Here is a 232,894-nt window from a genome sequence, read left to right on the forward strand (position 1 = left end):
TACTGCCAATAGCTGGGCATGATATCCTGAACGCTGTCTACTGCCAATAGCTGGGCATGATATCATGAATGTTGTCTGCTGCCAATAGCTGGGCATGAAATCATGAACGTTGTCTGCTAACATTAACTGGGCATGATATCCTGAACGTATTCTGCTAACATTAGCTGAGCATATCATGAATGTTGTCTGCTGCCAATAGCTGGGCATGATATCATGAATGTTGTCTGCTACCATAAGCTGGGCATGATATCATGAATGATGTCTACTTACAATAGCTGGGCATGATATCATGAATGTTGTCTGTTACCATTATCTGAGCATGATATCATGAATGTTGTCTGCTACCATTAGCTGGGCATTGATATCATGAATGCTGTCTGCTGACAATAGCTGGGATCGAATGATATCATAAAACATGTCTGCTGCCAATAGCTGGTCATGATATCATTATCAATGTGATTTTGAATGCTTTACTTGATATAGCATATTCATTTCCAGTCGTTCATGAAGCCAAAAGCCAAATATATATAATATATTGGTTGTTCCAAGGATGTTATGAATTGTTATATTCATACAACCAAGTTTTATCTTTTTCATAAAAATAAACTTTTATCACAGATATAATTATGTCTCGCTTTTTTTAATTTTGATAATGCAAATGTTGAAATTAAAAGAGTAACACTATAACATGTAAGTTTTGCAAATATTCAGTCACTGAACCATGATTGAAGGTACATGACTATGGTAATGAGATATGCCAATGCTAATACAACTGCATACCAAATATCTTTGACTTCCCACTAGTGGTTCACCATTAACTAGACCTAATCACAAACTAATACATTGTTGACGCCGCAGACGCTGGAAACAACATACCTATGTCTCGCTTTTTGACTCCGTCAAGCAAGACAAAAACTCTGTCTTGCCAATAAAATAAAAATTCTCTCATCTGATTGGCTACATTTTTATTTGTAAAAGCAGTGTACAAAATAACAAGAAATTACACTTTCATTCATAAAAATTAATAAAATGTGGAAAAGAAAAAAGAGAGAGAGGGAAGAATAAAATTCTAAATCTATACAACCATTTCTCATTCAATAATTTTGGTGACCAAAAAAAATAACATGTAAACATAAAAGAAATTTGAATTCTCAAAAGTGTTTTTTTCAAATTCTATAATTAAAATATAACACAACCTCTCAACTAATCATAACAAGATTAAAGATATATATATAGATTGTTAACAATAATTTCTCTCATACACACACCACAGTCATACTCATGATAAAAGTATACAAATCCTCCTCCCTATGTAAGGTTCTAAATATGGCACATATACATCTCCTTAATTTTGTCTTTTTCAAAATATTCCCCTATAATGTGAGATTTTTCTATAGCAAGATATATTTCTGGACTTACTAGTCAAAATCTGTATCTGTCAACTTTTGAATGTAATATAACGATTATATTAGGTCATGTATACATGTGGATATCTTTGGCACTTTCAACAAACTGAAATAGCATCCTCTCTCTCTGATAAAAAAAATAGGTTACCAAAGCAATTTCATTCTGGACCTTATTCTTTGGAAATGCACATTACAACTTGAGTAGAATGATTGGTTTATGTGACAGATTCAGTTCAATAAGCATCAGTAAAGTTGACAGAAAAGGTATTAGGTGTAAAGGAGATCTGTTCGAAGTTTATGTTCTCCACATTTGTAGTTCTTATCTCTCAAAGGAAATACATCTACTAATTTAAAAATCTTTTACTCAAATCCTAAAGTAAGAGTATTGTTATTACACTGCCTGAGTAAATATTATACAATAACCGAGTAATAAATTTCTTTTTATGCCTAAAAACTATTTTTTTCGTAAAACCTGTTGAAACAATTCTATTGTTTTTGTTATTATTGTCTTTTGTGACCATTTACTGTTTTTTCTTTCTTTCCAAGATTATATATGTAGGTACATTCAGAAATGAAATATGTAAATGAATTTAACGTTTCATTCATACATTAATCTTGCTAATTGAATTTTCTAGAAAAATAAATTTCCACAATTTGATATTTCACAACCATATATTTAACATTTTGCAACTATCTTCTTAATTCATTTTAGCTTTATGATTTTGATCCATTTAACATTTGCAAAGGAAAAAGGGCTCTTATACTTTTTGACTACTTTTAAAACAAGTAACAACAAATCTATGAAACATATTTTCTTGAAGGACTATTATGATCCCATTATGATATACTGGCAATTATAAAAAGAAATATCAGATGGTAGCAGAAACACAAAGCTATAATATACCGAAGTTAAATTTCTGCAAACTAATTTAAGCTAGATGCCTTATAAAGAGTTTGAAGAGAGAAAATATTTTTACAACATTGTTTAAATTTCTACTAACATTATTGCTAATGCTTAGAATAGTGTTTTTCAGGAATTTTTTTGGACCAAAATATTTGTAGGACTTATTCACAGGGCTGGGTTAATCATGTGAGATGAAATACTACATATACAGCATATTTACAGGCATATGAAATGTGAAAAGGTTCCCTGTAAATAAGACTACTTCCTATCAAATCTTTCCCCAAGAACTTTATAGGGAGATATTGATCGTAGAAATATATAGATTTATAGTCAATATGACTTAGATGATCAGATAGTTGCATAATGTTAAGATAAATCACAGAATAAATGGACATAATTATACAAATATATAAAAATTTGATTGATATAATGTATCTATATACAATGACATGGATTTGCTAATTACAAAATCACAACCCATTACGTCTAGCTACTAAAATATAATTGTGTCTTGATTGTGGTGAGATACAAAGAATCAGATGAATTAATTACCGACTGTTATATAATAATTATAACACATTTAATTGTAGTTTACATCATTACAGTGAAGGCCTAATCTATATAATTCAAATTAATTCTATTAATAGACAAATGGTCTTGCTTATTTTTTTATCCATCCATTTAATATTTCTATCATGATTTTTTTAACATTATAACTAAATATTTTTTCATGTGACTTTCAAATCCATATTAACTGTAACAGAAAACTATGATGTTGGGTCAAACAGGTCCTAAAATCAAATATATTTCAATTTATAAAATAAAATGCTCGATTGTATGAACTTTAATAGATTTATGGCAGTTTTGGTTTATAAAACGTTCCTTCAATGTGTGATACACTAATGAGGTAAAAGTAAATTCAGTAAAATCTAGACCAACTTGTTCATATAAAGAAATAAGATAGTGCACAATCCTGGGAAAGATATAAATATTGGAAGAATATTTTGTAATGTATTGACTGATGCTGACATGTCCTTTAAGAAGTTTCTTTAACATTACATCAACATAATCAAGGCTATAATAATAACATTTTCTGAAGGCCTTCACACTGGACTTTAAAATAAAACTCTCATTAATAATTGTATAATACATAATTTTTTTTCCCCGTTTTTAACAAATTTAAAGGTTTGAAGAAGCTCTGAAATGCATCTTTGCTTTTTTCTAAATGGGAAATTTAAAATTATATAAAGAATCAATTTTTTGTCAGATCTATAGTATCTCAAATTAAATACCAATTCACCCGTAAAATTACTAACACAGCTTTCAAAATGGGATGTACCAAAATTTTAACAAAGAAAATCTATAAACTAAGACCGTAGCTAGGAATTCAAACTTCATCAATTATTAATTGTCTGTAAAACATCTCTCAATATAATAACAATTGGAATACACAGCAAATATTTTAATAATCCCTTAATCAGTCTTGATATATTTGTCCTCAGATTTTAAAATAATGAGGTAAGATGGCCTTGCACTAACCTATAATTGAAAAATAGACACTATATTATATAAACTGTTTTTCTCTCCATCAAGTTAAAATATATAAAAATTCTTTAAGCACTTAATTGGAATGATAAAAATCTACATAAAAGTTCATGCTAATTGCACTTCCAGTAATGTACAGTAAATAAATGTATATAATAAAGTCAACCCGCAGAATTATGGTAATGATATGTCTATAAATAGGACACTCAAATTTATGCTATCTACAAATGTCAGGTTTGAGTTTTTACAAATGAAGGTCATTTCAAAATTTTGTTAACATTGCTCATTTTTGGCCAAGGTTATTCGTCTAGCTAGTTAAATGGTTTGTTTTTACTTTATAAACAAAATTTTTTTTTCTACACGTGTATGTTCCCTTTTAGGATTTTTTTTTATGTGAAAACTATTTAAAAAAAGAATAGATATGAGCCTTTCCATTCACACCTGTCATTTTGCTGCCTTCTAATTATGGTTTTGTACAAATATTGGAATTTTTTAACAATCAAACATGTTACCATGGTAACATAATCACTAACAATCAACAAAGATTCAAACAAATATCTGGAATGTACATGCTATACAGTAGTTTTGTACAAATAATTAAAATATAATCTAAAGCAACAATACCGGTAAATCATATGGTTTGACCTAAACTACTTCTGATAGTATACTGGCTTTGCCTGGCCTACTTTTAATATTGAATAATGAAAAAAAGTTATTATCACAATTTTATATCTTACAATTATGAGCAAAAATTTGCTTTCCAATTTTGAAGGTATTCAAGTTCTAATTTTCCTTTAATCCATTTTTGCTACCAGGAAATGAAGATATGAACAAAAAAAATAAAAATTATTGAAGAACAGTTTTGAAGACTCACCAACAAATGGCCATCTTCATGATCTTGTGTTCGAAATATTTTTTACAAATTCACATCAGAAATTGAAAGTAGTCCCAGAAACATAGCAGTGACTAACTGGCCAACTTGAAAATTAAAAGATTATTTCAAAATAAACAATATCAAGCTGTGCAATGCCTTGGTCTGACTCAGTAGTCCCATCTTTGTTAGTATATTCTACTATCCCCTTTATAATCATTCTGTGTTAGTTTGAATTGTTAAATCCTAGGACATCATTGTTCTACACAGCAGATCCAAATGAGGCATTAGATCCCATCATTGGCCCTCGGCTGGACTTCATGTTACCATCTCTGACATCATCAAATGACCTATCCATTCCAGGATTACTACGACCTCTAGGGTCAGCGTTGTAGCCTCTCGTGTGTGGTTCATCAAGTCCACGGTTCTCGTATTGTCTTGGAGACTTATCCCTTGGTGACTAAAAAAGAAAGTATTTTTTTTCATTAAAAACTTTAAAATTTCTTCAATATGTTTTCCCCCCTTTCAGACACAGATATTAATATTGGTGTTTAACCTGTTTATTCTGCCAGTTCATTAATTGAGTTTTGTTAATTTCATAAGCACTTTATGGAAGTTAAACCATGGTGAATATTTTTACCATGCGGAAATCTCTATCTTCTCAACTTTATACATTTTTAGAATCTTCAAATGTTAACACAACATAAACTTGATAAATATATTAATTGAATATTTGTATATGTGTATGAGTATGTGCACATTATCACCAATTCATCGGTCATCTAAAAAGAAGTTGTATTGTGAGTGTATTGAAAATATTCAGCTGTAAAAGAAAGGCAAGTATAACAACTATTAAAACTCTAAGCACCCTGACTTCCTTCAGTAATAATATCTGGCTGCCACATAACAACTCATAGTGCAGAAAGTGGCATTAAACAGCAAAAATCAATCAAGCTGTCAAGTTTTAAAAAATGCTTTTATTCCTATTTTTGTGAATGAAATTAAATTTCGTAAGAAATATGAACCAAATCTCTTAAGATCCATAATATATCCCTTGAAGTTCTGATGTCTGTTCAAAACTAATGTTGAGACAACTTGTAGATTCTAGTTTCTGGCTAGTAATTGTTTACATAGACGTTAAAAAATGTTTGTATTTGGATCAGAATTTGCTTGTTTTTTTATTGATTAAGGTAATTTGTATTTTACTCTATTGGTCTTTCAGTACTCTATTTCATTACATACTTTTCTCTTAGGTCATGCAAACAATCAAATACATGACATGTACAAAACATGATATAATCTATGTTAAGATTATGTAAAAGAATGCATGTAATAATTTTAAGATCTTCAACCTCCTTACACATATACTTCTTTTTAAGTGTTTGCTGAATTTCATATAATTGCTTTGAATTGTTGAAAGAAAAAAAAATGTAGAAAAAAAAGAGAGAATATAGGATAATAATCTGAAATTCCATTTTTAAAGAAAAAAGAAGAACTAAAAGAATGCAATCAACATAACAATTTATTTTCTTGGTTGATGAAGAATACAAACATGAGTATCTGTCAATACAATGACTCATATTAAAACTGGGATGTATAAAAATATAATTTACACAATCTTAATTTGATCTCTTTTTAAAAATTAACATTCTTATATAAAATGGTGAGATGTGGTATGATTACCCATGAAACAACTAACCACAATATACCAAATGATGTAGATGTTAGCAACTATAGTTTACATACAGCCTTCAATAATGAGTAAAACACATAATGCATAGCAAGCTTTAAAAAATCTTCAAACATAACAAATCATGTCATGTTTTATTTGAAATCCCTATACAAAATTATAATTCTTGTGTCTAGATTTAATTAATTTCCTTATGCATATATACACATTGTACATCTAGACTTATTTTCCTATCATCAAATTTTAAAAGCTTGGATTTCAACAATGGTAATACTGTACAACTCTACACAAGAGGTAGTTAAACATAGCTTAATATTTAATCTAAATTATTGACGTATTTAAAAGACGGTAGATAGAACTATAACCTTTACTTTTAAAGGAGTTATTTGTATAATTGTCTCCTGATCTGTTCAAAAATAAACTTTGATCCTAAAGAATTCAGCTTCATAGTACAAAATTTACTAAAAAATATATCATGTATTCAAACTCCACAATTATTGAAATTGACAGATAGATTTTCATTTATGTAACCTAATGTTGGGGTGCAACATGTGTAAGTTCTTTCTTAATCTCAATAAAACCTTCAAATACTAGTTATAAAATTTGTCCGTAATAAAAAAAGTTTAGTGATTATTCATCAATTTTAAACATGACTATAAAAATCTCCATAGGAAAATATCTATAAAAATTTCTGCGTATAGATTATAGATTATAATACATATTAACAACCACCTCTACCTTTAAACAAACAGACTCTAAAAGTCTTCACAAAATATCACATGACATTAAGATCATATCAAAAGATGTATATGATTACAATGCAATATAATTCACTTCTACACAAATAGCAACATCACAGAACATTATATATAACATTTTGATCAAAATATGAATGTTAGTGTAAATAGGCATAATTCGATGTACATATAGTGAAACCTGCTCACAACGTTTATTGTTGTAATATAACAATAACAAATGGCACAATTTGGACAATTTTGCTCTTATTAAAATGGAAAGTAAACAGCAATGGAAGTTTATAATGACCTTAACTGGCTATACAGCCCTTGCATGACTGGATGGAAAGTAAATTTCAAAATTCAAGAAATGTTTGAAAAATTAACTGAAGTCTAAAATTAAATTAAACAGTTCCAATGGACACTGCCAACACCTATGCTGACAACAAAATCTATAATCACTATCTTACTTCCGAGACATAAATGTTGCAGTTTCTTCAAAAAAGATGTAAAATAAGTGCCATTGAAACAACTTTCAAAAGAGATGTAAACAACATTCAATAGGTCACTATACATCCAAATAACACCCCAACATGAATAATTCAAACAAATGGCCTGATTTATGAGAAAACAATGAAAAACAAATATGACAGAAAGCAACCAAGTACAACCACTGAATAACAAGCCCTTGTTTACTTGTTTACATGTTAAATGTTCTTGTTATTTTTCTTCTTCGTTTATGTTTAAACACCGAGATAAAAATTGTATTAAGAATTGGAATCTTCAAAGGAGTAGGTCCGGTTAGGGCCCATTTTGGCCCCAAATTTCAGTTTCATCTAACGAGATATTTAGGACACTTTTTAAACACTTAAGTGTCTATTTCAATTGATTCGATTAGTTTATGTAAAAGATTTTAACTGATTCAGTAATTAAAAACGCTCCGATTGAAGCTTAAATATGAAAAATCTATCAAATATGCCAAAAAACGTCACTTTTCAGATGGTTTTAGTCAGAAATGAAAGTGGCCGCATCCGTGTTCATCCTCAACCTTTATATATGTTATGTATTATCATCAAATACAACTTACATTTCAATATTATGAATGAACACGAATGCGTCCACTTTCATTTAAGACGGAAACTGTCTAAAATTTAACTAAAATGCTATAATTGTGAAGATTTCGGTAATTAAGCATGACTTTATGATGCTAGTACACGATATATGTACATTGTATCGTCAAAAACAGCACATATTTATGTAGCAGAAGCATTCTACTTTCCAAAAAATAGCTAAAAGATTACATTTTCACAATTTTGCAAAACTGCTTAATTTTGGGGCCAAAAAGGGGTCTTACTGAACCTACTCCTTTGTTTTTTTAACTTGACATGTAAACTATACATGCTACTAAAATAGACATTAGGAAGAAAGCAAGACAGAATATCCAATTAACTCTGTATTATTGTTGTCAACTTAGTAAAAACATACTGATGGAGGAGAACAAAGATAATGCATGGAATTAAAACTAGAGGCTCTAAAGAGCCTGTGTCGCTCACCTTGGTCTATGTGCATATTAAACAAAGGACACAAATGGATTCATGACAAAATTGTATTTTGGTGATGGTGATGTGTTTGAAGTTCTTTCTTTACTGAACGATTTTGATTCTTACAATTATATCTATAATGAACTTTGCCCATTAGTAACAGAGAACTATATTTGGTAAAAATTTACATAAATTTACCAAATTAATGAAAATTGTTAAAAATTGACTATAAAGGGCAATAACTCCTTAAGGGGTCAACTGACCATTTTGGTCATGTTGACTTATTTGTAGATCTTACTTTGCTGAACATTATTGCTGTTTACAATTTATCTCTATCTATAATAATATTCAAGATAATAACCAAAAACAGCAAAATTTCCTCAAAATTACCAACTCAGGGGCAGCAACCCAACAACTGATTGACCGATTCATCTGAAAATTTCAGGGCAGATAGATCTTGACCTGATAAACATTTTTATTCCATGTCAGATTTCCTCAAAATGCTTTGGTTTTTGAGTTATAAGCCAAAAACTGCATTTTACCCCTATGTTCTATTTTTAGCGGTGGCGGCCATCTTGGTTGGTTGACCAGGTCATGTCACACATTTTTTAAACTAGATACCCCAAAGATGATTGTGGCCAAGTTTGGATTAATTTGGCCCAGTAGTTTCAGAGGAGAAGATTTTTGTAAAAGATTACTTTAATTTACGAAAAATGGTTAAAAATTGACTATAAAGGGCAATAACTCCTAAACGGGTCAACTGACCATTTTGGTCATGTTGACTTATTTGTAGATCTTACTTTGCTGAACATTATTGCTGTTTACAGTTTATCTCTATCTATAATAATATTCAAGATAATAACCAAAAACAGCAAAATTTCCTCAAAATTACCAATTCAGGGGCAGCAACCCAACAACTGATTGACCGATTCATCTGAAAATTTCAGGGCAGATAGATCTTGACCTGATAAACATTTTTATCCCATGTCAGATTTCCTCAAAATGCTTTGGTTTTTGAGTTATAAGCCAAAAACTGCATTTTACCCCTTTGTTCTATTTTTAGCCGTGGCGGCCATCTTGGTTGGTTGACCAGGTCATGCCACACATTTTTTAAACTAGATACCCCAAAGATGATTGTGGCCAAGTTTGGATTAATTTGGCCCAGTAGTTTCAGAGGAGAAGATTTTTGTAAAAGATTACTTTAATTAACGAAAAATGGTTAAAAATTGACTATAAAGGGCAATAACTCCTAAACGGGTCAACTGACCATTTTGGTCATGTTGACTTATTTGTAGATCTTACTTTGCTGAACATTATTGCTGTTTACAGTTTACCTCTATCTATAATAATATTCAAGATAATAACCAAAAACAGCAAAATTTCCTCAAAATTACCAATTCAGGGGCAGCAACCCAACAACCGATTGACCGATTCATCTGAAAATTTCAGGGCAGATAGATCTTCACCTGATAAACATTTTTACCCCCATGTCAGATTTGCTCTAAATGCTTTGGTTTTTGAGTTATAAGCCAAAAACTGCATTTTACCCCTATGTTCTATTTTTAGCCGTGGCGGCCATCTTGGTTGGTTGACCGGGTCACGCCACACATTTTTTAAACTAGATACCCCAATGATGATTGTGGCCAAGTTTGGTTTGATTTGGCCCAGTAGTTTCAGAGGAGAAGATTTTTGTAAAAGATTACTTTAATTAACGAAAAATGGTTAAAAATTGACTATAAAGGGCAATAACTCCTAAACGGGTCAACTGACCATTTTGGTCATGTTGACTTATTTGTAGATCTTACTTTGCTGAACATTATTGCTGTTTACAGTTTACCTCTATCTATAATAATATTCAAGATAATAACCAAAAACAGCAAAATTTCCTCAAAATTACCAATTCAGGGGCAGCAACCCAACAACCGATTGACCGATTCATCTGAAAATTTCAGGGCAGATAGATCTTGACCTGATAAACATTTTTACCCCATGTCAGATTTGCTCTAAATGCTTTGGTTTTTGAGTTATAAGCCAAAAACTGCATTTTACCCCTATGTTCTACTTTTAGCCGTGGCGGCCATCTTGGTTGGTTGACCGGGTCAAGCCACACATTTTTTAAACTAGATACCCCAATGATGATTGTGGCCAAGTTTGGTTTGATTTGGCCCAGTAGTTTCAGAGGAGAAGATTTTTGTAAAAGTTAACGACGACGGACGACGACGGACGACGGACGACGACGACGACGCCGGACGCCGGACGCAAAGTGATGGGAATAGCTCACTTGGCCCTTCGGGCCAGGTGAGCTAAAAAATGAGCAAACATGATATCACAGCCTAATCATGATAATGATAAATATAACCATAATGATATAAATGATTCTGATAATGATAAACATGATTGTGATAATGATAAACATGATTGCGAAAATTAAAAACTATGATTATGATCATGAAAAAATGGCGATAATTAACAACAATAAAACAAACCCAGTCACATCTCTTACAGAGACCAGGCATAAAAAGGATACAAATATTATAGCATTTATAATTTTAAAAATAAAACAAAAGGATCAAACATATGTGAAAAAATACATTTTAAACGCATCTTGTCATCTTATTAAAGAAAATAATATTTCAAACTGGAAATGTAACTCCTATATATTAGCTTCTGCAATCTTTGATGCAAGGGAGACAATCATTGAAAAAAAAAATGGTAAGCCTAAAATTAAACATTTAAAATTTCAGCAAATAACAACCTCATTTCAGAAAATATTGCTGTGCACATAGTAAGTGTACTTTGATCTCTTCAAATGGCAGTAAATTGTTAAAAAAGACATAATTCTTCATAAAACTGTCACATAAAATTTCAATGTATGGACATCATTTTTGTATATAATATGATCACAGAATGGACATGAAAATATCCAACTTTCAAAACATTTAAACAGATAAAAAAAATATTGGTTCGAAGGGCACACTTATTGTTCAATTCATGTATGTAACCACACCATCCAAAAAAGATAAAGTGGGCAGGATTAAGCAATCAAAAATAAAAAGAAAAAAATACACTGCTATTTCAATATAAACTAATTTGTACAATGAGTAAAAACTTTACTTGAGAAATCGAAATTAAATTTTCTACATATATATAGAGAATATCATATGGTTTTTTCTATATTGCATCCATATCAACCCGAGACACCAATATAATCCCAAGAGCTCTGCTCGAGGGATTATATTGGTTGAAGGTTGATATGGTGTGTGATATTGAAAAAGCCATATCATATACACTTTATTATATACCTCAAGTAGATGTTTTTTATGTGACATGACATCATACAGATAAGGAGGTTTGAAATGACGTCATACAGATTATAGGTTTGACATGACGTCATACAGATTAGGTATTTGATAAAGCCTTTGCAACAGTGACTGCAATCGATGATGTGACGTCATACAGATTAAAGGTGTGATAAAGCTTTTGCAACTGTGCTGATATCGATATCATCACGGGTGGCTGATACAGCACGCTTGCCATTGATTGTATTACACATACAATTTATCTGTATTTACTACTAAGTATATAATAAACAAATATATAGGTCAGTTTCAAATCCATTAAAATTAATTCTGGACAAATTAAAAATATATCAATATTTTGCAATAGAAAAAAAATATAATCACTTATGAGATCTAAAATCCATGTAAACAAGAATGTGTCCCCAGTACACGAATGCCCCACTCGCACTATCATTTTCTATGTTCAGTGGACCGTGAAATTGGGGTAAACCCTCTAATTTGGCATTAAAATTAAAAAGATCATATCATAGGGAACATGTATACTAAGTTTGAAGTCGATTGGACTTCAACTTCATCAAAAACTACCTTGACCAAAAACTTTAACCTGAAGCGGGACAGACGTACGGATGGACGGACGGACGAACGAACGGACGCACAGACCAGAAAACATAATGCCCCTCTACTATCGTAGGTGGGGCATAAAAATAAAATAAAATTTATGTAACTCAAATATATTTTTTTTAAATAAAGCTTGATTTTTTATATCTGAAAAGATTTGGGGCAAGACAGATCACAAAATTTCCTCTTTTACATGTTTTTATAATAACAACACTTTAAGTAACTTGCACTGTCTCTACAATTTATGATTGGTCAATAAGATTAAATTAATGTTTATATTGGTGAAGATATATCTGGTATCAGGCCAATTTCATACTACCAACTGACTACTGTATAAGAATGCTGTATAATAGTTTTTAAAAATTCAAATTGTTTCTGATTCATTGTATCCAATTTCTTATACTCTATTAAAATCAAATGATAAAGTTATGATTTCCTTTTGGTAGAAAAAAAGACAAAATGACAACATTAATGAAGTGATAAGTGACTAATCATGATATTATAGACAAATAAATTCATATAATTTCAAAATATCTTATTCAACTTTTCCTATATTTTCCCACAAAATTCAAAAAGAAAAGCTTATTACAATGAAATAATAATTGTTTTAGTAACAATATTAGCACCAACACATCATTTAGGCATTTATCTGCACCAATGCATTATCATTGTTAAGAATATAATCTGCACAAATCAAATTCTTCAGACAGTAATTAAATATCAAACTCAGTTCACACAAATTTTACAACAGCATATTCTGTCGGTGGCTCTCCTTTTTTGGTTCTAGGTTTTGGTTTAGGTTTCAGTGGTTTAGGTGGAGGTATTCCAGGTGGATTAGAAGCAATATCCAGTTCTGCATAATGTAGTTCCTGTTTGTGTGGATGTGGAGGCGGAGGTGGGTGTTGACTAATTAGGTTCTCGTCACACTGAAATAGTCAAAAGGAAAACTTATCTAAATCAGCATGTTTCAAGCATGGCAGATATCTTGACATTTAATTACCTCTGCAACCTATTTAAGTATAACGCCAGGCTTTTTCTTATTTTATATATATATTTTTTCTTAAGATTTTTCTCTTGTGAACTATAAACTGTCTTCTGATTTCCTAGAAAGTTTACATAAATCTGAACAATATTCTATTATCTTTAAAAAAAAAATGTCTAAAAAAAATCTTTATTACATAATTTTGCTTCACTTTAATTTTCTAAAATTTAGTCAAAATTCACATTTCAGCAGAATTATTATCAAGTGAACAATTTAACCATCCTCAAAAATAAGCTCTTCTTTTTTTTTTTAATATTTTTAAATAAAAGCTTGCACTGTTTGTTAAATGTCTTGAGTATAAATGCAGTATATTGAGAAATTGTTATCTCAGAATAATAATAGAAGCTTTGATATGATTTTTGTTAAAAGATCAGTTGCAAAAATACTACATTACAAGAAAGAAGAGACTGCATTAATTATGAAATGATTTTGATTTATGAGCAAGAGAGATTTTTCTTTCAGATAAAATTGAAATTATTTATCAAAAAATGACCCTAGTCACATTGATTTTTTTGTCTTTAAATGAAATGTGTTTTCTAAATCTAAAATATTTATAAACTTCATTTACTGAAATTGAAAGGTTTATGATATTCCTCAATATTTATGAAATATTTGTCACTGGATATTATTTTAACAGCAATAAATCAAGATAAATGCCTTAACATCATTTACTTGATATTTACTTAAAGTAATGGCTATTTCTTCTTATTTTATATGTAAACATTTCAATTTTAACATACTTTTTTACGGATTTTTAAATTATTTAGGGACTTCATTAGCTACGAGCAATCAATTTAGTGATAAAATGTATCAGACTTGCATATTGTATGTTTTGAGGAAAATGTCTCAACAACATAATCAACAGTGCTCTTCCCAGCTCAGTGAAGAATCATATTGCTGTGCCTAATCTAACTGAAATTGCAGATCTACCCTTACTTAAAGTTCAATTTACAGATTGGGGAAAGATTGCCCAATTCTAAGGTCTTTTAAGGCCCTGAAGATTTATGAAATATACATATGTCCTGAAGTTTAAACATTTTAATTCCTTTAAAGAAAAAACAAAGACTTAAAATAAATTAAAAATATCTTACTCCTTTTACGACTGTAATCTGTAAGAAAACAGTGCTTGATAAATTTCTGATATAACAATGCAATATATCGTGAGACAAACTTAAAAGTTAAAGCAGAGGTAATCTGTTTATTTCATATCTGCCATGCAATATGCTTGATAAGTTTTCCTTTTGATTCATCTTAAACACCAATCTTATGAGCAGTAACATGCACACATACCAACATTTATAACAAGTCAGAAAAACAACAATGCAAAATGGCAACAAAAATAAGCAATCATGCAATTCTGAAATTTCGAGCTATTGATATTAATCTCAAAGAGAAATGTATAGTCAAATAAATAAAATGATAATTTGAGACCATATTTGCAGTAAATGTCAGGTTTGACAAAAAAATTAAAAATAATGGAAAAAGAGCTTGAGAAAACAGCCAAAAATAGTACATTTTGAAAAAAAAAGTGTATTATCCATTTACAGTAAATAATTTTTAATAGATTTACCAATCAGGTATTGTGCATGCTTTTTGTTATTATAGAAATTGGCCCAAAAAAGCCTGATCAAGATTATAAGTAATATCACATACATGTATATAAACCATTCACTTACAATATAAATTATACAGCTATATCTAGCATTGTGTGCTGTAATATAGTGTACTAGTCAATATACATAGACATACAATAATATCAATCATTCAATATGAAACTAAAGCAAACCAATTCAATTTGAATATATAAATATAAAAAAAAATTTTAAATAAAAACAAGGCTCGGATTTATGTTGAAATTAAAAATGCAATATAATATTCATTAAGTTTCGGGCTGTAAAACTAAAACCCATAAAAAAAAAGAAAAATATTATTTAAATTTGGTTCTTTTCATACCATTTTTATAAATAAATGATGGTATTTCAAATGAGAGGGTGTTTCTATGTAACAATCTTGTAAAAGGGCAACAAGATTTACTAAGTTATGATGTCTTAAAAATACTTGAACCCCACAAGTTCTAATATTTGACAACATCAATGATGAAATGTAGGATTACAAGTATTGCTTCCTTGAATTTTTTCCCAAACTCAACAAAAAATACGTTGTAACTAGTCTTAGAAATAAATAACATATAAAGAAATAAATAACATATAATTATAAAGAAATAATATACAAAATGAGTAAAATTGCCTACATGCCCGTTTTTTTTTTACAGTAACCCAAAGCACTACAGTGTGTGTATTGAAACATGCAGAAAGTTAATGCAAAACTTGTCAGCTCTATTATAGTGTTTAGAATAAATTCACAATATCTTATCAGAGTTATAAAACTGTTGCAAAAAAATAAGTCAACAATTTTATAAACTATATCAATTACAGTTGTGACTTAACTGAAATTAACCAAATTTAATCAAATTTGAACGCCCTATACTAATTCCAAATGGTAAACCTATAGCTGACATCAAGTAGTGCAACAAACTTTCTTGTATAAAATGTGTTATACTTACTCGGTCTCTATCTCCATGCCTTTCTTTGTGGGGAACACTGTACACCGTGTTATCTATTGGGTCACTACCAGTTCTGCTTAAAAATAGCAACAAAAAAACATAATTATTTTTTAATTAACAAGTCTGACATGATACATAAGTGTGAATATTTTTCAAATCAACTCATTCTTCTGTCACCGGTGTGTGCTCTAAGAGTTAATAGGAAAATGTGTTCATAAGACACCTAACGCTGCTAACACTATCACATTTTCATGTACAGTGAACTGCAATAAAAATACCTCAAAAAGAAGTACATATTCCAGAAGTGATCTCAAGTATAACATGCCATAATTATAAAAATAAAAGTGCAAATTCTTTTTAGTTGCAGATTTTAAGATAACCTCTACAATAGATTTCACTCATGTCAAAACACTTGCAATCTAAACGTGGTTTCATATATTCACTAATGAAGTACTATATGTTTACTAACAACATTTAATCTTACCCATTTTCTTCTTTTGTTCGATCTGTAATACAGAAAAAAATCTTAATGTTATACTGGTAAAAAATTCAGTTTGGCAAAATTTTCTAATAACATATGCAGAACCCATATTATTAATGATGCTTATAAGTAAAAAATTTGGAGGCTGAAACTGCCATCAAGTATTCAGTATGTGGCAAATATTTGCCGTTTACCTTGGCCTTGGATATAGAAGGCTGAGCATCTAAAACTGATTTCAGTACATGTATCAACTGAAAGACAAGCAATATACTTGATTCAGATGACAAAAGAAATATCAAAGGAAAAACTCAAATGAGAATGATGAAAAAAAGGGGAAGATACAATACCCTTGAAACTACGTCTGGAGTATCAATACTCTCATTTGAATAAATTTATGGAGTCATTTAAAGGAGAAAAAGCAAGAATGGTAACTAGATAAACTAAAATACTTTCATACATTCATGATTATACAACTTTGAATAAACATTTGCCTGGAGACATCTGTTGAACTCATGAAAAATTGATTTGCAAACATTCATGTGCAAAACACCAAATTTCAATGATAGGTAGCAAAACTTGCAAGCCAGCAAAAAGTTTGATATGAGACTGTATACATGGTAATGGGGATAAATGATGTTGCTAGCATCTTTAATAGTCTTGGAAAACTTTGGAAAATGGACAATACGGTAGTAATAAATATTTCTTATTTACATATAAATATCATGTCCTGACAAACCTCAATAAACAAATGTGGGAACTTCCAAAGACATAATTGTGTCTGCTGAAGTGACAAGCCATGCAATACAAAATCATGCCAGCAACATGCATAGTTCATGTAGTAAAGCAACTTTTCTTGAGGTAGAATTTCTGTATTGGATTCTCTTATAGTTTTTCTTATAATTTACATCCCAAAAGAGTATGTCTGCCCAAAAATATTTGAACAAGGCTGAGATATTTATACAATGTACTTTTGATAATGTTTGGCATGAATATAAAATAATCCCTAACTAGATATGAAGATGTGTGAACACTTATAATTTCCCTTAAGCATTTCTTGACAAACTAAGATACGTTTTGACATTTCACAAAGATCTGATTGTATTTTATATTCAAAAATATATGACTATATATACATATATGCTATTCAAAAGCTTTATAGCCCTAATAAGGCATATCAGAGTTCACCTGTTACTTTAGTATGTTGTGTCTGAACAATGCCAGACTCTGGCCTTATTTTAGAACTCAGACAATTTTTTTTTGTGCCTTGTGCTGAAACGAATATGGTTACACTTTTAAACTTATTTAACATGCATTAAAGATTTTAGGTTTCCTTAAACCAGTTAAAATGCTTAAAAGTAAAGAGAAAGATTAACATGCATTAAAGATTTTAGGTTTCCTTAAACCAGTTAAAATGCTTAAAAGTAAAGAGAAAGATTAATTGTTTATGCCATGTATGCCTTAAGTTAAAGAGGCATAAAATGCACATAAAACTAATTTCTGGGGAAAGTCAATAATAATATATACTAAAGCAATTTTACCAACACAATATCTAAAAATAATGCTTGGATTTTTTTGATTTTTTGTATTTGTCTTAAACTCTTATTCATTTGTTTAAATATGATATGATAGTTTCAGATTTCAATAGCTTATAAACCTCCCAATCATAAATTACATATAAATGTATGAAAATAACATTCTATTTTATATGATTTTATTTCTTCAGCACTTTTTAATAAAATAACAAAGTACATACATGTTTCTCCTTCATTCTTCTTTCTGAAGGCTACAAAGTACACAATAACTACGATGAGTATGATTCCAACAAATGATCCAATTACTGCTCCTGCAATTACTCCACCGCTGGCTGTCTCTGTAAGATATTAATATTTTTTTATTTTCTTGTATAAAATACAGTTAATCTACATTTCTAACCATATTTGCTTCCAATCATTTGTTAGTGCAGTAATTATTTTTACTTACATTTCAATTCTAAAATTAGAGCTTCATTATTTGTTTTTTAGTTCACTTCTTAAACATGTTTTAACTGTCATTTTTTATCCAAAGAAGCCATTTTACTCATTGCTTTTTTTTTTTTTTTATAAAATTCAAATGAACCAAACCTTTGTATTATTGTATATGACATCTTATAACATTTTTTTATAGTAATACCTTGAACTCCATCTAAAAATTGACCTAAATTAAGGCTATTTTGGCATTATCCATTAAATGTGAAACTGTCTTAAAGTAGAGAGCAAATTTCTAAGACTCAACTCAAACATATTATGCATATAAGTACTGCTTTTTGACTGGCTAATTAATGTCTTGTGAACATCTGAAGAATATTATAGATGTCACACGGTAAATGGCCATGTTGTTTGTGTTAAATAGCTATATATATATATAGGGCATAGATAAAGCGAAGATGATATATGTTGCAAACCAACTTTTATTCATACCGAAAAATACTTGAAAATTCCTTTGAATATAAACTGAGAATCTGATAAGGAAAAAACATGCATTTTAAGGTCTACAAAACTCAAATGTACTTACCTGAAAAGAGGGAAAAACTTATATATCATGTATATTATCCCAGAGCTCTTTAACATGCATGCTGAAGTGTGCTACTCGCAATAATACAGGTACACTCAGGGGTTTCATTATTTTTTTAGACTGGTGGTACCTTTCAGATTTTAGGGGGAACCAAACCCAAAGGGCGAGGGGTCTGGGGGCCGCCTAAGGCCCCCATTGGGTCCAGGGCAAGCCCTGGTAGGGGGGCCAGGGGGGCAAAGCCCCCCGGAAGCTCCTGGATTTTAGGGATTTCAGCCTTAATTTTTTACTTTAAAAAATAGGGAAAAGTCTGTAATATTTGCTTCAATTTTGGGTAAGTTAACATTGAATTGTTTTTTTTTTTCTAGAGTAATTATCTGAAAATACATTGCTTATAATTATTTTGTAATCAGTTATAAAATATGTATAACCTATAATGCAGGGGTTTCATGTGAAATGTTGTTTAAATGTTTTGTTTGTTTTTATACTTTTATTAAATGTTTTGCATTTGTTCAATATTCATTATTGTGAATGAAACTTCATAAGTTGCATACAATGTAGTATAGTATTAAAAAAACTGATAATAAAACTTGTAGCTTTTTTTTATTGCTTTCAACCTTTTGTTATAATCATAACTGTGTCAAGTGTAAGTTTTTAGTGTCATATATGATTTATTTTAATCAAAGTCATATTCACTGTCATTATCACTTTCATCATCATCATTATCATCAATCTGCCCAAATTCAATCATCATCTGCTTACATGCAGCTCTCACTTCTTCCCTTATAAGTTCTTGCTGATTGTCTCCTGTTACATCAGTTTGACACTCTGCTTCAACTGTTTGAATTTCAATTACATTTTCTTGTGCTCCTTCACTTTCATTTGTCCTATTGTTGGGTTTCTGTTTTGGAAGTTTTCTTCTGTCTTTCTCACTTCTCCAACGTTTTACTGCTTTCTCTGTTACTTGCTGACTATCTACTGTGCTGGGACCATTGATTGATACATTCATTAATGTCATTATCATGTCTTGTTTAAGAGAACTTCTGAGTCTAGTTTTTATTCTTTTAATTGTGCTTGCACCCCTTTCAGGCCAGGCATTTGAAACTGGCATTGATTGACAAATATCAGCAAGCTCAATAATATGAGGGAAAAAATTGCATAAGTCAGTCTTTCTCGCTAACATCATCTTTAACATCATTTGTGTTTTGCTCAAATCTGAAGAATCATTATTATCTATTATCATCTTTTTCCATTCTAGCATATTGTACTTGATCTTATTCCATTCAGTAACTATTTCATTTTTCTCGTCTTGTTCAATGTTAGGATAGAACGATTCCATCAAGCTGTCTAATGATGTTACACCATAATTTCTGAATTTTGTATCAGTTCTTTCTGGCAGAGAAACAGGGTTGAAAATATCAAATGCTTTCAGGACAGAGAGAGCATCTTCAAATCTTGAATTTATGTTTTCCTTAAGGGCTGTGACATACTTGGTCAATAGTGTTTCCAGTTGCTTAAAATCAGTATCACTGACTTTAAATTCCTTTGTTACCATAGTTAACTTTCCATCTTGTAAATCTTTTTTCATTTCTTCTAGAGGTTGTTTTGATTTTGAAATTTCTTCCATTGTGTCAATTGTATACTGAATGCTGGGCCCAATACTACTAAAATCAATATTGCCTGTTTGAAAAATCTTTGACAATTTTGATAAGGGTGGAAGTATGCATTTTAAGATGTAAAGTGTTCCAAGAAATCTTGTTTTCTTCATCCTCTTTAACAATCCATAGGCTGCAGTGTCTTTCTCACTTAACTGACTTAGGGTTTGCAGAACTGCAGCATAATCGTCAAAAACAGCTTGAACTGATAAGTCAAATGAAAGCCAGCGAGTTGTACATGCCTTTTTCAGTCTCTTTGCAACCATTTTTCTGGAACTTTCATTCAGCTTAAGATTTTTTGTACCTTCTTGTACTTTCAAGTAAACTGCAGTTCTTTTCGGAGAGTTTTGAAAATACTTCCATAATTGTATCAGAGTCAGCTGTGCCAGATCAATATCTTTAAGTTCTGTCTTTGTGTCTGCACATGCAAGTGCTAGTTTATGACAGATACAATGAATATTTATAATTCCTGGGTGTTCTTTTCTCAACAGTGCAGCCACACCATTCTTTTTTCCAGTCATCACAGAAGCCCCATCTGTTGCTAGGCTTCTGAGCTTACTTATGTCAATCCCTAGATTCAGTAACTTTTCTTTTATTACTTTTACAATTGTTGCAGCATCTGCTGAATCTGATTCCTTCAAAAGGTCAGCTGTAAAAAGGAAATGAATTGTTGGGCACCCAGCTCTATCAACATACTGTATAAAGCAAACTAACTGTTCAATCAAAGAAATATCAGTTACTTCATCTATCATCAGCCCAAAACTATCAGCCATATTTACTTTTTGTACTAAGTCTTCTGTTATAACATCTCCTATACTCAAGAACATTTCACGGATTGACCCAGCACTGCTATGGTTAAAGTGTTTCATATGTGACACTCCAACTACTTCTAGCAAGTTAATCAGTGATTTAAATTTGCTATTTGCCACCTCTTCTTTGGCCAACTAATACAATGAGGTAAATGCAATTAAAAGTACTTCTGATGCATATTCTTTCCTGTTATTTACCTCTTTTTGAAATGGGGAAACTCTCTGTATGTTTTCTTCAAGTTCTGCAGCTTTGTGAACCTTGGATTTGGAATGGTCCTGTATAGCTTCTTTTCTGAATCGCAGACCTGGTTTCATACAAAAAATATCTTTGTTCTTTGGATTTAAATTGTGATGGTTTTTGCACAGGAGACAGTACATTCCTTTTTGTTCTATATAGACAAGCCACCATAACCCTGTATCTTGACTGAAGGAGGTATTTTTGTCCATCAAAGTGCTATGTTTAAATCTGTGTTTATTTTTTGATGTTGACTGAGGGTCTTCAAAACTTAGAGACTCACATCTATCTTTACAGATGGAAAAATGGTGGATTTTCTTAGTATTATCTTTAAATGTTTCTTCAAGTAGTTTTCTCTGTTTTTCTATGTCAATTTCTATTCTTTGAGTTTCAAAGTTTGTTGTTGAAGTTGTTGAAACTGTACAGGGAGATGTAGAATTAGTTTTAATTAAAGGCGAGTTCTCAATCTCTACTTCATTATTTTTATGATTATCATGTTTATCTGTATCTTCTGGAGTGGAATTTTGAGTGGGGGCTGCCTCTGACTGTGACTCATCATCATCTAAAAAAATAGATAAATCATTTGTCAAAACGGAAACAGTGGGAATAATAGTGAATGTAAGTTTTACTAAAATTTGTGGAGTAGTTTTCAATTTTGAATTTAAGATTCTGTGGGAGTTTCTTTTAAAATCATTCAGTTATTAAATTGTGGATAAAAAATACTTTTGAACAGAGGAATACACAGGTGGACAGCAGACATTCCGTGTTTTTATAAAGCAAGGATATAAATAAAAATAAATTATATTTTCTTTTAATTCATAAAATACATATATATATATATATATGAATAAAATTTCAAAACTGTACAATGCTAAAAATTTTAGATTTGCAGCAGCTACCACCACTTTAGACAAATGTAAATTTGGGCAAAATGTAAATAATAAATTAATTAAAAATCTTAGTTATAATATCATATTACTATGCAGAAGCCATGTGCCTACTTCAACAGTAAAATTGAGAAAGGAAATGGGGAATATGTCAAAGAGACAACAAACAAATTAATTTAAAAATAATTAAAAAAATGAAAATAATACATGCAAACCTCTTACCTAAGATAAACTGTAGTAGATGTTGCTCTTTTCAATGATCTGGCCACAGTCCTGTCTGGTAGTTGTAGATTGTTTAAATGTTGGTGCTGCCATAGCAGAAAGCTGGTACATGTATACACATGAAAAATTTAACAGTGTCATGCAAACAATTTAAAAACAATTAACATGCTCTCATGCAAAACAGCAAACAAACGTTTTTGATATATGCTAAGTGTTGTGATGATTGTTCTTGTCAGATAAAAAAATGTATTTAACTTTCGCTTAACTTTAATATTGATATAAAGGGGTGATTGTGAAAAGGGGGGCAAATTAATTATAGGCTTCTTAACTATAGTAAGTAATTGTAAAACTGTGATTTTTCACTTCTTCAGAGCTGTCTTTTTTTTTAATTTAAGAAGTCTAAAATCTGGTCAAATTTTATATTTTGTAAACGTAACAGTTATATATGTTACTTCATATTGTTTCACGAAGTCTTACACTAAAAATTTCCTGCAGACAGCAGTCATTAAATCACAACATAGAACACATATAGAGAAAACGGTGATCAGGGACAACGTATGGTCCAACGGGAAACGAACTGATTTGATACAATTAACGATTTTTTGAATTTCATAGAATGTTCACCTTTATTAAACCTTTTATTCATAAAATAATCTGTGATACAAGCTGCTTTCCTTTTCTTAGACATAGTTATGCTGTTGTTGTTTATATTCATCAACAATTTGCCGCTTGAAAATATACTGCTAAATCGTCGCATTTTAAAGCGCTCTTACGATACAGATACGGACACATGGTTTATCAGAATCACTACTCCTTACTTTGGAGGTGTACCTAAATTGGCAGAAGATAGATCTATACTTTAACGCGGACCTCGACGAAGACACCTATAAACATACACATTCACGGCGTACACGGAGATTATCACTTTAGGAAAGAAAGAAATTAGATTTGAACGATTTCAAAAAAATTTTACACATTATTTTTTTTTGTATTTTTATTTTTTCTGCCGGTACCAGACGCTTCCGTAGGCGGGTAAAAGTACCGGGTACCGGGTCTTAATGAATGCACTGTACACTGTATATTTAGTACCAGAAAATTTAACATGATTGCACATGTTGCATGCATTATTGTTTCATGCATAATAGTATATAGACTAAATTCTATGTCTAAATGGTTGTCAATGCAATGAATCAATGAATCTAGAAACAATGAATGAATGAATGAACCAATGAATGTATGAACGAACCAATGAATGTATAAACGAACCAATGAATGAACCAATGAATGTATGAACGAACCAATGAATGAATGAATCTAGAAACAATGAATGTATGAATGAATTTGTGCAGGTAAATGAAATACATGTAGTAAATATTGTAAACACAACAAATAGTATAGTACTAGCATAATAGCTGGCTCAAGACCACAATTAACGACCCCGCTTTTCGTTGTCCATGAAAATAGTCTCTTTTAATTAAAGTGTTTTTTTTATTTTTTCTCTTTTCTTTTCTCATTCATTTCTTTCTTTTTTTGGGGTGGAAATGAATAAAAGGGAGGTGAAATACATTTTAAGATGATGTATTTTAATTAATTTTGATATTGAAAGAGTGATGAGGCCAGGTGTAAAATGGCAATATGTACAGTTTTCAGAACATCTCTTGACTTGTCCATAGGGATATGGATGTGTATTGGCTTAATTTGTAATAAAATGCTGGAGTGAAATCTTTCTAAATGTTGGATACATATTTTTTTACTAGATCTGTACTTTTAAAACACACACAAAAGATTTGACAAAAGAATGGGTGCTTTTTTTTTTAATAAGACAAAAAGTTATAATGAACTAATAGAGGAATTTAGTTGTGGTCTGTGGGCAGCTGTTCTCTTTTAATAAATTGCTAAAGTGACCTAGATTTATAATACTTTTCACTACTTCTCATTTTTTATTTCAACGTCAAGGACATGAAGGAGCCAAAATTTAGTCTTGTCATATACCTTTCAATTTGCTCCTTTATCAAAAAGTCAAAAACCTACACCCATTATGATAAATTAAAGCATGGAAGTTATATTACTTCCATGATTAAAGCAAAGAACCATATCTATATTACATCTATAATAAAGAATAATTTAGCATCTTCATACATACAGTTATCTCAAATCTGATTTTAATTATATAATAACATTACCATCTGTTTGTTGGTTGTTAACAGCAGGTTCAGTATCTACAAATACAAAAACAATAAAATATTCATATCACAATTGAACGGTAAAGTAAACTTTAAAAAGATAAATATAGTTAAAGTTGTGACTATGTTCACATCAATTATTTCTTAAATTATTATCTGAAAGTGTAGGCTAGAATTCTTGAGCAGAAGCAGAATTATTCATCTTACTTCCTTCTATGCTGTGACTATAACTACACAAACAGTGGCAACTGGCATATTAATTAAGCATGAGACCACACAACAAACATGATGTTAAAACGGTAGTAAATCATCATATTATTTCATTTTTATAAATATAAGTGTTTTGATAGGACCGAAAATTGATTTACACCTGTAATTTGCCTTGAAATTATTCCTTTTTATTTTAAAGCCTTTAAATATGCTAAATGTACATGTATCTTGTATAACTTGTATTTGTTAAAAATTGAGAACTTGTAATTGAATTTAAAGTTTTTATTTCTTATCTAAATTATATATAAAGATTTGTTGAAAAAATAATCAAATAATTGTATACCATATACATAATTAGGTCAGTTGTTTAAACAACAATCAATGCATAGGGTGTCAGGTGTGAACACAAGAAGTTGTGATTTTAATATTTTCTAAATATGGAACAAAGTATGAATTTAAAGATAAGCAACTCACATCTGTATATTGTAATGTTAGATGAAATTATACTTGAATGTCCACATGGAAAATTGTCATATGCAGTCTCACATTTGATTTCTTTATATGGATATTCTGCCGATACATTATATCTCAATGTAGAGGTTTGTGTTTTCTGACATCCAAATGAAATAAAGCTTCCTTTCACAATGTCATTATCATTTTGCCATCCTTGAAAATTACCGGGAGGATTTTTACCACCATCTCTGTAACACCATCTTAAATCTTTAGCAGGATTTCCAACTTCGCCATTACAACTCAATGTTACCACTTGATGAGCATTATATTCCGACATTGGTGGATTTGGTGATGATACTGTTATCTGATTGATTCTGTTTGGTTCAACTGAATATAAATAACACAAAGAACTGATATTAATATTGAGATGAAAAAAATTGAATAAGTTTTGATGAGTCACTCTCCTTTACATGAAACTATCATTATGTACTTCAACACTATTTGAACAATTCATCAAGAAAAATAAAACAATTGCTACTATAAACATGATAGATATTATATGAATTTGATACGTTATTCATTGGTTGGGTAATGGCATGGTTAAGAAAAAGGAGGTTAATTAGAAATATTTCACTGATCAAAATGCATTCACTAATGCATTATTTAGTAGGATGCAAAACACATGTAAAGTTCTTTTTTTTTATTATCCCTTTCAACCCTAGACAATTCATTTCAATCTCAATACTAGTAATTTAAAGTCCTAAATGTGGCTGAAATGTTTGATATTGGACTTAAAAAGTAACTGCTGGAGCCAGTCATCTGATCTTGGATTTATCTTAGTATAGTATACATATTCAATATACAGCATGTCAGTACTTAAATTTTTGTACATACAATGCATATGTATATATATAAATCACTTAGTTTTGAAATGTCATGTTGATTATTTAATGCATCATAATAATGAGGTAAACTAAATGGTCTTGTGATTCCTTACAGATATTTCCATAAAGAAAGATCAAATAATATCTCACCGAACTCAGTTAAACATGTTAAAACTACAGCATTTTCTTTCTTAATACAAAGAAATGTATTGCAGTATTCATATAAATTGTACAATGTACACTGACATATGAATGTTCATCAACTTTCCTGCTGCACTTAACATAGATTAACTTTATATTAACTGGCTCTTACCTGTTAATGTTACAGTGTCAGTTTTCTCTTTGTCAAGGACCTTGGAAGTAGTTGAAATTCCAGTAATTTTACAACGATATGTTCCTTCATCTGTACATTTAACCTGATTGGCTGGAATGTTAAAGTCTAAACCAGTCGAAGAAGTGACTGGTTGCACATATTCTCTCATAACATCGGCACGACTTCCCCATTCACTCTGCTGATGCCAGATTGTTTGATTACGCCAATTTGCGGTATTAGGTGATGAAGTATCCATTAAAACAGATACTATGTCCGTAAATGTTCCAGAAGAAGTATTTTTGGAAAGAACAACAGAAGTTATAGATTTCCATAAGCTAGAGCTTTGGAGCTCACATGCAAATTTCAGTTTTTCTTGTTGATATTTGGCATTTTTAGTAGTAATGATGGAAACATCTTGTGACAATGTCAAATCACCTGAAATAAAGAATACAAAAGTTACATTCATTGATCGTTTATTTTTTCAAAATGTAACTTTAATGTATACTAGAACATTCCTGTGATATTGCAGGTTGTGAAGTATATAACTATGCGTAAGCATTATTAAAATTTTGGTATTGGGATTGTCATCTGATAAAGATGCACAGTTTTCTCTGCTTTCAACTAATTTCTGTTTGAACCCATCGACCTGGAACTTATCAATTATTGGTAATATTTATTATTTGGAAAACAGAAGGTCCTGGAATGGAGTATTTTTTAATCAACAGCACTATCCTATATTAGTTATAAATATTTAGTTGAATTCTTTGATTCGCTGTTTTATGTCATGCCCGCTAACAAATTGAAAACTACCTTATTTAAAGTCAAGATTTATAGTGGTATTGTCATCTTAGAAAATCTTACTGATAAAAATACTACAGTAGGGAACAATTTAACAATGATTGAATTTAGTTGTGTCGACCCTGTGATTATCACCCGTGTATATAGCAATATCTGTAAATACACCGTTTGGCAGTGCGTCTGTCAGATGCGGAACGTACAGATAAGGTATATATAGGTAACAGGTGAATATACTACTGGTATCGGTATCGGATACTTGGAACTTGTTAATTATTGGCAATATTTATTATCAATGATTATGTGGAAAACAAAAGGGTCTGGAGTGTTGTAATTTTTAATATTTGGCAATATATAAAATTGAATTCTTTGATTTGTCGTTTTTACCACATGACGGCTGACAAATTGGACCTTGTTACTTTAGTATTTTAGATGTAACGTGGAAAACTTTTAAATTTGAAATAAAATCAGAGCATTTTAGTGTTGAAATCCAGTCTCTTTTTTTACTACAGGTACTACAGAAAACATTATCATCAACTGAAGCCATGCAAAGGCTTAGTTTGACATTTTTAATTTGTGTTGTAAAATTTCAGATAAACATATACGTACAGTAGACAATATTTTTGCACAAACAACACATAATCTTTTTTACATAAACATTAAATGGTTATAGAAATTTTTTGACAAACGGCTGGTTCTACTAGTACAATGTATTATCAAGCTGCAAACTAAACATAAAATCATTCCCTACATAGTTAATAAACTGGAAACACAGAGATATTTCTTGACTTTTTGTTATTGTGATAATGCAAATGTTGAAATTAGAAAAGCAATACTCAAACAGGTAAGTTACACAAATATTCAAAGTCAATGAACCATAAATGATGGTAAATGTACATGGCAACAATCTCCATGTGCCAATGCTTTACAACTGCATACCAAATATCATTGACTTATCATAAGTCATTCCTTTTAAACAAACCTACATTGTAAACACAAACGTTTAACTACATGTACGTAAAAGTTTCAGTCAATGAACCATGATGAGGGGAAGGGGCTATATAATCTCTATGGAAACAAGACTTGCAAATGCCAATAAATTTGTATACCAAATATCATTGACTTAACATTAGGGGTTCACCTTTAACTGAACTAATCACAAACTAATACATGTAAATGAAGTCTAAGTATTAAATAGACCATACATGTAGCTGAGGGGGCGGACCAAATATTCTATATGGAAATAGGATGTCCCCACGCCCCATAATTTCTTTTTCGACTGCCTCCCCCATTTTTATCACAGTGTTCTCCCCAGGCCCTTAAAGGACCACGGGCCCGCGATGTATAATTTTCTGCCGCGGTGGTATCGTTCTTGCCGCGATGTATAATTTTTCTCCGTGGTGCTAAAGTTTTCGGTAAAAAAATCGTATCAAAATTGGTAAAGTTTCAGATGACTTCAACTTTACATCAAAATTGACCAGTTCTAACCAGTTTAATCCAGTATTGACAAGTAGATTGTTTACACCACGTGATCGATTTACCTGTTGAGGTTAACCTTGATGATTGGATTTAATCGATGTACATGATTCTTTTGTGTTTTAATTAATTAGGAGATCATAATTTTAATAATAGACTTGTGAGGGACAAGTAGACATTTGTTAATGAACGCCAGTGTGAATCTCAAGTCAAAATAATTTGCCTTTTAGGAATTAATTGTGGAGTTACTTCCCCTGATTTTGCTAATTACAAATAAATGCTCCTCACATATAATTTCTCATTGCAAATAAAAATAAAGTACAAATTGAATGCAAAATTATATTAGAATGTTACATTAAGGATAAAAACATTCTTAGAACATACCAACAAAAATGTTTTGCAAATTATTTTTGAGAATCATACCATTATTGATGTTCAGACATATTATTATAAATTGGTATTTTTAATGTGAACAGTATTATTTGACTGTAACAGGTTTGTTAAGCCTAATGCCACAACTGTGATACAATCCCTGCAGGACTAAAGTTAGGGATGAACCTTGTAAAACAATTATAAAATACTTCCATGTCTGTAACAAAATGTTAATCATAAAAACAAATTTGTTGTTGTCTAAAAGAATCAGGTCTAAAACTATGGAAAATAGTTTTTAATTTACTGAAGGTTCTGTATCAAAATCTTGTTTAAAGTTCATTGTTATGGGGAATGTGTAGTGTAACTACAAGTATCGGGACAAAATGGCTTGATCAAAATATAAGAAGTGACTTTAGCTTAAAGACTAATTGTGCTTTCTTTTATTTATTCTTCAAAGATATTAAAGTATAGAAACTGTTTATTGATTTACTTTTTCTACCAATAATTTTCTGACCCAAAGTCCTACAACACAGTACCACAGTAAACAAAACAAAGGCAAACAGGTAATGACAAAAAAAAACAAGAAAAAAAATAAGCGACGCAACACGACACAAAATACTGTAAAATTCATTTCGTCACGCGTTACCCTGGTGCTATCCAAAAATCCTGGGGAGAACACTGTATCATGTTGTTTAATAACATTTGGGACATTAAATGCAGGGAACTGGATATACTTCTGTCAATATTAAGAATAAAAAAATAAGATGAAGAGACAAGTAAGATTAATTGGTTCTGTCAATAGATGTTGATTTATGTTAAAAGTGATGGCACTTTAAAAAGAGGAATTTTTGTGGAAATGAAGCCCCCTGACATAAAGGAAATTAAATATTTAATGAATAACAATTGGGATTGAAATTGTTCTGTCCCAAGTACCTAAGGATGCACACAGATGCAAAAAGCAGAGTTATTGGACCAGTGGAATACACCTAAACACTATTAGTCTGCCATAACTTGACATCACACAGGTTCCAGTAAAATTTGACGTCGTAATACAAAATATCAGACGCCACAATGGAAAATTGATTGTTATATGATGTCAATAGTTCAAGTGGGACAGATTCTCTGTCAGCCGGGGAACAGTCATAAGGTTTATTACAGACACGATTGTAACGTTAGTGGGTACTGGACTATACACCTTATCGCTATTTGTCCGCCATTACTGAATATCACACAGGTTCCTGTAAAATTTTGACTTCATAAAACAAAATATCTGACGCCACAATGGAAAAGTGATTGTTGTATCGTCAAAAGTTCAAGTGGCCGGGTCAGCCGTGATTAGCGATAAGGTGTATTGGCAACTTATGAGTCATATGACTTCCCTAAAGTAATAGTATACATCAAATCAGGTGGGAGAACAGAAAGATATTTCCAAATGACCAAATTTAGTCTTATGTTAAATTCTTTAATATATACTCTCAGGTGAATTCAATATTTGTACACATCTCTTTACCAATAGATTATCTCCCCTTTCTTATTTAAATAAGTGAAGTGTTTGTCTAAATTTTCAAACTGCATTAGCCATTATTTAGCCTAAGTATATATATCAAAATAGGCCAAAATGATTGTTATTGAAAGTGAGGTGTCTAAAACGTCACTCTCTTCGCGTGTAAAACTGTCTGCTATGCTTCAATTTTACAATAATAAAAAAAAATATGTGTCACTTCTGTTTACAAAACTACCAAACAAATAACTCGATTTGCACGTTAACGTGTCGAGTGAAAATAAACTCACTAAACTCACCAAGCGTGATTATTAAAATCAATGCCAATAAATTGTGCGGCATACTGAAACAATTTGCTATTGCATAAAAACTCTATATGTTGTTCGCTTCCTGTTTCTCTTCAATAATGGCGGTCATTACGAATTTCTATCATTGACCTCGGATTTAAAATAAACAGATCAACTGCATCGCTTATAATTGTTTCAATTTCTGAAAAATTGGCATATTCAAGGTAAATATATAAAATTTCATAAACTATTAAATCCAATTACATTCTGTTGTTGTCTAATTTGGCTCTATGTAGAGAACTATATTTCATCTACCTGAATAGCTTGCGCATTAATATATATTACCTGTCAAAATACCACAGGTATGCATCAGTTATTGACATGATTCGTACAATTAGGATGATTAGGCTTTACGCATTTAAAGTGACGCGTAGTTTGTTCTGTTTAAACTCGAATCGGCATTAGCGTATTACCATCTGACTGGGGACTATTACTAATAAAAGAGGGAACAGAACCTTTCAGTCGGGAGCGGGTATTTTTAAGCTCGGGATTTCGGTATCCTGGAATTCTCATTTCGGGATGTCGGGATTTTAAATTTCGTAAAATCGGGACCTCGGGATTGCCAATTTTTAAGCCCGGGATTTCGGGATCAGGACCCTTCCCCCCCCCTTAATAACTGTCTCAGTACTGTATATATATATATGGAAACAATGATTGCCGATTATGCAACAACAACACGGTGTTTATGTCGTACCAGACATCGGAATAAACTGTCAAATGAGGCCAAAAGGAGAAATATAGCATGATTTGACCAGTAAAAAAATATATTTTACTTTCAACTGGTGTGCATGGCATGTGTGGTAGATACATTGTGTCTGCAAATACCAAAGTCTGCTGTCTCGTGACTGTTCGAAGCACCAATGGGAGGGGATAGGAGGGATCCTGATCCCGAAATCCCGGGCTTAAAAGCGCGAAATCCCGAGGTCCCGAATTTAAATAAATCTAAAACCCGACATCCCGAAATTCGAAAAAAAATAATTTCCAGATCCCGAAAGGGTCAATCACGAAAACCCGAGCTTAAAAACACACGATCCCGGAGTCCCGATAAAGGTCCTACCCCCCTTGCCCATGCCAAAATCACCCCCAGTTTTTAGTTTTCTATGTTGTGTTTTGTGTACTCTTAGTTGTCTGGTTTTTTTTTTATACCCATTCTCAAATAACCATGGTTTGAGTCAGTTTATTTTCGACTAAAGAGATTGAATGTCCCTCTGGTAACTTTCGTCCATCTTTTAAAATTGACAGTAAGCATCCACTGACTATATCAAGTACTTGATATTGGACACGTATTATATGTATTCTTTGCAAGATGTCGACCATGCATTTCTACATCTGCACATTGACTGAGAACATCTATAGATGAGGTACACTATCTCTGGCAAACTTATATCCAAAAACAGAATTTGAATTAACAACCACGGGCCATATCAAGGGTGTCTTCCCGATTGTCCCACTTTTTTAAATTACAGGTAAAAAGGTAGTTAAATTTTGTGGGACAATCGGGAATAGTTGTATGGGACAATTGGGAAGTTTATTTGTGGGACAATTGGGAAGTTTATTTGTGGGACAATCGGGAATTGTTTTGATTGTGATTAATCTGTTTTATAGTGTTCAGTAGGTAATTACAGGTAACTAATAATTTTTCTTGTAAAATATGAAAAAAACAAGATAGCAGGAAAGCATGCTTGATTATGGCAAATAAATCGGAGATTACATGTCAATTTTAATAAACAAAAGGCCGATGGGTAGAATATTAGCACGCATAACTTATTTTCAAGGATTAATACGTCATAAATTAACTGTAAAAATGAAGAAGAAAACTGGATATACATGCATACACCTTGAAATGGTTTTAATGCTCTATTAGGGTCTGGTCATCTGTAACATGACCGAAAGGGAGAATGCATGGGAGGCTTTGAAACTTTTTTGGAATTGAAAGGGAGCCGGGAGTTTCAAAACTTCAGATTGGTGGGGCATTGAAAAAATTTGGTGACACACACCCACTGCTACCTTATACAATAACAAGTATATATACAATGTATGTTTAAGGCAAAAAGACGTGAATTTCTTTTCGCTTCGCTCTGCTCGGTTCAAATTTTGAAATAAAATCCTTAAGTTTCAACATCTCCTTCCAAGGATGTATTTCTATTTTTGATAAAGCCGGATATATATGAACAATATTGAAACTGAATGAAGGTTGGTTAAATGTCAACGAGACACCATAACATGCAACTTCTTTTAAACCCTTTTAATCATTGTGTTTTTTTTTGTGTGACACTATATTTCACAACTTGTAAATTAATTGAAACCTTTACCAATTTCTTTCATATATTTAAAGATTTGGTCCAATGTTCGACTGCCAATCTAATTTAAAACCGATCTCTCATCGCTCCTGTTTCTGATATGTCGCGTAGGAGATCTAACGAAACCGGCTTTGAGGTCACATGTGAGTAAGTAAGTAAGTAAGTAAGTAAGTAAGTAAGTAAGTAAGTAAGTAAGTAAGTAATTTTTATTGGTTTAAAATCCAAAATTACAGGATTGATACCAAGACAATACAAATTTGTTATACACAAAAATACAAACATATATATATCATAGCAATTTCATAAACATTATATGAGGAGGTGGTACCACAAAGTTATTTAGTGCTTAATAAAGCATTTCTGTGAGTGAACTAAAAATACTGAATTTATAATGATATGCAAATGATTTGACGACCTATTAATAAGCCAATCAAAAAAGTTTATGAATTATTTTGACTGACGATTTCGTCGTAAATAAAATGAGTTGCATCCCTTTACCTTACGTTAAACTTTCAAGATCGTGGAAGGCTTAATTTCATTGGTCGAAAAAGACACACCTACGAGATCACTCACATATGACCTCAAAGTGGGTTTTGTTAGATCTCCCACGCGACATATCAGAAACAGGAGCGATGAGAGATCGGTTTTTAATTAAATTGTTCGACTGCATCTGTAAAATTCTTATTACAATCGGGATATCCCATCCTAATTTTACGGTAAGTTGTTAATAAAGCCCGTAAACTTATTGATCCTTTGATATCAAAGCCATGTTATCAATTTAACACACTAGCTGAATGTTGTTTTATAGGACTATCAACATTCGTTTCCAACGGTTTTGAAAAATTACACTGTGGATATTAATATGGTTTCTGTACAGGATCTCACGGAAAAATGAGAATTTAATGTCCGATAATTTTGATAACTATACCACTAGAGTATGCCTTGGGCATTATTTAAATCCTAGCCATAATAACGTCCGATTAAAAAAGTTATAAAGGTCAAATAAAATACCAATTACGTATAGACAGAAATAATTCCGTATACACAGAAATCGAATTACGTATATACAGAAATATCTACGTGTATACAGAAATATTTACAAAAATAATTTCTCTCTGTGTATACAGTAATATTTATGTATACACAGATAGATATTATTTTTGTATATACGGAATTCGATTTACATATATACATGAATCGAATTCTGTATATACAGAAATAATTCCGTATATACGTATTTCGAATTCCGTTTATACGTTGATCGAATTCTGTATATATGTAAATTGAAACTGAGATAGTTGTATTTGTCAGTGGTTTATTTTAAGGTTTAAGTACATATAAAGTCAACAGGTATCATAAACAGATTTAGATTTATTATTCAAGTATTTAGTAAAACCGTGGGAATTTGATCAAAAGACTAATCATAAAATGGATAAGGATCACATGTAGACATGTGGAGATGATTTGTTAAGAAATGTCCAAAATAATACAATTAAGAAAAAAATCCGTTTAAAGTTCATTTTTTTTCCAGGTATGATTACTATTGTTAATGTTTACGAACAAATGTCAGTGAATAAAACCATACGCAAATACATATAAAGATTTTAGAAACGATGTAGCAACTAATTTGACAACCTAAGGTCAACGGTTAAAATGCCTAGAGCTCTGACTATTTCTATTTTTTAAAAATACATCTCAAGGTTAGTTGTCGGTACAGTCTGCTGAAGTTCATCTCGTTACATACATTACATTGTTTCTTCCCCCTCTAAAATAACAAATTCAAAACAACGGACACACTGAAATGTCTCACCTGTTTCATTGCTTGTGAATGAATGAATGGCATGCGAAACGTCATTGAGACCAAGGTTTCACTAGTATAAAAAACTTAATATCACAATGTTTCCTAAGTACAGGTCAAGTTGGACACTATAAGATGGCTGTACACATCTTATAATTACTCCACATACCAGATATAGTGGATATATAATTTAAAGAAATAGAAATATCATATTCACGCAACGTAAACCATGAAAATAAGCAGAGGCGGATTTAGGGGGGGGGGCAGGGAGCCCTGGCCCCCCTTTTTGGGAAAAAAATTGGTTGCTTATATAGGGAATCATTGAAGCGTGACTGGAGCGGGCCCCCTCTTAGGTCAGTCAGTGGACCTTCACTTATGAAAAGTTCTGGATCCGCCACTGATAAGGTCATTTCCCTGTTTAATCCTGTAAAAGAACTTTGGACCCATAGTTACAGTACTGCGAAACTGGTCAATTAGTGACCGTTGGCCAATGAAGAATGACAATTATTCCGTCAGATCATGGAAATAAAATGATGTAATACTTCAATGGTCAGATAAACTATGTACAGGTATGATAAACGGAAATGCACCCTGACAACTACTTTAAACTCGGAACACTATAAACATTAAAATTAATTATGAGCCATGAAAATGAGATCAAAATTTGATGAACCCTTACAGCCACAACACATCTTTCATTTTTCTGTATACCAAATTTAGATGACCTTTAAGTTACAGTATTTGAAAACTGAACTAAAAACCAATCATTAAAGTCAAGATAACTTCCAGGCTTACATGTTAAACAAACAGTGAATGCAGACTGAGATTACTCATGATAACACAGCTCAGATTCAGTTAAGTTATTTCTTCAGTATTCGGGAAACTGTAATATCACGGTGGGTATGGTTGTCCTGCGAGAGAACGTACTGTGCTGGTGATTTGGTCCTGACGGGTGCTGGTGGGTCCTGATTCTGTGCTGGTGGGTTTGTTTACATTGTATCAGAACGGCAATAAAACGACTGTTTTGTTGCTTAATTTTTCTCTGATGTGTCATAAGTACCATGCAAAGTATATTACAACAATATTATATTGCAAAAGTCGTGCAAGTTCGTTAGACGGAATTGTCCTGACGCTGTGCTGGTGATAAGAAAAACGGTCCTGGTTCTGTGCTCCTATGTCCTGGTTCTGTGCTTTTATATTTTAGTTAAAAGTGGCATATATTCAAGAGCATTGATGCTGTACTGTTGTTGACTAATTAGCTGTTGTCTGCTTTCTTGAAATTGACATTGTTGTGAATCTGTTTACTGTTATTATGAGAGAAAAAATACCCCTATTTAAAAAAAAAAAAAAAATGAAATTAACTGTAATCTTATTTATTGGCCTGTTAATGGAACCCTTCTTGCCCCCTTTTAAGATAAGAAAATATGTTTACGATTTTCGGGATTACGATCATTTTGCAAGATCACCAAAATACGTTGTAATTTATACAATACTTAATATAATGTAGATGATGTGGTATGTTTGTTGTCAATGGACAAATTTCCATAAGAAACCAAAGGAAGTATGTGTTAACAACCATACGTCATCGTACGACCTTCAACAATAACCCATAAAATAAAAATGTGAAAGGTTTTGCATAAATATAGAACAAAGGACTTTCTGAGCGTTTGAATCATGTCTTTAGCAGCTTAAAACACATTTGTTTGTGAACAATTGAGTGTTGACTATAAGAATGACAATAGTATTGCGGGTTTGTTTGTTTGGTGTTTTTTTTTGGGGGGAGGGTGGGGGGAGGGAGGGGGATAAGTTAGAGCGAGGTTACAGTGAAAGCTTGGAATAGTTTCCCGTAAAATTTTAAAGGTGGATTGTAAAAGAAAAATGTATCTTATATTAGCCTTGGTCACACCTTACCGGATAGCTCGAACGGACGCCTAACGGATAACTTTTTCTCAATCCGTTCATGTCCGTTGGACGTCCGTTCTTATCCGTTAGGCGTCCGTCCATATCCGTTGCATGTCCGTTAAGCGTCCGTTTTATCCGTTGACGTCCGTTCTGTCCGGTGGAAAATTTTGAGCATGTTCAAACTTTGAACGGACGTCCAACGGATAAAATGTCCGTTGAACGTCCGTTAGGCATCCGTTTTGTACGGTACTCGTCCGTTTTGTATCCGTTACGTATCCGTTATGCATCCGTTGGAGATCCGGTAGACCAATTCACCAACGGATGTCTACCGGACGCCTAACGGATAAAACGGATGTAAAACGGATATCAACGGAAGGATAACGGATAAAACGGATGACTACCGGATGTAAAATGGACAAATGCCAATTGAAATTTCTCATGGTTTATTGCCTTTATTTTTTAGATGGTTTATTGCCTTTAATTTTCAGATTATTTTGTTCATCCGTTTTATCCGTTACGCTTCCATTAGGTGTCTGTTTTATCCGGTACTCGTCCGTTGGATGTACGTTCGACGTCCATTCTGTCCGGTACGTATCCGTTTCACGTACGTTCAGTGTCCGTTGTGTGTCCGTTTGGCATTCGTTACATGTTCGTTAGTACACCAACGGACTCCCAACAGATACAAATTTTGTCAACGGATAACTTTTTTTTATCCGTTAGGCGTCCGTTCGAGCTATCCGGTAAGGTGTGACCGAGGCTATAGCTATTAAGAATCACTTGCTGTAAGATTTTTCCAACATATTTTTTTTGTCTAAGCGGTTATCAGGTATTTGTTTTTCGAAAATTCGATAAAACACTAAAAAAAATCACTATTTTATGAAAGGGCAAGCTAGAATATGTCAGAGAATGAAGACGAGATAACCTAGAAAACACTAAAAAACCTAAGATTTCTTAGCTTTTTCATTTCAAAATAAATATTTTTGATAAAGAATTACGGGGGAGGAAGTGAACAATGTGTCCTACTTTTCTATATTTAAATATTTTTCATGAATAAAAATCAAATGTGCCTTGATTATAATTGAAAATGAGTAAATGGAAAAAATACCCAACTAAAATACACTTTTATTTTAATATTGGTAATATCACTAAGCTTTTAAGTTTTGTGTGTCAAACACACCATCTCTGTAGTTATGACTCCTTACTAAGATATTTCACTTCATTCATTTTTTTTTCTGCATTTTTTTATATTGTGAATTCATAGAATTATTATATTAAAATGTAGCCTTAATTTATATTTAAAAAACATAAACACGCCTGGAAAGTAAAATGCGTACTCGGCTGTCTGTAATCGACCATTTTTAGACACCCCAGGCTCCTAAAAAACAAGCCGGGGTGGGGGTTCAAAGATGCAAATTAAGTACTTATATCAATATTTTATCTTTTCGTGTACGGTTTATGACAATGTCAATTACGAAATGTGCATATATCAAGGGGAAACTTCTTGCAAAGCATTATTTTTTATTATAGTTCATTATTGTATTTAGTAGAAAAAAGAGAATTTAGTGAAAATAAAATCACTATTTTTGTAGAAAATTCACAGACCTTTGTACAGAGATTTTTGTTATGTTTAGCATGGGATCAACACAAGGGTTCATTACCGAGTAAACAAATCAAAATGTATATCTACCTTGCACATTTCAGAAAATTCGGATCAGATAACGAAACTAGGTCCAGCAACATTTATAAGCAATTTAAGATTTTGACCCTCACAGTTTCCATTCACCACAAATATTCTCGTTACAACGAATCATTTTAAATACAAAAATACCAGTTGCAGCCTTTCGTTTATCTATTAATATATGTATACGGATGAAGTTATGAAAGGCAGCAGGGTCATCAGGGTGAGGAGTCCATGTCATCTGAAATAAATGCTAAGCATAGATCTAGAAAGCGACAGATAATCATGACATTAACTTAAACTCTCTTCTTTTCGACTTTTTTCGTACAAATTGACACATAAAATGAATTATATAGTATTGTGGAATTTTTAACTTATTTTAGATACTATATATTGTTATCTGATATTGGACGAAAGATGTTGCCCTTTTATGTTATTATGTAATACAAGTTAAGATCATTTGAAAACACATATTAAACAGCCAAATGGATGCACAAGAGCTAAAATAGGAGTCATAGATCCTGTTGGCAACAATTATCTGCCCAATTTTATTGATTTTGTAACATTTGTTTCAAATATGACCAACTTCTTATCCAAAATCACCAGCACCGTATCAGGACCCACCAGCACAATGACAGGACCCACCAGCACAGTATCAGGACATGAATAAATTGAGAAAATGCTAAATTTTAAGAAATTGCAATGTTTTTTCACAAAATTGTTTTGTCGTGTGGATTGCGGTATAGAAAGCGGACTCTATGAGCATTTTTGTTTTATTTTTTCAGTTCGAGATTTTCTGAAAATGAGCATTTTTGTGTTACGCTTACTGAAACAGTTTAGAGGGTCAATTTTTTAATGGTCTATATATGAACCCATAAGAAACGAAATTGAAAAATCTCAACTGTTTTCTTCCATTTTTTATGAGTGAAAACGTCAAAAATCATCATTTTCGTCTTTGTTTACATTTTTTCATTGATCACCAGCACCCGTCAGGACCGAATCACCAGCACAGTACGTTCTCTCGCAGGACAACCATACCCACCGTGAATATGTTGAAGGCCGTACCTTGACCTATAATGGTTTACTTTTTAAATTGTTATTTGTATGGAGAGTTGTCTCATTGGCACTCACACCACATCTTCCTATATCTACTAACAACACAATAAATGTTTCATTATTGTCTGTTGATATCAAAATAAAAGCGTTTTGTCAAAACTAAAGGATAACACAAATACCGAACTCCAAGGTAAACTCAAAAAGGGGGAGAGTTCATTAAATCTGAAAAAAAAATCAAACGCTATCAATGAACGGAACAAGTGGAAAACAGCTGTCATATTCCTGGCTTGGTATAGATGCTGGTACATGCTTTTTGTTATGCCCCACTTCACCCTGTCCCGTCGTTTCCGCTATACAAATGTAAAAAATTCAAATAAAGTTATATAGTGTTACGCACTTCATCCGTCATCTAAACAAAGACATGTTCTTATTCTATAGAACACGAGGTGTATGTCCTTGCATTCTAAGCCGAGACAAAATATACGGATGGTATAAAATGTCGTTTCCGTTTTGTTATAACGCAATTTATATAATGCAAATGAATTACAAACGCACTGTATGTATGTTTACTGTCATGGGACTTTATTAAAAAGTAAAATCACAAAAAGACTAAACTCCGAGAAAAATTCAAAACGGAAAGTTCCTAATCAAATGGCAAAATCAAATGATAAAACACATCATGACAAGTTATTGACACAAATTAAATCACAATAGAACAACCCAATCTTAGTGATCTTGAGTTGTTATACATTTTATACTCTCTTGTCAAAATTAAAATTCACAGATCTAATTGTATACTTAACAAATATATTTCTGTAATAATATAAATTATACATATTTGACCCCCCCCCCCCCCAAAAAAAAAAACCAAAAAAAAAAAGCCAACCCACCCATATACACACATAACAAATATATTTCTGTAATAATATAAATTATACATATTTGACCCCCCCCCAAAAAAAAAACAACAAAAAAAACCCCAACCCACCCATATACACACAATTCAAACAGTAATCAGCTGTATGACCTGTATAGCAGTATTGGATGTAAGAAATGTCATTATGTGACGAAGCAGCAAAGACTGAAATACATATAACGTGTTTATGGCTCGCCGATAACGAACCTTATAAGCGAGACATAGACATATATCATCCGTCTAGTATTTTAACCAGATTGTGTTATTTTTTACGGTCCAGAGAAGTCCGGCAATATTTGATGTACAGTTTCGCACATGAATAACTCGAGTCTACCTATAAATATGATATATTGTCGAATTTGCATTTTCTTTTACACTTGATTAATCTGTATATGCATGTTTAGTCTCGATAACAGATTAAATAATAAATGTGTATTCATTTGTAAAAATTAAAGTTTAAAGATACATGTATATTAAACAAAATGTGCAGCATTTTCCGACTTTATCTTTGCAGTAAATAGGATAGGACATTATATGGGCTAGGTGTATATTGAACATAAATGGTCACAATAAAAGAAGTTGAAATGATTCAATTAACCACCAGATTAGCATCTTTTTATTGCAGTTCTTCGTTTCGAAAATTGGACGTAATTTCAGATATTCGGTGTAATTTAAACACACTGAAGACATGGTGACCTTGACACAAATAGCATGTTGCTGTTTGTATATATATTTTTCTGATGCATATTGAAATAAATCTATGTTAAATAACTCTCTTATCACAGTATTCCCTGTAAATTGTATGGTTGCTAACTTCATCTTCCGACAGATTGGCGTAGCAAATGTAAATATTATTGTCCTGTATGGCAAGCCGTTTTACTTTTTATTCGAATTTCAAGATATCTCCTATAATATATAAGATATCTTATATAATATATAAGATATCTCCTTTAATATATAAGATATCTTATATAATTTCATTTTTATAAGATATCTCATATATTATATAAGATATCTTTAATGTTATATGAGATATCTTTAATGTTATATAAGATATCTTTAATGTTATATAAGATATCTCATAAAGTTTATCAGTCATTCCCAAAAAAATGGGTACAATTACAAAATTTCAGTGTCGCCTGCAAATAACCACAAAATGCAAGCTTAACATGTGTCACAGATAATATTTTTCGTGTTCTAAGTGATTAATATGTATACTAAAATAAAATTATATTCTTTTGTGATGTATTTCGTAAATATATTTGTGTGATTTTCTATTCAATATACGGAAATCACACGAATTTCGAATGTCGCTAAGAAAAACTCCAAATATCGGTGTGAATTACAATACTTTATTTCATCTAAATCATGATTAGATTTGCTTTTTTTATTTGACACTATATCGATTTTTATCCACAAAAATATTTTAGAAACAAAAGTTATAATATACACTTTGATTTACCCATTAACCCAATGTCGCCGATAAACGTATAACCTACCGTAACGTATCTTTAGGTACAGTCAAAACATATTTATATGATTGGAAATCATGCCCAAAGTGACTTTAAGCAAAGTTGATACATCAAATTTTAAAATCCTGCCTTTAACTTTTATAGCAATGAAACGAAAAATAAAAAAAAATCTTCTCTTTCTCTTTTTTTTCGATTGTCGCATATAAGAATCCAACCTACGTAACGCGTATTTTGGAACGCACTAACCAAGAACAAATCAAAATGATGATTATTTAATTGAAAGCACCCATAAAGCTTCTCAATAATCAGTTTTGAGAAAGCAACTCAACAATATTGTTACATATTTCCATGTATATATAATGAAAATAAAACTAACCTCCGTTTAAATAACCTCCGTGACGCAGTTATTTACAGTTAAGTTGTCAGACTTTTTCATCAGTATCAGCGGTTGCCGACACTGCCGAAAGTCATTTTTGTAGCAGACATCATTTATTATAAAGAAAACAAACAAACAAAATACAGATTTGGAGAGAAAAAAATGTTGTTTTGAGAAAGGTAGGTTAACTTGTGTTTTTCCCTATTATGTGGGCAACATTATAACGTTTAATAAACGTTATATCAGCCATTTTCTTAGATTTAAAATAGTCTACAACACAACTTGTGTAATTACGACGACAATTATAACTTTAACAGCGGTTTATGGCAAACATTTTCAAGATTATTTAGGACTCATCAATGTAACGGAGGTTATGCAAATAAAAAAAAAATATCTAAAGATGCATGTAAACACGATCATACCAATTGAAATTCTTTTACATTGTTATAGATACCAAATCAGTCCATCAATTATCTCTAATAAAAATCGAAAGGTGATGTCAATCATAGACGACATCATTGATTTACGTTACGGAGGATAGAAATTTAAGGAAAAAAAGTTTTTTTCTCTAACAGGACTTTACTCTTTTTAGATAACGATTTACTAAGAAAAATGTTTAATTCTGTTGTCTTGTTTGTCATTTAATTCCAATATTTACATTCATTTATATGTTTGCTGTTGGTAAGAACTGGAATTGTCCGTTATGGAGGTTTTAAATGTCGTTACGGAGGATAGAAATTTTCGAAATGAAACTATTTTGACTCCAAAACTTCATAGTTGAGTATAATACATACATTATGGTGTGAAGGAAGATGACATTATCTGCATAGAGCTAATAAAATTAAGTTGAACAGTATTCGGTTTAGGTAAAACATATTTTTGAGTGAAAGTTCATGAATCGTTACGGAGATTTTGACAAGAACAAGTCCATTTGACTAAAAGAAACATATTATAACTTGATAGAAAACAGTTTTTTAGTTTGTAATGTCAATAAATTGTTTAGAAAAGCTAGCATTAAAGAGTTAAGTGTTACTATGTATCAGCATTCAGATACTGGTTTGATATCAACCTCCGTAACAAAGATGGGGGTGTGGATTAATACAAGCATAAAAAATACATACAAGTGATTCAAAACATAAATAATAGGGTTTTTCCTGGAAAGCTGTATTATGAAACTAAAATATTGTACAGCATAACATTTCATTAGTTTAAATTTATTACTAAATAAGTTGTGAAAACTACTTATTTGAATTATTTTTTAAACACTATATTAATTCAGAACTTAAAATTGGTATTTGCTTTCAATATATACAGAATAATACGTATAAATCAGTTTGCTATGGTGGTAAATGTAACCCATTTCAAATGAGCCTGGATTTAAATCTTGTGTTTTTCTCTAATGCAATTTTTAAGATGACTTTATACACCACTAACCTCCGATACGTTCATACTTACCTTGTCTTACAAAAAATGCTAAAACTAGAAAACAACTAAAATGGTGTAAGTAAAAATCTAAAAAATGACAGACTAGATATAGACACAGAAGAAAACAACACTCTCTCTCTGCTCAGTTGAAATTTATTTTTTAACAGTGTCTACATTCGAATTGTACCCATTTTTTGGGAATGACTGTTATATGATATCTTAAATACTTTATAAGATATCTTATAAAGTATATGAGATATCTTATAAACAATGTTTATATAAGATATCTTTAATGTTATATAAGATATCTCATAAAGTTTATATGATATCTTATATACTTTATACGATTTCTTCTAAAGTTTATAAGATATCTTATAAAGTATATGACTTTTGCATAGACTTTTACTATAAACGTCCTTGATAACATTGTTGGGTTGATGTTTAGACGAGTTGTATATACATTATGTACACAGCCATGTATCACCATCATTGATGGCGATCCGATGGATACATCTGTTGTAGAGTTGTCACTGACTCAGACGTACTTATAAATATAATTATTTTCTGTGACTGTATATTACATTAATTTGTAGGATCCTTTACTATAGATAATTTAGCTGATATGTAACAATAACATCTTCATGCCTTATATATCATGTACTGCAGTACGCCGCTAGATTAAAACTGACGAGGAAAGGTAACACACGGCCAACGAAAGCTGTTTTTTTGAGAGCCCAGGTGGTCGTGTGGTCTAGCGGGACGGCTGCAGTGCAGGCGATTTGGTGTCACGATATCACAGTAGCATGGGTTCGAATCCCGGCGAGGGAAGAACCAAAAAATTTGCGAAAGCAAATTTACAGATCTAACATTGTTGGGTTGATGTTTAGACGAGTTGTACAACTGTTGTAGAGTTGTCACTGACTCAGACGTACTTAAAAATTTAATTATTTTCTGTGACTGTATATTACATTAATTTGTAGGATCCTTTACTATAGATAATTTAGCTGATCTGTAACAATAACATCTTCATGCCTTATATATCATGTGCTGTAGTACAACGCTAGATTAAAACTGACGAGGAAAGGTAACACACGGCCAGCGAAAGCTGTTTTTTTTTAGAGCCCAGGTGGTCGTGTGGTCTAGCTGGACGGCTGCAGTGCAGGCGATTTGGTGTCACGATATTACAGTAGCATGGGTTCGAATCCCGGCGAGGGTAGAACCAAAAATTTGCGAAAGCAAATTTACAGATCTAACATTGTTGGGTTGATGTTAGATGTTATATATATATATATATATATATATATATATATATATATATATATATATATATATATATATATATATATATATATATTTTGATAAATAAAAAGTCCTTAGTACAGAAAATATAATTTAAAAGTAAAAAACACAAAAAATCACATCATAAATCGAACATTGTTTCTGTTAGCGCTTTCACCGCATCTCCAGCGGTTCATCAGACAGAATTGTTATCGTTAATAGTAACGACTTGTGGCGTGAAGCCAAGGAACAATATTTTATTGAACTTTATAAGCCCACACTAAATAGGAAGTGAAATTCGATCCGTTAATAAAATTCCGTAAGATATATACAATTACCGCATGACGTTACTATAACGTAACGTCACAAGTCGTTACTATAACGTAACGTCACAAGTCGTTACTATTAACGATAACAATTCTGTCTGATGAACCGCTGGAGATGCGGTGAAAGCGCTAACAGAAACAATGTTCGATTTATGATGTGATTTTTTGTGTTTTTTACTTTTAAATTATATATATATATATATATATATCAAGGACTTGACTTATAGTAAAAGTCTATGCAAAAGTCCACGAGATTCCAATCCTTCTTACTATACAAATCCTTGTATATATACAGTTAAAACTATAAAATGTCTCTGTTGAACATTAAACCAAAAACTTAAACTTAAAAAAGAAACACATTCATTTCTGCTCACTTCTTCTCTCAGTAGTTTTTTTTAATGTTTTTCCGATATCTCTGTCAGATTTCTTCGTTTTAGAATTTCGGATCTCTCTTAACCATGGTAGGTTTCCTTTTATTGGACTCTATTTACGTAAACGATATACATGTACCAAACATCTTTCCCTGTGATAAACCTTTTTTTACTGAACAATTTAATTTGTATTAGTCAGTTTTCTTTATTTTCAACGTTGATGAGTTCAGTTTTATCTAAAGTAGGTAGGTTATAACGGTTATATTACCCGGCCACGTGCACTTGTATTTTTGTCCATCTGATGAGTTAAGCCTTTTTCAACTGATTTTTATATTTCGTTCTTATATGCTGTACTGTTATACCACTGTCCCAGGACTATGGTAAGCCGTTTTGCTATTTATTCTTACTTCAAGATATTTCATAAACTTTACAAGATACCTTATATAGTTTATAAGATATCTTATATAGTTTAAAAGATATCTCATATAGTTTATAAGATATCTAAGATAGTTTATAAGATATCTTATATAGTTTATAAGATATTTCATATAATTTATCAGATATCTTATATAATTGTCTTATAAGATATCTCATAAACTATATAAGATATCTTATAAACTATATGAGATATCTTATAAACTATATAAGATATCTTATAAACTATATAAGATATCTTATATAAAAATTGTTTAAAAGATATTGCATATACTTTATAAGATATCTTATAAACTATATAAGATATTTTATATAGAAATTGTTTATGAGATATCTCATATACTTTATAAGATATCGTATAAAGTATATAAGATATCTTATAAATATTAGGAGATATCTTATAAATATTAGGAGATATCTTATATAACATTAAAGATATCTTATATAATATATAAGATATCTCATAAAAATGAAATTATATAAGATATCTTATATATTATGGGAGATATCTTATATATTATAGGAGATATCTTATATATTATAGGAGATATCTTATTTAGTTGATAAGATATCTCCTAAAGTATATAAGATATCTCCTAAAGTTTATAAGATATCTCCTAAAGGTTATAAGATATCTTATATAGTTTATAAGATATCTTATATAGTTTATAAGATATCTTATATTGTTTATATGATATCTTTTATAGTTTATAAGATATCTTATATAGAATAACAATATTTATTCAGATCACTATTCAAATCCTTGGATAAATCAACATTAAACGATATTATACAAAGAAATAATGAGCACTGTAAACTGCCGGATTCAAGCCTGGGAAATGGGGAGGGAAGTCAATTATTTAGTTGATATATATAAGTAAATATAATTAAGTTGATAACATTGGCCCAATAAGAGGATTTTTTTAATTGGCGCAAATTATACCTATAGTTTTTAAAAAGAAATCAAGGGCGCAGAAGTAGTAATGGCGCAAATAAGGTGTGGCGCAAATGAGTTCATTTTTTGCGCAAAAAGATATCGCCCAAAAGTTCAGATCATGAAGCATATTTTATGAGAACAACCAGTCCACTGAACCTCGTGCCTTGTCTGCAACTGCTGCTGTCAGCGTAAAACATGTTGGTCTCAAACAAATATAGAACTATATCGTCGCTGGGCTTCCAAAATGTCGTATATTACCTTTTCACACAAATCGTATTGGCGGAAGGCAATCTTTGATACTCCAAAATAGCATACAGTTAAACGGTAAAACGGTAAAACCAATTAAACATTTGAAATAAGACTTGTGACGAAATTACCAATCTCAATTGCTTACAAAATGCTGTATGTAAACTTGAAAAGAGTTGTACAATGGCTTAATATGCAGGTTGCAGTCTTGTAATTAACTGCCCCATAGGCTTACATGCAAAACAGCTGATCTTTGAAAATAAAAAAAAAATAAAAATGCTACATAGACTTTTTTTTCATGTTCATATCATGTATGTACTAATGTGAAATTGTGATTTAATTGAAAAAAAGTGGGTCATGCCACGAAGAATAAAAAGTTACGTAACCCTGAAGTCAAAACATTTTTTTTCTACTTTCTGTTTGCTGTTTTTACTAGGCCGCACCACTTCTAGTAAACATGATATTCTTCCACTTTCCTGGATTGATATCCCCAAAAACATACAAGATTTTTTTTAAATCTATATATATGTTTCAATTCAGAATAAACCTATAATCAAACAGAAAAAAAATTGAGCCCAGAAAAAAAAAATCAGAAAAAAATGGACTATTTTGTTTCCTTGAAACTGGAGTTGTAATACAACACTGGTACATTAAGGAATCAAATATTGTACATTTCTTTATTTCTGTTAAAATAAGTTTAGTTTTAATGTTATCCACAATTAAATGTCATAGTTTTTATTTCACTGCCATTTACCAAAATATTCAGGTTACTAGTATCTTAAGACGTTTCGGAAGCATGCATTATGACCACATTTCCAAAGCCTGTTTGTGGGATTTTTTTAAAATTTGTAATTTACAACATTTAGGAAGCCTAGCGAAGATATATCTATCAGTGAAATGAAAAAAAAAACAGTTATTTCTCTGAGTCAGCCGGCTGATATATCTTGAGTATGGAGAAGCGGCTGTCCAAGTTGTGTAAACTCCCGTTATTCAAAGTTATAACACCTTCATGATAAACTCTTTTATCACGGTTAGTATAACAAGAGTGCACACACTGAAATGTCTCGCCTTCTTTAATAATCATTGATATTATGTAGATAGTCCTAAATATAAAGCTTTATTACAACTGTCACATAAACTTAACATAAACCAAGAAAACTTACCATTGAACAATGAATCATGGAAATGAGGTCAAGGTCAAATGAACCATGCCAGGCAAGCATGTACAGCTAACAATTCTTCCATACAAGAAATACCTATTGCTTATGGTTTAAGAAAAACAGACCAAAACACAAAAACTTAACACTGAGCAATGAACCGTGAAAATGAGGTCAAGGTAAAATTAAACCAGCGCGACTGACATATAGATCATAAAATATTTCCATACACCAAATATAGTTGACCTATTGCATATAGTAATAGAAAAAAAGACCAAAACTCAAAAACCTGACTTTGAACATTGAACCATGAAAATGAGGTCAAGGTCAGATGAAACCTGCCAGCTAGACATGTACACCTTACAATCATTCCATACACCAAATATAATAGACCTATTGCATACAGTATAAGAAAAACAGACCAAAACACAAAAAATTAACTATAACCACTAAACCATGAAAATGAGGTCAAGGTCAGATGACACCTGTCAGTTGGACATGTACACCTTACAGTGCTTCCATACACCAAATATACTAGACCTATTGCTTATAGTATCTGAGATATGGACTTGACTACCAAAACTTAACCTTGTTCACTGATCCATGAAATGAGGTCGAGGTCAAGTGAAAACTGTCTGACGGGCATGAGGACCTTGCAAGGTACGCACATACCAAATATAGTTATCCTTTTACTTATAATAAGAGAGAATTTAACATTACAAAAAATCTTCACTTTTTTTTTCAAGTAGTCACTGAACCATGAAAATGAGGTCAAGGACATTGGACATGTGACTGACGGAAACTTTGTAACATGAGGCATCCATATACAAAGTATGAAGCATCCAGGTCTTCCACCTTCTAAAATATAAAGCTTTTAAGAAGTTAGCTAACGCCGCCGCAGCCGTAGCCGCTGCCGGATCACTATCCCTATGTCGAGCTTTCTGTGACAAAAATCTTGGCTGCCAAAAAGTGAAAAGAGATAAAAAAAAAAAAAAAAAAAAGAAAAGAAAAGAAAAGAAGCCTAAATATAAATTAAACAAATGTGATAATGATATGATTGACAATCAGAAATGATTATCCATAACAACATAATGACACAGATTTGAAGAATCATGAACAGATCATATTAAGGCCATAAAAGCAAGTATAGAACGGTATAAAAAGCCCATGCAGGTTTGACAAATTGTGAACAGTTCAAAATAGAAATCTAATGGCTTGATTTACGCTATACCAATGCATAAAAATATTACAAGCAGCAACCAACCAAACACCGGTTTTCAGTTTAATTCCTGGTATGAGACTGACAAAAAAAAGTTGTCAAGGTTTTAACATGTTGTGAGCGCAGCCATCCCCCCATTGGGAAGTTGTTGTTATAAAACAATATGAGAAAAAATATGCAAACATAAATTGGAAATGGATTGTCGGAGCAGATCGGCACTATGCCGACAAATAAACCATTAACAAAGGGGAATACAGGTATAATAAAAATCTTCCTCTCTTGGTATCTCTTAGATTACACGGAGAATCTTTAATATGAGCTTCGTAAAATTCCATGAAGTTTCGAAATCAGTCATCATAAATGTTTCTTCAAATAAGGGCTAACTCTAGTTATCAGTTAATTACGAAAAGTAAACAAACAATTGGCGGGGAAATGGAAAATCTGAGGTCTATAGAGGGGAGGGTTTAATCTCTTCCACGGTAAGGGTTTTGTTCCTAAACGATTAATACAACTTTTAAATTCAGTTGTTTAATTGATGCATTCGTGGTATTGTTATTCTATAGAAGAAAAGTATCTAACCGACGCAAGGCGGCTCCATCTTGGGCTGTGGGTAACTTAAGTTACCCACAGCCGTTTAAGCACAGTGAAAATACTATGGCTGAGTAAAAAAGTTTAATCAAAGAGCTGAAGAGCTCTGAGGGAAAAGACGGCCATTGTTTCAATTTTTAGGGGGGGGTATCTTTTGATAGTCTACATACAAAGAATGAGCAAAAGAACAGCTAGAACATATAGAAAGGCTGACAATAATGAAACTAATTGTTGTTTATTGTTATTTCATTTTCTTAGTCAAGAATTCATCATAGAGACAATTTGGACCAATGAGATCTGCACCTTCTAAATCAAAACATTTGATTAAAGTTGGGAGTTAATTATCTAAAATTCAATTGAATTTAACAACTACTACAATATATTTTAGAATTTTAATTATGTACAACTGAACGGCAGGCTAAGACCATTCTCATTTTTTTGTGACAGTATTCTCAAGAATGTGAGGACTGAAAAATCTATTCAGTTTTAATTTTCCATTGATAAAGTTCCCAGTTACAACTCTCATCACAGGGATACATGTACTTATAAAATCAAATATGATTGATATAAGCTGTGTGAAGTTTGTTTCCAGATCCCACATTTTGATATATCTGTAAAATTCATGAATAATTAGCTTTAAACAACAAAAAGCAATATTTAAAAAATATAGCAGTGCCATTAGTTTCCCTTTCTTCTTCTTCAAAGAACTTGATAATCTGAACTTTTTTTTAAAATTGGAGCCCTGTTCAAGAACAGTTAAAAGAGCATACATATGCTTAATTTTCGTTATTTTTTAGAATCATCCTTTTTTTTAGGTTGTACATTCTACATAAAATATGCCAGTCAACCGTAAATGTTAACATCCCAAAAAGGTCTTTAGTATATTCATTTTTCAAAACTTACAGAATATGTCAAAGGTTTAAGCATCCCAAACATTACCATTTGACTTGAGTTTTTGATTTGTCAATATCAAGTAAACTCGATATTTTCCATAATATCATAATCGTTCTGTGTTATTATTAAAAAAAAACAAAGGACTAACTCTTGCACAAAACTGTAACAGATTATCAAAGACTGTCTAGTAAGTACAATTTTAACCCAAGCCCCTGCTCTTTTAAGCACCGTCTTATCAACGGCTTGGCCGATTGTAAGTGTTCGGTGCAGAGACTGTAGACTTGAGACAATGACATGGAGGTAAGTATGTATAAAAATAACGTTTTCAAGCATATAGGCAGATTCGAACTGGGGCTTTAGTCGGAAAATGTTGTTAGCTTAAACAAACGGGATTCACTGAAGCAGGACTGGAGCGAGCTCTCCTAAGCTCAGTCAGCGCCCACCCCCTCCTAATGTAAAATTCTGGATCGGTCACTGAATATTGGTTTTAACAGTGCGATGGAAGTCTTCAAATGAATAAAAAAAATAAAAAAAATAATGAAAGTCTTTGTGCTAGTTATTTACATACGGGAACGAAAATTTAACTTCAAATTGTGAAAAAGAGTGAGGAGTAAGATACATTAAAAGAATATCGTCTAAATATTATGAATTCTGATCTTCTAAAACCTTATAGTGTTAAGTTTTGAAAGAAAAAAAATGATTGATGGAGAATTGGACAATAAATGTTCGCGCTCAAACAAGAAAATCCTTTGAAGTTCAAGGATTAACTTACTTCCTTGTTGATGGATTGTTTCCTGGCTTGCTTTGGTAGAGTATTGTTGCATGTTTCACACTCAAGTAATATATATATATACGCATGTGTTGTACATGAAATATGAAGACACCGGTGTATACTATAGTACTTGACTCAGTGGCGGATCAAATAAAATTTTCATAAGAGGGGGCCCACTGACTGCCTTAAAAAGGGGAGAGGGGCGATTCCGTCAGGCTTCAGTGATTCCCTATATAACCAACCAATTTTTTTTTCTGAAAATGGGCCCCCTAAATCCGACTCTGTGACTTGTAATAGTGAGCATGTATGAGACAAATAGAATGAGCTACCATATACGGTAAAAAATCATGTAAGGGAACTTTGATATCCTTGAATCTGTTTCTGGGTTGTGAAAAACTAACATACAACTAACAGTGGGACGGTTATTCAAGAAAATTACTACAATAAAATTTAGTCTAATGAATTAAACTGTTAAATAAGTTAAGACTCTTAATGTCTAGCAAATTTTCGACTGTAGATAAACTATTATTAAGGAAAAAATAAGATATAAATAGTAAATTCAAAACGTATGAAACGTATGAATAATATTGGCGAACAAAAAAAGTATCACATTATGTCGTCGGACAATTGTAAGATGCTATAAGATAGACTAAAAATGTATCGAAAATTTAGCACAAAAGAAATCATGAAATAACTCAGTGCAATCCCAATTTAAGATGCAAACACATCAAAAGAAAAACAAAATAACACCATATCTCCACATGACACAAAACAAAACTAGAGGCTCTAAAGAGCCTGTGTCGCTCACCTTGGTCTATGTGAATATTAAACAATGGACACAGATGGATTCATGACAAAATTGTGTTTTGGTGATGGTGATGTGTTTGTAGATCTTACTTTACTAAACATTCTTGCTGCTTACAATTATCTCTATCTATAACAGTACTTTCTGTGGTAATTGTTATTGAAAATCTTCAAATTTTATACTGACTTATTTTTAGTTCTTACTTTGCTGTACATTATTGCTGTTTACAGTTTATCTCTATCTATAATAATATTCAAGATAATAACAAAAAAACCGCAAAATTTCCTCAAAATTACCAATTCAGGGGCAGCAACCTAACAACCGATTATCCAATTCATCTGAAAATTCCAGGGCAGATAGATCGTGACCTGATCAACAATTTTACATCCTGTCAGATTTGCTCTTAATGCTTTGGTTTTTGAGTTATAAGCCAAAAACTGCATTTTACCCCCATGTTCTATTTTTAGCCATGGCGGCCATCTTGGTTTGTTGGCCGAGTTACCGGACAAATTTTTTTAACTAGATACCCCAATGATGATTATGACCAAGTTTGGTTAAATTTGGCCCAGTAGTTTCAGAGGAGAAGATTTTTCTAAAAGATTACTAAGACTTACGAAAAATGGTTAAAACTTGACTATAAAGGGCAATAACTCCTAAAGTGGTCAACTGACCATTTTGGTCATGTTGACTTATTTGTAGATCTTACTTTGCTGAACATTATTGCTGTTTACAGTTTATCTCTATCTATAATAATATTCAAGATAATAACCAAAAACAGCAAAATTTCCTTAAAATTACCATTTCAGGGGCAGCAACCCAACAACAGAATGTCCGTAGATCTGAAAATTTCAGGGCAAATAGATCTTGACCTAATGAACAATTTTACGTGTCAGATTTGCTCTAAATGCTTTGGTTTTTGAGTTATAAGCCAAAAACTGCATTTTATCCCTATGTTCTATTTTTAGCCATGGCGGCCATCTTGGTTGGTTTGGCGGGGCACCGGACACATTTTTTAAACTAGATACCCCAATGATGATTATGGCCAAGTTTGGTTAAATTTGGCCCAGTAGTTTCAGAGGAGAAGATTTTTCTAAAAGATTACTAAGATTTACGAAAAATGGTTAAAACTTGACTATAAAGGGCAATAACTCCTAAAGTGGTCAACTGACCATTTTGGTCATGTTGACTTATTTGTAGATCTTACTTTGCTGAACATTATTGCTGTTTACAGTTTATCTCTATCTATAATAATATTCAAGATAATAACCAAAAACAGCAAAATTTCCTTAAAATTACCATTTCAGGGGCAGTAACCCAACAACGGAATGTACGATTCATCTGAAAATTTCAGGGCAGATAGATCTTAACCTGATGAACAATATTATCCCTGTCAGATTTGCTCTAAATGCTTTGGTTTTTGAGTTATAAGCCAAAAACTGCATTTTACCCCTATGTTCTATTTTTAGCCATGGCGGCCATCTTGGTTGGTTGGCCGGGTCACCGGACACATTTTTTAAACTAGATACCCCAATGATGATTGTGGCCAAGTTTGGTTAAATTTGGCCCAGTAGTTTCAGAGGAGAAGATTTTTGTAAAAGTTAACGACGACGGACGCAGGACGACGACGGACGACGGACGACGGACGCAAAGTGATGGGAAAAGCTCACTTGGCCCTTCGGGCCAGGTGAGCTAAAAAACCAACTACGATCAGCAAATAAGACGCAAAGAGTCACAAGAAATTAAAAAAAATCCATTCGCGGGCAACTACCGACTTATTATACTGTATGATCGAACACAAACATAGCCAAAATATGACACTCAAGAAATAAGACGCAAACTACATTACAAAAAATAATTCCGAACGACAATTGGTTAACACAAACAAAAGGAATACAACGATATAAATCTATGCTACCCGAAAAACTCAACTTCACAATGGTCAACCAATCCGGGTTACTGTATAACTAAGGTGTAACAAAATGTGTAACAAAACTTTTTAAAATAATACAAAAATTATGACTGTCGGTGTAATTGTAATTGTTTAAGAAAAAAACATGTCAAGCATGCAAATATTATTTAAAAAAAAATAGTTTTAATCACTTAAAAGTCATGTGATGTTACATATATAGGACGGGTGTGTTCGATGCGTAAATTAATTAACAAAACCCCGTCATATAACATCCAACTTTGAAGTTGCGTCCAAATGTCAAATTTAGGTGTGCCACTTTGGGAATGGTCTTAAACGATTGACAATTCATTTTTCAATTTTTGCAATTTTTCCCAGATTTTTTCTATGTCGAGCAAAAAAAAGTAGCAGTTTATAAGGAGACCCCCTAAATGACGTAACAGCTTGACTTATGGTCGTTTTAAAAACGATTGCTTGCAAGTTGCATTGTGAACAATTGTACAATATGAAAATTAAACAACGTGAATGAAAATATTTATAATGACTTTACGGAAAGTAACTTTTGTGACATCTTGACAACCGTATACAAAGTTCGTTACACTTTTCTACCTTCTAAACACAAGAGGTCGAATTCTTTTGTTCTATTTAAACCGCATATCGGACTGAATCATCTACACTACAGCAAACATCATTAGGTTTACATTTTACAAATACGGATTTTGAATTAGTATACAAATACTGTGAATGATTTTTTTTTATAATGAATAAAGGATATCCCTGTGTAGTGTGGCATTCCAACAATGACGTCACTATATATAGCTAGGTTAGATATATTTAGACTGATTTTTCCGGACTGTAAAAGAAACGTATATAGTGTAAGGGAAAGCTCAATATACGATAATTTCACGAGAAACAGAAGGGAAATGTGTAAAAAATGTATTTAAAGTCAATCTGTTCTCCTTGTCATCAATTTCAGTATGACATTTTGAGGGGGTTTCCAAACTATCAAAACAAAATGATTGACGTGAGGAATGATACTCTGGCCAACCCCATTAGGGAATTGACGGCTTAAAGCCGTCTTTCCCCCAAAATAACTTCTTACATGTTTTATTTTTACCAATTCCAAGTACTTATTAATGCATTGTTACTATGTGTAGTAGCTAGAATAGGAATGACAAAATGGAAATATGAGGTCTATAGAAAAGGGATGTGTGTAATTCATTTTCAATGGTAGGGAGTTCAAAATACCATGTCAAAGTAAAAATGATTAAAAACCTTTAGTAAACTGTTTTAATCATACCCAGTACTCATTTATACATCATTTCTATATAACCTATATGAATTGCTCTGAACTTATGAAAATCTAAGGTCTTTAGAGGGGGGGTCCATTTGCTATGGTAGAGGGTTCAAAAGCCTAGGTGTTATATTCCAATCAGTTTCTAATATGAATAAACAGAAGTGTTCAAATTTTCATAGGGTTTCAAATACTATCTGAAAAGTCAAACCATTTCCAATATTTTCTTATGTTGTGTTGTAATTATCATGAAAATAAATGTGGAACGCAGATGATGCCCCTGCATGCATAACATTAATAAAGGGACATAACTTAAGAACTGTAAAAGTGAGGTTACCCAAATTCGTAATTGTTCAGGGTTTTGTGGTAATAAGCATTTTGTATAACTTTTATAACAATAAGGTTAGGCAAACTTAAGTTAGAGAATGGAAACAAGAAATTCAGCTATACTTTTCATTTATGAAGGGGACATAACTCTAGAACGGTAAAAGTGATGCAACCGAAATTCAAACGGGATCTGTGTTTTGTGGTAATAAGTATTGAGTATAGGTCTATAACATTTGGTAGAGGCAAACTAAAGTTAGAGAAAAGATATTAAAAATTAAGTAATTTTTCAATTTGTAAAGGGGCATAATTCTAAAACAGTAAAAGTGATGCCACCAAAATTCAAATTTAATCTATGTTTTGAGGTCATAAGCATTGTGTATAAGTTCCATAACATTTGGTAGAGGTAAACTTAAGTTAGAGAATGGAAACCAAAAATTCAGCAATTTTTCCATCTGTAAAGGGACATAACTCTAGAATGTTTAAAGTGACTCCACCAAAATTCAAACTTGATCTGTGTCATGTGGCAATAAGCATTGTGTATAAGTTTCATAACAATTGGTTGAGGCAAACTTAACTTAGAGAAGGGAAACCAATTTTGAGATGTACAGACAAGGGTAAAACTATGCTACAGCATAGTAAGGTGGTGTGGTAATATACACCATTGTCCCAGGCTGTGGGGAGGATTGAACGCTCACAAACATGTTTATCCCCTCACATTCAATGTGTGCTGGTCCCAAGTCAGGAGCATGTAATTCAGTGGTTGTTGCTCAGTTTTATTCGTTTTATTTCTCCAGAAATCGTTTTTTTTGTTATTTCGTATGGATTGTTCTTTATTACCTCGGTCAAATCAGGGACTTTTACAGCTGACTGTAGAGCATGGGCTTTGTTCATTGATGAAAGCTAATATAATGACTGATTGCTGCTTAAATCAATTTATTTTGAATCTGATGGATGACTACTTTAATGGCAATCATACAACTCATTACATATGGGATTATTCCAAATCACAAATTCTCAATTATACAGGCACATATGTTTTTTTCATCTGAACTATGATAGAGCAAATTTGTTGATCAACTTCTTACAGGTGTTACCTTCCCTACATGATAAATTTTGACCATTTTTAGTGTTTTTTCCTAAATATAGAAAGTATGGAACTTTTAAAAGAACAAGAATTGAAAGAGGTTTAAAATGTCAGAAACAATCTAAAGCCACCCATGGGTTTATAACACAGTGAGGGGTGGGCTTCAGCTGGCCCCTAAATAAAAATATGTACTAGTTCAGTGAAAATGGACGTCACACTTAACTGAAACATATAAATGAACCAATATAAAGAAAATATACAAGACTAAAAAAAAAGCTGGATGACTTGGGACAGGAACTAAAATGCAGCAGAGTTAAACATTTTTTTGTGGGATCTTAACATTCCCTCTATACTTTTAGCAGAATAAACAAACACACAGCATAACACAGAGTACACACTGCCATCCATCTTTCCATCGGGTAATAGTACAGATATATTGGACATAAAAATCTAAAAGGATTATAAGTATGCTTTCTTTTTGCATGTGCTGAACTATTACTGATGACTTGAATAGGACTCAATCTAAATCAGTTCATATTCATATTTAATACACTTTAGTGGCAATCAGTTTGGTGGGGGAGGTGGAGATGAGTGGGATTTTTTTGACGATCAATGAATTTGAAGTGGGACATATAAAATGGCTGGATCCGTCCTGATAGTGTAAAAGTGTTAATTTTTGTCAAGGAAAGCAGTGATTTTATTTCAACATAGCCAGTAATAAAAATCAACAAACAATTACAGTTCTGCCATTTTATTTCACAATCTGTCACAGAACCAGCATGCAGATTTCATAATAAAAACGAACAATAAATAGACAATAATATAAACACGATGAAGTCCTGAGTAAGATTGTTTATGGTATGGAACAATTAGATTTGTAGTCACACACTTTAAGATCACTGTTCCATTTCAGTCCTGATGGACATTTACGTTTGTATGTGATTCCCCAGTTACATGTTATATATCCAAAGCAGTCATCACAGGCTCCATAATATCCACTGCTTTTACCCTTACATGAAGTAATACAATCTGAAATATAAATAACAAGAGGCTGTCACAACGACAGCAAACCGGATTTATTAATATTTATTTGTGTCCTGGCAATATCACAAGAACCATTACTGATGAATGGTGAAAGTGAAAATCGTCAATATCAAATTTGACCTCCATTTTGTCATCAGTATCAACATCTTAAAATTTGAAAAGCTTAGATTGAATGGTTCATGAGTAAATGCAACAACGTGAATGGAAACGCCATTTCACAATCTTTCAAGAACCATAACTCCTGAACAGTAAAAGTCAAAATCGTCATAATTGAACTTGACTTTTAATTTGCCATCAGTAACAACATATAAAAATTTCAAAAGCTTTGGTTGAATGGTTCATGAGAAAATGCACGGACACGACTGGAAACACCATTTTTCAATCTTTCAAGAACCATAACTCCTGAACGGTAAAAGTCAAAATCGTCATTATTGAACTTGACCTCCATTTTGTCATCAGTAACAACATATTAAAATTTGAGAAGCTTAGGTAGAACAGTTCATGCGTAAATGCACGGACACGACTGTAAACTCCATTTTTCAATCTTTCAAGAACCATAACTCCTGAACGGTAAAAGTCAAAATCGCCATTATTGAACTTGACCTTCATTTAGTTGTCAGTAACAACATATTAAAATTTTAAAAGCTTTGGTTGAACGGTTCATGAGTTAATGCACGGACAACATTTGATTCCCGCCCGCCCGCCCGACCGACCGACCGCCCGCCCGACCGACCGCCCGCCCGACCGACCGCCCGCCCGCCGTACATCCCCAAATCAATAACCGACATTTTTGTCACAAAAATCCGGTTAAAAACAAATTAAACCCACTAATATGGCAAATTATTAGTACACAGGATGTAGGTCTCTAACCAATATGAAAATTACTCTTGTATTAAAACTGAGTCCCGCTAAACTGATCAACAAATATTCTGTTTAGGTTTTCTGTAGAAATGCGATGAAATTAGAAAATCAATTTTTAAACATAAAGTAAAATTCAAAGTATAGACAAATTCAAAATTGATGCCTGGCCTTAAATACTAACACATTACAACTAATTTCTGACAAGGTGTACGTTTTTTTTTATAGGGCACACAAATTGTGCGCAACAATCAGAAATAAGCTTATGTAAACCATTTTCTCCTTAAATGATTTTATTTATTTAATCTGAAATATTTTGTGCCATGAGGAAACCATGCTTGTTTTAACCTTTTCATTGTAATTATTCTTTTGAATTCAAATTCTTTAAATATTCTTTCTAAACTTGTTAGATTCTGAAATATATGTTGCTCAAGCAAAACAGCATGATTCTGGCACCTCAAGAGAGCAATGATTTGATTTTACAATTGGAAAGTTTTGAATTAATAGTTTTGTTAAAAAAAATAAAAATAATTGGTCAATTTATGTTCTACTGATGTTTTGTGAACACATTTCTGAATCAGTCTTTCAGATATCTGTACCTCAACACAACACATAGATTAAATACATACTGAGCAAAATATACAGACTGCAAATATACTGAAAAAAATACTTTCCAGAATGTCATATCCTAATTTAAAGCTCTTGTATGCAGCTTGTTTCACTAGTTTTATTAGTTTATAAACTGTGTGATAATTAATATTTTGTTGCTTTCCTCTCAGTTTCAAATAATAACAACATTGACATCCATACCAGTTATAAGCTTTAAATCAATACATAATATTTTATACAGTTTTTTTTTACAGCAAATCAAATGGATATTTCATCCAAAATCAATAGAATATAATAGCTATAGTGTTCATACACATTTTATTAATTTTTAATGACAAGAGAATCTTACTGTTACAATTTTACTAATAGTGTTAGCTGCATTTATATCTAGAGATCGTAAAGTGTAAAAAAGTGTATTAAAGTAAATTTGAATCAAAATTTAAGGTTTGTTTTCCAGTAATTGATATTGTCAGCTGCATAAAGGTAGAAACTTACCAAATTTTCCTTTACCACTGAGAGAATTCTGTCCTGTTGTCACCACTGTAAAATAAAATAAATTTATACTTCATGAGTAAATCCAAAGGTGAGCATTATCAGTAGCGGATCCAGGGGGATGAGGGTAGGGGTTCCAGGGGTTGGAACCCCTTTTTTATTGACGATAAATGCATTTGAATGGGGACATATATTTGGAACCTTCCCTTTATTCTGGGTTAAGAACCCTCCCTCCTTTTTAAAGATGGCTAGATCCGACCTTGATTATGGATAATAAATTCTACAAATAGCCAATGCAATATGGCTGTGGAACCTTTTTGAGTTTCGACCTTTTCAATAATGAAGTACCGGTACAACACATTTAATGGACCTTTCAGATGAAAGACATAGGGAGCAGTGTCCTATCTGTTACTGTCACATCATAATTAAAAATCATTGGCAATAATGGTAAGGAATACACTTGACAATAAATCTTAAACTTTTGTCAGTCGCAATTGAGATTTTTTTATAGAGCAAGGATGTTCTTTACAGTGAGAAATCACATCAGTTATACTAACACAGGAAGTATTTGTATCAATAACCAATTTCTTTTTATTGTTTTTAAAGGCAGTGCTTTAAGGCCTGACTTTCAAGTCATGAGGTTCATCTTTCCTTACGCAAATCTTTGCTGGGGGTCATTTTGCAAGAAATAGATCCGGAAATGTTTAAATTTCTCCTCTACTTTTTGTGGCATGAAATGGTTTTTGTTTCCTTCATTTACATTGGGAAATAAAGAAACGATCAGTGTGTATTGTTTGTTTTAAAAATCTGTTTATTAATGTGTCTTTTGCATTATAAGCAGTCAATCTGATTACAAACTATCATTATTTGAATTCCGTGTGGAAAGAGGTCCGTTCAATTTCGTGTACTATTTGCGATCTAAAGATATTTTGAAATCATTTCACTCGTTAATATAACATGATATTACAATTAAAAGTCGACTGACCGTGAATTATGTTGCATAATATACAATTTAAAGTATTTTTGTACGTGAAGCCGTATGACGTTATAGTTATTTCGGTCTCAGTTATGTAAAGTATGAAATTATCGTTCCTGAATAGGGTTCCACTAATTAAAGACAAGAAGCGGTGATAAGAAGCGACAATAAAATTAATATAGCGATCAGAAGCGACAATACAATTAGTTTAGTGAGAAGAAGCGTCAAGAAGACTATATAGCGATAAATAAAAAAATGTCATTGCAACAACTTATTCCCAATAGATATTAAAAAAAAATCAAAGCGCTGTAAGCGCTGAAGGCAGTTAACCAAAAACCAAGACAACCGTAATTATGAAAACTGTGGCAATGTTGCCTCAACATTAAACATTCATGTATAGTACATTCATGTTTATCTAATGATGTATTTATTAAGGCAAATAGTTTATATGTTATCAAGGTTTCAAAAGCAATGCATATATCAATGTATATTTTTTATGGTGAGTCTGCAGTGGTACAAGTTCCCAATGATTGCAGTTGTTCTACTTGGTAGTTAACCTTGGTTTTATTTGACTGCTAGAAGTTCAATTTGACGTAGTATGAACATGTAATAGTATGAATGGACTGGTTTCCCTGGAAAGAAAACTGAGTTTGTGTTCTATAGTACAAAAGTTATGAGACACGAATCAGACAAATGTTCACTACAACAGGGATCAAAGATGAGGTCTGACTGACTTGCCCATAGTAAATGTAAATGATTTGTTATTTTGTCCCATACATATGAATATATATAATTTAGGGATGGGGATCTCAACGGTTTTCAAGTTCTCAAACAGGTAGGGGTAGGCAGAGGATTTAGGGGGCAGGGGGCTTATATAGGGAATCACTGAAGCGTGACTGGAGCGGGCCCCTCTTAGGTCAGTCAGTGGGCCCCACTTATGAAAATTTCTTGATCCGCCACTGGGGGTAGGGTGACCCTAGGGACTTCCCCTACATTTCATTTTATTTGTTATATTGTCCCATACATGAATATATATGGTTTAGGGGTGGGGATCTCATTGGTTTCCAAGTTCTCAAACAGGAAGGGTAGGGTGACCCAAGGGACTTCCCTTATATTTCATTTGATTTGTTATATTGTCCCATACATGAGTAATATATATGGTTTAGGGGTAATGATCTTGACCATTTCCAAGTTCTCAAACAGGAGGGTGAACAGTGACCTCAGGGACTCCCCCTATCTTTCATCTGATTTGTTATATTGTCCCATACATGAATATATATGGTTTAGGGATGGGGATCTCGACCATTTTTAAATTCTAAAACAGGAGGGGTGGGGTGACCCCTAGCGACTCTTCCTATATTTCATTTGATTTTTCATATTGTCACAAACATGAATATATATGGTTAAGGGGTGTGGATCTCGACCGTTTCCAAGTTCTCAAACAGGAGGGGGTGGGGTATCTCCAGGGACTCCCCCTATATTTCATTTTTTATTTATTATATTGTCCTATACTTGAATATATGCAGGGGCGGATTCGGACAGGGGGGGTTGCGGGCTTGCACCCCCCTTAAATTTGCAAGCATGGGTTGTTCTCAGCTTAATAAAGAAAATTCCGATAATTTTACCTCAATTTTTTTTTAATAAGCTGAGAACAGCTCGGCGAAAATTTAAGTTTGCGCCCCTCCTAACCTAAAATCCTGGATCTGCCCCTCATATGGTTTAGGGGTGGGGAGCTCGACCGTTTCCAAGTTATCAAACAGGAGGGGGTAGAGTGGCCCAAAGAATGCCACCTATATATCATATGATTTACTTACATTAAGGTATATATAATATAGTTGCATTATTTGTGAAAATAAAGAATGAAACTTTCAGCTACTTTAATTGACCCTTCAAAATTGAGAAAAAACAAATAACCCCTCGAAATTGCAGTAATATGTTTACACTTTAAAAGCATCTCACATGCATTATCATCATTTATCATTTATAAAGAAAATTTAGACTGTGACCATGAACATGTATATTGTTAGATATACTGTTCCCAGCTGTCACGTTGTATTGGATCATTTTAAATTAAAATTTATCAAAAAGTAATTTTTAGTTTCTGAATAAAATATTTTTTAGCTTTTTCTTTCTTTTACATATATCTTTTGGTTTACAATACTAGTGTTTATATTCATTTACCATGCATAGATGTATTTTTTCACCTGCTTGGATTTATTTTGTAAATGATCGTCAAACCCGGAATTATCCTTATCCGCTTCCGGAATCGGATCCGATTTTGTAAAATTTTGTCTTCACGGCCGCCATTGTTATGTGTTTACAATGTTGTTTTTGTCAATCAGATACGATTTTTCTCGAATTTATACAATATTTGTCGGCGATTTTCTGTATAAAGCTAGCGGTTGAACAAAATGAACATCGCCGTCACGAATAATAATGATAAAAATAAGTTTTTAGCTCGTTTAATTGGAGACTTTGGTGAACATGGTGCCGAAAAGGTTTGCAAAGTAATTTCTTATTTTCTTTCAAATGTAAGGCGACTACGTCGGGCGTAGCTAGAAACCAACTATCCTAGTCGAAATTCCGCTTGCAAAAGTGGAAGGTCTCGGACCACCGCTAATTTGCACACCTGCCTCCAAATTGAAAAGCTACGAAAATTTCTTTTTCTAATTTGAAATTGCCGCCAACAGCATGAACAGTTGAATTATATAATAGACTACTGACGTAGTTGTACTACGTATTGATGACAAACAATATTCCTACGACTTTTGTCATTTGGGAAATCTAAACTGCTTGTCTTGAGAGATTTTCGGCGATTAAATATTTCATACAATTGTTCTTTGACATCTTAGCTAAAAGCACGAGTCATAATGAACTACACAAGGATTTTTAATAAGCACTACTTCCTATGTGTAACTTTAAAACTTTTGGATAAATCGACGATCATTTAAGGTTTTTCTGGTCATTTTTTTTGTAATCCAGAATAAAAAGTATTAAAAAAGTGTTCAATTAGTTATATATAACATAGTAACAAGCTAGATAATAACAATGGCAAGTATTTCAGGATTTATTGGGTAGAACACAAATCTAGGGTGCTCGCATAATGCAGCTTAACTGCATAAAAACATGCATTATTTTTTATTATAGGGGCGGTTATAAAACATTTTTTTATATTACTGTACATTGATAAATAAAAATATGTTTTTATTACAAAGAAAGGGATTATCTAGTTTTATTAGATATAAAAAAAAATATGTTTTATGCACACGCGTAAAATTGGCCATCAAAACAAAAAATTACCAATTTCTTTTTAAAGAATATATTGAATCAAAACCATGCAATATCATTTCCTTTCTAACAGTGAAATTCTTCTTTTTCATAGGTACATATTTGATAGGTGTAGCGTCACCCTATCACATCAAATGAGAATAGCCTCGTGAGAGAATTACGATTCGCTTGTCCCTTGTTAGAACCTTCTTGTCGCTGTTTGTCTCTAAAAATTTTATTGTCTCTTATTAGTGAGACAGTCAGTTCCGTCCTTAACTTCCGTTTTTGCACTGCAAAACAACCACACAATTAACGATGCCTAGTCCTTGTTGGTGTTTACCTGCGTGTCATTTAAGAGGAGGACATGCATTTCTAAATGACTTAATAAGAAGGAAAAGTTGGATCAACGCCATGGCTCAAACGTAGATTGTCACGTGCGATGCAATCGTAGAGCCCATACCAATCAGCTGTTGTTTGCAAGGCACATTTTACTGAAAACGACTACGTTCAGGAAACTATTCATGGTAAAACTTTATTTTCTTTAAGAAATATATACTGTTATTTATATAATCGCCATGCAAGTAAACCAAAGTATGTTTGCAACCGCAATTATCGTTTTAGAATAAAAAGGGGGGGGGGGTGAATTCAAGACGTCATAATTTTTGGGATTACGATTCAATATCATCTGTTTGACATTTTTTGGTTAATACTACAATTGTATGGGTTTTCTACAAGAGATATATTATACTGATAATTATTTTAGCAGTAATTTTGTTAATTTAGGTTGTAATGACAAGAATTCATGAGCTATGCCTCGGGCTTTCTTGAAAAATGACAATGTAAACAGGAACAAAACATTGACATGAATGATGCTCTCCACCTATGTTATAGTTATTTAGGTATGTGTGTTGCACACGTCTTTCACAAGTTTCAAAAAAGCTAATGTTTTAAAACTTTTTTCAGGGCACAAACCCACTTTAAAGAGACTTGTCTACTGCCATTCCCATCCTATTTTCTTGCACCATTTGTAAGCAAGAGACTGAATGGTTTGCAAAATTAAAAATCAGGACGGTGTCCCGTTAAACCAAAAGAACTAAACTGGATGAATATTGTAGGAGAAATCTAGAGGAAAGTTTTAATTTGTGAAATTGGGTTTCCTGAACAGACATTCATCCTGCAGGAAAAATTTATAACTGTCCACCACTAACTGACGAGCTAATGTTGAGCTTCACAGATGGAATTACTCAAACACCATCAATGCCTATGTTTTCAGCACAGATTTCACAAATCATGACACAGCTGTGCATTTTTTATACCTGTTAAGAGTCGAAAACTAAATTTTATTTTTATATAAATAAACATATATTGTGTCATTTTAGAACTTGTATTTTGCCAAAGGATGCATGAATGAAAGTAGTGAAATTCATTTTGCTTTGATATATGGATTTGAATTACAATTGTTCATGTTATTGTAATGCATATAAAAATAAGAAGATGTGGCACAATGTAAATATATGATATATATTCTGTGAGTTTATCAAACTAAAGGGAATAAGAAATGGGTATAAGCAATAACAGGTACTACTGTACAATCTCCAACAATGAGAAAAACTCATACTGTAAAGAGAATTTCATATTTACAAGTTAGTTTTGTTTTTGCATTGAATAATTTTCTTCTATTGTCTTAAAAGCAAATATGGGAAGTGGTTAAAATGCTAATGAGACAGCTACATGTATTATGGCCACCAGATGTCATTGTTACCTTGATTAAAAACTCCTTTTTAGCTCAGCTGACCTGACTCGTCACTTGGTTTCATTGTCCATAAACTTTTACAAAAATCTTCTTTGAAACTACTGTGCCAAATTTAACCAAACTTAGCCAAAATCATCATTGCGGTATCTAATTTAAAAAATGTGTGGTTTGACCCGGTCAACCAACCGAGATGGCCACCATGGCTAAAAATAGAACATACGGGTAAAATGTAGATTTTGGCTTATAACTCTGAAACCAAAGCATTCAGAGCAAATCTGACAAAGGGTGAAATTGTCTCTTCAGTGAAGATCTATCTGCCCAGGAATTTTCAGACAAATCTGACAACCCGTTGATGGATTGCTGCCTCCGAATTAGTAATTTGAAGGAAATTTTGCAGAGTTTGGTTATTATCTTAAATATTATTATAGATAGAGATAAACTGTAAACAGCAATAATGTTCTGTAAAGTAAGATCTATAAATACATTGTAAGTCAACATGACCAAAATTGTAAGTTGACCCCTTAAAGAGTTATTGCCCTTTAAAGTAAATTTTTAACAATTTTCATAAATTTTTGTATTTTTTGTTAATTTTTAAAAAATGTTTTCAATTGTAAATACTGGGCCATGTTTATTATAGATAGAGATAATTGTAGCACCAAAAATGTTCAGTAAAGAAAGATCTACATACACATTCCCATCACCAAAAACACAATTTTGTCATTTTATATGTGTCCATTGTTTAATATGCACATAGACCGTCCAAGGTGAGTGACACAGGCTCTTGAGAGTCTATAGGTCATTAATACCTGTAGATTACTTTATCATGTTTATACTGAAAAATAATTTTGCTTGGAGGGAGAAGTTAAAAAAAGTTCTGTCTTCAAAAGAGTTGATATGTTACTATGTACATTTACCATTATGTTACTTGATGTTCTAGCAATACACACAGTACGGAGACTAGTCAATCTTTGTGAATTATTTTTCATAGGATAGGAGTAATTGAATATGTGTATATAATCAATAATTAAAAATAGTTTTGATTTACATTAAAAAAGAAAAGTTCTTATGTCTTAAAAATGCATTTCATGGCGAGGTACAAAAAATATACTGTAAACAGTAGACTATAGATATAGGTGAACTAGGTACAAGAGAACTCTAAATCTTAAACACTACAAACCACCTCTGTTCTATGGAAGATAATGATATGACTGGACTAGAAATACACACAACCTGTAATTAACTGCCTTTACAGCGCTTTCGCGCTTTGATTTTTTCTTCATATAATCCTATTAAAATCAAAATATTTCTTGCCTGCTCATCTTAAACTAGTTACATAAGATGAATAACAAATTACATAGAATACTACACTAGCATCTTTTTCTTCTTCCCCTATTTTTTCTGGTGTTCATTTACCTGCCAATTAAATAATAAAAATCAACTATCAACCAATCAATTACCTGCAATAGGAGCCTGTGTAGTTACAGCAGGTGTAACTCTCTGTGTTGGTGATGAAGTTGTCATGGGAACAGCTGTAGTTGGTGCTGATGTTGTCATGGGAACAGCTGTAGTAGGTGATGATGTTGTCATGGGAACAGCTGTTGGTGCTGAGGTACTAACAACATTGTTATTTTTGGATCCTGTTTTATTACCTGTTTATACAAGAGAAATTCTTATGTCAAGTCATTTTTTTGTATATTCATTTCTTATAATTTTTCATTGGATAATTATTAACTCAAATCAATCATACCAAATTTGATGAGTTTAAGGTGGTACCTAACACTACAGGGAGATAACTCTGTAAAATCAGCTAAACATTTTAGTTGCGTTGTGTTGTCAGGGAATATTAAGCTTCTCAATGATCAAAATTAGTGTTTGTCAAACTGCTATATAACCAGTGTAATTTTTCTGATAAATTGGTTGGTTCAATTTTTTTGAAATTTTTATATTTTTGTCAAAGGGTCAAAGTAAATATTTTGTCAAAATTTTATGAAAATTAAACGAGTCAAATAAATTTGAGTCAAGGTGTTAGGTACCACCTTAAAATGGATTTTTTTCAAGAATATTAACCTTCATCTCATTGACTTATTTATATACAACAATTTTAAGACCAAAAAAATGTAAAAAAACATAAAACCATTTCCATATATGTTCCCATACATTTGTTTTACAATTTTCTATATATGATCCTAAATGATTGGTAAATGGTCTATATTTTAGAAGTTGTCACATGTATATAATTGGTTGTGTAAGACTTTTAATATTACATACACAAATCATAACTTTAACCATCTCTTTATCAATTTAAAGCAGAGGTTCACATTAACTGAGAAAATATTTAAGATATTTTTAAACTATTGAACTGTATATACTTTTGCTATAAAGTTAACTATATGAATAAGTATTCGTAAAACGTACAATGACTGCCAGGTCAAGGTGTGATAAATATCCTTGTTAAGTTTGATGTTATTTTTCACATTGACAGACGTACATATAGATCAATCAATTGAAAAAGAGGCTTATTGTCAAACACCATCTCTCACACGCTCTAATTCTATCTAATTAGCTGCAAAGTTGATAAACAATATTTACAGGTAAATGCTGAATTTAAACCAAATAAAATTCAAAATATTGACATTATTAAGTTATCAGACAGCAAATAATAGGTAAAAAGAGAGAATATGAATATCATGAAAAGAATGGTCTAAAATTTTTAGAAAGTATGAAACTTTTCCAAAGTTCTAAAGAAGAATCAACAAGGTTTTTAATGACAGAATCAATCTAGAATGACGGATGAAATCAACCTTCAATTAAAAGTGGAAGAAAAGAAACCCTATTCTCACAAATATAAACTTTATTATCAAAACCAAAAATCAGGAAAGTCAATAGAATTGTATAATGCAGAGAGAAGTCATGAATAGCTGTTATAGATGTTGAAAGACATTTCCTATGATTCGTAAGTCTATATTTGGAGATAAGTCTGTGATGAATTACCAAAAGTTGATTGATTCATCTGAACAAAGAAGCTTAAAGTGAGTGCTTATACATCGAAATACTTTTCCTTACAATGAACAGAGATATGATTAATAACAAAAAGACACACCAATTGTTTAAAACAAACCTCCAGAGAGATATCCTTGAAACATTTATTTGAAGATTTATCTTTTTCACAACAATAAATGCATTTCATGTTTTCAGAATGACCAGGCACTGTCCTTAGTGTAGGATATAATACAAATCAACCTTATTTGTAATTCCTGAAATGACCTGCATAGAGACATGATCATGAATTCTAAATTTAGCTCAAAAAAAGGAAAGGCTTGAAAATATACAATAAAATTAAAAGAGTAAGACCTGTAATTTATTTCATATCTATAGACATGATGCTTCAAGTATAAAACTGCATGTCAGGTTCATTGATTCATTATTGAAAATGCCCAAAATTTGTTAGGTGTATTTAGAGCCGGGTTCATTACTGTAATCCAATTAAAAAATGAAACAAAAAATTCAAAAGAAAGTCAATTTATTGTTCTTTTCAATGGAGTCTTTCATACTATATATGTGTCCCCATACGTGGAAGCCATATTGTTTACGAATACTTATGGCAGCTGACTAATTACCAGAATCCAGAGCACATCCAGTCAGATCAAATCTCAATGCAATACGATTGCTCCATTCCAGTGGATTAACACGGATACACTTAGCGATTACGGGACAATCAAACATGTTACTCTGTGGGGTATTCTCATCGTCATTGCCTTTGAAGAACTGTAGAAAGTAAAACATATCTATTACTATCATTAACAATATTCTTACAGTTTAGTTTTTTACAAACTTAGATGAAAAAGATAGTCAGACAATAAAACATGTAACAGTAACAATGTCTACAACAAATTTTGTCAGATTTAATTCTGGTAACACACTAGATAAGAAATTGCCATGGTCAGGTTCACTAGTTTGTAAATGTGTGTTTGTCTTGTAAAAATATAGCCTATGGGTTTGCAAGTTTTGAGCAATCTGTTCATATCTAATTGCTGTAAAGTATAAGATTTTTGCTTCGTTGCTTTAAACATAGTAACAACAACATTGTTTTTTATGTCAAGAACTTTTTATTAAGGGGTTAAATTGGCTAATCAAACAATGAGTGTGCCTTTCACATCTATATTGGTGTCTTGTATCAACTATTTGTGCACTGGATATTTTCCTGCAGTTACCTTGATCACAAAATTAGCAAAAACAACTACCACACATGAAAATTTTTATGTTTAAAAAAGAAAGTAAATGTGTACTTACAGTATCAGAGGTACCAAGTTGTCCGACTGGTTTCCAGTCTGTTTTACAATCCAGACTATACATGACCCTATATTTAGTGGTCCATTGTTTACAACATCCATCACGGCCCTGTGTTGTGATTCCTCTAACTAAACTGGGACTTGGCAATTCAACCTTAACAAATAAACTTATGTTTAAAGCATTGCTCTGAAAATTCACATGCTTTTGTCTGTACTATAGGGCTGTGAAAATCAATGACTTGAAAAACTTAAGTCAATGAGGGATTATGATTTTATTGTTAGAAATATGTTTCTAAGAAAAAAGATAACTTTAAATCATAAGGGAAAAAAGACAATTAATAAAAAGAAAAGAAAACACATCTATAAAGGGACGGAGGATGTTTAAACAAATAGAAAAAAAGAAGAAAATGGAAAATAAAAATCAAGAATGTTTCTGAAGTATCTGATGAAGGACAGCAATAATAGTAGTCCTGTAACATATCATAAATTTCATACTTTTACTTATTCATATTTAACTCATACCTCTTATTTTGATTGGAATTTCTCAAAAGTTAACAATTTGTTTTCTATTCACAAGACAAGAAAAGAGGAGATTTTCCCTGGCTTTTACAAGTTGTCTTTCTCTACATTTAAATATCCTTGATAGAATTTTGAAAACATTTGAACCTTTAAACAACCCACAGAGTGAAGCATTACAAACAACCTATAGAAAGGACTAGACTTACCTGGATATATTGGTCCACATCATTCTTACCGGCGACCCAAGCTCCTATCAATGTCTTGCCTGTATTGTCCATGACTTCCTTGTTATTAAGTTTGCCTCTGGCAGCTCCATAGTCACTGAATGGATCACCACTACCAAACTGTGAAGAAGATGTCAGTTTGTCTTCTGCTACACCCGAAACCAACGAATTCTTACATACATCTGGTGAAAGGGATTAAAAAATACATGTCAACGTAAACGACAAATATAATGTCTGATATAGAATTATCTGATTGTATGTTCAAATGAAGAACATACATGATAAGTATTTTAGAAAACATGTAAAACACTTTAAAATAAATAAATTCCAAAATAGAACTTACTTTACATTACACGTTTCTGCCACTTGTCTTTTTTAACTTTGTTAACTTTGTGGTAGATAATTTAATTTTCACACTGCAGTTCAGTATTTCAAGATGGCAGAAGACTTTTCCTTTTTCATAAATATGTCTTGTGATCCTAATAGAACAGTAATTTTGTACTATAGTTATTGCCAATTGTCAAATTTTGCAAATTGATAAATTTTTAACTAAAATAGTTCTTATCGGATCTAAAAATTACATAGTAAAACAACTATATACATCAAATTATTTTATGCTAAAATGTAAATACTAAGCATTTGTGGTTTAATTACATATAAAAAGAAAGCATCATTATTTTAGCTTATTTTTTTAGAAGCATTTTACTTCGATTTTGTTTTATATTAAAAGTTTAAGAGACAACCCTAAAATACCATTCGTTGCTATAATATGTGCTTTGGAGAACATAATATTATAACTTAATAAAGTATAATAATTACCTTGTCCTTTGTTGAAAGCCAATAACAAACCTGCAAAATTAATACAAATATTTACATATTTCTATATTATCCCAAAAAGGGCAAAATCATAAGTTTTGAAAAAAAGTCCACAATGCGGCAATGGTAATGCAATAAAAAGAAAAAAAACAACAGTATGTAAAATTTTATTAACTTTGTGAATTTCGTTTTTTTTTTTATTCTGGTGTTTGTTTTTAAAAGATTTCAGGTTAATTTGATATCAAGTTTGATATTTTTTTTAAATATTTATCAAACTGTTAATTCTATATAATTTAAAAAAACAACAAATTGCAGTAAAAACTTTTGTAAAAATCAAAAGATAAATGAAAATAATTTAAAATTTAATAACTCCTCATGATTTTTAAAAAATAACGAACATACCCAACAAGAACAAAATCCTCAGCATTGTTTATATTTCGAAAGACAGAACTGCTTTACTACTTAACTAACATAAGACACTGACGAAAACCTGAACTTCAATCTAAAATTTCTAGTCTTATAGTCTTGTGGCGATATTTACAAAGATGAAAGCTTCCTCCCATAATAATTAATTACCCATTTATTAAATTATGATGATATTCAAACAGATAAATTTCAAATGAGAGGAAGTGTTAAATGGTCATTTGATAAAATCTATCTTCTTATCAATGGATATAAGTTTGTTTACTTTGTTTACACAAACAATTAAATACGTATGAAACTATTTATCCTAAAATAAGGAGTAACTCAACACCCAAATGAAAACCAGAAAATGGAAAAATGACGTAAAATTGTATAGAAATTCATTTTCTTCGTGAATGGAATAAGTGACAATGTGTCAAGATTGCTACACCCGTCTTAAAAGCAAACGGATGATTAAATGAGACTGCATTCATTAATATAACATATCTGGCTTGACAAATATTTTCTAAATTCCCACTCAATAAGAAAGTTGTCAGATTTTTAGATCTTTTATACACCCAATCGAAATAGTCGTCATGTTTATTATTTACTTTTGTGCCAAAATTTATCAAAACTTGTGATGATCATTCTTTTGTTATAATAAATATTTCTAAATTTAAATCAAATGATAATATTTCATTTATATATCAGGTAAGGAATTTTAAATATTTTGTTTATGGATAAATAAAATCATTTTTTCTGATTTTTCATTAAAAAAAAAATATAATTAAAATTTCCTGCTTTTTTTTTTTAATCTTGCACACCAAACAGTCCTAGGACAAAAGTGAGTTCCCATTCAAAAATGTCCAATCACTTCAACTAAAATCAATATTTAAAAAGAAATATTACCAAGATGCGATTTTATAAAATTGATACCATATTAAAGATGTAGAAATGTCTGAAGTTTTTCATTGTTAATTTAGCCATAATTCTCGTCATGTTCTTTTTCTTTATTTGATGGGTTAAACACAAAAGCAAATTTTTAAGATTTTAATTAGGTTAGAATACATTGTAAGTAAGAAATATTTTTCTTTGTGTTCACCTCGTCAGAAAATTAAAATGAGCAGGAATAATATCATGGCCAAATTAACAATAAAACTTTAAACATTCCTGCATCTTACAATATTTAGTTTATATAGATCAGTCATGTATTTACTTGGTAATATCTTTTTTTTAAATAATGATTTTAGTTGTAATGATAGGACATTTTTTGGGTCCTATGACATTTGCACCAATTAAAAAAAATTGTGACCTTTCATTTGTGCCGATTTTATTCTTTCATTTGCGCTGATGATGTGCAGGTAAATTACAGGTAATCTTTCATTTATCATAAAGTCAAGTACAACAAGTATAGAAGAAAAGAAATTACAAGGGAGGATTAAATATAATACACCAGATGTGTAGCATGTAAATACTCGGCAAGAACCAATTTTTAATTCATTGTATACCATTTTTGTGGATATTAATGTTTTGAATGCTGTAACTTTGTAATGTTAGTGGATGTACAAAGAGTGCTTTTATCTGTTAAACTGTATTATTCTACTCAAATCATATGATAATTTACATAACATATATACAACTTACAAACAGATGTTTAAAATAATAAAACACCTGTAAGTTACCTGTACTCGATCAGTGCAAATGAAAAACAAAAATCTGCTAAAGTGAAAGAAAACATCAGCGCATGTAAAATGCAGATCGGGTAAATGCAAATAACCAATTTTTTTTTAGAGGGAACTCACTTTTGTCCAATGACTTCACCATTACCCTTGAAATATAAATTGAAAAAAAAATCTGCATAGCAGCTTTTATCCTCAAATCATATGGTCTTTAACACAGAAATGATTTATCTTAATATTTTTGTCCTTATAATAACTTGTTCTTTATGAGAGCATGCTATTGGTTGCTTCTAAATAATCTGGATTTAGTCCATTTTTTGTTTTATAACAGGTTTGCTTATTACAGTAGACTCTGGAAAATCAAACCAAAACGTCAGCATAAACTATCCCATTTCTAGATATATTCAGTTAGACAATACATGCATATTCATTGAATCTTTTGCAATATTTAGCTGACGTTATCTTGAGATGTTACTAGCCCTGACCACTGCTATATAAAAGGGTTAGGTTGATTTGATTTTCTAGATTTTTCCAGGTAGATCATTGCACTGTTTGTTTAAAAACTTATCAGATGATTAGTGGTCAAAGTTGTTTCCTGTTTTAGAATCCTTTGTATATTAAAATAAATCATATGTACTGAAATATTTATTTGACTAAATATATACCATCCATAGAAAAATTTCTTTTATGTAGGTTTAAATAAGGCATCTCTGTAAATTTTTTAGATAAAACTACAACCATCCAAAAATATCTAAGGAAGAAAGCACCAATATTCTTTTGAAATTTATGAAATAAAATTAAAAAAATTCTTATCAACAGAAAGTTACACTGCACACGATACATGTTGGACAAACAGCACATAGAAATCATAGAAGTGACTGCAAAAATCTCATTTGAGATTAAAAATTTCCAATTATGGATAAAAAATTCTGTATCACTTCAAATCTGTGTACTTCAACTATAAAAAAAAAACCCAAGAATGTGTCTCAAGTTCATGGATGCCCCATCCACACTATCATTTTCTATGTTCAGTGGACCGTGAAAATGGGATAAAATCTCTAATTTGGCATTAAAATTAGAAAGATCATATCATACGGAACATGTTTACTAAGTTTCAAGTTGATTGGACTTCAACTTCATCAAAAACTACCTCGGCCAAAAACTTTACAACAGCAACACTGAGACACTGAGACTTTTGTTATCAAGTTTATTTGTAGATATATTTAAAAGTATTATTCCACCTCTTCCAATGAGAAGGACTTTCTTTTTTTATATTACCATGTAAAAATTAAAAACACAGTTTTATTCTGAGTATTTATATTTTGTCTTAATATTTGTGATGTCTTACTGTAGTATTTAAAGGGGAGACAATTCGTCTTAATATTTTTGATAACTTACTGTGCATTTTAAGGGGAGACAATTGGTCTTAATATTTCTGATATCTTACTGTGCATTTTAAGGGGAGACAATTAGTCTTAATATTTCTGATATCTTACTGTGCATTTTAAGGGGAGACAATTGGTCTTAATATTTCTGATATCTTACTGTACTATTTCAAGGGGAAACAATTGGTCTTAATATTTCTGATATCTTACTGTGCATTTTAAGGTGAGATAATTTGTCTTAATATTTCTAAAATCTTACTGTACTATTTTAAGGGGAGACAATTGGTCTCACTATTTCTGATATCTTACTGTGCATTTTAAGGGGAGACAATTCGTCTCAATATTTCTGATATCTTACTGTAGTATTTTAAGGGGAGACAATCCTTTACAATCTGTTCAAAGTACATTCCTTCTGGACAATCATCTATAGCTACAGTTCTCTCCCCTTCACATGTGATGTACTGGGTTATCCTTCCTGGATCTGGATGCCAATGACGTCCATTGGACAGACCAATACAGGAAGGAAGTCTCAACTGACAAGGGAGGCAATTCACGCCATCGTCTTGGTGACATTGATTCTGCAGATATTCACCTAGGCAAAAATGTGATAATATTAAAGTTATGAATTTTATTTCATTGTTTTCTACTACCTATAGTATTAAAAACACCCATTTTTTCTCGCTTGAATAATATTCAAAAACTTCCAACTTCATAAACTGTTGTTATCTGTTATTTATTTTTTCTTGTTCTGGCTTAAAAAAATTGAAATGTAAAAAAAATCTCAATTCCATATCTTTTCCCAATTTTTACTACCTTACTCAGCATTGGATAACTATATTTCATACAAGTTTAAATTTATAGATAGACATATCTGGAATGAATTACTGACATGTACAGATTGTTCCTAAATTTTGAATACAGCAAAACCCTTTACCTAAACCACATCAAACTCAAATTAAACCAGAAAACCTGAAATTTAACCTGTATATATTAAACACCATTATAATTCAAACAAAATCTTCGATCCATTGCGAGATCCATTGGCACAGGTTTCCTATTTTCTATTAAAAGTTGTCTATTTAGTATTACTTACATGGTGCCTTTGGTTCATGCCTTGGTCCACAGTTGACCTGTGTAAAGTGTTTACATGTTTGTGTAGAGGCATCATATAGTTTAGGGTAGGCACATTCTCTGAGATAACTTCCTGTCATCTGGTTTATTACTCCACATTGGTAGAATTGGGCACAGTTATCTGGGCTTGGTAACACCAAGTTAGCATTGCTACTACAATAACTGTTGATCATGTCAGCTAAAAAATAAAAGTGACATTATACTAACAGCAAATTCAACCAACTCAAATGAAGGAAAGCATCTTTCGAAAGCTATTATAGGAATTGTTTTGAGATTTGCTATTAATTTTAAATATGAATTACCTCCCTTTCTTTACCATATTTAATTTCTTGATATGTCAAATTAAGAACATGCAATTAATATCTAAATATAGCATTTTAAAAGTGACAATAAAGAGATCATATCGTTGTGCATTTTTTTACAGATAAAAATTGAGATCATTGAAAAACAAGTTGGATATTTAATTATTTTCTAAAATTCTAAAGTTCAAGACAATAACATTGTCTACAATACAACCCATAAAATTCTGGAATAAATTTCTTCTCTACTGCTATCTAGGTTATCTTTTTCATTACTATACCTTAAGAGCCGACAAGATTTTTAAAATAGGGACTGTCAGACACAATTAATGTAACTTACGTGAATAAGCCCTGCATGTCTTTGTACTAGGATCAAATAATCCTGTGTTACAGTGTTCAGTTGATATAGTCCTGCCATGATCACAGATGATATAGTCTGATGTCATTGGTCTGTCAGGGTAAGAGTTAGCACCATCAAGGAGACCTACACAACTAGGGTGAGACTTCTCACAGCTACCACACCCCACTCCTATACACTGGGTTTGTAGGTATTCACCTGAAACATTTTTTTTTCTTCACAATTATTGAATTACTATTTCCAGGTATCTCAGTATGTTGTCAATGAAAATGATTCATAACCTTGTCTAATAAAACTCAATTTTGAATTACACAAGTACACACATCTTTAGTCTTTTTTTTGCAAAAACGTTTTTGTTTGAAATCATTAGTATCATTAATATTTTAAAATGTTAAACTTGAACTTCAAAAAAACTTGAAGCCTGATTTATAAATGCAAGAGTGTCCCAGTGTAATACTTTACCACATATCAGCAAGCCAAGAACATTTTGCTTCAAGAAGTGGGAACTACTTATTTAATGAACATGAAGGTATATTCAAATAAACCAATGCCCATATGCAGTGTATTCATTATTATTTGTGTGGATTTTCTGGTAAAATTGAACAACAAATTACAAATCTAAATGTTCAAAGAACTTACAAGGTGCTTTTGGTTGATATCTAGATTTACATTCCACTTGAGAGAAATGTTGACATTGCTGTGTATCATCATTAAACAGTTGTGGGTATGGACATTCCTGTAGGTACTGTCCAAACTCTGTTACTGGACTACTACAGTCATAGTACTGGGCACAATTATCTCCCTTGGCTATCAATCCTGAGGACATACTACATACAGATGGCTTCTTGTCTGAAATATAAAACACATTGGTGAGTCTCCCTATCATAGTGAAAAATTAAATAATTCCTGCATGCTGTGTAAGTGATCAAAATCATTTTGAGTTAAAACTTGTTCCGTCAATATTCTTTTTTTTCTATTCTAACATGAAACAACAATAATTTATTTTATTACAAGAGTGCTCTGTGAGAAGGGTCAAGCTTTAAGGGTGCAAATAATTAAACTTTAGAAGCAAAGCTCCTGCTAGATGAAGAAGATAAAGACTAGGTAACAGGTAACATTTGTTTGTTTTTTATAAATAATCTCATGTCTCCCTTGTTTCCACTTATAAGTTACAAAATTTGGTCATATTGTGTTGCATTCTAATGACAGATATTTGAAATTAGTAATTGCAAACTTCCACATATTTGAAAACATCAAAGTTTTTTTTTCTGAAATCCCAAAATTAATCTAAAAATATGAAAAATATGTGCAAAACTGTACATCCTTTTCAGTCCCAATGCAAACAGCAGAAAATGCAAAACTGCAAACATTAAAAAGCAAGTCTCAAGTAGATATCAAACTTTGAAATTGATCATACCATCAACACACTGTTTCTTGTAAGGATCAAACACTCCTGTTGTACACTTGTCTACAGACATGGTCCTGTTTTTATGACACACCAGATATGACTGTGACCACAGTTTAGTAGCTATAGGATTGTTACCATCAGGTAACTCTCTACAGCTCGGCAGTCTCTCTACACATTCTATACAATTAGGATCAGTACCACTACATAAATTCTGCAGATATTCACCTGAAATTTTGTTTTTATAATTAGAAAAATCATGGTTTTTGTTTGAAAGTGTTTGTATGAAAAGGGTGATATGGTAGATAGTTAATGAAAGTTCTCAATACATGTACTGTGTTTTTTGATTTTGTTGAAAAAAATTAATGTGTTAAAAAATTTCTTCAAATAAATTTTATTGAGTTCTTTATAAAATATTGTTATTTATTGAAGTCCATACTGCTCAGATGAAACAGTGAGTCAGGTGAAGTTCCCTTAAGCAAAGCTGGTTTTTTAAAAATTTAAATACATAGCTCTTGATAAAATCAAAAACATAACTTCACTTGAAGGAAAACTGGTTTTCAAAGGTATAATTTCTCATGATTAAATTTCACAAATTGAAATCATAACAGTATATTTACATATACATACAAGGAGCATATGGTTGATGTCTTTTGTCACATGTGACATGTTCAAAGTCGTGACACTCTAGAGTATCTGTAGAAAACATCTGTGGATATGGACATTCTTTGATGTATTTAGTGACAGCAAAGCCTGGCCGTTTTGTTGTACAGTCTATAAACTGGGCACAGTTGTATGGGTGAGGTCTGGCTATACCCGGGTACTTGTCACATACATCATCTAAAGATTCTACAAAATAGAAAGCAGTCTTCAATTAAACATTTTTTCTCCACATACATATTAACCTTATCTATGCAAAATGTTTTATTTTTTTATTTCTTATATCATAATGATTTACAACCAAGAAATATATTTTATGGCCTAAAATTTAAAAAGAATACTGTGAATAGCAACACAATTTTAATTTTTACTCTTTATTTTTACTACATTATAGTATTCAGACAGTTATGTTCTTGAGATAAAAATAACACGAAGTCTCATTATTAATATTATACCAAGTTTTGCCACACATTGAAATCAAAGGGAAAGAAAGATTGCTTTCAATTTAAGAAAATCAAATCAGAATTAAGATCATAAAATTTTAATTTTAATATTGCGCTTAATATAGTATATAATTTTGAACTCTCTTAATCCTCTACTTTGTGAAGCATTTTAATGCCAAGTAAAGGAATGACGGAATTTCGAAGGTTTGTTGGTCCAAATGTCCTGTTTAAGGAGTGAAGCAGATTTGTAAGTAGAATGATCCTACTTAGTGATAACCTTAAAGGTATAAGATGTTGGAGGACCTATAGAAATGGTTAACTCTTTCTTATTTATTTAACATTTTTTTGGGGGGAGGGGGGTAACTAATCTTTAATGCCAACTATACACACAAAAAAGTCTTTTTTAGAATTCTTTTCTTACCTTTATCAACCTGTATGCAAGATCTTGACACAGGACTAAATATATAATTAGATTGACAGACTTCTTGTGTGATTGTTCTGCCATCTTTACACATGACATAATTGGCAGATAACTCTACACCTGGTATAGAATTGGCCCCATCAGGTTTACCAACACAGCTGACAAATCTCTCCTCACATGGAGTACAATCTGATGTATGACACTTGTTCAGTTCATATTCACCTGTGAAAAAATATTAGAGATTTATCAGTCTAAAAACAAGAATTTTCATTGAAGTGAAAAAAGATTTCAGCACTGCAAAAAAAACTGAATTTACAGTTAATGGAACCAATATTACATTGATATTAACCATTGTCAAAATTGAATCCGGGTCCGTCCGCCCTGATTCCGGTTCGCCCTAGTTCGGGTTCGCCCTAATACCTGTTCGCCCTGTTGCACTGTGTGTATATAATTGAATATCTTGAAGTCAGTCTACAATTTCGCCGAATATTTACGATGTATTATGTTGTCTATAGCTAGCTGCTACTAGGTTATAAGTTTCTGTATATTTCAGGACTACAAGATATTGTGATTTTAAGGTATTGAGGACTAAGTTTGTATCTGTATGTAATTACCTTACTAGGAAATAAGTTTGTATACATTGTATTTTTAAATGTAAATTATTTGTATGTAATTGAATATGTTGAAGTTTGTCAACACTTGAGATCGACTTGGCGAACGAAACCTGGGTGAACGGACTGTCAGGGCGTACAGACTCAGCACGAACGAACCTAGGGTGAACATGTAATCAGGGCGAACGATCCAGATACCCTTTAAAATTGAACCATTTAATTTATTTTGAGACCTTATTCCCACAGTTCTTCCATTGTGTTTATATTTTGTATGTATATTCCCTAATTTAGATTCTATGTCTACTTACATGGTCCCTTGGGTTCACTCTTTTGTCCACAGTTGACCTCTGTATAGTATTTACACTGTCTGGTGCTGAGATCAAATAGTTTTGGATAAGAACATTCCTCAATATAACTCCCCAGTAAGGTGTAAATATTACTACAGTTATAGTACTGCCCACAATTATCTGGATGAGGGAGAACTGCTGTGGGGTTGTGTTTACAGTAGTCAAAAACATTACCTAAAATTGATAATGTAAAAGTTAAGATATATTCAAATCAAACAAATGGATATGGTTAACAATTTTATAATTTTATAATTTAATTTATATATTCTTTAAAACGATAAATAGTAAAATTTGTATGATATGACTTCAAAGTAAGGCATTCCAGCATCGATTTTGTACCACTTCACTCAGGATTAATAGATTTTTTGTATGAGTCCCAGACTACAATCACAGATTCCATTCCATATTTTGTATGTATAAGTTCATCAATGAAATTTCTATCAAAAAGATTCATCAAATTGCCTCTCTCCTTCATAATAAATCTTGTATTCAAGTTACAGTATATTATTAAACACTGTGATATTGTTTTAAACCAACCTCGAACAAACCTGACTTGAAGTTACTGTTAAAATCTACTGGGAAGAACCATGACTTTAGAAAAATGTCAAAATCCACTTGGAACAACCATATCCACAGAAACTGTCAAAATCTACTGGAAATAACCATGACTTTAGAAACCTGTCAAAATCCACTAGGAACAACCATATCCAAAGAAACTGTCATAATCTACTGGAAATAACCATGACTTTAGAAACCTGTCAAAATCCACTTGGAACAACCATATCCAAAGAAACTGTTAAAATCTACTGGAAATAACCATGACTAAAAGAAACTATCAAAATCCATTTAGCACAACCACGACTTAAAGAAACTGTCAAAATCTACTTGGAACAACCATATCCAAAGAAACTGTCAAAATCCATTTAGCACAACCACAACTTAAAGAAACTGTCAAAATCTACTGGAAATAACCATGACTAAAAGAAACTATTAAAATCCATTTAGCACAACGACGATTTAAAGAAACTGTCAAAATCTACTGGAAATAACCATGACTAAAAGAAACTTTCAAAATCTATTTAGCACAACCACGACTTAAAGAAACTGTCAAAATCTACTGGAAATAACCATGATTAAAAGAAACTATCAAAATCCATTTAGCACAACCACGACTTAAAGAAACTGTCAATATCTACTGGAAATAACCATGACTAAAAGAAACTATCAAAATCCATTTAGAACAACCACGACTTAAAGAAACTATCAAAATCACCTAGAAACAACCATGACTATAAGAAACTGTCAAAATCCACTTGAAAAAATAATGACTCAAAGATACTGTAAAAATCCACTTGGAACAGCCATGATTTATAGAATCTGTCAAAATCAATTTAGAAGGCACTTAGAACAACCATGAATTATATATTAAATGCCAAAATCCAGGTATGTACAAAGACCCTTATGTCTGAAAATTGTCTTACCAACAATTGTAGGATTAACACAGAACCTCTGGTCAGGATCAAACTTTTTGTTATCTGGACAATCAGTTACTTCTATGGTTCTGTTACGATGGCACAAGATAAACTTTGGTGTCCATAGTTGTCCAGCGAATGCATGACGTCCATCAGACAGACCCACACAGCTTGGAAGTCTTTCTATACATGGTTCACATTTATTATCTAAAGCCTTGCATTTGTTTTGATCAAATTCACCTGAAAAAGTACATTGGAAGATGGTCAAGCAGAAACATTTGTTTTTGTATGATAATTGATTCATTTTTCTATATGCATTGGCATATTTAGTCAAACAAGTTTAATGTTTCTGGGGATGAAAATAATAAGAATAGATATCTAAATAGAAACATCCTCAACGAGATAAATGACATCTTTTTCATGAACGTCTATTTTATTACCCTATGTAAATACTAGTTACTTAACTTTTCAAATGCCCTTATTTTACTCATTCTAAGATCCTTATCTCACTCAACCTAGATGATACCAGTTTTAAAGGGACATAACTTTCAAATGTCAGTCAAATATAAATAGCATTCAACGTAGAGTCATTCAATATCTGACTAGTTACTGTTCAATATTACTCCATGAACATGTGTGTTGTGTTCATGTAAATTGATAATAGCTGTTTTCTGCTTTTTGTTCAGGTTGTTGTGTCTTTGACACATTCCCCATTTCCATTCTCAATTTTATGGACATTTTATCATATGTTTATCTTATAAAACTTACAAGGTGCTTGTGGTTCATATCTCTGTCCACACTGTACATATTCAAAGTTCTGACAGGACCTATGCAGTGTCGAGTATAGGAATGGGTATGGACACTCTTGTAGAACTGGATGATACTTGTCAGAACAGTCGTAATACTTAGCACAGTTTGTGGGATGTGGAGCTCTTCCATTCTGTTGGTTATGACAAATGTTCATATATGTACCTGGACCTGAAAATTGAAAATGGCTGTTTTGAAAATAAAATGTTAATACACGTTAGATAAATAGATCTCATTATTATATGCAACTGTCACTTTCCTTCTGAAAAATGAAACTTATCAACTTTTCATCTATGAACTCATTATTATAATTTTGGGTACCAATTTTCGCTGATTTCTAAAATGTAGGGAAACCATGATTTGAATCTTCAAAGAAGTATAAATTGACAATAGGCTTGTATAAAGTTCAGCAAAATAGCAAAATTAAAAGAATTTCTAGTAGTTAAAATTTCTCTACAACTAAACTGCTTTAGCTGATGTATAAAGTCATTGGTCTTGATTCCCTACAAACCGCGAATCGTTTACAGTAATTCATTTAGACATGAAATAAGACTTACGTGGTGTTGTATTATAATGACACCCTGCCTCGTCAGATTTATCACTGCACTGAATACGACCATCACAACGTGACAAAGGACTTAAACATTGTCCGTTATCACATCTCCATTCTCCTTCAGGACAAACTGTCTTAACTACACCTGAAATATACAAGTAACACATTATATTCAATATAACATTGTGACTAGAGAGGGAGTCAGAGGGGTCCTGATCCCGAAATCCCAGGCTTAAAAACATGGAATCCCCAGGTCACGAATTTAAAAAAATTTAAATCCCGACATCTAGTAATTTGAAAAAATAATTCACAGTTCCTGAGAGGATCAATCTCAAAATCCCAAGCTTCAAAACACCTGATAAAAGTCCTTCTCATTCCAAGCTTAAAAACACCTGATAAAAGTCCTTCCCCCCCTCTTACTACCCTGTCGTACAAAATTTAATATTCAGATTCTGCTTTTTTTGGGGGGTCAGATTCCTGTATCTCACTTATCACTTTAATATTAAAGCTTGTAATTTCACAAGTCCCGCCCGATTTTGTTTCCCATTTACACACTTAATAATTTAACTTTTACATGTAACGCTTACAAAAAAATCAGCCAATCATGAGTCACGCATAGATCTAAATGAGAATAACCTAACAAGTGGAATACGCATGATGCTGAGAGGTGACACAAGCAATTCTACAGAATACCATTACAACTAAATACTTTTATACTGTCTTCTGACCTCTATTTATTTGAACATAAGAACTAAACACAAGTAAACTATGATTTTTTTCTGTAATAACAACTTACAATTAATTTCGTCTGAGCGATCAGAACAATCAAACTGATTATTACATCTGTCTGTGACCTGTATACATTGTCCATTGTCACATTCAAACTGATCTACACCACATGTTGGCACTAAAAAATATCATATTCAATCCAAATTATATTTAATTCAACTTAGAAGTTTAGACATCTATTGATAATAAACAAGAATGTTACCATCATATCATTTTTTATGTTCAATGGACCGTAAAATTGGGTTAAAAAGTCTAATTTGGCACTAAAATTAGAAAGATCATATCATAGGGAACATGTGTACTAAGTTTTTAGTTGATTGGACTTCAACTCCATCAAAAACTACCTTGACCAAAAACTTTATTCTGAAGTAGAACAGAAGAATGAACGAACAGACGGATGAACAGACCCACAGACGAGAAAACATAATGCCCCTCTACTATCGTAGGTGGGGCATAAAAACATTTTATAAAAATTCTAGAAGCTCAAATATCAAAAGCATAAATTACATGAAACAAACATACCTAAAAGATATAAAGTCCAGATATGGATTTAGGGGGGGGGGGGCAAGAGGGGGAATAATTTGGTTGATTTATTTGAATTACTGAAGCATGACTGGAGCGAACCCCCTCATAGGCAGTCAGTGGGACACTTATGAAAATATCTGGATCTGCCAATGAAGTCTTTAATTCTACATATTAACTAAACAGGATTCAGATTTTAAAAACATACAGTTAAATCCTTAACCAATTGTAAATATCTGGTTGCTTACCTGGAGTGGTGTGCTGTTCTACCAGACATCTCTTTGTATGTTCATCAAAATATCCCATAGAACATTCTTTGATTTCCTGGGTCCTTTCTTTGTAACAGTTGATATATTTGGTCCAATGTCTGTGTCCAGGATAGGCATTGTCACCATCAGGTAGTCCCAAACAACTAGGTAGTCTCATTGGACATGGCAGACAAGACTGGTCAGTTGATGGACACTGGTTCTGTAGATACTGACCTGTAAACACACATGAAAAGCTGTATACAGAGACTTACTACTAAAAATTTACCAAAGATTTTTTACAAAGAGGACCTGTTATGAATTTATCTATTTAAATAGGAATTGCCATTTTGGTAAAAATTTGTTTTTTTACACAAATCAAGTTTTATCAAACATTCTTGTTTAAGTGCTTAAATTTGTCCCATTTATTCTTCCCTTTAAAGTTATGGTAATAAAATACATATACTTGGAAGGAAATTACTGGATAACTTTATAGAGACCTTTACAAAAATATTCTATAAAGTGGTTTTTTTTTTAAAGAATTCCGAGTTTACTGAAGACATATTTTTTAGTGATCACATGATTAACTTTGCAATTTTTAAAAACTTACAAGGTGCTTTAGGCTCGGTCCTGGCTCCACAGGTCACCTGCTCAAAGTCTTCACATCTGAGAGTAGCTACAGAGAACAGCTTGGGATAGGTACATTCATGTAAATAGGGTTGGTAAATAGAGTTACGATTAGAACAATCATAATACTGGGCACAATTCACCTTGTTTGGTATTCTAGCAGCAGGATGATGTGAACAGAATGTTGCAATGTTGTCTAAAAATAAACAAAAAAGTCAGATATGTATGCATTCAAATGAAAAATGCTTGAAAAATATATAATGAAAGCTTATATCATTTCATTAACACCAATCTAAATATTTAACAACAACAAAATTTTAACAAAAACAGTCAAATTAAGGTAGTTTGAGTTTCGGAAAACTAATTCAATAATATCTTCAAAAATACAAAATTAAAGACACTTTAAACTAAAATATTTTGATTTTTTTTTATAAGGTACCAAGAGTTTTAGCATTTTTAATGAGTAAATAAGAAAGAGTTTTTTATTGCAAAGAAAGAACGAACAAACAAACGAACAATTATAACGACCATCATAATTTCGACTTCACTTATTCTCGGGTTAGGGATGGTGGATTAAAGTTTATTTTTTTCACCTGTTCCCACTTGTGAACTGCACTTCCTGTTTTGTGGATCAAAGAAACCAGAACTACATTGTTTAATGGTTTTAGTTCTGTTTTTGTAGCAGACGACATAATGTTGTGACCAAATTTTTCCTGCAAATACATTGTTCCCATCAGGTAAACCAACACAGCTGGGTAAACGTTCTGGACATGGTGTACACTTTTCATAGGGATCCAAACATAAGTTCTTTTCATAGGAACCTGGAGAAGAAAATGAAAATAGAGCATATTCATGCTTTTAAGTTAAATTAAGTATCTTTGTTCTGAGGATGCTTTCTGGATATGCTGTAATAAATACTTTTTGGTTTAAGAATATTTTACCAAGTATTATTCAATATACATTAGAATCATCTAAAACTTGAACTTTAAAGATTAAACTATCAAAAAATCAAGTGTTGGTATATATGTACAGCATCTGCCTGTTCAAGTAAGAAATTACAATAAAAGCATACCAAAAATTATTAATACTATCTTTATTCACCTTTCAACAAGCTGAGACAACACTCATTACATTAACCTCAACAAAAATGTTATATTAGCAAGAAAAGTTGAAAAGTCAATTAAATATCAATTTCTATTCTGACAGTGAGAGGGGGTAGGAGGGGTCCTGATCCCGAAATCCCGGGCTTAAAAACACGAAATCCCGAGGTCCCGAAATTCGAAAAAAGAATTCCCGGATCCCGAAAGGGTCAATCCCGAAATCCCGAGCTTAAAAACACCCGATCCCGGAGTACTGATAAAGGTCCTATCCCCCTCGACAGTGTCATGAAAAATATTGACATTAAATATTAGATATAAATATTGAAATTCATTTATCTTCAACCTTTGGAAATAACTGTAAACAAGAATATATCCCAAGTACATGGATGTCCCATCCACACTATCCTTTTCTATGTTCAGTGGAAAACATAATGCCCATAAATGGGGCATAAAAGATAAACCTAATACACATAATAATCCTCATTTCAACAGTTTTCACCCTATTTGATTAACAGTTCTTATATTGATATTGTTTGGTTAATTTAGTTTTCATATATAACTTTCAATTTTACCAGGGTATATAAAGTCACCCCACTTGATTAACAGAAAATAGTTCTTACATTGATATTGTTAGGTTAATTGCAGTTTTTATTTATAACTTTCAATTTCACTCTGATATATAATTAAACATGTAAGGACAAAACATGACTTACATGGTGCCTTGGGTTCTGGAACTTTTCCACATGTGACTTTTGTAAATTCACCACATTCCAATGTGTCCGGGTTGAAGAGGTCAGGGTAAGGACATTCTTTAACATATCCACCAATACGTCTGGTGTATCTACAGTCAATATACTGACCACAGTGGTCAGAACTTCTGATCAGTATTCTGGGATTGGTATTACAGAACTGATTACCATCTCCTGGTAAATTATAAGGAGATTTAGATGAATGGTTCTGTTATGTTCTTTGTATGTGTTTATTTGTTTAGGAATAGTGTGGTATGTTTTACTGTCCAATGTTTCCATTTTTTATGTACTTCTATATCATATTGAAACTCAAAACAAATTAAGTTATGGAAGAACTATTAATCATTTATATGGGGACGGAGTCCCCAATAACAGTAGAAAATTCAATAAAAAAAAAATACGGGAAAATTTCCCGAATTTTTCATTGTACTAATGAACTCAAAATCGTTCAAATTTTTTTTGTCGTGTTTTGAAAAACCGGACCTGCGCAGAAATGTACAATGTACTTCCTTTTTCGGGTCTCGTTTGTATGAAACTTTGAGTAAAAATATATTTATCAGTCTAGTATAAAATAGGAAGGAACGCGCAATACCAATTTCATTTTTAATAATTCCTTGATATGAAAAAACGTTACCTGATGATAGCGTTTGTTTGTTTACATTGCATATGACGTCATAATTTAAATAACGTCACAACTAAATCCCTAACAACAGAACCAAAATCGGAAACGTTACGGTATTTCCGTTTCTTTTTTTTTAAACAAATATTTAAGTTACAAAAAATAATTCATACAGACTTCGTCCCCATTTACAGGTAATGCCTGCCTCATATTATATATAAGAGTAAATATTTTACTGATTTTTGTCTTTCACATGCTTAAAATATACATACACACACAAAAAAAAATTAAAGTCTTTTTATCCAAGTTAAATTTGTCTGGCAAAACAATTTCTTCTCATGTTTAATTTATCTGGTAACAAACTTTCTTCATTAAGAAAAATATCTAGTTAAACATACAGTACGGTAATTAATACATCATGCAAAATCTGATTTTTGACTTTTGTCACATATGCGTATGACATTTATCTTTTAATTAATGACTTTACTGATCTTAGCCTCAAGAAAAGATGTTCAAGGATTACACTCCTTAATAACATTTTAGAATTTCATCCAGCAAGTATAAAAATATTGGAACAAGTAGTATTCTCATTTGAAAAAGAAGAAATTTCATGGCCACATGACTGAAGGGTTAGGTTGATTAAAAAGTAAATTTCAAACCCTGAAATATATAGTCTAGTTTTCTTAATTTTTAAACACATTTCAATGGTAGTTTTAAATGCAGTGTATCTGAATTGTATACCTGACTTGATAGCTGTTACACAAGCTTTTTCCCCAGGACTAAAATATCCTTGTTTACAGTGTAGAACATGTATTGTCCTATTACGGTCACACTGGACGTAATCTTTAGACCAGAGTCTGCCTGGAATAGGGTTGAACCCATCTGGTAGTCCTACACAGCTGGGAATTCTTTGAGAACATGGTGTACAGCTAGCGTCTGTAGATTTGCATAAATTCTGTTGATACTCGCCTGTAGAGAATAGAAATAAAAGTGGATATTGGTTATACCTTTACAGGAATGAGACAGCAACCCATTGACACAGCTAGTCTAGAGGTTAACATATCTATTTCCAACTATAAATCTGTTCAAGGTAAAAACGTTCCAATACAGTTCATCTAAGAACTATTTGAGGTCATATTATTAAGTTATACATCTTATTCTATCAAAATGATTCATGCTTTGGGCTACTTTTGATCAGCGTTTAAGAACATGCTTCCTGATGATATATATATATATATATTTAATATTTTCTGGGCATTAAAGAGAACAGGTTGTCATGGAATATATACTAACGTTTGTATCGTCTTTACCACTTTTCCTACTGAACAATGCATCATTAGAGAATATTGTTCATACCACTATTTTAATTCTTTTAACATTCTGCTGTGGTGTTATTACATATGTCACTGTAAGAACATTGGCAATTGGATATAAGTCTACTAAACCATGTCAAAATATCCAATCAAGTGAAAAGGATTTTGAAATAAGTGAAACAGTCATCAGTAGATTTCAACAAGCATTACAGTTTAAAACAACATTAGGTGAATCGAAAGAGTTTTCAAACATGATACAATTCTTAAAAGAAGGTTTCAAAACTATTCATAAATCAAAATATGTCACCATGGAGATAGTAGCAGACTACAGTCTGTTGTATACAGTGTCTGGGTCAAATAAAAGCTTGACTCCTTATATGGTATTAGGACATCTAGATGTTGCTACAGCAGAACCTAATTTTTGGACTCTGCCGCCATTTTCAGGGAAGATAAAAGATGGCTACATTTATAGCAGAGGAACAATGGATTTTAAGAATGGTGTAATGGGAATACTTGAAGCTTTGGATGATTTACTAGCAAATGGTTTCAAGCCATCAAGGACAATCTATATTTCTTTTGCTCATGATAAAGGAAATGATGGCCAAAATGGAGCAACAGGAGCTAGCCAATTGTTACAAGACCGTGGACTTAAAAAACTTGAGTTTATTCTTGATCAAGGCTGTACAGTAGCAGGTGAAGTTAGTGGCATAGCACTTATTGGAGTTACAGAAAATTCTATACTTGACCTAACTCTGACCGTCAGAGGTTTAGGTGGTCACTCTGCCTTACGTTTTGGACCTACTCCATTTGGTGTATTAGCCAAAGCAGTCTCCAAGATTGAAAATCACAAACATCCCAGTATGTTGGGACAAGGACCAGAGAAAGAAATGTTGGAAAAGATGGCCCCAGTCATGAATATATGGTTTAAAATATTATGGAGCAATATATGGCTGTTTAAACCAATAATAACAACTATGTTATCTATTAATCCAAAAATGAATGCCATGATTAGATCTGTACATAATGTCACCAACATTAATACAGAGCAAATGGATATAAAGAAATACCAAATAGCCGAGAATGTCACTGCTCATGTGACGATACATGTCCATCCATCGCAGACTGTCAGTAACGTAATAAATCATTTCCGTAGAGTCATCAATGACAAACAAGTAGAGATTTCGACTATGTACAGAAGTAGGATAGCATCAATGTCACCTTATGGTGAAGGTCATTTTGGATATCAGACGGTTTATAGAAGTATCCAACAAGTTTTTCAGCCATATTTGATTTCCCCTGCTATATTTCCTATAGAAAGTAGTTCTTCAAGATACCATATGTTCACAAACAATATCTACAGATTTAGTCCTCTTATCAATGATCCTGGGGATGATCAACGATTTCATGGTAAGAATGAGAGGATTTCAGTGAAAAACTACAGCAAAACTATCAATTTTTATAAACATCTCATGGTTAATGCTGATAAAGCTTCAATATGATTTATAATGTAGCATAATTATACAGACAGACTTAAATAATGCTAAAGTATTTTTTTCAGTAAAAGTATTTGATTGAGAGAAAAGGTTAAACGTGAAGGCGCTAGAATGTCTATGATTCTAATAAAGCTTTTATTGAGAGCAATAAAAGTGAAATTTTTACAAATATTTGGTTTATCTTTTCATTATCAAGTTTAAATATTGCATTGAATATTATACAATTACTGTCTTTTGATGAGGTAAACGTATGGTTTTATTGACTTCTGATATTCACTGAGGCCAACGGCTGAAGTGAATATCAGTTTTTCAAAAGTCAATTAAACCACATATTTACCGAAACAAAAGACAGTAATTGTTTTATTCAATATTCTGAGAGACTGAAATGTACGTAATGGCAATTATTTACCAAAACCAATTGTACATCAAACGTTTTTTACCAAAATTATGCACATAAAAGCATACAACGTTTTGCGCAGTGAATATACATTTTCTGCAGGTGAATATGCTTATTTATTCAAAATCCCATTCATATATAACAAGAATGTGTCCCAAGTACACGGATGCCCCATCCACACTATCATTTTCTGTGTTCAGTGGACTGTGAAAATGGGGTCAAATCTCTTATTTGGCATTAAAATTGGAAAGATCATATCATAAAGAACATGTTTCCTAAGTTTCAAGTTGATTGGACTTCAACTTCATCAAAAACTACCTCAACCAAAAACTTTAACCTGAAGCAGGACAGACAGATGGACAAAAGAGCAGACGGAAGAACGAACGAACGGACGCACAGACCAGAAAACATAATGCCCATAAATGGGGCATAAAAACCTACTAAAATTTTATCAATATGGAATAACATATGTTATTCATTAGTACTATGATTTGGGAAACATGTCTCCGTTTCTAAATCTGTAAATGGCCTAAGAAGGTTTATTTTAGACCAATTTTATGTGTATGAAAATTAAGAAATATTAAGTGTGAAAAGCATACCATATTAACATGTATCCTCATTTTTTTCAGTTTGACTTTGTGAAAGGACTATTTTTTTTAAATTATTAATAATCATTATTTCTATTGGTAATTTTTTATTTATTTACCAAAAAATTGTTTAAATTTATAAATGAAAAAAAATTTGAATGCAAATACTCATAATGAAATTAGTGAGATAATTATCATATATATAATTATTTCATTAACTTAGGACACCAGTACTTACAAAATAAACCTATGAATAATAGTGGTGCTAGATTAGTCACTTTGTTACCTCTGAGCCAATTATCTACTTACATGGTGCCTGAGGTACATGTCGTGGTTTACAAACAACATTATCAAAGCCTTCACATCTTAATGTTAAGGAAGAAAATAGTTCTGGATAATGACATTCTTCAATATATCTGCCATACTTTGAGTTAGGATTAGAACAGTTATAGTACATCGCACAGTCTCCTGGGTGCTTTACTATTGCATGTGGGTGCTGCTGACAGTAAACATCTATCTGATCTAATAAATAAATAAAAATGATATAGTTATTACGTTAGTCATATTGGTATTGCATATTTGCTTCAAATGACTCTAGTTAATATAAAATTGAGAATGGAAATGGGGAATGTGCCAAAGAGACAACAACCCGACCATAGAAAAAAACAACAGCAGAAGGTCACCAACAGGTCTTCAATGTAGCGAGAAATTCCCACACCCGGAGGCGTCCTTCAACTGGCCCCTAAACAAATATATACTAGTTCAGTGATAATGAATGCCATACTAATTTCCAAATTGTACACAAGAAACTAAAATTAAAATAATACAAGACTAACAAAGGCCAGAGGCTTCTGACTTGGGACAGGCGCAAAAATGCGGCAGGGTTAAACATGTTTGTAAGATCTCAACCCTCCCCCTATACCTCTAGCCAATGTAGAAAAGTAAACGCATAACAATACGCACATTAAAATTCAGTTCAAGAGAAGTCCGAGTCTGATGTCAGAAGATGTAACCAAAGAAAATAAACAAAATGACAATAATACATAAATAACAACAGACTACTAGCAGTTAACTGACATGCCAGCTCCAGACTTCAATTAAACTGACTGAAAGATTATGATTTCATCATATGAACATCAGACACAATCCTTCCCGTTAGGGGTTTAGTATCATACCATCATAACATATATGAGAAGAACATAACCCGTGTCATGCCAACAACTGGTTTTTGAATAAATGTGTTTAGTTCCGATGCAAAGACCCTATAAGTGAATCAATATTAACGCCAAAATATGCAATCTTTAATGACCTGACAACAGTATCGTAACTATATCCCTTCTTAATAAGTCTATTCAAAGGTTTTGTTAGTTTTTGAGGTGAATACTGACACCTTTGTGCTTTATAAAGAATATTTCCATAAAAAATTGGATATGAAATACCTGAACGTATAAGAAGTCTGCATGTTGAGCTATATTTACGAATGATGTCCTTATACCGATGATAAAATTTAGTAAATGTTTTGACTAGTTTGTGATATCAAAAACCCTGGTGTAATAATTTTTCAGTAATACATAAATTCCTCTCGTTAAAATCTAAAACATTGTTACATACACGAGCGAATCGTACAAGTTGAGATATATAAACACCGTAAGATGGTGACAAGGGAACGTCACCATCTAAAAATGGATAATTAACGATAGGAAATGAAAAATCATCTCTTTTATCATAAATTTTAGTATTTAGCTTTCCGTTAGTGATATAGATATCAAGATCGAGGAAAGGGCAGTGGTCATTGTTAGTATTAGCTTTATTTAAAGTAAGTTCAACAAGATAAATTTCTTTAATATACATACTGAAGTCGTCATTATTGAGAGCCAAAATATCATCCAAATATCTAAAAGTATTATTAAATTTGTTTATCAGATGTTGTTTCGATGGGTCTTTGCTTATTTTTGTCATAAATTGTAACTCATAGCAATACAAAAACAGGTCCACAATAAGTGGTGCACAGTTAGTCCCCATTGGAATTCCGATAATCTGACGATATACGGAATCCCCAAAGCGAACAAAAATGTTATCTAGTAAAAATTCAAGGGCATATATAGTATCAAAGCATGTCCAATTGACATAGTTTTTTTGTTTATTGCTACTAAAAAATGACCTAAAAGAGTTTGAACATATATATTCACATTCTGACTTTTTAAATGCCCATTTAATTAGGTGTGTGAATTTTTTCTTAATGAGAATGTGAGGCAATGTGGTATACAGGGTAGAAAAATCAAAACTTTGAACAGATTTAAAATCACCAATATAAGCATGCAATTTATCAAGTACTTCCAACGAGTTCTTGACACTCCAAAAGTAATTAATTCCACTATTTTCGAAGGCCTTATTTGAACAATTTATTATCAGGTTTTTAATTGTACCAAGTGTGCTGGTAAGAAGAATAGACAATTTAGTAGTGGAACAATGGCTTGAAGACGAAATAAATCTATATTTGTACGGTGTTTTGTGTAGCTACGGAAGCCAGTACATAGTTGGGACTTTCATTGTATTTGGCTCTGCTTGTAAAGCGGTAGCTAAAAGTTTATGTTTGTTACAGATGTCGTTTTCTCAAAATAGAGTCAGTTGGAATGTTGGTGAATTGGTGGTTACTTTTTTCAGAACCTCAATGTAAAATTTACGTCATACAATAATAATATTATTAGCAGCTTTATCGGCCGGGACAAAAACAAATTTCTTGGCTAGTTCTTTTAGTTTATGTTTGATATGAGAAATAGGTTTTTTGTGGTTATTGTTAATAGTAAAATGTTCTTTAAAATGTTGAATATGTATATCAACTATCTTCATTACTGAATTAAAAAAAGAGTCCAAAGATTTTATGTCAGCTTTTTCCCGTTTTATCCATTTCATACAGTAAGTATGGAGTGAGTCGTGGATGATATTACGACACTCATTCCAATTAATAATTGACGGGGGACGATATTTAGGTCCTTTACTGAGGAATGATTTAAACTCTCTGTCTTGAACGATGTTAAGATCTCCTGTTATAACATGGGAAATGGGTCCATAAATATATTCGGAGGTACTACAATTACATGAAGTAGGTGTATTTTCACTGATATTAACATCTTTACACAGTTGACTATAATTAAACACAAATTTCCGTGTAGATTTCTTGTAAATATAACAAATAAGAGGTAGGTCAGTATTGTCAAAATATCCAGGAATTTGTTCTTTAACAGAATGGTCGTTAAATATACCGGCAATATTTACAAAATCAAAACCTTTATTGACATACTTTATTTTAATAAAATGTTTTTTATGATCTTCAGGGCGATCAATTTTGGGAAATAGTTTAGAATAATAATATGCCATAATAATTTGAACAATTTCATACTTAGGACTGCTATATGAAATTGTGTTGCAATCCTCCAAAATTTTATTTAACTTATTAACCGGTAATGAACAGAGTTTTGTTAACAGATATTGTCTGCCGTTGTTTTTTGAAATAGAAATTAGGTCCGAAATATTGGTATGATTGGTCTGAAATTTTCTTTGATTGCGATTTGTCCTACGACCGTGAGAACGGTTTTTACGAACCGTTTTAGAAACTATATCCAAAATGTTAACGGAATTGGTTCTAGATATATTACCAATTCCCATGATATTATCATTAAGACCGAGAGGGTAGACTGTCTGTAATTTTTTAATCCAATTTAATTCAATTATTTTCCGTGATCGTACAAACTTTGAATGAGATTCACCAGGCTGCTTATTTACTACTTCTAAAGGTTGTACTGCTAAATATTTAAAAGGATGGTTGTGCTTCTTAAGGTGTTGGTAAATGATACTTTTGAATTTATTGGGTCTTTTAAAACGATACAGATGTTCTTGAGTGCGTTTAGATAAATATCGTCCAGTTTCTCCTCAAACTGAATACCACATCCCGGTTTGTTTCATGTGAGTAAATAAATAATACTGTTTGTTTTTCAAGTTATATCAGTTTCAAAATTCAAAGAAAATGTGCGACCATTAAACGTGGACCTAACCGTATTGTTGGTGGAAAGACGGGGACATGTAAGTCATTTTTTGGCACGACACTTATCGATAGAAGGGTAACCACGATTTTTATTGTTAAAAATGTTAGCGATGGTAGTATTTTTAGATAAACGATTTTGAAGATTGAGACGTGTAGATACCCTTTGAACAAGTTTAGTATTTAATATTTTCCATTTCTAAGCTTCATAATTGTTTTTTACTGTTTGAGATATCACAAATTAATCCTGAAAACACAGTAGTTTGAAGCCATTCAATTTTTTTTATAAAGATCTTATTTCAGGCTTGGTTTGTCAGTTGTGATTCAGCTAAATATTAAAATTAGTTTAAATTAGTTTTTGTCTGTGAAGCTTATAGCTTTAACTGTTTTCATAATAAGTTCTGTCTAATTGTAACAAAGATAGTTATAAAATTATTATTCAAACAGAAACAAAAAATAAATAGGAGTATTACACAAGTAATTTGTTTTATAGCTTGCTGTTTGGTGTGAGCCAAGGCTCTGTGTTGAAGGCCTTACCTTGACCTATAATGGTTTACTTTTATAAATTGTTACATGAATGGAGAGTTGTCTCATTGGCACTAATACATGTACCACATCTTCCTATATATATTAATTAATGTACATTAATGTTTCATACATAGCATTAAGGACTTTGTAGAATTAATGTTAAACAGAAACAAACAAACATGTAAAAAAAACAAATGCAATAAAGGGTTTAACACTGTGTAAAAACCAAACAATATACCTGTGTTAACAGTATCTGAGCATGTCTTCTTCACAGGATCAAACAATCCTTGTTGGCAGACCTTCTCCTCTAATGTTCTGTTCTGATAACATCTAACATATTGTGCCTGCCATTTCCTATATGTTATGGCCTGGTCCCCATTGGGTACACCAATACATGAATGGTGGACATTCTCACATGGAGTGCATGTCAGGTCTCCTGATTTACAGTGATATTGGAGATATTCACCTTTGAAAAAAGAAATAGATATAACACTAAATAAGCAAAGAAATAATTGTTTTTTGATGTATTGTTTTAATCTACATCTCTTTAATATTCTTCTTTAACAGCAAAACTCACTCTTGGTTACTGTAAATTCAGAAATTATTGTGATGTTTTTATTACTGCAAAAATTGCTTCAGGGTTATAATCGTAATTATTTAAACTCGCATTTTAAAATTTCTAATATGAATTAAGCAGGATTTTTCTAAATATCGCAAAAATTCAAACTGCATTTCAGTCTCAAATGACATTAAATGCACACAATAATTTCAGAATTTACAGTAACCTCAGTATCCTAATCATAAAATGTTGTATACTGGTTCTTACCTGTAAATGGAACATTTAATCCTGTTTCTTAAAAGTTGAAGACAATGCACCTTATGGCTATTTGTCTGCCATTACCGGACATCACACAGGTTGCCGTAAAATTTTGACGTCATAATACAAAATATCTGACGCCACAATGGAAAAGTGAATGTTGTTTGACGTCAATAGTTCAAGTGGAACAGATTTTCTGGTCAACTGGGAATAGCGATAAGGTGTATAGAACAAAATCAATAGTATAACACTATTGCTTAAGTTAATGTCTGTGTCATTTTGGTCTCTTGTGGACAGTTGTCTCATTGGCAATCATACCACATCTTCTTTTTTATAAGTCTCTTTTCAGTTTTACCAGAGTTTCTTTCTTTGCTAAAGGTGATCTGAGTTCTACACATATATAAACACATAATACAACTTTAATTGAATTTGTTATATTTATTGAATTCATAACATTTACTTAATTAAATTCTAAAAAAAAAGAATAAGATGTGTTTGTTCGTTCAGGACAACTATAAATATGGTACAAGGAAGGTTTTACTTAACATTATAAGATAGACAGGTTAGATCTAATACTAAACATTTCACTTAAAATAAATACATTCGGACCCTATAACTAATTAAAGTTTTTTGAATTCATACCACATCTCCTTATTATATATAGTAAAATAGTATCTTACATGGAGCTTGTGGTATAGGTCTTTTGTCTGGTGTGACCGTGACAAATTCTTCACATCTATAGCTGACCGTGGAGAATAATTGTGGGTAAGGACATTCCATCAGATAATGGCCATTTGGTGAGTTGTATTGAGAACAATCAAAGTACTGAGCAGCGTTCAAGGAACTGGCTATTATACCATGAGGATTGGATTGACAGTACTTCAGTAGGTCTCCTGCAAATATTGAGAAGTTATTACACATTTAACATTTTAAAAACTTTACATCAAGATATACTTTAAATTCATTATTATTTGTTGGATACCATTTTTTAGCAGATTTAGTGTATACAAATGAACCACTAATTGTAAATGCTTAGCGAAGAACAAATTTTGTAAAGGGTTGTTTGCACACATTGTTTAACTGCAAAATTAAATATCCATAAAATATACATTTTTTTCTTTATCCATGAACATTGGTACATTTACCCACAAAAAAATATAGTATATCCACAGTATCCATCAATATACAAAATCTTCATTTATAGTCCACATTTATTCAATTTTACACACACAAAAAAGTAATTACTTTTTTTACAAACAATTTTGCAAAGAAACAAACTAAATTTTTACTTAAATAATATTTTTCATCACAGTTTCTCCAACATTTTACAAAGCATTCACTATACCTGGATGTAGATTAACTATACAAAGTCTTTCCACTGGATTAAATACTCCTGAAGTACATATCCCTGTGGACACAGTACGGTTCTTCAGACATACTACATAATGATCTGTCCAGGGTAAGATGGCATTACGTCCATCAGGTAGTCCTACACAGCTTGGATGTCTCTCAGGACATGGCTTACATGTTGTGTCACCTTGTCTACACAGATTCTGGCTGTATTCACCTACAAAAAATTCAATTAATTTATTACTAGCTTATAAAAACAGCTGTATTAAATTCAGGGAAACCAATTTATCTGACATTTTTATATGATAATTTGAAAATGTTACTGTGTATCCTAAAATCTCTGAAAGGTTGTTTTATCAATGAAAATATTCAACCTGAGTAAGTTTCGAAACGTTGCTGTTGCAGTGATCAGAATAAAAGAACTAAATGATATGTCCTGTAAGGCAGGCAAACAGGTTTAATTTATTTACCATTCATTTATTTTCTACCAAAATCATGAAAAACAAAATGCCCCCAATGTTTCAATTTCACTTACAAGGTGCTTGTGGTTCTGGTCTCTTTCCACAGGTAACATCTCTGTAAGTTTTACATCCCTGGTATACAGTAGAGTAGAGGTCTGGGTATTTACATTCTACCAGATATCCTGTGCTTGGTTTGGAACAGTCATAGTACTGGGCACAATTCTGTTGATTCTCAAACTTAAGAGTTGGATTGGCTTTACATATACTTACAATATTACCTACAGAGCACAAACATTATAAACATTTGAAGGGAAATAAAACAAATACATGTACATCAATAAACATCATTGCTTACATTATGGTACTTTTAAGGCCAAAATATGAATGTAAAAGAATTAGCTATACTTTTAATTCATAAAATATTTTCCCACTTACAATAAAAAGTTAAACAATCTACTTGTAATCTTTATACATGTTTCATGATTCATTCTAATTATCTAGGTGTACCTTATGAATGATGTATTCCTCAAAAGACATTATACTTCAGAGTAAATTTGTTGAGCAGTTCTATAAATTTGTATTTCAAAAGCATGTGTCTTTTTTCACAATATTAATTTTATCAACAAACTCACTGAAATCAATAAGCAGAGTACATCTTCTATTAATAGGATCAAATAATCCTGTCTGGCATTTTGTCACTGATATTGTCCTGTTTCTGAGACATATCAAGTAGTCAGGTGACCAATATTGACCAATTACAGGCACATTTCCATCAGGTCGGCTTACACAACTTGGTAGTCTCTGAGAACATGGTTTACAATTGGTGTCTCCAGATCTACACTGGTTCCCCATGTATTCACCTGTCAAGTAATCCAGAAAATTTGTAGAGGTTATCATGGTTTTCCTGTTTAAATGGTTTTACACCTAGTCATTTTTGGGGCCCTTTATAGCTTGCTGTTCAGTCTGAGCCAAGGCTCCATGTTGAAGACTGTACTTTGACCTATAATGGTTTGCTTTTGTAAATTGTGACTTGGATGGAGGGTTGTCTCATTGGCACTCATGCCCCATCTTCTTATATCTATTTACCTAGAAGTACCTATTAAGGTTGATGAACACCACTGTTAAACTAACCATTAAGTAACCAATATTTGAGAGAGGACATCTTGGATTCCTTGTTTGATTTATGATTTGGTATCATATGTTTATTCTTCTAAATCAAAAAAACTTTAACATAAAAGGAAAATCATTTTCAAGGAAATGCTCTTGCCACAGTTTGTTCTTTAAGTTGTAAATGGCTTGATTCATCAAATTTGCATGAAGCAGAACAAAAAACTAACAAACACAATTAGACACAAAGTACTAATCAAAGAGAACTTGTATTTACTAAAGCAAGTTTAAAGCCTGTTACAACTAATAAATAAATCATGTTTACCCAGAATAAAGTATCAATCAGTACACCTCCAAAAGATTTAGTTTTAAGACATCATAAACAGTAACAGCATTACCTTGTGCAATGTCAATATAAAAGTACTAAATATTGACAGAATGTAGGATCATATGTTTTTAATAACCTTATAGCAATACATATTTAGCTATTGAGAACATCTGACAAGACATGATATATATAATATTACTAACATGGTGCCTGTGGTTGTTGTCTCTGTTGACAATTTACCAATGAGAATCTCTGACAAGACATGGTATATGTACTATTACTTACATGGCGCCTGTGGTTGTGGTCTCTGTTGACAATTAACCAATGAGAATCTCTGACAAGACATGGTACTGAGTGAGAATAGATCAGGATAACTACATTCTCTCAGCATGGAACCTTTCATATAATCTTGACATGTATAGTACTGGGCACAGTTAGTCATGGATGGCATAACACTGCTTGGGTTGGCTTGACAGAACTCCTTCATGTGTACTGTAATATATCAAAATCACTCATAAAGATAACTTAAGGACACTTTTTGAACTGGATATCTGAGTGTAGTTTATATGCATAGGTAGCAATACAATCATTTTTTTAGATTTACCATTTAAGAGAGGAGCAAAAGATACCAGAGTTACATTCAAACTCAATAGTTTGAAAATAAACTGACAACGACATGGCTAAAGAAGACAGACAAACAATAGTACACAGCATAGAACATCTATTTTCATAGCCTAACTATAATATTTAAAAGTAAAATAAGATTAACTGGTGAGGAATACCTACCACTATCAATATATTTGAGACAGATCCTTGTGTAAGGATCAAAGAAGTAATCAGTATCACAGTGGTATACAGTCAGTGTCCTGTTCCTGTAACACATGATGTAGTCAGACTTCCATTTCCTGGCAGGGAACAAGTTCCTTCCATCTGGTAACCCAATGCATGACGGTAATCTCTCAGGACAGGAAACTGTTTGCTTTATTGATCCAATATTCTGGTTCTGCATGTACTCACCTACAAAAGGAAACTTTTGTAATAATTTTAAAGAAGAAGGTACATTCTGGAGTCTATTAATGGCTCAGTAAATTCCAAGAAAAAATAAAAAAAAATATGATCATTATCAATAACCGAATTCTTTTAGTTTCAATAGAATTTAAATCTTTCAATAAATATGAATATTTGCGCTGCCTTGAGGACATAATTTGAATTTGACTTCATACAGTCAATTTTCAGATTCTCAACAAGAACAGGCTAATTTTAGATGCATTTGGACTAATTAAACATATATCTCAACCATGGCCAAATCAATTTTATGCAAGTAATATGTATATATTTTGGGGCAACATTTGTGCTTTATTTTCAATGATGTGTATGTCAAACAGTTAGGATTTTGCTCAATTGATAGCTGTATAACAAATGAATAAGACCTATTAGAAGCAAAATATTCAATCTTTTCTTCAGGTTCATAGAATAAACAATTGAATTTGCATATTACAGACAGTTTGAAATATCTTACATGGAGCTTGAGGCACAAATCTCTTTTCACATCTAGCAGTGGTAAAGTTAGTGCATGTCTTTGTTAGAGATGAGAACAGTTGTGGATATGTGCATTCCTCTAGGTAATGACCAAACTTGCTGTTTCTGTCTCTACAGTTAAAATACTGAGCACAATTGTTTGGATGTGGTAGAACAGAAGTTGGGTGTGTCCTGCAGTACTCATCTATATTGTCTGAAAAAGAATACAGATTTTATATTTTATTATTTCATATATTGGTAAAATTTTAAACTAAAAGTTTTCAATTTATTTAGGTGCATGAAATTATATCACAAGTTAAACTACTTTCCAAATATTGCTATCACAATCAATCCTCCTCTCCTTGTTCATGATAATTTCAAATAATAGTCAGACTTTCACATGTGATGAGCAGATGGACAGTGGTCATTACTGGAACAGAAACTGCCTTTAAATCACCTGTGGTTAATCCCTATTATTATAGTATACTGTTCTTAAATGTCTAAAATTGTTTTTTTTAAGGTTTTTCACTTAAACTTTAATATTTTGTATTTTAAAAAAATACATATTTTACAAATACATAAACTTATTTGGCTCCAACATTTACCATTTCCTCCCTGAAAGATCTGTTAAGTATGACAATCTTTATGAAGCTGTATAATTTATGATCATTAGCACAGTTCATTGCATATTTATGGTCAGATTCCATTTTAGTATACCTTTATCAATCTGGTTGTCACATGCTCTGGTTAGAGGATCAAACATTCCTGAGGCACACTTATTGACCTTGATCGTCCTGTTTCTGTAACATGTGATGTACTGGTCTGACCAGCGATGACCAGGGACAGCATTGTTACCGTTAGGTAGACCTCTACAGCTGAACAATCTCTGTGAGCAAGGGAGACAATTCATATCGCCTGGCTGACATTGATTCTGCCTGTATTCACCTAAAATTAACAGCAGAAAATAACAACAGTAAAAATAGAGATAGATCTCATAATTAGAGATTTTTTTGCAGCTTTGCAGGTTTGTGTAAAATGTATGAAGTTTGAATGCATTAAGCTATTAGGTTAAATAAAGTTAAAACAAGAAGTTATGCATATTGTCTTGCCAAGAATACATCCACTCCTAATTCAATCAGCATTTTAGCATCTGAGAAGTTGACAAATCAACTTTCATCTCACCCATCTAATCTTTCTATATTGATTTGGAGTTATAGCATCAATCTATGTTGATTATGACATCTAGAGAAATATGCTTAATAATTTAAAAGTCAACAGAGTAAGCCTATCATATATCCATTGGTCTACTGATAAATTCCATGTTTTCCTGACATTATTTTGTAAAATTATTGGTCTGTTGCCCATATTTTAGTTTTTGATTGTATTCTTTGAGATTTGACCCCATGACATTTTTTCAAATTAAATGGATATCTTACACGGAGCTTGAGGTTCCTGTCTGTTACCACACGATACAGCTGTGAAGTTCTGACAAGAATGTGACACTGTAGAATATAAGTCTGGGTAGCTACACTCCTCCTGGTAAGTAATGGTATCAAACTTATTGGTTGGACATCTGAAATACTTGGCACAGTCAGTGGGGTGGGCAATGATACTACCAGGGTAAGATCTACAGTAGGAGGGGATGTCAGCTGAAATAAATAAATCAAGATTAAAATACAACATAACATACCACTGTAATTTTAAAAGTATATGAAATACCTTAATCAGAGGCAAACACTTTGAAAACAAGGTTTGAGCTTTTAAAAAACAAAATGTTTGCAAAATTAAAAGATTTGTTGAAATATAAATCAACTGAATAAATCTGTAAGACTTAAACGGAAATTGCAAAAATGTGCCATCTGATTTTTTAGTTTACTGTAATTTGTATTTATGAAAAATAGTAAATTATCAATTCACTAGATTTTGGATTGTCCGTAGAACTACAATGAGACCAATTTCAAAGTATATTATCAATTTATATTATATTGTAAGGCATCAATGTCAACATTGCTATGAAATTCCATAATATTAGTTTCATAAATTAGTATCAGCAAAGTATTTTCCTTTTGCATTAAATGACTTTTAATCTACTTACTGACACCAACATTGTCAGTACACTGATGAAGACGTGGATTGAAGTAGCCAGAGTTACACTTCTGTACTATTGTCCTCTCCTTCACACAAACTATATAATCCTTCAACCATGATCGTCCAGGGAACATGTGATGTCCATCTGTCTGACCAATACAGCTAGGTAGACGTTCAGGACAAGGTGTACACACAGCTGAAGTACCATCACATATATTGCCTCTGTATTCACCTAATCAAATCAAATCACATCAAGTTATGAAGTTTTAAAGGAAACATTGAAAATCATATCTTTCCCTAAACTTTAACCATCCATCTTAACACTTGTAAACTTCTTGTGAATAAAGGATATTTATTGCTTGCCTAAAGAAAAAATCTCTCATCAAATTATTCATGAATGACAACATTGTTTTACTTATAAACAAGGATGAGTCCATAGTACACAGATGCCTCATTAGCACAATAATTTTATATGTTCAGTGGACCGTGAAATTTGGGTCAAAACTCTAATTTAGCATTAGAATTAGAAAGATCATATCATAGAGAACATGTGTACTAAGTTTCAAGTTGATTGGACTTCAACTTCATCAAAAACTACCTTGACCAAAAACTTTAACCTGAAGCAGGACAGATGGATGGATGGACAGACAGACGACGGAACGGACACACATACTGAAAAACATAATGTCCCTAAGTGGGGCATTAAAAGATAAATACATATAATAAGATTTTAAAACAACCAATTTTAAAAAGGTATACACAGTCTAGAAAACATATAAAGTAATGAAGCTGCAAACACTGTTTTCTAAAAAGGCAAACAATATTTACCAAAGATGATTTATCCCATATACAGATCTTATCAATTTGACATAACAAAATCAAAACTGAAAAAAAAAAACTTACATGGAGCTTTAGGTTCATGCTTGGCATCACATGACACGGTCTGGTAGTTCTGACATCTCATGGTTATCGGAGAGAATAGATCTGGGTAGGTACATTCTTCAAGGTAACGCCCATATCTAGAGTTGACATCAGAACAGTTGTAGTACTGGGCACAGTTAGATGGGTGTGGCTTCAGTGATGTAGGGTTGGCTGTACAAAAACTATCTATGTCAGCTGAAATGTAATGATTTAAAACTTTTAGGCATTTTTAAGGTATAAAATTTGAACTATACATGAAAAATACAAAAAATGCAAGGAGTTCATCTACACTTTACACATGATAAACTATGTGAATCATTTAGGAAATGAAATTTCAAATAAACATTATTTAAATTCTATCATAGACTGGATATTTCTAAGATTGACTGTCTAAAAAAATTATATTTCACATTGCAAAAATGAAGTTGTGTATTTTTCTTATTCATTATAGCAACTGACATGATCTTTTGGAATGTCTCTTGATTTTCGTGTCATTGGGTCGATGACTAATAAATGTATACTGTAGATTCATTATCATCCGTTAGATATCAATTTTCGTGGATTTTGTGGTTACAGGTGAACCATGAAATTAGATGTTCAACGAATAAGAAGTTTTCTATAGGCTTGTATACAGACCTGGGTAAAACCACGAAATTAAATATCCGTGACCTTGCAGTTTTTCTTAATCCACCAAAATTTGTACCCACGAAAATAAATGAATCCACAGTACCTCATATCTTCTTTGTTCAAGTTAGACATTCATAAAATATATATTAACAACTACAGAATGTGTTCACTGGAGGTAAAACCTATCTTATTTTATCACAGTTTGTAAAATATATTTTTCAATGTAAAATATAAACTTACTGGTAGAGATTTGATTGGTACAATGTTTAGTATCTGGGTTAAAGAATTGACCCTGTGGACATTGAGTGACAGTGACTGTCCTGTTTCTAAGACATGTGATGTAGTCATGTGACCATAGTTTTCCTGGGAAAGAATTGGCGCCATCTGGTTTACCAACACAACTGGGCAGACGGTCTGGGCAAGGCACACATGTGAGATCAGTTCGGCTGCAAATATTCTTCTTGTATTCACCTATAAATAACAAGTATCAGAATAAATCAATTGCAGTAGCGTTAGCCAAAATGTCTTATGAGTTCTACACTGTAAAATAATGGTGACTTATGCATTAAATTGGAAACAATGTTACTTCTTGACTTTAAATACAAAATGACACTTCAATTTCAATTAGGAATTAACAAGATACAATTGAAAAGGTGACCAATAAAAATATTACTAATTCAGAAATTATTGTGGTGAGGTTTTAATAATGTTTATAATGTGACTTGAATTGATGAGGATCACAATATTAAGATCTGTATGCAGACTTTCTTGAAATCGCAACAATTAATCTTGCATTTTTGTCCATTTTTCAAAAAATCAAAAATAATAAATGCATGTAAAAATTTCAGAATTAACAGTATTATTATGTTTACTAAGACTAAAATAAAAACAAAGCAAAGTTTTCACTTTGTCCAATTTTAAGATAAGGTATTCACTGTCATATTAAAAAGATGATATGATAATAATAAAACATATGAAAAGAAAAGTAACATACAAGGAGCCTGAGGTTCTTTCCTCGTTCCACAGTTGACTGTTGTAAACGATTCACAGGCTTTAGTAGATGTAGAGAAAAGGTCAGGGTATGAACAGTCTCCTGTCTGACCTATGACCTTTGACATCTGGTCCCTACATCTATAATACTTGGCACAGTTGTCAGGGTCAGGTAATACATCATTAGAGTGGACTTTACAATAATCAATTACATCAACTGAAATAAAAGGGAAAAAAAACATTTACAGCTATCCCAATGACTCAATATTTTTTTAAATAAAAAACTGATATTTTTTTATCTTTTCTAAATAATCTACTGCAGAATTTGAAAAAACTTAACTGTATATTTGAGTAACACTATATTGATGATATAAAGACACCAACTGTTTACCAGTTTTGGTTTGTGAATTTTTTGCAATTCTTGATTTTCTCATTATAATCAACCCTCATTTTATCTTCAATTGAACTTGGATACTTTTTAAAAAGTCTGTCTTTTAGTCTAAATTCCATATCATTTCTTAGTTCTATTCATAAACTTTTAAAAATAAAACACATAAATAAGATGGTTTAAATTTAAAAAAAAGTCAGTAAGATGTAACCCTTGGTACCGTTATAATACTGCATTAAAAAGGAATCATAAACAATAGCTTATTCAAATAAAGCAATTGGACTAAAAATGATTGGAAAATGTTTTAATTTTTCAAAAATTCTAAAAGATATAAGTACCTTTAGGTACTATAACAGTACATGTTAAAGTCCTAGGATTGAAATATCCTTGATTACACTTGTCCACATGAATAGTTCTATTTTTATCACAAACAATGTATTCTATCCCCCACATGTGATATGGATGAGGATTAGACCCATCTCCTAGTCCTACACAACTAGGCAGTCGTTCTGTACAGGGCTGGCAGTTTATATCTCCTGGCATACACAGGTTCTGTTTGTAGTCACCTGAAATATCAAAAATTACTGTAAATTCAGAAATTATTGCATGCATTTATTTTTGTGATTTGTCATTTTAGACAAAATGGTGATTTTCATATTTGCGATATTGAGAAAAATCCTGTTAAATTCATATAAACAATTTCAAAATGTGAATTTTAAATTAATGTGAATACAACCCTGTCACATTTTTTGCATATATAAAAACATCACAATAATTTCAGTTTATGTTTCATTTATAGTGAGTGGTACGTGTACTATACTTATTAATTTCAAGTGATACACATCATATAAATTAATATCTATTTTATTGGAATAAAAACAAAGATTTCAGTTTGAAAGTTTAAAGAACAAAGGTAATTAAAATGCACAAGTTTTCTCATTCCTCCTATATTCAAATGTAAAAATACAGAACAGATAGACTCAAGACAAAATCATACAAATATGCAAATGGAACTATATATCAAAAGCATGTGTAATGTTTTGAAAGTTTTCAATAATAAGTACATTGTAAAAACCCCATATCTTATAATATAATCCAGTTTGTAACTAAAAAGCATGAGATGGTAATAAAATTTTTGTTGAGTTATAAATAGAAGATATCCATCTATTTGCCTTGTAACTCTTCTATATGTTTTTAAAGACGAACAATAAATGTGTTTTTTAAGAAACTTACATGGTTTTTGTGGCTCTGGTCTTTTTCCACAGGTGACTGATTTAAATGACTGACATGTTTTAGAGACAGGGGAATATAGATCTGGGTATTTACATTCAACAAGGTAGTGTCCAGTTCTAGAACAGTTGATGTACATGGCACAGCTATCTGAGTATTCCTGTATCACTGTGGGATTAGCTCTACAAAACTCATCTATATTTTCTGGAAAATATATAATTTAACAGCTATCACATCACAATATCTTAAATCTTATTTTTTTTATACATTTCTATTTACTGTATATCTAAACTTTATGAAAAGGATTTTGAAAGTTTGCAGTTCATAATATTTCACTTCTATCCTTGTATTATGAATATACTGGCCTCAATGGCTGAGTGGTCTCAGTAGTAACTACAGTAATCACTAGCCAATCAACACTGAGGTTGTGAGTTTGAACCTAGCTACTGCGGGTGCATTTTACTCCAATTTTAATTGACCAGGATTGTCAGTTTTCCTATTGAAGGTCAGTGGTTTTCTCCAGGCACTCCAGCTTTCTCCACTATTAAAAACTAGCCACCACGAAATAGACCAAAAGCGGGGCTTAAAAGTGGCAATAAAACACCAAAAATCACCAAAAAAAATCACATTTGGTGTACTTATAACTTACTGATATTTCTAGCACTGATACACTGCCTGTGATGAGGATCAAACACTTGGTATTTTGGACAATGTACTACTGCTATTGTCCTATTCTGTTGACATTGGATGTACAGATCAGTCCATAAATTCCCAGTAAATGCTTGTTGTCCATCCTGTTTACCAATACAACTAGGGAGGCGAGATGAGCAAGGCTGACAAGTGGGATCATTATAACAACGATTTTGTGTGTAGTCACCTAAAATCAAATATTTGGTTAAAGATATCAAACTGACTATTCATAAAGAGTTTCAGTCCTTTAGAACATCTTGGGTTTTTTTTCAAATTATTTCTCAAATCCTTCAATGTTTGACATATGCTACAATATTATTATTATTGTTAAAAAATTATAATTGAGCCTAATGTGACAAATATCATTTATCATTTATTTAGATATATATGGACATTACGCTGTTTGTTTTCTTGTTTTCTTGTTTTACAGTTGTCCTTTTGAGGCCTTTCAAAGTTTACTACACAGAATTTTACCATTGTTAAATGCTATACTGTGCCCTATAGTTGTTAACTCCTCCTCTATGTAATTTGGGTATGATGGAGATTTGTCTCATTGACAGTTATACCACATTTTATTATTTTTATATCTTTTAGAGTGTTAAATGTAAATTCCTATATGGTAAACAATTATTGCAAATTCTGTACATGGGAGACAACTTTGAAATAAATCATACTTTAAAGAGTGATTTCATTTTGAAACAAACAATACAATTTAACTTACAAGGTGCCTGATGTTCTGGTCTATCTTTACATGATACAGAAGTAAACCTCTCACACTGACTAGTGAGAGAGGAGAACATATCAGGATAGGGACATTCCATCACATTTCTACCATATCTAGTCAGTCCTACAGAACAGTTGTAATACTGGACACAGTTATCTCCCTTAGGTAAAACAGCTGTAGGATGAGCTTTGCAATATTCTGGTACTGTGTCTGAAAAATAGGAAAACAAACATTGAAAAATGACTGTATAATCAATGCAAATGTGGCTTATTATTCAAATATCTATGGAAAAGAGAATTGATTCTTTTTTTTTTTAATTTTGTCTCTAAAGAATAGTATAAAACAAAAATATAAAATTTGGTAAAAGAATTGTTATAAGTGTTGTCTTGTACAAAAAAGAGTAAAGACTAGGCCAAAACTCAGAACTGTCTCCCTTTGTTTACATCTGCAGCCTTCTCAAACAAATGGTACTATCTTACAGAAAGACAAAAAGTGTGGTCCCTATATACTACTCCAAAAATATGTCTTTCTTAGTTAATTTCTTTTTTTGCATTTATTTTCAGCAAATATACTTTTAACATAAGACAAAAAAATATCTTTTTTTTAACCACCATTGGAAGCACTTACTAGGTCCATGATGAGTTGTACATTGTCTGCTTGTTGGATTGAAGTATCCAGTCTGACATTTACTGACTTCTACTGTCCTGTTTCTGTCACACCTTATATAATCCTCCATCCATTGTCTACCAGGGAAGCTGTGCAGACCATCAGGTAAACCTCTACAACTAGGCAGTCTACCAGGACATGGTATACAATTCACATTAGAGGTCAAACACAAGTTCTGGACATATTCACCTAAAATGGAGTAAACAATCTTTATATACAATTCACATTAGAGGTCAAACACAAGTTCTGGACATATTCACCTAAAATTGAGTAAACAATCTTAATAAAACAAGAGTACAATCAAAACTTCATGCTCAAAAGATTAATATGGTATATTTTTTTGTAAAGATTTCCTGTCTCTTTGTAGCCTGATGTTTTTATAAAGTAAGACCTTTCGCAATCATTATCAAGTGCAAAGACAACTAACACAAAGGTTCCTGGTTCGATTCCCATTTGGGATGAAAATTTCAGGAACTCAATTTTCGGCTCTCCCTTGACACCATCTGCGAGTATGGTCTTGAGGAAACGATGATAGTCCGTCGGAAGGGGACAATAAATGGCTGACCCGTGTTAAGAGAGAGCCATATCTCTTGCACATTAAAGACACCCTTGTAGAATTCGAAAAAGAGTAGGTTAATGCCGCTACAAGGCAGCACTCGCACCCGCAAAGTTGAAACGGATTAATATAAGTTGCAAAACTTGTTTCCCAATCCACTATAAATAAATATGTTTAAACTAAGTGCAAAGACAGTTTAATTTTTTCGACAACTAAATCAACATTCCTGTAAGATTTTCAAAAAAAAATATACTGTAAACTTACCCATTTTTGCAAGCAATTTATTAACACAATTTTCACAAACAGAAAAATAATGTTTACATACTAAAATCGTCAAAGATATTTCAAACTTGGTCTTTTCTTAAAATTAAATATGACAACACATTCTAAAAATAGTGAGAATATGTTGCCATCAAGTTATCTAGAAAGGGCTTAAACATAGAAAATGTATCTAGGAAAAAAATAGTTGGTTTACATTATTTAAGTAAGAAGAAAAATATTTTTTGCAATAAATATAAATTTCCACATGTACATTATGATACTCACAAGGTGCTTGTGGCTGATATCTGTTTTGACACTGGACATTGTAGAAAGGTTCACATCGTCTGCTCGTGACAGAGAATAGATCTGGGTATTTACATTCTGATATCTCCATAGATCTGTGTCTGGCTAAGAAGCTACAGTTGAAATAGTGTCCACAATTGGTAGGGTCAGGTAACACAGCATTAAGGTGAGATTGACAGTAGTCAGGGATGTCCACTACAAAAAAAATCATAAAATTCATGTGTATTTATCAAATTTATATTTACTTGGCCTAAACACTGATTGAAGTTTTTATTCACTATTAGTAACTATAGACCACTGAAAAACAATTCTACTAAAAAAAAAGTCATGATAACGTATTGTAATTTTTTTCAAAGTGAAAATCTGAAGTCAAATGCCTGAACTTTTCCTAATCAACTAAATTGATAGAAGTCTTACATCCAATCCCTTTGTTTGATATGAAAAAATCCATGTTTTGCTATGGGAAACCTACAAAATATTTTAAATAAAAAAAAAATATAGAAGATTGTGAACAATTTCATATGTAATGAATTTCTTTCTTTCAAAATCCAATCACTGGTTTCCGGAGGAGTTGAAGATACATAAAGCTGACAAACTAATGAATAAACAAACAGACAAAACAACCACTATATGTGCTTCACATCCATCAGCACTGTGTATGACAATCAAAAGAATGTTACCTCTATCTACTGTTTTTACACAGAGATGTTGTCTTGGATGGAAATATCCATCAGGACATTTTTCCACAGAAATGGTTCTGTTCCTGAAGCATCTGATATAGGAGTCAGTCCATAGCTTTCCAGGAAAATAGTTGACTCCATCAGGAAGTCCTACACAGCTGGGTAGACGGGAGGAACAGGGCTTACAGTTGGCATCATTTGGTTTACAAAGGTTCTGCTCATATTCACCTGAAAATAGAAGTTCTTACTTTCAATAAAGTTAGTGAAATCCAGATCCTTAGGCTCAAATATAAATCAATAGCAATGAAAAATAATATTGTAACATATGACAAAACAAGAATTGAATGGTTTGCGAAATAGTTTTGAAAAAATACAAGATGTCCAAAAGCGATTAAATTCTGTATAGACTACAGTTACTTAATGCACACTGCCTAAAAATTCACAATACCAGGTATGAGCCAGGCAATCAATTAGTGTAGGTAACTAAATTAAATAGATGGAGAATGTATCCATGGGACATAGATGATGTCCTTGCTTGCAAATAACATTAACTCAAGAACATAAAAAGTGTTGCCACCAAAATTCGAATTTGACCTGAGTTTATGCATTCTGTATAAGTTTTTAACATTTGGTTGGAGCAAACTTAAGTTAAAAAATTTGAAATGAAAAATATAGCAATTTTCCCATCTGTAAATGAGCATAACTCTGGAATGGAAATAGTGATGCCATCCAAATTCAAACTTGAGCTGTGTTTTTCTTGGTAATAAGCATTGTGTATAAGTTTCATACCCTTTGGTTGTGGCAAACTAAAGTTAGAGAATGGAAACTAATTTTTGAACATACAGACCAACAAGGATAAAGCTTAATGTCCCCTCTGCTGCGGCGGGGGCATAAAAAGTGGGAAAATACAAATGTTACTCACAAGGTGCTAAAGGTTCCTGTAGAGGTATACAATTAACTGTAGAAAAGTTTTCACATTTGAATGTTACTCTGGAGAAGAGATCTGGATAGGTACACTCCTTTATATAGTCCCCATAGGGTGAAGATTTGGTAGAACAGTCAATATATTTGGCACAATTTGTAGGATGTCTTTTCTTAGTTGTTGGATTGGCAGCACAATAACTCTGCAAGTTTCCTGCAAAAAAATGATATGATACAATTAGTTCACATCAAAACTGAAATAAAATTAACAAAATAAATATCTGTATTTAATAGGTCAATGTAGATAGTTGCAATCAATGGTCTTTTAAATTGCATCTAATGTAACATATTACATAAGCCATTGAACCAATCTAATCTTTCATAAAAAAAGTTTGTATTTCTAAATTTCTGTTTTTAGAATTGAGGATCTGAAGAACAAGCTAATGTCAACACTGATTGCAAATAAGTAAAACTTAAACTGATGTGAATCAAACACATTTTTATGCAGCAAAAAATGAACCAAAATCCCTGTCTCCATGTCAGAATGATTTTATCTCAAAGCAATAAAGCAAAAAGGTGAAACTAAACTTTCATTGTCATATAGCTGTCAAAATGTATTAAACAGGGAGGAAATTAAAACAATTCAATTAATGGACTCTAGCTAATTGCCTTGTACCTTGTTCAATCCTGTTAACACACTGCAATCTACTTGGGTCAAACACTGACCCTGATGGACAATGTCTTATGGCAATAGTTCTGTTGGTCAGACAAGTAATGTATAGGTCAGTCCACTGATGTGCTGGGAATGGACGATCCCCATCAGGTATACCCACACAGCTAGGTAGTCGTGATGGACAGGGCTGACAATTGGGGTCATTAACAGTACACAGGTTATGGTTGTATTCACCTAAAGAAAATTTATCAAAAGTTAGTCATTGCATTTGTATGTAATAAAGCTCATAAAACTGGTAAACGAGCAACAGAGTATTTCTGATAAAACCAACAACCTCTCTGAATATATAGACTAAAATTTATGAGTCTTTATTCAAAAAGCTAGCATACTGTGAATTCATTTATTTTCGTGGGTATCAATTTTCGTGGATTGATGAAAACTTGCATCTTCACAGATATTTGATTTCTTGGTTTTGCCAATATCTGTATACAAAGTCTAAAGAAAATTTGTAATTCGTTGAACATTTGAATTTGTGGTTTACCCGAACCCACGAAATCCATGGAAATTGGTTTCCAACGAATATCAATAAATTCACAGTAAAGCTCATAAAATTGATAAATTGGAAAGAATGAATAGTGTTTTTCTGACAAAACCAAGATCTCTGAACATATAGATTAAATTTATGAGTTTTTATTCAAAAAGCTTGCATATGTATTTCATAGGAACATTTTTTCCTTTTTTCAAAATTAAAATGTTACAACTTCTATCTTACATGGAGCTTGAGGTTCTGGTCTCTTTCTACAGCCCACCATCTGGAACCTCTCACATCTCTGTGTAATGGTGGAGAACAAGTCAGGATAGGTACATTCCTTCATATACTGTCTTGTAGGGTCAGAACAATTATAGTACTTGGCACAGTTTGTAGGGTCCGGGATAATAACAGCCGTGTTAGCTTTACAATATTCAGGAACGTCAACTGAAATAGCAACACATAAAACAGTTTAAAAAGTCTTGAAAGTCTGTGATAATAAAAGTGAAAGTGTGAGCTACTGATGATGCTCCTGTCCAATTATTTCAGTAAACAGTAAGTTGTTTAGGGATAAATCTGAAAACACATCAAACAGTGTAGCTGACTTATATAAACCCTGAAACCTAATTTCAGAAATTCTTGTAATGTAGTTCTTAAGAGAGATGCGACGAAAAATAATCATGGGACTGAAGGATGAACTGACGGATAGACAGATGGATGGATGGATAGAGGTAAAACAGTATACCCCCTTTTTAAAGCAAGTGTATAGAGAAGTTGGTTGGCCTTACAAAAGGGAGGGGCATTAACTGAACTATATTCAAATATCTATAATATCTAGAAGTTTGTAGGGTCTCGGTAATATCATCCATGTTGGGTCTTACAACAGCCAGGGAAATTAATGGGAAAAGCATGAAATTTATGCAGTCATATTCTAAAAGGATGTTTACAAGTAAGAATAATAACTTGTGGAATATCTCTAAATGGAATGCTTACCAGAGACAACATCCACCATACACACATGTCTCCTTGGATGGAAGTATCCTGTCGTACATTTCCTAATATTAGTGGTTCTATTTTTATAACAAGTGACGTATCCTGACTTCCACATCTGAGCTGGGTAGGCATGGTTACCATCAGATAGTCCCACACAGCTTGGTAGTCGGTCAGGACAAGGTTGACATGATGTTCCAGTACAAAGGTTCTTCTCATATTCACCTTCATAAATATAAAACAGGTTATCAGTCTTAAAAAAGATGCATCTCTTACTGATAATGTGACTTCATGACTTTGTAGTCTTTCTGTGTAACTATTAGAACTATTATGAAAACTGGTTTATCTTCTATAATTAAGATGCATAATTAGAGATAATTGTTGGTTATCTCGCTTGAGCTGGTGTGTCGAAAGTGATAAAAGCAATCGAGTTGAGATGACCAATGATAATCTGTTTATTGCTGTCTTACCTATGACGACGTTGTTAATTTCAATGACAACAGGCATATATCTATTATTAGTTTCTAGTGATAGTTTTTCATATCACTCTACTGAACTGAGAAAAGAAATTATCAGTCAGTAAGACCAAACGAAAATTTCATGAAATAGCGATATTTTTTTACATGATAATGTAGACAGCAAATTGTTAAATAATACCACACAATAGCAAAACAGATTTTTTAAATTTTTTTTTTACCTTTTTTTAGTTCCCTTTTACATAAGGCTTCATTTGGATATACTTAAAACTGTAATTCTATTCAATACATATGCAACTAGTACCAACTTTTTGCAAGTATGCCTTTTTAATCATTTAGTTTTTCTGTAAGGGAATGCATAGATAATAGTACTTACATGGAGCCTGCGGCTCTGGCCGTTTCATACATTTCACTGAGGTGAACATCTCACATCTTTGAGTTACAGGTGAGAACAGGTCAGGATAGGCACATTCTGTACTAGTGGTCACAGTAGACAGGTTAACCTGAGTACAGTTGTAATAATGACTACAGTTATCTGGGTCAGGTAAAATGTCTAATGGGTTGGCTTTACAGTAGTTCTTTACATCAACTGAAAAATAGAAAAAACATTTAAGCAAAGCTTGCAGATTGATTAAAGAAAAAAAGAAAAAACTTCATGCTTAGATCAATTATTAATATCATAAAATAGCAAATATGATATATAGTAAAATTTTGAACAAGCGTCTAATTTTCTCTTTTTTTCGAAGAACACTGTATTCTACATGAACATTTCAATGTCTGTTTAAATGAATTGTACAGCTTGTGTACTAGGTAATAAAACACAAATAATGTACTCAGTGAAGATTTAACAGCAATTCCCAACCTCAAATCAAGAAAAATGCATAAAAAAGTTTATGGACTGAGACAAGTATATTAATTGACATAAAACAGTAGAAATGGAGAAGAATAAATATATTACCAGGTTTGACTTCTATCATACACATCTTCTGTACTGGATGGAAGTAACCTGTGGTACAAACTTTCACATCAATTGTCCTATTCTTATAACACTGTATATAATCAGTCATCCATAACTTTCCAGGGAATATGTTTAGTCCATCAGGTAATCCTATACAACTAGGTAGTCTCTCTGGGCATGGCTTACAATTGGGATCTGAGACTGGACATTTGTTCTGGTCATATTGACCTATTGATTAACAATTATTATTATATGAGATAAGCACAAAAATTATCAATAATAAGATTAGCGATAAATACAGTCTGAAATCTAATTTCAAAACAAAAATTAATTCATGACATTGGTGTTTTTAGCCTATACAGTGTAACCTGCCTAATCCGGTACCTGAGTATTCCAACATCCTGCTTTAACTGACACATTTTCATGATCCCAAAATATGCCTATTCTTGCAGAAAAAACCCTGATAAACGCGACATTTTTTTTCTGGTCCCCCAGTGTGTCGGATAACACAGGTTACAATGTAATTTCATTTATATTTGCTTTTATGGCAATGCTTTTTGAAACTTCAAATTAAACAACCTTTTAACAGTCTTGAATTAAAAATTGGTACTTGCTACCACTTCATGAAACACACAAGTCGTTAGCTCAAAATCCAACAAAGAAGTTGAAGTAGAGTTGATCAGAGTTACATGACAGACAAACTGGTAAATTAAATATTAGATTCACTATATTGGATAAGGACAAAGTAATGTATCTTCATATAATATTAGAAGGTCTTCTGAAATATGTATTTTATTCTCAGCTTGGTGTTAATTGAATTTGCCCAGCTATCCCCTCCCCTCTTTACACCCTAAATTATAAAAAAATCAACAATTTGTACAACATTTCAAGAGGTTGTACCTAAAATAAATACTGCTCCCAAAAATATGACAATTTACCATGTTTACAATGTAAATACTTACATGGAGCTTGTGGTTCTTGTCTTTGATCACATGATACAGATGTGAACTTGTCACATGACAATATCGAGGGGCTATAGAGGTCAGGATATTTACATTCCTGATGTTTTGAAGAGGAGCAGTTATAATATTTAGCACAGTCATCTGGATCTGGTAACACTGCTGTCCTGTGGGCCTTACAATACTCAGGAACATCAACTGAAACATAACAAATAATTACAATGTTGTGAAGTCAATTGATTGTTTAAATGTTGTTTTTCAGCTGGTCAGAATTCTTGTGACAAATCAGATAGCAGGTATATTTTCAATTATCAAATTAATTATTATATGCAATAAATGCAGACAGCTCTCAGTAAAATGTATAACCACCCTCCAAAAACACATTCTTTTTGTGCCTGTTCCAAATTAGGACCATGTATTTCTGTTGGTTTCTTTGTTTCATATTTGTCATATTTGTTTTTCATTTGTTTTGTTATAAATAAGGCCTTTAGCTTTCTCGTTTCAGTGGTTTCACATTTTTATGTTTGGCTTTTATAGCCACCTATATGGTATGGGGTCTGTGTTTTTTTTCATTGTGAAAGGACCTACAGTGACCTATAATTGCTTATTTCCACTTATTGAAGCCTAGTGGACAAGTGTCTCATTAGCAATCATACCATTTCTACTTTTTTTTTACATTATATAAAATTCTTATTCATTACCTGGAATAACTTTCTTCATACAGCTATTGAGTCTGGGATTGAAATACTCATTATTAGCACAGTCTGTAACATTGACAGTCCTGTTCTTATAACAGACAATAAAACCTGTCATCCAGAGTTGGGTGGGTACTGGATGAGGTCCATCTAATAACCCAACACAACTTGGTAGTCTATCTGAACATCTGGTACAGGATAGATCCCCAGGTGTACATATATGCTGCTGGTATTCACCTAGAAAAACAGTAGATATATTCAAAACAGTCTCAACACAATGCATAAATGTTGCCCATATCAACCCTAACAATTATTTGACTCAATAGGTATTTAGCCTATATACTGTTACTCAAAAAAAGTTCTACCACTTGAAAAAACATATCCAGTTTCAAATATGAACTCATTAAAGAGCCTATTAATCTTTACATTATTAACTAAAAAATGATAACATACACATAAAAATTTTACAAAAATAATTGTTTGAGTAAGCAACCTTTTTCCTGACAATCTGACACATATATTTTCAGCTTAAGTATTACTTACAATCTAGTAACAATGTGCTTAGAAGACAATAGAAAACGGTAAACTATTAATAATATACAAAGAGAAAAGAATTATAATAAAATCTAATGACAATTCTTAAAATACTTACATGGAGCTTGTGGTTCCTTCCTATTTGGACAACTAACAGTTTCAAACCCAGCACACTGCATGGTTGCAAGATCAAACAAATCTGGATATCTACATTCTATGTGATAGGCTGATATCTTTAGTGGTGACATTGACCTTTTGGTGCCATGACCAGGAGACATGGAGCAGTTATAATATCTACCACAATTATCTGGATCAGGTAACACATCACTTGGGTTGGCTCCACAATAATCAGGAATATCAACTGAAGTTATATGCCATGCATGAAATGTTTGAACCATAGTAGAAAATTTTCATCAACTTAATATTGAACAGGTTAAACATTTTTATTATATTCTTGTAAATAAAATATATTCAGTCTGTTGAGTAGAAGGTTTTTTAAAACGCTAAGAAGAAAAAACAACATAATGAAAAATATTAATACATACATATCAGCCATTTATTTTTCTGATCTCAATTGTTTTACATCTTTTTTTTTTTTTTTTTATCAAAGAGCATTTTACAACAGCCTGTACAATATTGGTTTAACGAATTTTGGAAGCCAAACAATATCCTGTATTGTTAACATGAATGTCATTTGTTCTGTGTTTTGAAAATTGTATTATTGGTATTGTGTGCATGTGATTTAATTCCTAACATTAATAAAATTGTATTATTGGTATTGTGTGCATGAGATTTAATTCCTAACATTAATAAAATCAAAGAGTAGGATTCCAATGATACATAAACTTCCATCATTCAGCTAGTTTAAGAAGAACATAAACTTCCATCATTCAGCTAGTTTAAGAAGAACACATTAAGTGCAATACCTTTAAATAAAGTTTACAATAATTTACAAGTAAAGAAATATTCTTTACTCCATTACCTGGGATGACTTCCTTAGTACATATCATTTTCCTGGGATGAAAGTATCCTGATTTACAATGTGTAATTTCTACAGTCCTATTTCTGTCACATCTAATAAAGTCAGCCTTCCACATTTTCCCAGGGAATGGGTTAGTACCATCAGGGAGCCCTACACAGGAAGGTAGTCTGGTAGAACAAGGGGCACAACTTGTGTTAGACTGCTGGCATAAATTCTGTAGATATTCACCTGACAAGGAAAATAAATAAATGACTATTATCTGTAATTAAGAACACACAGGTTTTTAAAACCTGAATCCATTTATATGGTGAAAATGATCATATTGAATTTTGAAAACAAATTTGTTTCTATAACATATGCTTTGGTATACAACTAGCTCTGCAAAAAAATATTGAGAAAGGTATTAAATGTAAAAGCTAATGAGAAATTTTACTATTCAGTTTTAAAAAGTCCCTTTATAGCTTGCTGTTCGGTGTGAGCCTGGGCTCTGTATTAAAGACTGTACATTGACCTATAATGGTTTACTTTTATAAATTGTGACTTGGATGGAGAGTTGTCTCATTGACACTCATACCACATCTCCCTATATCTATAAGCATACCAACTCTGCAGTTACAAAATAGAATTTAAAAAGGAAAACTTGTAATTTGAAAAGACAACCCAGCTGTCGGTTGGAATGTCCAAACAATGTGAAAATTCATTACAATACTCGCAAATCCAAAAGAGTCATCTTAAAGAATTAAATGATCTCTGTAAAAATGTGCAATTTATAAATATGTCAATGTTAAAATTTAAAAGATAATTAGCTGAGAGTATCTTTTCTTCAAACTTACAAGGTGCCATTGGTTCATGTTTCTGGTCACACTGAACATTATAGAACTCTCTACACTGACCAGTGATAGGGTCAAACAGGTCAGGATATGTACACTCCATCAGATGGTGGCCATACTTAGTAACAGTAGAACAGTTATAGTACTGACCACAATTATTGGTGTTTGGTTTTATCATCGTTGGATTAGCTCCACATACATTATCTACATTACCTAAAATTATAAACAATAACATAAAGACTTGGGAAAATATTATGATTAAAATGTGGAAAAAAATAGTTCTTAAGTCATAACAACGTTTTTCATTGTCATAATCTTTACAAGATCATTATTACCTTCAAATTAGAAACCTTTAGGTAGATTCAATATATGTGCCTAACTTAAAGGTGACATTAATTATAAAGTACTGACCACTTAGCATTCATTGACAAGAAAATGCTTTCAATTTTGTATGCCAGATTGAACATTTCCCAGTAGATAAAACTTACCTGTATTCCTGCATTATTAAAATCTAGGACGTTTTTCAAAAATATTATCCTGCACTACTTTTTTCAGGTGGACCTAGCCGATAGCCTTATTTTTTCAACAAGTTAATTTAATTTTTAACAGTATGGTAACTCACTTTTAGCCACCACTGACATACACTGTAGAGTGACTGGATTGAAGACTGACCCTGGTGGACAATCTCTAACAGCCATGGTACGATTATGTAAACATGTGACATAAACATTGGTCCAAAGGGCCATGGAAACTGGTCGGTCTCCATCTGGTAACCCACGACAACTAGGTAAACGTTCAGGACAAGGTTTACAGGATTGGTCACCTGGTGGACACAAGTTTTGATCATATTCACCTGAAAACAAAAAGTAAAAGAGTCAACCAAGTAGAAACATTATACAAAGTTGTTCTTTTGCTTTAACACTGAATATCTAAACTTTCAACAAAATGTTTGCCAATGGGAAACAGTCCTTTCTATCATTCCTTTGTTTTGAGTAAATTTTCAAAAATAAATTGTTTATGGTAGGAGGGGTTGTATATACCTGTAGTTGTTTGGTTGCTGCCTCGTTGGTTTTTAACCAACATATACTTTTATTCTTACTTGGTTCTCACAAATTAATTTATTAATGGGAGACTTTGAAGCAGCCAGTTTGTAATTCATGAAAAAGTCATCTTAAACATTCACTATAAATTATTAAATTTCACCATCTTCTAATCTTTAGAACAGTATAATGCAAATATACATACAAGGAGCTTGTGGTTCTTGTCTGCCATCACATCTAGTTGTCATGAAGTTCTGACACACTTGAGTCTGTACATTGTACAGGTCTGGGTAAGTACATTCTGTATGTGTACCATCAGTACAGTTGTACAACTTGGCACAGTTCTGATAATCAGGTATCATAGAGGTAGGGTGTACAGTACAATAATCTGTCACATCCACTGAAATGGTAAATATAATAAAACAATAATCAGGTATCATAGAGGTAGGGTATACAGTACAATAATCTTTCACATCCACTGAAATGGTAAATATAATAAAACAATAATCAGGTATCATAGAGGTAGGGTGTACAGTACAATAATCTTTCACGTCCACTGAAATGGTAAATATAATAAAACAATAATCAGGTATCATAGAGGTAGGGTATACAGTACAATAATCTTTCACATCCACTGAAATGGTAAATATTATTGTAGTATTCATTAGCAGTCTTTTTCTTTTCTTCATTCATACCTTTTAAATTTTGTTAGATTTTTGTATTTTACACGTTTCTGTATAATGGTGAAATTAATTTCCACTCATTTTTGCTGATGACTGTAATCGCAATTCTCAAGAAATCATCAAAAAGATATATATATTGTATTTAAAACATACAAATCTGTTGCATGCAATTATGTTCACTAATAAAAAAAACTCCATAAAAACTCCATAAAAACTCCATAAAGTAACATTTTTATATCACAACTCCATAATGACTACTTCTTAGGGACGACATCAAAAGATTGATGTAGGATAAAAACTTCAATCAAATAGTTTGGGGGTGGGGGGTCAACATGACTGCAAGTTTTGTTAATCCAAAATCGATTTTACATATATCCATATAGTTAAATCAATGTTTCCTAAATCAAGTTAAGAGGGGGGTGGGGGTCAGTGAAAAAACTATGTGAATTTAGTTTTTTATCCTACATTGAACTTTTGATGTCGTCCCTTAGGCCTACACAATTTCTTCATCTTTTTAAAAAATATAAAAGTAATAAATCAAACAAAATTAATTAGAAATTTTCTTGATACCATTTTTATGCATAGGAATTTTTTTTGAATTTTTCTATGTATTTCATAAATTGAAAGTAAAATATCACATTATTTCACAAAATTTATACCTGGTTGAACTTTATCAGCACATTTTAGTGTTCTAGGATTGAAGAATTGATTGAGTGGACAGTGGTCAACCTTCATGGTTCTGTTTTTATAACATTGTATGAACTTGTCCTCCCACAAGTGATTAGGGAATGGCTGGAATCCATCCAACTGACCAACACAACTAGGTAATCTGTTAGGACATTTGTCACATTTACTGTCACCAGGGTTACATAAATTCTGGATATAATCACCTGAAAAATTAATCAATGAAAGAACCCTTAGAGAGCATGCTCAGATACACATTGATCACAACATAAAAAGAAAAAAGGCTGAAAAAATGGTCCTACATTTCATTTTCGTCTTATAATCGATCTCTTGGTGTAGAAATGTGAAAACTGTAATTTATTTTTATTGTGGGGTTGATGTTACTCAGTCTTTTGTTTTCTATGTTGTGTTTTGTATACTGTTTGTCTTCTGGTCAATTTTTGCCATGAACTTGGCAGTTTTTTTCTTGGCTATGAGTTTTAATTTTTGGTATCTTTTGCATCTCTCTAATGACAAATCTATTTTGACTCTCAGCACCAAACCTCCTTAAATAATAGGCTTCTGGTGCATCCATATGTATATACAATTTGTCAACATATTTGAATTTATTGTATTTAACTTACATGGAGTGGAAAGGGATTAATATAAGTTGCAAAACTTGTTTCCCAATCCACTACAAATAAATACTGTGGATTCATTTATTTTCGTGGATACCAATTTTCGTGGATTAAGAAAAACTTGCATATTCGTGGATATTTAATTTCGTGGTTTTGCTGAAGTCTGCATACAAACCTATAGAAAAATTATCATTCGTTGAATATTTAATTTCGTGGTTTGACTGTGCCCACGAAATCCACGAAAATTGGTATCCAACGAATAATAATGAATCCACAGTATGTTTAAACTAACTTACATGGAGCTTGTGGTTCTGGTCTGTCATGACATGTCACTGATGCAAAACTCTGACATGTCAACGTCTGGGCATCAAACAAGTCAGGATATTGACACTCAGACATGCCTCCTGTGGTCATGGCTCTTGTGGTTCTGTTTTGGTTTACTTTGGAACAATCAAAATAATGTGCACAGTTATCATGATCTGGTATTATCTCCCTTGGATTGGCCTTACAATATGCTGGTACATCAACTATAATACATAAAGTAGAAAATTATCAATCTTATTGAATGCTTCATCTAATTTCAATCAATATATCTGAGTTAGTTGGAGTTGATAATATGAAAGTTGTTGTATTTACCACTATATTGTTCCTACTTTCTAACATTTGTAAATGACATAAAGATCGCCATTGATATAAATTTAACTAAATTAAACAAGCTTTGACACAAATAAAAGGTAAATAGACTTTCCAAGACATCAAAATAGTATTGTGATACTTAAAGTGAGACTAGTATAATTTAAGATATTCAACAAAATCAGTTTTATTTAAGCAATTATTAACAAGAATGTGTCCACAGTACACGGATGCCCCACTCACACTATCATTTTCTATGTTTAAAGGACTGTGAAATTGGAATAAATTCTCTAATTTGGCATTAAAATTAGAATGATCTTATCAAAGGGAACATGTATACTAAGTTTCAAGTTGATTGGACTTCTACTTTATCAAAAACTACCTTGACCAAAAACTTTAACCTGAAATTTGCACTATCATTTTCTATGTTCAGTGAACCGTAAAATTGGGGTCAAAACTCTAATTTGGCATTCAAATTAGAAAGATCATATCATAGGGCACATGTATACTAAGTTTCAAGTTGATTGGACTTCAACTTCATCAAAAACTACCTTGACCAAAAACTTTAACCTGAAGCCAAAAACTTTAACCTGAAATTTGCACTATCATTTTCTATGTTCAGTGAACCGTAAAATTGGGGTCAAAACTCTAATTTGGCATTTAAATTAGAAAGATCATATCATAGGGCACATGTATACTAAGTTTCAAGTTGATTGGACTTCAACTTCATCAAAAACTACCTTGACCAAAAACTTTAACCTGAAATTTGCACTATCATTTTCTATGTTCAGTGAACCGTAAAATTGGGGTCAAAACTCTAATTTGGCATTTAAATTAGAAAGATCATATCATAGGGCACATGTATACTAAGTTTCAAGTTGATTGGACTTCAACTTCATCAAAAACTACCTTGACCAAAAACTTTAACCTGAAGCCAAAAACTTTAACCTGAAATTTGCACTATCATTTTCTATGTTCAGTGAACCGTAAAATTGGGGTCAAAACTCTAATTTGGCATTTAAATTAGAAAGATCATATCATAGGGCACATGTATACTAAGTTTCAAGTTGATTGGACTTCAACTTCATCAAAAACTACCTTGACCAAAAACTTTAACCTGAAGCCAAAAACTTTAACCTGAAATTTGCACTATCATTTTCTATGTTCAGTGAACCGTAAAATTGGGGTCAAAACTCTAATTTGGCATTTAAATTAGAAAGATCATATCATAGGGCACATGTATACTAAGTTTCAAGTTGATTGGACTTCAACTTCATCAAAAACTACCTTGACCAAAAACTTTAACCTGAAGCCAAAAACTTTAACCTGAAATTTGCACTATCATTTTCTATCAGTGAACCGTAAAATTGGGGTCAAAACTCTAATTTGGCATTTAAATTAGAAAGATCATATCATAAGGAACATGTGTACTAAGTTTCAAGTTGATTGGACTTCAACTTCATCAAAAACTACCTTGACCAAAAACTTTAACCTGAAGCGGGACAGACGGACGAACGGACGAACGAACAGACGGACGAACGGACGCACAGACCAGAAAACATAATGCCCATAAATGGAGCATAAAAAGAATATAGTTTTTTCACTGTTAACTCACCATGGTTAACAATTTCTGTACAAACGTGTGTTATTGGATGGAAATATCCTGTACTACATTTCTTTAATTCCAAGGTTCTGTTCTGATAACAAATAGCATAATCAGCCTTCCATTCTCTACCAGTAAACATGTTGGCACCATCAGGCATGCCAACACAAGATGGAAGTCTGTCTGGACAAGGGGGACAACTGACATCACCAGGTTTACACAGATTCTGTTCATATTCACCTTAAAAGATACCAGACACATGTATAATCACAAGATATGTAATTCAAAAGTGCAAAAAGGGGGGATAATCCCCTCAGAATGTAAAAAAGTACAAAGTGAAAGAAAGGACCTCTCACTAATAGGAATATACTGTGAGGCATCACATGATTTTTTGTTAACATTCTTATATAGTAAATTTTAGTGGTAGATTTAGAAAATTGTGCCAGTGGGGAAGAGAATTCACCAATTTTTTAATAGTCCAATTCCATCAGATAAAATAGCTCCATTTAAAAATTAAAAATAAAATGATGTAAAGTAAACTATTCAATGCAATATGTGTGTGTATTAAAACCTTGGGATACATCAATTTTTTATAGCAAATATAATCTAAATGTTTAAGAATCAAACTAAATTTTCTGCTTTGATAAATAATTACATGGAGCCTGTGGTTCTTTTCTTTGTTTACAGTCTACAGATGTAAAGTTAGCACACATTCTCCGTACAGGATCATACAGGTCTGGGTACGGACATTCCATCTGATTCTGGCTCACAACTACTGGAGTACCACTTCTGAAGGTTGTAGCCATGGCAACAGAACAGTTGTAATAATGAGCACAGTTGTCAGGATCTGGTAAAATCTCTGTTGGATTTGCTTGGCAATATTTGGGTACATCAACTGTTAGTTAAAAAATTAAAATGTATATTTTTGTACTTTAATATACTGTAAATTCAGAAATTATTGCGATTTTGTCATTTTAGACTTAAATGCGATTTTAATTTTTACGATTTTGAGAAAAATCCTGTTTAATTCATTTAAAATATTTCAAAATGCGAGTTTAAATTATTGCCTTTACATCTCTGTCACATTTTTCGCAATAATAACAAGAATGTGTCCAAAGTACACGGATGCCCCACTCGCACTATCCTTTTCCATGTTCCATGGACCGTGAAATTGGGTAATTATCTAATTTGGCATTAAAATTAGAAAGATCATATCATAAGCAACAAGTGTACTAAGTTTCAAGTTGATTGGACTTCAGCTTCATCAAAAACTACCTTGACCAAAAACTTTAACCTGAAACTCCCACTTTCATTTTCTATGTTCAATGGACCATGAAATTGGGGTCAAAAGTCTAATTTGGCTTAAAAATTAGAAAGATCATCTCATAAGCAACAAGTGTACTAAGTTTCAAGTTGATTGGACTTCAGCTTCATCAAAAACTACCTTGACCAAAAACTTTAACCTGGACGGACGAACGGAACCACAGACGGAAGGACGGACGGACGAACGGAGCCACAGACCAGAAAACATAATGCCGCTCTACTATCGTAGGTGGGGCATAAAAACACGATTAATTTCTGAATTTACAGTATACAAAATTCTCTAAAATTCTAAATTATTGTTTAGGGGTTGTTCCTGTTCATGTTATTTTTTGATATCAAAACATTTTCATTATATTTTCATTCTTCCTTGCCAAATATTTCTTTTTCACTTTCTATCCTTTTGTTAAACTTTTCCAAAATGATCATTGATTGGTAAAGTCATAAACTCTTAGTTCCTGTATGTATTCCTACCTTTTGGAACATCATCTTCACATTTGCCTGTTCTTAGATTGAAGTAACCATGACTACAGTGTGTCACATTCAATGTTCTGTTCTTGTAGCAGGTGATGTAATCAGCCTTCCACAATTTGTTCGGGAAAGGATTGGCTCCATCTGGATGTCCAACACAGGAAGGTAGACGTTTGGGACAGGGGGGACAATTTGGATCTGTTATGTTACATCTGTTCTGTAAATATTCACCTGAAAATACAAAGTAGAGTCTAGAAACTACCTTCAGACAAGCATTGTTATATGAAAGCAAGCTCAGTAAAACATTTTTTTTGTTACAACTATTAAGCCATTGCTGGAGTTCTCTGATTCACTTTTCATTGGCAAGCATACCATATCTCCTAATTCATTTATAATACATAACAGGTACTAGGTACTGTGGATTCATATTTGTGTGTACTAACTTTTGTTGATTTCTTTAGTATAGAGGATTCACAAATTTAAGTGTTCGGTAAATTATACATTTCCATAAGTCTAGTATGCAAATTTCTTTGAATCCATGAATTCAAGTATTTACTTTATTTCTCTTTCATTTTGATAATACTTGGTTCATCCCTGTAAGTTTGACCATAATATCTAAATGGGCATACACCAAAATTTAACAACCATGAATTTAAATAAAAATTGAGGTTAAAAAACTGGTTCTATCTTCTTTCATTGTTTTTTATGAACAAGGCTTGCTGTCCAGTCCATAACAAAGAAAATATTGCCTTTTCTGACAAAGAAAAACTAATTAACAAGTTTACTATATACTTACATGGGGCCTCTGGTTCATGTTTTGATTTGTTACAATTGACTTGTTCGAAGTCTTTACACATCAGACTGACATCATCAAACAGATCTGGGTACTGACATTCCTGAAGATGATGACCATATTTGGACATGGCTGAACAGTTGTAGTATTGACCACAAGTGTCTGGGTGTGGCACTATAGATGTGGGGTTAGCCAGACAGAAGGCATCAATATTTCCTGGAAAAAATTGCAAACAAATTTTATAGTGTAATTCTTGATTTTTCCTTAAAGAGAGAATGCATAAATTGTTTTCTGGAAAAATATATATCTTAACAGCTGCTGCAGTGACGAACAGTGTGAAATAGAGGTATGGCAATGATTAAGAACTAGTAATAGGGACTAGATAAATTCTGTTTAAATTCAATTTTCAACATCTAGTTTACTTCAAACTGGTGCTACATGAAGTAATATTACCAATTCTTTCTAAAGCAGTTGTTTTCAACAAACATCTATGACTGCCTTACATAGCTAACAGTTTTGACCATGTCTTTCAAAAAATTGCTTTCACTAATTTTTCTGCTTTTTTTCATCTCATTATTTTTAATGAACAGGTTAAATCATCTACATTACTTTAGTAACATTTTCTATATAGTTTACAAGGATAGATAATAGTAAAAAAGATGTAATTTTTCATTCCTGTTTGCCTTATTTTTTTCTGACATTATCAATAGAGAGAAGAACAAGAATATAGCTCACCTTTTGGTATTTTACTGATACAGTGTAACTGAGTAGGATCAAACACTTGACCAACAGGACAATGACGGACAGCCATGGTCCTATTAATCAGACATGTGACATACAGATCTGTCCAGAGACCTGATTGGACAGCTTCGTCACCATCAGGTAGTCCACGACAACTGGGTAAACGTTTAGGACATACTTCACAGTTCATGTCTCCTGCCTTACACAAGTTCTGGTCATATTCACCTGAGGAATAAAAGATTTTGTTCTACATTATAATGTAAATGTTTAAAACTGGCAGGGAACTTAAAATGTATGACAAGAACTATTATCAACAATCTATAAATAGCACTTCTGTAAATATAGACAAAGCAACTTCCCATAGGAGCTCTCTTTACGGCTAAAACTGTGCCACTTAATATTTTACTATTAAATTTCTTAAAAAATCATATCCTTAAATGGAAAGTTGATATGCGCTACTACTTTATTTAGAAGTAAAAACATAGGCTGTGTGGCATATTTTCAACATTTATATGGCAAGAACTTCTAAGAGTTCAAATTTATACTAAAATTTGGTACTACCCCTCCCTTCACTTTGCGCTTCCTCAAAAATCAAGTTAGCCGCTCTGCATGTGTACTTATACAGGTAATATTCCCATGTTATATCTGCGAACAGGTAAGTAAATAAAACAAAATATTTATGAATATTATATATTCATTTGTGTTTAATTATTTTCTGTAAATATCTGTAAAGATTTCAAAAGGGAAATTGTTGAACTTACAGGGGGCTTGTGGTTCCTTCCTGGTTATACAAGACACATTCTGGAATCTTTCACAACTTTGGGTAACATCAGAGAATAGGTCAGGATATTTACACTCTGATGTGATAGCTGTTTTAGTGGCCATGTTCTTTGAACAGTTGTAAAACTTGGCACAGTTTGTAGGGTCTTGAATCATGGCTGTAGGGTGGACTTTACAATAATCTGGTATGTCAACTAAAATAGAAACAATTTTACAAATCATTACAGCTTTCAAGATGAGGTTAACAATCAGATGTCAACTGAAATGAAACATACAGCCTTCAAAGTGAGGTTAACAACAATCTGGTTCCTGAATTATCTGAAAACCAAATTTCTCAAATATTTATGCAATTTTCACATTTCTCAATCTCTAAGAAAACTTTGTTTTTGAAAAAGTATTGGTTGAAATTCCTTAGAAAGAAACAGATTCTACCCTAACAGCTCATGTATTACAATATTTCTCCACTCGCAACAGTTAAATTTCATATTCTTGTTATAATATAACATAAGAATATAAAGTATATTCCCTATTGGAATTTTAAAAACAAGGAGTTAAATTTCAAATAATTAAAAAGCTTGGCAAGCCTCACATCTTAAATATAAAAATCTTACTGCCATCAGTAGAGAAATATCTTAAACGTTTGATGCAGTGGTTGAATCTCTTTAGCTAATTCTTAAATTTTCTGAAAACAGATGTAGATCTTTGTATAGTTGGTAGGCGGTACTACCAATGCTGCTCTAATGTCATCAAAATAATATTTTAATGCACCTGATATACACAGAAATTGCTTACCAGGTTGTACAACTTTCATACATTTGTCCAGTCTAGGATTGAAGTATTCACCAGTTGGACATTTTGTGACGGCCATTGTTCTATTTTTATAACATCTGACATAATCTGCTTGCCACATCTTGGCAGGGAAGGGATTTAATCCATCTGATTTCCCCACACAAGATGGAAGTCTCTTTGTACAAGGATCACAGGTTTTGTTGACAGCTTGACACAAATTCTGTTGATAGTCACCTGAAATATATTTAAATTTGTATATTTAAGAATTATATGTTTTTTATGCACACCTTATCAAATATTATCATACAACATCATTGTAATAATACTTCTATTATCTATTCTTTGTACTCTTGTTATCTTCACTTTGTACTTTTGTTATCTCCATGTTGTCCTTTTGTTATCTCCACTTTGTACTCTTGTTATCTCCACTTTGTACTTTTGTTATCTCCACTTTGTACTATTGTTATCTCAACAATGTACTCTTGTTATCTCCACTTTAAACTTCTGTTGTCTCCTCTTTGTACTTTGGATATTTCCTTTTTGTACTTATGTTTTCTCATTGATGTAATTTTGTTATCTCCTATTTGTATTTCTGTTAGCTCCACGTTGTCCTTTTGTTATCTCCACTTTGTATTCTTGTTTTTCCACTTTGTACTCTTGTTCTTTGTACTCTTGTTATCTCCACTGTGTACTCTTGTTATCTCCACTTTAAACTTCTGTTATCTCCTCTTTGTACTTTGGATATTTCCTTTTTGTACTTGTTAATTTTGTTATCTCCTCTTTGTATTTCTGTTAGCTCCTCTTTGTACTTCTATTATCTCCTCTTTGAACATTTGATATCTCCTCTTGTACTTCTGTCATCTCCTCTATGTACTTCTGTTATCTATTTGGAAGTTTTTTTAAGTAGACACATTGAAAAAAAAATATCTGTGGAAGAATGAAAGTAAACATATTGCTCCAAAAGTATAACTGCTTTTAATTTTTCATTCAACAAATGGTTTAAACACTCTCTTTCAGAACTTTGATAATACTTATTAGTTTTAATCATGTTTTAAATTTTTTGACCATTTCAAAGTTATTACACTGTTCAATACTGTCATTAAATACTTACAGGGAGCTTGTGGTTCTGGTTTCTTACTACAGTTGACCATTTCAAACTTATTACACTGTTTAATACTGTCATCAAATAAGTCTGGATAGTGACACTCCTTCCTGTAATTTCCTGGAGTCTGACCTGCTCCTCTGGTTATGGTGGCAATTGTGGGATCAGAGCAGTTAAAGAAGTGAGCACAATTATCTGGGTCTGGTAAAATGGAGCTGGGATGAGCTGTACAGTAGTCTGGTATATCAACTGAAATATAACAAATTAGTGTGCATGATTGTTATTGGAATCATGTGAACCAGGAAAAGTTATTTATGTTTATCCTATTCTATCAGGACACAATGTGTCAAAAGTGTTTCAGTTGTCCAATGGTTACCTGCTGGACTTAGTGGGATAAATTTTTGGATCAACCCTGAGCCATGTCAAACCACAAAACTTGTATTTGACCTCTCTCTAAGGTGTATCTTGATGCATGTCAGATGGGTCTACAACATATGTCATTTTAGTTCAAATCTAAAAATTTGGATGAGTGTTCCTAGGTAGATGTGTAGTTTGTCTTTTCAATAATAATAGAATGTCAAAATCAATTTCTATGTATGGGAAACCGAATAAAAATTTATATAGAAGAAACCCAATGCCAAGTCATATAGGACAAGAATGTGTCCATAGTACACAGATGCCTCACAGGCACAATCATTTTTTATGTTCAGTGGACCATGAAATTGGGGACAAATTTTAATTGGCATTAAAATTAGAAAGATTATATCATAAAGAATATGTGTACTTTTCAAGCTGATATGACTTCAACTTCATCTAAAAATACCTTGACCAAAAACTGTTACCTAAAGCGGAACAGATGGATGATTGAACGATTGACGGACTAATGAATGGATGGACGAAAGAACTGACAGACAAACAAACGGACAAACGGACGCACAGACCAAAAAACATAATGCCCATTAATGGGGCATAAAAATCTGTACATCTTTGGTAGAATTTTGTCAACCTGATTTCATAAGTTGCTGATTGAACAAATTGATATATATACAGAAAACACTTACCTGGTTGTACAACTTTCATACATTTATCCAGTCTAGGATTGAAGTATTCTCCCATTGGACATGTGGTGACGGCCATTGTTCTATTTTTATAACATCTGACATAGTCTGCTTGCCACATCTTGGCCAGAAAGGGATTTAATCCATCTGATTTCCCCACACAAGATGGAAGTCTTTTTGTACAAGGATCACAGGTTTTATTGATTGCTTGACACAAATTCTGTCGATATTCACCTAAAATAATGTGCATTTTGTTGTTATACAATAATATAATTAGAAGAACTGCCACTATGCAACAAATTTTTACAATTAACTTTACAGAATGTGTTTGGGTTTTTGTTCAGAATATTATCTATTGTCTTCTTTTGTTTTCTTTTTTTTATCAATTTTCTTTTAAAAAAACCATATGCAATTCAAAAATCTAATACTTTTTTCTTTTTCTACCTTCATTCTTTAAATCAAATCCTAGTAAAATATGGTACTTACATACAAAGTTATACTGCCTTTATTAGCTAGGAGTAAGGAAGAAACAACCAATAGTATCTGTCCACCTAGAAAACTAAAGACATTATTTTTTTATCATCACATGTTTGTCGAATACTTACAAGGAGATTGTGGTTCAGGTTTCTTACTACAGTTGACCATTTCAAAGTTATTACACTGTTTAATACTGTCATCAAATAAGTCTGGATAGTGACACTCCTTCCTATAATTTCCTGGAGTCTGACCTGCTCCTCTGGTTATGGTGGCCATGGTTGGATCAGAGCAGTTAAAGTAGTGAGCACAATTATCTGGGTCTGGTAGAACCGCGCTGGGATGGGCTGTACAGTAGTCTGGTACATCAACTGAAAAACAAAATTAAAACGTTGCAGGGAGCACAATTATCTGTGTTTTATAAAATGGAATGGGGATGGGAAAATTTAAATAAATTGATCAAGCAGTAACAAATATTCTTTCCTAGATCCTTTTTTAAAGAACCATGCATGCAGACCTCTTTTTAAAGCTTATTAAACATGTCAAGTTATTATTAAATCAAACATGTTATTAAACAGGCTGGCTCATTGATTATGATGTCACATCATATTCCTCTTGTGTCCTTTCTAAGGAAGCAAGTCATTTCGTACCCTGACCATTTCGTACCTCTACCATTTCTTACCTAACATTTACCATTTAGTACCCACGATAATATCCATTTCCTACCCAATGGGCCAAATGCATCTACCATTTCGTACCTCATGGACTTAATACATGTAAGCTATTTCGTATCATATATTTGTATAGTTTTTCATGTTTTTAATGTTGTTTTTTTTTATATACGAGGGTAAACTGAAGAAGATGCAAAAACAGCAGGCTCTTACAACACGGAGAGCAATGTTCAACCATTGGCAGAAGTATGTGGATGGGGATATTTGTGTAAGCCGCCTTTAACGTCTCTATGGACGCCTTGTGTATGTTCCCGATTCTCAGTAGTGACATTATGAATAGAGATATGTGCAAAGTGCCTTGACTTTCCTTGTATGATAAACCAAGATACGTTACACATAAAAATAAAATGCCATACATAATAATCTTCCATGAGGTACAAAAAGCATATATAGTAATCTTCCATGAGGTACGAAATGGTATTACATATAAATCTTCGATGAGGTTAGAAATGGCATACATTTTAATCTTCCATGATGAACGAAATGGAATTGCATATAAATCTTCCATGAGTTACGAAATGGTATTACATATAAATCTTCCATGAGGTACGAAATGGTATTACATATAAATCTTCCATGAGGTACGAAATGGTATTACATGTTAATCTTTTATGAGGTACGAAATGGTATTTCATGTTAATATGTTCAGTAAACACAATGATTAGTGGTTATCTGTTACCTTTAGGAACATCATCTTCACATTTGACTGTCCTTGGATTGAAGTAACCATGGCTACACTGTGTCACATTCAATGTTCTATTTTTATAACAAGTGATGTAGTCAGACATCCATAGTTTGTTGGGGAATGAGTTGTCTCCATCAGGATGTCCCACACAAGATGGCAGACGTTTAGGACAGGGTAGACAACTAGTATCTGATGCATTACATCTGTTCTGTAAATATTCACCTGTGAAAACAAAATTTGTCTTTAAATATAAAATTTGCAGCACATTTAGACATGCATTATTAAATATGTAAAGATGTAAATATGAAATCACCTTATGCCATTAAAGATGAAATGTTTATTGATCTAAAAGTCTTTCCTTTTAAACACCTTTTTGTTTTAAACAGATCTTTCAGTTTGGTATTCTAGTATTTTTTGTAGATCTTTTGTGTTCAGAAATATTTAATGAAACATCAATCAAATCTCTGTGTTTCTTTTAGTTTCAAACTCTAGATCTTTAGTTGGAAAATTGTGTAATTATTCGAAATCTGCAAGGCAGATTAGATCACATATAATTGGTAGTTGTTGATTATTTGTCTATTGCAATATCTTATAATATTGTTCTGTGTTGTTTATTGTGTGTCACAATGTAAATATGTTTGTGTTGCAATAGTATGTAATTACTGCTTGGCAAATAAAGAATTCATTCATTCATTCAATTGTACACTGCATTTTGCCATAGAAAAATTAGGCATAAATTTGAATGGTTAATGGCATAATGATTCTAAGGATTTGTTGGATCTTAATTCTGGACATTTAAGAAAGCATAAATGCTAATGAATCTCTATCTCTTGAATTTAAAGATATAGTTTATTGACTATGTTAAAGTACTTACATGGGGCCTCTGGTTCATGTTTTGATTTGTTACACTTGACTTGTTCAAAGTCTTTACACATCAGACTGACATCATCAAACAGATCTGGGTAGTGACATTCCTGGAGATGATGACCATATTTGGACATGGCTGAACAGTTGTAGTACTGACCACATGTGTCTGGGTGTGGCACTATAGATGTGGGGTTAGCCAGACAGAAGGCATCAATATTTCCTAGAAAAAATACAATAAAACTTTAACTCACAAGAACCTTTTGTTTTAGCACATATTCAGATAAATGCTATTGCCATATATATTACAATCCACTACATTTTATAAGTGCAATACAAATTTTAATGTTATTCGCCTGAATTTTAATAGGATGCTTGCAAATACCCTGGCAGATGGAATTCTCTAATGACAAATACACTGGCAAAGAAAAGAAAATCTTAATACATACCAGTAGAAAATGGAAAAAAATATCATGCCTTATCCAATCAAAATACAGCAATATCACACAAGGTGGAATTATATAGAAAATCTGCTGGTCTTCAAATTATTTCTATTGAAAAATATTAAAGCATGTTGGTCCTTTGTAAAATGTTGGTGGTCAAAACCTTCAGAACCACCACTTTTTGCAACATCTGTACAATACTTGTAAAACATAAGGTAGTAACTAACCTTTAGGTATTTTACTGACACAGTGTAACTGAGTAGGATCATACACTTGACCAACAGGACAATGACGGACAGCCATGGTCCTATTAATCAGACATGTGACATACAGATCTGTCCAGAGAGCTGATTGGACAGCTTCGTCACCATCAGGTAGTCCACGACAACTGGGTAAACGTTTAGGACATACTTCACAGTTCATGTCTCCTGGCTTACATAAGTTCTGGTCATATTCACCTGAAGAATAAAGTATTTAACCTTGGTTATAAATTTATTCACATCTATTCTAAACTCTGGAAGATTTACTGCTTTAACATATTGTTTAGACACATGTCTATTGTTTAATGTTATATGACTGTTTATTGACCTCTATATGTCATTTTTTTATTTTTGCATTGTTTGGTTGCTTTCTCATTGACATACATCTACACATTATATTATATAAAGTATTTATTCTATAAATTATCTCCTTTATATTTTGTCATAGTAACAAATATTTCCTTCTATGGATATCATTTTGACCTTACATCACAAAAATGTTGAGTAACCCACAATCTGTGGATCACAATAAAAACCTGCCTCAGCAATCACAAGCAATGTATATGTAATTTTTTTTTAGATGTCCTTATGAGGCAGATATCAAACACAGCAAATTGAAAATATATGTAAAAAAATTATCCTCAAAGAACTCGAATTTTATCTTATTAACTTCAATACTTACAAGGTGCTTGTGGTTCCTTTCTGGTTTTACACGACACATTCTGGAATCTTTCACACTTTTGGGAAACGTCAGAGAACAGATCAGGATATTTACACTCAAATACAACAGCTGTTTTAGTGCCCAAGTTCTGTAAACAGTTGTAAAACTTGGCACAGTTTGTAGGATCCGGTATTACGGCTGTTGGGTGGACTATACAATAATCTGGTATGTCAACTGAAAAAGAGACAACAGATATCATATATTTAGTGTGGCACAGTTTGTAGACTTTCACTGCATAGTCAGAAACAAAATATTTAAACTCTACAATATGAGATATATATGGACTGAGCTTTTTGAAAAAAAATCAAAAGAAAAATAACTGACCTGGTTCTACAACTTTCATACATTTGTCCAGTCGAGGATTGAAGTATTCTCCAGTTGGACATGTTGTGACCCCCATTGTTCTATTTTTGTAACATCTCATATAATCTGCTTGCCACATCTTGGCAGGGAATGAATTTAATCCATCTGATTTCCCCACACAAGATGGAAGTCTCTTTGTACAAGGAACACAGGTTTTGTTGACAGCTTGACACAAATTCTGTTGATATTCACCTGAAATAAATAGTTCATAACCTCACTATATTGCTGCTTACATTCATTTAAAAAGGAAATTGTTTTAACATACATTTATCATTATTCATAGTTTCTGTGTACTTTTTACTTTAATTTGTAAGGACACTTTAATTTATATTTTATCCTTTTCATATTTCTAGTGCAATATATTTTATTCAAACAGTGATAACAAAAATTATATATCAGCACTTCCATAATTTTCTTATTTATATTTTTGTTTTAAATTGTTATATATATTTCAAAGTTGTGTAATTAAATAGACAATAAATCCAAACAAGATTAATATGGTCATTGTTTACTGTTACTAACAGGAAGTCTAAATATTTCAAAATATGTTGCTAAAACTAAATTGTATAAAATTATTACAAGACATGACTGTGATGAGTCATGAGAATATGTTTTTAACAGGGATCATCAGTATGATCAGGAGCCTGTAATTCTGCCCAAGTTGTTGGTTGCTATCATATTGTTTTTTTATAAATCTGGAAATTGTTTTTTTTTTGTTTCACATTTTGTCTTAGAGGGGTCCTTTTATAATCGACTATACAGTATGGGATTTGCTCTTTGTTGAAGGCACTACAGGCATTTACATGCATGTCATTTAGTCTAAGTAGACTAGTAGTCTTATTGGCATTCATACCACACCTCCTCATATCAATATTTAACAAATCATGTCAAAAGTTATTTCTCTTATTCTCAAATAAGTTAGAAGCGTCCCATACAATACACATGTAATGAATGCAAAGTTTTTTAAAGAAATTTATCAATTAATCATTTTTTATATTACTAATGTTTTCCATCATATACTTACAAGGAGCTTGTGGTTCAGGTTTCTTACTACAGTTGACCATTTCAAAGTTATTACACTGTTTAATACTGTCATCAAATAAGTCTGGATAGTGACACTCCTTCCTGTAATTTCCTGGAGTCTGACCTGCTCCTCTGGTTATAGTGGCCATTGTGGGATCAGAGCAGTTAAAGTATTGAGCACAATTATCTGGGTCTGGTAGAACGGCACTGGGATGGGCTGTACAATAATCTGGTGTGTCAACTGAAAGATAACCAAGAAGTGTTACAGAGAGCACTATTGCCTGAGCTTGGTAAATTGGCCATACTGACCTAATCACAAATTTAACATGCAATACATGCAAAGTCATCAGACAATAACAAAGAACCTCTAATATACCAAAATCAATAACTTTTCATGAAAGGTTCTTTTTGCTTTAACACCTCTTCAATCTTTATAGTTTGTTTTAGATTTACAAATATTTAAGTCTAGAGCATTACAATGGATTCATACAAATAAATGGAACATGTATCACAAATAGATAAGTCCCCAGCTTCACACTTCATGGAAACTTTCAACTCCATTTACTATCATTGGAGACAGAAAGAGGGATACAGACATAAGCGCTTATACAGAGAAACATATCAATACATGTTTGAATCTCAGGGTAGGTTTTGAACATTAGCCATTCAATTTTCAACACTTTATCTTAATTACAAATGTAACAGGACAGGATAGCATGATTCTATTGCAAAATCACTTATTTCTCCCCATGGGCTAGAAACAGGAACCTATGTATTACAAAGCAGCATTTATACTGACTGAGCTAAAAAAAAAAGTACTTCCTAAGCTCGACCAAGGATCTAGTAGACTACCACATTTATTAAGGAAAGCAATCCGATCACACAAATATAATTATTTCAATTAATGTTTTACTGAGAAATACCTACCGGGTTGTACAACTTTCATACATTTATCCAGTCTAGGGTTGAAGTATTCTCCAGTTGGACATTTAGTGACAGCCATTGTTCTATTTTTGTAACATCTCATATAATCTGCTTGCCACATCTTTGCAGAAATGGGATTTAACCCATCAGATTTCCCTACACAAGATGGAAGTCTCTTTGTACAAGGATCACAGGTTTTGTTGATAGCTTGACACAAATTCTGTTGATAGTCACCTGAAATAAATAGATACATTACAATGAAAAACCAAGATATTTGATATAGTTCCACAACAACTGTACATAATTTTTGTCTTTATGTTAAATCTCTTATTTCAAAACACTCACTTACAAACATCACTACTCTTTTCTATTGTACTGTAAATTTTGAAGTCAGGAGATGACAGAAATGCTAATAGAAAGTTGAGACTTAGCATGTATAAACTAACTGTGGTTTCATTATTTTGCCGGGGGTAATTATCTTATGCTCATTTCATGGATATACAACCATTTATTTAAGCCAAGCCAGGAAGAACATATAAGTGAGTGTAAATGTTTTGCACAGAACTCTCCCAAATGCAAAGCAAATTTTGGTTTGAAATGAAAGCTTAATGCTAGGTATATTTTTCCTGTTTATGTACTAACAAACATCTGGGAACCAGTTGACTCTTGTATGCAATTACAATTATGTTAAATTTTTCAGGCCAAGCCAGGTTAGGTAATGTTTTGTCACTTTATATGAACTGAAAAATTGATATGAAGGCCAACAGAATTAGCGAATTTATAATATAATTACACCTTAAATAAGAAAGCCATTTTGATTGGTTGATACCCAGTGTATTTTTCGCATATTCTCATATTTTTCCTCATTTTGAAAATAGTTGCCTGCTTTTCACCACTCCCAGTGAATTTGCCATATTGGAGATTCCTTTTTTACCCCTTCGAGCATCTCCCCGCCAAATTTTTTTTGGATATGACATAACCAAAAAAAAACGAGCTTATGCTTATAAGTACATTCATAGTTCCCACGGTTCTATGATAATATCCTCTTATCCTCAAAATTATGCATCAACATGTTAATGAACAAGAAGTAATTGTAACAGGATGCTGTTACGAAGTCTCCCAAACAAAGCTCCCATAACTCGCCATTTATATGGTCCCATGTTCATTTGATTTGATTTTTTGTCCAATACAAGAATATATATGGCTTACGAGTGGGGATCTCCACCATTTACAAGTATTCAAACAGGAGGGGGTGGTGGTGACCCCCGGGGACTTTACCTACATTTCATTTGATTTGTTTTATTGTTCCATACAAGAATATATGTGGTTTAGGGGTGGGGATGTTGACCGTTTACAAGTTTTCAAACAAGAGGGGGTGGGGTGACTCCCTCGGGACTTCCCTTTTATTTCATTTCATTTGTTTTATTGTCCCCTACAAGAATATATATGGTTTAGGGGTGGGGATCTGGACCGTTTACAAGATAATAGCACATTCTCAAATTGAACGTGGTGGGGATGACCCCCCGGGGACTTCCATTTAATTTCATTTGATTAGTTTTATTATCCCATTGAAGAATATATATGGTTTAGGGGTGGGGATCTGGACCGTTTACAAGATAAAAGCACATTCTCAAATTGAAGGGGGTAGGGATGACCCCCCAGGGACTCCCCCTATATTTCATGTGATTTGTTTTATTGTCCTATAATCATTTCTGAAGACTGCATGTATCTATCACTTACAGTTTTCAAGTTATATTCATCTGAAAATTTTAGAAAATAAAATAAAATTGTTTGGGAGACTTAATTACAGCTTTCAAATAAAAATAAAAATTATCTTCACCTGTACCTAGAGTTTTAATCCAAATTTTTTCAGTGTAATTAAACAGATATATCATGTAATGGAAGAGTATTTGCAAACTAGAGGCTCTCAAGAGCCTGTGTCGCTCACCTGTTAATGTGTTTACTGATGTCGGCCATCTTCGTTGGTAGGCGGGGTCATTAGACACTTTTTTTTTAAATAGATACCCTAGTATTATGATTGTGGCCAAGTTTGGTTAAATTTGGCCAAGTCGTTTTAGAAAAGATTTTTATACAAGTTACAAAAATGACGAAAAGTTGTTCAATATTGACTATAAAGGGCAATAACTCCTTAAGGGGTCCTCTAACAATTTTGATCATGCTGACTTATTTGTAGATCTTACTTTGCTGAACATTATTGCTGTTTACAGTTTATCTCTATCTATAATAGTACATGTATTCGAGATAATAACCAAAAACTGCAAAATTTCCTGAAAATCACCAATTTTAGAACAGCAACCCAACAACAGGTTGTCCGATTCAACTCAAAATTTGTGAGGGATATATCTTATTCTGATGGACATTTAAATCTTGAAAGATTTGCCCTAAATGTCTTAGTTTCAAAGATATAAAACAAAAACTGCATTTTACCACTATGTTCTAATTTTAGCCATGTCGGCCATTTTGTTTGGCAGGCTGGGTCATCGGACACATTTTTTAAACTATAAACCACAAAGATAATTGTGGCCAAGTTTGGTTAAATTTGGCAAAGTAGTTTTGGAGAAGAAGATTTTTAGAAAAGTTACAAAAAATGACGAAAAGTTGTTAAAAATTGACTATAAAGGGCAATAACTCCTTAAGGGGTCAACTGACAATTTTGGTCATGTTGACTTATTTGTAGGTCTTACTTTGCTGAACATTATTGCTGTTTACAGTTTATCTCTATCTATAATAGTATTCAAGATAATAACCAAAAACTGCAAAATTTCCTTAAAATAACCATTTCACAGGCAGCAACCCAACAACAGGTTGTCCTATTCGTCTGAAAATTTCAAGGCAGATAGATCTTGACCTGATCAACCATTTAACCCCATGTCAGATTTGCTCTAAATGCTTTGGTTTTTGAGTTATAAGCCAAAAACTGCATTTTACCCCTATGTTCTATTTTTAGCCATGGCGGCCATCTTGGTTGGTTTAACGGGTCACGCCACACATTTTTTAAACTAGATACCCCAAGGATGATTGTGGCCAAGTTTGGTAGAATTTGGCCCAGTAGTTTCAGAGGAGAAGATTTTTGTAAAAGTTTACAGACGACGGACGACGGACGACGGACGCAGGACGACGGACGACGGACGCCAAGTGATGAGAAAAGCTCACTTGACCTTTCAGGTCAGGTGAGCTAAAAAATACCAGTCTTGGGACCGAATTTCCCTCGCCTGGTGGCTTGGGAAATTTTAGTCCCTCGACTAGTATTTCTCGCAAATACCCCTCCATAACATGATATATCTGTTCAGAAAGCAAGGGAGCCAAGATTTATTTTTCTGTTCAAGCATACTTACAAGGAGCTTGTGGTTCAGGTTTCTTACTACAGTTGACCATTTCAAAGTTATTACATTGTTTAATACTGTCATCAAATAAGTCTGGATAGTGACACTCCTTCCTGTAATTTCCTGGAGTCTGACCTGCTCCTCTGGTTATGGTGGCCATGGAGGGATCAGAGCAGTTAAAGTAGTGAGCACAGTTATCAGGATCTGCTAGAACGGCGCTGGGATGGGCTGTACAGAAATCTGGTACATCAACTATAATATAAAATTGGTTCTGTTGAACAAACCAGATCAACTGAAAAACACCCAAAGATTACATGCTTATTAATGTAACGATTATGTTTTGCACAAAGTTGACAAGAGGTTATCATAACAATGTTTAAAGCTCTATGACTCTGTTTCTATGAAATTTTTCTTTTAACTTGTTAAATTGGTGAGCATTTGTTATACTAATGTGGAACCAGAATAAAAGAAATGATGTCACATGTATAAAGAATACATCAACTGCCCTTTTTTTGAGGAAAATTCAAAATAGCTTCTTTTAACTAATATATAATACCAAATTAATACCATTCTGACGTTTTTTTAATCAAAAAAAGTTTTATTACATTTTGCTATGTAACAGACTCTGTAAATAATAAAATATGGATTTGGTTTCCTTCTCCCTTAATTAATTCCTAAATATTACCTTTAGGAACATCATCTTCACATTTGGCTGTCCTTGGATTGAAGTAACCATGGCTACAGTGTGTTACATTCAATGTTCTATTTTTATAACAGGTGATGTAGTCAGACATCCATAGTTTGTTGGGGAATGAGTTGTCTCCATCTGGATGTCCAACACAGGAAGGCAGACGTTTGGGACATGGGAGACAACTTGGATCTGATACATTACATCTATTCTGTAAATATTCACCTGTAAGAAAAAATATTAGAGTAACATATACATTAACTTGTTTATATACAAAACGACAAACTAAACTATGACTAAAAAGTTTCATTATTTTCTTTTCTGCATTAAGAACAGTACATCAATCTACTTTGAGAATAACACAAAATAATGTTTTCATTAATGTTTTCATTTTATGAAGATCAGTTGATGTTTCAATCAAATTCATCAGTGTTGGATAAAATTACTTACATGGGGCCTCTGGTTCATGTTTTGATTTGTTACACTTGACTTGTTCGAAGTCTTTACACATCAAACTGACATCATCAAACAGATCTGGGTAGTGACATTCCTGAAGATGATGACCATATTTGGACATGGCTGAACAGTTGTAGTACTGACCACATGTGTCTGGGTGTGGCACTATAAATGTGGGGTTAGCTAAACAGAAGGCATCAATATTTCCTGCAAAATGTTCAAAACAAATTCTATAATAGGATTCTTGATTTTTCTTTAAAAGAAAAATGTCACACTAGAACTATCATCAATGCTTTTATTGTCTACATTTTAAAATCATAAAGGAAAGTTTAATTGTTTTTCGATCATTCACATGCTTGCAATTGTTCTTTTATAAGTAACTGAGAAATTTAAAGTACCTTAGCTTGGTAACTAATCATTACAAAAATTATAAATCCATCAACATAATGCGTGTAACATCTTTCCCATAATTCTCTAACCATATCACTAAAGATCCCATAATAATGTATGGTTGCAGAGACAACTTTAACAAGCTATCGGAAAATCTTGTACATTAATTTTGCTTGTAATTGTTAAAAGAGGAAAAAATAAGAGAACATTCAAAACTTTAACTATCAATTACAAATTTACCTTTTGGTATTTTACTGACACAGTGTAACTGACTGGGATCAAACACTTGACCAACAGGACAGTGACGCACAGCCATGGTCCTATTTATCAGACATGTGACATACAGATCTGTCCAGAGAGCTGATTGGACAGCTTCATCACCATCAGGTACTCCACGACAACTGGGTAAACGTTTAGGACATACTTCACAGTTCATGTCTCCTGGCTTACACAAGTTCTGGTCATATTCACCTGAGGAATAAAATAATTATAATATATCTGCATTATAAAACAAGTACATATAAAATATTTTTTTGTAATTTCTCTGCAGTGATTTAATACTTTCTCACTAAAATAACACTTTTCTCCTTTAACAATTTTCTTCTTTGTGCAAAATCAATGCAAGTTTTACCTCATGTTTATTGGTTGTTGTTTGTTGATAAGGTTCATACATGGTTTTTTTTATTTTCGTTTTTATATAGATTAGACAGTTGGTTTTCCTGCTTGGATGGTTTTACACAAGTCATTTTTTAAGTCCTTTATACATGTAGCTTGCTGTTCAGTGTGAGCCAAGGCTCTGTGTAAAAGACCTTACTTTGACCAATTCTGGTTTACTTCTATAAAGGAGTAGGTCCAGTAAGACCCCTTTTTGGCCCAAAATATAGCAGTTTTACAAAATTGTTAAAATGTAAACTTTTAGTTATTTATTGGACAGTAGAATGATTCTGCTACATAAATATGGGCTGTTTTTGACAATACAATGCACATATATCAGGTACTAGCACCATTTGGTCATGCTAAATTACTGAAATCTTCACAATTCTAGCATTTTAGTTAAATTTTAGACAGTTTTCGTGTGAAACGAAAGTGGCCGCATTCGTGTTCATCCTTAATATTGAAATGTAAGTTGTATTTTATGATAATACATAACATATATAAAGGTTGAGGATGAACACGGATGCGGCCACTTTCATTTTTGACAAAAATCATCTGAAAAGTGACATTTTTCGGCATATTTGGTAAATTTTTCATATTTGAGCTTGAATCGGGTTGTTTTTAATGACTAAATCAGTTAAAATCTTTCACATAAATAAATTGATTCAAATGAAATAGACATTTAAGGGTTTAAAAAGTGGTCAAAATCTTTCCTAAGATGAACCTGAAATTTGAGGCCAAAATCGGTCCTTACCGGACCTACTCCTTTTGACTTGAATGAAAAGTTGTCACATTGGCAACCATCCCATATCTTCTTATATCTATATACAGTAAATTTAAATCTGTTTGAAGAATGAAAATACATGATGCAACAATACATTATAATTTGCATCACTTTAATTGACTTTAAAGAACTGTACACAAGAAATGACTTTATCCCTATACCTAGAGTTGTAAACTTACAGGGAGCTTGTGGTTCCATCCTCGATTTACATGACACATTCTGGAATCTTTCACACTTCTGGGAAACGTCAGAGAATAGATCAGGATATTTACACTCTGATGTAACAGCTGTTTTAGTGGCCATGTTCTGTGAACAGTTGTAGAACTTTGCACAATTTGTAGGATCTGGTATCATGGCTGTTGGGTGGACTTTACAATAATCTGGTATGTCAACTGAAATAGAAAAAAAACATAGTCTTCAAGGTGTAACTCGCAATAAGATGGTATGATAACTAAATAAGGAACAAAGGTGAACCTAACAACAATCTGAGATTGTCATAGCTGTATAATATAAGTAATACAAAGCAAATCTATATATTAACAAGAATAAGTCCATAGTACACGGCTGCCCCATGGGCAGTATCATTTTTCTATGTTGAGTGGACTGTTAAAATGTGGTCAAATCTTTAATTTGGCATTAAAATGAGAAAGATAATAGCATAGGGAACAAGTGTACTAAGTTTCAAGTTAATTGGACTTTATCAAAAACTACCTTGATAGACATAAGAACAGACACACCTGACCAAAAAACATAATGCCCCTCAGTGGGACATAAAAAAGTCAGAAGATATGATTAACCTCATGGCAAAACTTTCATTCATGAGTTTTAAAAACATAGGTTACAAAATATCCTAAAAAGACCTGTTTAAGAAATTTCAGAAGAAATTATGACTTACCTGGTTGTACAACTTTCATACATTTGTCCAGTCTAGGATTGAAGTATTCTCCAGTTGGACATTTTGTGACGGCCATTGTTCTATTTTTATAACATCTGACATGATCTGCTTGCCACAACTTCGCAGGGAATGGATTTAATCCATCAGATTTCCCCACACAAGATGGAAGTCTCTTTGTACAAGGATCACAGGTTTTGTTGACAGTTTGACATAAGTTTTGTTGGTATTCACCTTAAAATCAAATAAAAGAAAATATGAATGCAAAATCCAGACAAATAATTCAACCATTTATTTCTTCTTGTTTCCAATTTTATGTATTGTAGTAATTAAACCATTTCAAGATGTTTCTGTCACTGGCCAGATGAGTTTCTTTATCACCCTTTGGTTTTTTTTTACAAACATGCATCTGATTCTAAATAAACTTAATTTCTCACGTATTGTTTTCTACATTTAAAGAATGAAGGTAAACTTCTAATGTTTTATCTTCATCCTCACTTCATATTATTTATATTGACCAGCTAAACAAGTCAAAAAAATAATAACTTACAAGGAGCTTGTGGTTCAGGTTTCTTGTCACAGTTGACAATCTCAAAGTTATTACATTGTTTAATACTGTCATCAAATACTTACAGGGAGCTTGTGGTTCTGGTTTCTTGCTAAAGTTGATCATTTCAAAGTTATTACATTGTTTAATACTTTCATCAATTACTTACAAGGAGCTTGTGGTTCAGGTTTCTTACTACAGTTGACCATTTCAAAGTTATTACACTGTTTAATACTGTCATCATATACTTACAAGGAGCTTGTGGTTCAGGTTTCTTACTACAGTTGACCATTTCAAAGTTATTACATTGTTTAATACTTTCATCAATTACTTACAAGGAGCTTGTGGTTCAGGTTTCTTACTACAGTTGACCATTTCAAAGTTATTACATTGTTTAATACCGTCATCAAATACTTACAAGGAGCTTGTGGTTCTGGTTTCTTGCTACAGTTGACCATTTCAAAGTTGTTACACTTTTTAATACTGTCATCAAATAAGTCTGGATAGTGACACTCTTTCCTGTAATTTCCTGGAGTCTGACCTGCTCCTCTGGTTATAGTGGCCATTGTGGGATCAGAGCAGTTAAAGTAGTGAGCACAATTAGCTGGGTCTGGTAAAATGGCGCTGGGATGGGCTGTACAGTAATCTGGTACATCAACTGAAATATAATAAATATATGTGATAGGTTGATGACTTCTTTTAACATTCAATTTTCTTGGTCTGGAAGAATAAAGTAGTGAGCATGATTGAACTTTGTCTGATACAATATTAAGTGATGGTTTGACAGTAATCTTGTACATGTATATCAACTCTAAAAATTCAATGATAGACCCGCCTCTATTTCTTGATATTGGTGGACCAAGGTGGAGTGCACTGAAAAGAGAAACTTACATTCTTTGAAGGGAAAATTGACTTGTAAGGTTTGATAATAAATTTCTGTTACTTCTAAGGTTTGATAATAAATTTCTGTTAATATAAGGCCAATCCCATTTTAAAGTTTTATTTTTTTTGTATTTCTGCTATCAAATTTATGTTTTCCAGATAACCATTTATAGGGAATAAAATGAAGAATGAAAATGGGGAATGTTACAAAGAGACCATAGAGCAGAGCACAGCTGAAGCAGAAGGCCACTGATGGGTCTTCATCAAAGTGAGAAAATCCCACATATATTCATCTGTATATCACAAATGACATTGATTTAAAATATTGACGAGTATTTGTTAAATTATTGTCCCAAATTGGTTTATATTATCCCTCATCTGTGTTCTTCTTGATATATCATAACTTCAAGTGAATCACTCCATTCACTCTGGTGCTCCTTTCATCTGGACCTATTTAGCTTTGAAGTCACTGTGACTTGAAGACAGTAAAAAAATCTGTTCCTTTCCTCTAGATTTTCAATGTGTATGAATTTTGTTTCATGAGTTTATACCTCTTACCCCTTCTTCATCATCAATAATTCAAAATATGGATACAAAATTAACAGTGGTTTACCTTTATCTACTTTTGTTTTACATTTCTGTTCATTAGGATGGAAATATTGTCCTTTAGGACATTTGACCACTGACATTGTCCTATTTTTATAACATTTGACATAGTCCTCCATCCACAGTTTGCTAGGGAATGGTTGACTACCGTCAGGTTTCCCAACACAACTTGGCAATCGTTTTGGGCATGATATACAGCCTGGTTTTCCATTACACAAGTTCTGATTATATTCACCTAAAATAAAAAAGAGAAGTCATATATATATTCAGATGTAACATTATAATTCATACAATAAGAATACTAAAGTTTCGGAAATATAATATAATATTTTTTTGTTACTGTAATCAGGGTAACTACAGGTATATTTCTAAGGATGTTTAAAGCTGTGGTTAAAATATGGTACTAATTTATCAAACATGTTGATGGAATAATCAATTGCTGTCTTGGATCTTATGAAAAGTGTTCATGAGTGTACAGGATTGTATTTTGTATGAAAAGAAATAATCTTTTATCAACAAAATTTCAATGAGGAAACTATACTGCTGAAGACATTCATTTGTATAAAGATATATAAACTTAACAAAATGATATCCAAAATTGAAACAATGCTTTTACCTGGTATAACAATGTATATACATTTAACCAAATTAGGAAAAGAAACTTCTTCACCCCAGTCACTTGGTAGCATAAGTCCTGCTTGGTTACAGAAAGATCACTGTTGCCAGTATTTCTGTATGAAAATTCATGCATTAAGCTGTGTAAAAATATTTCAAAATAAAAAAATATTTACAAAAATATATGTACGTAATACAAATTGAGATGTTAAAAATTCATACTTACATGGAGCTTGTGGTTCTGTCCTATTGTTACATTGTACACCAGTAAAATTTTCACATTTATGAGATATCTTAGAGAAGAGATCTGGATATTGACATTCATGGGCCTTGTTTCCATCTGAACAGTTATAAAACTCTGCACAGTTTGTCAGGCTCGGTATTACTGCAGTGGGATTGGCTTTACAAAAATCTGGTACTTCCTCTGAAATATACAACATTTGTTTATTCTGGGTCTAATGAGAATATCTACTTTCTTGTTTAGATTGATTCATTGATGGTTACTTTTTATGTAATATCATATTTCGAATTGAAAGACTGTTAAATAATTTAGACCTACACATTGTATGTCACACTTTCTTAATACACATACAGCTGTTTTACAAACCGCACCTTTTATGGGAAGAAATTTAATAATCATATTTTGGTTCTAAATTAAGATCTTTCTGTTTCATCTGAAAGAGTCACAACATTGAGAATGTTGCCAATATAAATACAAGCACATGTAGATGGGGGCCAAATTGAATTCTGTGGAAGACCGAAAGTGAAGGGAGAGGTAGTAAAGAATTTTAGATGTTTTTTTGTTCAGAGAGCAGTTTCCTTCCAAAATCAATTACAGTACCAGCTTTTATTCTAATCTGGTACATGTCCCAGGAAGAAAAAGCAGTGGTGCATCTAGACATTTTTGAGAGGGGGGACACACAGACTGTCATAAGAAGAGACCTGCTCCAGTGATTCCCTAAAAAACCAACCAAATTTTAGGGGCCCTAAACCCACCTCTGTTCAGGTGTACAAACTGAGCTAAAGATGTGTTCCACTAGCACAGCTGATGAAGGTATGTTTTTTAGTGTAATACATGGTAATAGCACCTACATTGCTGGACATGTGGAGGTAATTTAAGAATGAATGTTGACCTAATAAATTCTTGATTGACTTGAACGAACATACATTGCATCAGAGACATATAATACAATACACGTATTATATGTCTCTGATTGCATCAAGTTGTCCAGTGTTAGGAGTGCCTGCTAACAATATGTAGTGAGGTAAGAATGTCCAAGAATGAATGTTGACCTAATTCTTGATCGACTTGAACGAACATACATTGCATCAAGTTGTCCAGTGTTAAGAGTGCCTGCTAACAATATGTAGTGAATGAGTATGTTACCTTCATCTTCGTTATCTACAGTAAATCTGGGCTACTCTGCAGTCTTGAACTTTCATTAATGAGCCATTGCAAGAAGGGGAAAGTAACGAACTTTCCAGTATGAACTCGATTGTGGTTTATTTTAGTTTTTCCTTTTCTTTGGTTCACTAATTTATTTAGTTAAGATATTATTTAAATTGATTATAACAAGGATGTATAACTGACATACATCCTTCATTCTAATTATTATTTCTTTTAGGTTCTGCAACCTTTACGTGTTCTATCTTGGAATATTATACTAGTTAGTATAAAAGTCTCCCAGAAAAGGCTGGTTCTATTACCGACCGTGCAAGGGCTGTATAGCCAGTCAAGGTCGTTAAAAACTTCCATTTGTTGTCTGGTTCTATGAATTTTACACAGCATTACCATGCAATCCAAGTCGTGTATTTTTCTTCTGTCAAAGAGGCTGCACATGTGACCAACAGGTGGTGTAACAGGTTACCAACGCTTAAGGCGTTTCTGTACGTGTTAGTTACAAAACGCACAGCCCTCTTTTGAACCTTTGTCAATACTATCCATATGCTTATGCACAGTAGCTTTTGCGATTCCCACTGCAGACCAATGGATAGATGTAGAAGTCTTGATGTAAAGGTCACAAGTTATTTTGGTACCCGAGGCACAGTGGTATATCAGTGTCACAAAGGTCGTATATCAAGGGGTTATATTGAGTTTTCAACTTTATTACTACTATGATAATTAGATTACTTAAATTTTATAAGCATATGATAAATGATGGAATGTGGTTAATGAAACTTTCAGTTTAAGCACACGTGAAATGATCCCTTTTACGTGTTTTTTTCTTCATATGGAGGATCTGAAACTTTAAGGTTAAATGCATTATGAAAATTAAACTACATTTGTATATGCATTTCACAAATCTATTTACAATCTGACAGAAAATCAAATTTGACCAGTTCAAACACGGAATTGTGTATATAACGAAGGAGTATAATTAAAGTAAAGAGGTATAATTTCCATGGTTAGTGTGAGATCAATTGCATGTCGTCATTAAGATTCAGTAGCATAACACATTTAACAAGAATGTGTTCCCAGTACACGGATGCCCCACTCGCACTATCATTTTCTATGTTCAGTGGACCGTGAAATTTGGGTAAAAACTCTAATTTGAAATTCAAATTAAAAAGATCATATCATAAGGAACATGTGTACTAAGTTTGAAGTTAATTGGACCTCAACTTCATCAAAAACTACCTTGACCAAAAACTTTAATCGGAACTCGCTCTATCATTTTCAATGTTCAGTGGACCATGAAATTCGGGTCAAAAGTCTAATTTGGCATTAAAATTAAAAAGATCATATCATAGGGAACATGTGTACTAAGTTTCAAGTTGATTAGACTTCAACTTCATCAAAACCTACCTCGACCAGAAAACTTTAACCTGAAGCGCGACAGACAGACGAACGGACGAACGGAAGGAAGGACGAACGAACGAACGGACGCACAGACCAGAAAACATAATGCCCATAAAAATGGGATATACAAAGTTTGAGCTTTATAGAAAACACTGAACATAAGCTGAAACACAAGATCAAATACAAACTATGAGCATATGAAATGTATATGTACGTCAGTATACTGTGGGTTTCAAAAGCACTCATGATATGACAAGAAAGGGGACGTTTGATTGACAAATATGTGACAAAGGTCTTATGAAAAAAAGTCTAAAAAACAAATAACTATATATCAAAGGAACAAAGTTCTTCTACAATCAGGTGCAATATTTTGTTGTTAGGCACCACTTTCAACACACTTGGCTATACCATAGCGTTCAGTTTTTGTTAATGGAGGAAGCCGGATTACCACCGAAGAACACTACCAATTTTCGGCAGGGAGCGGATATCTCTAGTTAATTAAGATCAGAGTGAAACGCACTTGCCACGGTTCAAACTCACAACCCCAATAACTCACCTCATTGTTAACAGGCTATAGATTAACTTATAGAAACCATCACAAATAAATACATATCATATTGCAGTACCGCAACGCTCTTTCGAGCAGTTATTGAAATAATCATATGAAAGACAGATTTACTTACTAGGCTGAATATCCTCTGTACATATTTTTTTAATTGGGTGATAAATCTTTGGTGCAGGACATTTGTGAACAGGAAGGAGGGTCCTATTTTTGTAACAGGTGATGTATCTGCTTGTCCATTTGTGGTTGGGTATTGGGTTGTCTCCATCAGGCAGTCCAATACAACTTGGCAATCTTTCTGGACATTTCTGACAAGTTGCGTTGCCACTTTGACAAAGGTTTTGATCATATTCACCTGTAAAATGAAAACGAAGACATGAAGGGTTTGTGTCATTGATGTACATCCCACGTTGTTTTTATATTTTCAGAATAAAAATTAACTTATCTCCGATGTTAATATCTGTGGTATACCAATTTAAAAGATAACACGACAGTGGTTATTCCAGTATACTAGTATTTAGAGATTCTCGATTATTAGAATTGAACTATACAAAGTTTCAATACATTTTATACACATGAATACAAATATAAAAGCTTCACTTACATGGAGCTTGAGGTTCTTTTCGTTTTTCACAATTGACTGTGGTGAAATTTTCACATTTGCCTGTAACGGTTGAGAACAGATCTGGATATGTACATTCCGATGCTGTGGGATTTTTAGAACAGTCTTGGTATTTAGCACAATTGTGCAGATCTGGTACATTATCTGCTGAATGCGATCTACAGAAAAAACGCACAACCGCTGAAAAAAATTAAAACTAAAATGAACCAATAAATTCTAAACACGCATAAAACGAAAATGAAAACTCTTACATGTATCTACTCTTTAATTAACTACATTTAACATCTCAGTTATTTACCAACACGGATTTCCACCTGCATTCATTTGTCTTTACGTTTGTTTTTTTGGCATCTATAAGCATTAGTTCATTGTTCTTGTCTATTTTCGTTAGTCATTTATCCCAACGGTCGTTTATTTATAATTTCATGTGTCGTGCATCTTTTTATTCGTCATGAAATCCCGTATTCATAAAGTAGTTCATTTTTATGATAAATTGCCCATGCATGCTCCTGCCTTATCTGTATTCAATAATCTACACGTCTTTTGTATCTGTATTCATTGGTTTGCATGTCATGTATACCTGTATGCATTGATCTACACGTGTTTCGTACCTGTATTTATTGGTTTGCACGTCAGGTATACCTGTATGCATTGATCTACACGTCTTTCGTACCTATATTTATTGGTTTGCACGTCAGGTATACCTGTATGCATTGATCTACACGTCTTTCGCACCTATATTCATCGGTTTGCACGTCCGGTATACCTGTATGCATTTATCTACACGTCTTTCGTACCTGTAATCATTGGTTTACACGTCTGCATGGCATACCTGTGTTCATTGTCTATACGTTTTTCATACCTGCATTCATTGGTTTACATGTCTTTCCCCTTGGATCGAAATAATATCCCGGTTTACACTGGGCAATATTCATTGTTCTATTCTTGAAGCAAGTAATATAAGCAGGATCTCCTCTTTTACCCGGAAACATCTGATCTCCATCCAGTTTCCCTATACAGCTAGGTAGACGTGCTGGACAGTTGCATGTAGGGTCAGTTCCGTTACATTTGTTCTGGTTGTATTCACCTTGAGAAGAAAGATATTACAAATGAATATTTCCGTCATAGTTGTAGAAAGACAATTAGTATATGTTTTCTTGGGGTAATTAGAAACTAAAAATGTAAATATAGAATTGCCGATATTATAAGGAAATGGTGAGATGAGACGCAAATGTCATGACATGCAATCTGGAAATTGACAAAAAGAAACAGTCTAGAAAACATATCAATTTTTTTTATCAATCAACCGAAACATCGAATCCGTTCCAAAAAGATAGCACGTGGAGCGACAAGTTAAAATGATTTCTATCTAGCGGTACGCTAGGGAAATCCCGTTCTTAATTTTATAAATGGACTCTATACAAGGCACACGTATCACGAATGTATACTTACAAGGAGCCTGTGGTTCAGGTCTCTTATCACATTTAACAGTTTGGAAGTCTTGACATTTTTTGGTCACCGGTGAAAACAGGTCTGGGTATTTACATTCCTTAAGATAGTCTTGTCCCATTGAGGATGTCTTCTGACTACAGTCGTAATACTGTGCACAGTCAACTGGATTGGCTAACAGTTGGTGCGGATTGTTTTTACATGCCACAGAAGGATCAACTGTAACATGAATGCATACATAACTCATTGTTCAGAACTATACATATTTACGATTGATGGTTTTATAGTGAAATACAGCGGAATTCCAGGGCTAGCACTTTATATAAATTTTAAGTAAGCATAAGTTTAAATACAACACGAGCAAAATTGGTCACGTATTCTAAGCTATGTACAACTCATCTGTAATGACTAGTGTTGTAGAAGGTAAAACGATTTTACTTCTTAAAATTACAACAGAAAGACTTCAAAAGTTATTACTCAGGCAGATAGACATGTTGTTCAATTTGAAACACAGCATATATATTACAAAGTATGTTACATGTGTTTACTTACGTGGACAATTCACTCCTGTGTCACAAGGCTTAGTTTCCTGACCGCTGCCGATACAGTTCTTTCCATTATATAATGGTGCTGGATCGTCGCATGTCCTGTTTCGAAACAGTACACCTTTGCCACAGGTAACTGAACAAGAGCCAGACCATGGACCCCATGATCCCCAAAGACCGTCAACTAAAACGAATCAAGTAGAAATAAACAGTTTATTAAGGTGAGGTATAAAAGTCTGAGCATCAGTAACCCTATTAAACTTATTGTTAGCTCATAGTTAACTCATGACCAGGTTCTTTGTATTGAAAACTAGCCAACAGACACACTGATAACTACAGACCGCCACTTCACATGTCGAAGGAATAAAAACTCAAGTGTAGGGGGAATTCAGATGATCTGTATGGCTGAATGCCACAAGCAGCTTAAATTATATGACATTTTACCGTGATAGTTTATAAATTCGTTTTAAATTCCTTTTCCATATCTAAAATGTTCCATACATTGTTTAAAGTTCGCTATAGGTTGTTTAATTAAATATTTTTTATATAAGAAAAAAATGACATATTTAGATGTTTTGTGTTATGCCTCATCCTTAATTCACGATAGAATAATTAATACATTATATGTACCTGGAGTAGGATCGGTGCAGTCTTCATCAATTCTTCCATCACCATCATCATCTATACGACAAAATAATAGTAAGAAAGAAATATTAGCAATTACTGTACAACCAGTATTTTCTGACAAAAAAATCTTCTCAAATATATAAGATAATAAATTTAAGATGATTTACTATTAGGCCTCTACCTGATACTTTTCGCATATAATTTCATGATTATTGATGGTCAAAATAAAGAGTCAGGAAAGAAGGTCCATTAATTCTGTGTTCCGGTTTTTTTAACCATTTTTCTCAATTTTGCTGATTGTTATCTAATCTCTCTATTCCAACACCCCATTTCCTAGCCCTCTATTCTGTACTTTGCCCCAGTATCTCTATTCTGCAAACCCCATCCATAAATCATTCACAATATTCGATAAAATTTAGAATGGAAATGGAGAATATGTCAAAGAGACAAGAACCCGACCATAGAGCAGATAGCAGCAGAAGGCCACCAATGGGTCGTCAACGCAAGAAGGACATTTTATGAACAAGTACTTTACACTACGAAGACACTTGCCTTGTTTCTTGTTATCGGTTGTGCACAATTCTTCATCTATTTTACCATCGCAGTCATTGTCTAAACCATCACCATCAACTGATTTCGAAGGTGTACATGGCTGCAAAATATATTTTAAATTACATCTTATTTTAGTGCAAAAAGGAGTATTCGAAAATGTACCATTGGACATATAGAGAAAGTAGTCGTTTTCGTTTAAAATTTCAAAATGAAAATAAAATCGATTTTGGTTTGTATCATGTAAAAAGCATAATATGTATGGATCGGCCAATTATAAACCTGTAATAAAGTGTTTATACCTACAAACATGTTTAATGAGAAACAAGTCACCAAAGATAACAGATTAAGTACGCCACATGTGCTTGTCGTCAACATAAGAGTTACATGTGGCACTCGAATTAAAAAAAAATGAAGAGCAATCGGAAACCACATCAGTGTAATAAATGATTAAATATATAAAATATGCATACGAATATGAGAAATAAGGAAACATACAATGTATCTTTAGTCTTACCGCGTTTATCTTTGCTAATCTCATTCCTGTTGGAAAAGCATAGGATTCATGGTAGGCATGGCCATAGAGGTAGCTTCCAAATATTGTGTAGGAATCTTTATGTACAACTGAATGTGATCCTTTTGGAATGTCAACATACGTTCCGACTAAAGATGTTCCTTCAATTGGGTTCCATTTTGTTCCCTTTGGTAAAGGTTTTCCGTCTAGTAGTAGTCCATCTTTTTTAGAAGATTCGATTACCAGCAAAATTTGATTTTCATATTTGAAATATTCAGGATGTGAGTATTCTGGTGTAGCAAAAGTATATCCGGAATTAAACAATTCATAGGGTGGGATAATCATCATAGACGGATCAGCCGGCTCAAACTTGTTCAGTTGACTTAAAACAAACTGTGCCATCAGTACAGGCTTTGATGCATTAATTGACTTGTACGAACTAGACGGAAGTTGAATTTGCTTCCAGTCACCTGCTTTCGCAAGGGTGAAGGATGGCATGCCAGCGATTTTGACTACAGTGTTGTCTTCACTCGCTACAACACGGAAGTAGTCCCCGACGGTTCTTTTTGGAATTGGAGCTGTTACGAATTTTTTCCCCCAAGTATCAACAGGCGTAAGCTGTTCTACCAGATGGTCTTGAAATTTCCCCGTACCAATGTTTGTTTTGATATTACCACTATATGCCGACACAGGATGCGTGGCTTCAATATGTGCACCCGTTAAATCACCGATACTTTGTAGCTGGAAGTTTTCATATTTGTTTAAGTTTATAGTTATCACATCTCCTCCGTGGTAAGTCTTTGAATTGTATGTGACAGTCATGTTAGGAGCCTTGGGAAGCGTTACTTTAACTACAGTGTTGTCCTGTGTGGCTGCTACTCCAAGTTCAGTTTTACGGTACGCTGGTCCGTAGCACATAGCATAGTACTCGTTCCCTAATGCATCTGTAGGAATACCACAGAACACATCATTAGAATAGTCCTCCTTGTTTCCTCCGTAAACAGCAATGTCACCATCCGACTTAACAAGGAGTGCTTTAGAGGATTTCAAACTCCCCTTCATACGGAACTCGTCACTTATATTGACCCTGACTACCTGTCCAGGTGTTACAGTGACGGTTTCTGATACTGAAGGTTTCGTCCATTTTGGTGATGTAATTGTTACATGGACAGGGTGCTTCTCTGATGTAGTTACATACAACTCAAGAGGGAAAACATTGCCATATTCATCATTCTCCATAAAAGACACGACAAACTCTCTTCCTATATTGTCAGGAGGACCTGTTTATCAAAATGTAAATTATTACATTAAATTTATCAAAATGTAAATTATGACATTAAATTTATCAAAATGTAAATTATGACATTTAATTTATCAAAATGTAAATTATGACATTAAATTTATCAAAATGTAAAATATTACATTAAATTTATCAAAGTGTAAATTATGACATTAAATTATCAAAATGTAAATTATGACATTAAATGTTTCAAAATGTAGACTATTAGATTAAAGTCATAAAATTACTCATATATTTCTTGACATATTTGCAGTCTAAGAGGTTTTAAAAGAAATCAGAAGCCATTTTTTTTTTATGTTAGACCCATCTAACTTAAAACTTTTGTTTTTGTTTAGTGTTGTAGGTAGCACAATTAACATACAGTTACTTAAATCTATGTCAATTGATCTCTGGTGGATATTTGTATCGTTTAGCAAATGATACAAATATCCACCCGAAATTGCAGTAATACCACGTTTGTTTTGAAATTAAAACTAATCAATCAATTTTTTTTTTAAAGATTTACATTATTTTCTAATGTTGCTTATATTTATGAAACCTAGTTTGGTTTATTTAAAGCGATTCGTTATTGTTTTAAATTAGTGTTACTAATATTTCTTAAAAGTAGATGAATAAAATTGGTACATATTTATCCATTTTTAACATGAATTCAGTAACAAAAAAATAGCCGGTTTGTCTTTTAGGTCGGTCTAGTTGAAATGTCAAATGATTAAAAAAAAAAAACAAAAAAAACAAAAAAAAAAACATTAATGTGTTTTCAGAAGGAACAGGCTATTAGAGCATTGTCAAGTTTTCTTGTTTTTTGTTTCTTCTCTTCTTTTTTTACGTTTCTCGATACATTAATGAAATACAATCTAATATAAAAAAAAAAAAAAAAAAAAGAAGTGGTATTATTGCCAAAGAGACAACTCTCCACAAGAGACCGTCGTGCGATCTTCTGTAAGTTTTTTCTTTTGACTATTGTCACCATTAATGTAAGGTGCAGCTTTATATGTCGTTATATTACTGACGAAGCGATATCAGTTTGATACATATAATTTGTCAGATGATATAAGAAAACGTCGTTTGTTCTTTGATAAAAAGATTGTTGATAATAAGACGCGTGTCATTGGATGACTTCTTCACAGCTTACCAGACAATGTTTTACGGTTTACGCAGGAAAAAAGATTAAATAGAGATAATTGAACACTTTATATCAGTGACAGGTAAACAAGGTAAACTTACCTTGCCCGAAAGACAAACTTAATATACAGATAACTGCTAACAGCTTCCGAACATCTATCATCTTGAAGAATCTTAAGTCTATCAAACCATTATCTTATACAGTCTGAAAGTAATGCTTTTAATTATCTTGTTATACATTTTAAAAATGTTTAAGCTTAATTAGAAAGTTTCAGTCAATTTATATAAACATATATGATAAAGATATATTATTCACAGAAAGAAAGAAAAAAAAGAAAATTAACAAATAGCTCTACAATGCTACAATACATAAGCAGAATTCACAAAGTTTAAAACCGTCATTCACAAAATCCGAGTTATGCTATGGAAAAACATTTGATCGTTAATAAAATAAAACTGTATATATTTTGACTTTTTACTGAACATTCTATAATATGTTAAAAGAAGGAGAAGCTGCAGATGGGATATGCAAACGGAAGGACAGACAGACATTCTGTTTATACATATTCAGGATACAAAAATATCATTCTAACTATGAAAAATATGTATAACAGAATCAAAATGGATAATAATTATTGATTTGTTGCATTTTAAAGTAAAAAAGTATCGCGTGAAAATTAGAGGTCATACGAAAGAAATGTTGAAAGTATACACCAATGTGCTACAAATATTAAATTAAACACTAACACATACTCTAAGATTAACAATTACTTTTTCAATGTCAAGGAATTTGTAGAATTTCTTTGAAATTTTGCCCAAAATTATCAACTGCCGTAAAATGAGTGAAATAACCACAAAATAAAAATAAACGAAGTGAAAAGGCGAAAACTGATAACGCCAAAGATCTGACATGAGGAAAACATAGATAAATTAAAAAAAGTTTTAAAAAAAATATATAAATGAATAAAACGATTCCATATCAGAATTATTTTTCACAATAAAAGGTCTGTTGTTCGATAATTTTTTTGTTGGTTGAATAAATTTAGATAAAGATGAAAAATAGTTATTAACCTTGATTGTTGAACTCGGAGAATATAAGTTTTATCTTAATTCAACAAGTACGCATATAGTTACCGCATCAAAATGCAGTAATTGCATGATATTAAATGTGAAAAGGATTTTAATAGAAATCCTTACACTGATATAGGGTTTTCTTCAATAATGAGACGGGGTAGTTTTGATAACCATTTTGTCAAATATGTACACAAATAATTGTTTGCGTATATACTATCTACGTGTATAAATGTTAAAAAAAAATGTACAAATTGAAATTACGTGTAGATTTATAAATGAGCATCACGGTTGTACGGAGGAATGAACGTTTGCGCTTTTTTTTCCACCTGTTAAACCAAAGAACATTTGCGCTCCACATACTATGGAAATTTGCAGTTAAATCCTTCATACACCTGAGCTAAATTTTTTCAAACATTCTTATAAATTTTTCAAATACAAAACAGAAATAATATAAAAAAAATATTCGGATAAGCGATGTATAGAAAACAATTTTGTGTTTTAATTGAACTTTTAAATGTTGCCCTAAATTCTTCAAGCAGCGTAATGCAATTTGTGGATCTAAAATTCAAATCATGTCCAGTCCGACGGGATTTGCTTGTTTCAGTTTGTGAAGTTGTCGATAACATCTGCCATGGCGAAATTTTTTTTAAAAACTTTCCATAATAGTTCAAATATTGTGCTAATAAAGCGAAAAATGTCTTTTGGAACAAGTGCACATGTCTTTTTTTTAAAAGAACATATACCACAAAAATAAAAGCACAAATATACATTTAAAAAAGCGCCATATCAATGTCATATCAAAGAGTGCAAACGTCCCAATCCAGGTTTTACATCAGTTGAAAAATGAAATAAAAACAGTTTTTGAGAATGTAAATGGAACCAAAAATAAACATAGTATGGACCAATGATGTTCTTTTAAAAAAAAGTCATTATAAGAAGAAAAAAATGAGAATTTCATCTGCAATTTGACAAAAAAGCACGGTTAAAAAGAATAATTCAAATGCAAGATTAATTAAGCTTAACTCTCCGTAAAATATGCAGGACTTGGTTGCACGTCAACGTCAGTTTTTTTAAATGTTAATAATATTCTATTTTCTTTCAAATAAAAGGTGCTACCTTCTGGGTAACATCAAAATAGTTTGCAGTATTTGGTAGATCGAAGACTTTTCTATAAGAACGTTCGATAAAAGAAAGCCAACTTAAGTCAGGGAAATTATATAAAAAAACAAATTTCATGTCAGTCTAATTTAATAACATTTCTTTTACTAAAATTGTGAAACTTTTGCAATATTTAGTTAATTTTGCAAGCCTGCAATTTGTATAGAACACATTAAAATTAAAATAATTGTCTGTAAGTTCGCTTTGATGTTGTGACATTGTAGTCGAAGTCGCTAAGCAACACGGTCCTCTTACCTTGTTAGGAGAAACACGGACGCCGAGATTTTACCGCCGCGACCCTTGTCATTTTTCTTATATAGTGGAGGCTGGGCTTTGTTTACGAAGGGGGACAGATTACATTATCTTTGAAACGGGAATACTTCATACGTAATGTTCCGACGTAAAAGCACATAAAAGATGATCTGCTATGGAATAGTATGCGCTGTTTACTTTGTAATTACTTAAGTAAAGACCATCACTTTTTCCTTCCTGTCTTTGTTATTTTAATACCTAACATCAATGATAAAATTTTGATAAATTAAAAACAATAATTAGTTACGCATTTCCATGTTGTTATTTGGAGTCACATGTAATGACTTCTTGCTACTTTTTAACACTAAGTTTGGAATGCCTACATTAGGGGTCTTCTGAACTTAATATTTATGTAAGAATTTTCGTGTACTTTAGGGTATGGTTGGTGTCATCGCTTCGATTTGTGTAAACAATAAAATGAAAAATGACCGCAACACTCAAACATTTTTAATATGTTTTTACTAATTGTTTATACAATTGTTTTTCCTTTCGTTTAATTTTACTTTTGACGACATTATTTACCGAATGTGCCATACCATGAAAGAGCTTAAAGGTATATATCATGTATAAACTGTTAATTCTTCATGATGCACAATGTTGGGTTATCTAATGGTGTTCGCACATTAAATGATTTCGTTGTTGTAATTACCAAACAGATTTATTATTTTTGTTCGTGTTTGCTAAATGGTAGTGGTCTTTCTAACCTATATATTTGTGGCACGAAACAACTCTCATAGTTTATAGTATTTATAAACCAATGTATTGAGACCAATATTGCACATAATAAGAAGATTTTTAAAGCAAAGACAACTCTGAAATGGTAATCATTGTCTTTCTTGTTGTATTGATGAAATTTTTTACATTCTAATAGAAAAGGTCATTATCATTCAAAAAAAAGTGTCATTTTATGTCAATTTTATCCATTTGGTGTTACTTTAAAAATTAAATGTTTGCAGAAAAAAAAGACAAACAAAAACAGCATCATGAGCAAATGATAAAAGCAAACAGACGAACACATTAGACTACACAACTTTGAACCGAAATCTTTTAGCAACACGAATCCCACCAATAATCAGCAGCGAATGTTTGTGTTCTTGAAGGATAAATAATTCCACCTAAACTAGTGGCGGCCGTTAATAGCCGCGTAAACTTTGAAAACTTATCACGACTCGTTCTAATGTGTTATAACTGCATTTTCGCACTCTAAATTCATATCAATACTTCGCATTGAACCCAAGCTTTTGAGGCACCAAAGCAATTTTGCTTACACAATATACAACGGTGACCTTCTTGCTTGCACCTAGTCCAACTTCCCAAATCACCCAACAAAAGCTCTGTCGTTAAATCAGATGAGGCTTTTATCCGTTTGGGTAATCAAGAGTTTTACAGTTTATGATTGCAGTGGCTTACCGGTGTTATATTTGTCCTGTTTATCTTATTTACAGCATATCGAGAGGGATAACACTTTTGTTTGTCAAAGAGTCTCACACATTTTATTACACACCCTTTTTGAGTTTTTCCTATAGCAACTCCACAATGTTTTTTTTCAAATAAAGCCAAGACATCCACTAATTTAACCAACTGTGAAAGACATTATCAGAATAAAGACAGATTTGATGTCGGGTCGTTTGTAGCCATTTATACGGTGTGGGTTTTTTCTCATTGTTAAAGGCAGTAATGGTTCATATAATTGCTTACATCAACTTAATTTGAACTTAGGCGGATACTTGTTTCATTGACAATCATACCTCATCTCTTTATTTTTATAGTTAAATTTCAATATAACTTACTCGGCTTAGTGACACATAGTATAGGAAATATAGTAAAGAAAAGAGTATAATCTAAAAAGTCAAAATGGATAAATAACAGAAAACAAAGTACCAACTCAAACGTTCTACTTTATCTGAATGATAATCATAAACTACACAAGATTGAGCACAGTTGACTCCCCGCTCCCCGTCGTCCCTGTCATGCCACAAAACGTTTTGCAAGTCCAATTTATTCAGTTGATTTCCTTGAAGAATGGATGAACCAGTTTAACTTTCAAAATTTTCACCGAAAATTTTAAGGTTTTCTTATAATGAGATAACAATTAACAACTAGAAGCCAGATAATGTTCGTAGAATATATCTGTCATAGAACTGCTGTGATTACTTATCAGAAGTGCCGTGAAAGCGGGAAACTCGGTTGGTCTTAGTTCTATTTCTTATACAATTGATTGCAAACTGCATGTAAATAACCATTCAATGGTCAGTGTTTGGCATTGGAAAGATTTACTATAAACAGATGTTTTTTTGGATCACGGCAGTAAATCTAAATCCGGTATTGACCATACACACTATACAAACTATCAAATTAGACTTGTCATTGAGTTTGTACTTTCATGAGCAACATAAGAGGTGCTACATGTGGAGTACGATCAGCCCCAGAATTTGGTGGGTTGTGTTGCTCAGTCTTCGTTTTCTATGTTGTGTTTTGTAAAACTGTTTTAGTATTTTAGTCTTTTTTCTTTTGTTTCTATGGCATTGTCAGTTTCTTTTCGACTGATGAATTTGGATATTCCTTTGAAACCTTTTGCATTTCCTTTACTTGCAAAATGTGTGTAATATTTTAAGGAACTATGGTTAATGACGCTGCTTCTATTTTTATACCCAGACGGAGTACGAAAAGTTACTATGCATCGTTTGTCTATAATGCCTAAATATGGTTAACATAGAAAAGCACTTGAAATAACAGATATTGACGTTTCTTGTTGCTTTCGCTACATCAGGGACTTTTATTCTACCTTCAGTTGTGTCGACCCCGTATTGTCAAACTTAAAACAACATTTTTTTAGATATAAAGCGTTCGAAGCATTTTTGTCTGGATTTACTCTTAACAGGCTCACTGAAAGCCGATTTTTTTTTAAGCCAATCATGTGTTTGTTTGCACCTGTCCTACATTGTAAGTCAGGAACCTGATGTTCAGTGGTTGTAGTTTGTTGAAGTGTTTCTCGATTCTCGTTTTTTATATAGATTAGACCGTTGGTTTTCCTGATTGAATGGTTTTACACTAATATTGTTTTGGGCTTGTATATCTCGCTGTTCGGTGTGATCCAAGGCTCTGTGTTGAAGACCGTATACTTTGACCTATAATGGTTTAATTTTACAAATTATGACTTGGATGAAGAGTTGTCTCATTAGACTTCATACCAAATCTCCTTATAACTATATAAGAACCGAAACAGTTGAATAACTATATGATTAAAAAGTACAAAAACTTAGTAATAGCCAAATCCAGCTAAGGTCAACGGAACGTGGAATTATTTCCCTCTTTTGGGGAAATTTTCCATACAACGTCAATAAGATACTTAACAGATCTTATGATCATCTTTGTTTAAGGGAACAGAAACCTTAATTTCTATTCACTTCAATTCAAAGTTTTATTTTAAGTCGAAATTCAGTACTCTACATAAAACACAAAAGCTGTAATGAGCTTTTAAAATCGACTGAATAACAAAATATATAAACACATACAAAAGTCATGAAAACAAAACAATTTTAAACTGAACCCAGGGGCGGATCCAGGATTTTGAAAAGGGGGTCGAAGTAACTAAAAATCGCCGAGCGGAATTTTAATGTCTGTCAGATCATGTATATTAATTGTACCCCTTTATTGATTATTCTAAATGTTTCTGCTGCTATACTTTTTATTATCCTTAAGGAGGCTCGAGGGTATAAAAATTTTAGAAAAAATATAAACATTTGTTTTTTCATTTCAAATTTTTTTTGTTACCTTTTGTAGTTGTTACTTATCATATGGTACAAAAATCATTAAAAACAAACAATTCGTGTTGGCCCAAGATGACTTTTAAAATGTATACAGCATTGAAAAAGTTCCAAATTATCTCCCTTTGGTGGAAAAATGCCATTTTTTGGCTTTAAAATTGAAATATCTTTTTTTAACTCATCGGTGACATATGTTTTTTAATATAATTTCCATATAAGCTGTACTTAAACTAAATTATTGTAAAATTTTAGCGATTTCTGTAATAAATTTCTTTCTTTTTTTTTCGATATTACCTTTATTTCTCCTATTACTTCAACAGAAAAAAAAACACCTTTGCAAAAATGTATGCTTCTTTCGAAGGCAGATTGTGAGCGCAAATGAACGGTGACCCCACTTTTTTATTTTATTTTTCTAGAAACCATAAGATAAATTTCATTTATAGAAAAATATAGAGAAATCCTATATAAATGATTTAGACCCGCGAACCCCCTTAATTTCAAAGAAAGTAATGAAGATTTTTCCAACAGTTTTTCGTATGAACTATTCTTATCTCTATCTATTGGTCAAAATGGTTTAACATTTTTTATAAGGAATTTTATTCCGTTTAAGTTGAATGAATGTCATATTTTGTTTATTTATTTTTCAATGACTTTAATTTTGCAAATACAGTTTTGACTTTGTGTCTTATCAAGGCCAGTTTCTACATTTATCTCATTATTCATCGTTCATTAATAGAAAACAACGGCTTTTGTGAATCTTTTATAGCTTTATAAAAACTGAAAGAACTAAAATTCAGATACAATTTTGAAAGAACAATACACCTTATCGCTATGAGTCCGCCATTACTGGAATCACACAGGTTCCCGTAAAAATTTGACGTCATAAAACAAAATATCTGACGCCACAATGGAAAAGTGATTGTTGTATGCGTCAAAAGTTCAAGCGGCCGGGTCAGCCGGGATTAGCGATGAGGTCACTGTGTATGGCGTTTTGGTCTTTCTCTATACTATATATATTCAGTCATCACTATATTGTAATTTAACATCTTCTGTAGCAGTAGTTTCTTCATTATTGAGTAGTGAATCATCTTCTGTCGTCGTGATTATAATATTCACTTGATCATCTTTGCCCTCTCCATTACCATCGTCCTCATGGTGATAAACAGCCGCGTACTCACCCCCCTTTTTATCACAACACCGTAAATGTTTTAAATATTTCCGATTAGCACGAATAAACCACACGATCCCAACTAACATGAAACACACTATAATGAATAATGTTAATAGTAAAATGAGTCTAGAATAATCTGCATAACAGGTCAGGTCTTTGCTTCGGATGTCAAAAACATTCTTCCCCCTGTATCTTGAGGGAAACTCGCACCTGAAAAAAAGAACCAGGTCTATATTCACTGTCTATATATAACGACAAATATATCGCCATTTTTACTATTTTTGACAAATCTCATACAAGAGGAAATGTTGACACATACTTATTTTGAATGTTTGGAGAATTAATTTAATTGTTATGACTTGAGGGTCCAAATATCGTCATTTAATTAAAACAATATGTAGTCGTTCTCTCTAAACATCATGATCGTCTATAGATAATCCAGTATCCTGTACCTATCTATTTGAACAACACTTATATGAATCTAAACGATAATTCAAAAAATTAACTATTTAAGAATTTTAATTGTGGTGTGTTTTCCCTGGTAATTTGTCAATTTACATGAAAAGCAACATCACAGAACTACGTGTTTTTGGAATTATTTTATGGATATTTTCAGACGATAAAAAAGCACTGTATCATTTGTATATTTTTGTTCTATCTTATTTAAGTTGACTCATGTAGACATGTACATCATGTCTACACATGTAGCTCACAATAGATATATGAAAATGTGGTATGAGTGCTAATAAGACTACTCTCCATCCAAGTCACAATTTGTAAAAGTAAACCATGAAAGGTCAAGGTACGGCAGCCTTGGCTCACACCGAGCAGAAGGTTTTCCCACCATCATCTATCCGATTAAACGGTTAAGGAAATACAGTTTACTGAAAAAAAACGACCAACTGACATCGCAAAGAAATGGATTAGAATCCACGAAAGATTGTCTAAAAAATAGAATAACGAAAATCCCAAACTCAAAAGAAAATAAAAAACGGAAAATCCTTTTCAAATGGTTAATTGATTGATCAATGCCGTTAATTAACTGGTATTTTTATACTCACTTTAGTTTGAAATCCCTGAAGATGATGTCGTTAGTTTTGTCTTCCACTAACCAGCGCATTCTGCAATCACAATGCCAAGGATTATCGTCCAATCGTATGTCCTTAATAATATGAGAATCCAAGGGAAGTAAATACGGATACAACGTTCTAAACATGTTCCCTTTCAGCGACAACATTTTTAGATTGAACAATGGTTTGAATATATTCTCTTTAATAGCTTCTAGCTTATTGCTATCTAAATACAAAGTTTTCAGGGATACTAAACGTGACATTTCGTTTAATATTGAAAACTCATTATGACTCAAATCAAGCACTTCTAATTCTGAAAGACCTTCTAGTGACAACGCTTCAAATTTCGATAGATGATTAAAACTTAAATTCAGATGTTTTAATCTGGCTAAATTATCAATTGACAAATGTTCAAGAGTGTCTAACGAACACGACGATAGATCTAAATGTTCTAAAGTAGAAAATCCATAGGCTGTAAAAGTTAGTCTTTCCAGTTTTCCTAAATGATTTCCTTTCAAAATCAACCGCTTTATATTTTCAAAATGTCCAATTTCATATTTATACGTTTCAATGTGTAACGACGAGCCATTTATTTGATTGTATGACAGATCTAAAACTTCAAGTTTTGTCATGTCGTCAAATGCACCTCTCACGATTGTATTGATGTTATTATGCGCCAAATAAACCTCTACCACTGAGGAGGGATGTGGTAAGTTAAATGGGGAGACCACTCTAATCTGATTGAAGGAAAAATCCAAATGTGTCACAGTGCCTGGAAGTTCTGGTATATAAGGAATGTCTTTTAAGCCTGTTTTTCTACAGTCCAAAATTGTTTCATTTCTTCTACATATACTTGTACCAGTTGTACCAATCACAAATGTTATTAAAGATAGTATTGGTAATATTTTAAACATGATTGAAATGTCCATGGTTTAAGTTTCTGAAAAATAAAATAATATTGAAAATCAAATCGAAATCAAACCAATCAGAAGTGTTTATAATTTCAATGTAAAATAGTGTCCTTCGTATAGTAAACTCATCATAGATACCAAGATTAAAATTATGTACACACGTCCAGAATAGACTAGTTCTCTTTTTTTGTCATTATGGTAACTTAGGCAGTCTCCTGCTAGCGCAAACAGATATGTAAACAGTTTTATGAAATACAGTCGACAGCCTATGGGTGAATTTGCCCATTCCTTTCATGTACTTTTTTTTTATTGTAATTGTAGCACGACTTTATAATCTATTAAGCTGTGCAGAAATGTTATCAAATATGGTGCCGACTTAAACTCGGAGGTTGAGTTATGTCTTTGCAATAAAGTAGAAAATCTGGCAGGTACCTTTGATAATAACTATTTATCAAAATATTAAAGAGATTTCCTATGCTGTTCGATTTCTTCTTACTGAACAGAATTTAACAAAAAAAAAGGTATAAAGAATAAAAAATATTTTCCCCTGCCACAACAAACATGATTTCTATTTGTTCGTTTTAAGTGATCGTATATCATTGTTATTCAGATTCTAGTTGCTGTAATGAACACTCCAATACAAAATTCTGATACGTGTAAAAATATGAATGAAAGTATTAAAGACATTTCCTATATGTTGTTAAATTTCTGTTTACGGAACAGAAGTTAACCCAAAAAATGCACAAAGAATAAGAAACAGAAACAAACTAACCGTCATGTGCTGCTGTTTGTACACATATATTTTTATCAGAGATTTATTTGCGTTCATTTGTGACTTGGTATTTCTACGTTAATCGAACTTTGTATCATCCGTATTACGATAACAGTATAGATAAATATGATAATGAATTCTTTGTAGGATTTTACTAGTAATACCTTATTATCACCTTGTATATAAGGTCTTAAAATAGTTATGATGTAAACTATTTTACAAATGTATAGTAAGGAGCAATAGTGTCATAAAAATACAAAATGTCGTAACAGTAAACTGATATTTATGAATTATTTATTCATGCTACATGTCCAGTGGCATTAAATATTTAAAATGCACATTTAGGACGATAACATTGACACACCGAGTTAGTTACCTCGAGTCTACCCAGGCGTTCAAACCTTTAGAAAAGATCAACAAAATTAGAAAAATTAAACCATATCAAATCATTTACAAAGTCACACAAAACCATGTCTATTATACTATTGTTAGATAACGGTATAGATAAATAGGATAATGGATTCTTTGTGATATTTTACTAGTAATACCTTATTATAACCTTGTATACACCTTATTATAACCTTGTATACACCTTATTATAACCTTGTATACACCTTATTATAACTTTGTGTATACCTTATTATAACCTTGTGTATAAGGTCTTAAATAGTAATGATGACATCATGCAAGTTAAGCTACAAATCTGTAAAGCTTGAAAAAATAGTGTCAAACAATAGAATGTCGTATCAGCATAATAAAGTTATAGGTCTATTTGTTCTTGCTACATGTCCAATGGCAAATATTAAATGAACATTCATGACGCTAGCATTGACACATTGAGTTTAAATTATTAACTTACTAACTAATCAGGTAACTGTCGCCTAGGTGAGGTTTATGTTTCTCTAATAGGATGCATATTTTGTATTCCAGCTGACCAGTTTGTTGCTCTTAGTACTACTATATACCACTTGCTTCCAATTTCAAAGTCTTTTGTCTGAACCTTCATCCTATCGCACTCGAGGCAAGAAGGCTACCATGAGCCCAGCCAGACGTTCAATCTTTAGAAAAGATCAGAAAAATTAAAAAAATTTCAGCATATCGAACCAATTATAAAGTCACACAACTAAACCATGTTTATTATAGTCGTATATAATAGTGGCTTATACGGACCTCACAAAAACGTCATGCGGTTCAGAAGAGTAAGTCTGACAAACTCGTCACAAATAATGAGATGAAACATCTTATAAATAAATATAAGAACATACTAAAAAGTACTTGTCGAATAACACCCACTTAAAAGTGTCCACCAGGGGCAGCATATATGGGGTAAACATATTTGCATTGACGATCGAGTTATGCTCGTTCAAAATGTTAAATGACCACTGATAGTATTTTAAGTAGGGATCTTAAAAAACGGAAGTCACGGTATCGCTGTAACAATGCTGACGACGTCACAGTTCGATCTTGGCTACAGATCGTCGTTGAGGGAAGAATCGCATCGATATACTCACAGAGCGATATCTAGACAATTGAAGAAGTGTTTCATTCTTTAAAATTGTTTATAGTTTATAAAACAGAATTGAAGACAAAAAATATCCGAGTAAGGTAAGAAAACAAATTAAAACTATTTTCTCTGTCGATTTTACTGTTTATGAAATATGTATAGAAGTTAAAAATAAGATATTTTTTTTTTTGAATTTTATTATTTATCATATATCGCATTCTCGTGATTTTGTATCAATGCGACAGAAATGAGAACTCACGAAACACTATTTTAATTTTAATATCATATTACTTTGAAAATGAAATGTGTACTTAAAGTTAAGATGATCATAGTTGTTATTTTTTTTTATTTTGTTCTGTCAATAATATTTTAGTGTTGTCCGTACAATACATTTTTTAACGCCAAACAAATTAGTCAATATCGTATTGCATTACATCAACAGATTACAATACGAAAGTAAAGCCATGATAGCAGTATTTGTAAAACAAGGAAACCACACGAATTGATTTCAACCTTGTTCATTGCGTTTTATACGTGATCCAGCGTTGCGGCATTCGTTGTAGAAAGCCTGCACGTTTTCCAACAATAACCGAAACGGAACTTAATAAACAAGAGAGTAAAGAAGAGGAAACTTGTTCCATTTTTCTGTATATTTTTTATCTCCTTTAATTTAATTCACACGCGTTAAACCTTTATTGTAGCTATGGGTGACGTGTATAATCCGTTCCAGCAGTTAGAGGCTGCCAAAAAGCTGCTCATTATGGAATTTAAAGAAAATGCAAAGTCCGCTCAAGAGTTAGAATTTTGGAATAGAATGGAAATTGTAAGAGATAATTATCCACATTCGCAAGAGAACAGTTCAACAGGAGATACGACAGGTGAGCTAAGTAAATATACAGAGTACATGGAGTAGGGATCTGGTGAGATACTAAATCCACAGAGTACATGGAGAAGGGATCTGGTGAGATAAGTAAATACACAGAGTACATGGAGTAGGGATCTGGTGAGATAGTTAGTACACGGAGTACATGGAGTAGGGGTCTGGTGAGATAAGTAAATACACGGAGTACATGAAGTAGGGATCTGGTGAGATAAGTAAATACACGGAGTACATGTAGTAGGGCTCTGGTGAGATAAGTAAATCCACGGAGTACATGGAGTAGGGGTCTGGTGAGATAAGTAAATATACTGACTAAGTGGAGAAGGGGTCTGGTGAGATAAGTAAATACACGGAGTACATGGAGTAGGGGTCTGGTGAGATATGTAAATACACGGAGTACATGGAGTAGGGGTCTGGTGAAATAATCAAATACACGGAGTACATGGAGTAGGGGTCTGGTGAGATGGGTAAATACACAGAGTACATGGAATAGGGGTCTGGTGAGATAAGTAAATACACAGCGTAAATGGAGTTAAGTTATGGTGAAATAAGTAAATACACTGAGTACATGGAGTAGGGGTCTGGTGAGATAAGTAAATACACGAAGTACATGGAGTATGGGTTTGGTGAGATAAGTAAATACACAAGAGTACATGGAATAGGGGTCTGGTGAGATAAGTAAATACACAGCGTAAATGGAGTTAAGGTATGGTGAAATAAGTAAATACACTGAGTACATGGAGTAGGGGTCTGGTGAGATAAGTAAATACACAGAGTACATGGAGTAGGGGTCTGGTGAGATAAATAAATACACAGCGTAAATGAAGTAGAGGTATGGTGAAATAAGTAAATACACAGAGTACACGGAGTAGGGGTCTGGTGAGATAAGTAAATACACGGAGTACATGGAGTATGGGTTTGGTGAGATAAGTAAATACACGGAGTAGGGGTCTGGTGAAATTTTCTTTTAAAATGAAACTAAATTTTTTAGACGCACAGATAAGTAGGTATACCTTAACCATTTTTTTTTGGTCATAAATCAAAAATTTTAACAGACGAAGAACAAGCAGAGGGGGAGAATTTGGGTAAAGGCAAGAAAATAGATTGGGGGGGGGGGACGATTTTTCTACCAAAAGCCTTAAAGTTTATTTTTTTTAAATAAGAATCTGAAGACATAAATCGGGACAACACGAATTCGTTTAATTTGAAGACAATCCAACAAAACCATGAAAACAACACGGAAAGACAGTCTACAAATAACTATAAAACCTAATTACTGATTTAACAGGTTTTGTGTTCTCCTTGTGTTTGTTTTATGATTACAATAATTTCATATACTTTTTTTTATATAAGAAATAGCTCAAACGAAGTCAGCTGCTGGCGAAAGAGCCGACGAAGAAATGTTTTTAAAAGAACATACAGTAAAATTCCAAATATCTGAGATGGAACATGGAGCAGGGGATGATACACCTTTGCCTCAAAAGGATTTTATATTCCAGAGTGATGGCATGGAGCATGACTTCAATCATAACGCTACTAGTAAGTTATAGGGAAAAAAACAACAACAATTTATGTAATAATGATAGAGTAAATATCAGATATTACAAACATTTATAAAAGAATATGAAGAGCACGTGATCACCATACTATCTCAATGAAGAATGGTTTGCTTTAATTTCAAGTGATAATTTTAATTTACTATGTATGCATTCAATTCTCCATCTTGATATTTTCTCCGTCTACCATATTTGTTTTTCGTTAACCTTTTACCATATTGTTTGTTTTCTCTTCTTTATTATTTCACATTTTATCAAGGATTTTTATATCTTAAGATAATAAATGAGTACGGGGATCGTTTGTTGTTAACATCTTTCACTTTGGGCCTCTAGTTGCTAATATCAACGTCTTTTTTTTGTCGCTGGTGGAAACTAGTAGTCGTCTGCTTGGCAATCTTATCGCTTCACCTTTACCAATGTGATATCTCAATTGATACTCAGTCATGTATCTAAAAGATCGAACCAAAATAAATTAATAAAAAACAATGTACAATCATCTTTCTTATAGTTTTATTTATTTTAAGGATGTGAATCCCTGATCGATTTATTTGAAAACGAAGACAGCAATGGACTGGGAGCTTTACAGGTACGTAATATGTTGAAAAAAGATAGGTGCTAAAGGTCAATGAGACATAAACCCCAAAACCGTATTTTAGGTGGCTTGTGGGTACAAAAATTTCAGCAAAAAATTGAACCTTTATTTTTTCATTACAAATTTTATTTATTACACTATTTGTTATTACTTTATGATATGGTAAAACAATCAACCCAAAAAATCGATTCGGTTTGGCCCCAGATGACTTTTAAAATGTTTATATCATTGAAAAAGCTCCAAATTATCTCCTTTTGGTGCAAAAATGCCATTTTTTGGCATTAAATTTGAAATATCTTTTTTAACTCATCGGTGACCTATATTTTTTATTATTGTTTTCATATAAGCTGTACATAAACTAAATAATTGTAAAAATTAAGCGATTTCTGTAATTAGGTTATTTTTTTATTTCGATATTACCTCTATTTCTCCTATTAGTTCAACAGAAAATAAGGACATTAACAAAAATGTATGCTTCTTCCGGAGGCAGATTTTGAGCTTAAATGAACGGTGACCCCATTTTTCTTTTAAGTATATGATTATGTTCATGTATTAAAAAATATAGCGAAATCCCATATTAGAAAAAAAAATTGATTTATACCCAGGAGCCCCCTTAAACAAACTAATAGGTTGCTCATTATTGAAGGCAGTACAGTGCTTTATGATTGTTTGTATCTTTACTCTTTGGTATCTGATGGATAGTTGTCTCATAAGCAATCATGCTACATCTCCTTGTTTATAAGAAGAAACGTATGTAGCGAAATCCTCAATTCGGAATGATAAACAAATGTGTAAAGACACACAAAATACTGTAGAAGTGCACAGTATATGCTCAATCTAAATAAAATGATGCTTATTAATGGAACATTTCTATAGTTATAAATTTTATTCATACGCATATTTTGGTGCTTTCGTGTGAACATTTTAATATTATTCTAGTTTCTATTGCCTCATCAATTAATATTAATAAAGTCAAATGATAAAACAACTGTTCAGGATTTGTATTTACATTTTAGTCATGAAAACGTGTTTAACGTAAGTTGCTTTACGCTTGATACTGCAATATGCTTTACGCTTGAAACTGCAGTATGCTTTATGCTTGAAACTGCAGTATATTTTACGGTTGTTACTGCAGTATGCTATATGCATGATACTGCAGTGTGCTATATATTTGATACTGCAGTATGCTTTATGCTTGAAACTGCAGTATGCTTTACGGTTAATACTGCAGTATGCTTTATGCTTGATACTGTAGTATCGTAGTATGCTTTATGTTTGTAACTTTAGTATGATTTATGCTTGTTACTGCAGTATGCTTTATGATTGATACTGCAGTATGCTTTATGGTTGATACGATAGTATGCTTTAGCTTGTTACTGCAGTATGCTTTATGATTGATACTGCAGTATGCTATATGGTTGATACGATAGTATGCTTTATGCTTGAAGCTGCAGTATGCTTTATGCTAGATACTGTAGTATGCTTTATGGTTGTTACTGCAGTATGCTTTATGGTTGTTACTGCAGTATGCTATATGCGTGGTACTGCAGTATGCTTTATGCTTATTATTGCAGTATGCTTTATGCTTGATATGGCAGTATGCTTTATGCTTGATACTGCAGTATGCTTTATGCTTGATACTGCAATATGCTTTATGGTTGTTACTGCAGTATACTATATGCTTGATACTGCAGTATATTTTACGGTTGTTACTGCAGTATGCTATATGCTTGATATGGCAGTATGCTCTTTGCTTGATACTGCAGTATGCTTTATGCTTAGAACTGCAGTATGCTTTATGCTTGAAACTGCAGTAGGCTTTATGGTTGTTACTGCAGTATGCTTTATGGTTGTTACTGCAGTATACTATATGCTTGATACTGCAGTATATTTTACGGTTGTTACTGCAGTATACTATATGCTTGATACTGCAGTATGCTATATGCTTGATACTGCAGTATTCTTTATGCTTGAAACTGCAGTATGCTTTTTGCTTGAAACTGCAGTATTCTTTATGCTTGATATTGCAGTATGCTTTATGCTTGAAACTGTAATATGCTTTACGGTAGCTACTGTAGTATGCTTTATGGTTGTTACTGCAGTATGCTTTATGCTTGATACTGCAGTATGCTTTATGCTTGATACTGCAGTATGCTTTATGGTTGATGCGATAGTATGCTTTATGCTTGACACTGCAGTATGCTTTATGCTTGGTACTGCAGTATGCTTTATGGTTGACATGATAGTATGCTTTGTGCTTGATACTGCAGTATGCTTTATGCTTGGTACTGCAGTATGCTTTATGTGTGATACTGCAGTATGCTTTATGGTTGATACGGTAGTATGCTTTATGCTTGATACTGCAGTATGCTTTATGTTTGGTACTGCAGTATGCTTTAAGGTTGATACTGTAGTATGCTTTATGCTTGAAACTGCAGTATGCTTTACGGTCAATACTGCAGTATGCTTTGCTTTATGCTTGATACTGCAATATGAGTTATGCTTGATACTGCAGAATACTTTATGCTTGAAACTGCAGTATGCTTTACGGTCAATACTGCAGTATGCTTTACGGTCAATACTGCAGTATGCTTTATGCTTGATACTGCAGTATGCTTTATGCTTGTTTCTGCAGTACGCTTTATGCTTGATACTGCAATATGAGTTATGTTTGATACTGCAGTATGGTTTATGCTTGATACTGAAGTATACTTTATTTTTGATACTGCAATATGAGTTATGCTTGATACTGCAGTATGAGTTATGCATGATACTGCAGTATGTGATATGCTTGATACTGCATGCATTAAGTAAGAAACAGATCAGTGATTGAAGCCTTATACCTTTATTGATTTCAGTTGACAGAAGACAAACTTGAAATAAATAAAACGAATCACAAAAACGTATCTGCTGAAAAAGCCAATGGTTACAAGGTTGGAATCAAAGATCTCTTCATAGCAGCAAAGAAAACAGCAAAAATAGAAGCAAAGGAATCTGAGCAGAAAAGAAAACTGAAAGAAAAAGAATTAAAGAAAAAACGAAAATTTGAAGCCCGGGAGACTGAACGGAAAAGAAAACTAGAAGAAAATGAATCAAAAAAGAAAATGATAATGGAGGCTCAGGAATCTAAGGAGAAAAAAACACAAGAAGAAAAGGAAATTAAAAATAAAAGAAAGATGGATAAAAAGAAAGCTAAGAACCAAAAGAAATATGAAAGATGTGTAGCGAAGGGAGAAGAATACGAGTCAAAAAAGAAAATGATAATGGAGGCTCAGGAATCTAAGGAGAAAAAAACACGAGAAGAAAAGGAAATTAAAAATAAAAGAAAGATGGATAAAAAGAAAGCTAAGAACCAAAAAAAATATGAAAAATGTGTAGCGAAGGGAGAAGAATGCGAGTCAAAAAAGAAAATAATAATGGAGGCTCAGGAATCTAAGGAGAAAAAAACACGAGAAGAAAAGGAAATTAAAAATAAAAGAAAGATGGATAAAAAGAAAGCTAAGAACCAAAAGAAATATGAAAAATGTGTAGCGAAGGGAGATGAATACGAGTCAAAACAGAAAAGAAAAGAAGAAATAAAATCATTACAGGAAAAAAATATATCGGAGGCTAACCAATCTAAGCAATCTAAGCAGAAAACTCAAGAATCCACAGGGAAAGGAAAGGTGAAAACAAACAAAGTACATGTGAAGAGATCAAAGGAATTTAAAGAGAAAATGGTTACAGGTAATATAAACAAAACTGTTCATTATTTTAAATTGTATTTTTTTTTTTATATATATATATTTGTGACTTTTAATTACATGTATTGACACCATTGATGCCAATGATCGCTTTTTTTCAAAACGACTTTAAACGAAAAATAGTATTAATATGAATAGCTCGCTTCAAATATTAAGAACTTTTTTGTAATGATTAAGAAAACAGATGACTACGTTACTGTTAATGCTTATTTTCTATATTTATTTTGTAGGGGAAGCAAAACCAGTGAATAGACCTAAGCTGATGGATTTTGTCAGAAGCCTTGTTGGATGTATTCTGAACAGACATTAAAACCTTCAGTCAAACCCTGCTCCAAGCATGTTTGTTGAACAGTTGCATTCGTAGTGTCTCTGTTTTTGTTTGTTTATTTATGAATTTGTATTTCCTATGATATTTTTGTTTAATAAAAAAGACAATTAAATCGTTTGTGTTTATAACAGATGAATCTGTGAAAAACAACAAATGCTTAAAATGAGATACTTTAGTGATCCCCAAGTCCATGTGTGGTTTGTTTGAGTTGAGGCTATCCACATAGTCATCATCTCGTGTTTACCTGATTTTATATACACCTAAACTAGAAATATTTGAATTGACTCCTCTAATATTCGTTGTGGAATATATTGAATATATACATTTTGTTCCTCTCGTAATAAGCTTTCGAATGAGGTATAAGGTATATCTATAATTAGGGGCTAAAGGGGCGCAGCAGTCCATTCCATTATTCAAAATTGGCTATTTCTTAATTTCTACGCGTATTTTGGCATTTAGGTCCTCCGTAACCCCTCTAATGGTCATTGCGGCACATATCGTTTATACTCAGTTTATTCCTCTATAAGTAAGCTTTAATTTGGTGTATAAATCTGGTCTTGATTAGGGACTGAAGGGTTGCAGCAGTCCATTCCATTATTCAAAATAAGCTATTTCTTCATGTTCAAGCGTATTTCGATATTTAGGTCCTTCGTTACTCCTCTAATATGCGTTGCGGAACATGTTGACTGTACACCTTTTGTTCCTCTCGTAATAAGCTTTCGAATGAGGTATAAGGTATATCTATAATTAGGGGCTAAAGAGTCGCAGCAGTCCATTCCATTATTCGAAAATCTATGTCATTATTTAAAATAAGCTTTTTCTCAATGTTCACGCATATTTCGATATTTAAATCCTTTGTTAATCCTCTAATATTCGTTATGGAACATATTGAATATATTCATTTTGTTCCTCTCGTAATAAGCTTTCGAGTGAGGTATAAGGTATATCTATAATTAGGGGCTAAAGGGTCGCAGCAGTCCATCCCATTATTCAACATATCCATTTCATTATTCAAAATTGGCTATTTCTTAATTTTCACGCGTATTTTGGCATTTAAGTCCTCCGTAACCCCTTTAATGGTCATTGCGGCACAATCGACTTGTTTTATCTATAATTTATTAAAAGATGATGAATAGCAAAGGTCCAGTGAAAATTAAAAAAGAAAGGCCACGTAGAGTATTTCAATTTTGAAAAAAATATGTTTGGTATTCAGGTCGTCCATACATTGAACCAAGGAATTTCTGTTAAAAATAGTTGGGAAAACCCACTAGTTTATTTTCCGAAACTAGGAACTAGATAAATAAATCAAATTAAAATTTAAAGAGTGTTTTTATTTATTTTTTTCTGATATTAATTTGAATATTTGTTAGATAACACCAAAAAGACGAATTTAGAAATACGGGATATAACTATAGTGTCGCAGTCAATTTTTATACGCCGGGACGTATTATGGCATACAAATGTCCTGCGTCCGTCCATCCGTCCGTCTGTCTGTCCGTCTGTCTGTCCGTCTGTCTGTCCGGCGTAAACATGTCGCACTGTAACTTCAGAAGGACTTATCCAAATTTCATGAAACTTATTATAGTTGTTTCTTATGATGGTCAAATGATCTGTATACTTTTTGGTGAAAATAGGATTAAAACTTTTTGAGTTGCGGCACTTTGTAACTAAATCAGGGGTGTGTTTTTTTTCACATGTCGAACTGTATTTCAAAAACGATTTTTGATTATTGCTTAAAACTTTACACACTTCCTAGTTATATTAATCTTAAGATCTGTATACTTTTTGGTGATGATTCAAAATTTCATTTTTGAGTTATTGATTATTTTGTAAAAAAGGGGGAGAGTTTTTTTTACATGTCGCGCCGTATCTCAAAAACGATTTATGATTATTGCTTAAAACTTTACACACTTCTTTGTTATATTAATCAGAAGATCTGTATAGTTTCTGGTGATAATTAAAAATTTTATTTTTGAGTTATTGAGTATTTTGTAAAAAAGGGGGAGGTTTTTTTTACATTTCACAACGTATCTCAAAAACAATTTATGATTATTGCTTAAAACTTTACACACTTCTTTGTTATATTAATCTAAAGATCTGTATATTTTTTGGTTTTGATTAAAAAAATTACTTTAGTGATATTTAGTTTTTTGTAAAAAAAAAAAAAGAGGGGGGGGGGGGGGGGGGGGTTTCAAATGTCCCGCCGTATCTCAAAAAAAAATATATGGTTATTGCTTAAAACTTTCTCAGAAACTATTTATGATTATTGCATAAAAATGCCACACAAGGCGTCGGGCGTATCATGCGCTCATGGCGCAGCTGTTTATTTTATTTTTATTTCACTATTTACTGCTTCAAGTTGAATAATAAAACATAAACTATTTCATTATTCATTATTAATTTTTTAAACATTGAATAGTGAATAATAAACTATATCATTATTCATTATTGAATTTTGAATAATGAACTATGAATAATGGACGTACTTCAGCGCGGTCTAACTAATCAGGTAACTGTCGCCTAGGTGAGGTTTATGTTTCTCTAATAGGATGCATATTTTGTATTCAAGCTGACCAGTTTGTTGCTCTTAGTATTACTATATACCACTTGCTTCCAATTTCAAAGTCTTTTGTCTGAACCTCCATCCTATCGCACTCGAGACAAGAAGGCTACCATGAGCCCAGCCAGACGTTCAATTCTTTAGAAAAGATGAGAAAAATTTGAAAAATTTCAGCATATCGAACCAATTATAAAGTCACACAACTAAACTATGTTTATTATACTCATATATAATAATGGCTTATACGGACCTCACAAAAACGTCATGCGGTTCAGAAGAGTAAGTCTGACAAACTCGTCACAAATAATGAGATGAAACATCTTATAAATAGTTGTAAGAACATACTAAAAAAGTACTTGTCGAATAACACCCACTTGAAAGTGTCCACCAGGGGGAGCATATATGCATTGACCATCGAGTTATGCTCATTCAAAATGTTAATTGACCACTGATAGTATTTTAAGTAGGGATCGAAAAAAAACGGAAGTCACGGTATCGCTGTAACAATGCTGACGACGTCACAGTTCGATCTTGGCTACAGATCGTCGTTGAGGGAAGAATCGCATCGATATACTCACAGAGCGATTTCTGGACAATTGAAGAAGTGTTTCATTCTTAATTGTTTATAGTTTATAAAACAGAATTGAAGAGAAAAAATATCCGAGTAAGGTAAGAAAACAAATCAAAACTATTTTCTCTGTCGATTTTACTGTATATGAAATATGTAAAGAAGTTAAAAATAAGATATTTTATATTTTTGAATCTTATTATTTATCACATATCGCATTCTCGTGATTTTGTATAAATGGGACAAAAATGAGAACTCACGAAACACTATTTTGATTTTAATATCATGTTACTTTGAAAATGAAATGTGTACTTAAAGTTAAGATGATCATAGTTGTTATTTTTTTATTTTGTTCTGTCAATAATAGTTTAGTGTTGTCCGTACAATACATTTTTTAACGCCAAAATCAGTCAATATCGTATTGCATTAAATCAACAAATTACAATACGAAAGTATAGCCATGATAGCAATATTTGTAAAACAAGGAAACCACACGAATTGTTTTTAAACCTTTTCATTGCGTTTTATACGTGATCCAGCGTTGCGGCATTCGTTGTAGAAAGCCTACACGTTTTCAAACAATAACCGAAACGGAACTTAATAAACAAGAGAGTAAAGAAGAGGAAACTTGTTCCATTTTTCTGTATATTTTTTATCTCCTTTAATTTAATTCACACGCGTTAAACCTTTATTGTAGCTATGGGTGACGTGTATAATCCGTTCCAGCAGTTAGAGGCTGCCAAAAAGCTGCTTATTATGGAATTTAAAGAAAATGCAAAGTCCGCTCAAGAGTAAGAATTTTGGAATAGAATGGAAATTGTGAGAGATAATTATCCACATTCGCAAGAGGACAGTTCATCAGGAGATACGACTGGTGAGCTAAGTAAATACACAGAGTACATGGAGTACGGATCTGGTGAGATAGTACATACACGGAGTACATGGAGTAGGGGTCTGATGGGATAAGTAAATACACGGAGTACATGAAGTAGGGGTCTGGTGAGATAAGTAAATACACAGAGTACATGGAGTAGGGGTCTGGTGAGATAAGTAAATACACAGAGTAAATGGAGTAGGGATCTGGTGAGATAAGTAAATACACAGAGTACATGGAGTAGGGATCTGGTGAGATAGTAAATCCACGGAGTACATGGAGTAGGGATCTGGTGAGATAAGTAAATACACGGAGTAAATGGAGTAGGGATCTGGTGAGATAGGTAAATACACAGAGTAAATGGAGTAGGGGTATGGTGAGATAAATAAAAAAACGGGGTACACGGAGTAGGGGTATGGTGAGATAAGTAAATACACGGAGTACATGGAGTAGGGATCTGGTGAGATAAGTAAATACACAGAGTACATGGAGTAGGGATCTGGTGAGATAAGTAAATACACAGAGTACATGGAGTAGGGCCTGGTGATTAAAGTAAATACACAGAGTACATGGAGTAGGGGTCTGGTGATTGAAGTAAACAAACGGGGTACACTGAGTAGGGGTTTGGTGAGATAAGTAAATACACGGAGTACATGGAGTAGGGGTCTGGTGAGATAAGTAAATACACAGAGTACATGAAGTACGGGTCTGGTGAGATAAGTAAATACACGGAGTACATGGAGTAGGGGTCTGGTGGGATAAGTAAATACACGGAGTACATCGAGTAGGGGTCTGGTGGGATAATGAATACACGGAGTACATGGAGTAGGGGTCTGGTGAGATAAGTAAATACACAGAGTACATTGAGTAGGGTTTTTTGTTATTGAGATAAGTAAATACACAGAGTAAATGGAGTGGGGTTCTGGTGAGATAAGTAAATACACAGAGTAAATGGAGTAGGGGTATGGTGAGATAATTAAATACACAGAGTACATGGAGTAGGGGTCTGGTGAGATAAGTAAATACACAGAGTAAATGGAGTAGGGGTATGGTGAGATAAGTAAATACACGGAGTACATGGAGTAGGGGTCTGCTGAGATAAGTAAATACACAGAGTAAATGGAGTAGGGGTATGGTGAGATAAGTAAATACACAGAGTACATGGAGTAGGGATCTGGTGAGATAAGTAAATACACAGAGTAAATGGAGTAGGGGTATGGTGAGATAATTAAATACACAAAGTACATGGAGTAGGGGTCTGGTGAGATAAGTAAATACACAGATTACAGAACTGGGACAGTAGTATAACAGTACAACATAAGAACGAACTATAAAAATCAGTTGAAAAGTCTCAACTCATCAGATGGACACAATTACATGTGGACGTGGCCGGGAACTTGTACATCCTAACAACAAAAAGACACTAGGTACAGATCTGCGAGTACATTGATATTTATCTATACCTTTATCTTAATACTATGCGGTATGGACTTTGCTCATTGTTGATGGCCGTACGGTGACCTTTAGTTGTTAATTTCGGTGTCATTTTGGTCGTTTGTGGAGAGTTATCTCATTGGCAATCATACCACATCTTCTTCTTTTCATATTGTCTGTTTAGTCATGCTTGTACCATACATATTTGTATTTCCTTCTTTTGTTTTATTATATACTATTTTCTTTTCAAATGAAAATAAATTTTTTAGACGCACAGATAAGTAGGAATACCTTAAACTTTTTTTTTTATTATAATGTCAAAAATTTTAACAGACGAAGAACAAAAGTTTATTTTTTTAAATAAGAATCTGAAGACACAAATCGGGACAACACGAATTCGTTTTATTTGAAGACTATCCAACAAAACCATGAAAACAACACGGAAAGACAGTCTACAATAACTATAAAACCTAATTACTGATTTAACAGGTTTTGTGTTCTCCTTGTGTTTGTTTTATGATTACAATAATTTCAGATACTTTTTTTTTTTTTTTATATAAGAAGAAATAGCTCAAAAGAAGTCAGCTGCTGGCGAAAGAGCCGACGAAGAAATGTGTTTAAAAGAACATACAGTTAAATTCCAAATATATGAGATGGAACATGAAGCAGGGGATGATACACCTTTGCCTCAAAAGGATTTTATATTCCAGAGTGATGGCATGGAGCATGACTTCAATCATAACGCTACTAGTAAGTTATAGAGAAAAAACAACAACAATTTATGTAATAATGATAGAGTAAATATCAGATATTACAAACATTTATAAAAGAATATGAAGAGCATGTGATCACCATACTATCTCAATGAAGAATGGTTTGCTTTAATTTCAAGTGATAATTTTAATTTACTATGTATGCATTCAATTCTCCATCTTGATATTTTCTCCGTCTACCATATTTGTTTTTCGTTAACCTTTTACCATATTGTTTGTTTTCTTCTCTTTATTATTTCACATTTTATCAAGGATTTTTATATCTTAAGATATAATATGGGGATCGTTTGTTGTTTTAAAACGTCTTACGCCTTGGGCCTCTAGTTGCTAATATCAACGTCTTTTTTGTCGCTGGTGGAAACTAGTAGTCGTCTGCTTGGTAATCTTATCGCTTCACCTTTACCAATGTGATATCTCAATTGATACTCAGTCATGTATCTAAAAGATCGAACCAAAATAAATTAAAAAAAAAACAATGCACAATCCTCTTTCTTATAGCTTTATTTATTTTAAGGATGTGAATCCCTGATCGATTTATTTGAAAACGAAGACAGCAATGGACTGGGAGCTTTACATGTACGTAATATGTTGAAAAAAGATAGGTGATAAAGGTCAATGAGACATAAACCCCTAAACCGTATTAAACAAACTGATAGGTTGCTCATTATTGAAGGCAGTACAGTTCTTTATGATTGTTTGTATCTTTGCTCTTTGGTATCTGATGGATAGTTGTCTCATAAGCAATCATGCTACATCTCCTTGTTTATAAGAAGCAACGTATGTAGCGAAATCCTCAATTCGGAATGATAAACAAATGTGTAAAGATTTGTCAAAAACACACAAAATACTATAGAAGTGCACAGTATATGCTCAATCTAAAGAAAATGATGCTTATTAATGAAACATTTCTATAGTTATACACATATTTTGGTGCTTTCATGTGATCATTTTAATATTATTTTAGTTTCTATTTCCTCATCAATTAATATTAATAAAGTCAAATGATAAAACAACTGTTCAGGATTTGTATTTACATTTTAGTCTATCATGAAAACGTTTTTAACGTAAGTTGCTTTATGCTTGATACTGCAATATGCCCTTATGCTTGAAAATGCAGTATGCTTTATGCTTGAAACTGCAGTATATTTTACGGTTGTTACTGAAGTATGCTATATGCATGATACTGCAATATGCTATATATTTGATACTGCAGTATGCTTTATGCTTGAAACTGCAGTCTGCTTTACGGTTAATACTGAAGTCTGCTTTATGCTTGATACTGTAGTATGTTTTATGGTTGTGACTGCAGTATGTTTTATGCTTGATACTGAAGTATGCTTTATGGTTGTTACTGTAGTATGCTTTATGCTTGATACTGCAGTATGCTTTATGCTTGATATGGTAGTATGCTTTATGCTTGATACTGCAGTATGCTTTATGGTTGTTACTGCAGTATGTTTTATGCTTGATACTGAAGTATGCTTTATGGTTGTTACTGTAGTATGCTTTATGCTTGAAACTGCAGTATGCTATTTGCTTGTAACTGCAGTATGTTTTATGCTTGATACTGAAGTATGCTTTATGGTTGTTACTGCAGTATGCTTAATGGTTGTGACTGCAGTATGTTTTATGCTTGATACTGCAGTATGCTTTATGCTTGATACTGTAGTATGCTTTATGGTTGTTACTACAGTATGTTATATGCGTGGTACTGCATGCTTTATGGTTGTTACTGCAGTATGCTTAATGGTTGTTACTGCTGTATGCGTTATGCTTGATACTGCAGTATGCTTTATGGTTGTTACTGCAGTATGCTTAATGGTTGTTACTGCAGTATGCTTTATGGTTGATACTGTAGTATGCTTTATGGTTGTTACTACAGTATGCTATATGCTTGATACTGCAGTATGCTTTATGGTTGATACGATAGTATGCTTTATGTTTGATACTGCAGTATGCTTTATGCTTGATACTGCAGTATGCTTTACGTGTGACACTGTAGTATGCTTTATGGTTGTTATTACAGTATGCTATATGCTTGATACTGCAGTATGCTTTATGGTTGATACGGTAGTATGCTTTATGCTTGATGCTACAGTATGCTTTATGCTTGGTACTGCAGTAGGCTTTATGGTTGTTACATCAGTATGCTTAATGGTTGTTACTGCAATATGCTTTATTCTTGATACTGTAGTATGCTAAATGGTTGTTACTGCAGTATGCGTTATTGTTGATACTGTAGTGTGCTTTATGGTTGTTATTACAGTATGCTATATGCTTGACACTGCAGTATGCTTTATGGTTGATACGATAGTATGCTTTATGCTTGATACTGCAGTATGCTTTATGCTTGGTACTGCAGTATGCTTTATGTGTGATACTGCAGTATACTTTATGGTTGATACGGTAGTATGCTTTATGCTTGATACTGCAGTATGCTTTATGCTTGGTACTGCAGTAGGCTTTATGGTTGATACTGTAGTATGCTTTATGCTTGTTATTGCAGTATGCTTTATGCTTGATAATGCAATATGAGTTATGCTTGATACTGCAGTATATTGTATGGTTGTTACTGCAGAATTGTTTATGCTTGATACTGCAGTATGCTTTATGCTTGTTTCTGCAGTACGCTTTATGCTTGATACTGCAGTATGCTTTTAGCTTGTTTCTGCAGTACGCTTTATGCTTGACACTGAAATATGAGTTATGCTTGATACTGCAGTATGCTTTATGCTTGATACTAAAGTATACTTTATTCTTGATCCTGCAATATGAGTTATGCTTGATATTGCAGTATGTGTTATGCTTGATACTGCAGTATGCTTGATACTGCATGCATTAGGTATGAAACAGATCAGTGATGGAAGCCTTATACCTTTATTAATTTTAGTTGACAGAAGACAAACTTGAAATAAATAAAACGAATCACAAAAATGTATCTACTGAAAAGACCAATGGTTACAAGGTTGGAATCAAAGATCTCTTCATAGCAGCAAAGAAAACAGCAAAAATGGAAGCAAAGAAATCTGAGAAGAAAAGAAAACTGAAAGAAAAAGAATTAAAGAAAAAACGAAAAATTGAAGCCCGGGAGACTGAAAGGAAAAGAAAACTAGAAGAAACTGAATCAAAAAAGAAAATGATAATGGAGGCTCAGGAATCTAAGGAGAAAAAAACACAAGAAGAAAAGGAAATTAAAAATAAAAGAAAGATGGATAAAAAGAGAGCTAAGAACCAAAAGAAATATGAAAAATGTGTAGCTAAGGGAGAAGAATACGCGTCAAAAAAGAAAATGATAATGGAGGCTCAGGAATCTAAGGAGAAAAAAACACGAGAAGAAAAGGAAGTTAGAAATAAAAGAAAGATGGATAAAAAGAAAGCTATGAACCAAAAGAAATATGAAAAATGTGTAGCGAAAGGAGAAGAATACGAGTCAAAAAAGAAAATAATGGAGGCTCAGGAATCTAAGGAGAAAAAAAACACGAGAAGAAAAGGAAATTAGAAATAAAAGAAAGATTGATAAAAAGAAAGCTAAGAACCAAAAGAAATATGAAAAATGTGTAGCGAAGGGAGATGAATACGAGTCAAAACAGAAAAGAAAAGAAGAAATAAAATCATTACAGGAAAAAAATATATCGGAGGCTAACCAATCTAAGCAATCTAAGCAGAAAACTCAAGAATCCACAGGGAAAGGAAAGGTGAAAACAAACAAAGTACATGTGAAGAGATTACCTGAAGCCAGTGAATTTGATGGGAAGGGCAAACCTAGAGGAAATGAAACTAAACTAAACGAAATACTTAAATCAAAGGAATTTAAAGAGAAAATCGTTACAGGTAATATAAACAAAACTGTGCATTATTCTAAATTGTATTTTTATTTATATTTGTGACTTTTAATTACATGTATTGACAACATTGATGCCAATGATCGCTTTTTTCAAATCGACTTTAAACGAAACATAGTATTAATATGAATAGCTCGTTTCAAATATTAAGAACATTTTTGTAATGATTAAAAAAACAGATGACTACGTTACTGTTAATGCTTATTTTCTATATTTATTTTGTAGGGGAAGCAAAACCAGTGAATAGACCTAAGCTGATGGATTTTGTCAGAAGCCTTGTTGGATGTATTCTGAACAGACATTAAAACCTTCAGTCAAACCCTGCTCCAAGCATGTTTGTTGAACAGTTGCATTCGTAGTGTCTCTGTTTTTGTTTGTTTATTTATGAATTTGTATTTCCTATGATATTTTTGTTTAATAAAAAAGACAAATAAATCGTTTGTGTTTATAACAGATGAATCTGTGAAAAACAACAAATGCTTAAAATGAGATACTCTAGTGAGCCCCAAGTCCATGTGTGGTTTGTTTGAGTTGAGTCTATCCACATAGTCATCATCTCGTGTTTACCTGATTTTATATACACCTAAACTAGAAATATTTGAATTGACTCCTCTAATATTCGTTGTGGAATATATTGAATATATACATTTTGTTCCTCTCGTAATAAGCTTTCGAATGAGGTATAAGGTATATCTATAATTAGGGGCTAAAGGGGCGCACCAGTCCATTCCATTATTCAAAATTGGCTATTTCTTAATTTCTACGCGTATTTTGGCATTTAGGTCCTCCGTAACCCCTCTAATGGTCATTGCGGTTCATATCGTTTATACTCAGTTTATTCCTCTATAAGTAAGCTTTAATTTGGTGTATAAATCTGGTCTTGATTAGGGACTGAAGGGTTGCAGCAGTCCATTCCATTATTCAAAATAAGCTATTTCTTCATGTTCAAGCGTATTTCGATATTTAGGTCCTTCGTTACTCCTCTAATATGCGTTGCGGAACATGTTGACTATACACCTTTTGTTCCTCTCGTAATAAGCTTTCGAATGAGGTATAAGGTATATCTATAATTAGGGGCTAAAGGGTCGCAACAGTCCATTCCATTATTCGAAAATCTATGTCATTATTTAAAATAAGCTTTTTCTCAATGTTCACGCGTATTTCGATATTTAAATCCTTTGTTAATCCTCTAATATTCGTTACGGAACATATTGAATATATTCATTTTGTTCCTCTCGTAATAAGCTTTCGAGTGAGGTATAAGGTATATCTATAATTAGGGGCTAAAGGGTCGCAGCAGTCCATCCCATTATTCAACATATCCATTTCATTATTCAAAATTGGCTATTTCTTAATTTTCACGCGTATTTTGGCATTTAAGTCCTCCGTAACCCCTTTAATGGTCATTGCGGCACAATCGACTTGTTTTATCTATAATTTATTAAAGGATGATGAATAGCAAAGGTCCAGTGAAAATTAAAAAAGAAAGGCCACGTAGAGTATTTCAATTTTGAAAAAAGTATGTTTTGGTATTCAGGTCGTCCATACATTTAACCAAGGAATTTCTGTTAAAAATAGTTGGGAAAACCCACTAGTTTATTTTCCGAAACTAGGAACTAGATAAATAAATCAAATTAAAATTTAAAGAGTGTTTTTATTTATTTTTTTCTGATATTAATTTGAATATTTGTTAGATAACACCAAAAAGACGAATTTAGAAATACGGGATATAACTATAGTGTCGCAGTCAATTTTTATACGCCGGGACGTATTATGGCATACAAATGTCCTGCGTCCGTCCGTCCGTCTGTCCGTCTGTCTGTCCGGCGTAAACATGTCGCACTGTAACTTCAGAAGGACTTATCCAAATTTCATGAAACTTATTATAGTTGTTTCTTATGATGGTCAAATGATCTGTATACTTTTTGGTGAAAATAGGATTAAAACTTTTTGAGTTGCGGCACTTTGTAACTAAATCAGGGCATATCCAACTTAGTTGGACATCACGTGACTTTTGTGACGTATAATAGCCGCCATTTTGTATTATATTTCCCCATATAAAATGCATATATGCTTCAATAAAGTTTAATTTTCTCTTAAACCTGATCCGTTTTCTTACTTTTGCAAATCAATCCTTGATATTCAAACATATTTCTATCAAACAATGTTGGTCCTAACAGTTGAATTTTTGATTAATTTCGGTCAAATCGGAATCGTAAAACATGCACTTTTTCTCGTCATTTCTCCGTTGACTCAATGCTAAATTACCGATACCCATGTCCACTTTTACAAAAAATAAAGGAATTCTGTAAATAAAAAACAAACTTTGCAAATCGATTAAGTATATTCAAACATATAGCTTGCGAAATATACTACTTAAAACAGTTTAATTTCAGGGCAAATTCGGTCAAACATCGATTTAAAAAGGGAATTTTTCGAGATTTTTCAAAATGGCGGCTGATGTATCACATGAAAAATGTTGCATCAAATCAATGATTTCTATAGTAAGACTTTCCTAGATTATATTTAATTTTTCATAAAGAATCTCTGATGTTTCTGTTATTTTCCTTTAGTGATATTTCGATATCATTGATTTCAAAACTTCTTAATAAAAAAAAAATATTTTAACTGTGACACGGGAACATTTATTTTGACAGATATATATATTTATCCAGGAGATACTGTTACCAGAAAATAGTTTACAATATTTATGATAAAAAAATGTCTCTTCTTTTTTTAAAGGTGTTTTCAAGTTTTCTGTATATTTTATCTTTCTTTAGAAATATATTTATACAAAAAAGTCATTCCTTTTAGAACAAACAAAAATGTTTTCATTTTAAAAGAAAAAACAATGTCCAATTATAATAGATAAATATTCTATACCTTTAAAATTTCATTCCTTGACCGAACAGGTGAAATCTTACTTGGGTTATAATATTACATCATAATATATTGTCAGGTAGACGTGCAAACCAAAAGCTACCAGGTGACATTCAACATCCTGTCAGTGTGTATACATGTAGTACCAGAGTTTAAATTTTGTGATATACAAATGTTTTCATAAATGTACAAATAAATATCTTCTCTTTCCCGTGTCAAATCAGAAGAAGAATGTTTCGTAATAAACTTTAGGAAAATATGAATATTATGAAAATGTTTTAAAAAAAGATATGTTTTGCCTAAAATGCATTCAAATATTTATATGTTTCTATAATTATTTCAAAGAAATATTCTGATTCAAATTTTGATTTAAATGAATTTCGATCATTGAATATGATTTTATTGTTATTTATTTTTTAATTCAATATTTAAAACTAAATCCAGGCAATGAATCGATATCAAGTTTATTATAAATTGTGTAAAAAAAAAAGAGTTATTGTATACATTCCAACAGAGACGTTTAATACGGTTGGTGTGGTTTTATCAATATTGTATACCCGATAATATCTATCGACAGAGTTATCGGTCCTGAATAGGACTGATATAGTTGGGTATGGTGTGTTTTTTTTCACATGTCGAACTGTATTTCAAAAACGATTTTTGATTATTGCTTAAAACTTTACACACTTCTTAGTTATATTAATCTTAAGATCTGTATACTTTTTGGTGATGATTCAAAATTTCATTTTTGAGTTATTGATTATTTTGTAAAAAAGGGGGAGAGTTTTTTTTTTAATGTCGCGCCGTATCTCAAAAACGATTTATGATTATTGCTTAAAACTTTACACACTTCTTTGTTATATTAATCAGAAGATCTGTATAGTTTCTGGTGATAATTCAAAATTTTATTTTTGAGTTATTGAGTATTTTGTAAAAAAGGGGGAGGTTTTTTTTACATTTCACAACGTATCTCAAAAACAATTTATGATTATTGCTTAAAACTTTACACACTTCTTTGTTATAATAATCTAAAGATCTGTATATTTTTTGGCTTTGATTAAAAAAATTATTTTAGTGATATTTAGTTTTTTGTAAAAAAAAAAAAGAGGGGGGGGGGGTTCACATGTCCCGCCGTATCTAAAAAAAAAATATATGGTTATTGCTTAAAACTTTCTCAGAAATTATTTATGATTATTGCATAAAAATGCCACACAAGGCGTCGGGCGTATCATGCGCTCATGGCGCAGCTGTTTATTTTATTTTTATTTCACTATTTACCGCTTCAAGTTGAATAATAAAACATAAACTATTTCATTATTCATTATTAATTTTTTAAACATTGAATAGTGAATAATAAACTATTTCATTATTCATGATTTAATTTTGAATAATGAACTATGAATAATGGACGTACTTCAGCGCGGTCTAACTAATCAGGTAACTGTCGCCTAGGTGAGGTTTATGTTTCTCTAATAGGATGCATATTTTGTATTCAAGCTGACCAGTTTGTTGCTCTTAGTATTACTATATACCACTTGCTTCCAATTTCAAAGTCTTTTGTCTGAACCTCCATCCTATCGCACTCGAGACAAGAAGGCTACCATGAGGCCAGCCAGACGTTCAATTCTTTAGAAAAGATGAGAAAAATTTGAAAAATTTCAGCATATCGAACCAATTATAAAGTCACACAACTAAACTATGTTTATTATACTCATATATAATAGTGGCTTATACGGACCTCACAAAAACGTCATGCGGTTCAGAAGAGTAAGTCTGACGAACTCGTCACAAATAATGAGATGAAACATCTTATAAATAGTTGTAAGAACATACTAAAAAAGTACTTGTCGAATAACACCCGCTTGAAAGTGTCCACCAGGGGGAGCATATATGCATTGACCATCGAGTTATGCTCATTCAAAATGTTAATTGACCACTGATAGTATTTTAAGTAGGGATCGAAAAAAAACGGAAGTCACGGTATCGCTGTAACAATGCTGACGACGTCACAGTTCGATCTTGGCTACAGATCGTCGTTGAGGGAAGAATCGCATCGATATACTCACAGAGCGATTTCTGGACAATTGAAGAAGTGTTTCATTCTTAATTGTTTATAGTTTATAAAACAGAATTGAAGAGAAAAAATATCCGAGTAAGGTAAGAAAACAAATTAAAACTATTTTCTCTGTCGATTTTACTGTTTATGAAATATGTAAAGAAGTTAAAAATAAGATATTCTATATTTTTGAATCTTATTATTTATCACATATCGCATTCTCGTGATCTTGTATAAATGGGACAAAAATGAGAACTCACGAAACACTATTTTGATTTTAATATCATGTTACTTTGAAAATGAAATGTGTACTTAAAGTTAAGATGATCATAGTTGTTATTTTTTTATTTTGTTCTGTCAATAATAGTTTAGTGTTGTCCGTACAATACATTTTTTAACGCTAAATCAGTCAATATCGTATTGCATTAAATCAACAAATTACAATACGAAAGTAAAGCCATGATAGCAATATTTGTAAAACAAGGAGACCACACGAATTGATTTTAAACCTTGTTCATTGCGTTTTATACGTGATCCAGCGTTGCGGCATTCGTTGTAGAAAGCCTACACGTTTTCAAACAATAACCGAAACGGAACTTAATAAACAAGAGAGTAAAGAAGAGGAAACTTGTTCCATTTTTCTGTATATTTTTTATCTCCTTTAATTTAATTCAGACGCGTTAAACCTTTATTATAGCTATGGGTGACGTGTATAATCCGTTCCAGCAGTTAGAGGCTGCCAAAAAGCTGCTTATTATGGAATTTAAAGAAAATGCAAAGTCCGCTCAAGAGTTAGAATTTTGGAATAGAATGGAAATTGTAAGAGATAATTATCTACATTCGCAAGAGGACAGTTCATCAGGAGATACGACAGGTGAGCTAAGTAAATACACAGAGTACATGGAGTAGGGATCTGGTGAGATAGTACATACACGGAGTACATGGAGTAGGGGTCTGATGGGATAAGTAAATACACGGAGTACATGAAGTAAGGATAAGTAAATACACAGAGTACATGGAGTAGGGGTCTGGTGAGATAATTAAATACACAGAGTAAATGGAGTAGGGATCTGGTGAGATAAGTAAATACACAGAGTACATGGAGTAGGGATCTGGTGAGATAGTAAATCCACGGAGTACATGGAGTACGGGTCTGGTGAGATAAGTAAATACACAGAGTAAATGGAGTAGGGATCTGGTGAGATAGGTAAATACACAGAGTAAATGGAGTAGGGGTATGGTGAGATAAATAAAAAAACAGGGTACACGGAGTAGGGGTATGGTGAGATAAGTAAATACACGGAGTACATGGAGTAGGGATCTGGTGAGATAAGTAAATACACAGAGTACGTGGAGTATGGATCTGGTGAGATAAGTAAATACACAGAGTACATGGAGTAGGGGTCTGGTGATTAAAGTAAATACACAGAGTACATGGAGTAGGGGTCTGGTGATTAAAGTAAACAAACGGGGTACACGGAGTAGGGGTTTGGTGAGATAAGTAAATACACGGAGTACATGGAGTAGGGGTCTGGTGAGATAAGTAAATACACAGAGTACATGAAGTACGGGTCTGGTGAGATAAGTAAATACACGGAGTACATGGAGTAGGGGTCTGGTGGGATAATGAATACACGGAGTACATGGAGTAGGGGTCTGGTGAGATAAGTAAATACACAGAGTACATTGAGTAGGGTTTTTTGTTATTGAGATAAGTAAATACACGCAGTAAATGGAGTGGGGTTCTGGTGAGATAAGTAAATACACAGAGTAAATGGAGTAGGGGTATGGTGAGATAATTAAATACACAGAGTACATGGAGTAGGGGTCTGGTGAGATAAGTAAATACACAGAGTAAATGGAGTAGGGGTATGGAGAGATAAGTAAATACACGGAGTACATGGAGTAGGGGTCTGCTGAGATAAGTAAATACACAGAGTAAATGGAGTAGGGGTATGGTGAGATAAGTAAATACACAGAGTACATGGAGTAGGGATCTGGTGAGATAAGTAAATACACAGAGTAAATGGAGTAGGAGTATGGTGAGATAATTAAATACACAAAGTACATGGAGTAGGGGTCTGGTGAGATAAGTAAATACACAGATTACAGAACTGGGACAGTAGAATAACAGTACAACATAAGAACAAACTATAAAAATCAGTTGAAAAGTCTCAACTCATCAGATGGACACAATTACATGTGGACGTGGCAGGGAACTTGCACATCCTAACAACAAAAAGACACTAGGTAAAGATCTGCGAGTACATTGATATTTATCTATACCTTTATCTTAATACTATGCGGTATGGACTTTGCTCATTGTTGATGGCCGTACGGTGACCTTTAGTTGTTAATTTCGGTGTCATTTTGGTCGTTTGTGGAGAGTTATCTCATTGGCAATCATACCACATCTTCTTCTTTTCATATTGTCTGTTTAGTCATGCTTGTACCATACATATTTGTATTTCCTTCTTTTGTTTTATTATATACTATTTTCTTTTCAAATGAAAATAATTTTTTTAGACGCACAGATAAGTAGGAATACCTTAAACTTTTTTTTTTATTATAATGTCAAAAATTTTAACAGACGAAGAACAAAAGTTTAATTTTTTTAAATAAGAATCTGAAGACACAAATCGGGACAACACGAATTCGTTTTATTTGAAGACTATCCAACAAAACCATGAAAACAACACGGAAAGACAGTCTACAATAACTATAAAACCTAATTACTGATTTAACAGGTTTTGTGTTCTCCTTGTGTTTGTTTTATGATTACAATAATTTCAGATACTTTTTTTTTTTTTTATATAAGAAGAAATAGCTCAAAAGAAGTCAGCTGCTGGCGAAAGAGCCGACGAAGAAATGTGTTTAAAAGAACATACAGTTAAATTCCAAATATATGAGATGGAACATGAAGCAGATGATGATACACCTTTGCCTCAAAAGGATTTTATATTCCAGAGTGATGGCATGGAGCATGACTTCAATCATAACGCTACTAGTAAGTTATAGAGAAAAAACAACAACAATTTATGTAATAATGATAGAGTAAATATCAGATATTACAAACATTTATAAAAGAATATGAAGAGCACGTAATCACCATACTATCTCAATGAAGAATGGTTTGCTTTAATTTCAAGTGATAATTTTAATTTACTATGTATGCATTCAATTCTCCATCTTGATATTTTCTCCGTCTACCATATTTGTTTTTCGTTAACCTTTTACCATATTGTTTGTTTTCTTCTCTTTATTATTTCACATTTTATCAAGGATTTTTATATCTTAAGATATAATATGGGGATCGTTTGTTGTTTTAAAACATCTTTCACTTTGGGCCTCTAGTTGCTAATATCAACGTCTTTTTTGTCGCTGGTGGAAACTAGTAGTCGTCTGCTTGGTAATCTTATCGCTTCACCTTTACCAATGTGATATCTCAATTGATACTCAGTCATATATCTAAAAGATCGAACCAAAATAAATTAAAAAAAAAACAATGCACAATCCTCTTTCTTATAGTTTTATTTATTTTAAGGATGTGAATCCCTGATCGATTTATTTGAAAACGAAGACAGCAATGGACTGGGAGCTTTACAGGTACGTAATATGTTGAAAAAAAGATAGGTGATAAAGGTCAATGAGACATAAACCCCTAAACCGTATTAAACAAACTGATAGGTTGCTCATTATTGAAGGCAGTACAGTTCTTTATGATTGTTTGTATCTTTGCTCTTTGGTATCTGATGGATAGTTGTCTCATAAGCAATCATGCTACATCTCCTTGTTTATAAGAAGCAACGTATGTAGCGAAATCCTCAATTCGGAATGATAAACAATGTGTAAAGATTTGTCAAAAACACACAAAATACTATAGAAGTGCACAGTATATGCTCAATCTAAAGAAAATGATGCTTATTAATGAAACATTTCTATAGTTATACACATATTTTGGTGCTTTCATGTGATCATTTTAATATTATTTTAGTTTCTATTTCCTCATCAATTAATATTAATAAAGTCAAATGATAAAACAACTGTTCAGGATTTGTATTTACATTTTAGTCTATCATGAAAACGTTTTTAACGTAAAATGCTTTATGCTTGATACTGCAATATGCCCTTATGCTTGAAAATGCAGTATGCTTTATGCTTGAAACTGCAGTATATTTTACGGTTGTTACTGAAGTATGCTATATGCATGATACTGCAATATGCTATATATTTATACTGCAGTATGCTTTATGCTTGAAACTGCAGTCTGCTTTACGGTTAATACTGAAGTCTGCTTTATGCTTGATACTGTAGTATGTTTTATGGTTGTAACTGCAGTATGTTTTATGCTTGATACTGAAGTATGCTTTATGGTTGTTACTGTAGTATGCTTTATGCTTGATACTGCAGTATGCTTTATGCTTGATATGGTAGTATGCTTTATGCTTGATACTGCAGTATGCTTTATGGTTGTTACTGCAGTATGTTTTATGCTTGATACTGAAGTATGCTTTATGGTTGTTACTGTAGTATGCTTTATGCTTGAAACTGCAGTATGCTATTTGCTTGTAACTGCAGTATGTTTTATGCTTGATACTGAAGTATGCTTTATGGTTGTTACTGCAATATGCTTAATGGTTGTGACTGCAGTATGTTTTATGCTTGATACTGCAGTATGCTTTATGCTTGATACTGTAGTATGCTTTATGGTTGTTACTACAGTATGTTATATGCGTGGTACTGCATGCTTTATGGTTGTTACTGCAGTATGCTTAATGGTTGTTACTGCTGTATGCGTTATGCTTGATACTGCAGTATGCTTTATGGTTGTTACTGCAGTATGCTTAATGGTTGTTACTGCAGTATGCTTTATGGTTGATACTGTAGTATGCTTTATGGTTGTTACTACAGTATGCTATATGCTTGATACTGCAGTATGCTTTATGGTTGATACGATAGTATGCTTTATGTTTGATACTGCAGTATGCTTTATGCTTGATACTGCAGTATGCTTTACGTGTGACACTGTAGTATGCTTTATGGTTGTTACTACAGTATGCTATATGCTTGATACTGCAGTATGCTTTATGGTTGATACGGTAGTATGCTTTATGCTTGATGCTACAGTATGCTTTATGCTTGGTACTGCAGTAGGCTTTATGGTTGTTACATCAGTATGCTTAATGGTTGTTACTGCAATATGCTTTATTCTTGATACTGTAGTATGCTAAATGGTTGTTACTGCAGTATGCTTTATTGTTGATACTGTAGTGTGCTTTATGGTTGTTATTACAGTATGCTATATGCTTGATACTGCAGTATGCTTTATGGTTGATACGATAGTATGCTTTATGCTTGATACTGCAGTATGCTTTATGCTTGGTACTGCAGTATGCTTTATGTGTGATACTGCAGTATACTTTATGGTTGATACGGTAGTATGCTTTATGCTTGATACTGCAGTATGCTTTATGCTTGGTACTGCAGTAGGCTTTATGGTTGATACTGTAGTATGCTTTATGCTTGTTATTGCAGTATGCTTTATGCTTGATAATGCAATATGAGTTATGCTTGATACTGCAGTATATTGTATGGTTGTTACTGCAGAATTGTTTATGCTTGATACTGCAGTATGCTTTATGCTTGTTTCTGCAGTACGCTTTATGCTTGATACTGCAGTATGCTTTTAGCTTGTTTCTGCAGTACGCTTTATGCTTGACACTGAAATATGAGTTATGCTTGATACTGCAGTATGCTTTATGCTTGATACTAAAGTATACTTTATTCTTGATCCTGCAATATGAGTTATGCTTGATATTGCAGTATGTGTTATGCTTGATACTGCAGTATGCTTGATACTGCAGTATGCTTGATACTGCATGCATTAGGTATGAAACAGATCAGTGATGGAAGCCTTATACCTTTATTAATTTTAGTTGACAGAAGACAAACTTGAAATAAATAAAACGAATCACAAAAATGTATCTACTGAAAAGACCAATGGTTACAAGGTTGGAATCAAAGATCTCTTCATAGCAGCAAAGAAAACAGCAAAAATGGAAGCAAAGGAATCTGAGAAGAAAAGAAAACTGAAAGAAAAAGAATTAAAGAAAAAACGAAAAATTGAAGCCCGGGAGACTGAAAGGAAAAGAAAACTAGAAGAAACTGAATCAAAAAAGAAAATGATAATGGAGGCTCAGGAATCTAAGGAGAAAAAAACACAAGAAGAAAAGGAAATTAAAAATAAAAGAAAGATGGATAAAAAGAGAGCTAAGAACCAAAAGAAATATGAAAAATGTGTAGCTAAGGGAGAAGAATACGCGTCAAAAAAGAAAATGATAATGGAGGCTCAGGAATCTAAGGAGAAAAAAACACGAGAAGAAAAGGAAGTTAGAAATAAAAGAAAGATGGATAAAAAGAAAGCTATGAACCAAAAGAAATATGAAAAATGTGTAGCGAAAGGAGAAGAATACGAGTCAAAAAAGAAAATAATGGAGGCTCAGGAATCTAAGGAGAAAATAACACGAGAAGAAAAGGAAATTAGAAATAAAAGAAAGATGGATAAAAAGAAAGCTAAGAACCAAAAGAAATATGAAAAATGTGTAGCGAAGGGAGATGAATACGAGTCAAAACAGAAAAGAAAAGAAGAAATAAAATCATTACAGGAAAAAAATATATCGGAGGCTAACCAATCTAAGCAATCTAAGCAGAAAGCTCAAGAATCCACAGGGAAAGGAAAGGTGAAAACAAACAAAGTACATGTGAAGAGATTACCTGAAGCCAGTGAATTTGATGGGAAGGGCAAACCTAGAGGAAATGAAACTAAACTAAACGAAATACTTAAATCAAAGGAATTTAAAGAGAAAATCGTTACAGGTAATATAAACAAAACTGTGCATTATTCTAAATTGTATTTTTATTTATATTTGTGACTTTTAATTACATGTATTGACAACATTGATGCCAATGATCGCTTTTTTCAAATCGACTTTAAACGAAACATAGTATTAATATGAAAAGCTCGTTTCAAATATTAAGAACATTTTTGTGATGATTAACAAAACAGATGACTACATTACTGTTAATGCTTATTTTCTATATTTATTTTGTAGGGGAAGCAAAACCAGTGAATAGACCTAAGCTGATGGATTTTGTCAGAAGCCTTGTTGGATGTATTCTGAACAGACATTAAAACCTTCAGTCAAACCCTGCTCCAATCATGTTTGTTGAACAGTTGCATTCGTAGTGTCTCTGTTTTTGTTTGTTTATTTATGAATTTGTATTTCCTATGATATTTTTGTTTAATAAAAAAGACAAATACGTTTTGCGTTTATAACAGGTGAATCTGTGAAAAACAACGAATGCTTTACATGAGATGCTTTAGTGAGCCCCAAGTCCATGTGAGGTTTGTTTGGGTTGAGACTATCCACATAGTCATCATCTCCTGTTTACCTGATTTGATATACACTTAAACTAGAAATATTCGAATTGACTTTAAAAGATAGGGAACGACAGATGGAAGCACAATTGCTTACATACAATTAAACACATATAGCTTGCTGCTGGGTATGAGCTATCAGCGTTTCAAAAGATGAATCAACTACCAAACAACAAAGATGCATGGTATAATTTTATGAAACAGCAACAAAAAACACAAATAATCTAATTAAAAGACAATTAAGGTTGAAAAATGGAAACAACACTTTTATATCCTCGTCTTTTGGGGTTTCGTATTTTATGAATCCGAAGCGCTTTTTTTAATTAAACTTCAACTGTTGGTCGCTGAGGGAGTTAAACCCTTAGTTTTTATATAACATAAACGGACACATGATAAAAAAATGTATATCAGTATCAAAGTACCGAATTGTGGTGTTGGAATTATTTTAATTTTACTTGTAATAATCACTTAAAAACCAAGTTGTAAATAAGGTAAAACATAAACTAATAAACGGATAGATAAAAATGATTTTAGCTTACATTTAAATATATATTCCCTTCTCGTTGATTGTACAATTTGGACTTCAGTTTGTGACAGATTTCTTTTTTTGTTATCCCATATTTACTCAGACTGTGCAAGTTTGTTCATATCAACTGTCTGTTTACATAGATAATATTGTGATACCAAAGATAATGAGTTTATATGCTGTTGTTTTGATATAAATTTAAACGTTAAACGTTGTTCTGTCATGCAATCAGCAAACTTTTGAACAAGTATAAAAATACATATTTGCTCTCTTTGATCAGTAGAACTGTACATAAAGATATTGTGTCAAAGTCATCCATTAGGAATTTTTACCAAAGTTTCGATTGAACTGAATGACATTGCAATACAACATCGATAATTCAAATCATAACTGTTCCAAATTGATGCATAAAAGGTAAATTAATCCTCCGTAAAATGACTGCCCACCAGCAGAGGTTCCAACCGAAATGTAGTAACAAAATATTTTTTATTGGCAAATAGGGCGCCCCTATAGACAGTGTTTTAACATAGCATTGCACATTAGTATTAACAAGAACGAAGGAAAGATGAAAAATACCACCTAAAAACAACAAAGTAGCCTAAAGTGAAGTCACGTTTAATGAATATAGTGATATATAAGTACAGTGATACAATGAAAGATGCAAAATTATACTGAGGTGGATTTATTATGGGGTTCGAATAAGCTTAGAGACCGATATAAACATAGGTGTTGAAGCTTAAAAAATTGGTAAATGTGAATGCTAAATATTACTGAAATGATTAAAACAGTCTAGAAAAAAAATCGACTGCAAAATCTGTAAACATTTGGTTTATTTATCAGATGAAATTTGGATAAGAATCAGTTTTCAATAACGTGAGTACTCTTAGATCATTACTTTGTTTCGTTGTCACTTTGTAGATATTTTTGTACTATTAGATCATTACTTTGTTTCGTTGTCACTATGTAGATATTTTTGTACTTATGGTGTCGATTTTATGTGTCAGACACCGGTGTTTTGCTTTTGCGCCAATTGCCATTTCATTTGCGCCGAAAAAAATCGTTCATTTGCACCAAAATAAAACCTAACATTTGCGCCAAATTACTGGTAAATAATATATAACATATGTTAAAAATAAGACTTTTGATAATTAAGGCAGTTTTGGTTTGCATAATTAAACTTATTCCTTAGAAATCAGTCGACATTAAACCATACAAGTAATGTTAAAACCTTGATGAAACACAATTCTGTTATAAATCAATCATTAAACCTGTCCAAAATTTACAGACTTAGGCCGTGTTCACATTGACCTAAACTCGGTGTTGTGTAAGTGTAACTCACACGTAAAATAAACAAAATTACGTTCCCATTGATAAAACTCAATGTTTACATGTAGTGTAAATCATGTTTTGTCTACATGCAGTCGATACTCGATGTAGGCCTTGTGTAGATTAAGTGTACACAAAACTAGGCATTTAAAACATTAGTTTCACCGTGCATATTTAAGGAAGAAACGATGTTTTAATAAAATTGATATTTATAGCAATTATTTATGAAGTTCTTTATAGAAATTTGTCTCAACTTGATGTATTTATTTGTTTTGTTTAGAAATAAAACTTAACGTAGCTTTATTAAGCCCTTATCATAGCAGCATCATTGCCGAACACATAATTCATTTGAAAATTAAGGTCTTTCCGAATCGACTTGACTTACACAGAAATATTTGCCACTGGTCTTTACTCAAACAACGATTCACTCATAAATGCATTACTTAAAAAGTGTGAGGCAAATGTTTTGTTTGTCTAGTATCTCGGATCCGTGAAATTACACTTAAAAAGTAAAAAAACACATTACCCCCTCCCTTTGCAAAATACTTCTTGGAGAGGAAATACCATTTGAACAAACAGAAAAGATAGAAATATAGTGGTTCCTAGTATATCAATCCTTCTTCTTCGTCTGTAAGCATGTGTTGCAGCCTACGTTTTGTAATGCTTAATCGAGACATATTTAGTATCTTTAAACTACTGCAAATCATCAAAATTGCTTTCACAAAGAAGCAACCACTTAATTTCAAAAAGGGGGGTGGGGGTATTTTGTTTATTTATCTGAGTCAGAATTTGGCCGCGCAAACGTTTTATTCCGGTTTTTTTTTTCGATGCTGGTAATCAAATTTTTTTTCTTCAACATTTAACACTATAATGTATGGGGAAACTCTTGATTCAGATTATTTTTTATCAACTCTAGAACCAGAACTGTTTTCTTTATCCAATTAGGATTCGGAATATTTCCATCCCCCCTATTTAGAGTCAAATGGTCGTTCCCTTACTGCTAGAAAAGTTGTCCGAAAACGTTTCATTCAATTCTACGTTATGAACATTTAAATAGAGTTTACAAATGTGAACAAATCTTATGTACAGGTAATTTAACAAGGTGTATAGATGTGAACAAATTTAATGTGAAACCAATGTCCAGTTCATTAAACTAATTGTAAACAAGTTTACTGTACATGGAATTTGGTGTGATCACGGCCTTAGTTCTTCTGTTTATGTCTAAATTATAAATTCCCATCTTGTCACCTCGAACATGTGAACACTATTTATAATTATAAACCTTAGTGACTCTCAGCTTCAGAAATGAGTATGGCATTGAACTCACTCAATTATCCAGGGGAATACTGTAGAGACAAACCTTTTAAAGCAAAGAATATTTAACTTTTCCGTTATATCTTACCTAAAATACATATAAAATGTCGCAAATGAAGTTTTAATCTTTTGGCGCAAATGAAATATAACCTTTCAACTGATTTTTACAGTTGTTTCTTATGTTGTCTTGTTACACACTCTCCATGAGCGCTCCCAATCATATTTAGTGGATGTCGTCGGTGTACCGAATGCCTTTGTATACAGATGTTTCATTGGCAATCATAACACATCTTCACAATAATATATATTTGTTACAGAACATCCACACAGTGTAGATCACTCAAGAATATTTTTTTGAGTATGTTGTTATACTTCATATGAGGAGTGCAGTGGCAAAAAACACCAAAACTAATCGTATAACGGACAACCTATCCATGCATATACATATATAACTTTTGAACGAGTGGTACAGCCAAACTTTTAAAGAAATGAAGGAGGCTATGACAAAAAAATAATCTCAATAATATTTAACAAATCTTATTGAGCGCAAAAAAAACCAAATCAAACATCGAAATAATGAACTTGTCCATTTCCCGTTCTCTCTTCATTTTTGACCAACGATTCATCGTCTGCAGTTGTGATTTTTACGTTTGTTCCTTCGTCGGCATTGGTATTGTCATTTGTAAATACGGCGACATAATCGCCTCCTTTCTTCTCACAACACTTGTTACACTTGAAATACTTCCGTTTGATATAAACTGCATAAATTAGTCCTGTCACCATAAAACTCGCGGAAAAAAATAAAATCAATATATATGTAAGTCTTGAATATTCTGCCCTGCATGTCAGCGCGTTACTAGATGTAGTAAAAATATTCTTTCCTCGAAGTCTTGAAGGAAATGAACATCTGAAAAAGTAAATAAAGATACCGGTATATTAAGAATTTGAAACTTACTTTGGAATACCACCATCACTTTCAAAATAATCTTTCTTCTAGACCAGATTTCACGGGGAAAGGGAAATAAATACAATACATTTCAGGTTAATTATCAAAAAAGAAATCCAAAATTATTTACCAAATGAAAATTACGTGTAAGATTTTTCACATATCTAAGAAATGTGTTGTTCCAATGTGCCTGTGAAATCTTTAGTTGATGTGTATTTTGTTTATTTCAATGTCTAACAGGAAACTCACAGTTGATATGGTTAACCAAATATAATGATTTTTTTCTCGGCAATAGATTAATTCTCGATTCACGCTAATGCCTAAATTATACAATTCAAGGAAAGTCAAGAATTGTTTTATTGAAGAAAAAAAAAAAACCAATTTCATCAGTTCATAAATATTGCAAACGAAGTACAAAAAAAGCATGACTGATAAGCACTACGAAAACCCTTAATTTTCAAAATCAAACAAAATATTTCCTATTACAATAAAGTTTCCAATTACAATACTCAATATACTTACATTAATGTAAAGTTTTTAAAGTTAAAATCATCATCCATATCATTAAATAACCATTTCATGTTGCAATCGCATCGCCATGGGTTTTTATCCAGTCTGATCTCTTTGAGAGAGAAAATAGACTTCAATGGTAACATATTGGGACGTAATGTTTTCATGTTATTCCCAACAAGCGACAGAACTTCAAGTCCAAGTAAGGTTGAAAATGCACCGTCTTCAATAAAATCTATTCCATTATAATCTATACGTAATACTTTCAGTTCTATCAACACCGGCACTTTCTTAACGGTTGTTATTTTGTTGTAACTTATGTCAAGTTGTTCTAGGCCCATTTCTCCTGGTAAAAAATCTTCATTAAAATCGGATAAGAAATTATAGCTCAGATTTAAAAATTTCAAATTCACAAGATTATTGATTGACATATCTCCCAAAAATTTCAAAGAGCAGTAGGAGAGATCAAGATATTCCATCTTTAAAAAATGATATGTTGAAAATGTAAGATCTTCTAATGATCCAAGATCATTACCCTGTAGCGTAAGACGTTTAGCACGTCCAATTTCAGAATTCAAATCTTCATCTTTAAACGAATCTTTGCTTAGTTTGTTGTATGAAAGATCTAAATGTTCCACATTTGTAAAAATTTCAAAAACACCCTTTTGAATAGTTGTAATTATATTATGCGCAAATGAAATTTCAACAATAGAAGACAACAAAGATATGTTAAATTTGTTAACAGTTTTTATGTTATTAAACGAAAAATCTAAATGTGTAATAGTGTCTGGTATATTAGCAAAACTAGGTACCGTTGACAAGTTTCTATTTCTGCAATCAAGACTCGTGTCTTTGACTGCACAGATCTGCGCATAACCAGTGGTAACGATAATAGCTACGATTACAAAGACTGGAGACAATGTCATGGTATGACTGATATGCATGGTGACTGAAATAAAAAAAGGTATTTGATATTTTGAATTGTACTCAAGTTTAACGAGTTTATTTTGTTAGGAAGATCGTACACTTACTATAAGACGTTTTGTTATTTGTTTGTGCATTTTTTTTGTAAGAATGGTAGCATCTTTATATTTACCAAATATATTTCCATAGTCTACATATACCAAGTCAGGAATATGACAGGTGTTATTCATTCGTTGATGTGTTTTAGCTTTTTATTTTTCCATTTTTTAGGGACTTTCCATTTTGAATTTTCCTTGGAATTTAGTTATTTTGTGATTTTACTTTTTATTACACTCATGTATAGAATAATATTAACATTAACTGCTTTTTTATTAAAGAAACTATATACGTATTTCAGTTTTTTTCTAATTTCAATAAAAAGTAAAACCTTACCTTTATTTTTGATTTTGTAAACTTATAATTTACTCCACGTATCCACATACTGTCTAAAATTAGTCATATACTGTTGATGGTGAACTTTGTATCTGTACTGTAGATAACATGTATCATCGTGCAATTGTCTATCACAATAAAGCACAACTCCCGATTTGAAGTTGATATCAACTATTGACTATACACACACATATATATATGTTGTAATAGTACATTATACTGTGAATAGAAATGTGATCACCTATAAGTAAAATTTGCTAGTTTTTTTACAAATTTAAACCATACATACATTTAATGCAATAATTGTCATAAACAGACAACAACAATACCAAATTGTACCAATATTTTATTACGAATAGATGATCAAAAGCACCCTGTGAATCCCATTTGAAGTTGTCATTTTGTTGATATCAACTATTGTATATACACACATATCTAAATATATATTGTAATAGTACATTATACTGTGAATAGAAATTGTAACACCTATCAGTAAAATTCACAAGTTTTTGCCAAATCTAAACCATACATATATTAGACATGATTTAATGCAATACTTTTCCTAAACAGACAACTATGAAACCAAATTGTACCAATATTTATTATGAATAGATGATCAAAAGCACCTTGTGAAGAAATCCTGTACTACACCAGGTACATTTTATGAATGGACGAAACAGTTTAGAGATGTGGTGGATTCAATGAATAGGATGGACCAACTTATCATTATCTTTACAACTTATGTTCGGAAACCACGGTTACAACCCCCCCCCCCCCCATTCAAACAAATACAAACTTACAGCTATCTTATTGGATATTGCCATCGCAGGCATTAGAAAAGATGAGGAGAAGATTTTTTTAAAACTTTCCTTTGCCAATAAAGGTCTAGATGCTTTTAACTTGGGCAATATCCTTTATCATAAATAACTTCATTCGAAAATACCTGCCTATTTTATGGTCTGTTCTTATGGTTTCTATACCAAACCAATTGTAACTAAAATTTGCAATTCCAAACACGTGTTGCAGGGTCTCAATATTGACGACTTCAAGTTTAAAACTTCTTTGTATACCTGTGCTTGTTCCCCATTCATTTGGAATTTCAACCAAAGAACAATTATTTTGCTGGGTTTTCTAAGTACTCCACGAAATCTTTCTCATTATATCATCAATCACAGCGGGGATTTGAAGTTATTGTTAACTACATATTCTAGAGGTATTATGAATCAGATGTAGATACTTAAAAATTTCAAAGGTCGTTTAGAGTAAATAAAATATAAGACTCTTGATTCATTTGACTTTTCGACACTTTACACAAGTTTTCCATATTTGAACTAAAAGACAAAAATAGTTGGTTTGTTTCATAAACAAGAATGGACAACGTAGATACAAATAGCTTTTCTTATGGAGGGATAAATCGGACTTTGTTGAAAATCACTCCAATTAAACAAAAAATGAAGATGCTTAATTTCTTGATTCATAAATAAAGGCAACAATAGTAATACATGGTTAATATACATGTGATGAATTTTGGACTATTTAAAAAAAAAAACGACGTGTTTCTTTCTTTATATGTGGCTGACGTCACGCAGGAACTTCTAAGGTAGATAGAAAAGACGTTAGTAGTATCCTTTAACTTCACTTTCCACTATAAAGATGATGTCCCCCCCACTAAATAATTCAAAAGATGGTTACTATATTGACGCATCTATCTCATCGAACTTGGTATAAAGGATACAACAGAGCCTCAGGTAGACCATATCAGCTGATGAATATTGAAAATGCTATAAACAGGTAGATCATGTGTTACTTTTAAAGAATTAGAAACTTGACATAAAAAAAGGAAATTCGCAAAGAGTTGTTCCGAGTGTTCTGTAAAGCACAGATGGGTGGCACGATCATTACAACACGAGGTATATAACTAAACGTCCCTATTCCGACTGGACACGGCTGTTGATAATTTATGCATCCCACACAGCCAACAGACGCCTCATTGTTATTCATATCCCTTTAACCACAAGGAAGGGGTGTCGTCAGCAGGTCAATTAGAATATGCAATCATCAAAGTTACATGTAAAATTTGTTTGTTATATTTATCTAAATGAGTTAGTATGTCAAACGACGTTACATACATCATATAATTTAATCATAACATCTGTTTTTCGCGTTTGTCGATTAATGAAAGGAACAGTACTTTGCCGTCGTTCAAATCTCATAATTTAAAATTTTAAATGTTCATATTTAAGTGCTAAGATTAGTAATGATTGAGTCGTGAACGTGAAAGCTTCTTTCAGATTAAGATTGCTGTTTAAGAATAGCACAACCTATAGATGATATATACATATAATATTCTAGCATGGCTTCCGGTAAACGGTCAGTCAATCGCACGCAGTCTGACGTATAGTGGCAAATAAAGATATGTAACATCTATTTATTTGTAATGATGCACATCTTATAACAATCTCCTATGATTTCAGCCGCGGTAGATATAATGTTTCATAAGAGGATTATATTTGCTTTTGTGCTCTCGTTGTAATTCTGCGGTTGTAATGTACTATTCTATTATTTATTTATGCATTTTTCTGGGGTTAGCGTTTTTGTGTTTGTTTGCTCTGTATTGCTGTCCTGTAGTATTATCATTTTAGTGGTATTTTCAACAGTGCCATATAAGCGAGAGGAATTAATAGACATAAAAAATCACAAAACCAGGTTCAACCCAACATTTTTTTTCTTTCTTAAAATGTCCTGTACCAAGTCAGGATATGGCAGTTGTTATAAAAAAAAACTCATCGTCGATACCAGAATTGGAATATTGTATGTGTTGCAGACACACGTTTCGTCTCCAAATATACTGATCAGTGACGCTCGAATAAACAAAAGTTTAAAAAGCCAAATAAAAGTCCGTTTCTATATATGTTGGCATTTTTGTTGCAGTTCATTGTTCCTGTTATAGTTGATGTGTTTCTTTCGGTTCTACTATGTAACCCGGATTTGTATTTGTATTTGCTCAATCGATTTATGACTATTGAACAGCAATATACAACTGTTGTCTCCATTTAGCCAATGAGATAATGAAGCATTTATAGTCATATAATAATCAGAATTTAACCAATTCCTACTTACTTGTGGAACAGGATATGTCCCTCTCAAATATTTTGTGTGGGGTTATTGTTTGCTCAGGTCTTTTTTAATTAGTATTAGTTTGATTTTTACTTTTAAATCATTCGTCTCTTTTTTTAGATTTACTTTTATTTCCTATCAAATCATTGGTTTTTTTTCTATTTTGAGGTTTATAGTTAAACGTGTTTATTTTGCATTTGGTTCCTACAAAAAGTGTTGACTCCATAAAGATATTTTGAAAAGCATATTTAGCTTATTTTCAACACACCCGTAATCGCGTGTGATGAACTTAGCATCTTTCACATATACACCGTTTCATCAAAATTCGTGTCCAATATCTTTTTAGTTTCTCTCTTTTTTAAAACTTCATTACAGACAATTGATAAATAACATACACCTTCAATACTTTTCTCCTTTCGTGACATAATCCACTAGAAAAAAGCAGAAGCGATATCATTATTTGTTTAAATCTTTGCATGTGTTCAAGATGGTCATGCAATACAAAAATCTTATGATTTAAATTCTGTTATTTTTTTCAACCGTTAGCCAACTGTTCGTTATTTAACACCAAATACTTTGAAAAGCATTATTTAATGCAATCATCTTAAACTAATATAATAAAACATTGGTGTTACATGTGGAGCAGGATTTGCTTCCGGAGTACCTAAGATCACCCCCAGTTTTTGGTGGGGTTCGTGTTGCTTATTCTTTAGTTTTCTATGTTGTGTCTTCTGTACTATATTTTGTTTGTTTGTCTGTTTATTTTTAGCCCTGGCGTTGTAACTTATGAATTATTTTCAATCTATGAGTTTGAAAGCCCCTCTGGTATCTTTATTTCGTCCCTCTTTTATGATGTTTGTTAAGAAATTTCTTTGATATTTCTTACTGATAAAGTGATATAAAAACAGTTGAAAATCTTATTGTATATAGAATGTTGGGAAATTGGTATCAAAGTCATCCCAGTAATGGAAATCATTCAACGATAACCAGAATTTCAATTTATGCAGTAAGCGACAGTCCAACATAGGTAAAACAGTTTTTGTGTAACATTTTTATTTTCAAAAAGTCCCATAACGAGTGTCACAACTACAGCAGTTAGGCCCACTATTTTTTGTTGTTGTTGTCCTGTATGCAGTTTTCTATGTAGTGTTTTGTAGATTTGTTTGTTGATGTTCGTTTTTTTTCCGCCATGTCGCTTTTAGTTTTTAAATGAGTTTTTTTTGGTATCTTTCACCCCATTTTGTTTGTGGAGATAACCACAATGTCGTTACACTTAGTTAACAAAAAGCCTCTTGATCTGAATATTTTATAATTTTCAGACATTTTTTTTTTTAATTCCTGTGTTGATTAGCTTCTAAACCTCAGTTTTGTTAAAAGTGGATCTTCAAAAGGTCTCGTAAACCTGATGTAATACAATATCATACAAATTTAACGTACTTGTACATGATGTAAAAAAAATCAAATCAAATGGAGAAATAATGATAGCAAAACACCAAAGTCCTTAAACGGATATGTTTATTCACCCGTTTTAAACTAACGATATTGATTAGAATTTTTACATAGGTTTTCCTGGAGCTCCTGCCAACATTCCTGAAAAGAAATGATATAATATCAATTAGAGGAGGACATGGAATAAATGTAATAGTTCATTTTCTTTTTGAGTTTGTATCTATTATATTTGAAAATACTGTCTAGTGATAAAATTCTTGTTTTAAAACACACCCCATATTAATGCTAATAACACCAAACAGTCAATGAATATCAAATTTTGAAAACATCAGTAATGTTGAAAGTAATCTTCAAAACCATGCTTTTTATATTTAAAATAGAACAAAATGCAATGATAAAATTGACCAATCACGATCTTCCTATGTCAATCTATTCAAACTTAAAAGAAAAAAATCGAATATTCGTGCCAATTGTTTTCTATTTGTATATGTAACAAGGAACATTAAAATTCACATATTTTGCTATGAAACTTAAGTAATTGCAGGTAATCATTTTTTTTTAATAAAGTGACTTAATACACTGACTCCTGTAATTAAGGGGTGAACATGGGATGATTCCCAATTGTCTCCCGGGGACCCCCTTACCTTTTTTTTGGTGAGGCATAAATTATTCCTTTTTTACTACCCTTGTCACCTGGTTCCCGCCTCACTCTCAATTCCCCCCAACATAACTCCCACTCATTCCTCAGTGGCATTTTTGGGGAAAGGGGGTTTCGGGGCTTGGAAACCTACTTTGGACGATCAATACATTTGAATGGGACAAATTAATGGACCTGCCCCAAAATAAAACCCGGGTCCCCACTTTCTCCTGGGTTGGGAACGATTGTCTCATAATGTACCATGATACAGACTGGTCTAATCCATGGCTAAAGCATGTTTTTAATACAATTATCCCGATCGGGAATTAATCATTAATAATAAATAGCATGATGGGTAGCTTAGTCGATTCTCAAATTGAGGGGTGTTACGTGAGCAAATCGTCTGCAAAAATTATAGGAAAATTTTGAAAATGTTTTCAGAAATGGAGAGAAAACCTATTGCGACTTATATTTAAAAAAAACTCTTTCCATCATTATTTAAAGTATGTGTTATATGAATATCCCTTCGGATAATTAATGATTACGTATAAATACACTGATTGAGAGCTTAGTCGATTCTCAAATTGAGGGGTATAAGGTGTACGAATCGTCTGCTCCAGGTAATGGAAAATTTTGAAATTTTTACCAAGATGATCAAACGAATAATTGTTCTTAAATAAATGCAACAGTAGTATACCGCTGGTCGCAAGTCTTAAATCGGTTGAGAAAAAACGATCCGAGTTACAAACAAAAACCGCAGGAAACATCAATTATAAGAGATAAAAGTGTAAAAAATACATGTAACTATATTTTCTTGAAAGTTTAAACCAAAACATTAGAAAGCTAGAATTATAAAGAACAAGGAAACGTTAAGCGCTATATGCCATTACCAACCTAGATAGAATAGCCAAATTCCTTTAAGGGCAAATTTGTGAAGGGAAGTTGGAACCGTATTTTTTCAATGATTCATCAAATGCCAATTTTTGGAAAATTACAAAAAGAAAAATGCTACTGTTCAAGCTCCAAACAAACAAAAAATAAAACACGGACGGTGAAGGGTTACACTTTATGCCTCGTCGCATACAGTGGGGAATAAAGATGTAACTGTTAGTACCGAAGCACTGACTTATGCAATGATACCTTCGGATAGTAACAGTCCAACAACATAGATATCTACCAATTGAAAGCAAAATAAGAATAAGACTTTATACATTTGGTGCTTTCAACGCGTTTCAGAGATTAACATTTATTGGGAAAGCTCAAACTTTAACATTTGAGAGTAAGGGACGTATAACTTGATAGAAACATTACGAGAAATATGACTTTAAAAAACTCAAAACAAATACTAGTAGCCAATTTATATAAGTGAACTTTGCCTTAGGTGAGATTGACCTTTGTTTTTCGATGGTTTCTAACTATTTCAACTGAGAACTTAAAAATATTATCAGAACTGTAGCTAATGTAACCCAAGGGGAGTAACAGTCCACCAGAAGTGATATCGACTACATGCTCTTATGTAAATATAAATTTATTTCCCGCGTTTCGGAAAACTGCGGGAAAATGTCGTCTAAAAAGAACGTTTTTTAAAGAACGGTATATTTTTGGCGCTTTATCTGTAGTTGTATCTGCACGGCAAAATGCCTTCTTGTTGTTAGTCGATGTTAAAGTGTAGCTACGACAACTTTTTAACTTTCGTGCATCAAAGTGTTCTTCTGTAATAGTAATGTAAATAAAGGCAACAGTAGTACCGCTGTTCGAAATTCATAAATCGATTGAGAAAAAAAAATCCGGGTTATAAACTAAAACTGAGGGAAACGCATCAAATATAAGAGGATAACTACGACACAACAGAAACACAACATTAAAATGTAAAAAAATTATTAACTTACCCATGCATCCATTACAAACGCATCTTTTTGTCAAGCTATCGCAATTTCCACCGCTGAAGCAGTCTTTGGCATGACAACAGCCATAACAACGATCGTGGTTCAATTTAGCACACATAGCCGTACACGACGCTTGGCTAGATATCTGTATGCCTGGTTGGAAAATAAAGACAAGTTGATTATTTTCAAAAAATATTTATGATAATATTTCAGACCATGTCGATGATGAAAAAGTATATGACTTGATGGTAAAATTTGTGTCTACCTTATATTACACATATTACACAACTTTTGACATGTGTATGTTGTTTTATTGACTTTTGAAAACTGATGTTGATCGGAGCCATTAAGTTTGTAATACTAGTAAACACTTAACTGTTTGGGATTATCTTTAGAATAAGCTCCATGTTTTGTTCACCACTACGAATGTTATTTTTTTCCATTTCGTCAGGTAAATTTTATATCAGTATATTAATTAATACAATATATTTGCTATTCAACAAATTGTCCTTTTATTCCAGTGTTATATCTGCTGCTGTCTTTTTTTCAATGAAGCATTCTCAAAAGATTCACCGCATAATGCCATTTTGCACTTTGATTTTTATCCGAATGATTTCTGCAGTTTCTCACAGAAAATAATAGCACTGTATGTTTTGGTGGGGGAATTATATTTTTAATACCGTGTTTTGTCATTTGAAAATCTCAGATGAATAGTTGAACAATCGTGGATAATTTCCTGTTAAATTGGAATGGCTCAACCAAGCTTTAGTTTTTTTTAATTGTCTATTCAATAACCGTTCTTAGTAATTGTCATTGATTTTTCAGCATTTGTGACATTTATTTTTGATAAAACTAAAAAGAAAAAAAATGTTTTTTTTGGTGTTTGAAATTATGTGTATGTTAGTACAAAATTGTTGTGTATGCTTTTAACTAGTAACGATCCCATTCAAATAATAATGTATCATATGATTTCCTGTTTTATAAACATTATCATTAATGAGATGCTTACCGAATGCCATGATGAGGAGTAAAGTTGTAACCACAATTACCAATTTCATCTTCTTATTTCTAAAAGAGGTAAATAACAAAGTTAAATACCGATAATCGTTGGACAAACTGCAATCAGAAAAACTTCTCAGAATCATATCAACGCCAAACATAGTGACAACAGGATAGTATCGAAAATCGAAAATATAAAGATGTAGAAGATACAAAATGAACATCCGAAACTCACAAGTCGAGAAAAATGACAACAACATGGCAAAAACAGGAGATGACTGAATGTCAACTAAAGCTCATAAAACGCTACATAGAAATTAAACTGAAAAAAACGAATCCCACCAAAAATGATTGGGGCATGTCCTCCGGAAGAGTCACGACTATTTCACTAGTTATACCTGTCTTGATAATCATATAGAATATATAATATAGTTATATTAAATGAAAGGGGATCACGCAATATCGGATTGACAGTTGACTTTTATTTGGCATAACTTTCAGAAATTGTTGGTCCTCAATGCTCTTCAACTTCGTCTTTATTTGGCCTTTTAACATTTTTTGATTCGAGCGTCACTGATGTTTCTTTTGTAGACGAAACGCGCGTCTGGCGTAAATATAAAATTTCAATCCTGGTATCTATGATGAGCTTATTTATCGAACCATAACACAGCACCAAATTCGTAAGCCATTGGTCATGTCCATTGTCTAATGTTAGATTAGTACATAGTAAGGAAAAGTCTGCGTAAAAATGAAAATGCAGTTTCGATAATTAAAATGATAAAAAAATCGGCTTTATCATTCGAAAACCTACATTTTACATGCAGTATGGAACGAAAACATTTTATAAACAGGAATATTGAAACGATAATAAGTCACACGCAGCCAGACACACTTAAAGTTAGGAGCTACTAAAACGTAAGGCATTATATACGACTTACCTTAAGTTGCTGACAATATTCTGTTGAATGTAGTGACAATCTTAATCGGAGTGTTTGCTGTTTATATAGTAACATCATATGCTGAATATATAGCGTTTTGTTATGTAATCGTGCCATATTTTCATGCTTGATGTCATTTAAATTAATTTTTCATATTTTATCATTTTGATAACAAGGTCGTCAAAACCACAATGTGCAGCAAACAAGATCATAAGATTGATATGTAAAGCACCTTAAAAGCACCGACATAAAAAAAAAAATCGGTCAAGATAAGGGAATAAACCGCAAAGTTTATGTTTCTTCTCATAGTTTTCTTGTGTACTGATTTCCAAGCTTTCAAATTCTTGGATTTTGAGCGTTCGTGGTGAAGTATTTCCATAAAAGTGGTTCAGACGCTTTAGAGGAGTAGGTTTGGTAAGGTCCTAAAATGGCCCCCTTTTTTGCTTAAATTTCAAATTAGGACTTATTGACCAAAATCCCAATGAATCATAGCTAATACAGTGACTAGATAGGAAATAAGCGCTTTTGTTGGAAATTAACGTTCCTGCGTTTTATTTATGCCGTCACTAATAGTATTTAATGGGTAGATTTTCATCGACTTTTGGACAGGAAACAGAGAGCGATACGTCAACAACAAAGATCTTTTGAAATAATATTTGTAAAGACATTTTAAATGTCTATCTTGAATATTTAGTTTGTCGACGCCTGCTCTCTATGTTTTCTGGTCCTAAATTTGGTTGAAATCCGGCCGATTTATCTTCACCTGTTTTGGATGTAAAAATCAACGCTTTAGAATAAAACTTGGGCAAAAATAGTTTTAACTTTCTTACATGTCTTAAAGTCAACTTAAAATATTTTTCATCTTGTTACATTGAAATTTATAATCGGGGCCAAATATGACCCTTTCGGAACTTACTCGATCCTTTATGTGTTATTTTCTGCGCAGTGTTTATTCACATGGTTTTATAATTAGTTATCAAAGGTACTAGGTTTATGATTTGATTTACCAGACGCGCGTTTTCACTAGCGACATGTTTTTGTTGTGCTTAGATCTTTAGATACATAGCATAGTCGTCTGATCTGTAATTGTACCGATTGTTTCAAATGCCCGGATTTCAACATTTTTGATGAGTGTGAATTCCTAAGACGAGTGATGCATACATGCATAACAGGAGTAGGCTACTCTGTCGACGCATGCTTTCTAGCTCCTTTTGGAGTTGATGAGATTCCATTGATTTCTATTTGCTACCATAGTCGATTTAGAAAAAAAATCAATCGCCTTAATTCATACATCTTTTCACGAATCTAATTGCATTGTATTCAGTTGATTAAAAAAAATCGGATTTTAGTCAACATTATTCAATTCAATACTTTCTGAAACAAGTTTGCTATTAAAAATGGTTTTAACATAAGGACTTGACCGCTCACAAACATGTTTACCCCTCCTTTTACATTATGTATGAGTATGTGCAATCTAGTGGTTGTTGTTGGTTTTCTTCTGTCCTGTACGTTTTTCGTATTTTTTGCTTTTTCTCAATTGAATTGTTTCATAATTTTTCATGTCGGGGCTTTTTTTAGCCGACTTTACGTTTTGGTTTTTTATTAACGTAAAAAGCAGAACGGTTGCCTATAATTGTTAACTGCTTTTAAACTTTGGTTGATAGTTGTCTCAATGGCAATCATACCACATATCTTTATCTTTATACAGGTATTTGATTTTTCTAAAACCAAGTGTAAGAACTATCTGCGCGGTGTAAAATGCGACACCGGCATTTAATTCTTTTTGTGCAATTTCTGAATACCGTTTCCGATGCATATATTTATAAAGTGTTTTTTTCAATTCTCTTAACAATACTTCATATTTTTTTTAAGGAACATGAATAATGACATAAAACTTTAAAATGTAATTCAACACGTTTTGTTATGTAATCGTGCATTTTTTCATGCTTGATGTCATTTAAATTATTTTTTCATATTTCTATCATTTTGATAACAATGTCGTCAAAACCACAATGTGCAGGAAACAAGATCATAAGATTTATATGTAAAGCACCTAAAAAGCACCGACATAAAAAAAAATCGAACAAGGTAAGTGAATAAACCGCAAAGTTTATGTTTCTTCTCATAGTTTTCTTGTGTACTGATTTCCAAGCTTTCAAATTCTTGGATTTTGAGCGTTCGTGGTGAAGTATTTCCATAAAAGTGGTTCAGACGCTTTAGAGGAGTAGGTTTGGTAAGGTCCTAAAATGGTCCCCTTTTTCGCTTCAATTTCAAATAAGAACATATTGACCAAAAACCCAATACAGTGACTAGATAGGAAATAAGCGCTTTTGTTGGAAATCAACGTTCCTGCGTTTTATTTATGCCGTCAAAAATAGTATTTAATGGGTAGATTTTCATCGACTATGGACAGGAAACAGAGAGCGTATACGTCAACAACAAAGATCTTTTGTAATAATATTTGTAAAGACATTTTAAATGTCTAACTTGAATATTTAGTTTGCCGACGCCTGCTCTCTATGTTTTCTGGTCCTAAATTTGGTTGAAATCCGGCCGATTTATCTTCACCTATTTTGGATGTAAAAATCAACGCTTTAGAATAAAACTTTGGCAAAAATAGTTTTAACTTTCTCACATGTCTTAAAGTCAACTTAAAATATTTTTCATCTTGTTATATTGAAATTTATAATCGGGGCCAAATATGACCCTTTCCGAACTTACTCGATCCTTTACAGCCCGTAACAGAGTAGTGATCGAATTCGCGTTTCTTTACCGTCAGAATTAGTTACGTTATCGGCAAAATTATTACAGAAGTGACATAATTTAATTTTCTTCATCGACAAAATATTTCATGTCCAACGTGTAAGTTTTCATTGTTTAAGTAGAAGTTTTTTTAACACAGTAAAACATTTTTTATAATCTACCTCTGTCATTGGCATTTTCATTTTAACGGTAAAGGATCAAATACGGGATCTCCGAAATTTCTATCATTTGTTACGAGGAAATCATTATTCAATCGAACATATGTCTTTGTTCATGACACATATTATGAAATACAAAGGAGTTGAAATGATCAAATACTTTCGAACTGACGGAAACAAAAATACATAATCTAGAATGTGTGTTCTGTCATCAACAATGACTTCGTCGTGCGAATCGACGAGATCATTATCGACTCCTGAACGATGGACAGTTAGTGCGTAAATTTTTCTTGCTACCTGATTGGAAGATATTACGAGACGTGAATAATCAAAGTTTATTGATTGGTTAGGACAATCTAAACCTAGTAAATGTCCTTCAATCCCGTAGAGTATCGGATTTGTCCTCTCTATTTTAGCAATTAGATTTTGCCTGGTCATTAAAAATGCATATTCATGATATTGGTACACAGGTAACTTTTATCCATAAATAGTCGAATCTTCTGGAGTTTCGCAAACAACAAAGTTAAACGATATATACTACTTCATAACGTGTGATCTCACGTGTGTGGTAAAATTTGTTGATTGATGCACGTGGCTGTTCTAGTAAATGAATTAATCTACAAAGCGAGAGCACTTTCCATTTTCATCAGCTAAGAGTCGACTAGCCCTTTTTGAAAGGCTAATGCTTGTGTTACATGTAACTGATCTTAGCTGTAGAAGCAGTTGGTGTGACCTCGATAAAATCTTTATCAATTTAATATAAGCGATAAATATTCATGACTACAATGATAATGAATTTATTGGAGTCACATCCACTGTTTCTACTGTAAACATGAACTCGTCGGTTAGTGCAATGAAGACACTTTTAAAGATTAACATGATTAAGATTGTTGGTTTATTCTTTACACCATCGAGGTATTAAAATTATTTCAGTGCTTTTTTAAAGTTAAATTTATTTTCAAATCTCTTCTGTTTAAAATTGTCGAAACTTCCGTTTAAGATTTCTGTGGTAAACTATGATCTATTCCATAGTCATGATAGTTAGGACCATTTTATAATAAATACCCTTTTGTACAAGAATACTTTCTTTATAGAAGTATAGATCTGCTGGTTATAGATTTTTTTTTATAACTTTCATTATTGTGACGACGTGCTATGAAATTCAGATTAATTTATAAATGAAGTTGTATATAAATTTTTCATAAACACAAATCTTTTAAACAGTTCGACGAGTGCGTCAATGTTACAGTAGTCTGTTTACTGTAAGTTATTAAGCTTGGCCCGATTCATCTGTCATTTATGGAAACTAATTCACCACTTTTTGAGACGTTCTTTGTTATTTCACCATCAGACATGGAGCTACATTTGTAACTAAAGGAAAACTCTCAAATTAAAGAAATTTGACATGATATACTGAAACTTTCTTATAATCAATTAAACGACTGCTTTTCTTAGATATGTGATTTTTCATGGTCAAACTTTTTCATTGTTAACGGACATTTTGAGATTTTTTATTGTAAAAAACTGGTATTTTTTAAAGAAATCAACATTCAAAATTTAGAACTTCATGAACCTGTACAGCAAGCTGAATTATTGCACATCTATGTACTACTTAAAATTGTACTTCGATCTGTTGCGTCCTTAAAATGTTCTGACCGTCCTAAGATTTAATGTACGGAAATGTTTCGGTAAATTAAATTCAAATCCGAATTGAATGTTTATGACCTCATCGATTTGCACTGCTTGCACTGTGAATATTTATGGGATTCAACACTGTAATAGTTTTTCTTTCGTCTGATACAGAATACCCCATATCTTTTCTTTTTCATACCTATCTGTTTATTACGTCCCCGGGATTATGTCAATCATACATTGTTGCAATACCGACATGCTTGTACTTTGTCAAAGAAAAAACTGAAATAAATTTCCTTCAAATCGAAGTAAAAATGCAAATGTACCCTTTAACATTTGAAATGTTGAAGACAAAATTGCTCTATATCTTAAAGTTATTGACGAATATTTGAAATTTAAACCTCTATAAGATGTGATGTACGCGGCATTTCATTTTATCATTGGTAATGATCCATATCTGACAGAGAAGAAATATTCATTATAATTCTCAGAAAGTTTTCATAAATATTGTTAGATACCACTAATCGTTCCAACAATCAAGACAAGAGACAAACAGGGAAAAAAAATATGAAAATGAAAAGATATGACTTAAGTGTTAGCATGTTCAGGGAGACGGCACTCAATTTACAAAAAATAATTGATGTTTTAAGGAACTGTAGAGGTCTCCGCAGGTTTTCAACAAGGGTAGATTTCAAAACCTTGAATATGAAAGCCTCGAAATCCATGATACTTTTTATGTACGGTAGTTATATCTACAAAATACAATCATGTACACGACATATAATACATGTATATTCATACATTTTTATTTATATATTGGGAATATATTTTTGTTTCCAAACAGAATTATAAGGTTATGTATAAGTGCCTCCCTCCGTTCACTGCACAATTGTAAATTGTCTTCCTAAAGACCAGCAAAAATAAATGGCACAAGTTCACGTAGTCATAAAAAAAAGTCGTATAATTTACGTTATCGAACAAAAAATCAGAAATACGAAATATTATATGTGAATGGTTAGGAAATCCGTTTTCCCTACATGTTTTAAAAGTCAAAGAAAAATGTTTTCCCTGATACAAACGTTTTAAGAACCAGCTTTGTGTAACCTATAGACAAATTCGACTGGATATAAGGAAGTTAATATGTTTCCTCTGATTTGAAATTATCTTTTAGAACTTTTTTTAGTAATTGAGAACCTATGTTGTTTATGGGTAATAGGTGAAATGTTGCATGATCCTTCAAAATGACAGCAAGCGCAGTTTTCCGGACGATTTTCATTTGTACACTGCTAAAAACTGTCAGGTCCTGGCCATGGTATATTTTTGAGAAATTTTTGTTTACTGATTTTTACTAAAAAAAATATTCTCTGTGTGTGCCATTGCAAGAAATAGTTTTGCTCGTTATTTTGTCATATTAAAAAAAATTCTCAACAAAACTTTCCCGTTTAAACTGTACTAGAAAAAAGTTTGGCATGTGAATCGGACGAAGACATATTCTAACAGAAGTACAAATACCAGTCCTCCCTTTTGTCTATACATATGAGAAAACATTTCAAAGTTATTGATTGAATTCAAATCCATCACACATACGGTACACATTGTAGTCCGAAAAAATAAAGGACTTCATTCCTATCAAACACCTTTTTAATTGTTTACCAGTATATTTCTTTTAGTTTTGGGTAAAATTGTAAAGGAAATAATACTATCAAGACGTCCTTCCATAAATCTTTTTTTTTCTGTTCTGACTTTGAAGAAATTACTACTTTTCGCCCAATCGAAATGGTGCATGGACATATTTTGTTTCATATTATTAGAATTATTTTCATATTATCGGTATTAAACTTGATTATCGACACATGAAAGTTTGTCAGCATTGTCAATCTTTTTAACGTTAAAGTGCCAATAGTTCGGTCACTACTCAATTAAGTTTGTCGATAACGTAGCTAATTTTGACGGTGAAGAAACATCAATTCGATCACTTCTCTGTTACGGGCTGTATGTGTTATTTCTGCGAAGTATTTATTCACATGGTTTTATAATAATTTATCAAAGGTACCAGGCTTATGATTTGATTTACCAGACGCGCGTTTTCACTAGCGACATGTTTTTGTTGTGCTTAGATCTTTAGATACATAGCATAGTCGTCTGATCTGTAATTGTACCGATTGTTTCAAATTCCCGGATTTCAACATTTTGGATGAGTGTGAATTCCTAAGACGAGTGATGCATGCATGCATAGCAGGAGTAGGCTACTCTGTCGACGCATGCTTTCTAGCTCCTTTTGGAGTTGATGAGATTCCATTGATTTCTATTTGCTACCTTAGTCGATTTAGAAAAAAAATCAATCGCCTTAATTCATACATCTTTTCACGAATCTAATTGCATTGTATTCAGTTGATTACAAAAATCGGATTTTTAGTCAACAGTATTCAATTCAAACTTTCTCAAACAAGTTTTCGATTAAAGGGGCACTAGCTGTCAAATTCATGGTCACCGATTTGACTCGAATTCTCATATTTGATTTATAACAATGTAAGACATTTATTCAAACTATCAAAAGTCTAAAACAAACAGTTTACAGAACATGGGGTAGATAATATGAAGGTTCGTTTCGTGTGTATTTTAATCCAGACGCCATCTAATTAACTATCGATTTGACCTCAGATGACCATATAAGCGATGTAAACATAAATAAAGATATGAAAAGATTAAACCAACACGTGCAATTGGGATTTTTATAGGTCTGTTTGATTTTATTTTATAGATTAAAAATATATGTTTCTCATTGTTTTAACCGTATAAGAATGATTTTATGTGCATCGAATTATTAATCAAATGATTTACCGTAGTTTCACTTTCATTGTTGGCATTCTTTTTCTTTAAATAACCAGTACACGTACAATTCATGCGTTGTCAATTTCTAGTTAGGGGTTAAATTGAAGTTCACATGAATACGGATTTAAAGAGGTCGACTCATTCACTTGCAAGTGAATAGCTAATTATCAATATTTCTTAGCGTAATTTGACAAAATTGAACCTTTTTGGCTGCAAAAAGCGAATTGTTATTTCACTATTTCACTTTCATTTTTGATTGAACAGAAAAAAATCAAACTTTAGATTTTTTATATATCTCGTAGCTAGTGCCCCTTTAAAAATGGTTTCAACATAAGGACTTGACCACTCACAAACATGTTTACCCCTCCTTTTACATTATGTATGAGTATGTGCAATCTAGTGGTTGTTGTTGGTTTTCTTCTGTCCTGTACGTTTTTCGTATTTTTTTGGTTTTCTCAATTGAATTATTTCATAATTTTTCATGTCGGGGCTTTTTTAGCCGACTTTACGTTTTGGTTTTTTATTAACGTAAAAAGCCGAACGGTTGCCAATAATGGTTAACTGCTTTTAAACTTTGGTTGATAGTTGTCTCAATGTCAATCATACCACATATCTTTATCTTTATACAGGTATTTGATTTTTCTAAAACCAAGTGTAAGAACTATCTGCGCGGTGTAAAATGCGACACCGGCATTTAATTCTTTTTGTGTTATTTCTGAATACCGTTTCAGATGCATAGATTTGTAAAGTGTTGTTTTCAATTCTCTTAACAATACTTCATATTTGTTTAAGGAACATGAATAATGACATAAAACTTTAAAATGTAATTCAACACGTTTTGTTATGTAATCGTGCATATTTTCATGCTTGATGTCATTTAAATTATTTTTTCATATTTCTATCATTTTGATAACAATGTCGTCAAAACCACAATGTGCAGGAAACAAGATCATAAGATTGATATGTAAAGCACCTAAAAAGCACCGACATAAAAAAAAATCGGTCAAGATAAGGGAATAAACCGCAAAGTTTATGTTTCTTCTCATAGTTTTCTTGTGTACTGATTTCCAAGCTTTCAAATTCTTGGATTTTGAGCGTTCGTGGTGAAGTATTTCCATAAAAGTGGTTCAGACGCTTTAGAGGAGTAGGTTTGGTAAGGTCCTAAAATGGCCCCCTTTTTTGCTTAAATTTCAAATTAGGACTTATTGACCAAAATCCCAATGAATCATAGCTAATACAGTGAATAGATAAGAAATAAGCGCTTTTGTTGGAAATTAACGTTCCTGCGTTTTATTTATGCCGTCACTTATAGTACTTAATGGGTAGATTTTCATCGACTTTTGGACAGGAAACAGAGAGCGTATACGTCGACAACAAAGATCTTTTGAAATGATATTTGTAAAGGCATTTTAAATGTCTAACTTGAATATTTAGTTTGTCGACGCCTGCTCTCTATGTTTCCTGGTCCTTTTGGTTGAAATCCGGCCGATTTATCTTCACCTATTTTGGATGTAAAAATCAACGATTTAGAATAAAACTTTGGCAAAAATAGTTTTAACTTTCTTACATGTCTTAAAGTCAACTTAAAATATTTTTCATCTTGTTACATTGAAATTTATAATCGGGGCCGAATATGACCCTTTCCGAACTTACTCGATCCTTTATGTGTTATTTTCTGCGCAGTGTTTATTCACATGGTTTTATAATTAGTTATCAAAGGTACCAGACTTATAATTTGATTTACCAGACGCGCGTTTTCACTAGCGACATGTTTTTGTTGTGCTTAGATCTTTAGATACATAGCATAGTCGTTTGATCTGTAATTGTACCGATTGTTTCAAAGTCCCGGATTTCAACATTTTGGATGAGTGTGAATTCCTAAGATGAGTGATGCATACATGCATAGCAGGAGTCGGCTACTCTGTCGACGCATGCTTTCTAACTCCTTTTAAAGTTGATGAGATTCCATTGATTTCTATTTGCCACCATAGTCGATTTAGAAAAAAAATCAATCGCTTTAATTCATACATCTTTTCACGAATCTAATTGCATTGTATTCAGTTGATTAAAAAAAATCGGATTTTAGTCAACATTATTCAATTCAATACTTTCTGAAACAAGTTTACTATTAAAAATGGTTTTAACATAAGGACTTGACCGCTCACAAACATGTTTACCCCTCCTTTTACATTATGTATGAGTATGTGCAATCTAGTGGTTGTTGTTTGTTTTCTTCTGTCCTGTACGTTTTTCGTATTTTTTTGGTTTTCTCAATTGAATTGTTTCATAATTTTTCATGTCGGGGCTTTTTTAACCGACTTTACGTTTTGGTTTTATATTAATGTTAAAAGCTGAACGGTTGCCTATAATTGTTAACTGTTTTTAAACTTTGGTTGATAGTTGTCTCAATGGCAATCATACCACATATCTTTATCTTTATACAGGTATTTGATTTTTCTAAAACCAAGTGTAAGAACTATCTGCGCGGTGTAAAATGCGACACCGGCATTTAATTCTTTTTGTGCTATTTCTGAATACCGTTTCAGATGCATAGATTTGTAAAGTGTTGTTTTCAATTCTATTAACAATACTTCATATTTGTTTAAGGAACATGAATAAAGACATAAAACTATAAAATGTAATTCAACACGTTTTGTTATGTAATTGTGCATTTTTTCATGCTTGATGTCATTTAAATTATTTTATCATATTTCTATCATTTTGATAACAGTGTCGTCAAAACCACAATGTGCAGGAAACAAGATCATAAGATTGATATGTAAAGCACCTAAAAAGCACCGACATAAAAAAAAATCGGTCAAGATAAGGGAATAAACCGCAAAGTTTATGTTTCTTCTCATAGTTTTCTTGTGTACTGATTTCCAAGCTTTCAAATTCTTGGATTTTGAGCGTTCGTGGTGAAGTATTTCCATAAAAGTGGTTCAGACGCTTTAGAGGAGTAGGTTTGGTAAGGTCCTAAAATGGCCCCCTTTTTTGCTTAAATTTCAAATTAGGACTTATTGACCAAAATCCCAATGAATCATAGCTAATACAGTGACTAGATAGGAAATAAGCGCTTTTGTTGGAAATTAACGTTCCTGCGTTTTATTTATGCCGTCACTAATAGTACTTAATGGGTAGATTTTCATCGACTTTTGGACAGTAAACAGAGAGCGTATACGTCGACAACAAAGATCTTTTGAAATGATATTTGTAAAGGCATTTTAAATGTCTAACTTGAATATTTAGTTTGTCGACGCCTGCTCTCTATGTTTCCTGGTCCTAAATTTGGTTGAAATCCGGCCGATTTATCTTCACCTATTTTGGATGTAAAAATCAACGATTTAGAATAAAACTTCGGCAAAAATTGTTTTAACTTTCTTACATGTCTTAAAGTCAACTTAAAATATTTTTCATCTTGTTACATTTAAATTTATAATCGGGGCCAAACATGACCCTTTCCGAAATTACTCGATCCTTTGTGTGTTATTTTCTTCGCAGTGTTTATTCACATGGTTTTATAATTAGTTATCAAAGGTACCAGGCTTATGATTTGATTTACCAGACGCGCGTTTTCACTAGCGACATGTTTTTGTTGTGCTTAGATCTTTAGATACATAGCATAGTCGTCTGATCTGTAATTGTACCGATTGTTTCAAAGTCCCGGATTTCAACATTTTGGATGAGTGTGAATTCCTAAGATGAGTGATGCATACATGCATAGCAGGAGTCGGCTACTCTGTCGACGCATGCTTTCTAACTCCTTTTGGAGTTGATGAGATTCCATTGATTTCTATATGCTACCATAGTCGATTTAGAAAAAAAAAATCAATCGCCTTAATTCATACATCTTTTCACGAATCTAATTGCATTGTATTCAGTTGATTAAAAAAAATCGGATTTTAGTCAACATTATTCAATTCAATACTTTCTGAAACAAGTTTACTATTAAAAATGGTTTTAACATAAGGACTTGACCGCTCACAAACATGTTTACCCCTCCTTTTACATTATGTATGAGTATGTGCAATCTAGTGGTTCTTGTTGGTTTTCTTCTGTCCTGTACGTTTTTCGTATTTTTTGGTTTTCTCAATTGAATTGTGCCATAATTTTTCATGTCGGGGCTTTTTTAGCCGACTTTACGTTGTGGTTTTTTATAAATGTTAAAAGCCGAACGGTTGCCTATAATTGTTAACTGCTTTTAAACTTTGGTTGATAGTTGTCTCAATGGCAATCATACCACATATCTTTATCTTTATACAGGTATTTGATTTTTCTAAAACCAAGTGTAAGAACTATCTGCGCGGTGTAAAATGCGACGCCGCCATTTAATTCTTTTTGTACAATTTCTGAATACCGTTTCCGATGCATAGATGTATAAAGTGTTGTTTTCAATTCTCTTAACAATACTTCATATTTTTTTAAGGAACATGAATAATGACATAAAACTATAAAATGTAATTCAACATCAAAGCTGTTTTAATTAAAATTCATTTAAAATGACAACATACCTTTAAAATTTAAGTTAAATGAGGAGCTGTGTTAACATGAAAATTTTACATTATATTTTTTTAAAGTTTATAATTTTTTTAGCATAAGCTGTGGTGCATCTTACTTCCCTTTGGAGTCCTGTTTTCTAAAAACGTTAATTAGAAGATACAAAGACCTAGTTGATAGTTTCCCATATCAACTTCAAATTCATGCACGATGTCCGTGAAGTATAGACGCTAGGCACTGACATTGTTTATCATCTTAATAACGTGTTATTGTGTTCTGCTATTTGTCTGTATAAATTCTTACTTTATCTGTTAATTCGATTATATTGTGGTGTCCATTTGATGTGGCTCGGTACTTATTCATCCCGTTATTGTGTTTTAATGCTATATGATAAATTATTGGGTTTTTTTTTGTCTTTCGTTTTTCCTAATGCTCTTTGTCTATATGCCTTTTTGGTTTTATTTGTTGACATATTTGTTTGTTTTTATAATGATTGAGATTATAACAATGTTGACTGCTGTATCCCTATTTTTGTACCTAGTCAGGGATATGACAACTGTTATCCATTCGTTTGGTGTGTTTGCCATTCGATTTAGTAATTTTCCGTTTTGAATTCATCTCGGAGTTCGGTATTTTTGTTATTTTCCTTTTTTACGGTTTTTCATATAATGCCGCACTATAAAAGGTATAGGTAAAAAAGATGACTCTGCTGGCTGGTTTTGTCTAAACTGCAACTATTGAAAATAATATATCACGGGAATAGACATTTTTCAATATAAAAACTGGGACTATTATATTATTATACTATAGTATAATAGTCCCAGATTAAAAAAAAAACCAACCCCAAAAACAAAATACTGTTAAAATTAACACAGCCGTTCACCGTCAATGAATAACTGTAACCCTCCTACATATAAAATGAAAACATATTTTTTCCATTAGTTCAAAAGTCAACAGAATACTTGTTCTGACAAATTTGGCATAATATTTCCTAAAATTATCATTTTAGGTAACGAATTCCGTTGCCAAAAACCTTAACAAAAACCTAAGAGATTTCAAAACTGCAAAAGAAAAATGCAAAATTGCATGTGTCGCCGCCAGCATGGATTTCTAAACTCAATCAAATATTAATAACTACATTGTATCTTAAATTGTCACTGGTCTGTTTGTACACATAGATAACTCATACACTATCTATTTTAGAATAAAACTGGTAAGAAGAAAGGAATAAAATCGCAAAAAGAAACTAAATCGACAACTTAATTGGGGGAACACATTTTGCACACCAAATAAACAGGAAACTATCGCTGATACAAATAAGGGGGAATAATTGTTATCCGACGAATCGGACTACAAGACTGCACACGCTGAAATGTCTCGCCTTCTTTACTAATCATTAATAGTCATTAGATGGTCCTGAATATAAAGCTTTATTACAACTGTCAGATAAACTTAACATTTACAAAGAAAATTAAACATTGACCAATGAAACATGAAAATGAGGCCAAGGTCAGATGAACCATGCCAGGCAGTCATGAACAGCTCACAATTCTTCCATTTAACAAACATAGTTGGCCTATTGCTAAAAATTTAAGAAAAACAGGCAAAAACAAGAATGTGTCCATAGTACACGGATGCCCCACTCGCACTATCATTTTACATGTTCACTGGACCTTGAAATTGGGGTCAATACTTTAATTTTGGCATTAAAATTAGAAAGATCATATCATAGTTTACATGTGTACTAAGTTTCAAGTTGATTGGACTTCAACTTCATCAAAAACTACCTTGACCAAAAACTTTAACCTGAGCTTGTTACTATCTTTTTCTTTGTTCAGTGGACCATGAAATTGGGGTCAATACTTTAATTTGACATAACAATGGCCGTTTTGCTGACTTGGTACAATTTCAGATGACCTATACCAAAGGTTGACTATAATTGCTTACAGCCACTTCATTTGAACTTTGGTAATTGTTTATCACTTGACAATGAAATGATGTGTAGGTCAGCACTCCCTGTCAGATGACATGTGCATTCAACAGTGATTCTTATTACTTTTACTGTTTAGTCTACTTTTGGTAATATCCATTTGAATTATTACCTTTAATGTATTGTCTGTTTGTTGTGTTCACATTTCAATCATTGTCAATACAATGAAATGTTTTACCAGTCATACAAGTGAGAGGTTTAGCTAGCTTTAACACCAAGTTTAATACAACATTTTCAACTTAAGAAATGTCTGTACCAAATTAGGAATATAACAGTTGTTATCCATCATTTGATGTGTTGGTGCTTTTAAATTTTTCATTTGATCAGGGACTTACCGTTATGAATTTTCTTCAGAGTTTGATAATTTTGTTATTTTACTTTTTAAGTTGACTAAGACTCAAAGTACTTTGAAAGTTGGAATAACAATTTAAAACTAAACATTCAAATTAAATATTCAGATGGGCAGGAAAATTAGGTCAGGTACATGAAATATGCAATATAGAAGCTATAGGCCATCACAAAAGCTAGTCTGTGTTGACATGAATTATTATTGATTTGTTCATAATTATAAATCAACTGTTTACATAACTTCAATTTTTGAACTACTTAGGGTTTTCTACCTCAGAATTAGATTACCTTAACTGTATTTCACAAAAGTTTTAGAAACTTTTGGTCCTCAATGCTTTTTAACTTGGTACTTATGGCCTTTTTAACTTTTTTTATTCAAGCATCACTGATGAATCTTTTGTAGACAAAACGATTGTCTGGCACAAATACTTTTTGTATCTATGATGAGTTTACATTAAGCTTACAACCAATTGCTCCTGTCATACTAGTACATCAATGATTCAAATTCTGTGACTTGTTGTAGGCAAGAAAAAAATTACAACAATAAATGTGTCTCAATTCATTTATTTCTTTTCCTTTCAAAAACCAGTTGCAAAAATCTTTTTTTGCAAACCACTTAACAATTCAAAATTTATTTTACAGTATATACATTATATATTACATATCTTACAAGCTATTTACACACTATGGAAAGCTAACATTGTACTTCTTAAAAATAAATTATTAAAATCCTTCCATCTGAAGGGTTATGCATTTAACCAGAAATAAATTAAAATCATGTAAAATCATGCAAGCAATTCTATCTATGCATTATAAATGTAAATTTCATGATCTGACAAGAAAGAAGAATTTAATATTCTGATGTAAATAGACATACAATTGTTTACAACTATTAAAGATGAACAATGCAGAAATTGTAAGAAATACAATTCAAGTAACCTTTAATATGGTCTGGTCAGTAAACTTCAAAAACAGCATCAACTAAGTTGACGATCAGAGTGGTATAAGGTCAGAGCAGTAAAGTAGCATTAGGTCAGAGTAGTAAAAGAACAGAGGATGAACAAAATGTATTAAAAATGCAACACTAACAAGACGTTATTCATCGACTTCTGTTGGACCCAGACATATCAGCTATGTCATAATGTTTGAACGGACGTTGATAAGTTTGACCCGAACTTATCAAGTCAACTTCCAGCTGATGGTGAAACTGAGAAAACATAAGTCGCAAATACAGCCCAATTAAACAGTTATCAGGTTATCTGCATGTTGATATCGTAAAATATCAGCTGCTCAACACAATATGAAGGCTTTTTGATCTCGTTTGCTGTGCTCACTCAACAAAAAGCTTCATATTATGTTTTGCAGCTGATATTTTACGATATCTACATGCAGGCGACCTGATAATCGGTACATATTCTGATACATGATACAT

The 232,894-nt window shown here is 32.3% G+C and overlaps 9 protein-coding genes and 5 long non-coding RNA genes across 23 annotated transcripts; 7 read left to right on the plus strand and 7 right to left on the minus strand.

Annotated features, from left to right (window-relative positions):
• Window positions 1-948: 948 nt before the first annotated feature.
• On the minus strand, window positions 949-31,801 carry LOC143078899 (uncharacterized). 9 transcript variants are annotated; one of them, XM_076253949.1, is made up of 9 exons: window positions 31,527-31,801; window positions 27,093-27,527; window positions 25,917-26,282; window positions 25,233-25,268; window positions 18,448-18,564; window positions 16,698-16,719; window positions 16,214-16,286; window positions 14,742-14,759; window positions 11,003-13,534 (listed from the first exon to the last, which is right to left on the minus strand). In XM_076253949.1, exons 1-9 carry the CDS (start codon window positions 31,576-31,578, stop codon window positions 13,340-13,342), a joined length of 1,314 nt encoding a protein of 437 aa, XP_076110064.1. In that variant the 5' UTR covers window positions 31,579-31,801; the 3' UTR covers window positions 11,003-13,339. The 9 variants fall into 9 exon arrangements, with proteins under 9 accessions (XP_076110068.1, XP_076110066.1, XP_076110064.1 ...); XM_076253950.1 differs by having other exon boundaries at window positions 16,214-16,289; window positions 31,536-31,795; XM_076253948.1 differs by having other exon boundaries at window positions 16,214-16,289; window positions 31,527-31,795.
• Window positions 31,802-58,880: 27,079 nt separating this feature from the next.
• On the minus strand, window positions 58,881-132,607 carry LOC143078901 (uncharacterized). The gene is made up of 68 exons (XM_076253957.1): window positions 132,383-132,607; window positions 131,572-131,784; window positions 130,805-131,035; window positions 130,073-130,285; window positions 129,280-129,507; window positions 128,141-128,380; window positions 127,498-127,725; window positions 125,546-125,776; window positions 124,608-124,838; window positions 123,471-123,665; window positions 122,848-123,078; window positions 122,229-122,438; window positions 121,396-121,623; window positions 120,532-120,774; window positions 119,886-120,116; window positions 119,188-119,382; window positions 118,226-118,453; window positions 117,644-117,856; window positions 116,795-117,016; window positions 116,045-116,248; window positions 115,276-115,506; window positions 114,601-114,813; window positions 113,679-113,906; window positions 112,981-113,193; window positions 111,840-112,067; window positions 111,210-111,422; window positions 110,448-110,675; window positions 109,802-110,002; window positions 108,907-109,134; window positions 108,185-108,397; window positions 107,431-107,661; window positions 106,546-106,758; window positions 105,650-105,874; window positions 104,991-105,203; window positions 104,272-104,499; window positions 103,556-103,768; window positions 102,823-103,053; window positions 102,322-102,528; window positions 101,234-101,461; window positions 100,676-100,879; window positions 100,136-100,357; window positions 99,471-99,683; window positions 98,212-98,439; window positions 93,716-93,928; window positions 90,358-90,585; window positions 88,962-89,171; window positions 87,742-87,969; window positions 87,132-87,344; window positions 86,525-86,758; window positions 85,762-85,872; window positions 84,970-85,110; window positions 84,374-84,583; window positions 83,615-83,845; window positions 82,095-82,307; window positions 81,176-81,397; window positions 80,282-80,500; window positions 79,664-79,879; window positions 78,886-79,095; window positions 78,229-78,444; window positions 77,552-77,767; window positions 76,817-77,050; window positions 72,996-73,025; window positions 72,159-72,358; window positions 71,435-71,587; window positions 70,762-70,909; window positions 68,602-68,793; window positions 61,152-61,196; window positions 58,881-59,174 (listed from the first exon to the last, which is right to left on the minus strand). Exons 1-68 carry the CDS (start codon window positions 132,498-132,500, stop codon window positions 58,999-59,001), a joined length of 14,094 nt encoding a protein of 4,697 aa, XP_076110072.1. The 5' UTR covers window positions 132,501-132,607; the 3' UTR covers window positions 58,881-58,998.
• On the plus strand, window positions 65,392-66,764 carry LOC143078903 (uncharacterized). The gene is made up of 2 exons (XR_012979297.1): window positions 65,392-65,915; window positions 66,355-66,764. It is a non-coding gene; the product is annotated as an uncharacterized LOC143078903 (long non-coding RNA).
• On the plus strand, window positions 90,884-92,466 carry LOC143078902 (N-fatty-acyl-amino acid synthase/hydrolase PM20D1-like). Its single transcript, XM_076253959.1, has one exon. It carries the CDS (start codon window positions 90,893-90,895, stop codon window positions 92,426-92,428), a length of 1,536 nt encoding a protein of 511 aa, XP_076110074.1. The 5' UTR covers window positions 90,884-90,892; the 3' UTR covers window positions 92,429-92,466.
• On the minus strand, window positions 132,518-148,446 carry LOC143078507 (uncharacterized). Its single transcript, XM_076253370.1, has 17 exons — window positions 148,239-148,446; window positions 147,523-147,735; window positions 146,146-146,376; window positions 145,510-145,722; window positions 145,057-145,284; window positions 144,384-144,623; window positions 141,031-141,261; window positions 140,105-140,344; window positions 139,042-139,272; window positions 138,679-138,891; window positions 137,964-138,194; window positions 137,304-137,516; window positions 136,424-136,651; window positions 135,145-135,384; window positions 134,543-134,773; window positions 133,462-133,730; window positions 132,518-132,613 (listed from the first exon to the last, which is right to left on the minus strand). Exons 1-17 carry the CDS (start codon window positions 148,312-148,314, stop codon window positions 132,518-132,520), a joined length of 3,624 nt encoding a protein of 1,207 aa, XP_076109485.1. The 5' UTR covers window positions 148,315-148,446.
• Window positions 148,374-159,792, minus strand: LOC143078508 (uncharacterized). Its single transcript, XM_076253371.1, has 8 exons — window positions 158,557-159,792; window positions 158,043-158,142; window positions 157,494-157,544; window positions 151,112-151,309; window positions 150,278-150,505; window positions 149,201-149,440; window positions 148,869-148,894; window positions 148,374-148,469 (listed from the first exon to the last, which is right to left on the minus strand). Exons 1-8 carry the CDS (start codon window positions 159,790-159,792, stop codon window positions 148,374-148,376), a joined length of 2,175 nt encoding a protein of 724 aa, XP_076109486.1.
• Window positions 159,793-167,168: 7,376 nt separating this feature from the next.
• Window positions 167,169-168,616, plus strand: LOC143078905 (uncharacterized). The gene is made up of 2 exons (XR_012979300.1): window positions 167,169-167,232; window positions 167,790-168,616. It is a non-coding gene; the product is annotated as an uncharacterized LOC143078905 (long non-coding RNA).
• On the minus strand, window positions 168,034-172,342 carry LOC143078904 (uncharacterized). Of its 2 annotated transcripts, none has more exons than XR_012979299.1 (3): window positions 172,070-172,342; window positions 169,519-170,467; window positions 168,034-168,667 (listed from the first exon to the last, which is right to left on the minus strand). It is a non-coding gene; the product is annotated as an uncharacterized LOC143078904 (long non-coding RNA). The 2 variants fall into 2 exon arrangements; XR_012979298.1 differs by lacking the exon at window positions 172,070-172,342 and adding an exon at window positions 171,211-171,304.
• Window positions 172,343-172,638: 296 nt separating this feature from the next.
• Window positions 172,639-180,495, plus strand: LOC143078907 (uncharacterized). The gene is made up of 6 exons (XM_076253961.1): window positions 172,639-172,815; window positions 173,416-173,592; window positions 174,948-175,133; window positions 175,675-175,736; window positions 178,601-179,468; window positions 179,716-180,495. The coding sequence occupies exons 2-6, from the start codon at window positions 173,418-173,420 to the stop codon at window positions 179,793-179,795; spliced, it is 1,371 nt and encodes a 456-aa protein (XP_076110076.1). The 5' UTR covers window positions 172,639-172,815; window positions 173,416-173,417; the 3' UTR covers window positions 179,796-180,495.
• A 1,920-nt stretch (window positions 180,496-182,415) lies between these two features.
• On the plus strand, window positions 182,416-187,523 carry LOC143078509 (uncharacterized). Its single transcript, XM_076253372.1, has 5 exons — window positions 182,416-183,042; window positions 183,639-183,815; window positions 185,811-185,999; window positions 186,537-186,598; window positions 187,452-187,523. The coding sequence occupies exons 2-5, from the start codon at window positions 183,752-183,754 to the stop codon at window positions 187,521-187,523; spliced, it is 387 nt and encodes a 128-aa protein (XP_076109487.1). The 5' UTR covers window positions 182,416-183,042; window positions 183,639-183,751.
• Window positions 187,524-188,784: 1,261 nt separating this feature from the next.
• On the plus strand, window positions 188,785-190,299 carry LOC143077979 (uncharacterized). The gene is made up of 2 exons (XM_076253020.1): window positions 188,785-189,853; window positions 190,090-190,299. Exon 1 carries the CDS (start codon window positions 189,033-189,035, stop codon window positions 189,519-189,521), a length of 489 nt encoding a protein of 162 aa, XP_076109135.1. The 5' UTR covers window positions 188,785-189,032; the 3' UTR covers window positions 189,522-189,853; window positions 190,090-190,299.
• A 4,412-nt stretch (window positions 190,300-194,711) lies between these two features.
• On the plus strand, window positions 194,712-202,121 carry LOC143078906 (uncharacterized). Its single transcript, XM_076253960.1, has 6 exons — window positions 194,712-194,901; window positions 195,498-195,674; window positions 197,619-197,807; window positions 198,345-198,406; window positions 200,737-201,676; window positions 201,913-202,121. Exons 2-6 carry the CDS (start codon window positions 195,500-195,502, stop codon window positions 201,990-201,992), a joined length of 1,446 nt encoding a protein of 481 aa, XP_076110075.1. The 5' UTR covers window positions 194,712-194,901; window positions 195,498-195,499; the 3' UTR covers window positions 201,993-202,121.
• Window positions 197,809-208,357, minus strand: LOC143078908 (uncharacterized). The gene is made up of 4 exons (XR_012979301.1): window positions 208,217-208,357; window positions 206,873-207,809; window positions 202,778-206,311; window positions 197,809-198,268 (listed from the first exon to the last, which is right to left on the minus strand). It is a non-coding gene; the product is annotated as an uncharacterized LOC143078908 (long non-coding RNA).
• A 4,474-nt stretch (window positions 208,358-212,831) lies between these two features.
• On the minus strand, window positions 212,832-217,341 carry LOC143077980 (uncharacterized). The gene is made up of 4 exons (XR_012978976.1): window positions 217,243-217,341; window positions 216,315-216,373; window positions 215,309-215,458; window positions 212,832-212,923 (listed from the first exon to the last, which is right to left on the minus strand). It is a non-coding gene; the product is annotated as an uncharacterized LOC143077980 (long non-coding RNA).
• Window positions 217,342-232,894: the final 15,553 nt, after the last annotated feature.

This window comes from Mytilus galloprovincialis, chromosome 6 (genome assembly GCF_965363235.1).
Source record: "Mytilus galloprovincialis chromosome 6, xbMytGall1.hap1.1, whole genome shotgun sequence".
NCBI lineage: Eukaryota > Metazoa > Mollusca > Bivalvia > Mytilida > Mytilidae > Mytilus > Mytilus galloprovincialis.

What these genes read in the sequence shown, in the direction of transcription:
- LOC143078507 (XM_076253370.1), bottom strand. Translation starts at nt 148,314, where the DNA reads ATGGCCGTCACAAAATGTCCAACTGGAGAATACTTCAATCCTAGACTG. An exon ending in TGAAGATGATGTTCCTAAAG is followed by an intron (nt 144,624 to 145,056) that starts GTAATATTTAGG and finishes TTTATATTATAG; the next exon opens with TTGATGTACCAGATTTCTGT. An exon ending in ACCTGAACCACAAGCTCCTT is followed by an intron (nt 141,262 to 144,383) that starts GTAAGTATGCTT and finishes TATTTATTTCAG; the next exon opens with GTGACTATCAACAGAATTTG.
- LOC143078899 (XM_076253948.1), bottom strand. Translation starts at nt 31,578, where the DNA reads ATGCCGCACAATTTATTGGCATTGATTTTAATAATCACGCTTGGTGAG. An exon ending in TAACAACCAACAAACAGATG is followed by an intron (nt 18,565 to 25,232) that starts GTAATGTTATTA and finishes AATATCTTACAG; the next exon opens with AGACAGCCAGCGGTGGAGTA. An exon ending in GAAGAATGAAGGAGAAACAT is followed by an intron (nt 16,720 to 18,447) that starts GTATGTACTTTG and finishes TCTGTATTACAG; the next exon opens with ATCGAACAAAAGAAGAAAAT.
- LOC143078509 (XM_076253372.1), top strand. Translation starts at nt 183,752, where the DNA reads ATGGAAATTGTGAGAGATAATTATCCACATTCGCAAGAGGACAGTTCA. An exon ending in CTTCAATCATAACGCTACTA is followed by an intron (nt 186,000 to 186,536) that starts GTAAGTTATAGA and finishes ATTTATTTTAAG; the next exon opens with GATGTGAATCCCTGATCGAT. An exon ending in ATGGACTGGGAGCTTTACAT is followed by an intron (nt 186,599 to 187,451) that starts GTACGTAATATG and finishes TTGATACTGCAG; the next exon opens with TATGCTTTATGGTTGTTACT.
- LOC143078907 (XM_076253961.1), top strand. Translation starts at nt 173,418, where the DNA reads ATGGGTGACGTGTATAATCCGTTCCAGCAGTTAGAGGCTGCCAAAAAG. An exon ending in CTTCAATCATAACGCTACTA is followed by an intron (nt 175,134 to 175,674) that starts GTAAGTTATAGG and finishes ATTTATTTTAAG; the next exon opens with GATGTGAATCCCTGATCGAT. An exon ending in TAAAGAGAAAATGGTTACAG is followed by an intron (nt 179,469 to 179,715) that starts GTAATATAAACA and finishes TTTATTTTGTAG; the next exon opens with GGGAAGCAAAACCAGTGAAT.
- LOC143078901 (XM_076253957.1), bottom strand. Translation starts at nt 132,500, where the DNA reads ATGTGGCAAGCAGATTATGTCAGATGTTATAAAAATAGAACAATGGCC. An exon ending in ACATGAACCAATGGCACCTT is followed by an intron (nt 121,624 to 122,228) that starts GTAAGTTTGAAG and finishes TTTCCTTGTCAG; the next exon opens with GTGAATATCTACAGAATTTA. An exon ending in GAAGGAACCACAAGCTCCAT is followed by an intron (nt 120,117 to 120,531) that starts GTAAGTATTTTA and finishes CTGTTTTTCTAG; the next exon opens with GTGAATACCAGCAGCATATA.
- LOC143077979 (XM_076253020.1), top strand. Translation starts at nt 189,033, where the DNA reads ATGGAAGCAAAGAAATCTGAGAAGAAAAGAAAACTGAAAGAAAAAGAA.
- LOC143078906 (XM_076253960.1), top strand. Translation starts at nt 195,500, where the DNA reads ATGGGTGACGTGTATAATCCGTTCCAGCAGTTAGAGGCTGCCAAAAAG. An exon ending in TTCATCAGGAGATACGACAG is followed by an intron (nt 195,675 to 197,618) that starts GTGAGCTAAGTA and finishes TTTTTATATAAG; the next exon opens with AAGAAATAGCTCAAAAGAAG. An exon ending in CTTCAATCATAACGCTACTA is followed by an intron (nt 197,808 to 198,344) that starts GTAAGTTATAGA and finishes ATTTATTTTAAG; the next exon opens with GATGTGAATCCCTGATCGAT.
- LOC143078902 (XM_076253959.1), top strand. Translation starts at nt 90,893, where the DNA reads ATGGAATATATACTAACGTTTGTATCGTCTTTACCACTTTTCCTACTG.
- LOC143078508 (XM_076253371.1), bottom strand. Translation starts at nt 159,792, where the DNA reads ATGGAGAATGATGAATATGGCAATGTTTTCCCTCTTGAGTTGTATGTA. An exon ending in ACCAGAACCACAAGCTCCTT is followed by an intron (nt 148,895 to 149,200) that starts GTAAGTATTTGA and finishes GATCAACTTTAG; the next exon opens with CAAGAAACCAGAACCACAAG. An exon ending in ACCAGAACCACAAGCTCCCT is followed by an intron (nt 148,470 to 148,868) that starts GTAAGTATTTGA and finishes TTTGATTTTAAG; the next exon opens with GTGAATACCAACAAAACTTA.